This window comes from Ursus maritimus, unplaced genomic scaffold (assembly GCF_017311325.1).
Source record: "Ursus maritimus isolate PB19 unplaced genomic scaffold, ASM1731132v1 scaffold_8, whole genome shotgun sequence".
Lineage (NCBI taxonomy): Eukaryota > Metazoa > Chordata > Mammalia > Carnivora > Ursidae > Ursus > Ursus maritimus.
In genome coordinates this window covers 24,850,936-25,130,369 of record NW_024426996.1, presented here as the reverse complement: position 1 = coordinate 25,130,369, position 279,434 = coordinate 24,850,936, and the positions used below count along the sequence as shown (strand labels likewise).

Sequence of the window (279,434 nt, the reverse complement as noted above, 5' to 3'; positions counted from 1 at the left end):
AGCAATAAAAAGCTCCAGATTGCAGGGCATAAAGAACATTATTGTGCTGAAACCATCGAGGTCTGAAATCAAAGGTACCTACTGAGATTTTACAAACCTTTATATTTTTTCCTCTTACCCACGGGAAATTTTCATAGGAAAGAAACTAGATCTAAGGATATGTTTTCGGCTTTAAGCAAAATGAAACTGTGAAATAGCTGAAATTAAACCAGGCATACATGCAGATTGTCGAGTGTCAAAGAAGTTGATGTAGAGGCCGAAGGAAATCTATTTAATTACCTTGAAATACTGACTACAGTGGTTTGTCCTTCTCCTATTAAGGATGACAGTACTAATGTGACTGCAAGTCAATCTGGGCATTTTTTAAAATGTTGGGCTGCAGATGAAATTATTATATTCATCTGAGATCTCACATTTAATTATTATATTAATAAATTTTCAGAATGAAACAGTTAATTTTATGCTTCTGTATGATGAGGTTGTGGGATATCGGTGAGGTGAGGTGGGGTGGAGTCCAGAGCCGGCGACCAAGAAAGAATTCTTGAGACGTCTTTGGTGTAAAATTGTGGTTTATTAAAGCTCAGGGACAGGACCCGTGGGCAAAAAGAGCTGCACTGGGGTCATGAGGAGTGGCCCATTATATACCCTCAAGTTGGGAGGGGGTTAGGGATAGCCTAAGTCTCTAAGGGATTTGGGAAGCAAGGTGTCCAGGACCTTGAGGAGGCTAGCTATTGTCGGGAAAAGGTCATTTATTACCGTCTAATAAAGCCTTAGTTACGAGTCCCTTCAGATTTATATCTGTGGGCCATATGCTTGGGGGATGATTGCCAACACGTATCTTGGGGGAGGGTTAGAGATAAAGGAAGTTTCCAAAGGAATTTTTCTACGTTAAAGTAGACTTACTTTATCCTGGTTGGGGTGGGTGGGTGGGGCGGAGGTCAGGGTAGGATTGCCTTTTGCCATTAGCAAAGTATTAACATCCAGGCAGTTGAGTCCCTAGAGGAAGGCCACTCTGCCTGTTTCCGGGACTTGTCAAGGGGCTGTAGGTAGTAAGGAAATTTCATAATTTTTCTTCTGTCTTTGTTTCCCACATCATACAGTTTATCTTGATGGCACCGTAGGAGCCAAGGGCAGGCTGCCCCAAATGTGCCATTTGGGCACATTGATTATTTTAAATAAAAGTTACTTAGGAGACAATGTATGCAAGGAGAGTTTCAGTGTCCTCTGTCCCCCTCAAAGCAGGGTACCCTCCTTGCACCAGGAAGTGAAGAGACATCCTTATCACCAGAGATGGGAGATTCAGGGCAGAGAAGGCTGTATACACAGCTCCAGCTTCATCACACGGTGCTATTTTCCAAAGGGTTGTACTGACTTAGTCCGCCTACAACTTATGAATGTTCCTCTTCCTCCCCCTACTGGCCAACACTTGTACTTGGCCGACTTATAAAATGGTGTCTTACTGTGGTTTAAATAGGTCTTTCCCTTATTACTAATGAGATCGAATATCTTTTTGCATGATTATGAGTCATTTGTATTTGACCCTATGTGAAGTTGGGTTTTTTTTGCCCATTTGTTCTATTTTGCTATTTGTTATTTCATAAAAGCTTTTAAAAACACGTTTTGTATACTTATTGTCTGTTATTTACATATGTGGCAAAAAGTTGTACCTGTGGTGTGGTTTTTTAATTTTTTTAAGATTATTTATTTATTTGAGAGAAAGAGAGAGAGCACTCACACAGAGGGAGAGGGAGACGCAGACTCCCTGAGGAGCAGAGAACCTGATGCGGGGCTCAATCCCAGGACCCTGCGATCATGACCTGAGCCGAAGGCAGACGCTTAACTGACTGAGCCACCCAGGCGCCCCACTGTGATGTTTTTTAAAATAAAAATTTTTTTTAAGATTTTATTTATTTATTTATTTGACAGAGAGAGAGAGACAGCCAGTGAGAGAAGGAACACAGGCAGGGGGAGTGGGAGAGGAAGAAGCAGGCTCCCAGCAGAGGAGCCCGATGTGGGGCTCGATCCCCTAACGCCGGGATCACGCCCTGAGCCGAAGGCAGACGCTTAACGACTGCGCCACCCAGGCGCCCCTACAATACATTTTTTATACTATAACTTTTTTCCTTATGTCTAGTCTTCTCAAAATCATAAAAATATTCTGTACTGCCTTCTAAAAATTGCATAGTTTGTCTTTTATCTTCAGAATTCAGAATTGATTTTTCTCCACAATGTGAGGTAGAAATTCACTTTTTATTTTTCACATATGGATAACTAATAGTGCCAGGACCATTTATAGAAAAGTCCATCATCCTGCAGCTTCTGCCATAAATGGAGACAACATACATGGAATGGGTTTGTCTCCAGACTCTGTCTTTTCATTGTTTCCTCGATATGTTTACACCTACACCAGGGCCATATCGGCTTAACTACAATAGCAACATAAAGTTCTTGAGAAGTGGAAAGACGAGCTTCCCAGCATTACCGTTCTTCTTTAGGAGTGTCTGAGCTCTTCTTAGTTCCTTCGAATATATCTTGCAATCAGCTTGTCAATACGGAAATTTTGAGTGCAAGTACATTGAATTTATAAATCTTTTAGGGTAGGGGTATTTGGTGCATCTTTAAAATAATTTTAATTAGTTTGTATCTTTCACATAGGCAATTATATCATCTGCTTCTAATGGCAGGGTTTTTTCCGCATTCATTATAAATTTTTATATATTTTTTTTCTAGTCTTACTGCAACTGGTTCAAGTTTTCCTTTCAAGCTTGAGTAGAAGTTACGATAGCAGGTACTCTTGTTCTCAACAAACCTCTTAAACATGTCGCCACTAAGTGTAATACTTATCATAGATATTTTATAGCTTTCTGAGGTCAAGGAAGTCACCTGCTATTAACAATTTCTGAAGAGTTTATTTTTAAACCAGAAGTTAATATTGAAAACATTTTTTTTTAAATCCTGGAATTTCCACTCTGAGGTCAAACTATGGTGAGACAGTCATGCCTGAACTTAATGAGCTTCTGGACTCTGGAGAGGCAGGTGGAGCCCTGTGGTCTGTGAACAGCCGTGGAAACTTCAGAATTAATTTAAATGGGAACCTAAATAGGAACACAGAACACATCCCTGGTGATTTAGACAACACAGGCTCTCCCTACTCAGTAAAAAATGAGATTTTATTTATTTACTTATTTATTTAAAAGATTTTATTTATTTATTTGACAGAGAGAGAGACAGCCAGCGAGAGAGGGAACACAAGCAGGGGGAGTGGGAGAGGAAGAAGCAGCCTCCCAGTGGGGCAGGGAGCCCGATGCGGGGCTCGATCCCAGCACCCTGGGATCACGCCCTGAGCCGAAGGCAGACGCTTAACAACTGAGCCACCCAGGCGCCCCATAAATGAGATTTTAGCGAGATTCTGAAAGCAGAACAAACAAGCAAACAAAAATAGACCCCCAAACACTGCTAACCAATATATGAAGGGTATTCTATGGTGGCAGCTTGGGAGATCCACGTCTAGATTACCTCACACAGAACCATGTGCACAGAGCTACAAGTATTATGTACATATTACATACATAGCAATAAGTGCTCTCTGACCGGTTTATTGCTGAAAGGATTCTGGCATACATTTTAACTGACATTATCCACAGTCAATGGTAGAAAATTGCGGTAGTATATACAGAACATTGTATCTTAAATATATGGTTAGTGTAATGTCTGAGATAAATTTATTTTGAAATACGTGTATTTTGTAGTTTTTTTTCAAAAAAAACAATAAATAACATTAAATCACTTTAGAATTTTACATGAACCATTTTTTAAAAGGTGGTACTCTCATTTTTAGTAATCCAAATATTCTTTCAGAGTTGCACTGAAAGATAGAAGATTAATTTGCTTAGCTCCTGAGTACTTTTATTAAAAAGATTGAAGACAGGTACACCACGTGCCAAATGTCCTGAGGCAAAAGTTTTTCTTCTTAAGTAGATGGATGTTTAAATGAACGTTCTGCCATTGATTTGAATGAATCGTGACTATACCTTTTATGTAATGTGGCATGTCCTGTTATAATTATCCCTACTAAACATGGAAGTAGTTAAAATGGCGTAAGTTCTCATACGCAGATCAAAGCATAGGTATTTTAGCTATGAGGAATTTTGAGCAAAACTTCCTTTTTTTCCTCCACCCTTGGGAAGAAATCCTTTAACTACAAGAAGTGTTGCTGGAAGTCCAACTTTAAGCACAGTTGACAAGTGATTTACTGGGGAGAATTGGGAAAATGAGGGCAGCTTCAGGGTTGAAGTGCAAGCACTTGGGAGGGACAGGGGAGGCCAGCAGAGAAGAGTAGGAAAAGAACACTGAGACGGGAGCACCACCAATAAAAGGTGCACTGTTAAGCCAGCTGCTGCCCCGAGACATCGACTGAGCTCCTCCAGCCAGTGCTACTGGAGGAAGATCAGAGTAACGCCCTTCCATGGTCATTAGACAGGAAGCATCAGATTCGGGAATCCCAACAAATCACATGCAGGACCAGCAAAAATAATTCCTCAACTTACCATTTTGTAGCAAAACATTAGAGCATGGAGGGCGAAGAGAAGATCTTATAATCAATGTGTGTAATCTTCTGTGGATCAACGCTCCAGGGAAGAGGCACAGACAGACCAGTTTATCCAGTCTCTGGATAGTAGGGAACACAAGCCACCCAAATGCTAAATCCATTACAAAACTGGAGTGATCTGGATCTGGGTTTTGTCTTGTTTGTAAAATAAATGTAATTACTGTGGCTTTTTAGAGTTCATTTTCTATTTAGTGAGTGGTAAGTTTACAATAGAAAACTAATCATCGAAATCTTTGTGCTAGTTACAAAATCCGTTTTGAGATGATTTTTGTATTTTCTCAAGGACTAGAATGAAAGTAAGGGTTAGTAGGCTGTTGGTTGAATTATTTGACTAAGTTTAGCTTACTTTCTTTTGTGGTGTAATTCTGTATACCCAATGACTCTTATTCTAACATTCTCACCTGGATTTTTCTATTTAAGCTCAAGTGGGTATTCACTCTAACTTTCTAAACACATTGAGAAATATTAAGCCCGTATTACCCTTGGGAAAGGTCTTCTTTTTGTATAGTGCTGTAGGAAAGTTGTATAGGGTTAATAGTTTAAAGACTTGTTGACTTATTTGAGAGAGAGAAAGAGCCCGAGCAGGAGGAGGGGCAGACAGAGAGAGAGAGAGAGTTCTCAAGCAGACTCTCAGCTGAGTGTGGAGCCTAACTCGGGGCTTGACGTGGGGCTCGATCCCAGGACCCTGAGATCATGACCTGAGCCAAAGTCCAGAGTCAGACGCTTAATCGACTGAGCCACCCAGGCACCCCTAGGATTAATAATTTAAATGCTAGTCCTGGTACAGGCATGCCGAATTCACAGATCAGACCCTTATTGCTGCGTGACCTTGAACAAATTACTTAACTGCTTGCAATTTCTGTTCTCTCCCTTCATCCGGATGGAACTCTATGCTCTAGTTATAGTAAATCACTTCTTAGTTTCCTGCAAATACCATTTTCTCTTGGGTATTTTCTTACAGAAATTTTCTGTTTCTGTTTCAGGGTCTTACAGGTGCTGTTCCCTGTGGCTAGAACATGTTTCACCTCCACACCTCCTAGCGGTTTCTTCTGGTTCTTTTTTTACTCATTTCTTCAGCTCTTAGTTTATAAATCACCTCCAGGAGGCTTTTTCTGAGGCCTCTGAGTATTAATTAGCTACTGAAATGTTGTAATAACAATCACTTCATTTTTACCCTGACTTGCTAGTGAAAGGAAAGAGAAGTCAACTGACTTGCCCAAGGTTATAAAGCCTGTTTAGGGCAGAGCCGAGGCACGATGCCAGGATTGTTCCATCCCTTTCCTGTCATTACTTCTGCTTCAGATATCACGGCCAGCTCCACCCTGATTGCACCCAATCTGTGGAATGCCAGGCTTTCCCTCCACAAAGAGACCCTCTGTGTGTTTCTGGGTGAGGTGCGTTTCTTCTCCATGACATGGTAATTCATCGGGTACCTCAAACACCCTGACTGCTACCCCTTGCCAGCTCTATGAGCCTTCCCTTACTGGGTCATCAAATGCTTTGATCTTAATCTGGATTGATGCCTATCTCTTGGCGTTTCTCCTTGCCATTGGTGTTAACACATCACCACTGTAATTTGGTTAGCTCTCCCCAGAGTTCACATGAGGAGCCCACTGCTCCTGTGTTTTTCCATTTTGCTTTACAAACAATTCACTTAGGGGCACCTGGATGGCTCAGTCAGTTAAACACCTGCCTTCAGCTCAGGTTATGATCCCAAGGTCCTGGGATCGAGCCTGCTTGGGGATCCCTGGTCAGTGGGGTAAGTCTGTTTCTCCCTCTACCCCTCCCCCCACCTGTGATATCTCTCTCTCTCACGCACTCTCTCTCTAATAAATAAATACACCCTTTAAAAAATATATATATAAACAATTCACTTAGCTGCCAAAGCCGGGGACATTGGTTTCATCCCAGACTGACCCTCTGTCTCTGCTTTGCAACCAACTGGGCTCTGGATCCTGTAACTTCCACCCCATTAACAAGTCTCATATGTAATTCCTCCTCTCGCTTCCCTGTGAAATTGCTTGAATTATGCCTCTCAACAGCTTTACTGCACCATTGATGTAACTTCCTAACTAGTCTCCCAGACCCCCGGCTATCCCTTCCAATCGATCTTATTCACTGCAAAGTCATTGTTCTAAAGAGCAATCTTAAAAGTTCATTCTTCTACTTGAGATTCTTCGATGGTCATCTTTTTCGAGTATGTTCACATGGTCTTCTCACTGTACGTGTCTCTGTCCTTCATCTCCTTTTTTTATGAGACCACCAGTCATAACAGATTAGGCCCACCCTAGTGACCCCATGTTAACCTTATTACCTATTTATTTATTTATTCCCATTGAGGCATTTTATTTGCACGTATATATTACATCCCTAGAAAAAGAATCCCAGGATTTTCCCTCCTGTGTGTTTTCGTCTTGCTTCTTCATGGTCATGATGTCAGCTGAGGTTGTCAGGACAATGAAACCAAACTGGTGGGGCGAGAGCAGCTTATTCTGCCATTTTTCTAGATCTTTCAGTTCTACATCAAATCTGGGGCTGATCACTCCACACTTGTTTAACCTGCCTGTGAGGTTCACAACTACCTTCCTAGCTCTGTGATCATGAATGATTTCGAATTCGCCAATGTAACATGCCTCACCATCACAGTGAGGAACCAGACGATGACTTTGGAGCATGGCCTAATGAGAATCTGGTGTTTGCCTCTCCTTTCTGCATGGTTAATGCTCTTGAGAACATCTGCCAGGCCATTCATGTGCACCATTATGGCGGCACAGAAAGATGGCAGAAAGAACGTTATTACCTTTTTAAGTAGCCTATCTCCAAATAAGGTCACATTTTGAAGTACTGACAAGACTTCAACCTATAAATTTTAGGGGGTTCAAAATAACAAGTGGCTTACTCATCTGATTCTCTATAAAAATTCTTATTATTTGCATGCATGATATGCCTTAAAATACACAAAACATTTAGTTGGCCCAAAAACTGGCCTCGTCTTCCTTGAATCCTTCAAAATTTAATACTCCTCTGGCAGAAAGAGATCTAAATTCCAAACCACTTTTATAATCATTCCATAAATACTTTACTCAACACGCTGTTAATCTTTCAGAAGCTAAAGTTTACACCATTGAGTAGGTAAACTGGTTATACTTAATTACTGAAGAAAAACATGTGCGCATTATAAAAATTCAACTGGTAAAAAGGGTTATACAGTAAAAAAAAAACCAAAAAGACAAAAACAAAAAAACAACCCCAAATCTCTCTCTCCTATTACAGATCTTTGTTTCTCCTTCCGAGAGCCTATTAGGATTATTAATTTTCAGGGGCGCCTGGGTGGCTCAGTCGTTAAGCGTCTGCCTTCAGCTCAGGGCATGATCCCGGAGCTCTGGGATCGAGCCCCACGTCAGGCTCTTCCGCTGAGAGCCTGCTTCTTCCTCTCCCACTCCCCCTGCTTGTGTTCCCTCTCTCGCTGGTTGTGTCTCTCTCTGTCAAATAAATAAATAAAATCTTTAAAAAAAAAAAGGATTACTAATTTTCAGTGTGCGGGTATCTTGGAAAAATAGTCTATACCAGCATACGTGTGTGCATGATGTACATATGCACACACACACACACACTTCTGTTATGATACGCATGGGGAAATAACCATGCATACTGTGCTGCATCGTGCGTGCTTTGTGTAAAAATATGTTTTGGCGAATGTTCAATTTCAGTGAATATTTTCACATATTTCCCTACAGGTAGAGAGATGTGAGACATAGTGTTTTATTGTTGGAATGTATCCTGATTTACTTAAAAAGTTTTATATTGATATAATTGTGGGGCTTCTAGTCTTTTGCTCCTTTTGCTCTAATTATTCTCATTTCTTTCCATCGTCTAATTGCATTGTCTGGTCCTGTTATATAACAATGTGTTCTAGACATCTTTGTCTCAATTTCAGCCTATTAGCCGATTTCCTCTACTGTTTCATCATTAAGCATAAGGCTGATTTTGACTCCTGTTACATGTGTGAGTTGTTACCATTGTTTGTTTTAACATTTTAGAAATATCTACGGGAAGAACACTCTTCCAGCTCCATGGTTCTTTTTAAATCGAACTAGCTCGATTTGCAAAACATTCCTAGTCTTAACTTGCCCTATTTTATGAGTCTCTTGGGAGGAGAAATCACTTATTTGGAAAGAATGAATCAAGCATGCTTAGTTTAGTACCTCCTGTTCTCCCCTTGGAAGCGAGTCCTCCATGTGGATGAAACCGCTCTGTTTCAAAATGTGTGGTTGGCTTAGTGGTTGCTGGTCTGTGGCATTCAGTTAGCAGTCTATTTGACTCACACACTAAGCCGCATCTTGCAATCTATTTGTAATCAATATTATATTAAATACTGGTTTTTGATTCCATACACCACTAATTTCCCATTTCACTTTCTTCTTTCCTTTTTTTTTCAAGTGTTGAGGCATTTTCTTGAGTTCTTTAGACAACTTAACGGTAAGTTTGTGATCATATTTTATTAAAAGTTTTAAAAATCTAGGAGCGCCTGGGTGGCTCACTCAGTTGAGTGTCTGACTCTTGGTTTCGGCTCACGTCGTGATCCCAGGGCCATGGGATCGAGCCCCTCTTTGGGCTCTATGCTCAGTGCAGAGCCTGCTTGAGATTCTCTCTCTCTCTCCCTCCCTCTGCCCCTCTCCCTGCTCGGGCGTGCTCTCTCTCTCTCTGAAAACAAAATAAATAAAATCTTTTAAAAAAAGTTTTAAAGATCTAGAATGGATGTTTAATCCATTTTTAACCATGACTGTGGGCAATTTAATCAATTGCCAGTTTATTGATATAGGCACATAGTATGTACTGAATAAATATTTAATTGAAATTTAAACCATTATATTCATATATTCCTAAGTAAATGCAACACTATTATGTGTTATGTGCTTTCAGGTCTGATTCCCCAAATCACTCATTCTCACACCATACCAATTAAAAGCCTTCGATAAAGAGCATCCTGGGGATGTGGATTATTCTCTTCTAGTTTTAGAGGCTAAGAAAGGGTTTCATTTCCATTCAAATACAGTACCAGAAAGGTGTCTTATGGGGCGCCTGGGTGGCGTAGTCGTTAAGCATCTGCCTTCGGCTCAAGGCGTGATCCCAGCATTCTGGGATCGAGCCCCACATCAGGCTCCTCCGCTGGGAGCCTGCTTCTTCCTCTCCCACTCCCCCTGCCTGTTTTCCCTCTCTCGCTGGCTGTCTCTATCTCTGTCAAATAAATAAATAAAATCTTAAAAAAAAAAAAAAAAGAAAGGTGTCTTATAGAACAAATTAATATACTACAATTACCTGTGTATACAAATAATGTTACAGCTATCAGAATATAATCGCCTGTAGACAAGAAAGGAGAAAACAATCATGATAAGTACAAGAGCAAACTACTCTTCACATCGTGATTTAATAAAGTAGTGAATTTAAACCAAGAACCTCATCTGGTTTGTATTAAGAGTAACATTGCCCTTTGGAGATCTTTTCAGGGACTGAAGTTATATCAGTTCTTTTAAATTATTTCTTCGGGCAGAGGTTTCTTTAAACACAACATGATGATGGTAATAAAGTTCTTTAAAGTAGAAAAAAGAAGTCCTGTTTTGAAAGTGTTATATAAGTGAAGTTCTTGGAAGGAAGAGTGTTAGGGTTAAGGGTGTGGCTATTAGAGCCAGACAGACTTCCGTATGAATCCTCGCTTTGGCACAGACTAGCTGTGTGACTTTGAAAAAGTTACTTGACTTCTAAGAGCCTCAGATTCTGTATCAGTAAAATGAGAAGGAAATTAGTAATTCCTTGTAAACCCTTATGAAATTGTTGTAAGGATTAAGTAAAAGTAATGTATGTAACACAGTATCTACAGTACCAGGAGTATAATAAGTTTGCAATAAATATTAGTAAATACCATTTATTTTAAATATAATTGTTGACATTCACATTAACTCTCTTCCCTTTATCCCTTCCATCAGTTAAAATCTAGATACCACTCATTCGTGCCAAGTGATTTTAATAAAGTTATGGGTAATTCCACAAATAAGGCTCCAAACTTATGTTTACCATCTATTTCTTTGTCCTTTCTACCTAAACACGAACACATTGTTATGTGGTAAGGGAAAGCTGAGTTGGAATGTATCTATAGTTTCTTTTTTCCTTGGAAATGTACCATAAGCACAGTATGTAAATAATTTTTAAAAATGTTCTTTTCATCTGAGACTTTTTACTGTTCATAGATTGATTACATTTTTTCCTCTAACCACTTAAGTGGGGATTATTTGTGATAAGGAAAAAGGGATTCTGCTATCCACTGCCCACCCCTTTCCAGTTGTAATGACTCAAGTAGATTTTTCTGCATAAGGGAGTTGGAGCAACCAAAGAAATGTGGACAGTTTTATGGGACTACCAAGTATTAGACATTTTATTATAACTTTTCTAGTTGAGTTGTATTAAAAACACTTCAAAGGAACATAATTAATTAATTATGAACGTTCTACATTATGAATAAGTATTTAATTTATACTTCATTTTCATGGCTAGATAGCAAATAGTGGTTAAATTCTAACATTTGTTATATGCGATTACAATCAAATAAAAATAATATATAAATGAAATCTCCAGAGCAGTACGCCAAAATGTTGACAGCATTCAACTCTGCAGACAGTGATCATGATGACGATAGTGGCTTCTACTGGTTCTTCTCCTTTTCCTCTTCTTTCATTCAGTTTTTCTGTAACTTTCACATTTTCTATAATGAGCAAGTAACCAAGAATATAACCTTTATACATATAACCTTTATTTAAAAAGAATTCCAAGGTTATGTCTAAATGACCCGCAACATCTAGATGAAAGTCCACCTTGAGTCTACTATTTAGATACACTGATAAAAGAAACTTCATTTCTTCCACAAGCGACATTTTTATATTCTGTATTATTATGGCCAAAAAAGGTTTTAACAAATTTTATTACTAAATTCTTACAAACCTGCTAATGAAAATTTTTCATACGTATAATTCTTTTCTGTGCGTTTACACCCATAGATGCTATTTATTTATTTATTATTTAAATTTTATTTATTTATTTATATTTATTCATTTATTATCATTTAAATTTATTATTTATTTATTATTCATTTATTGTTTAAATTTATTTATTATTTAAATTTGAATTATTTATTATTTAAATTTTAATTATTTAATTATTTAAATTTATTTATTATTTGAATTCCATTAATATTATTTAACCAACATATAGTGCATCATTAGTTTCTGATATAGTGGTCGATGGTGTGCTTTTTCAATCATTGCCAAGCTTTTGAGTTTATGAAATATGGGTGCCCTCTAGAGGCCAAATTGCTTACAGACAATCAAAGCGATACACCGTACTCTTAGAAAAGGGGCTTCTCTATTAGAGAGGGATGTGGATTACATCTAAAGAGAACCAACAAATGTTCCAGCCCTGGAACATATCAAGTTTGATTCCGTATAATTTACATAATAAAGCGTTCTTGTATTAAGTGTGTGATTTGATGCGTTTCACAATTGTATAGACCGTGTACTACACCACGATCAACATCTCCATCAACCTCAAAAGTTCTTTTGTACCCCTTTCAGTCAGCCCCAGATGAGCAGTACAATATGGAATAGAAATGGTGAGAAAAGACATCCTTGCCTGTTCTTAATCTTAGGAGGTCTTTCATCATGAAGTAGAAGGTAAGATGTGGGTTATTCATAGATGTCCTTTATTAGCTTGATGAATAGCCCTCTATTTCTAGTTTTCTAAGAGTTACTTTTATCATGAATAAACGGTTAATTCTGTCAAATACTTTTTCTACATCTATCAAGATCATCATTGTTTTTTCTTCTTCAATCTATTGCTATGGTGAATTACACTGATCGATTTTTAAATGTTGAACCAGACTTACATTCCCAGAATAAACACCTCTTGATCATGATATATTACATGTATTTATACATATTGCTATTAAATTTGCTATTGTTTTGAATATTCTTGTTACTATGCTGCTGAGGGATCTTGGTCTATAGTTGACCCTTCTTGTAATGTTTTGATATTGGGGTAATGGTGGCCTTATAAAGTGAGTTGGGGAGTGTTCCTTCTTCTATTGTCTGAGAGATTTGCATAGGATTGTTATTATTGCTCTCTTAAATGTTTGAGGGACTTAATCAGTGAAGCCCACTGCCCAAAGATTCTTTGTCACATGGTTATTAATTACTAATTTGTTTTTAAAAATCTATATAGAGTTATTAAATTTTTAAATTTTTTGGGCCAGTTTTAGATGATTTGCATTTTTAAATAAACTTGTCTATTTCATTTCAATAGTCAATATACTGCATTAAAGCTGTTTATGTTATTGCTTTATTAATATTATAATGCCTTCAGCACCTGTAGTGATATCCTCTCTTTCATTCTTTATCATGACAGTCTGCGAGGGAGTTAATTTTGCCCTACCTCCTTTTACTAAGTTAGCCTTCCACAGTTTCGTGAACACTTACAGAAGACATGAGACTCCTGGACACAGACAAAGAAATTTGTTATGGCAAAAGTAGTTGCTAAAAATGACCAGTCCAGAAGGGAAATGAAGAAAATAATTCCATTTATAATAGCACCAAAAAGTTCATATGAAATACATAGTAATAAACCTAGCCAAAGAGGACTTGTACACTGAAAACTACAAAATGTTGCTGAAAGAAATTAAAGAGACAGGGGCGCCTGGGTGGCACAGTGGTTAAGCGTCTGCCTTCGGCTTAGGGCGTGATCCTGGCGTTATGGGATCGAGCCCCACATCAGGCTCCTCCGCTATGAGCCTGCTTCTTCCTCTCCCACTCCCCCTGCTTGTGTTCCCTCTCTTGCTGGCTGTCTCTATCTCTGTCAAATAAATAAATAAAATCTTAAAAAAAAAAAGAAATTAAAGAGACAAATAAACGGAAAGACATCCTGTGTTCATGGATCAAAAGACTTAATATTGCTAAGATGCCAATATACCCAAAACAATTTATATTACTAGATTTAATGAAATGCCTATCAAAATCCTAAAGGCTTTTTTTTTTTTTTTCAGAAATAAAAAAACCCACCCCCCAATTCATATGGAATCTCAAGGGACCCTGAATAGCTAAATAATCTTGGGGGGAATAAAACAAGAACAAAGCTGGAGGTGTCACACTTTCTGATTTCAAAACTTACTACAGGGCATATTGCTAACTTGGATTGCTGTATATGGTTTTATATCCTACTACTGTGCTAAACTGTCGAGAAAACTGCTGTTCTTATCTACATTCCTCTATTCTTAGAGTGTTTTTTCTCCTGGCTGCTTTACATTTTTTTTTTGTTTGTTTACTTTGTCACTGTTTTTGAGCAATTTGATTTTGATATAATTTGGTATAGTTTTCTTCATGTTTCTTCTGCTTTGGGTTCACTGAGCTTCTTAGATCTGTAGGTTTTACTTTTCACTAAATTTGGAAAATATTTTACCCTTATTTATTTAAAAAGATTTTTGTTTTCCATCCCTTCTCTTTTGGGAACTCCAGTTTTATTATATTTGGTGTCTTGGAATTGTTCCAAGACTTACTGATGCACTCTTACATTTTTTAGCCTTTTTTAAAACCTACATTTCACCTCTGCTAGTTCCTATTGTTTTCTAGTTCATTAGTCTTTATGTCTGCCTCATCATTCGGCCAGCTAGAGGAAGGGACAGACCTATGGCCGTATAGACAGCTCATGCAAGAAAGGAGTGGGATTGCAGATAAGGAGGAATGAATGGATTAGTAATAAGTGCTTTTGTTGCAACTGGTTGTACATTTTTTAAAAAGATTTATTTATTTATTTTAGAGAGAGAGAGAGAGAGCATGAGCCAGGGGAGGGGCAGAGGGAGAGGGAGACAAGCAGACTCCCCACTGAGCGGGGAGCCTGATGTGGGGCTCAATCCCAGGACTCTAAGATCATGACCTGAGTCAAAATCAAGAGTCAGACGCTTAACTGACTGAGCCACCCAGGCGCTCCTGATTGTACATTTTTAAAAGAAATTTTATCTCTACTTCACACTGTACATCGTAATAACTAGAGATTTTTAAACATGAAATTCAAAACTTTAAAAGCTCTAGAGTAAATTAATAAACTACATCTCTATAATCTTGAAATATGGAAGGATTGTTTGAACATTACAGTAAACTCTGACCACAAAAGAATAGATCGATAAATCTGACTACTTGCCACACATGCAAGTGACAAAAAGTACTGATACTGAAAATATACATAATTTCTATATCAATAAAAAAACAAACCAAACCCTTTGAAAAAAAGAAAATTATAATGGCTAATAAATAAACAGATGTTTCACACATTAGAGGTCAAGAAAATATAAATTAATACCTCAGTGAATATTATTTGTTGCATCTAAACTGACTAAAATTTAAAAGACTGATAATACAAAACCTTGCTAAGGATGTGGCTCAATAACTCTTATCCATTGCCATTGGGAATGAAAATTCCTAAATTAACAATAAAATATTTGTCACTAATTTTTATGTTAAAAATTTTTTTAAAAAGATTTTATTTATTTATTCGACAGAGATAGAGACAGCCAGCGAGAGAGGGAACACAAGCAGGGGGAGTGGGAGAGGAAGAAGCAGGCTCATAGCGGAGGAGCCTGATGTGGGGCTCGATCCCATAATGCCAGGATCACGCCCTGAGCCGAAGGCAGACGCTTAACTGCTGTGCCACCCAGGCGCCCCTATGTTAAAAAATTTTTAAATTGTGGTAAAATATACATAAGATAAAATTTACCGTCTTAACCATTTTTAAGTATGTAGTTCTGTAGTGTTAAGCACAAACACACTGTTACACAACCAGTCTCTAGAACACTTTTCATCTTGCAAAACTGAAACTCTGTACCCATTAAACAGCAACTCCCCACTTCCCCTTTCCCCATGCCCTGGCAACCACTGTTCTACTTTCTGTCTTTGAATTTGACTACTCTGGGCACCTCCTATAAGCGGAATCAAACAGTATTTGTCTTTTCATGACTGGCTTATTTCTTTTAATAAAGTGTTCTCAACTTTCACCCATGTTACAGCATGTGTCAGAATTTCCTTCCTTTTAAAGGCTGAATGATATTCCACTGTAAGTATATACTACATTTTGTCTATTCTTTTGGGTTTATACCCAGAAGTGGGACTGTTGGATGATACTGTAGTTGTATTTTTTATTTTTGTTTTGAGAGTTCATGTGCATGTGTGTATACACACAAGCAGGTAGGGAAGGGCAGGGGGAGAGGGAAAGAGTCTTAAGCAGGCTCCACGTCCAGCACGGAGCCCAACACAAGGCTCGATCTCACCACCCTGAGATCACGACCTGCACTGAAATCAAGGGTCAATGCTTAACTGACTGAGCCACCCAGGTATCCCCATATTTTTAATTTTTAAAGGAACTTCCATACTGTTTTCTACAATAGTTGTACCATTTTATACTTTTACCAGCAGAACACTGAAAGGGTTCCAATTTCTTCACATTCTCACCAACAGTTGTTTTTTTGGTTTTGTTTGGGTTTGTTCTTTGATCAATGGCTGTGAGAGGCTGTGTGATTATGGTTTTGATTTGCATTTCCCTAATGATTAGTGTTATTGAGGTAGTGGCCAGAATTAAGCTTATGCTTGCAGCTAAAGTTAGTTTAGGAAAGAAAAATGTAAGAAATTCTGATTTATAGTGTAAAAACCAAATCCAATTGTTTTTGATTATAGGGTCCACAATCATATTCAATGCTTTGGGGGGAAAGTCTCTTCTTCAAACAATTCCTCTAATCAAGTTGAAAAACATTTCATGTCCTTCATGTCCACCACAGGTGACTTAGATTCATAAAAATCAACATTAATATACATATTTTTCAGTTAAACAGCTAAAAACGGTAATGTCACTCTTGTCCAGTGATGAGCCAGGTTAGCTTTCAAGGGACTTACATTTCTGATGACCCCAGCACCATCCAGAAACCTGGGGAAAATTTCTCATGGTACAACCCAGCTGACTGACATTAACTGCTCCATTTGTAAGAATAGTAGGCATAATGCTCTGCGGGGATGTTTTATTAATTGAAAAGGAAACCGGCATGCATCAGAAAACTTACAGTCACCCAAAACCTGGCAATAGCTTACCATATACATTTTCTGGTGTACTTAAAAATCTTTGGGAAAAGTGCAGTTACGTACTCCACATCTCTGGTAGGAGTAGCAGCTCTGTCCAAATCTCCTCAGAGGTGGCCCTTTTGGAGTTCCTTGGGCATTTCATCCCATTCCTGCTGAGTCTAAGTCCAATTCATTCATTCATTCATTCATTCATTTAACAGATATTTCGTGAGGACTTAGTGTGTGCTACCCATTGGACTAGGCTCTGGGGATAATGCCATGGAGGACACGTTGAGATTAGATAGTAGGTAGACCTGTTTAGTGGGGTTACCTTTAGATGACAGGGCAGTGGGCTTCCTCTGCTTGATGCAGGCTTTTCCCTCAAGATGACTTTAATGAAACAGCTACAGGGACCACTTTAGCATATTGATTATTTTAAATAAAAATTACTTAAGAAACAACCAGTACAAGGACACTCAAACCTTCGTCTGCCTCCTTGAAAGCAGAAAACAAATCTCTCATATGAAAGTAACCTCCTTACACTAAGAAGTAAAAAGACATCCTTATCACCAGAGATAATGATTTTAAAGTAAAAAAAAGCTGCAGAAATAAACCTTATTACTTTTTACTAGTCTACTACTTCAGTCCAAACACCTGCTTTCCGTATCCCATGAATTCCTCAACAATTTATCATCTCTGTCTAAAATGTATAAAAACTGCCTGCTTTGGTCATTTCTTTATGTCTCAATTTTATAATTGGGCCTCTGAGCACATATCATAAAACGTTGTTGTTTTTCTCCTGCTAACTTGTCTCATGTGAATTTAATTCTTAGTTCAATTGGAGGACCTTGAGGATAGAGAATTTTTTTTTCTTCCCTTCACAGTGATAGTTTATTTTGAGTGGAATATAATTTAGGTTGCTCATTAGTAAGACGTATATACTGTTCATGTGTGAAGAGAGAGAAAGAAGGAGCTGTCTAGGCTCTGGCTTGAGACAGAGGAAGGGGAAGAACAATGATCAATGTATCTATATATAAGACAGTTACATATTCTTTGCAAGGCCAGATGATTAAAGAAGGCTTTGAAATGATGTGGTTATGTTTTGAAATGTGGTGGTGTAAATGGATTCCTTATAAACCTTCATAAATTAATGTTTAAGAAATTACTGAACACCTCCTCTTTGCTCAATGCTATGCTAGGTACAACGGGGATGTAAAAGAAGTGGACTGTGTGGTACTCGACTTCTTGAAGGGCAGGCCTTCCTGCATCCCACATAGAGCACAGAATACTGCCTATGTTGCTAGACTGATAACTACTTCTGGGCTGGAATCTCTTCTGTAGGATAATCACTCCTGGTTGCTATTATAAGATTTAGGGAAGGGTAGAGGTTAGGTGAAATTTACATAAAGCAATATTTTGGTAGGCTCAAAGCAGAAAAAAGCTGTGTGTAAAGGGGTCAACATAAGGTTGGACTGCAAAGTGGACTCAGGGGCCTATTCCTCGGAATTGATAAAGTTAAGATAGATGTGGTATGTGTTCAGAAATCCCTCATCTGAAGCTTTTTAGGTAGGTTGCAAATAAAGGCTGCTGCTTTGTTTGAAATTGACTTAGATCATGCAGAATGGGAAGAATAGGATGTTTCATTCTTATTGATACGATTTTGAACAGAAAATTTTCTGACACGATTTTAGAGAACAAGGATTCTAAGTAAGAGCAGTGGCCAAAGGGATTGTGATATGTCACAGCTGCAGCCTGACCATGGGAGAAATACTGTTTCCTTTACCTCTGCAGCTGGTTTTATCTATCTTTTATCTGTGTCTGTTATTTGTTTAAAAAAAAAAACACAAAAAAATAATAGGTCCAAAATGGAGTTGTTGATGCTAAGCGCCACTTCAGCAAACTGAGACTTAATTAGTGTAGAGGCCAAGGGCAGGCCACCCCAAGACGGGCCACTTTGGCATGAACACTGTTTTGAGTTAAAAACAATCCAAACCCAGCAGATTCAGAAAAAGCTTTTTACCTACCCCTCAACTGCCTGCCTTACCAGGAAGAGAGGTATTAATACAGATTCCTCTTTACCTAAGAAACTTATCTACGTAATAGGGCATCTTTGTTTTTCAAACATCTCCTTTCACCTTCCTGCTAGTGGTCTCTCTCCCTCTGTATCTTCAGACCCCTACCCCTCTCCTTAGCTCATATAAGTATCATGTTGCCTGTCTTTGGAATTTCCATGTCTGTGTGCTTTCCCCATATGCATGCTATTAAATTTCATTTTGATCCTCTGTACATATGCTGTTAAATTTGATTTTCTCCTGGTACTCTGTCTCATGTCATTTTGATTCTAAGTCTAGCTAGAAGGTTCTCCCATATTCTTCCTCCCCATTAGTTTCCTTTGTCCTAGATATGGAATCTTAAACCAGCAATCAGGAATCACCTGATCAACACTAGTTAGGTATTGTGCCTGATAGATCTCTGCCATTCCCTAAAGGAAAGTAACTTTGCCATAACAAACCCACGTTTTTTGCTAGTGTAACTTTCGTGTTCTTGCTTCCTTCTGCCCAGAAAAGTCTTTCATTTTGTCAGCTCCTCAAAGCGCCTTTCAATCTGCTAGATTGGATGCTGCCTGATTCCGATTGATTTTTGCTCAAAGAAACTCTTAATTTTTAAAAATATGCTTCAATTTGTCTTTTAACATATCCCAGTATAGTGAATGGCCAGTCTGACTTTTACTTTTTCAGAGGAAGTTGATATTTTGCTTTCTCCTTGATGTAGTTTTATAATATAGGTGAAATTCAGTGGGGTGGAGTCCGGAGCTGACAACCAAGAAAGAATTCTTGAGACGTCTTTGGTGCAAAATGGTGGTTTAGTAAAGCACGGGGACAGGATCCATGGGCAGAAAGAGCTGCTGCCCCGGGTTGTGAGGGGTGGCTGATTATACACTATGGGATTGGGGGAGGTAAGGAAAAAGGGAGGGTGAGAAAGTACTTTCATATGTTAAAGAAGACTCAAAGGAAACCAGAGGCCTTGCCATTGTCAAGTTAAGGTTGTTTCTCCCTCAAGCAAGGCATTAACACTGATATGGTTGGGGGCTTCCTGGAAGAATGTCACTTAAGTCCCACCCAGAAGTGGGGGGGGGGTAGGGGGAGGTTGGAGGGTGTAGGCTTCTGCTTTGCTTTCAGCTAGCCTTCTGTTACCTCATCATTCTTAGTTGTCAATTCACCACACAATGAAGGTTCTTAAGCTGTGTTAACTTGGTCGTCAACTCTGGAAAATGATAGACATTGGTCATTTTTTCCTCCCCAAAGTGGAGATAAGGTAGAGCCATACAAATCCTGAAGTTCAGGCCTTACTTCAGCTAGGTCCCCCTCCTCCCTCCACACTCACACCTTTGTTTCTCTCTCCAGCTCCCAGGTATTCCAAGATAGCACTAAAGGAGTAGGAAGCAAAGAAGCGGTTAACATGCGTCTGGCTGTAAACCAATTCCACATAGCCTCCGAGGTGTTAGGACAGCTCTGGCTAGGGTAAGAGAGGCATGCTGCTTGCACTGAATAATTCAGACGCCTTACCTGTGTCCTCACTATAGGAAGACCAGAGGTATAAGGGGTGGGTGAGAAGTCACACGGCAAACCGCCAGTCTCAGGGTGGTACCCCCTGCCCCGCATACTTGGCTCAGTCTGGGGCTGAGGTGCCAGCCCCGTCCCCGCCCCCGGACTGTCCCAGAGTTTCTTAGGCCCCGTCCCCGACCGGTACCGAGCTCGGTTCCTGGCCCCGCCTCCCGGTCCTCTAGGCCCCGCCCCCAGCCCTGAGCTTGGCTCCCGGCCCCGCCCCGGCATGGCGCCCGAAGCCGGCTGCTGGAGCGACCGGCTCTCCGGCCGGGCCGGGTGGGGGCGGAGCCCAGTGTGCAGCTGCGAGGACGGCAGCGGCGGGAGGCGGAGCCTCCGTCCGGAAGCCGACGATTCGCGGCCATGGCAGCCCCGGCCCGCGGCTTCTCCCTCCTTGGTGGCAGTCTAAGCCGCGTGCCGGCGCAGGGCGGGAGCGCCGTGCTGTCGGGGGTGCCGGTAGCAGCCAGGCGCGTGTTCCGCGGCTTTCGGAGCAGCGGCGTGAGGTACGGGCGCCCAGGACGCTCGCTGTCCTCGGCTGTGGGTGCCGGCGCGTGCGGAGCCGCGGGCTGCGGGAGGGGCGGCGGGGCGTGGGCCTCTGGCGCCTGCCGAGCTCTCCCGCGTTAGGCCAGAGGCGAGGGCAGCCGCGCGACGCTGCGGGGCTGGGGGCGAGGCCTGCCTAGGCTCCGAACTTGGCCTTGCGGGCCTTGCGGGCAGGTCGGGTCGACCTCAGTTCGGGCAACTAGGACGTGGTCGGCTTTGGGCTCTGATGCCAGAATATTCCTGCTTTGCGGAAGGTACAGTGGAGTGGTTTAGGAAGACAGTTGAGGCCCTCAGGAAAGGTGCGGTGGAAACAGGTGGTCTGCTTGTTTCAGCTAGTTGCTTTTGTTTGGGTTATTGTTGTGTTTCATAAACAAAGGCGTGAACGTAGTCTAGATGGTTTACTAGTGTTTTGAGTTTCTGAATTCTTTTGTTGATGGTAATTCTGAGGTCTTTCCCACTCTAAAATTCGTAATGATTTCACAAAATCAGATATTAATCTTGATTAATCAGTCTTTTCTGTATGGCGCTTCCCAAACCTCTTCAGTCTAAGATTGAACTAATCAATCATTGCATCTCTTTGGATCCCCTTGCTGTCTAGTGCATTGCACGGACTCAAAGTGGTACGGTTTTAGCTCTTCTGCACAGTGGTGCCCCAAACTCTTCACTTTTTCGCCTTCTACTTGTTGGAGTTGCAGACTCAGACCTAAGCATCTAAAAATATATTCCCTTGACCCAGAGCCAGTGAGTCCAGAAGAGATTCTGTTTTCAGACTTTGAGGGCTTCCAGTAACGCGTGTTCACTGCAGTTCTACGAGCTCAGAGATTGTCTTTTTCATCTTTGTGTATCGTCAGTGAGCAACACAGTACTTGGAAGAAAGTAATAATCAGTAATGTGGAAACATAACTACTGCTTATTTAATTTAAATTGATTAGTTCCCATTTTATACATATATTTAGTTCTCAGTCGTGAGTGACTAAAACAAAAAATATATATATTTCCAGTAGGGTTTGCTTTAGATGTAGTTTCTGTCGATTAGGTCTTCCATAAGGATATGTGAGAATATAACTGATTCTGAGTTCTGGTTAATGAAGCTCTCTGGTGTCTGAAAGAATTTGCCAGTTGGTTTGGAATAACCAGCTGTACTACCTAGGAAAAAGCAGATTTTGTAGAATTCTGTTTGAATTGCAGAATTAAATTATGTACTATAGTCACTCTATTTTTTGAATTTCAGTTGTTTTAGGGCGTCTTTCCAGTGAGAATAGCCTTTTCCAGATTGTGTAAATTGATGAATTTTCCTTTGTCAGCTTGATGTAAAGAACCCATCACCTCATCCTCTCCGTGTACATTGAATGGGAGTCACAACAGTTATAACCCAAAATTTCCTGGTAGCCCCGTGCTTTGTACACACCTGCACGAGCAAAGGGATAAATCAGATCTTTTAAATTGTATTTAATGGTCTCTTTAAAATAGTTGAATGCAACAATTTGGAAAGCTATTGTTTTTTTAAGATTTTATTTATTTATTTGTCAGAGAGAGAGAGTGCACGCACAAACAGGGGGAGAGGCAGGCAGAGGGGGAAGCAGACTCCCAGCTGAGCCTGGAGCTGGATGAGGGACTCCATCCCAGGACCCTGGGATCCTGACCTGAGCCTTAGAAGGCAGACAGGCAGGCAGACAGGCAGACGCTTAACCCCTTAATGGACTGAGCCACCAGGCCTCCCTGGAAAGCTATTCTTAATATAAAGAAGTATTACTTTAAACCCTGCTGCTTTCGGCCCCATTTGATACAGGTTATGACTATAAAAATAAATAATACTTTTGATAGTTTTTATTTTCTTAAAACAGTGCTAATCAGGTTAGGATAGGGTGGTATTTTTGACATCCTCTTGGCACTGAATACCATATTTGAAGGTGAAGTTGGCTGTCAGGTTGAGAAACACCTGTGGACTGTTGGGTCTCGGGTGGGGAGGAATTCGGACAGTGTGTTGATGCTTATTGGTGTCTCTTTTCTCTTCTAGGACCAGCAGAGAGAAGAGATTCCATCTTCCAGAGGTCGCCACTGTCTGCCTCCCCACTTGTCCCCATCCTCAGTCATCTTTTTTAATATGTAGTTACACCTTATTTGTCTAGTTCTTCATGGTGAACGTGGTTTAATCTGACATCATTCCTATTGACTTGGAATTTGAGCCTTAGTGTTATTTTTATTGAAAATTATCTTTGAGTCTGATAAACTTTGTTTTAAATTAACAGATTTATTGCCAGTTTCTGAGCCAAATAGAGCCTTAAATGAAAAGTGAAAAAGCATTTTTGATTATTTTTCATATTTTTGACTAGATACCTATACTAATGGAACATATAAGTACTTTAATGAAGTATTTTCTTTAATTGGGATTTCAAGAAATAATCTTTGACAGAATTGAAATTTACAAAATCTTGAAGTATCATTTAAGTTCTCTCTCATTTTTAAGATTTACAGTGAGTTTTTTTCTTATTTCCTCATGAGAAATTAGAGCTTATTAATTGGAAGAAAATATATTTACTGTCAAAGAAATAAATAAGCCCTTATATTTGTTAACAGCTTATTGTTTCTTGAAATGAATTATCTAAACAGCCAAAAAGTTAAAAATAAAAAAAATTTAGTGATTAAATTTTTGCTATTTTTGCCTTTCTGTGTGAGTTTACAAATCAAAGCGTCCCTGGATTATAAATATCACATGAATCTTTGGCCCAGTGCTTTCAGTTTATGGAGCCTGGCAGTAGCATTTCCCATTTGGAGGGGAGGTTACACGTCTTGTACATTAATGCCATGGTCAAAGCAGATTTTCAGGTATCCTACAACAGGGACTTCCCAAATGCTGCTTAGATCATCCTACCTGAACTCATTTTCAATAATTAAATGGATATCCTAAGCGTTTGTTCCATGTTTATCCTGTGGCAAAGTGATTCCTAAAGTCATTAATTTGGCAGATTCTCTTTTGTCTCCTGATCCTGCTGTGATCCTTTTAGTATTTGTAAAATTTTGTGTCCGGCCTACAGCTCTTGATAGAAACCTCACCTTTCTTTATGTCTCATTGCCAGTGGCTTTATAGTTTTTGCAGGTAGACCAGCATTAAAACAAACAAACAAAAAAAACCAATCGCTACAATTTTGGAGCTATTAAAAGATACTGGTTTATGTTAGTTAAATATTCATGTCTTGTAGAGGGAGTAGTTGAATTTTATAATTGAAAAAAGACCAAGTTTTATCAGTAAGGCTGTTCAGTTTTATTCAGACTCTCCCCTCTAGTACTCATTCAATATTTTTTTCTCTGCAATAGAATTATTTGATGTAAAGATCCTTTTATCCTCATGTGAAGCTTGAAGGACCCGGACTCTAGTTAGGACCATTACTAAAGCTGATTTTTCATAGACTGATTTCTTTTTTTTTTTTTTTTTAAAGATTTTATTTTATTTATTCGACAGAGATAGAGACATCCAGCGAGAGAGGGAACACAAGCAAGGGGAGTGGGAGAGGAAGAAGCAGGCTCATAGCGGAAGAGCCTGATGTGGGGCTCGATCCCATAACGCCAGGATCACGCCCTGAGCCGAAGGCAGACACTTAACCGCTGTGCCACCCAGGCGCCCCTCATAGACTGATTTCAACCAAGATAAGAGTTAGTTCCAATGACGAGCAAAAGCAGTTTCTCAAAATCAAATTTTGTCCGGAAATGTGATAGTGTGGTTTTCCTATCTTAATGCTTTACCTATCTAATGAGATAACTGGCTACAATGTTGATTTCTAAGCAGTTTCTAATGTCATTTTAAATTTAGAACCTACATGTTTTACCATTTAGTATCTATATCTGAGTTTTATGTATGTGTCCCAGCTGTTTAGAGATAATGTGTTCTAGTGTAGTGTCTCCAAAATCAAGTTTTCCTATTAAGATGGGTCAAGAGATGAAAAAAGACTAGTATTAATGTCACATCTTGTTACTCAGTCATGGTGTTAGGAAACAGTAAGCAGTTTCTTTAATGACCTGAATCTTTGTTTTTCAAATGTTATTTTTTCCTGTTAATACCTTGGTTGGGTGATAAAAACAGGAAAAAACAAAAACACATAAGTTTCTATGGTAACATACTCTCCTGGAATTCTGTGGAGCCCAATGGCAGGTTTTAAAATAGTTTGGCTTGGAGATGATTAAGTTGTGGAGGGAGCTTGGAACTTGGGAGAAATTTGAACTGTCAACGAGTGGGATAAATTAATGATTAGTAGTAAATGAGATTTGCTATTAGGTGCCGTTTGGACCAGACAAAAAATACTTAAAAGATAGAAACTTTGTGGTCAGAGTGGAACATAATCTAAACCTAAATTAGTGTCAAAGAACTCAGGGTTGGATGTTATCCAAGAATGCTTATCCGAACTGCTCACTTTACATTACGTCATGTTTGTTTTCTGTGTTGCTGTTTTTACTAACATTTTATTGGCTGCGTTATATTACATTAAGTCAGTTGGTCATAACTTACATAACCATCTTGGTATTGTTCAGTGTCTAGTTCTTAGAACATATGAAATAATTTACTCTCAGATTCAGGTCATGTTCTTGTCAACATCATACCAGCAAGGTTTGTTCACCTAATGACCTGAAAATGATCAATGATTATGAAGGTTTCTGTGATTACTCACAATAAAGAGTGTGCCTAGAACCAAAGACTATCCAAAGATTCGTAATTCTAAAGTTGGGGCATATATAGTTTAAAATAGATGTCCCTCTCTCCCCTATGATCCTCTGTTTTGTTTCTTAAGTTCCACATATGAGTGAGATCATATAAAACAAGATGAAATCAGAGAGGGAGACAAAACATAAGAGACTCTTAATCATGGGAAACAAACAGGGTTGCTGGAGAGGAGGGGAGTGGGGGGATGGGGTAACTGGGTGTTGGACATTAAGGAAGGCATGTGATGTAATGAGCACTAGGTATCGTATAAGACTGATGAATCACTGACCTCTACCTCTGAAACTAATAATACATTATGTGTTAATTAATTGAATTTAAATTTTTAAAAATTAAAAAAAAAATAAAATAGATGTCCCCTCCCTGCTTTGGTTATTTATGAATAACTGCAATGAATGTCATCTTGACTTTAATCCAGTTGTGTTGTTGAAAAATAAATTCTTATTAGTATTCAGTGCTTATTAGTATTCAGTGAACCTTTACTAAGCAGTTTGCTGAGATTTTTTGCATAAGAATATCCTTTTATCCTCAAAACAGCTAAAGTAGACTATTAGTATTCCTAATAGTTTGGGTGATTGAGACTTAGAGAAACTAAGTAACTTGCCCATGTTAACAGTAAATAAATGGTGAAGACAGGGTTTGAACCTTAATGATCTACCCAGTGCTTTCTCTATAAGCAATTTATAATTATTGACATATCTCACTATTGTTCCTGTTTTTGAAAACATTTATTAAATCTCGTAGAACTTTTGTGAATCAAGAAAGCTAATTTTGCATATAAATCTTAAAAATTATCTTGTCAGATTCTGTTAATGAAGGGTACTTTTTTTTCTTTCTCTGTCTCTTTTTTTAAAGAATTTATTTATTAATTTGTCAGGGAGAGAGCACATGCACAAGCAGGGGGAGTAGCAGGCAAAGGGAGAAGCAGATTCCTCGCTAAGCAGGGAATCTCATGCGGGACTCAATCCCAGGGCCCTGGGATCATGACCTGTATCGAAGGCAGCCGCTTAACCGACTGAGCTACCCAGGCATCCATGAAGGGTGTTTTAACCTAAGACTTTATGGATAGATTTTAGGGGATCCATAAACTTAGATGGAAGATGACTAACCTCTAACAAATTTAGCATTTTCTTCAGTTGTAAATGTTGGCAACACCACAGCAGTATTAGCAGTATTTGAGATATTGCCAGTAAAAACCACAGATACTTAAATATTACAGAGTTGATGCAGAGATCTCAAAACATCCTATACACTCTCACCGCTTTGTTATTATAGTAGTTATTAGACCTGCCAATAGATGCTGTTCTTTAATGCTTTAAAAACAAAAGCGATAGCCGTACTTCAATAAAACTGGTTTCCTTGTAAACCTGTGTATTTTATATTAAACATTCAAAAAGATTGTTCTGGGAAGCTGTCCATATGATTCAGCAGACTGCCCAAGGGTTCTTATGGTATAAAACTTAGCATTTAAGATTCTAAAAAAAAGCATGAATGTTGTTTAGGTGGCTACTGATGTTCTAATTTAGAGGTTAGGGACCTGAAAGAGATAAATTGCAAAACTGATTAACAGAATTATGCAAAATGAAAACAACTTGCTTTTAGGTTTTGTTTATATTGATTTTTACAACGGTATCCCTGATAAAATAACTTTAAGGTGTTAAGTATAGTATTTAGGATGTGAAATGAAATGTTTTTAAAATTCCTTAAACTTAACATTCCTAAGTATTTATTCACTTTCAAAAAATTTATTTACTTCAAAAGGCTCCCTAGTCCTAGTGATTGGTTTTAATCAATATATAATTTTGCCCTGGTTCCGTAGGGTTTCATTTCTGTTGTACTTATTCAGACTCAAAATCTCCAAGTGAGGCCCTAAAATACACAGCGATTAAGCTATGGTATGACCTGCAGAGAAATTTGAATTGCTAATGATGGTATTAGACTTTTTTTTTTTATCTTTATAGATCATAAAACAGTCCATTGTAGCCCTGTTTAAAGTTGTGGTTGAAAATGAGATTGAAACCTAGTGCAGAAGCGAGATGCCAAGTATACAAATTAAATATACTGCTGATTTTGGGTACATTTTATTTGTTGTTATTTTACTATTTTATGAAGGAGTATTTTAATACCCAAGAAAAAGTAGTGATTTTTTTTCTTCTATTTACTACTTTGCTTTAGTTAATTAAATAGTACATTTTGTTCTAGTAACCATAAATTAGGATGGTTGCAGTTTATTTCCTGGAAAATATAGAGAAATAAACAAGCTCATGGAAACAACATGAAATGATGGCTTTCTGGTTTCATATTGCTGCTTGGTTATTTGAGTATGTCACCATCTGTCACTTAAAATAGCGATGTTTTCAAATCAGCCAGTCAACATTTAGCCAAATCCTTTTCTGTGAGTTAAACAGAGAACATTCCCATTATGTAGATAAGGAAATTGCATTCCTTTCAGAACAGTTACTTGTCCAACCTTATAGCTCCTGTCATCGGAGAAAGAATTCAGTGGAAATGTAAGCAAACAGGCATTTATTTGGGCAATTAGAATTGCAATTTGGGAGACCCAGATTCAGGTAGAAATCTGATTCATGTTGTGAGGAAGACAAAGAGGGCAAGGGTTAGAAGTGCACAATTATAAATTATTATAAAGGCAAGGGTCCCAAGTGCAGTTCTCCTTTAGGTCCTCAATGCAAAACAGATTGAAACTAGATTAATGGGATTGTTTGGGTTAATATGCAAATGAGGGATTCGAGTTGAGGGGGTTAAGTCTAGGCTGAGAGCGAGTAGCTGGCAAAAAGCTGAGTTCTTCCAATGAGGACCTGCATAAATTCCTCCCTACAGCCTTTCCACACAATTTTAGAGAGACTCTCTTAGGCTTGCTTGCTCCATTTTGAAATCTTTTACACTTAATGGTGAACCAGGGCTGACTTCTGGGTTGGGGTAAGTAATTTGTAATGCATTATTCTGCCCTCCTACTCACCACCCCCACCCCCTCGCTGTGATTTATTGCTTTTTAATGAGGCCGAAGTTAGTGCAATGGGAGGAGAATACTGAAGGAAGAGCCCTTTGTCCTGCCTTCTTTGGGGGTCCCTTGCCACATGACCTGTTCAGGAAATGTCACCTGAGCAAGTAATGACAGGGTGCATTGGGTGAAAAATATCTTAGGGTTAAATTGACTGCACTTTTGGTGTGTATTAATGACAATGTGACTATGTAATTTTTTTAAGAGTAAAAAGACATGTTAAAATAATGAAAATTTTGTTGAGTGCCTGGGTGGCTCAGTCAGTTAAGCATCTGCCTTTGCCTCAGGTCATGATTTCAGGGTCCTGGGATCAAGCCCCGCTGTTGGGCTCTCTGTTCAGCATGGAGTCTGCTTGTTCCTCTCCCTCTGCCCCTCCCTGTTTGTGTTCTTTCTCTCTCTCTCAAATAAATGAAATCTTAAAAAAAAAATAATGGGAGTTGCATATTTGGAATATTTTACTGACTTACAAATATTTTAGGACCTATAAAAGTCCTGTTCAAAGCTATTTTCAAAATTAACATTTTAAAAGTTAATTTATATCCCTATACGTTAAAACAATTGAAAATTTTTGATTTTTATATTTCAATTTTTATGCTAATTAAGTGACTACTAACTTTCAACACATGCTGAGTTCTTGGTACATATTCTTGAATCAGTTTCTTAGCCATATGTTTAATACCTTGACATTGATCATTTTCTGGAAAAAAAAAGATCTTATGCTTAATTTAAAAATTTGCTGCAGTTTTTTTAAAAGTTGCAAATTATTCTTTTCTTTAGACAATATATTTTTAGTTTTCAAGGTACTTTCTCTACAGGTACTAAAGTCCTGTTAAGCTCAGAGCAAACTGCTAAATGGAACATAGTCTCAATTCTAGTTTTTTTTTTTGTATTGAAATGTGAAGATATTTTAGCCTAAATGTTTCACAGTTGCTGTCTTTGTGTCTCCTTTCAGAGTATCTTTCTTTGACAAATACTTATGTTAAATGTCATCACAGAAGTTGTATCTTTTAAAATACTTTGCCACGTTTATTTATTTATCTTAAAATTTTCCATGTTTAGATGCAGTAAAATTATAGGTCTTCTCAATTATATGCCATTACATTCCAAAATATAAATGTATTCAATGAAAATATAGCTCCATCAAAAGATTCTTCCCACAAATTGCAATATTTTAAATTAGGATTACAGATGTATTTGTTTACTAAGGCTGCCATAAGCAAAGTACCACAAACTAGATGGTTTAAAACAGAAAATGAGCCTCACACTTCTGGAGGCTAGAAGACTGAAATCAAGGTATCCGCAGAGCCTTGCTCTCCTCTCCCCTTCTTGCTGGCAATCCTTAGTTTTCCTTGGTCTGTGGCTGCATGACTCTAATCTCTGCCTCTGTGGTCAAGTGGATTATTGGATTCAGGGCCCACTCGACTCCAGTATGACCTCATCCTCATCCTGCATCTTAATTGGATTCACAGATACCTTATTTCCAGATGAGGTCACAATCACAGGTACAAAGGACTAGGATTTGGGAGACACAATTCAACCCACAACAATAGACTTTCAGAATTGCTTTTATATTGTTTAAGCCATTCTTGTTAAATTAGTTCTTATATTCCTTCTCATGCTTTTGAAGGGGTAGATTTCTTCCCTTGCTTTTGAAGGGATACATTTCTGTTTATAAGCTTTGGTCCAGTGACTGCAATTCACTAAAAGTTTCAGATTTCAAGTCCCCTTTCCAGTGTCCTTGGTGTATTTTTTGAATGTGTTGATAGGCTATTTCCAACAGATTTTGAACAAAATGCAACAATTTTAGGCCTTTTAGACTAATTTACGTGATAAATTTTCACATTTATTTCTAAAATCTGATATAGGCAGTGAGGAGAGTACATTCTGCCATGATAAAATATGTGTTTTTTTGTATTCAAAATAAACCTAATAAGGCTTGCAATTGAGTTACAGTAGCTGGGTTTATGTGTACATTATTTGCTAATTTTGTTTGGGGTTCACACTTTAGTTAGTAGATTATAGCTTGTTTGCACACAGCTCTAAGGGTTTCACGTGCATATGTTTCATAGGTTTCTTCATATGGAAAGGGACTGACCCTCTGTCGGGAATACTAGAGTGGTTATTCCTGCTCTAGAGTGATGGGGGCCTAAAGAAGTGGTTCTTCACTGAGGCTCGAGAACCACTTTACACGTGCTTAAATACCATACTGTGGGATTTTAAAATCTAGTCTATAGAGAATGTTCCTGGCAATTTGTTAGCCAGTTTGTTTCATCAGCTGAGTCCTGTTGTATTCTATGACAGAAATTTTTAAAAAAAAAAATTTTATTATGATATGTTAGTCATCATACAGTACATCATTAGTTTTTGATGTAATGTTCCATGATTCATTACTTGTGTATAACACCCAGTGCACCATGCAATACGTGCCCTCCTTACTACCCATCACCGGCCTGTCCCAATCCCCCATCCCTCCCCTCTGAAGCCCTCAGTCTGTTTCCCAGAGTCCACAGTCTCCCATGGTTCATTCCCCCTTCTGTTTACCGCCCCTTCATTCTTCCCTTCCTTCTCCTACCGATCTTCCTGCTACTCCTTATGTTCCACAAATGAGTGAAACTATGACAGAAATTTTGTCAGAATTTGCACTTTTTGTGCAAACCAGAGGCAAAAATGGTTGAGTTTTTCATTAGAATTAAGAACTTTTCATCCAATGTAATCATAAAATAAGTAAAAAGACAAGCCACATAATGGTGATACCTGATACACAGACCTAAGGGTAGTGTTCAGGATGTGTAAATAACAACTACAAATTAGACACAGATTAATAGTTCATTAGAAAAATGTCAAAAGTGATGAACAAGCATTCCATAGGCGAGGAGCTCCAGATGGCCAATTAACCTGCAAGACGTTCAACCTCCAGTAATTAGGGAAGTGGATATTATGAGCACAATTAAATGCCATTTAACTAATTGGTTTAGTTAAAAATTTTGACAGTGTCAAGGAAGTAGAGCAGCAGAGCCGCTGGTGGGCTTGTGAATTAGGGCAGCAGCTTTGGAAAACAAGTCGGCATAAACATATTTGTATCCTGTAATCAGCAGTTCCATTCTGGTGTATGTACCTGTAAGAAACATGTATATATTTCAGTTTATATATCGTGTATGTTATTATATCTTTAATGTTTAGAGTTACAAACATAGGATGCTAAAGGAAAGCAATGGAATTATAAGCCCACGTTTCAGGTTAGTGCTTAACCCTGGGAGAGGATAGGGTTTGGGTAGAGGAGGGTTACAAATGATTTTGGTGATACTGTAAACTGGGTGGTAAGGTTGTTAATTGTTAATTTTTATATGTTTTATAGGTATTTTCTATCTGTTCTTAATATAATTCAAGAAGATCTCTTTTGATAACATTTAAAAAACATTTCAAGATGGATAAATATCCAGAATACCGCCTGTCTCACAATTTTACGTTACATATTCCTTTTTGATCTTTAGCCAAATGCAGGCACATTTTAAGTTTGAAATTATGTACCTGGAACTTTTCATCTCATTTTCAATTGACTTTATGCAGAATATTTTCACATATTGCTGTTTTTGCAATTGCTGTTTTCAGTGGCAGCATATGAATTCCAACAAATTATAATACAATGAACATTTTAACGCTGATAATTCCACAAATATTTAGTAAACCCATACAATGTGCAAAATCCTCTTTGGTATTAAGGACATTGTAGTAAATATAAACTTCCTGCCCCACACAGCTTCGAGTACAGTGTGTCCGCATAGGGGTGTGGGGCAGTGATTTCAATAAGGATTTGCCATATGACAGAAGGGTCAGAGTGGTGTGCTGTGGGGGCTCATAGCAGAGGCAGTTCCCCAGGGAGAAGGGGTCAGAGAACATTTCCCAGAGGTCCTTCCAAGCTGAGACTTGAGGAATGTGTGGGAGTGAAGGAGGAACAGACTTACTAGGACACTGGGGAGATCAGAAGAAGAAAGAAGGGTGTTTCAGGAAGAGGGAGTAGTGTATGTGAAGGCCCAGAAACAGCAACCTGGCCCAATGGGTAAATTGAAATGCAGCTGCGTGTGATGTGGGACTTGGCAAGCGTAGTGTTCTTTAGCAGAGGCAAAAGAAAGCTCACGTAGGGGCTTGTAAGCTACAGGAAATTTGGATTTTAGTTAAAACTCCCTTTTTGTCAGTTTTTCTGGTCCAAAATGTTGGAGTCATATTTGACTTCTTCTTCTCATTCCCTACACCCAGTCTCAGTAAATCGAGTGGCTTCATCCTCCAAATTAACTCAGAATCAGACCGCTTCGCACCTCCACTACGGCCTTCTTTGTCCAAGCCACCCTCACCTCTTGCCTGGGATACCATACTAGCCTCTTATTGATGCCCCAGCTCCCCCCTTGCTCCCATAGTCTGTCCTCCACATTTTCACTAGTGATTGAATAATGAAAATTGGGTCATAGCACTCCACAAAATCGCCAAATGGCTTTCTACCTCACGGTAGAAGCCAACATCCTTTTGAAGGTCTGATGTTCCCTGACTTCTCTGACTTTGTCCTATCCTGGTACACTTGTGTCCACTGCAGCCACTGACCTACTTGCCATTTAGCAATTGTGCCAGGCACACTCCTGCCTGAAGTACTTGCTCCGCACTTCCTTTCGCCTAGCATTATTCTATCCAGATAGCCATATGACATATTCCATCATTTCCTTCATTTATGATAAAATATCACCTGACTGATCAGAGAAGAGACACCTAACCCATCTATATAAAATGACAACTCTCTGGGGCGCCTGGGTGGCCCAGTTGGTTAAGTGTCCAGCTCTTGGTTTCTGCTCAGGTCATGATCTTAAGAGTCATGATGAGACTGAGCCCTGCATCGGCTTGTGCTCAGTGCAGAGTCTGCTCAAGATTCCCATCTCTCCGTCTCCCTCTGCCCCTCCCCCTGCTCGCACGCACACTCTCTCTAAATGAATGAATGAAAGAACGAATGAACGAATAAAATCTTTAAAATGACAATGCTGGCTTCCAGATATGCCCTTTCCCTCTGTTTTTCACAAATGATATGTGAAATATTTGCCTTAAAAAAAATTTTGTCTTCTTATAAAAAAAACCTTAAGTCTTCTTCAACTAGACTATAGTTCACATAAAAGTGGGCAGTTTGTTTTGTATACTGTTATTTATATTTCCTAGAATACTGCCTGGTAGATAGGAGGCTTTCAGTATGTATTAATTAAATTAATAAACAATGAGCTTGTAGTGAGGAGTTTTAAGAGGGAACTGGCATTATAAAATTTGGAAACTCACTCTGGCCACAGGGTGGAAAATGGATTGGCAGAGATTGACTCGATCCAGGGAGAAGTATGCTTCTAATGCCTGAATATTTACACTGTTATTGATAGTTAACATTTTTCAACAATACTCATTTGTTTATGCACTGAAGACTATGTGAGCAAGATAATGTGTGTGTTTACTGGTTCTTCCAACATATGGACTGACATGGGCATCCACCCTCTGGGCCTCCACTAATTCCAGGTTGCTCCGTTTATCCTTATATTTTATCTCCCTTAGAGCCAGGCTTCCCAAGGCTCTGCAGGGACTGAGGGAATCGATGGGCTAAGACAGCTGCTTGGGAAAAATCCTCAAAGTTCCTATTTATAATTGGGTGGTGGTCTCCTGGGAGTTTACCCATAAACACCAACTCAGCCAGGCTGTAGGATGTCAGCTATAATTAGCAAGCTCACTTAGCACATCAGTGCTATACAGTAAGCCCTGTCATTCTCTCAGATCCCAACATACAAGATGCAGTCAAATTTAATCTGTATATAGGTTGTCTCTCTGTGGAAGCCAGGAATCAGTTTATGCCATTGTCAACTCTGACATTCTCAGGGTCGCACCGCTTTGTAGTATCTAAGACATAATTATCCTGGATTACATTCAGTGATTGCCAGTTTCACAGTAGCCTGTGAACAAATTATTGTGTGTAACAGAGAATCAACTAATAAAACATCAGCAGCAGCATTGCTATGCATGTGCTATAAAATGTAACATGGAGCTTAGCAGCATTTCTATGCATGTGCTATAAAATGTAACATGGAGCTCAGGTGATTTTGTAATTTAAAATACAAATGCATGTGTTCTCTTATAAAAGTGAATTTTAGTATATTAGTAGATAAACCTGCTTCTATAGTATTTTACCCTAACGATATTGCTGACACAATTTAGTTTATGGAAAGTATTTATTTTTTACCACCCCATAGAAGTGAGTCATGCAGGAATTATTTGCCATATCTGCAGCCTTTAGTATTTTCTAATATAAGAGGACCTTGTTCTCTTAGAATTAAAAGGTTACTTAAATGAATTAGTAAAATATGGGCACTGGAAATTCATAGTAAATAGTGAAAAAAGTTTGTTATCTAATCTTGAAAGATAAAATTTTAAAGTCAGAAGTAAATATTTTATCTTGATTTAGTCTATAATTATAACTGTGTACTAATCATTAGAATGCACAAAGACACAAACTACAAAAGCTCACTCAAGAAACAACAGATAGCCAGAATAGCCCTCTGTATTAAAGAACTTAAATTTGTAGTTTTAAACCTTTCCACAATGAACAGTCCAGGACTGTTTAAGGAAGAAATGATACCAATTCTGCACAAACTCTTCTGCAAATTTTGAAGAGGATGGGCTATTTCCTAACTCATTCTACAAGGGCAGCGTCACCCTGATACCAAAACCATACAAAGACATGACAAGAAAACTACAGACAAATACCTCTCACGCACAGAGATGCAAAAAAATTTAACAAAATTTTAGATGAAATCTCCAATAGCTGGAAAGGATAGGCACATCATGACCAATGAGGTTTATCCCAGCAATGCAAGATTGGTTTAACATTTGAAAATCAATCAATGTAATTCATCATATTAACAGGCTAAAACAAAAAAACCATGTAATCCTATGATTATCTCTGTAGACACACAAAAAAGCATTTGATAATATCCTGAAATAAAGTCCCATCAAGCTAGGGTTGGGATAGAACTAAATGCGTAACCTGAACCCATAAAACGTCTAGGAGGAAATATTGAAGAAAACCTTTGTGACCTTGAGTTAGGCAAAGATTTCTTATACACATCACCAAAGTCCTGCTCCATAAAAGGAAAACTGAAAGAAGAACATCAAGATTGAGAACCCATCTTCCAACGACACAATTAAGAGAATGAAAAGGCAAAGCACAGACTAGGAGAAAATATTTCAAATCACATATTGGTAAAAGACTTGAACCTAGGATGTATGAAGAACTCTCAAAACTCAATAATAAGGGAAAACCCTATAGAACAATAGGCAAAACATGAAATTGCACAATTCATGAAAGAAGAGGGCCAGATGATAAATAAGCACCTGAAAAGATGCTTAACATTAATATTCATTATGGAAATGCAAATTTAAAGCACAGTGAGCTACCACCACATAGCCCGTTGAATGTCTAAAATTTGAAAGACCAGCCATACCAAATTATGGCAAGTATGTGGAGCAACTGGAGCTCTCATATACTGCCTGTAGAAATGTATAGTGGCACAACCATTATGGAAAACAGATTGAGAAATTCTTATAAATGTAAACATACCTATCCTATGACCCAGCCATTCTGCGCATACGCATTTGCTCAAGAGAAGATATGTGCGTACAATGGCTTGTACGTGAGAGTTTATTACAGCTTTATTTGCCATGACTAAAAACTGGAAGCAACACAAATATCCATGAACAATTGAACAGATAAACAAATTTTGGTATATCCATGCAATGGAAAACCACTCAGCAATAAAAAGAAATGAACCATTGATACATGGAATGACATGAATGAATCTTAAATATGCTGAGTGAAAGGAGCTGGATAAAATGGAGTGTGTAGTGCATGATTCCATTTTTATAAAATTTGTGAGAATACAAACTAATATATAGTGATGGAAAGCAGATCAGTGGTTGACTGGGGATGGAGAAGAGGATAGGGCAAGGATGGCAGAATGGCGAGATTACCAAGGAGCACCAGAATTCTTTTGAGCGTTTCATTTGCTTGATTGTGGTGATAGTTTCCCAAGTATAAACATATAGTGAAACATCAAATAGCACACTTTAAATATGTGCTGTATATTTTATGTCAGTTATACTTCAATAAAGCTCTTATAAAATTAGGATGGTGGAGCAAGATTGATACACTGAACTTGCCATGATTTTTGTTGTCTTGAAAGCTATGAAATTTTTAGTGAAAAGTAGACAAATTAGAAACAGAAGTTGAGTTTACTTATAGTTATAAAGTTATAGTGTCTCATCAGTTTATTTCCTCAGTTAACTGTTTACCTACGGGTAATTTATATTTAAAATATGCTTTTGCGTTGAACTGAAGAAGTGGTTTTCGAACATGGTCATGCACAAGAATATCTGTGGGAATTTATTAGACATCCAGAGTTCAGGCTGTTCTGAATCATGGGGATGGGAATCTGTAAGTTCAGCAAGCTTCCCAGGCAATTTTGGTGTGTGTATCCATAGACCACATTTCAGAACCACTTCTTGGTAGAACAATGTTCACGTCAAAATTGTATGAACTTGGAGGGACACTATGGACCACTGGTGCCAGAATGAAATGGAATATTCTTGGTGTAGTTACGTATATACCTCTTAGAAAGGACAGTTGACTTCTTTGACAGGGTAGCAAATTTGCATTTTGTTTGTGTTGGTTGATACTCGTGATGCCTGCCCCTATTAAAAGTGTACAGGGTACTAGAAAGAATTCAGGTGCTGTAAGGTTTCCTTTTCTCCTTTTTCTCTATTGCTTCTTCCCCCTCCTCCTTTCCCTTTGTTCATGATATTCATTGACCTGCCTTTGGTGTTTGTGTAATACTCATGGGCTACATACAGATGTTGCTTTCACCAGGCCTTTCAATAGGGAAAGGACAGGGGCAGGAGGAAGAAAGAACCATCTTATACTTTATCAGGTACCTTAAAAAAATGAACACAGAGTAAGAGCAACCTTAGTTCACCACTTTTGACTTTGAGATCATGGAGAGCAAGAAAGCCTTTTCAATATATGCATGCATTTCTTTGTGCCTTTCTCTAGGGACTGATTGATGGTTGCTCAATTGAACAATCATAGATGTGTAGTTCACGCTTGTACCTCGTACCTTTATGTGACTGAATGTTCCTTATTGTATTTTTAGTACTCTACTTATTCTTTTGTTTTCCACAGACATGATGCCATTGTTATCTCAGGAACTGAAATGGCCAAACAAGTCCAGAAAGAAATACAGAGAGGTGTGGAATCATGGATTTCCCTCGGGAACAGAAGACCTTACCTCAGTATCATTTTAGTGGGCGATGACCCAGCCAGTCATACGTATGTCCGGAAGAAGATCAGAGCTGCCTCTGCTGTAGGTGGGAATGCGTCCTAGTTGTTCTTGTTACTCAATCATGTGTTCTGGTTTTACTCCAAAGGGTGATCATTATCAACGATAGTTGTCAAATAAGTGCTACTGGAATAACATTTATTATTATTATTAGAGATTAGTTACCAAAGCTTCTGTTCATTTCTTCATCTTTTTCTTCAGCTTTCTTACTGAATTAACTCAATGCGATTTCAGATCCTATGGTGACATGTCAGGGGACCACTGCACATCTAAAGGGCCCATTTTTAGGCACAGCATAGGAAATGTAGTTAATGGTATTGTAATAGGGTTGTACGGTGATAGGTGGCAGCTACACTTGTGACGAGCGCAGCAAAATGAATAGACTTGTCAAATCACCAGGTTGTACCCGTGAAAACTACTGTAATATTGTATGTCAGCTATATTTCAATTTTTTAAAAAAGGTCCATTTTTATTATATTTGCTTGAATCAGATAATAAACCTGGCCAGTTCACTGTGCTGATCTTGGCCTAATAGTGGTGGTGGTGGCATTGGTACCTTTACTGTATTCAAATCCACTAACAGTAGCTTATCACAGATAAATGTGATGGGATACTGGGCCAAAAAAATGCATGTGAATCATGAGAAAACATCTGTGCTATTTGAGAAATCCCTTTTAATGGTGCTTTGGACACCATTTTTGTAGAAGGGCCTTTCCTTACTGTGGGACGGGAGCAGAGGAAACCAGTTGCACACCGTGTAAGACACCATGAATGAAAAACCACATCTTTGTTAGTCAAGTGATTTTCTGTATTTGTTTTTCTTCCAGGGATCTGTAGTGAGATCATTCTAAAACCTAAGGATGTTTCTCAGGAAGAACTTTTGGACATAACTGATCAATTGAATATGGACCCAAGAGTCAGTGGTATATTAGTTCAGTTACCACTGCCAGGTACATAAGGCTCTTCTCTATGTCTGCTTTGGTTTTAGGTGAAAGGGCATCTGTCGACATTGTATCATGACACCACAAGTAATTTAGAAAATAGGTTCATGAAGGTACCAGCTATTAGACTAGCAGGTAATTGTTGATAACTCCTGAATGACTTGCGCTTATAATGACTGAAACTTGTGAAAGAAAAATTGAGGCAAAAATTACATGCAGTCCTCACTTTACACAATAGTGCAAGACCATAAAAACGAGTTGTGTAAGCTAAAACCGGGTAAAGTGATCTTAAAAATCCATGGGAAAAATAACAGTTGTTCTGTGACCTTTGAAATGTTCTCCCCATACATTAAAAACTCTCCTACTGTGGCTCATAAATGTATAGGGAAATGAAAACAAAAAAGGTAAAATTAATATTTGTTCAGTATACTCTAATTTAAACATTAAAAACATCGAGGGGCATCTGGGTGGCTCAGTCCATTGCGTGTCTGAATCTTGATTGTGGCTTAGGTCATGATCTCAGGTTCGTGAGATCAAGCCCCGCGCCTGGCTCCTTGTTGGGCATGGTGCCTGCTTAAGTTTCTCTCTCTCCCTCTCCCTCTGCCCCTCCCCACTCCCTCTAAAAAAAAAAAAACAAAAAAAACCCCCAAAACTTAGAAACATTGAGAATTAAAGTTATTTGCAAAAAAACTTGACCAGAGGAGGTTGACCAGTAGCTTGCCTTCTCATCATATAGCTTACGGTATGGAGCAAGCGTCTTTCCCGTGCCTTGGGGAATTGAATTGTATATTCTTTGCTAGGTTTGGATCAGCTTCCATTTGTCCTTTGTAATCATTTGCCGAGCAATCTTCTTGTGGTTTGTAGTTTTTTCAAAGTTGTGAAGTATCCCCTAGAGTTGCCGGTGCCGTTTACGCTGGGGTGTTGTCATCCTTTTTGTCGCAAGAACCTTCTTCGTTTGTGTGAATTGGTTGGCCTTTCACTAAGTTCCCGCGGCTCATAGCCGCATCGCTCCAAAGGGCACAGTGTCAACATTGCAGGGTCACCTCGTTCTTGGACAAGCCATTTCCATTCCATTAGAATCCTCCCGAAGCGACTTCATCTTGTTTTCTGCCTTCATAGTTCTGACCTTCCCGTGGGCCAGGCTTCTGCTGCCTTTGCTCGGTTGTCGCCGTTTTCAGACCTTCTGTTCACATCTAATTTCACTTCTAGCGTTGCCGCATTTTGTTTCTTTGCTGCCCTGTCACCTTTACAGGTTAATTCCCTTTGTCGATGATCAACTTTTGCGAAACGTCACGTGAGCTTATCCCTGGGAGACAGGGAGGAAGGATGATTTGCCATTTAGGTTTGAGCTGAATAACGGGTGTGCAGTGACCAGTCATCCAGACTTGTAAAGAAGCGACATGTTGCTCACTGATCCCGATGCTCATCTTTATTTACATAGTGATTTGTGGACCAGAGGGCTGGCAGCTCTTACGTAATTACTCACCGTTAATTGAGCACCATAACTGACGTTTGAATTGTGTTGTTGGACGACGGATGTTATTTAACTAAATTATGGCTCTGAAATTCATGGCTATTTCAGCTGAGTACAGCGAGGACTGCAAGCATAGTACAGATGACAGTAGTTTTGAGTTCTGTAAATTTTGCAGAAAGCAAAAGCTGAATGGTGCTATTGCATGGGATCTTTGTATGGTATTATGGTATTTTATCCAACAATATAACTTATTGCCTTAGTATATAACTTCTGTGCTAAGTCGTACCAAACATTCACTTTTCTAATTCTCTTAGGGGTTTATTAACATCACAAGTCAGTCCCCAGAAATTTGGCAGTGGGCTTAAACCCAGTTGTTTGGCTCATATTAAAAAAGAGTCTTTTTTCTGCTATATATGCCAAGCAATCTTCTTTTGGTTTGTAGTTTTTTAAATTTCTCCCACTTGTATTTGTACTGAATTCAAATAGTTATAAAAAACATGTCACAAATTTCCAAATCTAAAACACTGGATTTAGTTTGTCCTAAAAATTAAGTTCCTATCTGTAGAAATTTTACCCTTTTTGGGCAACTTTTCTCATTTGGGGAATTTATTAGAAAATTGCCACTAGATGGCACTGTTGAACTGTCTGTACTAAAATAAATTGCTTAGTTCTGTGTTCATTTTAGACAGAAGCATAGAGGCAAAGGGACTGGGCTAATAACAAATATCTGGATGCTCTAAGAAAGGATAATTCTCTATCTTGCTGAAAAGCCACTAATATACAAAATAATCCTGGCTAAAATTTATTACATTAAGGATTTATTATGTCTCATCACTTTACATTGATTACTTCATTGAATCCTCACAATAATCCTGGGGGGTTGGAACTATTATTGTACATTTTACTGATGAAAGATTTGAGGTACAGAGAGGTTAAGTAACTTCCCAAAGGTCACTGGAACTGGCAGTAATTGAGTTGGGATGTGTGAATCCAGGAAGACTGGTTCCTCATGCCAGTACTTTTAACTATTATGTTACCCCTCACCAGCACATCAGTGTTAGCTAGTGAGTAATATATCATACTATGTGGCAGGTATTCCTTGTGGATGGTTTTATCTAATCCTCAAAGCAGCCTTATGAGTAGGAATTATCTTCTTTAGTTTACATATGAGAAGACTCGTCTATATTACTTACTCTACTTAATCTACGTTATACTGGGACATAAGGTTTGTTGATTGATAGAAAAAGTTGGTTAAAGTAGGAAATCATGAAACAATGCATATTTACCATAAATATTGTATTATAACATAAATAATTTAAATACTCATTTATTCATCAATCTTTTGATGGGGTTCCACAGCACCTTGGAACCTACTGATTGGAATTTTGAATCATCTTCTGGCATTACTAATACCTGTGATTCATTGCCTCTCATTTTCAGTTTGAGATGAAACTATCGCAGTGAAAATTCATATTGATTTTTAAAATATCTCCCAATCTGGGGCACCTGGGTGGCTCAGTCGGTTAAGCATCCAACTCTTGATTTTGACTCAGGTCATGATCTCAGGGTTGTGAGATAGAGCCCCACGTCGGACTCTGCACTCAGTGTGGAATCTGCTTGGGAATTTCTTTCTCCCCCCTCCTCCTTCTCTTCTCCTGTTCGTGCTCTCTAAATGCATACATACCTATGTACATAAAATATTTAAGAAAATATCTCCTAATCTACGACTGTCTTGTCCATATCTAAATCCTTACTAATTCATTTCAGTTCTGAAGAGTCTTTCCAAAATTTTCAGTTTAGTTTTTATAGAAATAGCAACTGTTTTGTTCTCACACTCCATTGTTATTATTATTATATTTTATTGTATTTTATTTATTATATTTATTATATATTTTATTTGTTTATACCACTTTTAATTAAATTACATAGTTACTCTGAAAAAACTAGCAAAAACCGTTTAAGAAATACACACAATTGTCTCTTGAGTATCACGAAAGTCAACTGGTATGGGCAGGAGTAGTTTTTTTTTAACCGCGTTCTGATTTGTTTAGTGAGCCCTGAGCATCCGCTTCCATGTTTTACAGAAGAAATGGAACTCCTTTAGTCATTTTGGTGAGTTGGCCAAATGGAAGTAGGTTGAGATAGCCCCTCCCGGCCGGGTCTTAATAAGATGGTGACAATGTATCAGTGAAACAATGAGCAAATGAGCAAATGAGATGATTCTAGTTGAGCACACCTCCAGTTTTCTATCGTTGGGTTCATAATTTGGATTCCAAATTATGACATGATTAGAAATGGGAGATTATTTTTCACCATTAGGGCAATATCTTGAGTAAAAGAAATTCTCACTTAGAACTGTAATTCCGATGTTGCAGGACAAGTTTGCATAGGATTAATCAGAGTATACAAACAGCTTCCATACATCTCATCTGGATACAAATCAAAGAAATGAGATAGAGTTCTGCCCTATTTGGTGGCAATGAGTCTGTCTCAGGCCAGGCCCCGTTTTATGTTCAGAAGCTGTGCAACTTCGGTCAGGATTGGAAGTACTCAGGATATAATTGTGTGTCCTCAGTCATGCAGCCTGGCTGTTTTTCCTCTAGCTGATCCTCAAACTACAGAGGAGTAAAAACCACATGCGATGCTTCCCTACTCCTATCCCGTGTGCCGTCTGTCAGTATCAATAAGTGGTCATTTTGTCAAGGCCAGAAAGATGTCTGCTATTCACGTTCTGTATGTATTTTCTCCTAATCAGGTATTATTTGCTTTTAGCTTTTATTGAGTTGTACCTATTGAAGTGATGTTATATTAAAAGCTATGTCATTTGTACAGTATGTATCAGTATGTAATGTGAAAAAAAGGGTGAAATAATGAGCTTTAAAAATTGAGAGCCATTCTTTTCTAACTAAAACAATGAAAGAGAAATTATACTATCAAGAAACTTAAAGCGTGCTGGAAATTTGCTATACCTATTTGTTACAGTATGGGATTTGGTACAGGAGAAGTTTGTTTTTAGTGGATTTCAGTTATATGAACTCTATGAAAGCATTCAGATGTAAGCCTATAAAACAGCAAGCACTAAATGGTATTTTAGTGTGGTGTTTTACTATTGCTCTATGACAACACCTATTTCTGGTATCCATAACTGCAAATATTTACCACTTACTATTGCCGGACACTGTTAAAGTGCTTTCTATATAGTAAATCACTTAACACTTGGAACAACTCTTATCAGTGGGTGCTATTTTTTTCAATCTGTGGTGTATAGTTAAGGGTATTAAGGGAACTGAGAATCTTGTGTAAGGCCAGGGAGGTAGTGAGTAGCAGAACAATGCCAGGAGAAGCAATGATAGTGTCCTTTCAACCATAATCGCCGTCCTACAACGGAGACTGCAAGGCCGGTGCCAAGAGAGACGCTTGCTCATCTCCTCATGTTTTCTTGCTTTCTAAAGTCTACTTTTCATCTATTTCTAAAACAAAATTATTAGGTAGAATGGGAAAACTTATTCCATCTTATCTATCTTTTTCTAAAATAGTTTTCCAAATGTTTCCTTTTAATTATCGAGGTTGAAGTCTTTGAATATTAACATCTTCCAGTTTATGTAAGGGGATTAAATAGAGAAATTAGAATGAAATATAGGCTTAAAGGATTAAATCTGGAGGGATTGAGTAAGGAGAGTTAGAGTTTACTGTGTAGATTTAACAAAGATAAATGTTTCTAATAATAAGTAGGCATAAAAATGGAGATATTGACCTAATTAGTAAGGATATAGATATATGCATTGCCTAAAACTTAATTCTTCATTTGGAGGAAAAAAGTCTCAGCCATAATTGCTTTTCTTAAGAGATTATGTAATTCATGTATGCGGAATATTTATTGCTCTGTTTTTAATGTTCTTGACAAGAGTGGGAAATTTTCACCACTCTGGACTTCTTCATGTTTGTAGAGCCATTTATTTTGTTTATTTCTAACTAATTTTCAGATTTTGACTTGAACTTTGTTACAACATTTTCCCTCTTTCTCTAGGAAGAAAGCCCAGTTCTGTGTTTGAGTCTTCAGAACAATTCTGCATGGAATATTTTATTACTTTTTTAGAAATGCGTTTCCTCCATTAGAGTGCTAGTACCACCAAGTAGGGAGAATCACAGTTCACATTTTATTCTGAAATCCACTCTGGGTCATGGTAGACTTTTAGTGAGTGTGACTGCCGGAATGAATGAACTCTGTAGTTTCCCAGCAACTGCTTTTTTTAAATTTTAATTCAAGTCTTACCCTTCTGCATATTTTCTAAGAGTAGTGTATAAGTTCTGACACTGTTCAAGATTTGATGAAGATCTTCAATCTCTGTACCCCTGAAACCTTCCTATAACGACAGTATTTATTATATCGAAGACATGCCAGGATAACGCACGTTTTATTACTTGAATAGGGCCTTGGCCTCTGACCTCTTAACTATATTGATTCTTTCAAACATACCAGAGCTGACTTCTTCCTACCCTTCAGGTCTTAGCTTGAATGCCACAGCCTCACAGAGCCCTTCCCAGCCCACACCCTCTGAAATTATTTTAATTCTGTTATTCTCAGTTTCAGTGCTGCCTTTTTCTGTGGCAGAAAAAGTTCTCCAATATCCACATGCCACCTTACATGTCCCAGCTTCTCAGAGCAACTAGGTTGGGGCCATGTGACTACTTTCCACTGGATTGTGAGGGGAAGTGACTTTTTTGTGCCATTTCTGGACCGAGAATGGCTAAAAGCTATTGTGCTCCATTGCCACTCCTCTTTTTGTTGCAGTTATCGTGGAAGCAAGATGTTACGAATGATTGCAAATTATAAGAAGGAGGGAAGTGGGATTCTTGTGGAGCTTTACATGAATAAGAATGAAGTATCCTTTCATAAGTGACTCAGATTTCAGATTAAAACACACGTGCATGCGCGCGCGCACAAACACACACACACACACACACAAATTTGATGACAACTATAAACCCACAGATCTAAGAAGCTCAACAAACTCCAAGCGCATGCAATGTGAAGAAAACTATACCAAAAAACACCTTAATCCACTTGTTCAAAAATAGTGTGATAGAAAAATATTAAAAGTGGCAAGAGGGGGGAAAATCGCATTAACATACAGAGGAATACAAAGAAGGAAGGCAGCAGATTTCTTGTTAGAAACAGTATAAGCTAGAAGACAAGGGAATAGCTTGATCTTTAAAGTATTGAAAGGAAAGAACCTGTCAATTGTGAATTCTATATATTCAGTGAAACTGTCTTTTAAAACAAAGGCAAAATAAAATTTTTTTTTTCAGAAATTTAGGGAAGGGAGAACCCAGACAGAGCTGAAAACAATCACCAGCAAACCCATACTACAAGAAATGCTAAAAGAAGTCCTTTGGACAGAAGGAAATGATACCAGATGAAAATATGTGTCTATCCAAAGGGATGAAGAGCACTGGAAATGGTAGTCACATGAATAAATACGTATGATATTTTTCTTATCATTCAAATCATCTTAGAATATAATTGATATTTAACTAAAAACAAAAACCATGTAATGTGTGGTTTGTAACATATATAAAAGTAAAACGTACAACAATAGCACTAAAGTTGGGAGAGAGGAAATGGTAGGATGTAAATGTTAGATTCTTATACTGTATGGGAAGTGATATATCACTTGAGGATAGACTGAGATAAATTAAAGGTATATATTATAGAACCAGAAATGACCACTAAACAAACACAATATAGAGTTATAGCTAGTAAACCAATTAAGGAGATAAAATGAAATCACTAAAAATACTCAGTTATTCTAAAGGAAGGAAGAAAAAGGGGGCAAAGACAACAGTGAAAACACATATAAAATTTTATCACATAAAATGTAATGTTGTAAATAACCCAATAAAATGTCAAAAGTTGTCAGGTTGGATAAAAACAAGAGCCAACTGTATGCTGCATACAAAAAACACACTTCAAATATAAAGACACAGAGAGGTTATTAGCAAAAGGATGGAAAAGATATACCATGCTAACACTAATTAAAAGAAAGTTGGATTGGTTATGTTAATATCATTCAAAATGTATTTCAGAGCAATGAATATTATCAGGGATAAAAAGGTCATTCCACAGTAATAAAGGGTTCCATTTATCAAAAAGAAATAACAATCTTAATCATTTATATCCCTAAGAAGAAAGCTGCAATAAAAACCACTAGAATTGCAAGAAAAATAGACAAGTCCAAAATTATAATCATAAATTTCAGTACCTCTCTCTCAATAATTGAGAAAATAGAAAATCAATTAAGGATATAGATTTGACCTAATTGACATTTATAGAACACAATCCTAGCAAACAACAGAATACACATTTTTTTTCAAGTTTACATAGAACATTTACAAAGAAATAATGTATTCTAGACCATAAAACAAATCTCAGATATAAAAGGATTCATGTTGCCTTAAGTGTTTTCCCTAACCACAATGGAATTAAATTAAGACTCACTAATGGAAAATTCCCCAATATTTAGAAACTAAATAACACACTTCTAAATAACCCATGCATTGAAAAAAAAAGGGAAGTTAGAAATTATTTTAACTTTTTATGAAGACGCAGCATATTGAAATTTATGGTATGCTGCTAAAGCAGTACATGGGGGAAATATATAATACTAAATACCTATCTTAGAAAAGAAGAAAGATCCCAAATCAGCATCAGCTTCTGCCTTAAGGTACTAGAAAAAAGAAAAGATAAGAAAGAAAATAATAAAAATCAAAGCAGAAATTAAAATAGAAAACAAAAATAATGAAGAAAATGAATGAAACAAAAGCTAGATTGATCAAGGAAAAAAAGACACAAATTACCAATATCAGGAATGAGAGAGGTGACATCACTACAGGTTCTAAGGCAATTAAAAGGATAAAAGGGAATATTTTGAACAACTTTATGCCACGTAATTTGACAACTTTGATGAAATGAACAACTTTCTTGAAAGACACACACTGCCAAGGCTCGATCAAGAAGTAGATAATGTGAATAATTCTATTAAAAAGTTGACTTTGTAGTTAAAATTCATCCCATAAAGAAAGCTCCATGTTCAGATGGCTTCACTGGTGAGTTCTACCAAATATTTAAGGAAAGAATAATGCTAAGAAGGAGGGAATACTCCTGAACTCATTATATGAGGCCACCATTACCCTGATATCAAAAACCAGGCAAAGACATTACAAAAAAGGAAAACCATGGACCAGTATCCTTTATGAACATAAATGTAAGAGATATTAACAAAATCTAACAAAATCTAGCAATATATAAAAGGGATCATTCATCATGACCAAAGGGGTTTTATTCCAGAAATGCAGCATTGCTTTAACATTAGAAAATCAAACATGTATTTAATCACCTTAACAAACTAAATATGAAAAGTCATATGATCATCTCAAAGATACAGATAATTATTTGATAAGATCTATCATTGATTCCTGATGAAAGGCTGTCATATAACTAATGAAGGGAACATCCTTAAGCTGATTAAGGGGCATGTGTGAAAAATTTACACCTAACATCATAGTTGGTTATGAAAGACTGAATGTTTTCCTCCTGTGATCAGGAGGAGGTCAAGGGTGTCCACTCCTACCATGTCTATTTAACATTGTATGGGAGATTCTAAGCAGCACAATAAGGAAAGAAAAAGAAAAAAAAGCAGATAATATGACTGTCTATGTGTAAAATCCAATGGAATCTAAAAAAAAAAGGGCTACTAATACTAATAAGTGATTTTAACAAGGTTGGATGATACAAGATTAATATGCAAAACACAATTGCCATTTTGTATATTAGCATTAAACATCAGTATTGAAATGAAAAAAATTTAAATAACATCAAAAAATGAAATCATTAGGCATAAATTTGACAAAAGATGTGAAAAACCTGTATATTGAAAACTGCAGAACATTCCTAAGAGAAATTAAATAAAACCTAAATAAATGAATATCAATACACTATGTTCATGGATTGGAAGACTAAATACTGTTAAAATGTCAGTTATTTTTACATTGATTTGTGGATTCAAGGAAGTCTCAATCAAAATCCCCTCATACTTTTTTGTAACAGTAGACAAACTGATTGTCAGATTCATGTGGAAATACAAAATACTTAGAATAGCCAAAACTTTGAAAATGAGTAACATGGTTGGAAGAGTTAATAGTACCCAATTTGAAGATTAATCAAAAATCTTAAAATCGAAAGGTACAAACTTCCAGTTATAAAATAAGTAAGTTGTGGGGATATAATGTGCAGTGTGTACTAAAATTAATAATACTATATTGCATGTTTGAAAGTTTCTAGAATAGATCTTAAAGTTCTCATCATAAGGAAAAAATGTAACTGTATAGTGAGGGATGTTAACTAGATTTGTTGTGGCGATCATTTTGCAATATATGCAAATATCAAATCATGTACACTTGAAACTAATATAATGTTATAGGTCAATTATACCTTAATAAAAACAAATTTTGAAGTAGACTATATTTAAAATAGACTAAATTTTAAAATAGATATTTAAAATAGACTATAAAGCTCCAATAATCAAGGCAATATTGTATTGAAATCACCAGATCAATAGGAGAAATTAGAAGTCCAGAAATAGATTCATACCCATATCAACATCTGATTTTTGACAAGGGTGAGAAGACAGATTCGTGCAGAAAGGATGTGTTTTTCAACAACTAGTACAGAAAAATTGGGCTACTTGTGGTTATGAAACAAGAACTTGGTAAGTTAGACTTCATCAAATTGTAAAACTTGTGTTCTTCAAAAGATACTGTTGAAAGAATGAAAAGATAAGACATAGACCAGAAGAAAATATTTGCAAAGCATGTATCTGATAACGTATGAATATATAGAATATATAAAGAGCTCTCAAAAATCACTGTCACAAAAATAAAAACAACCCAATTAAACAAAGCCCAACTTCCAGCCAGAATAATGTAAGTCCCTTTGTCCTTACAATAAGAAAAAGCTGAACAAACTGGAAATCAATCCTTTTCTTGACCCATCAGAGAACTGAGGTGGTATGGCAAACCACCATCCCCAAATCTGGAGAGAGGCAAATCCAGAGTCACAACCAAGACCTACTCACATTGAGCAGAAGCTACTGGAGCTATAAACTGATAAGGACTCTTAAATGGAATTTTGATGAGTTTTTGGAGGCAGAAGGTATATTAGCATAAGAATGAGAAACTCCCATAGTCTTGGGTGTGGCAGCAAAACAATCACAAGCCATGACAAAAGGCAAATGAAAACAGTCTGAAGGGACAAAACAAGCATCAGAACCAGATTCACATATGATACAGATTTTGGAATTATTGGACAGGGAATTTAAAATAATTGTGATTCATATATTAAGGGTTCTAATGGAAAAAGTAGATAACATGCAAGATGGACAATGGAAGCAGAGAGATGGAAAGTCTCAGAAAGAATAAAAAAGAAATGCTAGAAATCAAAGCTACTCTAACAGAAATGAAGAATGCCTTGATGGGCTCAGTTGTAGACTGGACATGCCAAGAATAATAAGCTTGAGAATATGCCAGGAGAAACTTCTCTAATTGAAATGCAAAGAAATAAAAAAAGAAGGGGGGGAAAACCCCTGGAGAATTCAAGAACTGTAGGACATTTTCAAAAGGTAGGGCACACAGGCAATTGCAATACCAAGAGAAGAGAGAAACATTATTTGAAGTAATAATGGCTGAAACTTTGCAAAATTAATGACAGACACCAAACCACAGAGAACCCCAAACAGGATAAATACCAAAAATGGTCAAAAGATATGAACAGACACTTCACCGCAGAAGAAATAATTGCATGAATAGATAGTCAACATAAGTAGTTATTAGGGAAACTCGAATGGAAACTATAATAAGATACTATTGCACACCTGGAAGAAACTGGAAAGACTACTGACCATACCATATATTGGTGAGGATGTGTTGCTGGTGGGAATGCAAAATAGTCTGATCATGTCTTAGAAAGTTATATGTATATCCATTATATGGTGCCTCCATTTCATGTCTACGTATTTACTTAAAAGAAAAGCAAACACGTATTAATATGAAGACTTGTATATGCGTGTTCATAGAAGCTTTATTTTCTTACAATTCTGGAGGCTAAAAATCTGAACTCAGAGTGCCAGCATGGTCAGATTTGGAGAGAGCTCTCTTCCTGGCTTTCAGACAGCCCCCCTTTTTTCTGTATCCTCAGAAGGTGGAGAAAGAGAGCAAACTCTCTGGTATTTCTTTTTATAAGGGCACCAATTTCATCCTGAGGGTTCCATCGTGATGACTTCATCTAAACCTAATTACTTCCCAAAGGCCCCATCTCCAAATACTATTACATTAGGATTTGGGGCTTCAACATGTACTTTTGGGGGGACACAGTTCAGTCCCTAGCAAGTGGTTACTGGTGGTTGGAGGTTAGGGGACAGGAAAGAGGGAGGAAAAGGGACTTGAGGAAACTCCAAGGTGGTGAATGTGCCCATTGATTGTGGTGATGGTTTTCACAGGTATATACATGTGTCAAAGCTTATCAAATTATGCACTTTAAATATATGCAGCCTATTATATTCAAATATTCTAAAATAAAGCTATGGCTAAAAAAACAGATCTTTTGGGAATACAAATAAATGCAATAAAACTATGTAGAAAGGAAGTCAAGGGAATGTTAAGCACTGGATGTAGAATGAAGTTTCCATTAGGTTGGAGCAGGAAAAGGGATGGTTTAGTGGTTGTATTGTGTGCTGGAATAGAGATTACAATCAAGGCCGTAACTTTTGTTTTGGGTGGTGGATTTGCGTATGCCTTAGCTTATTATGAAAAATAATTAATTATTTAAAGTTGGACCGTGCTTGGACCAATACTGAAATTGTGTCACAAGCCATGAATTATGATGTAGCCAATTTATTGTATTTGAGGTTTACTCAAAGAGAAAGCGGCCAGATTTCAAACAGAATATTTTGTTCAAATCCTTTGTGACATCATTTGAGTGTTTACATAGAAGCAAAGACATCCCTGTGATAGCATTTTCCCACTTAAAAAAATTTTTTTCTAACAACTAACATTTTTATCAAAGAATTTATATGCAAGGCCAACAAAGTAGAAGAGGATTCTCCTGCATGTGGTCGTGTTAACCAAGTGGTGGCAGCACTGAGCAAGCAGTTTTTTGTTTTGTTTTGTTTTATTGTTTTTTAAGACTAATGGTTTGTGCTGGACGCTGAGTAAATTACTTTGATATGATTTACATATTAGTAGGATTGGTTGGTCCCTGTAGCCGCATATGTCTCTCCCTATTTATTCCCATCCCCAGGTCACTGAGATCTATAGAATTACCTCTTTTTGAGCAATTGCTATCATAAACAGGTTACATCATGTAACTCAAGATGCCTGACTGCTCAAACTATCTTCAAGATCCAGAATTTCCTGGAACCACAGTGATTACTTCTTTTCCTTTTCACCTTTTTGCTTTTTCCCTTACCATGATGTCCTAATCTATTTTTTTTTGTGCATTCTGCATTGATAAAGAATTTACCAAAAGTAAAAGGCACTTCGAAACATCTGAATATTTCTTTGTAGAAAGTTCTTTAAAAGATCTGTTCATATGATTGCTTTCTGACCTCTTCATTCATTTACCAGTTCAAACAAGATTTACCAATCTGCATTTCACTCTGTGCCAGGCACTAGGGGAAAGAGGTAGTTAGGACACAGTTGAGACTAGCTGTCCTGGAAAAGTTTGCAGGCAAGGTCCCCCAAACACAACATCTCCTCTTTTCCCTTGTGTGTTAGAGAAGCTCATTAGGAAAGACATGCTCGCTCATCTGAGGGTTCTGCTCTGTGGAATGTACACTGCTTGGAGAGCAGTCTAGTGCATTTGACAGAAGTCACTGTGTCTAGTGCCTAGCAAACCAATGGCTTAATAAACCAGGATGTTTTCAATACTCCTTCTGAAGAATAAGACAACTTTTGGATCTCCATGTACTCTTTAGGTCAATCAAGAGAATTATGAAGGACAAGGCAGCAACCTTCGTGTTAGGTGTAGGTTCCCACTCCATTAATTTTTTTTTTCACAGCCTTTGAAATAGGTCTGTCTAGGAATGTGCAGTTTCTGTGGCTATAGGAGAAAGAGGTCAAGGAAGGGTGGAGTGCCAGATCCACCCCTTTCTGGCATAGACAATGCCTCCCACTCCACCTCCAAGCTCTACTAATTCTCAAATTTGGGGGTGGACTAGCAGAGTGAGATTAGACTCACTTCCCATTCCTTTTTTGTCCCCTCACTCTTCGATGATGAAACAGCTCTTAAATATGTTGGACAAGTGGTAAGCACCTGATAAGTATTTTCTGTCTCGAAACCTTGATGTAGAACCCAAAGGGTGTCATTTAAATATTACTTATTGGCTTGAGAACAGGAAACACAGCTTCCAAAAGTATCTCTCTTACTTACTCCTACAAAATAATTAACTCATTAAAAGACTATAGCTGAATAATTTGATTAGGCAGACATTTATTCCATTAGAATGTAGGCTCCAGAGGGTAAGAATTTTGTCAGTTTGGTTCACTGTGTATCCTAAATCTTTAGAACAATACTGGGCACATGGTAGACACCCAGTAAATATTTGTTGAGTGAATAAATGAGCACATTTTCAAGGGTCTATATTCATCTTCAGAGTGTGGACTTTAACCTATAAGCATAAAGCTTTGCCTTAAATTTCTGACTTTTCAAGTCCTGAAAGAAAGAAATCAATAAAAGACAAACATGAATCTTTTGCTTCACATTTATATTAAAAGACATGAAAATGACAGATACAAGACAATGTAGATGCAAAGATACTGACAAAGATTTTAACGAAAGTTACCTTTGGTTTTTCATCATATTTTTAAAGGATGGATGTCAGAGGTTGTAGAAGGATCAGACATCTTTTCCTTATGGTGGTCTGTTCTAATTGTTTCTGGCTGTCCACTGATTTTGTTTATTTTCTTCATCTATAAGTCAGGGGTAGTAGTAGTCATTTATCCAATAAATATTTATTAAGTCCCTCCTATCCCAGGCACTGTTCTTTGTGCTAGGAATACATCAGGGAAAAAAAGATAAAAAGGCAAAAATTTCTATCCTTGTGGAGTAGCAGGAGAGACAGACAATAAAAAACAAATGTAATAAATATATACTCATGTTTATTAGAGGTCAATGTGCTATGGGAAAAAAAGTAGAGCATAGTAAAGAGGATCAAGGTGTTGGGGGACAGTTGTATTTTTGTTTCTTTAACATTTTATTATGAAAAATTTCAAACATACGGATGAGTTAAAAGAATGGTACAGTGAACACCTGTATAATCCCAACCAAGGTTCCGTAATTGCGAACATGCTGCTATTTTGCTTTGTCACATATCTCTCCATTTATTCATTCATCAATCCATCTTGGTTTTGAAGCATGTAAAGCTAAGAACACACAGTGTATCCCTAAAACTTCAGTGTGCGTATTATTAACTACAGATCAATATGTATGTTATAGGTGAAATTTATGTTGCATTGAAATGCACACAGCTTAAGTGTACTGTTTCATAAGTTTTGAAAAATGTAAACTCTCGTGTAACTTAAACCCCTATCAGAATAACAAGTGTTTGTTTTGTTTTGTTTTGTTTTTTTATATCATTTGAGAGCGTTTTCTCATGTTCCTTCCCAGTCAATCCCTGTCCCTGTAGTCATCCTCATCCGCAGGGAGCCACTGGTCTGCCTTTTGTTTGTTTGTTTTTTCGCATGTATATTGCCCATTTGAATACCTTCCTTTGTAAAATGCCTGTTTATGTATTTAGCTCATTCTTAAAAACTGAGTTATTTATCTTTTTAAGGTTTAGTTTTGAGAGTTCTTTGTATATCTGAATACAAGTTCTTTGTCAGATACATGTTTTGCAAATATTTTCTCCCAGTCTTTACCTTGGTATCCATTTTGTTAATGGTATCTTTTTTTTTAAATATTTTATTTATTTATTTATTTGAGAGAGGGGGACAGAAAGAGCTCAAGTGTTGGGAGGGGCAGAGGGAGAGGGAGAAGCAGGCTTCCCAATGAGCAAGGAGTCCTACTGGGGATTTGATCCCAGGACCCTGAAATGATGACCTGAGCTGAAGGCAGATGCTTAATGGCCTGAGCCATCCAGGCGCCCCTTCCCCTTAATGGTGTCTTTTGGTAGGCGTAAGATTTTAATGTTTCTGAAGTCTAATTGATCAGTTTTTTTTCTTTTGTGCTTTATGTTTTGTATTCTAGGAAAACTTTGCCCGTATCTAGCACAAATTAAAGTTTTCGCCCAGAAACTATTGAGTTTTAGCTTTTATGTTCAGATTTCTAATCCATTTGTAATTAAATTTTTTGTTTGCTATAAAGTAGGGATTATGGTTCAGCTCCCCCCCCCCAATATGGCTATCAAATTGTTGAAATACTTACTGTTGAAAAGATTTTCCTTTCTCCATTGAATTGCTTTGGCATCTTTGTAAAAAATCGGATGACTGTATAAATGTGAATCTAAAGCTGGGCTCTTTATTCTGTTCCGTTGATGCATTTGTCTGTCCCTACACCAGTACCACACTGTCCTGATCTCTAGCTGTGTAGCAAGTCTTGAGGTCAGGTATTGTGAAGTCCTCTAACTTCACTCACTTTCAAGATTGTTTTGGATATTCCTGTGCTGGGTCATGTAAATTTTAGAATCAGTCAGCCTCTACCAAAAAAACCTTATATAATTATGATTGAGATTACATTGAACCTGTAGATCAGTTTGGAAGAATTGACATCCTAACACTATTGAATCTTCCAGCCCACGAACACAGCATACCTTCCACTTATTTAGGTCATCTGTCAATGATGTTTTCTAGTTCTCATTATAGAGGTCACCCTCAAACTTCAAAAATTTACTCTTAAGTGTTTTATGATTGGTAAACTATTGTAAGTAGTATTTGCCTATGGATGCAAATGTAGAAGCAGGGAATTAACTAGGAGACTGTTGTAAGAATTCATAGGCAAGCTAATGGCCACTCAAACCAGACCAGTACCAATAGACATGGTGAAACTATTGAAGTCCTAGATGTATTATAAAAGGAAATTCAACAGATTTTCCAATGGACTGGATGTTGGGTGTGAGTCAGAATGGCTCCAGACTTTTTTGGCAAGCAGCACAGAAGGATAGAATTGCCATCAACTGAGATGGAGAAATCTATGGGTGAATCAGTTTAATAAGAAAAGATCTGTGCCCTAAAAGGCTCACACTCGTAAATGAGAGAGACAGTTAAATAGCCAATGTTACCAACTAACTGAGCTCATGTGCTAGGTACTTTTTAGAGCACATCTGTGGGAGAGCAGAGGAGGAAAATATCATTTCAATTTGTGATGAAGGATCAGGTGGCAATCAACCAATGTGTTGAGGAATGACTAGGGTGGGAAAGAACAGGGAAGAAGGATTACTTACGGAAGAGTCAGCATGCATTTCATGAACAATAGCACAGAAATGCAAAGTTAATGCTAAGGGAATGAGGGAATGGGACACTGCTTGATGTACTAGAGGAAGGGGATGTGATGATGGGGGTTGGGAAAGGGAGGGAGCGCTTGGAGAGGAGGCCATAGGAGAAAGATAAAACCCGGCTGATGATAGTATTATTTACTATGCTAATGAACTTGCACTTTTCCAACAGCTATTGAGTCAGTGAAAGGAGGTACTTTTGAAGAGTAACATAAAAATCCTTGGATGGGAAATAAACCAATAATTTGTTCTTTTTTTCTCCTGTTCATTGTCCAAAGGCAATTAAACATTAAACACATATATGCACACACATACATACAATCATACACACAGGGGAGTAGCTCTATAGAGTGGTCTCTTGAGGCATTCCCCGTGCTGTTCTATTGCAGTGTTATGGTTATAATTTGAAGGCTTTTTTTTTTTTCTGGCATGATTTAATGATGTCTCATGATCATAAATAGTGGGGAAACACAAAGTGAATAATGCCAGTTTTCCCATTCATTTGGGTAGGATATTAACTAGTTATTTATTTGCCAACATATTCTGTGGGTCAAAAATGTTTTATAACCATTGTGAAAAAATTGATGTTATTGAGTCTCGTGATTGTTTCTTCAGGTCATGACCCCAAGGGTGAAACTTCAGGGGCATTTCAGTAGCAGACAGTCAAAAATACAAAATGTATTTATTTCTCTTACTCATATAAGAAAATATGCAATGCTTTTCTGCATGTGTTTAGGCATGTATTAACATAGGAATGGTGTATTTGGAGGCCTACAAGAAACAGTGCATTCCCTGGTATATGTTAGGATTATCAAATGTCTCGATTAGAAGGGATGGGGGGCCCTTTGATTTTAACTTTTTTAAAAAAAATAATTAATTAACCAATTAATTAGAGAGAAAGAGAGAGTGTGAGCAGAAGGGAGGGGCAGAGGGAGAGGGAGAATCTCAAGCAGACTCAAGCACTGAGCCCAACGCGGGGCTTGATCTCATGGCCCTGCGATCATGACCTGAGCTGAAATCAAGAGTCAGACACTCAACCGAATGAGCTACTGGGTACCCTCAATTTTAATTTTTAAATCCTATTTAAGATGATTGATACTTATGACTTCTATATACAGAAGGAAAAACTGGGTTTAGGGCAAAAAGATGTAGATTTTAATTCTGGATCTTCCTCTTAGGTAGGGTTTGAGATTGGCTGCATCTCAAACTCTTTGAGCTTTGTCTTTAAAATGGAGATGATAATACCTTTTCCATTTTAGTCCCCAGTAACTATGAATATCAAAAAGGAAGTGGATGTGATAGTAACATGAACACTTGTAAGGCTGTCTGTAAATGTAAGTTGTGCTAATTTGCATTATTGCCATTCACTGTACATTACATAATAACAGGTGTATCTTTCCTGTCAAAGGATGCAAGTGAGATTTAATTCTCTGCTGAGATAACACAGAGTTATGTAAAAATGTATGTGTGTATATATGATATATGAATTGGTTTCCTTGATTCTTATGATCTTAATTTTTTAAATCTACTCATATAGGTTCTTTTCCTTTTAGACTAAATAACCTCAGTTTTCATGTGCTCTCTATGTCACACCTTTGTATGTCCACGCATGGGTCTTTTAAACAAATATTACTGAAGTGGCTTAAAAGAAAATTGTTCGGAAATGGTGGCCGGGTTATGAAGAGCTGCAGTTTAAGAAGTACCTAAGAGGTCAGGTCTAGAATCACCAGTCTCTAGTGCTGGCCTCCACATTCTCACATGCTTACATAGCTTCTTAAGAATTTTAGCTGCTGTGTGAGGTAAATTATTTGTTACTGTTAGTGAATGGAAGAGCACAGAGCAGTGGGTTATGACACTCAGTGACGCTGAGGCTTCTCAGTAAGAAGATGGCTCTCCAAACCTGCCAAAGAGCCCTTTGCGTTCTTTCAGTCAATGGCTAGTCCATGCATACATTAGCCAATTTTAAGCTTAGAAATGACTAATTTAAGCCCTAGCTCAATAATGGGGATTTCAAATGCGATTGTTTTTCTTTTCATTTACAAAACTTTTGATTAACTGTAAAGATATCCCTGGCATGAAGCTTCTGCATGAGTAGTCAATGTCTAAGAAAGGAATCATCGGTATCATCCAGATTAAAAAAGGATCCACTGTTTTTGTCCTCAAATAGTAAATTAAACATGTGACTTTTAAAAAGTTTTACTAGAACCTATATAATCATTTTTTGGTTTCAGAGAAAACAGATGGTGACTTACTATGTTAGAACATTGTAGAGTAAATACAGTTATTGAAAGTGAACAACTGTTGATTGGAGAGACATTCCAAAGAGCCAATTTCTGTATGAACATAATTCACATTACTACTTATATTTTGTAAAAGACTTCAGTAGCTTAATGCTGACAAATGGGATTTAAAGCAATATGGTGGTGGTATCCCATTTAGAATGAAGAAGATCTAAGGTACAAGGCATAGCTCTTTGAAAACAGTTTGAACTTGGGCTTTGATAATGTTTTTAAAAATTATATCTAAATGACATCCATTGTGTAATGAACAAGGAAACTTTTATGTAGCAGATAATACCTTAATTTCAGTATATTAGGCACATGGACTAATTGTTGGGTTTAGGTTAAGCCTTATTACTTTTACTTATTACTTTAAAAATGAGATGATGATTGGCATCTCCTACCTCTTTTGATTAGTTTATTACTCTTGTTATGTTCTTTTCCTTCCAAATAGAAAGCCAAAATGATATTTTGGATATCAATGTGCTAGTGCTTCAGAGAAAGGAGGTGTGTGTGTGTGTGTGTGTGTGTGTGACTTTTTTGTTATGTCATTTGGGAGGAAGTAAGGCACACTAATGATATTATGATTATTTTAATACCAACAAAGCCCTTTTAACCTGCAATGCTGGAAATATTTAATAGAAGCCTATTTGTGGAAATGTCTTGTATGGGAAAAACATAGATTTAAACTGCTAAGTAGGTAAACTTATTGAGAGAAAGACTTAGGACCTAGCTGTTTCCAGATCTCACTGGCATTGTTTTATTTCACACATTTCTCCCTCTCACCAGGCCAGCCACTTCCGGTCTTGCAACTCTTACAGCGGTTAATCAGAGCCATCAGCCAAGTGCACTTTGGCTTACTATTTTGGTGGAAAGAAAAAAGGGTGGAGTAATGATTTTACACCTATGAATCATAACATAGGTCTTCAGATTTCAAGTAAAGACCTCCAAATAAATGACCATTTTAAAATTAGACCACTTTTATTTACTTTTCAGACCATGTGGACGAGCGAGCCGTGTGCAATGGAATTGCCCCTGAAAAAGATGTAGATGGATTTCATATTATCAATATTGGAAGACTGTGCCTTGATCAGCATTCTCTCATACCTGCCACTGCCAGTGCTGTTTGGGAAATAATCAAGAGAACAGGTTGGTAACTTGTGGGCCACGGGACGTGGGTGCTGAGGGCCACACTACACATTTGTGCAGTGCCCTGATGGAATCATTTCACTACTAGAGAAAATGATAAGCCGTAAAACTTCAGCCTGTAGAAAGTTGTAAAGTATAGAAGTCAAAGAATGATCCAAAATACAATAAAATGAGGAGCGCATGCCAGGTTACAGGTAACTGCCGTTGCGTCTTGTAAGAGTGCATTTTCCCAAGAGTAGGTTTGTCTCCCAACTTTTAAATGATACACTAAATGTGCATTTTCCAAAATGAACTGTAGTTTTCCTTACCTTGAAAAACAAAACGTGACGAACATATTTGAGCCGTCTCTAATGACCTAGGTTTTTACGGTAGGCATCTACATTTGAACTGTGCTCTAAATAGAGGAATACTCTCTCCAACCCTTGAGGTTGTATAGAGAGATGTTTGTCTCTGCCTTAATCAATTCCGTGCTGCCTTTATGTTTGTGACTGTCCTGCCTCCCTTACTGTCCCTTCCATTTCGGACAGCATCTTCTCCTTTCAAATCTGCTGTTTTCTGACTGAAGGAGAAAATTTTCAAGAGAAAGCAGATCCTCAAACCATCCTCTTAGGACATTACTGCTTGTAAAACCTTACTTCGAACTTCTTCATTTTACTTATGAAGCACCTGTGCCCAAAGTAGAGTGTGTTATAGCTGCAAGTTTTATTTTTCATACCTTTCTGAGTCCCTAAAGTTCAGCACCTCTTTCCTATGAGGTAAATGGCATGAGCTTTGTAAAAAATACACTTTTTCCCACTTCATTTTGTTCTAAATTTGCTGAAAGTTTGATTGCCAGCTAAGCTCGACATTGTTGTACTCTGCTTACTTTATAATTAGTAGTTAATATATTTTAAGTCTTTGCATATCTGACTCTTCATGTGAATCTCCATGTTTAAAAGTAATTTAATGGCAACTTGAAAATGTAGTTTTTTTTAATGAGGACAATTATAGAGGAAGTGACAAAGCCAAGAAGCGTAAAAAGAATATTTATAAATAATGAATGTGGGCACATTATAGACAAGCCACACAATAACTCAAATTTAATTAGAAGTTTTTAAAGAATGTTTTAGTTGGCTGTTCAAATGTTTAATCTGCTTCTTGTTGTTGATTCTTCATTTAAATCAAACTCTGTGTTTTAAGGAATTGAAACATTTGGGAAGAATGTGGTCGTAGCTGGAAGATCCAAGAATGTAGGGATGCCCATTGCCATGCTTTTACACACTGATGGAGAGCACGAACGGCCAGGAGGTAGGTCAGACCTTGGAGATTCCATATGCTCTTGTGATTTTCTTCATTCTTAAAATCATCAAGTAAGGAGTTTTGGAAATGTGACTTGGTATATTCGTGGGTTTATGCAAATAAAGGCTTCCCTTCTTCTTCATCTAATGACATGAGCACCTTGAAAGTAAATAAAAGAACTGCTGAAAATATATGGCCCCTTTGTCCCTATGACTATTATTATTTTGGCCATATACACTTCCTTTAAATAATTGACAATATAAACATTAAGAAAAGTGGAAAGCCACTAAATACATAATAGTCACATGTTGATAGACTTCTGCATGCTCACACACACACGCGCGCGCACACATACCCACACACCCACACACACTCACACTGATGTATAGATATATAGGTGTCTTATCATTATTAACGTTGGTGAATTCCAGTGTCTTGATCTTAAATTTTTGAGTATTTCTTTTAGGATCTTTGTTGACATAAGGCACATGGAATAATTTCTTAAGCCACAAGGCCCTATGGAAAAAGAAGCCCAGTGATGACATATCACTTATCTAAAATGATGAATGAGACTTTTGAATATTGCTTTTCCTTCCCGGGCCTAAGGATTTAAATATTGCCATTAATAAAAATGCATGTGTGGATCATGGTAAATTAGGGCCTGATGATGACTCCAGGTAACTTTAAAAAGCCTTCTTTTTGCGGCCAGCTAGTCGTACAGTTCTAGTGTTACTATTCACTTCTAACTTAATCTACCAGTGCTTATCTGTCTGTCTCCTAGGATATAATATATTGATTCATATTTGCCTTTATGCAGTAGTTTCTGTGTTAAGCAAGTTAAAACAACCAGAAACGTTTACCTAGGTATCCCGTTTTTGTTGGAAAATTTTGACTTGGTGTCAGCACGCAGTTTTTTTCTTCACTTTCAACATTTTACTTTCTTGTCTCATCGATAATCTAACAAGCAGCATGACTTTGCTCCACGACTTGCATGGTACTTTCTCATAAACCATCTTATTTCGTTCTCAGTCCTTCTGGCATATAAATATTATTTGCATTTTGCAGCTAAAAACAATGAGCTTTAGAGGGTTCAGGTGACTTACCCAAGGCCACACAAGGAAATGGTGAAACCAGAGCTGGCAGCTGGGTGCTGACTGTGTTTAAGAGGATAGACTTGGGGTCAGACCCCCTCCTGCCACGCCCTGTGTCCTTGGTCGAGACATTTATGCCATGCAAGTCTCCACTTCCCATATCCATAGAGTACAAATAATATTAATATCTCCTTCACTGGGTTATTGTGGAAATTAGATGAGATATGAACGTAAAACTCTAATTCTAGTGCCCGACATAATAAGTTAAGTAAGCACTTGGTAAGTGTAAACTGTGGCTATTATTATTATTTCCATTATATGGTTAACTTAATAATCTGGGGCTATATTAACCATAAGGTGTAGAATAACATGATCCGGGGCTGATGATGTATTCTTCACCTTCATTTGAAATTTTATTGTCTTTTTCTGGTGGGTTTTATGTTTGCTTTTTTTGGATTAAATCTAATCTTTGTTGCAATAATTTGCATAAACATAGAATTTATGAAGTCTCTAAAGTATTTGATTTAGAAATATGACATTATAATATTCCAAATCATACTTTCCATTGTACTTTTTCTTATAGATATATACAATGTATCATATGCTAATTTCTTGATAAGTTTCCGTTGTCTAAAATACCTTAAGTCTAAGAAAATCAATTTGTCCCTTCTCTATGCAATTTTAAATTAGACATTACATATCAACTTTATAAATATTTTATACTTTGTATTACAAAATATTCTCACAAATTCATGTTAAAAATGGAATAAAAGTGGAATTAGTTAGAATACCGGTTACTTATAGGCCAGGTAGTTAAATTTGCGTTTATTATAGCAGCACCTAGGTGCCGTTATAATTACAGGATCCAAAAGGTAATAAATTATATTAAAAATGATGTCGGGCAGTTTGCAACATGAGTGGTGTGTAATCTCATGCATATTTAATGAGAATGTGGTGACATATATGATTAATATAATGAATTGTTGAGAGCTGCTTACTGAAGATTTGGAGTCTGTGGGAAAGTTAATATTTCAAACGTCCCTGTCTGTTAGAGCAGTAATTATGTGCAGTGACTACATGGGCAATGTTAGCTAATGGAGATAATGAAGGGGGATTAACTCGGCAAATTCATATCTATAGAACTGTTCTGATGACACTCACAGTGTTGAGCATTCAGCTCACACTGTATTTCTTCGCCAGAAGAGATTCAGAACTCTAATGATTCATTTGTGTCTTAAAGCCAAAGATAATTGTACTAGAAGAAAAATGGCCATACTGTAATTTAGCTTGATTAATACGTGTCTACTCTTGGCTAGCTTTTAGTCCTGATTATTTAGGACATAAATCCCAGCTGTTTGGTGAGAAAGACCTTTTTTTAATTCCTCAAGGGCTTGAAATATTTAAAGGACTGAGAATGTGCTAGAATCTTGAGGCAAAGGGTAGTGCTGATGCTCGACGGGTGCTGCGGGGAGATTACCTTCTGCTGAGGACATGTCATCATGGGCTTTGTTGAGGACATGGCATTTGAGCCACTCTGTAGTTTACAGAGAGTAGGTGTGAGATGGTTCCTGTCTTTCAAGAGCTTAGAGTCTTGGTGGTAAAGGGGGGGGGGCGTGGATACAGAGGCACATGATATACAAGTATGGGTGTTTTAAATTATAAATATTCAATGGCACAAAATAAAATTTGACATCTCTAAGCAAACATTGCATTTGCTTCGGGAAGCCTGCGGTTAACTGAGGGGATGTAAAGATACTAACAATGCAGGATCTCTTCTCTTGAGCTCCACTACTTATAAGGATGTTTGAGTGCCATTGTGACCACCTAGAGGATACTGTGTATTCTTTTAACTTCTTTGTATGTGGTAACCTACCCAGTTTCACCGTTTTCAGAATGGAAACCGAATACCATTGGTCTCAGCCCAATGTGTTTATTTTTAGCTTTACCGTGAGGAAGCAAGAGAGAAGTTCTTCAGTTTCTCTAAAACAGAAATTCCTTCAAGATAACAAAGTGCCATAATGACCAGGTGTTAAGATTATTAATTGTCACCAAAAGAATACAGAACCTGATTTTATTTCAAGTTTTTTTAGAGTGTCTTTCTGCATATTTTATATTCTTACATAGGACATCGCATCTAAACAGATTCCCCCCAAATGGCCAAGAAATGGTGTTACATGCTTCTCCTATAGCTGGAAGGTTGTGGTATCATTGCAGTTCCTGCACTGATGCAGGGGCTTTTTCTTTTTTAAAGATTTATTTATTTGAGAGAGAGAGTGTGTGCATGTGTGCATTAGTGCGGGGGGGTCAGGGGGGAGGGGCAGAGGGAGAAGGAGAGAGAGAATCCCAAGCAGACTCCCAAATGAATACAGAGCCCGACGTGGGGCTTGATCTCACGTGCCTGAGATCATGACCTGAGCTGAAATCAAGAGTTGGACGCTCAACCACCTGAGCCGCCAGGCGCCCTGATGCAAGTACTTTTTCAAATAGCATTTTGAATAGGACAGCAACAAGCGGATTGTGCTTAGAGTTCTACGGGCTCAGGGATCTTCTTGATTTCACTCGGACAATATGCATTCAGTACTTAATTCTCTGTGAAATGCTGTGGGGAACAGTGATAGAAAAGACTTAGTTCTCTGTTTCTGGAAGATGACAGTCCGCATCTGCTGAGTTCATCTTTGGACACTGTTTTCTCCAAACACTGCTTCTGCATTGGCGTTTGGCTTTTGAATTCAAGCTGCCCTTCTGCTGCACCTTTCTGTATATCAGGTAATTTTTATTCAAGGGGCATCCTATGTAAATGGAAAACCGTAAGACATTTTGCCAAGAGAATGCCTCCTTTGCGAAAATTGGCTCCACGTGTGAAAACGAACACCTTCGCCAGACTGGGAGCATTCTCTCTCACCTACGGGAGGTGCTGTCAGGAGGTAACACAGGAGTGGATGTTCCAGGCAGTGCAACGTGATCTGAGTGGTATGTGGGATTAAGCTCAGCCCTGTGCCGGGTTGGGCCAGGCACTCTCGGGTTTCAAAGAGAGGAGCCAAATAGGAACGCCTAGGAACGCAGGAGTCATGCAGAGGCTCACGCCACAGGACCGAGACTTAGTCTTGCTGGTAGCAGAGTGGAGTGGGACGTTTGCTACCTCCATGGAATGAACCATTGTCAAACTGGGGTGGGGAGGATGGCAGGCATTTCGTCTCTGTTCCTCCCATCCCACTACCCCTAAGTTAGAAGGACCCATGGTAAGAGATTGAGATGTGTTTTGGGATGCCTCTGTGTCGGTTAGACTTTACTGACTTCCAGCACTGAGTTTGCATAGTGGAAGCAATAGGAAATAAAATGATTGTTCTAGTCTCTTTTTCTAAGCTGAATAATAAGAGTACTGCTTAATTTTTTTTTTTTAAGATTTTAGTTTTTTGAGAGAGAGCATGAGTGGTAGGGAAGGGCAGAGGGAGAGGGAGAAGTAGACTCCCCACTGAGCAGGGTGCCTGACGCAGGGCTTGATCCCAGGACCCCAGGATCATGACCTGAGCTGTAGGCAGACACTTAACTGACTGAGCCACCTGGGCACCCTGAATACTGCTTAATTTTTAATATGTCCTAAATTCAGCCAGCTCTTATCTGGAAAGCGCTGTACTTGGAAAATAGCATGTATTCTTACTTCAGACAACTGGGACTATTACACTCTTGCAACTGACATTAAACGCTATTTAAAATTCAATGTGATGTCCAAATCTTTCTCCTTCCTTTTCGTTTTCTTTCTTTCCCCATGACCTCAGTGTACGAGGCATTTGTTTTATTACCAGCACAAAGCATCCCTTTTCTAGTGTCTGTGAGCCTGCGTGTTGGAGGTAACTCGTAAGGTTATTGTGGGCTGCTCCACACTGCCTTTCAAGGCATTCCTCCTGTCGCTTTCTTCCTGGGACCTGATGCCGAAGCTCCGTAGACTCCCGTACTGGTCTTCAAACATGCCATCTCTTCCACGCCTCCTTGCCCTCGTACACCCTGTTGCCTCAGCTTCCCACCTCTCACCTGCTCTTCCCCCCACCTCCCACCCATCTTTCCAGATGCAGCCCAAGTCTTCTGACTTTACACATGTTGTATATGCTGAGATTGCAATACTAATCCTCTCACATATTGGTCATCTACCTGTTCTTTCCTACACACACATAGTGAACGTGAACTTCTCAATGACAAATATGTGTCTGGCTTTTTGTATCTCCGAAATTATCACAGGACTTGGCACGTAGTAATGCAACCAGCCAGTTCATCAATAAAAGTTCATTTAGTGTCTCCTATGTGCCAAATACTGTGCTACTATTGTAGAATATGAGACTACAGGCTAGGAATTTAAAATAAAACATTGTCATTTATGGAAAAAAAATCTGTGTCTATTAAGAAGGGGAAGAGAGAGAGAGAAGTAGCTAGGTGCTTATCACACTCTAATTCCTTCATATTTTAAAATTACAGGCATTTATATAAAAGTATAATTTAAGACTCCCCTCCCCCCAATAATCAGATCACAGGGGAGGAGAGTGGCTCATGACTGTCAGAAGAAGGAGAGAGGAGATCTCAGGACACTGGGAACAGAGGGAGGGTACTCCTGGGAGCATTAATTGAAAGAGGTCACAGTGTTCTTCCAGTAAAATGCTTAGGATTTATCCTTTTCTTTAGACTAACTTTTTTCCCCCTCAAGCTGCTGATAGATATTGCTGTCTTCTTACAGAGGGGCTGATTTCTTTGTCACTAAGCGTGGGGAATACGATGGTGAATAAATCAGCTATTGCTCTGTCCTCCTGAGCTTACAGTCGAGTAGGAAAGACAGCCATTAAACAGTGAGGTATGAATGATTAATCACCATAATCGTGCAAAGTGCTGCAAAAGAGAGGTAGAGCTTTCTATGATAGAGTTTAGCTATAGGAAGGAATAGTTTCTAATAACAGTTATATATGAATGTTATACCCTCCTATTGTCTACCTTCTGTTACTATTCTTCACTTCAGACCAAAAAATCCTACCTAATAGGCAAAAACAAAACTGTCTTCTACTTGAAATTATGAAAAATTCTGTCTACAGCTATACCACCCTGAACGCAACATTCAGATCTTGTCTGAAATTATTAAAAATTCCTAAAATCTGGAAGAAAAGATTTCACTCTCTACAAAATACATAGTTCGTACCATTAATATAAATGATGATTTAGTGATTTAAAAAAAATAAAGTCAGGAGTGCCTGGATGGCTCAGTCGGTTGAGCGTCCAACTCTTGGTTTTGGCTTAGGTCATGATCTCAGGGTCATGAGACTGAGCCCCTTCAGGCTCCGTGCTCAGCGAGGAGTCTGCATGAAGATCCTCTCTCTCCTCTCTCTTTACCCCTCCTCCCATGCACTCACTCTGCAAAATAAATAAATAAATCTATAAAAAAGTAAAGTCAGTGCCAAGAGTGTTATTATATAAACGTACCAAATGTACTTAAATAGTGTGGGCTCTTGTCTGTTTGATCAGTAAGTATCTCTGAAGTGCTATTTTTTTTTCTTCTTATAATTTGTTGCTCTTCTTATTCTGAGGTCTTTTTCTGTTTCCCATTGTGAGTATTTCTGCAGACTTTCAGGACTTCCCAGCACTGCTTCTCTTTGCCCCCTCCCTCATTGTTGTGTTTTAGCCCCCCACCCGTCATCCTTCAGCCTCGCAGATAGGAGTGTTCCCTCTTACTCGTGTGTTATATGTCAGCTCAGCTGTAACTTCTCGAGCAGACTTCTCTGATAGCCTGTCCCACCCTCTCACACATACTACCATGGACACACTGAAGAACTTTTCCTTCACATCATTTATCAGCTTGTGATTAGCATTTCTTAGTGTCATTATTTGATTAATGTTTATCAGACTCACTGGACTATTAACCCCACAAAAGCAAAGACCACATCTGTTTATCTTCCCGTTTTATCTCCAGCACCTCACACAATTGCTGTCCAAAGTCTTTGTTCAACAAATGAGTGGGTAAATTTACTTGTAGACCAAGAGTATCATGAAAGATTTAATACAACTATTCATAAGCTGTATTCTTAGCAACACTGATGTGCCACAAAATCTTAAATGGGTTTGATTTTTTTTTTTTTAAAGGGAGAGGAGTTGTTCAAAAAAGTTTGGGAAATCTGGATTAAGTAAAATCGAACTATAATTTGCCTGTAATATTTCTCGGAGACTTTAATATAGTAATATAGTATAGCCTTTAACATGCTAAGCACTGTGAATCTCTGAGAGGGTCATATTTAGTATTTTACTCTGGAAGTTGGTTTTGGTTCTTTGGTTTTTTCCCTAACAAAATACATATATTTGTATTTGTATTATTTGCATCTGGATATATGCTATGTTTGTACTAGCATACCCCCAGAGGTCTATCTAGCTTTTTTTCCACAGAGAGAATGAATAGAAGGGCAGTAAGCAGCACAGTGTTCTTCGAGATGTCTGCATATTTCACTCTCAAATGCGGGCAGAAACCTTGGGTATACTTATTTAGTATTCGTGTATGATTTTTTTTTTAAAGATTTTATTTATTTATTTGACAGAGATAGAGACAGCCAGCGAGAGAGGGAACACAAGCAGGGGGAGTGGGAGAGGAAGAAGCAGGCTCATAGTGGAGGAGCCTGACATGGGGCTCGATCCCATAACGCCGGGATCACGCCCTGAGCCGAAGGCAGACGCTTAACTGCTGTGCCACCCAGGCGCCCCAGTCATGTATGATCTTTTAAGCATGTTTGCAGAATCAGACATTGTAGGAAGGTCCTTGAGTTTGTTTTCATCTGTTAATCTTGGAGAGTAGAAAATAAATGCAAAAATTATATAAAGCTGTAACAAACAGACCCCTCCCCCACCAACACACACACACACACACCCATTCTAGCCAAAGCAACTAGAAAGGAAGAAACAATACTTTGGCTTATGTCAGCACCCCTTGTCCCGTGGCTAAGCTGGCTAGTTCATTTTGGCTAAGATTTGGAAGGGTCTGATTGCTTTAGTTAGCTTTTTATAGCTTAAAATCTGTTTCACAATCAGAAATTCTATCAATCCTGACTTGGCAATTTGGTACTATGGGGAATTTGGTCACCTGGGGAATTGATTCATGTCAATGACTCAAAACATTTCATTCCTATTTATAGGAAAATAGTCCTAGAAATATAAGGTTTCAAAGCCAATATCTTATTTATGACTGCCATATTGTCCACACCATAGCTATAGTCTTGAATGGCGAAGATTGACTCCTGGAGCAGGAGAACCTAGTGTTAATGAGCGTAGACTGTTTGGTCCTGTTGCCTGAACACACATTCTGTTCCTGCATGTCCCTGTGAGATCAGGGTATGCACGGTTGTTGGGGGAATTAAGTGATACCTGGAAAGGATTTAGTAGTCACACGTGGTGAGTGTTGAGTACATGTTAGCTATTACATAAGTATACTTATTCTAAAAAGTATTTAAGGTGGGCCACAGCAGTATATGAAATGCAATGCCAATGTGAAATAGTTAAAAGGGAGAAGCAAGGCCTAGAACTAAAACAGAGCCAAGAATAAGGCTATTACAAATAGGCATATCATTAGATCTTCCTGGATATATTGCCACTGCCAAGCAGATTGCTTCTCATATACGAGGGCTAAATATATGTCTGGTGAATTTGAGTCCAAGCTATACTTTATGATTGGGTCACTAATTTCATCTTAAGAGCTCTTGAGTAGGAAAAAAATGATCGGTTACCCAATAAGGTGTCTTTAGGATTAAAAAATAAATACATGCTCAGGATAAATAAAATATTTTTTGGTGTTAAGACTGAAAAATGATCTCTCCTGAGGGTTCTTATAAGGAGGAAACTATGTAATGAACTGAGTAATATTCATAACATGCTTTTTAATATAATGAAATGGCCACATCGTATAGGGCTATTTCTGTTACAAATTAAAGCTACCACTGGCATGTATTTCTTTTATTTCACTAGATGTTTCTTCTCGTTCTCTGTTTCTGGGTCATTCTCTTCTTCCCAGCTTCTAAACCAGTGGTTCTCAACCTAGTTGCCCACTGAAATCATTGAGGGGCTTTTAAAAATATGGCTGCCTGACCCCAACGTGGAACAATTGAATCAGAATCTTTCAGGTTGGACCTGAGTATCAGTATTTTTTAGAACACTCCATAGAAGATTCTAATGTGGTCAAGGTTGAGGACAAGTGCTCAAAACATTGGAATAAGCCCAGGGTTTCACTTCTTATTCCAGAGCCATTCCTAGGTCATCTTTTCTAGTCCCATAGCCTTAAATACCCTCAGCATTTCCTATGTGTCAAGACCCATGTGACCACTGTCCACTTGACATGTCCATTTGGACAGCCAATAGCCACCTCAAACTTACCTTACTCAAACCTTCAATCTTAGTTTTATTCCCCATAGTCTGTCTTGTCCTAGGAAGTAGCACTGTCACTTCACCCTTGCTCAGTTGCTTAGGCCACCCTTGACCTCTCTTTCTCACACTTCATGTCTTACCCATTAGCATCCTGTTTAAAATATACCCATGATCACCTCCACCAAAAAGATCCTGGTCGAGACAGCCATTGTCTTTCACTTGGAGTACTGTGAAATTTACAAACTAGTTTCTCTGCATCCACCCTGTCCCCTCTCCCATAAGTTCCCCACGGTGGGTCTCAATCACCCATGGCTTCCCATAACACTCAGAACAACATTACATCAGAATAAAACCCAGATTCCTTCACGTGGTATGTAAAACCTTACAGGAGCTGGCCTGGGCTGTATCTTTTTACCCACTTCTTACCATTTTCAGCCTCCATCACTGCCTTCCAGCCACAGCTGCCCTTTGCTTCCCTAGAACACATGTCATACATGCTCGTGTGTCAGGGTCTTTGACTTCGTTTTCCTTCTTACTGGAATGCTCTTTTTTGAAGTTCTTCTTGCGTCTCCTCAGGTTCCTCATTTGTAAAAATACAAATAACATTAGTTTCTACCTTAGAAAAAATGCTCTCACAGTGTCTTGTGAAGACTGTGTGATAGGAAAACGTCTGATAATATGTGTAAGGTGCTAGAACAATGTTAGACGTGTAGAGAGTTCTTACATAAGGGTCGTCTTAATCACACATGTTTAGGCTCTGTCCAGTTAGCTGCTACAGAGAATTTCTCTGTAGAGAGGTTTTCGTTTGTTTTATGCTACAAGATGCAATCACGGCGTACAAAGAGAGTAAGAAGCACATATTCCACTCCAAAATCTTTAGACCTCTGAAGGCATTTGTCCAAAACCAGAATTCAGGCTGCTTTTCTCCTTCGGATGCTGTTCTGGTGATGAATACTGAATTTTCCTGCTTGCAATTTTCAGTGTTTTGCCTTTATTTTTTTTTATTTTTACTTTTTGAGGGGGAGAGGGAGTGAGGAGGGACAGAGGAAGAGGGAGAGTGGGAATCTTAAGACTCGGGACTCAGTCTCACAACCCTGAGATCATGATCTGAGCTGAAAACAAGAGTTGGAGGCTCAACTGACCGAGCCACCCAGGCTCCCCTCCTTTTAATCAGACCATGGTATGAGTTCATGTGTAGAGAATGACTCCGTTTTCTCTTATCCAGAGAAAGTGACAAAGCAAAAGCCTACACATGAGATTTTAGCTCCTATTGGATTTGCAATTTTGCTTTATCCTCCAAGGGAGGTTCAAGCTGGTATTTGAAGATTTGCCTCATGGAAAAGGAAGTTGGGCCTTGTTCTGCGTTGCTGTTGAGGACAGATCTAGAATCATGGTAAAAGTTGCAAAAAGGTAGACTTCGGCTCTTGTGAGGAAGAAGTTTCCAACTGTCTGGGCTAAATAACATGCCCTTCTCATGTTTTTACGGAAAATAATTTTTCAATGGGCAAGGATGGTGAAAGCATGGGGGATTAAAGCAGAAGCAAAATACATTCTACTCACATGAAGAATCTGTCTTTTGTAAGACCTTTAACTGCCCCTGCGCTGTTCTCAGCTAGAGGAGATAGTGGCACTCTGTGCCAACACTGTAACTTATAGCCCTTTTTAACGTGGAACCTTCCAGACTGTATTCTCATACTGATTTACATATCTGTTACTCATGTGGGAGTGTGGAATTGTGTGTGTCCATTGCTTAGCATGGGTCTGGGATTATTTCTTGATTATTGAATAAATGAAGCCAGGGAATGACCTAGAAACGTCCAACAGAAATAAACTCCTCATTCTAAGTCATTTAAACCAAAAAAAATGCTACTCTAAAATGAAGCATATTGTGCTGTTTGTTCTAGCGTCTTTTTAAGTAGCAAATATTTTTTTCCTCAAATTGGCACTCGGTGTTAGTTGCCAAAACTCTTTGCTACAATCTGCAATTTTGCATAAATTACAGTGTAATAATAGCCTAGAAAACTGCTCAGACAGCTCCCAGTAGACAGTTCTTGATTGACTGTGGACTTTTATATAGCAAGAAGCATATCTTGCCCAGCAGTTAATTATTAAGTTCTAACAGAACTCTCAGATTCCAGGAGATAGGTTCTAAGTTTTTTATTCTTGTTCTATCTTACAAACATGATGTAAAGCGCTGGGCACCATGAAGTTGCCTAAGACTCTGCTTATAAAAGTTTTTATCTGGGTCTGTGTGATAGTTAGAAAAATTAGGCCCTCGCCCAGGCTGATATCATATGCACAATAAGAGGATAAAACCGAGTGTGGGAAAAAGTCATCTGAGGGTCAGAGATATGCATCATTCTGCCGAGTAGCTGCTGTGACTTGTTAGTAGTGGTTACCCCAGGGAAGAGTTGAGGAGTTAGGAAGGATCAGGTGCAGCAAGCCAGAGGACTCGCTGGAGAAGAGTAAGAGGGCACTAGACCTGAAAACAGGAATGACAGGAATCTTCCCAGGTTAACTAAGCAGATAGTTTGCAGGATAACTAGCTGGCCACAGCAGAAACGGGTGCTCATCAGCAAGGGGCAAAGGCAGAAGAGACCGAGGCGTGATTTTAACGCATTTGCCTTTAACTCCCTCGATGTACCTCACTTTTGCTCTCATCTTCTGGTCGCCTGGATAGTAGGCTGAAAGCCTCTCCATGGGTTGATATCGTTATAATCAGAAACTCATCAATCAATGTCTAAATATGACTTTGATACTTCCCATGGGTTTTACTAGTCAGACTCACTCAGGAGTAATAACAAGTTAACTCGATATTGCAGGCAGGGTGGAGTTGCCTGAAGAGCTTTCTATGCTTATTGAAATTCATCTTAATATTTTTTTTCTTCTGCTCAAAACTTTATAGGTTGTTGTATGTATATACAGCTCTGCGGAGGATTATGTATCTCTCAGTTCCATGCTGAAATCATCAGTATTGATGAAGTGGGAGGTTTTTGTTTGGTCTTGATTTTTGTGGGCGTTGACAGGCTCTCATGCAAGAGAACACACTGCATGGGTCACCAATGTCTAAGGGGACCTTCCGGCATATGGGGGGACTGTACTCAGGTACAGATGGGAGGATGTTTCGTAGTTTTGCCTTGGGGTGGTTCTAAAATATACTCTACATTTATTGACGGAGTATAGCAAGTGAAAGAAAGAGGAAGCAAAGGGAGACCATAGACTTCTGCTCTGTATAGCTGGGTGGAAGGTGGTGCCATTAACTGAAATAAGACTGCTGTCAAGTACTACTGGGTGGGTTGCCTCTTACTGCTCTTCCTTTGCAAAGCTGTCCTTGTCATTGTCTTTTATTTGTTCTGTTAACTTTAGGATGAAATTATAGTCTTCCCAAAAAACGTTCAACTACCAGTTTTTATTGAAATTGTATTAAATTTGTAATGAACATAGAATTGTTAATCTTTGTGATATGGAGTCTTTCATCCAAGAACATGGTTTATCTTTCTAGCTCTTCAGTCTTGCCTATGACTTTTGGTGTTGTTCTAGAGATTTTCTTTTTCTTATTTTATTTTATTTTTAAAGATTTTATTTATTTTATTTATGTATTTATGTATGTATGTATGTGTGTATTTATTTGACAGAGAGAGAGAGAGAGCGCACAAGCAGGGGGAGCAGCAGAGTTTTCCTCTGTGCTGTATCTTTATTTTCTAGATCTAATATTTAGTAATTTTATTATAAATGTTTCTGGAAATTCTGCACTGTTATTTTCTGTTTTCTTTTTGACCCAGGAATTACTTTTTTCTTTTCAAGATTTTATGTATTTATTTGAGAGAGAGAGAGGCAGAGGGAGAGAGAAAGAAGCAGCAGCCTCCCTGCTGAGCAGGAAGCCCAACGTGGGGTTCGATCCTAGGATCCTGGGATCATGACTTGAGCTGCAGGCAGATGCTTAACCGGCTAAGCCACCCAGGCACCCAAGAATTATTCAAAATAGGGTTTTAAAAAGATTCCAGTGGAAGAACCTTGTAATTTCTGATGTTTTTCAATAATTGTAACTTTATCGATTTGTGATCAAAGAAAATATCTGAAGTTTATGTAGCTGTCTATTTTTTTGGTATTAATTAAAATTTTCTTTGTAGCTAAAATCATACCACTTAAAAATATTCTTTGGTCACATGCAAAGAAAATATATGTTCTACTTTCAAAATGTGATATAATCAGGCATATAACATTAATTATGTTATGTACATTTTCTCTATCTTTGATCTGTTATGCATTGAGAAAGGTGAATTAAATTCAGCAAACACAATGTGTTTCTTTTTCAATTTGTAGCCCCTGTAATTTCTGCTGTATGAATTATATTTCTCTTTTATGTATTATATATTTCTCATTGTTGTGTGCTCATTTGAATTATGTCTTTGCATTATAATATGTACTTTTGTCCTATTTATTGCTAAATTTCTCTTTATTTGACAATAAGAACATCTTATCTTTTTTTGTCATTTTCCTACTGCACATTTGCCCATTTTTTATTTTTAACATTTCTAAACAGCTTTTAGATGTGCCTTATGTAAAGTAAAGAGTTAGATTTTGTTTTTGCTTTGTGAGCAAATTTGGAAATATTATTCTTTTAAACAGGTAACTTAGGAAAATTTATTATGATGATAAATATATATGATCTGAACCGTCATATTAATTTCTGTTCTGTTTGTTGTTTTCATGGCTTTTATTCATTTTTTACATTTTTTCTTTTTTGTGTATGGTTCTTCCGATACTTAGGAAGGTTTGTTGTTACCCTAATAGTTTTAACTTTACACAGTACTCTTAGTTCTCTTTTCTTCATAGAGTATCTATTGATACTCTAAAAAAAATGATAAAAATGCTTTCTTTTTCTTCCCTGATTCTATTTCTTTTGTCTCCAACTACTTGATATTTGCCAATAAAAATGATCTTTTAAGTTTTACCTTATACTTCTAAATATTCTTATGCTTCTGTTATTTGGTTGATCAGCTTTAAATGTTTTCTGTTGATTCTAGTCATTGGAAAATAGGTGATCAGCAAACTTTCTCATCTTCGCCCTTCCCATTCTAATTTTGTTAGTTGTACCATTTCTCCATAATCAGAGCAAATAGCGTTTACATTTTGTCTGTCACTCCAATCCTCATATTTTTTTAAGTCTTAGTTTTATGATTAAATATATCCCAAACTCTCCAATAGTCCTTTTGCTAGTTTCCTCAGGTATGTGATATTTAATTCATTAAAGTTAATCATTTAGCAAGTTCCTCAGGAAAAGCACATGGGAACAATATTCCCTGAGTTCTTACAATTTCAAAATTGTGACCTTTAATCTTGGAGGATGATTTGACTGGATGTAAAGTCCTTGCCTCCCAGTTTTCTTTACATGAATCTCTTGTAAATGTTGCTCTGTTGTTTTCTGGAGTTGAATGTACAAATCTGAATTTTTTGCTCTAACCATTCTTTTCTTAATCTCTACAATCCAGCTATATTACTGAAATTTTTCTCAGTGTTGACCATTATGGGTCAATTTGTATGGATTCAAGTCTTTTTTCCTCAGGTTTTGTGACTTTACATTCTTAATTTTTAAATTTTTGGGATAATTTTTAGTCACAGCATTCAACTTTTCCATTGCAACACTTTTTGTTGTTGAGTGTATTGTATGTTGGTAAATTCTTAAAAATTTGTTTTCCTTTTGTTTTTTTCGTGGGTGGGCCATTTTAAAAATGTATTCTTTTATTTACTTAAAAATATAGTACAATTCATTCTTTTGTGTGTATAGTTCCATGAATTTAGACAAATGCATATAGTCATGTTACTACCACGAGAATCGGAACAGCTCCATCACACCCAGGATTCTCCTGGGCTGGTTTTTAGATGGCATCCTTTTATTAATTCTGTGTCAAATCCTTTTTTTTTTTTTTAATTACTTATCACTGAATGAGTTGGATTTCTTGCATCTGTTATTTACAGGGTCCTTCTGCTGAGGGTTGGGGAGGAGGTGCCGGGCAGTCCTGAGGTCCCTCCTTCACCACTGACACAGACTCAGACTGCTTCCTGTTGAAATGGCTGCTCCGTGGCCATCTTATTCTCTGCATTTCTTTGCTGCCTTTCTTCCTCTGTGGTATATTGCTAACTCTGCTGGTCCTGGGCAACTCTCACATATTTTTTGGAGTCTGTGGGAAATACGTCTTCTAGTTTTGCTAGAAATGGAGATCATGGGGTTTTTGTTCTTCTCATAAAATGTGTAGCATTTGTATGTTATCTAGGAGAAGAGAGAAGGCCCTGTCTCACACGGCTGTGTCCTCACCGGAAGTTCTTCCCCGACTCCCCTCCTCCCTGCCTCTTTCACTCCTCTTCCTTGGCTCACACTTGAAGCATGGCAAACCCCTCAGGCTGCTAACCTCTCTTATTCATACATCAGTTCCTTAAAGCCCGTATGAATACTTCCTATTATATCTTAGACGTCTTTGTCATTTCCTAAACATATAACTTCAAAATTAGTCCACTTTTTCCTGTTATTCTGTTGGCTCGGAATGCCCTTTCTTTCTTTCCCTGACTAGTATACCCTTGCTTATACTTTGAGACCTAAAAAAGTATACTGCCTCCTTTAGGAACCCTTCCTAGACACCCTCAAAAGAGGAAGCAGCTGTGCTCCCACAATACATTGCCCCATTTTGAGTGAACTTATCTTGCTGTTTTCAGTATTTATATACCTTCTTGTCAGGTGAATAAGTATCCTCTGCATTTACACATTAATCTGTCCATACAGAACTTTCAAATGCTGCGTTTCTAGAACCTCACTTATAGCTCTCCTATGATGGTCAGCCCATACTTTCATTTGGTCTTAGTTGATTTTCTACTGGTTAACTGAAGGTACAATATTCTGGGTCATCTAGGTTTTCTTATCTAGCTTTTGTTCTTAATTTCAAAGCAATTTCCCCACTCTTAGGATGTAACTGAATCTCCTCTAGAATTGGAGTGTTCATAAATTTTGAAGAAGCCCAGTAAGCATTAATGGAAGTTCTTTTCCATTCCAGGTGATGCAACGGTGACAATAGCTCACAGATACACTCCCAAAGAACAACTGAAGATCCATACTCAGCTGGCAGATGTTATCATAGTCGCTGCCGGTGAGTCTTTAGTGGCTGTTATTTGGTGGAATGTCCTCAGCAGAGTAATTCCTGCCCTAATTGCTGACATGTCTGTAAAAACAGCTTCTTGGGAGAGTTAGGCGTATGTGTGACTAACTTCCATCGACTGGATCCTGTCTCTTGGCAATTATTATATTGGCTTGTTGTGCCTACCTTAACATTTGTCACTTCATTATGGAAAACCCAAATAGCCTTTGGAATGACAGATTAAGCCCAAGAACAAACATGCACATTGCCAGTTCCTTCACAGACATGGTTGATTCTAAACCTGAATGACTTACGGGGAAATTTGTAGGAAATGCTCTTGAAAAGATAGCCAGGGCTAGCTCATGTAGGACCTTGGTAAGGACTTTGATATAAGCCAAGGACAGCTGAGAGCAGGAGATTGATGTGGCCTGGCTTACAGTTTTAAAAGAGTGCTTAAACTACGTCAGAGAGCGCGGACTCGAGAGGGGCGAGAGGAGGAACAGAGAAGAGGTATTGGGTTTTCATTTACGGAATCTAGGATTTTTCCTAATTTGTTTTATATTCGAAATACAAAATAATTCTACCCTTTACTTCTCCCTTTACTCTTGCCATGTAATATTTCTACACTGCAGACAATTCTGACTCTTCTTGCTTTATCCAAGGCTTGAATGAGAGCCCTTTTCATTTTGTTTATCAATTAGATGTTATTGGTAATTTCTAGACTTTACATTTGAATTGCTGGGTGGTTACAAACTATAAAGGGAGAGTAGAAGTTCCAGAAGAAATTGAGCTTGATGAAGAGGATAATGATAGTTTAACTTTGTTTAGTTTACTTTCTTGTTCTGATATAGGCCCTTCTTGGTACTCAGAATATATATGGGATGACTCCAGGAAGAGTAATTTGCCTCCTGATAGAGTAAAAATACAAATATACCCTTTTCCAGAAGTCCCCAGTAAGCTGGTACAAGTAACCACATTTCCAGTTTTTCTGAGAAGTTATATTCAGATGATATTAAATGCAAGTTTTTGAACGGGATTGACAGAAGGAAGACAGGCATGTTTAGAGAAGCAATAAACTTTTTCAGACCCTGGATAACAGTAAGTGAAATACTGCTGCAGCAACTGGTATATTTGCAGAAGACAAATATTAAACTGGCTTCTTTTTAGAGACACTTGGATTCACATACGGAGTCAGAATTTGGTGAGTAGAGAGGTGTTTTTGATCCTCTTTGTTCATCTCAAACTTTAGACAGAATGAAATTTACATTATCTTTAAAAGGTGCTACTTGACTCTAATGTTAACAGCTTGTAAAGAATATTTCTCCGCCGATCTTAGTTTCTATTTCTCAGTTATAATACTGAAAAACTATTATCTTCTAGTGAGATAAAAATCCCTCACTGTGCATTCATGCTTATGTTTTTCTTGTCGTGGGAAATCGCAGATAGGGGATCCTCTTTCAAGAACCACTGACATTCTCCTGTGATTAAAGCGAGCTTTCTGTCACAGCCATTATAGCCACCGCTGTCATCATCCTTCCGTGTCTCCTGTAGGCTCACTGTATGTAAAGGCCTAAATCAGCACAGAGTACGAGGTGGTAAAAAATAAGACGGGAAAAGAAAAAGGAAAACGAAGGTAGGGAAGGGAAAGGAAGGACCAAGCTGTATGAAATTAACAGAATAGGAGCCAGGAGGTACTCAGGCCAGTTAGGTGCAGAGCCAGTACTGAGGTTCTGTCTGGCAGCCATCCCAGTCAGGGCATCCTGTCACCACCAGAGGGCGCCAGGCAGGTGGCCGCTGTTGCAGACAGCCATACTCCATCCACACTCCGATGGAGTTTACCACACTCCATCCCGGTCCTGGCTGCAGGACATTTTGAATGACGGTAGTATGAACAAGCCTTGTGCCCTGCCTTGTATTCCAGCCCTGATGCCTGTAACTAGACACAAAGGTATGCCGAATGCTGGAAGACAGCCCGGTAGATGACCCTGCAGTGGTCCTGAAGAAATAAGTAAATATTTGGATAATGAGAAATTTGGGGGAAGAAAATTGAGAGTTTATAAGAAATAACTAAGGGTTGCTCATTTCCATGTCCTTACTAATCACCTAGAGAATTTAAGGATAAAATATGTCGATATCGGTAAATAACAGTGAAATTATGAAGAATGCATAAATTAACATAAAAAAGAAATTCCATATCACCAGACCATAGGGCTGAAATCTTACTAAAATGAACCACATCTTGCATTCTGTGTGGGAAATAAACAAATACAATTAGCAGTGGGTATTAAAGAAGGAGATAGTGATCTAATGGCAGAGGTAGCTGGAACAGGGAGGGTTGGATCCTTGGCATAACTAGAATGTCAGCATATATGGAAGCAGTCCCATCAAGGAGTCAAGAAGAGTAGAAGGAGGAGTGGTGCGTGATGTATCAGAAAGATCGATAATGTCTGAGGGATGACAATGACGAATGTAGTGATGAAATCCCGGAATGGGCTTGCAGAAGGAAAAAGTAAAAAAAGAAATCATTGTGTGAAGATCCTGAGGCATGAATAAAATTAGCTTGTTAGTATTCATCTCACCCCTCCAGTTTCTCAAATTCCCATGGTCCTATCCGTCCAGGTTTAACTCTGTATCGCTTCTTTTTTGAAACATCTCCCTGCACATTCAGGATTTAGATTAATTTAGAAGCTCAAATCTGAAAATCCGATCCTGTCAAACCACGCATTTAGAAATAAGAAACTTCAAGCCTCTCCTCAAAACTGCTCTCTGAGTTCACAGAGAGAATTAATGTGTTTCTGGGGCGCTTTACTGTACCGTAGTTATGGCCCTTAACATCTGTTTATGGTTGTCCGTCACCTTCACTAGACTGCTGCAGGGACGGGATTGGTTTTTTGTGTGTGTGCGAGTTTTTTTTTGACGTGGTATGTAAGTGCTTCAAAGAATATCCGACACATAGTGAGTACTCAATTAATGTGTGTTGTATTCATTTTGAAATTACCACTGGAGCAAGGACTTCAAATTGATACAAATTTAGCTGATGAATTTTTAAGCATATAATTTTATAAAGATGGAATCGTTCTAGTTATTGGTTGATTCACATAGTGGTAGTATTTTTTGGTAACTACTAAACATTCCTAGATTGTCATTGTAAAAGTAAGTTGAAAAAGTCATAAAGGTGAAAGATTTGTTCATACAAGAGCAGTTTGTATCATTAAGTGGATGATTGAACTGATTTGATTTGAAATAACAAGGTTAGGAAATTCTGAGCAGGGTGACGAAAGAGCCTGTACAGACATCTAAAATATAGTAAGACTATTGAAGAGTTGAATTGAAAGCAGTGGTTTAAGGGAAGGCTGCGTCGGCTGCGTGTGAGACTGGTGATAAAGAAGGGAGAGCTAGCCAGAGTAGGGCACCAGTGCTAACGATGTGGGGGAGCGAGGTTCTTGTCCCACGGAGTCGAAGAATGACTCCCACGGAGAAAGGAGAGTGAGTAAGGTGACAGAGTTTTATTAAGCAAGGATACAGAAAAGGCTGTCTGCAGTGAGAGGGGTCCTGACAGGGTTGCCACTGAGGGCTTTTAGGGACGGTCTCTTATAGAAAGCTAACCAGGGAACTTAAATCTGTTTGACATCTCTATTGATAGCGCCATTGAGTAAGGACTAGTGATAACACTTTCAACGGCTTACTTCCTTTTTAGGGTCGGGTAATTCTTGGTTTGTCACAAGTAGCTATTATATATAACAAACCCCCACCTCTGACACTTAGGGCAGGGGTCTGGTTTGTTCCCTTATCTCTGGTTTCCTTTCATCTCCTGCATTTTTGAATTTTGTGAGCCTGATCCCGTGGCCCCCTACCTATCTCTCCCTGCCTAGCCCCGGCTGTCCCGTACTCACTACGAGTGTAAGAAGACCCTTTGATTCACTTCTATCTCATGTTTCCAGGACACTGGGGGAAATCCTAAGTCTGTAAAAGTTCTAGGAATCTTCATTATTCAAGCAGGATCGGCAGGTTTTTTCCAGACACTGTCTGAAAGACCCTCTGCCAGTATGAGTAAACTGTGGAACTAGCTTCATTCAGAAGATGAGCTGCTGAGTCAATGCCACTTGCATATTAACCTGTGGATACAGAGTGTCATAGTTGGTGAAAGCTGGCATTCTGTCCACTAAGCCATCCCCTGCAGCAGGATGAATGAACCTTTACAGTCGTAACTCTAGCGTCTCTATTGCAACACTTTTAATGATAGACACTGTAATATAAAACAGGATAAATAGGCAATTCAGTAGAGTAATTTGGAGGATTCATACTTACTCGTCATAAAATAAAGGTGACCAACCAACTTCTTTTCACGACTTCTCCCATCATATCATCAACTTTTGGGTACACTCCCATCAAACATCACCATAGGTTCTCAATAGAGTTTTCCTTCTGGTAGATTTCCTCTTCCTTAGAGTAGAATGCCAGGACACTGAGAAATTCCCAGGGGTGGGGCCTGGAAATCGTCTGTTCCACCATCCACAGCTCATGCAACTCGGGAGTGGAACTTACTCCCTTACAGCCCTGGGTGCTTCCCAAGTGGATGCCAGCACATTTCATGGTTTCACGAATGCTATTGTTCTTTGCATATCCTATTTCTTATTTTTCATCTTGCCCCTTTGGCCTCTGATTCTCCACTTAGAAGTTCTTCCTGCCCTCCTAAGTGTGTCATTTGTCTCCATTTTATCAGTTATAGAGTAGTGTAAATGCATAGGCCTTGCTAGAGTAAGAATCCCAGAATTTAAATTCCAAGTCTGCCACTCGCTAATTGTGTAACCTTGGTCAAATCATCCCGTTTCTGAGCCTCAGTCTTTTTGATGTGAAGAGTAATAATCTCTAACATAGTATTGTTAAGCCAGCCAATCTAGGCAAAGAACATGGCACAGTGCCTAGCATATTGCAAATACTCAATAAATGGTATATGCTAATATGTTATATGTTAGTCCTTAGGCCATTGCACCTGAATTTAAACAAAAATTTAGAAACAATAAACCAGTTGATTATTAACCTACATCTTCGATGTAACTAAAGGAATATACTTTGGGACACTTTTCTACTAACATAGTATCAAAGTTGACTGGTCATCATAAACATAAATAAATAAATAAAGGACATGACTTACAGATAAGAGACCACCTTCATAAAAGCTTTATTTATTTATTTTAAAGATTTTATTTATTTATTTGACAGAGAGAGAGACAGCCACCGAGAGAGGGAACACAGGCACGGGGAGTGGCAGAGGAAGAGGCAGGCTCCCAGCGGAGGAGCCCGATTCGGGGCTCGATCCCAGAACGCTGGGATCATGCCCTGAGCTGAAGGCAGACGCTTAATGAATGAGCCACCCAGGCGCCCCAGAAAGCTTTATTTTAACTTAAGATTTGTGGCTTCTCAGGATGACACCCGCTTTTGCTCATAGCTGTGTATTCTGTTGTCCCTGGATGAGTCCCTGGTTGCCTCTCTCTCTTTTGAAGCAATCTGACTTTGTGAAGGGCAGGGAAGGGAGAGGTACTTAGGTGAAGGGGTTTGTTCTCACAACCCTCATTCTCCCTCTCCCTCTCTCTACCTCCTCCCCCTCCCCCAGTGTAGCCCGCACAATCCATCCCCAGAGCCTCCCCGATCCATAACAAATAGGCTTCATCCGTGTATGAGAAGGTGCTTACCTGTTGATTATTCTCCTGACTATCCCTACCGTAAAAACCTGGCAGACATGCACAATAAGCCAGCCAGAGCCAACGGCAGTTAACAGTTTGATGCTGGGCCTTCCACTAGTTTATAATTACATGTAAATAGACATATATACACATTTCTTTTCACCCTGCACGGACTCTTTGCGTTTTATGGCTCCACACTGTGTACCTTTCCTCATAAAATGCATTCTTCTAAAGCGTGGTTTCTACTGACTTCGTAGTATTCTGTGCTGTAGATATAATTTATTTATTCAGTTCTTGATGGTTGGACATTTAGGTTGTTCCCAGTTTTTAACTATTATAAACATTGCAGTAAACAACTGTGGACATCTTTGTAAACACCCATGATTATTTACACAAGGAACCCATAATATTTATTAGATTGGTCTTTAGTTCTTTATTTGCTGATGAAAGATTACTTATATTCTCAGAAACAAAACTGATATTTAAAGCTTTGTGCTTAACACATGTCGGGCTCCCTGCTTGTCAGTCTGCTTCTCCCTCGGCCCCTCCCCCCACTTGTTCTCTCTCCCTCTCTCTCTCTGTCTCTCAAATAAATAAAATCTTAAGAAAAAAAAAAAAAAGACTCTCTTTCCCCCTCCCTCTGGTCCTCCCTCCTCCCTCGGAATGAATAAAATCTTTAAAAAAATGTAAAAAGTAAGGAGGATCTGGGTGTAAATTGAGTGTTAATCTTAAAAATCACATTTAATTCTCTAGGCTGCATTTTCCACTATTGTAAAAAGGCACAGGCTGCTGTAAGAATTAAGAGCCTAGCACCTAACTGGTATGAAATAAACGTAGTTTCCCTTCCCTTCAGTCTGACATCGTATTGTGACCCTCTGACTAAAATTACAATATGTTTTAAATGAAAATATATGAAAATTTGTCATCTAGCACCAAAAGGCTTATTCAAGTTGCCAATAATTGGGTATGTAGACTGTAAAATGTGTGTACGAACTTGTACATTTTCCCTTGATCCGTGTTAACCTCAAATAAGCAAAAACATCCCCCCCCCAAATTGAGCACCTAAGAAGCATCCCAGAGCTTTATTTCTTTTCCTTAACTTGTTATATATATATATTTTTTCCTTTACTTGTTATGATTGCATGGACTTGTGAAAAAGGGGTTCCAATCTTTTTGTCACCAAGTGTTTTTACTTGATATCATTATGTGGGAAGCAGAGACTGATTTTTTTCTTTGGAGTGTCTTCTCTTTGCACATATATCTACTTCCTTTCTTAAGTAGAGCAAGTGTTCAACAGCAGTATCCAAGAGAACTTCAGTAAAGAGCAATTAGATCAAAGATCTCTCTTTTTATGGGGAAATATAGATTTCCTTTGAAATATATTTTAAATTGTTTAATGATATGTTAATTATGGCTAATTCTACTTGGTTGCATATGTGTGTATCACAGGGAGGAAGAGCCCTTTCAAGATTATGTCTCTAGCCATTGGTATTATCTTTGCGATGTTTTTATGGCTAGGTCTTTAAAATTTTACATGACAAAATATTAAAAATGCACATAAAAGTGAGCCAAAGAATAATGTCACCACCTATACACACCTACCAGCCAGATTTGTCAAATCTGAATATCATTATAGATGTTTTTAATTTCTACATGCTGATATCTCTGCAAACTTGTTTTGTTCTGATTAACATTGAGTTTTAGAGATTTGTTTACGTAGACCCACGTAGCACTAGCTGTATGATACTCTGCTGACTGAATGTCCATGTTCTGTTGATAGATGCACATGTCATTTCTCATTTACTGCTATTATAAGCGGTGCTGTAGTGTGAGTGATATTTCACCAGATATTAATTTTGCCACTACTTATAGTAGGCCCTACATCAGGTGCTGGAAAACAAAGATATGTAAAATATAGTTCCAGCTCTTGAGAAGTTCAGAGTCTAACAGAGAAGAAGATGAGGTACAAACCAATTAGTGTAATATGGTTCACTAATAGTGTTAGAGGTGCGTGTATGTGTTTGGCTATCTATCCATCATCTAGAAAAAGGGAAATTGAAAGAGAGACAGAGAGACAGAAACCAAGAAGGACGAAGACAGAGAAAGAGAAACAGAGACAGAGACCAAGAGAGAGGGAGACTGAGACCAAGAGAGATATATAGAGAGAGACCAAGAAGGATGGAGACACACCCAGGGGGAGAGAGAGAGGCAGAAAGAGACGGAGACCAAGAGAGACAGAGAGCGAGCACCATGAAGGAGGGATGACCATGTCATTGCCTCTGAAGATGAAATGGCAGACTTGGGTCCCAACCCACAGAAGGAGCAGAGAGTCACTGGGCAGAATCCAAGGGAAGGGGACTTCCAGCAGCTTCTAGCTGTAAAACACTATGCATGTATCAAAGAAAATATTAGACACCTGTCAAAGTGATTGATGCCGTCTGTGGGTGGTGAATGATGAAGCTGAATCTTTAGGAAAGGCCAGACAGCAGAAGAAATGAAGAGATTTGGATTTTATCCTGCAGGCCAGGGGCAACTTTTAAATAGTTTACAAGCATTGGAATAACATATCATGTTTAAATTCTAGAAGGGCTACTCTGGCAGCCTCTGGGCAGGGATGAGGCTGGAAGCAGGCCTGACATGGCACTAAATACAGGGGGAGCTGAAAGTGAGATGGAGAAACAGAAAGTAGACTGGAAAGACTTTCTGGCTTTGCATCCTGGGTGTGTGGTGAGCACGGACAAGGAAGAGCTCATAGAAAGGAAGCAGGTGTGGGAGGAGTCGAAGATGGGTGGGTACAAATTCTGAAGTGTAACAAAATAATAAAAGAGGAGAAGCGGAATGGAAAAACAGGACCTACATGATACATGTGATGGGTATGGAATAGTGAGAATTACAGGGACAGCATCGAGGGGACAACGTTGAAGTGACTCCCACGGCACTGCGACCTCCAGCAGCCAGGACCGTGTCTTATTTAGCTGTGTATTTTAGTAAGAACGTGGCACTGGGGACTAGAACACTCACTGCTGAATGAGTATGCGTCCTTCCTCGGAACACAGGTGCTTATCTTGGTTTCAAGCTTCTTTCCTAGAAGTTGAGGAGAGCCTTTATAGAAGCAGATGATCTCTTTCACGTCCATTCAGCCTTAGACTCTCCTCCATACCTTGTTTGGGGCTGTTCCACTTCATGAAGGTTTAATATAGCATTGCGTCAACATCATTGACTCAGAGCTTGCACCTGCAGGGTTCGGAGGGAAGGCAGGGAGGCGGCAGAGAAACACTGAAGAAACGATGACTGTCTTCAGGGAAAGAACAAGAAAATAGCCTAGCTCTCCTTTCTAGTGTGGGTAAGAAGGTGAGCCATCCTTTGGTGAAGTCATCATGCCTGCGGTGGACTCACAGAGTGCGGTGCTGTGGGATGTCTCTCCCAAATGTGTGTTGACTGGCAGGAAGTGAAATGATTTCCTTAGATCTGTAGCCAGTCATTATTAGTTGTGGCTTTGCAATAACATCCCCTCATCTCATGAAACTCCAGGAAAATTGAAAATTAAAAAAAAAAAATCCAGGGATCAAAATGTCCCATATCAACACTTGTGTAATAGTCTGCACAGAGGCGGTGTTTGAAATGCGCGGTGGAGACTCTGACTGTGCACCTGGCTACCTGCTTTAGGTGTGGCTCTGGCTGTGAAGGGGAGCGACGAGAAGTAAGGAACCAGTGTGTCGGTACAGATCTCCTCGGGCAGCTTTCTATGAAAGTCCTTTCTTTTTACCCCTTCATGTAGCCAGAGAAAGGGTTCTGGCTCTTCATCTTACGCCTAAGTGCATTTCCCCCAAATGGATTCCTGATTTGGCTAATTAATAATTGCTTATTTTAGAATGACTTACCTTTGTTACAAAACCCGAGGATTAATGAGTACTCTGCATGAATGTGGGCTTTATGACTGTGGTTGGAACAAATTCAAATAAGTCATAGTTCTTCTCTGAGTGTAGATTGCAGGCAATTCAATCTTAGTAGCCTAATATGTGCCCTTTAAATTGAGATAGTGATCAATATCAGGGATCAGATATTTCACTGCAAAAAAAGGCAGGTGCATTTCAGTAATCTTTCTATTGAGTTTCTATTGTGTTTCATAATTCACACTTACGCTTATTTTTAAAATAACCAGGATGATTCCTTTTCTTTAGAAAATACACACACATACATGCACACACATACATGCACACACACACACACACACAACAAAGGATATATTATTTTTTAAAAAAGACTTTACTTTTTTATTTGACAGAGAGGGAGAGAGAGAGAGGGAGGAAAGGAGAGAGAGCACAAGCAAGGGAGAGGCAGACTCCCCACTGAGCAGGGATCCCGACACGGCTGGATCCCAGGACCCTGGGATCATGACCTGAGCCGAAGGCAGACGTTTAACTGACTGAGCCACCCAGGTGCCCCCAAAGGATACATTATAATATACATTCTTCTCAGGGTAGTTGGTCAGGATATGTGTGATAAAATAACGTGGCATACCACGTCAGAATGATTGAGAATTGCTTCTGGTATACTAACAGTTCTTTTAGGTCACTAAGATATCACCCCAAATTTACTTTATTTGAATAAAAAACTATTTGAAGGAGTTTCCCCTTCTATGATAAATTTTCCGACTTTTTAGTGGAAGCTCTGTGAAGGAGTACTGGATGGCTTGGAAAGAACTCAGAAAATGGCATTAGTTTACCATGAGGACTAGATTAGATAGTAAACTGGAGTAAATTTCTTCAAATACAAGTAAATACATTTACGAACTTGTTTTGAATATAAGCTTGTGAACAGACATTATCTCAATTCCCAAAATACTGCATGTAGGAATTTATCCTGAAGAGAATTGTAGGGGCACCTGGGTGGTTCAGTTGGTTAAGGATCTGACTTGGGCTCACATCATGATCCCAGGGTTCTGGGATTGGAGCCCCCACATCAGGCTTCCTGCTCAGTGGGGTGTCTGCTTCTCCCTCTCCCTTTCCCTCTGTCCCTCTCCCCACTCATGTGCACACACTCTCTCTCTCAAATAAATAAATAAATAAAATCTTTAGGAAAAAAAGAATTGCAAGGAGGTTTACAGAGACGATATTCAAAGATATCCATCACTGATTCTTTGCAAAAAGGTGGGAACAGCCTGAACACCCAGCAACATGGGGACATTTACTGTGAACAATGGTGTAGTTCTAAAACGGAATTCTTATGGCCAGTTGTGTTTGAAAATAGTCATATTAGGTTGCGTCTCTGTTGGATATCCAAATAGGAACACACACACACACACACACACACACACACACACACAGACAAACAGAAAAACAAAGAGGGAAGAAAAAATACAACTTGAGAGGAGTAGTTACTTCTGGCTAATGGGTAATAGATGATAGATAAATGTTGATTCCTTCTTCATCTTCCTCTGAATTCTCCAAGTAAATTCTCAAGAGATATTGATTTTATAATTATGAAACGAAACAAAAAATATTAAGATGACTCATTCCCTGTTCCTGGCAAGATTTGCCTGCTGTCCATTTGTCTTCTGAGGTTGTTGACCTTTTACTACGGAGGAGGAGCGAAGGAGCGTGGGAGAGGTTTACTAAACGGAGATGGCTCAGCTCCTACCAGGCGCTACATATACTAATTATTTTTTTTTTTTTAAAGATTTTTAAAATTTATTTATGTGACAGAGAGACAGCCAGCGAGGGAGGGAACACAGCAGGGGGAGTGGGAGAGGAAGAAGCAGACTCATAACGGAGGAGCCCGATGTGGGACTCGATCCTGGAACGCCGGGATCACGCCCTGAGCCGAAGGCCGAAGGCAGACGCTCAACAACTGCGCCACCCAGGCGCCCCTACATATACTAATTAAATGGCTTTTCTTGGGAGAAAAGAAGGAATGAAAAGAGATGTGACTGGATGAATTGTATGGGGTGTAAATTACATCTCAGTAAAACCTATTTTAAAAAGAAAGATGGGAAACAGGAAGACCTAGGGATGCCGAAACTGAGGGTAATTGTGGCTTTTGAGTTCATTTTGAAAAATAGAAAGAAGTCCTCTAGATTTCAGTTAGCACCAAGAGGACGGAGTGGGGCAAGAATATGAGAGAAAGAGATAGGAAAGGGAAATTTCTCCCTGCTCTCCTTTGAGTTCCTGGCCTCCACCTTTGCCGGTTTATCTGGAACATTCCTTGTTGCTGAAGCTCTTCTTGCCTCACGCCCCAGGGGCTGCACATGTGTCCTTAATGCCCCCTTCTGCTACAGGCAGCTGAGGGCAAATCCAGATTTGAATTGTGGCAAGCTTTGTAAGAAATAGGAGCACATTCATTTTTTTTTTTGTCCTTACGTAAATATTTTAAACATTAGGAAAACCTATTTAATTTCAAATTTGTCTGATTTATCTCCAGCGCTAGCCAGTTCTTGATGTCTCTTAAAAAGCATGTACAGGGATATTAGCAAGTTTTTTTTTTTCTATAACATTAAATAATTAACACATTCTCATTTCTGAGTGTGAGATTTTTTTAATGTAGTGATTATCAAACAGATTTAAAATAATCTTTGAATAGAGAGTTTTCGGGATAGGCATTTTTTTTTATTTATTTAAATATTAGTGTTCCTAATATTTATTTTATTACTTTTTTTAAGATTTTATTTTTAAGTCATCTCACCCAACAAATATAACCCAACGTGGGGCTTGAACTTACAACCTCAAGATCAAGAGTCACGAGTTCCACCATCTGAACCAGCCACGTTCCCTAATATTCATAATATTTATCTTAATACTAATAATGACAAATATTTATTAAGCATTTCTGAAACATTATGTTATTTAAATCTCACAGCATCCCTAGGAGGTCAGTAAGGTTACTATCCTTATATAATAGATGCATACAGTTAAGGCTGAAAGTGAATTGATTTGTCCGTGGTCATATAATGAAGGGCTGAACAAGGACTGCGAACCATATCTTACTCTAGAGCCTCCAATCTTGATTTTTTGTTCTGCTTTTGGCTGTTTCTGCCATGATTTTGGGAAGTGGGATGTGCTTTTATCTTGCTTATCGCTTTATCTTACGTGCAAGTGTTATAATGATTGAAAAATCAGGCATCAAGCAGAAGTTTGTTTCTCCAGAAGTTATGTTGGTCACACTCCACATTTTATTAGTAACACTTTTTAATAAACCAAAGGAACATGTTTAAGGAAGACAAAAAACTAGTATGAGTTTAAATTTGCAAAGCTTGCAGAGTTGTGACTACCGTTCTATAACTCTGCCAGTAAACAGCATTTCACATTGATGTATTCAGATAACACAAGAACTTGGCATTGTCCTAAGCTGAGTAGGGTATCACTCTGTCTTTATTCTAGTTCTGCTTGTCTAAAACACAGCCTACCATGTATGTCTTTCTCATAGTGTGTGGCCGTGACGAAGCGCATCCTGTCACACAGTGATGCTGACATTCTTGAGGAATTAATAATCTGTTTTAAAAAAGGCATAATTAATTATCCCTTCATCTTCATTGTTTTTGGTCATAGACCCATAGTTGTTTCTAGCAAAATACGTGTTTCAGTTGGAAAAACTGAAGCTTCTGGGACATTTTTTAATATGACTTTGATGGCCAACGATTTAATTTATAAATCAAATCAAGATTTTTTTTTAGCCTTTTGTTTATTTTTACATATTCATTAACTATTTTCTTATCATCAGATGTGTCTTATCAGGGATTCTGGTCTATAAACTCTAGATGGAAACTAGTTGGTACTCTGCTAACCCTGGAATAATTACATAAAGGAAAGAAAGCTCCCCCCAAACCCTCAAAAAGACAAAAAGATAATGATTCATTAATTATGACACTGGTTTCCCGGAATTAGCTGGCCATAGTCACATAACAGGTAAAATCGGGGCAATTTTAGTTCATTTAAATGTGATCCCTTCAGCCCAATTTGTTTTTTACCTTACAGTAATAGCTAGAGGTATTCATAAATTAAATTGAATTGCTGAAATTGCCAAAAGGAGACTAACAATGACATTTACTTGTGAAAATTAATTATACCTTGGTTTTTTGGGTTTTTTTTTTTTTTTTGGAAAAAGAAGCGGTTTGAAGTGACTGATACAAAAAGATGGACATTTTCGTTACATAGAAAGAAGGTCACTTACAGTAACTTAATGTTAGTAAAACTGTGTATGATGCAAGATTCATACTGTGTTTGAGATCTTAATTAGAAAACTGAGAAGCCAAAGGCAATTGTCATTCATCAAATGCTACTATACGCCAATCACCATGCTCTATGTCTTCCTCTATTTACTTTTACAGCAAACCTAGGCCAAGGGGTAGGAAGTGTTATTGTGTTTATTTTTGTAAATGTGGGATATAATCTTATGATTAGTGTAAGATCACATGATTTATAGTTGTCAAGTTGGAGATCTGTTTGCCTCCAGAGTCCAAGTTCTTTCCAGTGAGTCAGATTGCAAGCTTGTACAGACCAAATAGCAAAGCTGCCTACCCTACGGGGGAACTCCTAATTCCCAATGTAGAGTTGTCCATATCATTGTTTTCCCACGTGAAGAATTACTCAGACCTTACTCAGTCCTGTCGTGCCACACAGAGCAGAATAAAACTGGTACACATCCATGCTTCCCCCTGGGATTTGGGATTTGGAACTCCTGGAATTTCTGTTCACTTCTCTTCGCTCCTTTATCCTTGCTCCTGCGGCCAGGTCAGACACCCCAAGACCTGCAGAGGCACTTAGGGCTGTCTCGAACCTTCTTGGTCCTTCTCTGTAGCCCTGCAGTACCAGCCAAGCCAATTAAATTATAAGGCACAAATGAGAGGAACTACTCAGGGTTCACTGTCCTCTTGGAGGCTCTTTCTTCTGCACTAGCAAGAAAAGAGAAACTTATCTCACAAAGAATACTTCAGATTCATTGGTCAGAATTCTAAGAATTTATCTGTTATCTGAAGATGTCCAATATGCGATTACTGAACTGGATTCAATTGCCTTCTCATATTAACTCCTCTTCACCAAGTACAAATATACAGGACAGAAGCCTTGATGATTCTCCTATTTTCCTATAGGACTCTTTTCCTTTTGTCTTTCTCCCAATTAGATTAATGTGCCACCTCTAAGGATTGACACATCAAGTTGGTCTAAAGCTACACTCTACCTCCCTCCCTTTCTCAACCCCACACCTTTGTTGAGCACCTGGTAGTGTCGGGAACTGTGTTAAGTGCTGGTTGTACAATGAGACTTAGTTTTGACCCTCATGGAGCTTATGGTCTAAACAGCTATTAAGTAGCAACATGCAAATGTAATGGCAGAATTTGAAAATTGGTGAGGAAGTGCAGGGCCACAGATGCATATAGAGAGAGGGACTTGACCTCCTATCAGGATTGGTGGGGCCCCAGAAGACCCCCCAGAGGAAGTGGTGGTTTGGCTGCCATATGCTTTTCAAGGGTTTGTAAATAATCGGCAAGAAAGACCTTTGCAGTTTTCTTTCCCTTTATGACTTTTAACGAGACACCTTGCATATATCTGGTATATTTTTATGACAGTGCATTTCAGTTTTACAAGTCTGTTCCACACAGTGCATTCGAGTTCCCTGAAGACAGGGGCTCCGCCAGTAATCCTTGAACTTGCAAATGTCAGCGGACTGCCTCCTGACACTCCTGTGAGACCTCGTGGGGAGGGGTCGTGATGGCAGGACACGAACTCTACGAGGAAGTCGAAGCTTTCTCAAACCTACTTTTGTGGATTGTGTTCACTTTTTAAAAATATGCATTGGCCTTTTTGGGTATTTAGTGTTATTTTGTTTGTTTTTAATGAGCATTTTTTTTTTAAACATAAAAACTATTCCTGTGATTTCCCTGCTTTCATCTCAGGCCTCTTCAGAGTTCCATGCTCTGCATATTTTTGGTGTTTCCAAATGAATATGAGTGTGTTGCCCTTATTTTTTGTTTAGTTCTTAGATTGCAAAGCATGTTATAAACAACTAGCAATCCTCCCAAAACAAAGCTGTAGGCAAGGTAACAGCCACGCATTAAATCCCTGAGAGAACAGAGAACTTTCTTCACTCTCTCAGAGTGCCCCTTCTTTCCTGACTTTCGCTTGTACTCTGAGCTCATCTATGGAGGTGGACTCAGTGAGGTTTGGCCTTAATTATTGTTTAATAATATTGTTTTTATGCTTTATGGAGGACCGAAATTAGAAATAACACCATTCAGTTCGTTGATAGGTGTGACAGAACAATCTTCTTGTTACTATTTGTTCCAACGGTTGTTATGTGATTATATGTTCAAGGCCACTCCTTATTTGTGGGGGGTGAGGTCTCAAGTGAAGAGTGAGTTCATTCATGATATTTATCACAGTCTTTCCAATCTGCTGGGAAGTGGTACGATCTTTAGACCAGAAAGATGGATGGGTGGGGAGGTCTGTGCCAACTGGTAGAGATAGATCCTTCTATTGGCTTTTGAAGGAAATGAATCAGAGTGCTCAATGGTCTGCTTTTGTCAGTGGGAAGGAAGATACCAAAGCAGAGACTGGTAGTGGGTACAAAAGGCACCCGGGTGCGTTGTGGTAGGTATGTGCTAGCCCTCTGAGTTAGGCTATAGTTTGATTGCAGTCAGACTTAGAATATTGCAGAAGCAATGTTTTCACTATAAGCTTGACAGCTTCCCAGTACTAACTTTTTCTTTTCTCATGAGATCAATGGTGATATTAACAGATATGATTTTTTTTTTATTATATTATGATAGGTGGTAGCATTTGGAACATCTGCATAACTCAGTGAAGAGATGTTTTCCAAATAAGCAATGCATGATGTCACCAAATCCATTCAAAATGCAAGATAGACCAATATTGGACTTTAATATTACAGAATATGGACAGCTTATTGAAATGGCTTCAAATTCCACATTGCAGCTAATCTTTGAGAAATTATTGCTTGTCGAGTTTTTGTGTAGATACAGAGAAAGATAACCACAATTATCTTTAAAGGCTGTTACAACACTTCTTCCTTTTCCAACTACATATGTGTATGCTGCTGGGTGCAGAAGCAGAGATGAGAATCCAACTATCTTCTACTGGCTGAACATTAAAAGATTATCAAAATTATAAAACAGTGCCTCTCTTCCTACTAATTTTTTTGTTTTGTTATTTTAATTTTTTGTATAGTTATTTTAATTAAATTGTTTTTATTTTAACATGTAATAGGTTTTTAATTTTTTTTCCAAAGAATTAAATAGATATTTAAACAATCTATCAGTTTTTATTGTTTATATGATAAAATCAGGGGATATAAGTTGCATAAGCAAAGCTGTTTTGGGTCTTCAATAATTTTTAAGAACGTAAAGTAGTCTTGAAACCAAAACGTTTCTTAAATGACCTATTTGCATAGTAACACTCTTTTTCATTCATGTCTCTACTCAAATGGCATATGTTTAGAGAGGCCTATCTAAAAATAGCAGCCTTTTATTTTTCTTTCTGGCACTTACCATTATCAGACATTGTATTATGTATCTATTCTTTTTATTAGCTATCTTCTCAATGAAAATGTAGGCTCTGTTAAGAAAGAGATTGTTGTCTGTTTGGCCCATTACCTTATTTCCTTCACATAGTGACTATTCAGCGAAGAGTTGGAATAATGAAAATATTTCCTATGTGGATATTTTCCCTGCAGTGCTAAAGCTTTAGAGATTCCATGTGGAATTCTTTTTAATTATGCCTCACACTTTGGCTGTTATTTTTGAGTCTCTCATGGGTTTTCATACCACCCGACACATCCTGTGAGCTTTCACATGGTGTTCCCCAGCACCCTCTCCCCACAACACATTCATATAGGTTTCAGGTTCCATATTTCCTGCCAAGAACAGCTGTCACCGTGGCTGGACACCGTCTCTTCACTACACACCCCATCCTAGGTGTGCTGGAGCCCTCAGGTAGAACTGCATGAAGTCCTATTGCAAAATGGGAAAGAACGCCCCTTCGTGGTATTCTCTCTTAGAGGAGCATAAAACATGCTCTAGAATTTTTAAGGCAAGAGCCCTTGGCGTTGTTTATTTGTGACTTCTCCCTCTCCAGTGACCCTGAATGGACCCCGGGGGGGAATGTGGACCCCAATCTGAGTTAAGAACACTCACATCTATTTAGACTCTCTCTCCCCTAACAATAAATACTATGCTGGTGTAAGCTTGTCACATACACCTGACTTCCTTCTTTAGAGCAGGACCTCAACCTTGGCTACACGTTTGAATCAGTTGAGGAACTTCAAAATACCGGTGCCTAATGTCCCACCCACAGAAGTTCCGAATTAGTTGATCTGGGATGCAGCCTAATCAGTGAGAGTATTCAAGCTTCCCCAATGATTCTAATGTGCAGACCTAGGTGTTGTCCCTCAGAGACTCCTCAGTCCTCCCCACAGGGACTTCTGTCATGCCCATCCCTCCAGATCATGGCATACACCCCGCTGTAATTTTTTCCAAGAATTGAATGTCCCGTAAAACTACACTCTTTCTGATTTCTTCAATGGAGGAATAAGTCTCTCATAAATTCAGGATGTGTCTGAACTGGAATGTGATCAATTGAATGAGAATCAGCCTTTCTCCTCTCCTAAGTGCACAGTGGGAAATAAAATATCTTCTCTATCGTTTGGTGGTTGTACTTAGACTCCTGCTCCATCTCCAGTTGTTGCCCTCAGTTTGCTTCCTAGACTGACAATCTCAAACTCTTTTCAGTTTCCTTAAACCTATGAAGTTACTTGGAAGTCCATATTTATTTGAAGAGTTGGGTTCCATTGTTTAGAACAGCTTTTCTTACCCTTTTCCTTACACATTTCAAGGCCCCCCAGAATCATCAGAAACAAGCCTTCACCACCACAAGCGGGTTAGTTGTGCCGTCTCTGATTGATACCCCACCTCATCCTACATATTTCTACATCACAGGGCCATATTCTGTTATAGTTGTCTGACTCTCTTGTTTGATCATGAACTCCCAAAAAACAGACCATGTATTTTTCTTAATTTTTGGCACTATCCATACCCAGACAGAGCATAATGCATAATAAACCATCAGTAAGTGTCTGTTAGAGGGAAGCACCCTTTAGTGCTGCCAAGTTTACCCTTTGTGGTTTTTCTCTCCCCTCTCTCAAGCCTCATTTCTCAACTAAAAGATGAGGATTAAGGGTAAAAAGTAGGGGGATGTGAAAAAAATTTTATGATATTATCTAAAATAAAGAATAGTTTCTTGAAAAAAAAAAAAAAGTGCCTGTTAAGCAGATGAATGGACAGATGGATAAGTGTATTATATTCTGGGAAAAGTTAGTGAATATTTTATGAAATATTTATATTTGAAGTGTTCTTAGGGGGTCAATATCTGTAACTTTTACTTTACATGTGATGTCCAGTCGCGTGATTTATCTTGGATCGTTCTCCTAGTTGTTGTGTACCTAGTCCTAGAACTAAGAAGTCCTAACTTTAATTCAGTGCCCTTGCTGTTTAGAATTTTCTGTAGGTTTTTTATTGTAGGTTGTGTTGCTTGGCTTCGATTTTGATTGATTAAGAATGGTTTAGGGGCTGCTATGTGAGAAAGCACTTTCCTGAGTGTAAGTCAGATATTTGGGGGGAGTGCTTAAATTCCTAAGCTGTTCAATTACCACAGCTCATGCTCTGCTCTAATGGTTGAAACCATGGCCATTGACATCCCATGGTAAATGCTCAGATAGTCCCTTTGAAATACATGAGATCATTAATACATCACAGCATATGGTTATATGAATTGCATAGTACTTGCGCTTAACCTAGATCAATTTTTAAAGTAACAGTAAGAGTGAAAAACAAGAATGAGAAATAGTATTTTAAATAATGCAGGCCATGTTACTTGACATTCTATTTAATTAGGTATGCCCAAGAGTGAACATAAAATAGAAATATGAATATGCTCTACCTTCAGACAGTCTCAGTTCCTACATGTCTCTTAGAACTCGCACATCATGCTGCATTGTGTGTGAGTCTGGAGATGAAAGATATGATTTATTTTTCATTCAGCATGGCCCCTAACCCTGAGCCAGCTACCACCTCTGGTGTCAACCAGAGAAACTGATCTGATCAAGTAACGGAGAGAAAACCAGCCATGTTGGATTCCCTGAGAGGCAGTAGGTTGTTCTCCAGCATGGTACCTTCAAGAGCGATTTTCACAGACTTTAAAACTTATTACCCCATCAGGCAGGATTTTTCTATTTCTATATGTATGGGGAAAAAGGTATGTCTGCATATTTTATGATATATATATATATATATATATATATATAGTATATCGTATATGCTGTATATATTATATTATTGATAAAAAGAACATTTTATAAAGAAATTATTTGTATGACTTTCTGATCAATAATGATGAATTGTACACACGTTGAGATATACCCCATCCTATCTGCTACAAATTCAGACATCAGAGCAAAACATCGTTAAAATTAATAAACATAGTTGTTCTAGAAAACAAGAAAGAGAGAGCTCTGTAGACTGGAGTAAGGATATTTCCTTAAAAGAAAAAAGCAATGGGGGAGCAAATAAAGTTCAGAACAGTCTGAGCTGTGAAGTTGGTCCATAGGCAGGAAAGGGTTGGGACCCAGGTAAATGCTTGGAAAAAGGTGCTGGCATCTTTATGCCCACACAAGTTGTGTACGTAGCTCAGGGCCACATCTGTACAACTTGTATAAAATTGGGTGCTGGCAAAGATGCTACTTCTTTCTACCCTCGGCTGAGCGAAGGACAGCAGTATCTCCTGCCATTTCACTTGGGGCTCCTGCAGCACAGCTTGTACAGTTATGGGAGTCTGGAGCTGAGCCTTAGCAGGAGCAAATCTGGAAATGGAACTGTGAGGAGTGCAGCCTTTAGTGCCAGGATTGCACAGGAGCCAGACTGCCAGTGGAGCCTATGCAGAGGCCACCACAAACTTGCTGTAAGAGATCAGGATGCCCTCAGAGGAGATACCCTGTGGAAAATGACAACACAAACACTTCACAAAGACAATAAAGGACAAACAACAAGCTTGGTAAACAGAAAAGCTGACAGTGAGGAAGATAGACATACTAGTACAATCAGAAAAGGACTTCAAAATAAGCACCTTTGATGCCATTAGCAAGATAAGAGATTACAGCCATGAGAGAAGAATGAAAGTTTAGAAACAAAAATATGGGGTTATGCCACAAGAATGGATAATTATGAAAAATAAGTAATTAGAAACATTGGCCATAAAAATATAGGTATTGAAATTAAAAAGTAAAATTTTAAAAGCAAACTGAATAGCAGTGAGCACAGCAGAAAAATAAACCCATTGGAGTAATAAAATGAACTTATCTCAGAATTCAACACAAAGATATAAAGAGCTAGAAAATATGGCTTGAGATATGGACGATAATTTAAGAAACTCCTCCAGGAGAGGATGGTAGGTATATTGTAGATAGAACCTTAAAGGAGTATCACTGATAATTTTATGAAACTAAAGAGAGATAGGAGTTTGAAAAAATTCACTGTGATGAGAAATATTAAGGCAAAATAATTATATTAGACACATGATATATACTAACATTTACAAAGGTAAAAGAAAGTATCTGCAAAAGAACAAGAATCAGAGTGAAGACTGATTACTTATCAATGGTTTTGGATGCCAGAGGACAATGGAATAATGTCTTCAAAAATTGGAGGAAAAAAAATTTAATTTAGAAGTTCATATGTAGCCAAACTATCACTCAGAAGTGATGGTACAACAAAGAAATTTCCAGATATATAAGGACTCAGGAAGTTTATCTCCTTTAGAATGAGTCCCTAAAACAGCAGAGTAGAAGGCAAGATGTAAAAGTGAGCTCTCCCCCAAAAATATATGTCTGTCTGAGTGCAGACTGTAAAATAACATTAATAATTCAATTCAACATGGTTGATAAGTTGGAAATACAATTTTCAATCAACAATACTATAGGAACTGTGTGAAGAAAGATTGTGGAGCATGAGTAAAAGTGTGGGACAAAGAAAACCACATCAGTTCAAATCTTCAGAGTGTCTGGCTCTTCTTTGAAACTCATTAAAGCTGTTGAACACTGTCCCACCCTGGCTCAGAGCTTTCCCCTAGGGGGACAGACAGGCTGTGAGAACAGAGAGCAGTGTAGCTCTTTCTAAAGCAAATGACTTTATTTGGAGAGATTGGAAGGAAGTTCAAACCTAAAGGCACTTTTAAAAATAATGGAGATTTCGGGCTAGACAACTAAGAGGAGGTTTGAGAGCAACATGCTAAACCACAGATCAGCTGTATGTTTAACAGAGAGAAACAAGGAAAAATAGAGCTAAGAAAATACTTCCTTGGGAGTGGAACAAAAGACTGGGCTCAAAGACTATCCCTGTAAAGCTGCTTACATCTGATTCAGCCTGCAGAGCAATTCATTCCCCAAGGTACTGTTGAAACAATAGAGCAATCAATTGACAATTAGTGGAAAGTAAAAGCTGGGTATGATACCAATAGAGAAGACTGACTAAAATAAATGTAGTCTGCACTAGAAGACACCAAAATTTTCATGGAAAGATGTTGTCATTAGGAGCAAATTTAGGGCAGGTGGGGGGGGGAAGGGGATGGAAAAAAGGAGAGATGGCACAAAAAGTAACAGAAAAATTTTAATTGCATGTAACCATGAGATTGTGGAACATTTTGTAATAAAAAATTATATAAATAAATTTATGACACTAAATTTTACTAGATAATATTTTTTAAAAATATTTTAAAAATATTTTAAAGTATTTTAAAAATATAAAAATATATAAAATATAAAATATTTTTAAAAATAATATTTAAAAAAAACTAGATAATATTCCTAAGGGGAAAAAAAATGACCAAAACTAACCCAAGAAGTAGGAAATCTGATTAAGATATTACATATAAAATAAATCAAAATGGTGGGGTTCTTCATATTTAAAAAATATAAGTAATAAATGGTTTTGAGATAATTTCTATTAATTCTTTAAATAATAAATAATGGTGTCTTATACAAACTGATTTGTGGGAAGAGAAGAAAGGGAGAGAAGGGGGAGAGGAAATTTAAAAACTCAGAAACACATACATATGTATGTATGAAATAAGGTGTTGTCATTAAATATTGAAGGAAATAACAATTCAATGTATAGTGTTAGAACAATTGACTTCTCATTTAGGAAAAAAAAATTCCGGTTAGATTCCTACCTAACACCATACATAAAAATTAATTACAGATGAAATAAAGAGAATAAAGTAAAAATAATAATAATAATAAATAAAATTTAAATTATTGAAGAATTTAATGGAAAAATATCTTCCTGAATTTAGAGCGGGTAAAGCTTTCTTGAAAAGATACAAACACAGAGATACAAACACAAGTGAAAAATCAACAAAAATCTTGACACAATTCAACACATCAAATTTATTTATTATTTTAGAGAGAGGGAGCATGAGCAGAGGGCAGGGGGGAGGGGCAGCAGGAGAGGGAGAGAGAGAGAGAATCTTAAGTGGGCTCTATGGTCAGTGTGGAGTCCTGTGCCGGGCTCAGTCTCACAACCCTGAGATCATGACCTGAGCTGAAATCAAGTGTCAGAAACTCAACCAACTGAGCCACCCAGGCGCCCCTGGTGTATCAAATTTTTAAAAACCTATAAACAAGGTGCCCATTAAAGTTAAAATAAAAGCATTATATAGGGACAAAATGTTTTCATTATATCCAGTATATATAAATACATTTTTTATTTTATTTATTATGCAAACAAAAGGTCTCACGTATTTACCACTGAACCAACTTACTAGTGCAGAAGCATAGAAATGGAGGAGAACCGTTTTCCCAGTAAAACATGGCTATTGTTAGGCAGCATGATGGTACAGCGTGACGTGGTGGGAGCAAGGGTGCAGCACAAATACAAGTGCCATCTCACGTGCGGTTCCTCCTAGACTCAGCCTGGCTCTTCTCCCAGGTCTCTGGGAGTGGCGCCTGATTGATTACATTACTAATTAATTTCCATCCGAATGCACTGTGGAATGCGAAGATTTTGCTTTTATTCCTTGGCCAGGAATCACGTGACCCTGAAAGTCCCATGAGAAGACAATGTAGTGGGAGGGGCCAATGAGCTTGAGCAGACCTCAGGACTTGGGGGAAGGCACCCTGGGGCCGATTGTCCCATCTGACTGGCTTGAGGGTTTCAAGGCTGTACCATAGGATGGGGGTGACCATAGCAAAGCACGGTGGGCTTTCTGAGCTGAGGAGAAGGAGCTGTGAGTCTGGGAAGACCATAATGGCTGAAGTTCACAGGACACAATACGGAAGAGGAGAGGCTGCACAGAGAAGAGAGTCAGGTTGCGGCGGGGGATGGGGGCACTCTCGAGTACTCGGGTGCATAAGGAGACTATCCATGGCAGAGAAAGGATCACCTGAAAGGAATGGAGATAACAGTGCCCAGCACCTACACAGTGCCAGGAATAGTTCCTATTTCTATTATCCAGACCGGAAAAGCTCAAGATTCACAGGCCTTTGGGTAGAATACATAGAAAAAGTATGTACTTGACATACCTCCAGCTAGACTGATGAGGGGGAAAAAAAATAGAAAACACAAATTACCAATATCAAGAATGAGACAGTGAATATAATTACACATTCTACAGATGTGAAAAGGATAATAAAGGAGTATGATTAAAAAATTTATGCCAATAAATTTAACAAGGTAGATGAAGTGGATGAATTTTTTGGAAAGATACAAAGTACCAAAGCTCAGGCAAGAAAAAATCTAGAACCTAAATAGCCCTATATCTATCAAAGGATTACATTTAAAAAGTTCCTCCCACAAAGAAATCTCGATGTGCAAATGGCTTCACTGGTGAATTTTACCTAGCATTTAAGGAAGAACTGTTACCAGTTCTACACCAACTCTAGAAAATTGAAAAAGAAGGAGCACTTCCCAATTGGCCAGCATTACTCTGATACCAAAACTAGACAAACATATTACAAGAATACAAAACTATAGGGGCACCTGGGTGGCTCATTGGTTAAGCATCTGCTTTTGGCTCAGGTCATGATCTTAGGGTCCTGGGATCGAGCCCCACATCGGGCTCCCTGCTTGGTGGGGAATTTGCTTCTCCCTCTCCCTCTGCTGCTCCCTTCCCCCATTCATGTTCTTTCTCAAATAAATAAATAAAATCTTTAAAAAAAAGGAAAACTATAGACTGCTATCTGTTGTGAATACAGATGCAAATATTCTGACTGAAACTTATCGAAATTTAATATATTGAAAGGATTATGCATCATGACCAAATGGAGTTTACCAAAGGATGCAAGATTGGCCCAACTTTACAAAATCAATCCATGTAACTCAGCATTTTAACAAACTAAAACCAACCAAACAAAAATAATAATTTTTTAAAAATCTCAATAGTCCCAGAAATCACATTTGACCAAGTCCATCATTCATCCCACCAAAAACTCACCACAGAGTGAGAAAGGGACTCCCTCAACCTGATAAATAACATTTATGAAAACCTTACAGCTAACATCATACTTCACCCCCTAAGATCAGGAATAAGACAAAGACGACCCTCCGATCACTTCTGTCTGACACTACTGGCTGCTCTATCCAGTGTAATCAGGTAAGGAAAGTGATCAAATATATCCGGGTTGGGAAGGAAGAAGTAAAATGGCCTTTATTTTCAGACAACATGAATATTTGAAAATCCAGTGGAATCTACAAAATAACTGCTAGAATTTATGAATCAATTTAGTAAGCTTACAAAATGTATGGTCAGTATAATAATATAATCATGAATACCTGTGTACTTACCCCTTCCCAAGAAGTAGAATATTACCAGTAACTTACATCTACTATGTGCCTCTTATTCCGTCCCTGTGTTCAAAAAAACCCCTCGATGTTTTATGTATAGTTTATATGCATGAGCGCATAAATGTAGACAAAGGAATGAGAAAAAGGTTAGAAGATTAGGAGAATATGCACCAGTCTAGCAAGAAGACGAGAATGGGGATTAAGTTTGAGTGATACTTTACCTATACCTACAGTTCTAATATTTTAAAAGGCAAAAAAGTATAAACTTAGAAAAAACACTCCAAGTATATATGTCAAGTGTTGATACTTGCCGAGTCTGAGTGGTGGCTGGATGGGGGGATTTTCTTTTTTTCCCTACATTCTGTGTAGTTTCTTTGTTATTTTTATATCTTTCTATGTTACTTCTCTATGTTTTTTAAATTTCCAGGAATAAAAAGGAGGTGATTTTTATAGAACATCATAAATGACAAATTCTGACGTACAGTGATTTGAGGGAGTAGTAAAAGACCTTTTGCATTATCGTATGTGGAGATGTCAGGGATCCACTGGAAAACAAATTCAGTACCCATTATAATGGTAGAATATATGTCAATTTCTAGCCTGCATCTTTCCAGTATTTTAGTTATGACCAATTTGTTTGTTTTACTACAAGCTGTGGCGGTAGCACAAACTACGCCAAAACTCTCTGGCTGAAAACAACAGTCATTATTATAACTCACAAGTTTCATTTGCTGAGAGATCGATCCACTGGGCTAGGCTGGGCTGATCTCAGATTGATTCATTCGTGTATTTATAAGTTGACTGCCTTACTTATGCGTCTGTGGGTCGACGGGGGCTCTACTCCACTCTGGGTTTGAGTGATGCACTGTAGCTGTTCCCTGTGCGTCTCTGTCACCTGGGACCAGCAAACAGGCCCCGATGTGACCTTATCATGATTGCGGGATTGCCAAAGGCAAAGGGAAAAGATGCAAGACCTTTTGAGGGAAGGTTTTGAACTGGCATATTGTCATTTCTGCCTTATTGTATTGGCCAGATTGATTCCCACGGCCAGGTTCAGATTCAAAGCATGGAAAATAGACTCCATCTCTTAAAGGAACTGCAAAGTCACATGGTAAGGAGTTTGAATACAGAGGAAATGGGGGTGAAGAATTAGGGCCGTTAATGCAATATATCATACATTTCTTGACTTAACATGTACTTACATATGCATACATAAAGTAAGACGAATTTTTGCGAAGGATTTTTTACTATGTGTCTTGCTCTTTGATTTATGCCGTGCTACGTCGTGCTATGCTATTCCTTAAAAAAATGCTGATTGCCACTGGATTGTTTCAGGAGTTGTTAATGGGTTACAACTCACAGTTTGAAAAATACTGTAACCGGTGGGAGAGAACTACATTGTGTGAATGGAGGTTTCAGTTCCTGGATTCCGCTGGAAAAATTTACAAGAGGATTTGTGCTCCCATAAAGATAGCCAAAGGGAGAGTAGCGAGCACAAAGCAGTCTATTAAGCACACTCTCAAGATGGGAGAGCTGGCAGCCCAGAGGTGGCGATGCCCTGAGGCCACAGGAATCCTTTTCCTTTTATGTGAGCAGGGTCTTGGATCCTGGATAGATAGTCTCCAATGAAGGCTGCTTCCGGTCATTTGGGGGTGTCCTCCCACAGGTTGGGAAGGGGAGTTTTTGATCCTGCAAGATTTGTCCCAGAACCATCATGGCAGCCTTCCCCCAGGGGCGTCGGGGGAGAGACACTAAAACCGCAATGCAAATGTGTTATAATGAGTCTAGGGGTTACCTTCGGGCGAGGTGAAAGAGGAGAGCACGTGTTCTGCCCCTGTGGCTCTTGATCTGTTAGCCTTGGGGTCTTGGAAGCCACAAGGCCAGGATGTTGTGCTCCCAGGCTTCTAAGGCGTGATGTTGTGCTTCCTGTATGTAACCTGTTTATCACCGCCCTTGCCTCTAGCTCCTGTCTAACTCACTGCCTGCTCTATCAATACATTATAACATAACAGATGCAGGTACAGTAACTCTCTTCTCCCAGTTTTTTCTCCAGGGTAATATGTGAATGACTCTGGCCTATCCTGAGCAGGTACTGGGTATTTTCTAGATGCCAGGCAATGTGCTAAGCACTTTATATACATCATCTCATATGCTTCTCTAGCCATGTTGATGAAGTTGTTATTATTCTAGATATATAAGTAAAAAAACTGAGACTGAAATAGGCATTTCTCCAAGGTTTCCCAGGTTTTAACTGTACAGCCTGAGGTTTGAACTGGAGTCTTAGATATTGACCAAGGAACAGAGGAGGATAGACAAGCACTTAAAATTTGCCATGGCTAGTATTTTTGTCATGGATAACCCTAAACATATAGGTTAGTAAAATAGTAATTTGATATATCGTACAACCTGCCGAGTTTAATCTTCTATTTACCAACGTTTGTCTAGCAGCAAGATTTCTAGAGCAGCCCTTGTCTAATAGAAATCTAGACAGGATTTCTAGTCTTGTGTGGTAGATGAAAAAGAAATGCAATTTACCTAATTTGCACATGTGGAGGCTTTAGTATTTTCTTTTCTTTTAAGAAGCAAAACACTGTTAAATTGTCTTTCCAACATACTTTAAACATGGTAGGTTAAAGTCAGTTATGTCTGGGGTGCCTGGTGGCTCAGTCGGTTAAAGCGGCTGCCTTCGGCTCAGGTCATGATCCCAGAGTCCTGGGATCGGACCCCACATCTGGCTCCCTGCTCAGCGGGGAGCCTGCTTCTCCCTCTCCAACTCCCCCTGCTTGTACGCTCTCTCTCTCTCTCTATCAAATAAATAAAATCTTTAAAAAAAATTTTTTTAAATTAAAAATAAATAAATAAAATCAGTTATCTCTGCTTGAGATTCTGGTAGTTGTAGATCTGATTTAATTCCTAAAACATTTCAGTTATTTGGTGACCAATTATCTAGACCATTGTATCCTTAAACATCTGTTAGCCTCCCCCCTCCCAATCTTTATTGACTTTTTCATTAATATCTTTGAGAAGTGAATTTGAAGTAGTAGAAACTCAAGCTTCATCTATTTGGACTCTCCTTGCATCTTCTCTGACGGTGCATATAAGTACTCGGGCGTGGTGGGGCGGTAGTTCTCCCTGTTACAGGTTCCTAACCTGGCATCCAATCAGATATCCTTCATCTCAGCTGGTCCTTGGCCAGCTGTCTACGCATGCGCTGTCCCTTTGGTTTCCAGTGGTTTTATCACTCTGTGATGGGAAACTCTAAGAAAGTGTCTAAGGCATCTGCCTAGGCTCTCCTTACATCCATTTAATTATTTGGAGCCATGACACCTGCTCAATCTCCACCCAGACTATGAGGAAAAGATCCCTTTGTTTTTGAACATCCCAAACCAATACTGGGTTTTTTGCCAACTCTCCAAGACACAGCCCAAGGCACATTGACTAGCAACCTCTCCCTGGGAACCTCTCAAGTCTAAGCTCTCACCACCGCTTCCAATGTCCTGACTTTATATTCAGCCCTTCCATTTTCTAGCTTGAGTCCCTCTGTCTTTCCTAAGTGTTTGTCTTTTGAAATCCAGGAGCCAGGGAGTAAGTTCGTTCTTCTCTGTTCTCTCTTGTCTGTATCACTTCTCTGAGTCAATAAGCACAGCCTGGTCTCAGCCGCTGCTTGAATGCTTGAAGGAGGTGTGTAGCATAAGCCCTGATAGCTGGCTTTCCTTTTTGTAATACAAGTGCCTAATAAGTTGGGCCTAAGAGCTTTGATTGCCGGGGCACCCACTTCAAAGAGGCATCCATTTCAAAGATGGCTATCTCCAGTAAACACCTCTCCAGCTGCTAGATAAAGAACCAGGCCACCACTCCCTGCCAGACTTCTTTGCTTTAGAGATCTTTGTTGGTTTTGGTGACTGAGCACTTGGGCTGCTTGTGTTTTCTCTACCTGACTCTTAAATTCCCACCCTGAACCGCAATAAAAGCAAATTCTCAGGCCTGTGCACTCTCTCCCTACCGGAGACCTCACTGGGTGCCCCTAGTGTGCTGTGTAATTTCCTGGTCATGTAAATGATAAACTTTTCTGGGGTGCCTGGGTGGCTTAGTCGTTAAGCGTCTGCCTTCCGCTCAGGTCACGATCTCAGGGTCCTGGGATCGAGCCCTGCATCGGGCTCCCTGCTCAGGGGGAAGCCTGCTTCTCTCTCTCCCACTCCCCCTGCTTGTGTTCCCTCTCTTGCTGGCTGTCTCTCTCTCTGTCAAATAAATAAATAAAATCTTAAATAATAATAATAATAATAATAATAATAATGATAATAAACTTTTCTTTTTCTCAAAGTTTCCTGGTGTTCATTGCTGATGCTGTCTTACAGTCATAATAAAAACCACAAGGGCCGGTCCAGCCACAATACTGGTTACCAATAGGCTGAGACCAGCACACAATGAGGCGGGAGAAGGGAAGATCTAGGACTATAGACAAAGGGAATTACAGGGATTATCAAAAAATGGTTTGTGTTTCCTGAATATCGGGTCTCGTTGGTATGCATTATCTAGACTATCTGGCCTTTAGAAGCTACGTCCTTAAAGCAAAAGAATTGCACTCTCTAGTTTTCAGATTTGACCCTGGGGAAACTAAGGGGCTGTTGGATGGCTGTAGAACCCCCCACTCCCAACCCCATCTTCTCTTTGCAGCTAGTACATTTCTCCTTGCTTTGATCATGTTACATAGAGAGCTTGGTAAACATTTTTCCTTTAAAGAAAGGGTTAAAAAATGTTTGACACCCATTCCACTTGACTTTAATACTCTGCATATAGAATGGTGGTTAATGAAATAGACCCTTGCCTCTTACCTCCACTGACCTCCAACCCCAGATGCACCAATGTCTATTTGAAGGGATCAAGGCTTGGTTGATGAGAGGAAGAAAAGACAAGCATACATCCAGCCCCCAGGTTCACTGGATTTTGCAGAGAAAAGATTTGAGGCAGAAGCTGATGGAACTACTCAAGAGTGATCCCGCGAATTTCTGAGAACAAAGGGATTCCATACTCCTAAATAATCAAATATGGCACAGAGCAGGACCCTGTTGGCCCTCAGCTCTGTAAGGAACCTGGCACTGTTCTGACACCCCGGGGATTAGAAGCTTTGGAGGCATCCAGAGATTGTCCTTGGTATGGACAATATATTCTAACGATATGCATCACAACCAAAAAATACCCGATAGGAACCAAAGAAGCCAGAGAAAAAGAAGATACGCTCTGTAGTCATTGCCACTGACCCACGGGTTTATAAGTACTTCTTGAGGATTCCTAGAAATAACAGGGGGACTTTTGGGGGAAGACACTGAAATATAGGTTCTATTTAGCCGGGATACATTTAGCCATCATATGACTGTCTCCAAAGCAAATAATGCTGAAGAACGTTTTTCTAATCTAGAAAAAAACATATACATTCATACAAATTCCACTGCAATTACTCTTGTTATTTATGTAGTAGGACAACTTCCAGCTGAAGGAGTGATCCACCTGAATAAGCATGTCCATGGTGTTACTTTTATATCTGAACAAGAGTTCTGGTTTTGTTCCCAGCCTCACCTCTGACTCATCATTGTGAAACTAAGAAATCATTTAGCCTCTCAGCACCTCAAAATCTCTCTTCTGTGAATGAGGATAATGGGTAAACCTTCTCTTGCTTCACTGAATTGTTGTGAAGTTTAATTAGATAATGTTTGCACAGCCCTTTGAACTCTACTAATTAAAATGATGTGTAAATATGGTGCTTCCTTTTATCAGGATGCCTTGACTGAGCCATTTCATAAAGACTTAAAGATGACCATGATAGGAGGATTCATAGGGAAAGGATTTTTTTTTTTAATTCATGTGAACTCAATTTTGAGATCTTCAAATAGGCTTCTGAAAATACCCAGTTGAAGTTCTAATTAATAGGAGTAAGGATATAGCCTCATACTTGCTCAAGGGGTAGTGGTTACACCTTCACATCAGGGTAAACTTAGCACTTAGGCTGTACTACTGTGCTCTGTGTGTGCTTTAGGTATTGGCATTATTTCTTTTTAAAGATTTTGTTTTAGAGAGAGAGAGAGAGTACAAGTGGGGGAGGGGCAGAAGGACGAGCAGACTCCCCACTGAGCAAGAACACCCATGTGGGGCTCCATCCTAGGACCCAGAGATCATGACCTGAACCAAAGTCAGATGCTTAACTGAGTGGGCCACCCAGGCGCCCCATATTGGCATTGTTTTTAAGGTGTTATGTTTATTCATTATATTTTACTAAGACAACACTGGTGATTTATTTCATACCTGTCATATAAGGAATCACCCAATAACAAATTTGCAGTCACCTAATAAGAAAGTCATAACGTTTGAAGTAGTGTGATTCAATGTAGCTCACCCATGGGTTGGCCTACTTATCAATCAAAGAGATTTCCATCCACAACAGAGAAATCTTAGCTAAATCAGAAATACTCGTACTAAATTTTCCGATGAGAATAGCTCACCCTAAAATAATTACCCCAATTATTTCTGAAAATGTGTTTTAATAATAGGTCTTTTTTTCTGTCAGAAATAAATTCATAGATGAATTAATTGGCTTGGGGAAAAAAAAAACACAAGCCTTCCTCTATAAACCTGCCTTGGGCTTTAGTGTGTAATTATATTTGTAAGCTAGAATTTTTTAATGATGATATCATATGTATGTAGCAATTAAATTTCGTACGTTACTGAGTATCCCAGAATATAGAATTGAAATATTTTATCAGGACCTTAGACAACTGCTATGAGAGTTTTGAAAACTATTAAATATCAAGGTGGGAGTTCACAACGGCAAATGCTTCTGTAAAATCTAACAGCTAGTTTATTATACTTGTATTGTTTCTTCTGTCGTATGTACTTCAGGAATATATCTGCTGATGGATCAGCATAATGTAAAAGCACTTTGAACTGTTAGAAACTTCAAATTCAGCTTCTGATTCCTGTCTTCTGAAATGGGTATTCTGCCCTGAATCCTCATCTGAATGAAAGAGTAGAATTCCAGGGATTCTTTAGGTCCTGGTTGAGGGCTTGTGAAAAGTGTGAAGTGCCTTAGTAAACTCTGGGCAGAATGGCCCAGGTAAGTATAATGTTGATATTTTCAGAAGGTGGCAAATAAGTATTGATTATTATGATCTAAAGGGACACGAAAGAAAACAAAATACAGATCTGAAACCAAAATATATTGCCTCAGGAGGCACAAAGACAAACTAGAATTTGAGCGTGCTACTATAGAGAACAGGGAATGAATATTCTATTTATGGCTCTAAAATTCTGAATGAATCTATATCCTCACCCATTGGGATTTTTAACTAGGAGGATGAATGTTTTAAGAACAACCAGTTCTCTGTTAGTTTTAGTCTAACTTTAGCTTATTTTGGAAAACAAACCTTTCCAGGTTTTGGAAAATCTTTAACACTGGCTTTCAGCTCAGAAAAAGACTAGCTCTTAAAACCAAAGCAGTTTTCCCTGTTCTGAGGGGGATTCAACTTTTTGAGGTAACTGCACTCTGGAGGTTTCTGGCCAGCCAGGAGGCCAAGGAACAATTCAGAAGGAAATGGTGGAAATAGCTGAGGGAAGAGGAATAATAGGATGAAGGCTATTAGGGTTGTGCTGAGGTTTGGAGGAATCTAGAAGAGAGGACATTTTTAGGTTTTTATCTTTTGTTTGCCATGGCCAAGACATGTTTCAAGGAAACAGTTTTGGAATCAGAATAACTTTGAGTACTTCCTCAAAAACATTAAAAAACACAGACCACTGGATGGGTGGAATTTTATTCCTTTAGGTTCTAAGATATCTCTCCAACAAACACTTTTGTTCACCTCAAAAGTTCTTCAGAATGGCTATTATAATTCTAAATTACAGAACGGTGAAATGATGGTGACATGATGCGATCTAGAAAGGTAGTTACAAGAATTTGGGATGTGGTATAAACATGTGTAAGAAGCAGGAGTCTGTATCAGAGGGGAGAATGGTGTTGGTTTTAGACTGAGGCAAATCCCGGAGAGTCTGAGACTGGTCAGCTCAAGTGCTATTTGTATACCTTGTGCCTCACCCCCCCCACGTCTAAGGGCTGGCCCTTGTCTAGTTGCAAACCTGACCAATTTGCGGTTCTCCCCATACAGGAAGTTTTGGGGAGATTTCATAAACAAAACAAGGCTCTTGTTTTATGAAGAAAGTTCTCATAAAATTTTATTTAGTGGCCTGAGGCACAGTGTTTCCACAGGATTTCCCAAAGTTCAGAGGACACTCTCTGAATTTCTCAGTTCTTAGGGCCAGTTTGAAGAATGGATTTATCCAGGTTACTCACATCTCCTCCCTGTGAACTTCTCCCATATAGATATACAACAAAAATGACAGGGACATAGGCAAGTTTCATAGTAAGTAGTGAGACTGATCTCTACTAAGGATAAAAGATTTTTAACTGATTGAGTAATCAAAGGATTCCTAAAAAGGGTTCCTTATTCTTGGAGACAAAATAAATTCAGCATTTGGGGAGCTTTGATAAAAGAAACCAAAGTTCAGACTCAATACAAGACTTACCTCATCATTCCAGTCAGAGAGACCAAAAGCTCCCTATCCCAGCAAAAGGCTCAAGGGGCTACAGAGGTACCCATGGTTTCTGAGTTGAGATCTTGAATCATGGCCAAGAGTGGTTATTGATGAGATCTTCATGGATCTCCAATATTGTTAAATACTGGCTCTCCCTAAATACCCAAACAATCCATTGATACAACGATCTGAGCTTATGGTTACAGAAGCATGGGAAAACACTGTCCTGGCAGTCTTTTAGGAGGAATGGTATCCTAGAGCTTCCTGCAGTCATCAAGCCTGTGAAGGTTGATTCTGAGCATTTCTTTCTAATTCTATGTTCAGTTGATGTCACTTGCTATCTTGAAGTCCCATGGTCGGAGTATATATGCCATAGAATAGTATTTATATCACAGAAATCATCAAATCCCACAAATCAGGGATTCCCCCCAACCCCCAGAGAGCCAGTTTACCTTGGTAGTGTCTTGGGGTGTAGAAGGAAAGTTGGGATATTTAGATGTTGAAATTTGTTTTAAGGCAAGTCTTTTAATGTGGAGGCTTGCTTAAGATTGGGTAAGGAGCATAATATAAAAGTTTAGGATGGGTGGGTACAACAAGGAGAGGATTTTGAAGCAAGGATTTTCAAGGGTCTTAGAGAACAAACAGTCATTTGATACTATCTACTGAAAAGTCAAACAATTAGATGTTAATTAAAATGAATTTTTTAATAACTTCCCAAGACAGTGAAATTATTTGCAACTTCTATCTTTCTGAGCAAGAGTTTCCTGAAATAATAGTCATGTTATAAAGACATAAGTCATATTAATGTATACAATAAGCTACGTGGGTGTGGATGGTTTCGGTTCTCACATACAATGCTTGAGCCTTCAAATTATATAAGAATTAAGGATAGGTTTCCATGGAATTATCACAGCAAAAAATAATTTAAAAGTAAATAAATAAAGCTCATAGGAAATAGTTATTTGAAATCACTATTCATTTTTAGCTTTAACAAAACGTGAAAAAACCTCTGACTGCACATCCTCATAGCTTTTAAGACCTATTGGTGTTTAAATATTTACCAAATATTTAAATAGCTTTTAATTCTATTCCACTGTTATCAAATGATAAAAATTTAAATATGCTGCATTTGTATACTTGGGAAACTAAATACATCATGTCTAAGAAATTTATTTTTAGTGTCCTTAAAAATATAATTAATAAACAACTTTATACTTCCAATCATATGCCTCTACAAGACAGCAGTGTAGATGGATGACTTAGAGTATTTAAGATATCTGAAACAGATTTTTATGTCCATTTGTTATCATTTCAGCATTAAATACAGTTCGTATTCTTTCTTTCTTCAGTAGAATGATAAGATCAGAAGTGTGCAAGGATCTGAAATGAATTAGTTGAGAGAGAAAGAAAAGAACATTTAATTTAACTATACAAAAGATAATGTTTAAATCCTAGAAATGGAAGGCATTACTAACCTTCCCAGATCAATTCCTTCCTTACCCAATTGTGAATATTTCTTGTGAGGAATAAGGGCAGTATACGGTTTCTCTTTGTGGAGCATTTTCTTATTCTTTTTTTTTTTTTTTTTTTTTTTTTTTTTTTTTTTTTTTTTTTTTTTTAAGATTTTATTTATTTATTCGACAGGATAGAGACAGCCAGCGAGAGAGGGAACACAAGCAGGGGGAGTGGGAGAGGAAGAAGCAGGCTCATAGAGGAAGAGCCTGATGTGGGGCTCGATCCCAGAACGCCGGGATCACGCCCTGAGCCGAAGGCAGATGCTTAACCGCTGTGCCACCCAGGCGCCCCTGCATTTTCTTATTCTTAAAATATTCTCTGTAATGAGCCGAAAGCTATTTCCTGTGTTCCCTCCTTCTTTCATTCTTCCTTCTGAAAACATTTAGAGTAAATCTACTCTCTATTCAGTTTAACGTATTAATGACACTTCCATAATTACCGGGTTTTGCTTTTGTTTTCAGTTGTTTTGTTTGTTTGTTTGTTTTGTTTTTCCTGAGATAGGCAGCCTGAGTTTATGCAACATTCTTCTATTTCAGAGGTCTTCAGTGTGTGGACCAGTACTGATCCATGACTCTTTCTTATCCTCTGAGAACCATAGGTCCACAAAGAGATAAGGTGCTGAGCAGGAGTATTAATCAACATACTGCTTCCTTCACTGAAAAAGCCTTGCTGTGAAAAAAGAAAGCTAGCTGAGTTAAGCAGTGTGTTTAGTGAGATAGTTGTTTTACATTGGGGCATGAGCTTGCTTACCCTGTTGCAGACTGGTAGTAAACAGTTAAACCAACTAGTGTGATAGCACTTGCTCCATATGATGTGAGTTCTAGAACCGTTCTAATCATTCTTATGTAGGCCAGCCACTAAAATACAACCAGTGCTTCCAGAGAGACTCTGCTGAAAATATAGTGGAAAACATCATATCCTTATATCTGGACACTGTTTGTCTTAGAGTAGCCTAATGAATTTATCTATCTATCTATCTATCTATCTATCTATCTATCTATCTATCTATCTTTTATAGAAGGAAGGGGGGAGGGGCAGAAGGACAGGGAGAGAGAGAATCTCAAGTAGGCTCTATGCCCAGCGCAGCACCTGACACAGGGCTCGATCCCACAACCTTGAGATCATGACTTGAGCCAAAATTAAGAGTAGGATCCCCCACTGACTGAGCTACCCAGACGCCCCTAGTTTTTAATGAATTTTTAATCAAGTACAACACCTGGTCAGAATTATACATTTATCTCCTCTTAAATTCTTTTTGCTACTTACAGTCCACCATTCCAAAGTGGGCTACCTATTAACTATTCTATCTGATTTTGTTCATTTACACATGTAAGCTATGCACCTACTGCTGTGTTAAAACCAATACCAAAACATCTCAGTCACTTTAAACAGCCACCTTTTTTTTTTTTTTTTTAATTTCTCATGAGTTTGTGTTCAGCTGGTCAGTTATGGTGACCTTGGCTCATTCCTTCTAATTTTGACTTGGGCTCATGCAAACATCTGCCTTCAGCTGGTGGTTAGCTAGAGTCTAGTCTAGGATGGCCTCAGCTGAAATGACTCAGCTTTCCTCCACAGGATTTGTATCCTCCAGTAGTCTAGCTTGAGCTTGTTCTCATGGCTGTCACAGGGTCCCAAGAGCTATAGGAAGAACACAAGACCCCTGTAAGGAATAGCCCCAGTGTAGAGTAGATCAGAGAAAGGCAGAAAATAGACCTGGAGGAGAACAAAGATGAAATAACCATCACAGTGCCAGTGTGTTCTTCCAAGTTCTTTATCAAAAATTTTGAAAATGGCACCAACAAATACTTTTCATGGAAGACCTCAATAGACCTTCTTAGAGATGCATTGATCAACAGTTTTGGAAAACATTATTTAACTATCCGTGACTGTACCAATAGGAGCTTTTATTCAACCCATGTTTTTCCATCATGCTAATAAGGGTTTAGTGAAAAATTTTGTCAAATTTGATGCTGCAATGAAGAAATCCCTAATTTTCTGAACATAAATGATCATCACTGCATTTAATTATAATAGCAAAATATTAGAAAGAGTTCAGGACTGTACAACTTATGGTAATCCATATAATAAATTATTTCTTTTGGGTCTTAAATTTCAAATAATTGATAAGATAGGGAAATGCTCACAATTTAATTTTAATGACAAAATGGTAGGATTCATAAACACAATATTGGTAAATTTATAGGTATCATATTTTATACCTAATATATAAATATTTTAAAATCTTAGAAAAACAAAAATATACTTACTATCATTGAATGGCATGATTATAGTGATTTTTATTTTCGTTTTAAACTTAAGATATTTTCTAGATTTTCTAAAATGGAAAATAAGCATGTATTTAAGGTGTTTCCATTTTGTAATTTTCCTGAGAATTAAAATCAAGCACACATTTCCCTCCATTTTGAAAATTATGCATTTGTTTATTGCCAGTCTCATAGTCTCTGAGAAAACATAATGAACAACTACAATTGGGAGGGAAATTTGGATCTTTCTCAAAAGCATAGTAGCTGGATTTTAATAACTTTCATCAACATTTTCATCTTAAAGATATTTCCTGCAGGGGTGCCTGGGTGGCGCAGTCATTAAGCGTCTGCCTTCGGCTTAGGGCGTGATCCCAGCGTTCTGGGATCGAGCCCCACATCAGGCTCCTCCGCTATGAGCCTGCTTCTTCCTCTCCCACTCCCCCTGCTTGTGTTCCCTCTCTCGCTGGCTGTCTCTCTCTCTGTCAAATAAATAAATAAAATCTTAAAAAAAAAGATATTTCCTGCAGCTATAATCAATGTATGCTTCCTTTTCTTTTTTTAAGAAAAGATTTCCCTTTATTAACCATCTATAAAATTCCCATCTAGATCACTACCCTTTCGGAGCTCTTTAGTAACTAAGAGCAATGGATACAATCTGTACACCAGTTCAGAAAAGTTCACATCACCACCAGTTCAGAACATCTGATTCACTAAGCTTAGATTATTTAAAAAGAATGATTAGAAATTAAACACCACAAATAAGATTTTTTATTTGTTACCATTAAACGTCTGAATTTTAAACAGATTCTTGGACTGGTGGCTGACTCATATCCATCAGCTTGTTCAACTTCAGCACTGGTCTCATCCCCAGTCACTCTTCCCGAATGACTACCTTCACCGTGAAGCTCCATGAGCTTTCCCAGTTCAAACTTGGGCTTCTTCAGCATTTTTACTTTTCTAACAAAGAAAGACATCATGGAGTGAATAAATAGACTGACAAGGCTTTTCTATGTCTTTTCTGAGGCCGTCTGGAATCAATTTATTGGACACTTCTTTCAAGTCATTTGTCTGCACCTCTCAGGTCATGATTTCCATCTTTTTCTAAATTTGGTGTACCTATTGATGGTGAGCATAAGAGGTCTTCTGAATCCGATTGTTGTGTTTTTTAGTAAAACCAATACAAAATAGACAAAGCAAATAATCATCGAGAGTCTTGACATCAACATGAGCTTTAATCGTGGTCTGCCAGTTTTTGACCATGGAGCACACTTTGTCATGGGTAAGATCCATGCCATGGAAATTTTGCCCTGAACATCCTCAGTAATTAACTTGAATTTTCTAAACGCAGTTTCATCATTCTACAGATCAGCAAGGCTCACTTCAAATACACGACGCTTGAGGGCCTCAGATCATATTTTGGTTCTTTGAGTTCTTGTAACTTATGTTTTTTCCAAAATTTCTGGTATTAAACATAGATGGTGCTTTCACATCATATCAATCTTTCTTTGAAAATGGATCAACCACTTTCTTCTTGGCTCCCTTTTGCCTCCTTTCATAAGGTGCTTATTCTTGTCGACTGCCATGGCGCTCCTCAGGGAGCCAAAAAGCTATGTTTTCTTTTTCTATTAGATTCCAAGAAGAAACAGGACTTACGACTATCTTTAGAACAGTACTCAATATCTATGCTAGACCTGATAAAAAGGAAGAAGTTCTATGGGCTAGGATAAGAAAGCAAGAGAAAAAACACGTTTCAAACATTGATGCCTCATTGGTTATAGTATTATGTGGCTGAGGAACCTATCAGATAGCTGCATCTATTTTAGCACTGACCATTTCTTTATAGCCTTTAAATTCTTACTTGTACTAAAAATCATATGTCAGGAAGATGACATTTAAGCCATCTGGAATACCTAAATGTGTAATTCAAATATAGAAGAAAGCCTCTAACAACACAACATGTGTATTTTTCTTGCAAGGGATGCAGTGTGTGAAAATGAGTAAATCACCTCCTAGACATAGTGGTGGTAGAGTAAAGATGGCCACAAAATCTTTGATTTTCCTCTCACTAAAAAGTGGAGTCTCTGTCCTCTTAAATCCAAGTGGATTCTGTCACTGCTTAGCGGATAGAATATGACAGAAGTAATATTGTGCCAGCTTCGAGGTTCCAGCCTTAAGCTTCTGGCAACTTTTGCTCCCTGTTTCTTGGAACACTCATTCTGGAAGCCAGCTGCCAGGAAGCCCAAGCCACAGGAGAGGCCACACCTGTGTGCTCCAGTTGCTAGCCCCAGCTGAGCTGCAACAACCATGAACAGCAACAACCATGAACAGTAGCTGCAGCCATGTAAGAGTGAGGCATCTTGGACAATCAGCCCAGTCACATCTTGGGATGACTGCAGCCTCAGCCACTGTCGGATTCCAACTATATGAAAGATCCCAAGGAAGATCCATCCACTGAGCTCAGTCAACCCACAGAGCCACAAAATGTAATAATGAAGTGTTGTTTTAAGACTCTAAGGTTGGGGATGGTATCTTAATTATTAATAAAAATAATTGGAACATTAACCATTGTTAGCTGGTACTGCCGTATTTGAAATAAAGTTTGAAAATAGTTATAGAAAGTGAATGGTGACATAAGATCTCTGTAGAGTTACCCTTCAAACTGCAGTGGAGAAATAGTGACTAGAGCTTAGTATATCTTACACCTTTCCAAGTCATATATAAACATAATGAATCAAAGAAACCAAGAAAAAATAAAAAGAAAGCCCAAGATAACACTTCATGTTTAGAGTTGATGTGGTATTACCAGGTGTATGGTACTTTACCATTTACCACAACCCTGAGAATTTGAATTATTATCGTCTCGTTGTTTTCTTTTTCACTCATCCTCCCCCCACCCCACCCCACCCTTCCTTCTCTTTACCTCCAATTTCCAAATAGTTTTCACTCTGCCAGACGTCAACTCTAGCCTGTTCCGTATCCGTAATGTCCCCATGTTATTTATAGCGCATGAAGAACAAAAGGGTGCTACTCCACCGGGTGTCCACCTGGAGAAATCTGGTAGCGATCTCGGAGGTGAAAGGGTAAGTCCAGGAAGGGTTTGAGGCACGGAAGTCACCATGTGCTGCCTTTGTTCTGCTTGATTGGAAATGATCAAGTGCAGTGGGTCTCTTCCTAGAAACAGCATATTTTGTACATTTTTTTAAAACCATGACAACAAAACATTAGATCTATCAACCTTTGTTATGCCCAAGGATGTTTTGTTATGCCAACTCTGTTTTGCTTTTAGGTATTCCCAAGCTGATCACCTGTGATATGGTTAGAGAAGGCGCTGCCGTAATTGACGTGGGCATCAACTACGTCCATGACCCAGTGACGGGAAAGACAAAACTGGTTGGAGATGTGGACTTCGAAGGTAATGAACTGTATCTCTTTTGATGAGTGAAGACAATGAAAGAGTCTACTTTGCATGTTTTGATGGTAGAAAGAGAGCCTTTGCGTTTGATGCAGGCATTATTAAGTTATTAATCATTACACCTCTTTCCTCTGAGGGAAAAGAGTTTAATCACTCACATATTTCTAACCTCCCTTCCTCCCTCTCTCCCTCCCTTCCTTCCTTCCACTGTTCCTTCCTTCCCTCCTTTTCTTCTCTCTCTTCTTGGGAGGAACATGTAATTATACCATTAATATTTGGTTTTAAGATTAAATTCCTTATAATGCAGGTATTTAGTGAAAGAATTCGGCTGACCTTCTTACCAGGCATTGTTTTGGTTTTTTGAAGTGTGTCTCTGTACTTCGCCATCCTTGCTATGTATTCAGCCATTCACTCTTAAAGCCAGAAGGCATCTTGGGGCGTGTTTGCTAATCCTAACAATATTTCAGATCTAGAGAGTCACTGGGTTAATTCAAGTCAACATTCTTCACTTGTGTTTTAAAGAGGATGAGGAAGAGGAGCTAGGTTAACATTTTTTTTTAAAGATTTTATTTATTTATTTGACAGAGATAGAGACAGCCAGCGAGAGAGGGAACACAAGCAGGGGGAGTGGGAGAGGAAGAAGCAGGCTCCTAGCGGAGGAGCCTGACGTGGGGCTCGATCCCAGAACGCCGGGATCACGCCTGAGCCGAAAGCAGACGCTTAACCGCTGTGCCCCCCAGGCGCCCCTAGGTTAGCATTTCTATGGCCATCGAAGGAGATACGACAGCAAATGTGTAGTAACAAACAATTCTAACTCAATGCCTTATCTCTACGGAGCCCCTCCCTGCACAGAGAGTTGTGGATGACTCATCCCTAATCCAATTTTCGTTCCAATATCTTGTCAGATACTTAGAGGCATTCAGGTTTTCAGTAGAATCTTGGAATCTTAGATGTCCAATAAGATATGAACTTAGTAAAGATATTTTCATATTAGAAATATTATATATATTAGATTAACCATCTGGCAAAAAAAGCAAGGCCATGTCAAGAACTTTATCAGCTATAGATGTGTCTTTATAGACAAACTGAAAGGAATAACAGATGATGCTCTTTTTTAAAATAATTCCAAATTTTACACTTCCTCTTGGAATCTGGTCATCAGCCGATGATTTACCCAAGTCCTAGCGCGGTATTGAATGAAACCAAACACGCAGGCACCCAAGTGTTCTAGGGTATGGGCCCTATGTTTGTGAGATTCCGGGGTACATCAGGTAGGCAACCTGAACCTGGTGCTAAAAAAAAAAAAAGAAAAGAAAAAAGGAAACCCTGAGGATGCTTGTGCAGCAATACATCGTGCGGACAGGAGGGCGGATAAGAGCAAAGTCGGGTGAGCACACCGCTGCACGGGCAGGCTGTCAATCCCACGGTCCCTGCCGGGGATGGAACTCCCAGGGAAGAAGCATGGCTCTGCACGTAACCGTGGGTGTCTGTCTGTACATATGTGTGTGTCACGTGTGTGTGCCGAACTCTTTAGGAAGTGACCTCGTTTCTTTATTTCATTTGTCATGTCCAATCCGTAAGGTCAGGTAGCGATACTTTATTTGAATTTCTCAATACAAAAGAATAAGGAAACATTTCATTTTAAAACCTGCCCTTATTTTATTTCTTATCCTTGCACTGTCATTCTGCTTCTTGATAACATTACAGTTTCCATGCATTTCTTGCAAAATCACCACACGCTTACAATGCACCCAGATGGCATAGGCAGAACGCAGCTCGAGGCAAGAAAAGCAGAGATTTTTGCAGTTCACAACCTTGACAGTGCTGACAGGGCAAGCTTCCCCGGCAGTTCAACACATCTTTTAAGACCCTTCTCTCATATGATTGTCCATGGGTCTCAAACCATTTCCATGAGTTCTTAGGTGGAGCTAAGAATGTTTCTTTGCTTGTGGGGGTATTCTAAACACATTGAAAAAGTGAGCGTTTTGGTCAGTCACACACAGATACCATCCCTCAGACTGCACCACTCGGCAGAATCTATTAAATTGAATTGCAGTTATGTGTATCTAAACATAAAATGAAATTTTAAAAAAGGAAGTGGCAAAAAGAAACAGATATAAGATAAACAGGAAAGGGCATTGGGTTGGGAGACAGAGAGGTGCTTTTAGACCTAGCACCGTAGCCCAGTAACCTCGCAACCTCTCTGGCCATTGGTGGTGTCGTCAGTTAAATGGCCGCAGAGATGGCAAGGGCTCTTTCCAGCCCTAATGCTTGGTGCGTCTTGGATGTTTAGCTGAGTACTACCAAATGATTACGTAAAAACACAGACACTTGTGGAAGGTCAGGGTTATCTGATCCTGTCGTAAGGCAAGCCCATCTGATGGCTTCTATTACTCCTGCTGCCCCCTGGTTCGTAGACCCAGGACCCTAAGGAAGAGCCAGACTTGGTCACGAAGGCCTTGAGGCGTTGACTCAGCCGCGCAGAGGAGCAGGCAAGTGATAGGTTTTGACATGTCGCTCTTCAGGTTGTTGATCGGGACTTAACCTGAGGTGAGGGATGATCCCTCGGCTGAGCGGGAGGAACTTGAACTCGGGTTATGCCACAGAACTTAGAGGTAGCACTTGGCTGCAAACTGCCATGGGGAAAGTGTGGCTGCTCTGTGAGTACCGGTGAGCGTTTCGCTCTAACGGAACAGCCAGCAGAAACAAACGGATGCCAGTAAAATCAAATGCTAAAATAAATTGTCCTTGCAGAAGTGTTTGGCTCTCTAATAAAGGAAAACAGGATGGCCTTTGGTGGGAACGTTTTTTAAAGAATAATTTCATTAACTGACCCCCTTTGGGAAATAGCAGAAATAGGTAAATAATTGCAAATTCAGTGATTTGTAAAACCAGGAGGCAGTTTCTCTGTTTTCTTTCTAAGAAAATGTGGATGCCTAGTCATCTTTACTATTAGATGTTTGGCCTCGGTTTTGAATCAGACTCCTCATTTATGGGTGATATTTTTTATCAGACACAGCATGAGAGTTCCCTCACCCCTTACAATAGTTCTTGACAAAAGGTAACATAAATCACCCTAAATATTTCTTTTTGATGTTCATGTCAGGGTTTTGTTTTCATTCAGATATGATTTGTTCCGGACCACATCTTCCTTCATCTGCAACGGTTTCTCATTCTCATCTTTTTCTCTGCTCCTTCTCGGCTTCCTTCTTTCTTCGTTCTCCTCTGGAGCCGAGAATAGAATCCAATAGCCCTTCTTGAGCTGGTGGCCTGGTATGGGGGTCAGGACTCAAGATGGCCTAGAGAGAAAGGAGTGTCCCTCCCTTCACCACTCCTCCAACAATTCCCTGCCGCCTCAGCCATAAAATTGCTAATATTCCTAGAGAGGAGGTGGGCATATCTGGTAGAAAATTATATCGAGGGTAAGGAAGGTGGGGGAAGCTTCCTGACATGGGGACACCCTCTTCTCAGGTCATTTGGAATTGTTCATTTGGTAATAATAGTAGTTAGTGTTTGAGAGGCACTTGTCCTCAGCCTTCCACCTGAATTATTCGTGTAATCCTTATGATAGCCCTCGAAGGCTTTGTTATCATCCCTCCTTTCACAGGGGCACACAGAGCCTGGGCATCCTCCCTGAGATGACACGTGATGGGGCGCTGTGCTTGTAGCCAGGCACTTGGAATTTCTACGCTGCGTCGTCTCCACTATCCTGTATTTCACTGGGTTAATACTTTCCTTTTGAGACACAAAGTTATTTCTTTTATGTTCCCCCCCAGGATAGGTATAATGGCAAGTTCTAAAAGTGCCCAGACAGCAGTATCCACGTGCGTCCGGCCTCCCTCTAAGTGGTCTGATATGCGCAGATGTGAGTTAGCACGGTTTAGGGAAATAACACCAGCCCTGCGACAAAGTAGTTCCGATTTCAGTGAGCATGCTATTGTAACTGTAGCCGCCTCAAGTGCGAACTTCTCCGCTAGCTCTTCCATCCACAACTCATGGTGCAACAAAGAATGCGCTCTGCGATCTGCGGCTAATGACATCACTTCCTTCAAAGTCCGTTCAAAGTTGGTCGTGGCACACGTCACTCAGTTCAAACGGCAAAGTGTGTAGTTCTGTTGACTCCTTGTTTCCCACTAGCAAACCACGTGACATTTTGCAAAAACAAATCACAGACAGAGGGAGGTGCCCGCAGAGAAATGCGAAGCGCTAATGCCGAAAGTAGGATTTGCAGTAGCTGACAAGGGGATGTCGGGAGCGCCACCACTTGCCTTTTGAGAGATTCCGGAGATGCATCCGGAGGAACTTAGTGACAGCGAACTTACCCATGTGAACAAGGAAAGTGGTTGCTCCTAAAACGAGGGCAGTGTCCCAGAGGAAGTGACACCGGCATAAAACTTCACATTGAAAGAGCTGTCTTTCATGGCATTGAGAAAGGGCAAACACAAAATGTTGGAAGCCATTCCAAGTTTGGAAAGGAATCCGAAATTCACCAAGGCGTAGGAAAGATGCTCCCCCCATATTGTGTGGTATATGAGCAGAAGAACACAAAACACTGTTCAAACTACTCTTGACAAGTGTTTGCAAATAAATAAAATACTATAATTCTCAATGTTTCTAATGTTTTAAATAAATTATGACATACTAAATACATGCTTTCCTACTATTTTCAATTCCCTATACATCCATAAACCATGGAAAGAGAGTTTTTAATGTTTTGACAAACATTTTTAAAGGCCATTGAACAAACGCAGTAATGTTCTCCGTTGATTATTAAAATGGCTTTGCACATTTCAGCTTGCACAGTGGTTTGTATGGTCTTTTCTGCTACTGTGGAAAATGAGCACTGCCCGTATTTATCTCTGTGTCCAGTGCAATTAGTGGGCAATGAGTCATAGAGTTCAAACTCACATCCAATGCCATGATCACTTCTACTATGTGATTATTCAGTTGTGTTTGCTTAGCACCTTGCCCAGGAAATCCACACTGGTGTTTTTCCTCAATATAGATCCAAGTTAGGTGTTCCCTGCAACTCCTTTCCTCTCTGGGTGCCTTGAGGAGTTAATAGGGCCTTAGAGTTATTACTAAATTGAAATGCTATTTTGGTTTGAATTGATCCTTAATTATAGAATTCAAGGTAGTTCATTATTGCTTCCAGCCTCTGATAAATGCTTACCATTCCCTTCAATTACCTGAACATGCCTCAACCCTCTAATTTAAGGCATTGCAAGAAGAAACAGTATTTAAAAGCATCTGTGATAAAATTATTTTGTATGTCTAAGAATTGTTTTTCCTTACTAACAAGCACACAATAAATAATCTATCTTGAAAAATTTAGATTTGCTATACAGACGAAAAAAACAAACAACAAAAACAATGGGACCTTTGTACTTTCACCTGGTCATTTTCTATTAGTAGCTTTGAAAGAAACTTCATACATTTCTCACAAAGAAGAATGTATCCTCGTAAGGTAGAAACAAGAGATTTTTGTGGCATGAGTTGTAAATCGCTTCTTCTGACTGGAAAGCCGTCTGCAGTCCTGGACAAGCTCATAATTGTACTGCTTTTATGACAGCAATTCGCTGAATGGATCTGGTGAGCCGAACAATCTAATTAATGACTTCCCGGGCTGTTAATTCAGCTGACCTCATTCACATTGGCGAATTCTCAGGCCTCATTTGCACCTCGTCGCTACCACACAGATGTTTCTATAATCCTTTGCAGCTTTTAATAGCTTGGCTTCAGTTTTATGATGAATTCCTCAGGGATTGTGGTGGAATGAAAGGAACTGGAATGTCTTGCTCCTTACTCCCTCCCATCTCTCCTCCCTGTGTTCCGTCCCCGAGCACGCCTCTCCACTCCTTGGTCTGTACCAAAACAGGGAATAAAATAATGCTGGGAAGAACTGCTGAAAAAGGCAATGAAGAGGTAGGAACAACGTGTAGGCGCTTTTCTCAAAGTCAAAATAGGTGGGGCTAATGTCTAACTAAGAGTGATTCTCTGCGCTGACTTTAAGTCACAGGAATACGTGGAAATTACTGGGATAAGTCTAAAGGTACATTACAGTGTTGATGGAACTGATTTAAATTATAAAAGTAGAGAAGCCGCATTATTTGGAAAAGAATGTCTACTCTGATGCAACCAAAATTTTTTTAACTGTAGTTGCTTCCAGATGTTTCATGTATGCCTATTTTATGTCGTTTGAGGAATATGTGCCCTAGATTTTTATCAGCTATTTTCCATGCTGAAGCCCTGGTTCATTGTTATGTTTAGTGAGTGCATCATAGTTTGCCTCACTGTCTCTTTTGTTAAATGTTGTTTCTGTTTTTCACCCAAGTATTATACCAGAGTATAGGTTAAGCTGCTGTAACAAAGGGAGCCCAAAAGGCATGAACTCCAACAAGGTAGTTCAGCTGTCTCCTACCAACATCTGGAGTTAGACAGCTCTTCCTCCTTCACGGATAACACTGTCATCTATTTGTATTAGTTTGATAAAACTGCCATAACTAAGTACTAAACACTGTGTGGCTTAAACAACAGAAATTTATTTCTCACAATTCTGGAGGCTAGAAGCCAGAGATCAAAGTGTCACCGGGTTATTTCTCCTTGACCTGGAAATGGCCGACTTCCCCTTGTCTTCACATTGTCTTTTCTCTGTACATGTCTATGTCCAATTTTCCTCCTCTTACAAGGACACTAGCCAGATTGAATGAGGGTCCACCCTCATGGCATCATCTTAATTACCAAATATAGTGACATTCTGAGGTACTGATGGTTAGGACTTCAGCATATGAATTTGGGGGAGACGCAATTCAGCCCACAACACTGTTCCACTTGAGCGTTCTTCTTATCCACACAGTTGAAGTTGAATTGCCTCCTCATCCATGTTTTCTTCCATTGAAAGGTGAAAGAGAGATGAGCACAAATGACTTCCATTTAAGAAGATTGAACTGGAGAATGTACGCATCACTCCCGCTAGCATCCTGTTGACCTGAACATAGCCAAATGGCCACTCTACATGGGAGTGAAAAGGGTGTGGAATCCACAGTCTCTAGAGGGGAAGCCATGCTTGGATGTAGAATGATCCATTCTGTACACAAGAACTTGAAAACTGATGTCTTGGAATAGAGAGAGAGAGATTTCTTCATCCAGCCCCCACATACCATTCAATCTACCCTTAATTCATTCAGCTCTGAAAACCTCATTATACAATCTCATTGCTTGCTTTTTAGTCACTTTCAAAGCCTTGATCCACTTATTAACTTTTTCTTGTGGGATCAGTGGATGCCTAATGTCAGTGAAGTCATATCTTGGCTCAGATCTTACAGTATTAACCCTGAACTCTGTAGATAAAATGTATGTAGATTTACAATGTGTAGACAGTACAATCTCATCAAAATGTGTCTTCAGTTCTAACTACACTCATTTTTATTATTCAATCATTGGTAGAGACTAGACACTTTTATTTTTTACTAATTTATTTTTTGAGAGAGAGAGTGTGAGCATACGAGCGGAGTTGGGGGTAGGCGAGCAGAGGAAAAGAGAGAGAATCCCAAGCAGGCTTCATGCCCAGCATGGACCTGACATGGGGCTCAGTCTCACCACCCTGAGATCATGACCTGAGCCGAAATCAAGAATTGGACGCTTACCCAAATGAGCCACCCAGGCGCCTGAAGACTAGCCACTTTTTGACAACTTCATGCAATGTTAAAAATTACATCAAGTCTCTTTGTGGTTTCCATTTTTCATGTCACTTTACTGACCTTACTTTTGATCTCTTGATTATTACTGATGTTTTCTGTGTAGCCTTTCAAATTCACTAAGCCATGCTTTTACCGAAAGGCATGTCATGTAGTATATTCAGGAGTTGGAAAAATAACAAGGGGAACAGATCTACATCTCAGCCTTGACTCAGCCACCATCTGCAACCGGTCCTGAATAGGATGGGCATATGAATTACCACCGATTGTGTCCAGACAAGAAAGAGAAACCACACAGTGAGATGTGTCAGGAGAGTGTGAGGTCTGCTTAGGGCCAGCTGCTGGGAGGGGAGCCATCTGGGGTGGTCCCTGAGCTTCCTTCTGCCCCTGCTTGTCTTACTGTGGCACCAACTGACCCCAAGTGACCTGCCTCTTAAGAAAGGGTTCCCAGAGTGTCCAAGGATAGATCAGAGTGGGTGAGGTGAGGATCCCAGATACGTAGAATAACAACAGAGGACAGGCCAGCTTTGACTGAATTGGTCATTTAGCCAAGAAGTGGGCTGGAGGCCTCAGGACGGGAGTCCGCAGTGGACGCAGGGCCCCCAGCCTCAAGAGATGGAGCTATTGCTACTGCCATGAGGCTCTGCTGAAGACCAAAGGCCTGGGTCAGGCACACCCCAGAGAGACTCCAGTAGTGAGGACAGTGGTACTTTTAGGCAGTTAGGTGAGTAAGCTCTGGTCAAGCCTGCAGGAACTAGGGACAAACCTATGAGAAAGCCCCATCTGCTGGTCCTGAGCTCAGGGCCCACACAGACTCTGCACGTCTCCTGGTTCAAGTCTTGAGGTTTTTGTGTGTATGCCCTGCCAGGCATTTCCCAGATGATGAGTGATGTTGAGAATCTTTTCATGTACTAGTTGGCCATTTAGATGTCTTCTTTGGAAAAAAGTCTATGTCTTCTGTCCATTTTTTAATTGGATTTTCTTGTTGTTAATTAGTTGTTTTAATTCTAAAGGTATTTTTTGTAAGGTATTTTGGATAGTAACCCCTTATGTGATATATGATTTGCAAATATTTTCTCCTATTCATTTTGTTGACTGTTTCTTTTGCTGTGCAGAGACTTTTTTTGTTTGATGTAATCCCACTTGTTGATTTTGCTTTTGTTTCTTTAGCTGCTGGTGTCATATCCAAAAAATCATTTCCAAGACCATGTCAAGGAGCTTTCCTCCTGTTTTCTTCTAGAAATTTTATGGTATCAGATTTTAGGTTTAAGTTTTTAATTCATTTGGACTTAATTTTTATAAATAGTCTAAGACAGGGGGTCCAATTTCATTTTTCTATGTGTTGGTATTTGGTTTTCCCAGCACCATTTACTGAAGGCAGTATCCTTTCCCCAATAAGTGTTCTTGGTTCCCTTGTCAAACAATAGTGGACCTTACATGCAGTGGTTTATTTCTGGGCTTTCTACTTTGTTCCATTGGTCTGTGTGTCTGTTTTTTGGCCAGCACAGTAATTAATGTCTTAATTACTATAGCTTTGTAGTATAGTTTGAAATCAGGAAGTGTGATGCCTCTAGCTTTGTTCTTTCTCAGGATTGCTATGACTATTCAGGGTCTTTAATGGTTTCATACAATTTTTTTTTCTATTTCTGTTAAAAGTGAATTTTGGTAGGAATTGCATTCACTCTATAGATGGCTTTGTGTAATATGGACACTTTAACACTATTAATTCTTCCAGTCCATGAACACGGGCTATCATTCCACTTTTCTGTGTGTCCTCTTCAATTTTCTTCATTAAAGTCATATAGCTTCCATCATAAAGATCCTTCATTTCCTTAGTTAAATTTATTCCTGAGTGTTTTATTGTTTTTGATACTGCTGTGAATGGGATAGTTTTCTTTATTTCTTTTTCATTTATTTCATTGTTAGTGTGTAGAAACAAAACTGATTTCTAAATGTGGATTTTATGATTCAGCAACCTCACTTCTGGATATGTATCCAAAGGAAATGAGAACAGGATATCAAAAAGATATCTGTATAATCATATTTATTGTAGCATTATTCACAATAGCCAAGATATGGAAACAAAAGTATCAGTCAGTGTATGAAGGGGTAAAGAAGATGTGGTATCTATATTCAATTGAATATTTTCAGCCATGAGATAGAAGAAAATCCTGCCATTTGTGACAACATGGATGGACCTTGAGGGCATTATGGTTCATGAGATAAGTCAAACAAAGACAAATGCTGTGTGGTATTATTTATATGTGGAATCTGAAAAAGCTGAACTTGTAGAAGCAGAGTAGAATGGTAGTTACCAGGGGTTGGGGGGTGGGGGAACAGGGAAGATGTCAAAGGGTACAAATTGGCAACTAGAAAGTGAATAAGTTCTGGAGCTCTAATACACAGCATAGTGATTATGGCCAACAATGTCGTATTATATGTTTCAAAATTGCTAAAAAAACTAGCTCTTAAATATTTTCCCACAAAAAAGAAATTATAATTATGTGGGGAGATAGAGGTGTTAAATAAAGCTGGATGGTAATCATATTGTAATATATAAATATATCATATCACCAGGTTATACATTTTAAGCTTAAGCAATGTTTTATGTAAATTATATCTCAATTAAAGACTTAAAAAAATGCAGTGTGAGGGATCTAGGTTCAAGCTGGGACACAGTAGGTACTGGGGCGTGGGTAGGGTCTTTCCCTCCTAGTGTTTTTGTTTGCTCTCTGCTCATCAATGCTCTGCTTGCTCTTCGGAGCCTCCTGTGGGGTCCTGTGTGCACCCTCCCGTGGATAGGCTGGGAGAGCAATGGGGCCAAGTGCCCTCCTGGAGCTAAGTTTCTATACCCTCTAGGCTGCAGAGGGATGACACAGAACCAACAGCAGTTCGCTGAACTACTGGAAAGAACAATTTTCACGAGAGTCTGTGCTTAAACGTGGAAAGGAATGTGTGGATGGGGAGAGGATGGTCCTAGGGAGGGAGGGAAAGGGAACCCTTAGGCCAACTGCCCTGGACAGTAGGGAGAAGAGATGGCCCAGTTCCTGGGCTAATTCATCCATCTATCTTACAACATGCTCTTCTCTTAAACTACACCAAGTGTGGTCTACATCAGCCTTGCAGGGGTCACAACAGCTGAGCCCATCTCCTGCCAGTGATTTTCTTCCTGGCCCACGATTCCCAGCACTGTAGAGTCAGAGGGGCTTCTCTGGCCCCTCACAACAGCCCTTTGCAAACAGAGTTGAGGAGCACAGTGGAAAGGGAAGGAGCCTCCCTTGGCCCTCTCAGGAATTCCTCGAGGCCAGAGCGAGGCTGAGGCTGGGATGCAGGAGGGTTTGGAGCAGTGGTATGTGACGGGCATTGTGATAGGCACTCGAGGCATGGCAGTGATCTGAAGAGGCAAAGTCCTAAGCCACAGGTAACTTATATCTGGTGGGAGAAGACAGGTAATAAACAAACACGTACATATCCATGTGATATGTTAGGCAGTGTTTGCTGTTACAATGATAAAACAAGATAAGGGAGGTTAGAGAATTATAGAGTAAGGTCGCTTAAAAAGGTTGTTCAGGGAAGGCGCACTGCTCACCTGAACAAAGTGAGGGAGACAACCGTGTGGATATATGGAAGAGGAAGGGTCCACACACACGGAGCAGCAAGTGTGGCGGCCTTGGGGATCAGCATGCTACTGGCTGTCATGAGCTGCCAGAAGGCCGTTGTAATGGGCACAGAGTAAATAAGGGGAAGGAGTGTGGGGAATAAAGTCAAAGAGGCAGCAGCAGGGGTGCCACATCATGGAGGCTGTGGGAAGAAATTTGGATTTCACATGAAGTGCAGTGGAAAGCTATGAGAGGATTTGGGGCAAAGAAATGACATTTGACTTGCATTTTAACAGGATCACTCTGGCTACTGATGGCAAATAGACCTTAGAGAGGTTAGGATATAAATAGGGTACCTGTTAAGAGCTATTGTAATTATCCAAGTAAGAAATTATCCAAGATGGGGTGTGGGCCAGCACGGTAATGGGTGAAGGTGTTAACAGGTGGTTAGATGGTAGATATAATTTAAAGGAACAGTTGGAAGGATTGGCTGAATGATTAGATATAAAAGAAAGAGAAGAATCAATTATGACTCTACGAGTTTTCAAATAAGCAAGAGTGCAGTTGCCAGTTCTAGAATCCTTTTGAGATGAATCTGAACAGATGCATTTTACCTAAGTGTGTGTATATAGGGTAGAGAGTGGACAGAGAGAGAGAGAAGGGGCTCTTTCCAGGTGAGAAACAGCAGATCAAAGGCAAAAAGCTAAAATTGCAAAAGGTCTTTTGTACCCATAGTAGGCTCACCATTGTTGAACAAGGGAATTAAGACAGTGTAAATTGTGCCTCGAGTAGCTGGAGGCTTACCTGGCATTCTTCAAAGCATCTCTACTTGACATGAAATCCCTCCCACAACAAAAGGGACTCTATAATTTGGGACTCTCTCTGGTCAGAATTACTCTTCAAAATTCTAACCCAGTAGTCAAAAGATGAGGACAAAGGGGTGTAGAATTATTATAGAAGCCCAGTACCATTTTCAAGAAACTGCTAGATGTGGAACTCAAACCTGTGGAATGCTTTTAAAGCAGCTTTTAATCTCTATTTTCTCTTCTTTTACTATAGTCACTTCCAGATGGCTTGTGTATGCTCAGTATTTCACTTTTGAAATCTGAGAGTTACCTTGTCACTCCATGCTCTTTGTATATTTTGTCCAATCTTTCTAAAAAGATTATGACTTGCAGTCAGGCTGACTTAGGTTTGAATCCTAGTTCTGTTGCATAAAACAATTATGATCTTAGGCAAATCACTTCACCTCTCTGAGACTTGATTTTATCATCTGAAAAACTGAGATAATAATGGCTATCTTATGAAGTTGTTATGAAGATTAAATGAAATAATCACCTCACATGAGCTAATGAATGTGACTTGCTGAGCACAGTGCCTGGCAGAAGACAGTCTGTGTGTGTGTGTATGTGTGTGTGTATGTGTGTGTGTGTGTGTGTGTGTGTGTACACACATGACTCACCTCCCTCTCCATGCTTACTTCGGTACTAATCCAGAAATATGTAACTTTGCATTGCGGTTACCACCCTGTCCCTCATTGCTTTTTTGGCCTCGACTCTCTTCTGCTCTTCACCCAAAACTCCTATGAATCCACTTTAAAGCACTCATGCTTATCCCCACCTTCTCCAGGCTCCTACAGCCGGTCCCGTCTGCCTTGTTCACTTTGCTCTTAATCCTATACTGCCTTCACTTCTCCTCACTTGTGGTCGACTGAACTGTACGCCTCTGTAAGGTGAGCTTCTTGTCCTACATTTCTTCTGTCGCTCCATCCCACAGCAGGTCTCAGCCTTCTTAGTCATACCATGGCTCAGCTGTGTGATCATCCTTGGTACTTATAAATCTCTAATGTGACTCTTACATTACAGAAGTAATTCCTTAAAGTTGCCTTAGTGGGAACAAAAGCTGCCACTCAAGGTAGCATCAAACATATTATTAACCTACAACAATCCAGATCCAGTACTAATACATCCATTGAGTCATTCGTTGATTTACTTAACACATATTTCTCATTCCGCATACCTTCAAGGTACTAGGGATATAGCCGTGCACAAGGGTGAACTTCCTGCTCTCATGGAATTTATATTCTCCAGATTACATGTTAAAGTAAGCTGCTGCTTCTTCTTTTTTAATGCTTCAAGCTTTTATTTAAATTCTAGCTAGTTAACATATAGTGTAATACTAGTTTCAGGAGTAGAATTTAGTGATTCATCACTTACAGGTAACACCCAGTGCTCATCACAAGTGCCCTTCTTAATGTCCATCACCCATTGAGCTCATCCCTCTGCTCACCTCCCCTCCAGCAACCCTCAGTGTGTTCTCTATAGTTAAGAGTCTTTTTTATGGTGTGCCTTCCTCTTTTTTTGTTTTTCTTTTCCCTTTGTTCATCTGCTTTGATTTAAAGTAACCTTCTTTTGGAGGTGATTTTGGCACTATTTACTCCCAAGTATGTGTTCCACAAGATGGGAAAGTAAGAGTATTGCCAGTTTATAAGGAAATGGTACTATCTTTGAAGTAGATCCCTTATAGAGAACTATTAATCTGTGATATTGTAAAACAAACAAAATGAAAGAAGTTAAAGTGACTCCCCACCATCTCAGTGTTCAGTGTTAATCATTTAGTTCGATGGTGTGTGTCTTAGTTCAGGCTTCTATAACAAATCACCACAGACTGGGCAGCTTCAATAATAAGCATTTATTTCTTATAGTTCTGAATGCTGGAAATCCAAGATCCCAGTGCCAACAATAGTCAGATTCTGATGAGGCCCCTCTTCTGGGTTACAGACAGCTAACTTCTCATTGTATCCTCATATAATGCAAAGAATGAGAGAGCTCTATGGGGTCTCTTTAATAAAAGCATTAATCCCATTCCTGAGGGCTCCACCCTCATGACCTAATAAACTCCCCAAAGCCACACCTCCTAATACCATCACATCCTAGGTTAGCATTTCAACGTACAGATTTTGGAGGGACAAACATTCAGTTCATAATAATATGGCCAATCTGACTCTAAATACCAGTTTTTTATGGTAGATGATTATAAGGTAACCCCCAAAAGTCCAGCTTTACGATAAGGGAGGACCTAACGCTTTAACCCAGAGATGATTTCTTCCAATCATTTTTTTTAAAGATTTTTTTATTTATTTGAGAGAGAGAGGTAGTGAGCAGGAGGGGGAGAGGAAGAGGAAGAGAGACTCTGAAGCCGACTCCATGCTCAGCACAGAGCCTGATGCAGGGCTGGATCTCACGACCCTGAGATCATGACCTGAGCCAAAACCAAGAGTCAGACACTTAACCAAGTGAGTCACCCAGGCTCCCCTCTTCCAATCATTTTTTTAAAGCAGATGGGAATTTGCAAAAGTCTCTGTTAGAGAGACTGCTACAAACACCGTGGTCATAGTGCCTCTACAGGTCATTTAGTAAAACAGGTAGTCATGGTCACTATGCGATCCTTATCAGTGAGCCAGCTACCCCCACTGTGGCTCACCTCACACTTATATTTTGCTCATTGTAAAGTCTAGGTCTTTGAAATCAGGTCAGCTTTAAAGACGTTCTTTGTAGAAGAATGTATTTGGCAATGGAGCAATCTACCTTCACAGAGGAGTTAAAAGTTGAAGCACAGAAAGGACATCCACAGGAACAAGAGAAGGGCCGGTGCCTCTGGAAATCTTGCTGCTTCTTTTACACCTAACGATGAGATTTTCTTTTCTAGTTGTTTCTCAGGGCTCCATACCAAAGTACAAATATCTCTGGAAGGAGATTTTATCTCCTAGTATCTTGTGTTGATGATGGCAGGCTACCGACATCGAGGCCGTGCCGAGAGATTGGAGAACACTGCAAACAGCCTATCTAGTTTACAGATTTCTCACTGTATGATAGGAATGTTCAGTGGTTTGAGGAAAAAGGACTGGGGGGAATGAGAGGAGTACGTGATGATTATGTTTCTTCTCAAGAAGTAATGAAAGGGAGATAGTGTTAGTCTTTTTGGTAGAGTACTAGAAAAACACATGGCGGTAATCCTCACTCCCGCCTGCTGAAATGGAAACTGGCACTGGTAGCTGATGCCATCCGTGGTCAGGAAGGAGGTTCCATGGATGGGTCATAGACAGAGTTCACAGAAAGCAATTTCAGGTTTTCACTTGGTGGTTGATTTGCCATTTGGCTCCATTGAACGCGTTCTGAGTGGCATGAGCAGTATCCATGGTATTCACGTCTATGAGGCAGGTAGCTGGATATGTGGAGACTTGATTTAATGTAAGGAGAAAAGTAAAGGGAAAAATAAAAGGCTTAACCACCTTGCACACACAGATAGCACAGTGAATAGGTGAGGGATGCACGTATAAGTGCAACTTACACAGCTAATGAAGCCAGCACAGTCCATCAAGAAATGTGGATCAGAGTTTCACTCTTTTACTCCATCAGGGCATTAATCCTATCTGCCCCGTTACTGCCCCAAAGGGTGCTGAGTTAATGAATGTCCTCATATATGTAGAAATCTTGTAGAAACCCCAGAATCGGGCAACCAGATAAATGCAAGAGGACACATAGTCGATTGCCTTTGGGGTATCTGATTCCTTGTTGCGTTGCAAGAGTTCAGCGGTGAGCCATTCATTCGCCAAGGAGCCCTTTACTCTCTCCGGCTCATCGTGCTCTTGACTGTCATTTTTCTGTCAACCATATGAGAAAGTGGAGTGGTTTCCATATGACCTCCTGAGTCATACTATTTCTCCAGTGCTGTGCCAGTCAGGTTTTTCTGGTTCTTATTCACGTACTTCATTTTCCTGAAGCTTGTCTCCCCTTCATTACAGTGGATGTGTTTGAGAGGTCGTGTCTCAATGGCCTGTATTCAGAAGCATGGGAAAATCCTCCAAGCGTTTAATTCAGACAATTACACATGTATACTAGAAGGCTGAAATTCATGTGAGAAAAACAGGAAATTTTGATCTGCCATTTTGCCACACCTAAGGAATCATTCCTTTTCCTTTTGGGGAGGGAAGTTGGTTTTAAAAATTCGTTGTAGCCTTGTTGCAAGTCTGACATGGGTCGTGGAGTACTTCCTTAGAAGTGGCAGAGAACTGGACAAAATACAAAGAGAAATACAACAATATTACAGGGACTTGAGACATGAGTTCCTCATCCTCCACCCAAAACTACATTTATAAAACACAAATGTTTTCTTTGACTCTGCCAGAATAGACAACTTCCAAGCCATACCAGCAAAATCAGTTGTTAGGTACATCTGGAAATTCCGTTATTTGGAAACTTTGGAGTAGTAGATACCAGTAGTAGAAATTCACTATTGCCAAAGAATCATTGAGTCTTCCTAACAAAGTATCTTAGGCGAGAGTTTGGATTATTAAGTCCAGACCCTAGGAACCTGGGAATATGAAGTTTCCAGAGGAAATAATGACATAGAACATACCAACCATTGATACCCTCTCATGAAGCATGGTTTGCTGGTACCAAAGATTAATGGTCACATATGTTTTCTTTCATTCTCACCTAAGTTGCTAAAAGACATTTTGATGTCTCTTATGTTGCTGTTAGTATCCTTCATGAGTGATCTTTCCACACCTTGTGATCACATGTCACCCCTGGATTTTTTTGAGACACATAGACCGGACACCTCATTTCTTCCATCATCCCTGTCATCACCTCAAATTTTAAACATGAAATAACCTAATAACCTCTGCTCTGTACTTCTTGTTCTAATCCTGATCTTGAAACGTGGTTGTCTTCAAGTAAGAATAATGGAAAAGATATCAAGCCACGCCCATCTGAATTCTTTACTTTAGAAATCAGAAGCTAGTAACCAAAAAAAAAAAAAAAAAAAAAGTAATCATCTACAGAGTGGTAAAAAGGGAACATGACAGATTAGCTTCCAGATTTCAGGGTAAAAAAGACTTTCTTGGGTAGTAATTTCATAACATTCAAGGACCTGGAACTTTGTGAAAATACAACATGAATTTCTCCGTCATTTTCTGAAAATTATTAAGTAGTATACATTTTTCACTCCCAGGTTCTCATTTTGCAAAACTGGCTATTCCTACAGATAGAGATAGCCAAGTTTATTTACAAAAGACTTTCTTAAAAGTGTATTCACCAGGACACTATAACTACAGCTGCCATCACCCAACCTAAATGTCCTGCCCCCTCCCCTGGGGGTCATGTAGCGCACGGCCACTCCCCCCTCCATCTTGTTCTATTCTTTTCCTCACGTACTTTGGTCATAATGAACTTCTGTCAGCTCCTGTGTTACCTTGAACTCATTGTCAGATCGAACCTCCTTTGCTTTTACCTTTTCCTCATGTCTGCATTGTATTCTGTCCTTTATCTTAGCCCTCTAACATCCATCAGATCTGAAAGCTTTTCTGGAACTTTGCACATCTTTCCCTGATGCCCATATCTGATTGCTGAGGGCCTTGAGTCGCTCACACAAGAACCAGAATTTATTACCATCTTAGCACATACCTTATGTTCTCACTTTTTTTTCTCCCTTTCCTCTGCCCCAGATGATGAACTCATTTCATGAGAGAAGTATGCCAACACAAAACAGACAGTTTCCCCGTTTGATCTTATCTTGCCCCAGAATACGTATATTTCCCCCCCAAATTTTAGAAATACTTTAACCATTGCTCTTAGGTTAATATCCAGAATTGTTAACATTATCTTCTGGGCTCTACACAAGCAGGACCCTTCCCCTTCATTCCTGCACAGACCTTGTTCCCCCTACCAAGACACTGGCTACTCCCCACCTCTTCATTTCACATGGAAAAGTTGGATTTATCCTTCATGTTTCTGGGCTTGGCCTAGACAAACACCACCGATGTATGCGGGGCTCGAGGAGGGCCTCCTCACATTCACACGTGTGGCACATTCATAGCCCGAGTTCAATTGTCCTTTGGGCGACTATCTTTTCAATATGCACCTCCTAGCTACACTATCAGCTCCAAGGGACAGTGGCTCTGGCTGTCGTCCTCAAGAAACATTTGTGGTGAATCGATCTGAGCCAAACTGGAGCCAGTGTGGGAACAATGAATAAGTTAGGAAAATATGCAAGGGTTAGGAAATAACACCATACCCGGGTAGAGGGCCAGATCCTAAAAGACCTTAATTGCCACAAGTATAAACAGTTTCTACTTTATCCCGAAGACAGTGAAGATTCATCAGATATTTCAAAGCTGAAGTGATCTAATAATCTGTGTTTGAGAGAATGAATCTGGCGGGAGGTTAGAGATTTCATCTCTAAGCCAAAAAACTATTATAGTAGATTATTAAAACAACAACAACAACAACAACAACCCGACTAGGTATTTCTTCCATCCCCTGTGTGCATCCCTTTGGCAATATGGCTTTGCCGTTCTTCTTATCCCAAGTCTTTCAAGGTGAGTTTGACCACGTGACTTGCTTTGACCGATGGGGCATTAGCGACTGTGACTCAAGCATTTGCATGCTGGGGTTTGCCTGGGGCCTGACTGGGAAACCAGAAATCCCCAAGCGAGGTAGCTTAATGAAGCAGTGAATTTCAACCATGTCTTAAACTTCCTCTTCGCTGCTGTTGACACGAATAACCCCCTCCCCCTCACACCACCACTGTTAGGAATCTCACTTTAGCAAATGATTCTCAGCAGTGTGCACTAGAATCTTGAGGGGGGGGGAGGAGGCCTATGTCGTGTGACTACATTTCTCAGGAGGCTGGTTCCAGCATATGTTACGGCTGCAAATTGAAAATCACTCTGCTAAGTTTCATGGATGGGTGAGTGAACAGTTAACTCAGCCTGGGGAGTTAATGGGCGCCACGAAGGAAGTGACATGTAGCCAGATCTGTGAAGAAGAATAAATATTCATCAGGTGGAAAAGTGCAGGAAAGGTATGTCAAACAAAGAGTAGAATTGCAAAGGCAAGTCTCGCATCCCAAATGACTGATTTTAAATGGTCATCTCTTTTCATTCTGTACAACTGAACATGCCCTCTGATATTCTAGGTCATGCTGGCAGAACCCTATCACCCCCAAGGAAACCTACAGAATTCACTTTGCAGTGTCTACAGTTTATAGAGAGGTCATTGAAATAAGTTGTCATGATAATCGTTGCCTTTCCTCAAGATAATCTTTATTCTCAGAAACCTGCTCCAAGCATGACCAAGTCATTTTCCTCTGAATCTCATTCCCCGGAGCAGGTTCCATGCAGATAACAATAGGATCTGTGACCATTGTTTTATCTGCGTTCACAGTCAGTTTCAATAACTCTAGAATCATGTTAACTTCATGATTGAATCTCTTCCTGATTGTGCAATCCCTGTTCACGGTCCTCTCATAAAAATCCTGATATCGATCAAAAGCTAATGCATGTCCCCCACTTTTTGAAAGTTCATGGTGCCGCTTTACTTTTACCAAAAACAACAAAACAAAACAACAAAACAAAACCTACATTAGTATCTGTTTTCTCTAAGTGAAAGAAATCCAATGAGGATTTTCGCTTTTCTGAAAAAAAAAAAAGAAAGAAAGAAACAAAAGGTGCAAAGCAAAAAGCATTCAGCATTTGCTTGGCAGGGAGCATTGGAGAGGCGGTGTGCACCCCGAGCGGAGAGAGGGGCCCCGTTGCGCTCCTTCCCCGGGAACTGCACTCAGCATCTCACCATGTAGCCGCCAGAGCTGTGAACGGGGTCTGGGAGCATCTATGCTTAGCCCCATTTATTCTGTGCATCTGTTAGCGAGAGATGTCCTCAGATGTCAGAAAAGCCAAAGAGGTTATTTTTTAGGTCTGGGCATGCTCAACATTTTTTCCATATAAATTAATGGTATATGCTTCTTAGCTTACACCATTTTGGCTTATGGAAGGTTTCCTAGGACTGCTTTACTTTTGGATAGCAGGGGGATCTCTGTACCTGGTTCTCATCCATACAGAATTTTTGGCATTTTCCTTAACAGATACACATACTCCCTCAGACCTTAACGCGGAGTAAGTCTCCGAAGGAAATGATTGCCTTCAAGTGCTTCTGTAATTCATTTCAGTAGAGCATACAGAACACTTTCCCCACACATAATAGGATTAATCTTTAAAAGCATCATCTTCTACAAGCAGGTGCAAACCTTTGTCTGCCCTCAGGGAAAGACCAGCCAATGAGAGATTATTCTGGTGACGTAATGCTCGTTAACTTACTCTCTTGCAGACACGATGGGGGAAGACGCGCTTCGGAGCAGCAGACGTATTGGATTTAACTCTTTCTCACATGACTAATTTTAGCTCACAAGCCACTTCTGACACTTCATAAACATGTCACGTAGGACAGCCCTGAGGTAGTTATGCAAAATCATGAGACGAGAGAATTTCTTTTGAGCACTGGCACCTGTACCCACTGGCATTTGCCAATGATAATTCCCTACCTTTCTTGAGACATCAGTACTTCTATACCCTGGTTCTTATGTGAATCGACGATACATAAACTCTAGCCAGCAGCAGATAAACTTATATTTCTTTCTCAGATATAGATTTTCATGAAAATCAAATCAAAAGGGATAGAGACCTTCTATGTTTTTTTTTTCCCATCAAACTCATAATGGTTGACCTCTCATGACTGTGTACAAACTTAATTTTCATATTCATCCACTTTATTTCAAAGATTAAAAAAACTTGAAAACAGTATTTGAATAGCCAGGTACGTTCATAGTGATATAATCTGCTTAGTGAGTAATGGACGGGGCGCCGCTGATGCAGCTGAATGCTTACGAATGTCCAGAGAAGCCCTAGCGGGGCCGGGTGGCGGCCCACTACCCATCACGTAGTGCACTTCTCTGAACAGTGGGCAAGACAAGATAAACGTGGGTTACTTCCTACCAGGCAAGTGTGCAAAAAAGCAGACACAAGCTACAGATATCAGGCAGGTGTGATCTCGTGCAACAGCTCTTCCCCATCCCTCTCCCTCCACCCCAAACCTCACTTTTTTGAGCCAAAGAATGCAATAGTAAGCATATTGTGAACACATAATTTGGAAGAGGAGTGTCATGATCCCTGAGCAGACCAGTGGTTTATCTGATCTGACGCCCAGGAAGAAAGCAACTCAGACCGCTCAGCCAGCTGTGTAATTCGAAGTGCTGGATGGAATTCAGAGATGATGAGCTGTGAGTACTCAGAGTAAAAATGTAGGAAAGTCCCTTTATTAGAACTTTCCTCCTTGTTTCTTTTTTCAGACTCTCCTCCAAACCCTTGAGAAAAATGAGTTAATTTTTGGCACATGAGACTTTCTTGGGACTTTTCTACTTATTCAGGTCATGGTAATACTGTTGCATTGGGATGGGGTGGAATTCTGGAGCCGTAGAATGCTTCAAACCCGGCTCTAAATAGCGTCTCTATCATATAAGGGAGTGGTAAGTCACTCTCACTTCAGGGAGACACACTTTCTCCATCTATTAAAATGAAATAATAATTCCATAGGAATTACTAAAATAATATTTATAAAGTTCTTGGCAGATAGCAGGTATTCAATTGATTCACTTGACTATGATTATTTCTATTTTTTATACATGCATAATTCCAAGCCACTTTACCTTTCAAAGTTGAAAACCACATTATATAAAATGACTATTTACCCACAGCAGATTCCCTAACATGGTGAATTTTATCTACCTTTTGATTGTGAAATGAACCATTTTGTTTTCCATTAAAGATTTAATTTGTACATATCATTCAGTAGTCTTTTATTTTTAGCCATTAATATTTCAGAGTCAGTACTTCATGAATACATGATTTTAAATATTATCAGAATAAAGAGTAGTAGCATAATACATTTTTCTAGAGATCCATTGATATTTTAAGGGCATGGCTTTTCCAATTCTATATTAAAGGTCCTGGAAGGGACTGGTAAATTAGTAGCTTGAGGTTTTCAGTAAATTAACTTGAACTAAATTGTTTGTATCCACTGACACATTCCTGCAAATTGACTTTAGATTTTAAATTTCAAGGGCTTGGGACACCTGGGTGGCTCAGTTGGTTAAGCGTCTGCCTTCAGTTCAGGTCATGATCCCAGGGTCCTGGGATCTAGTCCCACATCAGGCCCCTTGCTCGGCAGGGAGCCTATTTCTCCCTCTGCCTGCCACTCCTGTTTGTGGGTTCTCTCTCTCTCTCTGACAAATTAATAAAGAAAATCTTTAAAAAATAAAAAAAATAAATAAATTTCAAGGGCTATTTAGTTCACTTTATCCGAATTTACTGAATGCCTGACCTATATGTGGAGAGACCCTTAGATTAAACCCAGTGGTGACAGCACCAGCTGTGAAGGCTGGGCTGCTACCATCCAGCTGCTTGAGCCTAGTGAAGGGGCAGACAGCACAGGGTGTTAATTTCCATAACAGAGTTATGTATAAAGTTACTGGAAACACAGGTGATGGGGCTTTTAATTCAACATTGAAGCGGTGAGGGGCGCCTGGGTGGCTCAGTCGTTAAGCGTCTGCTTTCAGCTCAGGGCGTGATCCCGGGGTCCTGGGATCGAGCCCCGCATCGGGCTCCTTGCTCTGCTGGGAGCCTGCTTCTTCCTCTCCCACTCCCCCTGCTTGTGTTCCCTCTCTTGCTGGCTGTCTCTCTCTGTCAAATAAATAAATAAATCTTAAAAAAAAAAATCCAAAAAACAAAGAAAAAAACATTGAAGGGGTGAGTTTTTGAGAAAAATTATAGCCAGGTAACATTTTATTGGCTTTTAAAGAATAATAAGGAGATTCTTATCTGGATAAAGTAGAAGAGTATTCCAGGTGGAAGGACTCGCTGGAGCAAAGGAGGAAAGGGTTGGTAATTCATAGCTCTCTGTGAAATGGCTATTGACCTAGCCTAGTGTTTGACATTGGATGGGAGTGCGGCGAGGGAAAGGGAACGTTCATGTGTAGAGGGGCTGTTTGGGAAACTAATCTATTACTTTCCAAATCATAAGTATTTGTATCTTGTCTTTGTTACATACCATGAGAAAATTGACAATACACACTAGCTGGATTTTTTTCTTTTTTGTGATGTCTTTAAGCCTATTTGGATGTAAGTAAAAGAATACTATTCCTGGGGCGCCTGGGTGGTTCAGTCGTTGAGCGTCTGCCTTTGGCTCAGGGCATGATCCCAGGGTCCTGGGATCGAGCCCCACATCGGGCTCCTCCGCTATGAGCCTGCTTCTTCCTCTCCCACTCCCCCTGCTTGTGTTCCCTCTCTCGCTGCCGTCTCTCTCTCTGTGTCAAATGAATAAAAAAAATAAATAAATAAATAAAAAATACTATTCCTTTGCTCTTCCTCTGATTAAAAAAAAAAATTCTAATGTACTAGTAAACTTCAAATAAAGTAAGTGTAAATTTTACAAACCCTACTTTGAGAAGGCAATATAAATTGTACAAAAATAATACCTGAGGGGGCGCCTGGGTGGCACAGCAGTTAAGTGCCTGCCTTCGGCTCAGGGCGTGATCCCGGCGTTATGGGATTGAGCCCCACATCAGGCTCCTCTGCTATGAGCCTGCTTCTTCCTCTCCCACTCCCCCTGCTTGTGTTCCCTCTCTCACTGGCTGTCTCTATCTCTGTCAAATAAATAAATAAAATCTTTAAAAAAAAATAATACCTGAGATCTAGAAAATGTCTGTTCGTTTTGATTCCTATAGAAGCATACATGAGCAAACTTGTAAAGGGCCATACGTCTAAGTACCACGTGACTAATAATATCAGAGTATGCGTTAAAGTAGTATTGTCTATGCTAACTTTGTGAAAGAGTTATCTGGGAAAACTTCATTGTTCATATTCACACAGCGAAGCAAAAAACCAGCAGGTCAGAGCATGGGGCCATTCACGTGTAATAATGTGGGTGTGAAAACATTCTTAAATAAAACTTGCTGAAAGTTCTCGGTCATTTTCTTTGAGTCTATTCACTGCATAAGAAGTCTACATACCTTAGAACAGGACTATGTGTATATGCTTAGTAATTCAAATATGTTTGGTGATTTTTATTAGACGTGCACTGGAATGTATTATCCACACATAAATGACGCTGTTGTTAGAATAGGAATTTATCAATTTAACAAATGCTGTGTGCTGAACTGTCTGTATCCTGGTCCCCCTTTGTGACCAATATCATGTATCTTAGAAGTAGTTAACTAGCATTACGGGTAGTTGGATCCCTCGTGGGTTATAGATTTTCATCATGTAAAACCAGCTGCCTGGAGATTCAACCTACCGTCTTCCCCTGATTAGATCACACACGCAGGGTTGTTTGTCTAAGTGTGTGAGTGTGTATAGGCTACCTCATTCTAAAAATGTTTCAAGGTTGTCAGAGTTATATGTGTAATGCAGGAAAATCCACTCTATTCCCTTAAATTCATTAGACAAGGAAGCTGTTAGACCCCTGTGGCTCTAATGCCATGGCGGCCTATGTAAGCAAACCAAAATCTAAGCCTGTAAATGCCTCAGGGTTACAAAGTCAAAACCTGAGGACAACCAGTCACAAACAGCCAATTAGGCTTCAAGTGATAGCCGATCAGCGATGACCTTGCTTTGCTTCCACCTCTTAAGAGTCTCTCGCCAGCTCCCTGTTGGTTGCTTCCAGTTTGCGGCTGTCTGATGCAGATGGATAAATGCTCAAATAAACTCTTAAAAACTTTTGGGTGCCTGGCTGGCTCAGTCGGTAGAGCACGTGGCCCTTTTTTTTTTTTTTTAAGATTTTATTTATTTATTTGAGAGAGAGAGAGAGAGACGAAGAGGGGCAGAGAGAGAGGGAGAAGCAGACTCCCCGCTAAACAAGGAGCCCGATGTGGGACTCGATCCCAGGACCCTGGGATCATGACCTGAGCGGAAGGCAGATGCTTAACCAACTGAGCCACCCAGGGGCCCTGAGCATGTGACTCTTAATCTCGGGTTTATAAGTTTGAGCCCCATGTTGGGTGTAAAGATTACTTAAGAAAAAGAAATCTTAAAAAAAATGTTTTATATGCCTCAATTTATCTTTTAACTAGTTATTTAAAACTACGAAATTCTCGGAAAAATTTAAAAATAAAGACGGCTTTCTGTTTTCTCCATCAGCTGTTAAGAAGAAGGCTAGCTTTATCACTCCGGTTCCTGGAGGTGTGGGACCCATGACCGTGGCAATGCTTCTGAAGAACACGCTTCTGGCAGCTAAAAAACTCATTTACTAGACCGCATGAAGGAATCAGGCAAAATGAAGTCATGCTATTTATTTATTTGACAAAGGGCAAACACCTTTATATTTTACTACAAAGCTATTTATTTCTACATCGTATTTATTTTTTCATGGATGGAATCATTGTGGATCAGATGATTCATACAACTCGATGCGTTTCCTGCTAATGGATTTTGAGTTTTAGGGGAAAAAAAGAAATAACAAACAATTCCAGTGAAAACTTTGCTAACAGTGGTTTATTTTGTGAATGTTCGTAATATTAAACAACAAAGGGCTCATCATAAATGAATATATTTTTGACAGAAATATCGCACACAGTATGTTTTCAATAAATGTTTTGTCGGCTAAATGGGCGCCCTTGTAAAATGTAATTTAGACTTTGACATAAGCAGGCTCAATTTTTATATATTTTGTGTTTATCATATGCTGAAAAAGAGCTTACTTGCTAAAAGAAAGATAAAATATTAAAAGTAAAATCTTGATCGCATGTATCTAGCACATGGATCCTGCAAGCCATCTTAAGGAGAAATGATACTCTATTCAAGGAAAGAAAAGTAAACAAAAATGGCAAAAAATGCAGTGCTGCTTAGAAAGGTAATGATCATTTCAAATTGTGAATGACTACTTGCCATAGTAAAAATGTAATAAGAATATGTTAGGTTTACATGTAATTTCTTTCTTTTTCTAGGAAAATATTTGGATAGTACCTTCCTTGAGGACTAATGGAAAATCCAAAACCAAACATACAAAATAAAACTGTGATTGTGTTTTATCACACATATTAGAAAAATACGATATAGTATGAGCGAGGACTTCATTAAAGAACGAATGTTGGGTTGATTCACAGATTGGGAAATTAATAGGAAACTAAGACACTTACGATGTGCGGAAGCTAAACCTAGGCTGGAACTAAAAATCTACTGCTTTGTGGCCCACAGGTCTTCCCTCTTCTGTATGGCGATTGGTTCTCAGAGTAGATGTCCAGTTTCTAACACAATTTAAATTAGGAAATACACAGGAATGTCAGTTGAAGGCTATTTCGGCACCACCCTAAACACGCACTTGTATTGTTTTCATGCCCAATCCCCGTGTGTATTTATGTGCCAACAATGATTCTTACCCAGTGCATGTCTTTATCAGTGTGTGTTCCTGATCAATTGTGTGCAAGTGACTAGATACTTATAATTAATATTTCAACTGTATAATAAAAGCAATTTGAAGAACGCCTGTCTTCTTTTTTTCCTTAAGATATTTATAAGTTTTTTGTTCATATATTTGTTACCTATTTCTTTTGTGTGTGTGTTTCAAGTTTTTATATAAATTCCAGTTAGAGTTAACATACAGTGTGTTAGTTTCAGGAGTAGAATTGTTACCTATCTCTTTACAGCATGCTGGGGAAATGTACAGGTTTCTTAAACATGCAAGAAAAGGTTCTATAGCCCATTCCACAATCAGTCCAGACCAATCTTTGTCTAATAACCCCGACAGAAGTTTAAATTCAAAGCTCACAAGCAAACATTTCAGAAAGGGCCTATTTTATTCTCAAGGGCCCCAAATTCCCCAAATAGACAAAATGACCCAAAATACATGTACATGGAAAATGTAAAGTCCTCGGTTTTGAGCCTACCACCCCCAACCCTTCAAAATACAGGAGGAATAATTTCGGGAAAGTTTCTGCCCCTTGTCTAAGCTAAAATTCAGGAGGGAATCTTTCTAGAGACTATAACACTGGAAAAGAAAAATTGTTCTGACATTTATTAAAAATGTGAGGAAGACTTTATCCAAGACTATTGCAATGGCATCTAGACTATTGCAATAGAGAAGATTGAACTCAACTCCAAATACAGCAAAGACAGCTATGGATCTATATCCAATGAGCAGAGTAAGGGGATCAATTGGTAGAAAATTACTATAAGAGGAAATTGATTATGTATCAAGGGTAAGGGGATTCTTGCTTAACTAGCTTACCAGGATTCTTGCTGAAGGCAGGCCAGATTTCAAGGGTGGGGCATGGGATCTTGATCAGATATGGGGGGGGGTCTCCATAAATTGACTTAGCAGCATTCTTTGCTTAAACTGGCCTCAGCAGGCCTAGTCGAGAAGAAGACTCAGAGGAGTCTGACTGAAGTCCAGTCAAGAAGGAAGCCTTTGTCAACACATAAAGGAGATGAAGTTGGTTCGTTGGTACCATGACTTTATTTATGGATACTTGGGGTGAGTAAAAGATAGACATAGGACAGCTGTGCAGAGGGGCTTTGGAGAAGTCACTTTCCTTCTCCTGCAAGTACCTATAAAAAGGACCCTGAAGAACGAAGGGGATTGAACAATTATACAAAGATAGGGAGGTGAGAGTGAGTTTGGCATGTACATAGGACAGCAGGAGTCGGACTAAAATGGAGGGTGTGTGTTGGCGAGTGCTGGAAATCCCGCTGGGTGAGCATACAGAGCTGGACTTAGAGAGCGCCTGGGTAATTCAGACCAGGTTTGCCGACTTAGGAGAACTGCGGTTAGAGCCGAGAAGGTATTATCATTGATTAACATGAGAAAGTTATAAAGGGGAGCCGATTTTGGAGAAGAGATTATGTTCAGTTTAAGAGTGTCAGGTGATGACGTAATACATAAATAGAAGTCCTGAGAGACGATCAGTCTGGGAAGAGACTTATGATGAAAATGTAGGACTCAGTATTGTAGACTAAGCACTAACTCCCTGACCTTGTTGACCATTCTACACACCCGGCGTCTCTCTACTCTGCTGTATGGAGTAATGGCTCTTTAAGAGAGCACCCAGCGTGTGTTACATGCTTTACTTTTTTTGTTTTTCTGGACAATCTCCATTTGATAGATGAGGCAATTGACTCTTGGGGTTATTGAAAAGCCTCAGCCAGGGCCATAGGGATAGTGGACATGGAATTGGAACGCAAAACAAGGTCCGGGATGATGAGAGCCAGAGCTCACTCTCTTGTCATGACACCACGCTGCCTCCCTCAGTGCCCTCGCCCACCTGGAATCCTTTCTCTTATTACACATCTAAATCTTCCTTGCTATTCCAGGTTCACTTCAAATGAAACTCGTCCATGAACACTGACATGAGAATTTGACGAAGTCCCACCCGGACTCTCACAGCCATTTCTGCACACAGCCATGGCACTTCTCAGCTCCTTCCCAGTTCTATAGTTCTGTGTGTGCTTTCCATAACTCCCTTCAGTACCTTGAAGTCAGAGTCCATGCATGTCTTGTCTATTTGTCTTGCTAACATCACATCCAGCCCAGTGCCACGGATGTTGCAGGCATTCAATATTGAATGAATGAATGAATGAATGAATGAATGAATGACTGGTAACTGCATCCATGAGAATTACAGAATAAGTTTAGAGAGAGATAAGGCAATGGACTGATGACCATTTCCTGCCAATGTTAGCAACAGATTTTTGTTGAGTTAGTGAAAGAGCAAGAAAGAAGGCAAAGAAAGAAAAGGAAGGGAGGGAAAGGGAAGACACTTTCAGAGATGCTTATGACAAGAGAGAGATGAGTAAATTAAAAAGACAGAAAAAGTGGCAGAAGGGAAGAATGACAGTGGAGTGTTCTTAGCCTTCTTTCCCCTTTCTCTTTCCAACGTGCTCCAATGTGTATCAAGAATGAATGAAGATACCAGAGAGGCAATCTTACAATGCCTGTTCCCCCACTCTTCAGGATTTGGGAAGGGACTTTTTGTGAGAGGACTGAAGAAGCGAAGGCAGGGGACTCTCTTAAAGAGAATGTAAGCGGAATCCATTAGTATGAGTCCCAGAGGAAAGACACGTGTGGGCTGCCTAGAGCTATTTTCTGATGTAAGTCTTCAGGAAAGTGGCAGGCGAGTTTCTGTGTTATGTGGCCTAATTCACCAGAGTGGGGAAACATCAGGAAAGAGCACGGGCCCCTCCTTTCAGCCCCAATGTGAGTGAAAGCCACAGTTGATTTAATATTTAGATTCTTAGGATAGAAGTAATTTATTTAAAGTTTGATTTTAGGAGCTAATTCAGAGAATTCCTCTGAGATCAGTATACGTATTCTTACCAGAGAACACAGCTGGGGAAGTAGAAAGGACATGGGATCTCGAATCTGAACACGGATTAGAGTCCTGACTGTCAGGCATGTCTTTTGGTATGTCGCTCTTTTGAGTCTCCATTCCTCAGTTGTCATAAGGGAATAGAAACAAGGCCTATTGTTCATGTCTTTATTCACTCAAGATGGATTCCTTAGGTACATACCATATGTTAGGCACTGGATTTGTTGGGGCCAGGATTGCTGAAGAAATAACTGAGATGTGAACGAAAGCCTTCTGCAAAATGCAAAGCACTATGCAAACTCCAGTGAACCGTTAACAACCAAGACGGCTGTTGTACTATGTCCCGGTCTTACAAAGAAAGATATTTAACGTTAGTCCTAGTATCTCCCTCCAACAACTGCAACTGGTCATAGTGGTTTATTTAACCCTTTGCAAATATTCTTCTTATTAAATTCACAGCAGTAGTACAGAGGATGATTATTTGACTTATGTATACTTCAAATATTTTTTGCCTGGGAAAAAAAATTATCCAGAAATGGTCTTAATGAACGGTTAAAACAAACAAACAAACCCGCAAAAGTAGAAATACAAAATGCGGGCACACGTAACGTGAGCCAAGTGCCGTATCGTCTTCTAACTTCAAAATGATGACTCCTGCGGTGATTGCCCAAGTTATAATGAGTTCAACAAGCTCATTCTTGTGTGATTTCGGAAGCCAAATTCATATTTCAATACTGAAAGAGATCCTTTCTGGTAAACCAAATTTGCTGAATGGACGCGATGCAAATGATGACCTCGCTTGACTTAAACAGATTTTCAAGGTCCAGAAAATATAAGCAACTGAAATTCCTGGTAGAAAGGCACGGCACCTCAGTAAAACGTATTTATGCAGGTTCTTTATAATAATTTGGGGCAAGTGAACATTTATGGGAACCTCCCACAGTCACGAAATCTAATAGCAATAATCACATCTTGGCCTTTAAAATGGCATTTTAATAATCACAGCTAGATTAACCGTGAGGAAATTTTGAATGTCATGTTAAATTTAAAACTTTCTATTCATTAGACATACCAAACCCAGATACTTAAATTTTATCTTGGTGGAGATGGCATTATCATTATCATCATCATCGTCTTGGTGCTGGACTGGTTCTCTGTGGCCAAATCACTGGAGTACGGATCGAAGCACTGTAGCTCTAACGAAATTGGAAGCCCGTTCCATTTATACTCAGAAAAATCTGGCAAAATGACACAAAGGCAAATGTTGTGCTATTAAAGTAATTACTTTAAAAAACTTGGCGTAGCAACACAAAATAGCAAATAAATAAATAAATAAATAAATAAATAAATAAATAAATAAAATGGAAGATGAAACCTCTGCTTTTTACCCAAATTTCATTTTCTCCCCTGCCGCTGAATTACAGAATATCTCGATTTGCATGCAGTCCGTACTGAGAGGCGGTGTCACTGACGGCAGTTTCAGGGATGTTTGATTTATTGCCCGGTGATGCTGTTTTCTGGGTTGCAAATATCAGAACTCCCCTTTGTTGGAATCCTATGTAGGTCACTAGCCAGTTTGGAGCTGGTACAAGTCTGTTCGCAGCAATGGGGCCTTTCCTGAATTTAGATTCTTTTTTGTTGTTTTAAGCACTTTTACCTACACGATTATGCCCACAGGTAACAGGAAACCAGTGTTTCAGAAGAAAACTTGATCACATTGCTAGATAACACAGGCATCCTGAACAAGTGTGTGAGCGCCTCGAGGGCTCTACCTACAGCTGCTGCCAGAAGTACATATTTTTTTGATTGGTAAGAACTGGCAGATGACGCTTCATGAAATATAAATGCAAGAAAGACTCGGGAGAGCTCCATAAAAACCTTCCAGCCGTCAGTCAGTCTCGGAGGATAAGAAAGAGACTGTTAACAGCAGCTGGAAATGGCCTTTGGAGTTTCAGTATCAGTGTATCTCTTATTCAAAGGTAGGTGATTCCTTTTTGCCTTGTTCATTTTGTATCCGTGTAAAATACGAATAGAATTTCTTTTCTCTGAATTAATGAGAAGTTGGATTTTAACCGTCATTCTTCATGGCAAAGGGCAGAGCAAGGAATCTGTGAATTAATTGAGTGTCCTATGTAATGCAGATTGTGATACCCCCTTTATTGAGATCTGTCTGTTTGCTTTATGCAACTGAAGAGCAGTTGATACATTTTAATTACTGGGTCATAGCATCCTTGTGATTGAATTAGAATGCCCATGTACCCACTTTCTCCGAAAACTGTATGTCTTTCTACTTTCCGTAATTATAAGGTAGTCCCTGGAATTGGTAGAGAGGAGAAACTGTCAGGAAACTGCCCCGGTCGGGTTTTGGATTTCAAATGTAAATGAATTAAAAATAGAACACAAGTGGGAATAAGTGGACTAAGAAGCACCTTTGATCCGTGGCTTGTACATAACTTTCTCGATCTGTTGCTTGCACATAGAAGGAGGCTCACCTGCTAAAGTTGCCTTTCCCCCCCACCCCTTCATATAGCAATGACAGCCTTGACTGCAGGGGCAGCTGTGCCGGGAACACCCCCAGTCACAACCCAGCAAAGTAACTGGACAGTTAACAAAACAAAAGGTATTTTCTTCACACTTGTGTATTTTAAGTGCTTTTTCTTTTTTTTTTTCTTTCTTTTTTTTTTAACCTTTTGAGAGATACTTGGATTGTGATCAAAAGCAACATTGGAAATTTTGAAATATATATTTTATTATTAGATAACCGACTCTTTTAACAGGATGCTGTTAAATGGAAGTGACAGGTAAATGTGCCAGCAAAGAATTGCCTTTTTCAAAGGGGCAAGTAAACGAGAGACACAGAAACTGTCTTCAGTTACTGCCCTGAATGTGAAACATGCCACATTTTCTGCTTGACTCCTGCTCAGTTCCCAATAACCCATGCGTGTCCTGAGGCGGTTTGTCCCTGTTTCGGCATTCTTGATGACTGATATTTTGATGTCTTTTAATCTGTGACCATGACTTTGCAGCCAAAGAAATTATGACAAGATGAAGGCTTAATCCATCTTTGGAAAGATCTTTTCTCTTGTTTTGCTTTGGGGGGCTTTTGTTGTTTTTTTAGCGTATGCTGTGTTTCCTAACCACTTACACCCAATTTTGGTTGTTGATGGTGATGATATATTATCACTATTACTATTATTATTAGAATAGCTTCTGGCTGTTGTTGAGCATCAGGATTTTTTTAAGCCTGTTTGAACTCTCGGAGGTGAACTCGGAAAACTTGTGACCTGCCAAGACCTGTGTACTGGGTAGTTAGGGTTCTCACACAAATCACTATCTCCTCTTGTGAAGACTGGTGATATGACATAGGACAGAGGAAACACCGTATCTTGCTCTCAGAGCCAGGCAAATAAAAGATCAAGTCACATGTTTTGTTTCTGAATATGAAGGCTAGTAATATTTAAACATTCCTCATTTCACCAATAATTTTAAATTAAAAAGAATTTACTTAAAATATTTTGCCCGTTTGAGTTTTGAATATCTATCCATTGGCAAAACAAAATCGGTATGAGCTTTAGAATAATTTTTAGCCAAACTTCTTCATGTCCTCTGAGCCTTTGAGCCAAGAGAAAAGATCTTCACTGGGATTCAATACTGTAGAAAATTCAAGAAGAGTTTCCCCTCAGTGACTGACTTCATAACAGTGCACCCAGGACCACCTTTTTACTTCCTTGAGAGTGAAAGTTGTCCAAGTTGCCGAGAATAATAAAAGAAAACAGGGGACTGAATATATCATCTCTACAGTTTTCCTTTGCTTTCTTGATGGAGAGCTTCGGTTTTCCCATTTTTTATTTAATTAAAGATCTGCATCCAATATCTTAGGAAATTTTTCATAAACTTAGACTAATATTCTTCTCCTTGGGGGAAAGATGAGGCTCTCTAGTATACTCTTTCTTTGAAGATGTCTTCTTTCAGTTCTCACATTTTCTAGGAAATCCTGGTTCAGGCTTGGCTAATTCAATTGATTTAGTCTTGACGTAGGAAGAACCGAACACAGTTTATAATGGGAAATTCCTACAGGCTTAGAGTTAATTATTAAAATGAGAAACTAGATTCACAACACCACATTCGACAAAATGAAGGGGAACCTTGAGGTAATATCGTGGGTTCTCAACCAAAACGAAGTTATATAACACAGTGTCTTATTTGTGGCTCAGTAACTAAGATTTAGTATTTTCAGTGTAAGAAAAATATGCCTTTTTAGATCTTTTTCCCCCTAAAAACAAACAAGTAGGATTCTGTTAATCTACTTAGCTAGCAAGGCAAATATGGTAGAACATGATAACTAAAAATGGGGAAATATGTTTTCATAACAATAACAAAATAAAATGCCACTAATTCTGCTTGGGACAAATTTAAGAATCGGTAATTAGATTTTTACCAAAAAGGACTCAATTAAGCAGCTTTACCCAAGTGTCGTCCCCACTGCATACACCCTGAGGATGGCATGGACATATGTCCTGTACATCAGGGAACGAGGAGTAAGCATCCTGAAATCTGTACATTTTTCCAGAAGACAGTTTCCCAAAGGGAAGCTTCCCATAGAGACTTCTGGACACTTGACCATAAACATTTTGCCAGATGTGGTCATTTGCATAGTGTTGGAAATCAAAACCCAGATTTTCTCATTCTGTCTCAAGGATTTTCCCCATTATCTCATAATGTCTCTTAACGGAGTAAAATTTCCAATTAATATTTAAAGGTGTTGTCTCAACTCTGTGAGGCTTGAGCCGTAACTCGTGTCCGGCTTCTGGTAGAGGTCGTGACAATTCCTCTTCTGAAATCAAGCACAGGGCTCCCTTTGCAATGACCTTCTCCCTTGGTAGTCCACAGAAGATGAAGCGGGGGAACGCTCATCTTCTCCAGTTCGTGATCTCTGTAAATCCCAATTTCCTAAGTGCGGACTTCTCAGGTGTAAGGGGGAGAATTAAAATAGGAGAAGCAAGGCTAAAACGAGAATCAATGCTGCCACCTTTTGGCAAACTTGTATCTCTGCCGCATTACATAGCTTCTAAGGAGCCGAACAGTCACTGATACTAACCTAAACCCTGGGACGCTAACCTGCCGACGGAATCCGTCAATAGTTGAAAAGGCAGAGCACCCAAAGAATATTCTTAAGATTAAAAAGATCTCTTTACATACGTGTAACAAACCTACTACAAAACTGTGACGCGCTGCATCTGTTAACGTTGTATGTCCTTTTCCTAGCTGACTACACAGAAGGACCCATAGCCTTGAAGTTCTCACATCCTTGCCTGGAAGACCACAATAGTTACTGCATCAATGGTGTTTGCGCGTTCCACCATGAGCTGGAGAAAGCCATCTGCACGTAATTGCAAAGAACTTTCCAAGTCCTAGAGATGGGAGGAGATGAATTTATGTTTCCCATGTTTCTATGCAGTTCACATAGTACATTTCCACACACCTCTCTCTTATCTAGTAAAAAGGGTACCTCATCCGAACATGACTCACTGTATTTAAATATCTAAGGGGTCTTCTTCTAACCTACCTAACCCTCATTACTCGAAAGCCAGGTCCCCACATTAGCAGCTTCTGTGTCACCGGGGAGCTTGTTAGAAATGCAGAAGCTTACACTCCATCTCCAAACTACTGAATCCAAATATGCATTTAAGCCACACGCGAGGATGATTCTGACGTTTCACGGGGTTGATCACAGGATGAGATGAAATAGACGCTAGCAAACACACTTCAGGATTGTAAAGTTCTAGAGCAATTAGGTACTAGTTCTATGATCACTGGTTTGCTGGGCACTGTCCTGTGAAAGAGTAGGTTAACAGTTTTCTAGAACAACTCATGCAAGCAGACTACCTTTCCCTTCTACCCATGAGGGAAGTTACATTAATATGGGGCCTTAATGAATTGGTTATTGTGAAATACCTAGCTTCTTCAATACATGTAACAGTTGGCTTTCATTTGGCATTTTCCCCTTTAATTTACATTATTTACTTTCTTTTGAAATTTTTCACTCTTTGAAATTGGTCACTTCTTCATATATCTACCACTATGAGTTTTAAAATTATGCATGTTTTTCTTTTTTTAAAGGTGTTTTACTGGTTATACTGGAGAAAGGTGTGAGCACTTGACCTTAACTTCATATGCTGTGGATTCTTATGAAAAATACATTGCAATTGGGATTGGTGTTGGATTATTATTAAGTGGCTTTCTTGCTATTTTTTACTGCTACATAAGAAAGAGGTAGGAAAAAAATGAAAACATGAAGTCACTTGTTCACTTGATGAATGTTTATTGAGCCCCTACAATGTACTGAGCACTGACATGTGTAATTTTTTAGTGAAAAATGGCTACAGATCTAGCAATTTCCTTCATATTTGTTTTGGTGCTTTTTCTTATAAACACAGACAAGCAGTTAAAATCCACCTGCCATTGCACTAGAATAGCTCCAATTTACAATTTCCCTTCATCCTCATCTCTGTCTGCCCACATCAAAGTTATAGGTAAGGAGGACAGTAAACTCCACAAGAGTAGAGAGGGTGTCCGTTCGCAATTATATGTTCAGTGCTAATTACCGTGCCTGGCACACAGTAGACACTCAGCAAATATTTGTTGAATGAACAAATCAAGAAACGAGTATTAAATGAATGAAAATGTACCGCAAACATGGGCCGTTTTCTTTTTAGACTTCAGCTGAGGGTTTATTCGGGAGATTCCATCTACTGCTAAAAGCCTAAGAAAATAAGCTTGATCCACCAATATAAATTACTTGTATTATCCACACTGGTAATTTTTTCTTAAATCCATGTAACTAGGATAAAGTCAAGAAATAATGTGAGAAAAGTTAAAGAAAAAAGTGCAAATACATTTCCTTTGTTGTACCCTATTAACCAAGTTGCCATTTTTTAAATGACCAAGAGTGACTGTACGAAATAAAAGTTTGACTGCTTAATAACTGCATCTTAGAAGAACATCTGTTATGTCAATTGTAGATCAATTGATATAAAATCTGTTCTATCAATTGATATTGTTCTATCAAGTGTCTAAGAGACCAAGAAAAGGAAAAAAAAAAAAGAAAGGAAGTAGAACATTTTAATGTTAACAAGACCGTTATGTGAGGTCAGGTTCCTTAGCAGCGAAACGTAAGATGGGGATTATTGTGCAAGTCACTGGCCCAGGGAACGCTCTAAGGTGAACTCTGTAACGGAGTGAGAAAAACTAGAGCAGAGGATGAAGGTTAGCAAAGACGTGGCTTTCACTGAAGTCTGGCTTTGGCCCAATGCCATGGGGAGATCTAGAACATGAATGGCATGGCAGACATCTCCCAGGAGGGCGAGAGATGCTGGTTTTAGTGCCCTGTGCCGTCAAGCATGGGTGGCAGGATGCCGCTGGTGGGAAAGGGGCATGGGCTTGGAATCTCCCAGGAAGCTTCAGGCTGAGGGCTCTATTGGCCAGGGGCGGTCCTCTGGAGGAGGATGCAGCGGTGAGCCTGTGAACAGCTATAGCGCTGGGGGATGGGTCCACCCCGTGGATCTGGGGTGAGGCACCAAGCACAACTGCTGCACCAGAACATACGTATCATTCTCCATAAACCATACAAACAGCAGTCAAATTCACACGGAAACCAATGTTCTGTTTTAGGTGTCTAAAATTGAAATCACCCTACAACATCTGTTCCGGAGGAAGACCACTGTGAGGCCTTTGTCAGAAATTTTCACGAGGCATTTATAAAAATCAGTGGGCCCCAAACTGAAATCTTCAAATGAAACAACAAAACTTCCCAAGCTGACTGGACTGGAAAATAATGGAAGTTGGGATCGTGATGAGATGAAAGAATAAATGTCAACGTAGGTCTTCGGACTTTGCCGTCGTTAGGGTGCCACGGGAGCCGAGTGAACAAGCTCCGGTGACAGAAGTCAAGTTCACAGTCCTACTCCGGGTTGGTTGCTGTCGTGTGCGGTTGCTGTTCTTCCTGCAGAAGGACCAAGTTTCAGGCCTCTGACCGTGTCAGATGTGAGTGTTCATGGGATAATTCTCAACCTTGCAGCAAGCCAGAGCAGCGCCAAGCTTGGGTTCTCCGTGTGCTTGCTACCACCAGCATTTTGGATCACTTTTCTGTGGACCTGGTCCCAAACACGCTGCTTTCCCGGTGTCTAAAAGAACGTGACGTCCCCTGTTAGGATGAGGTCAGCGTAATGGCACTTCCAGGGACACAAGCATGGGCCTGAAGTCTACACCAGAGGAAAGAAAATCGAATGTCCAAGGCAAACACAAATCATGCCCAGCTTGTGACAACACTATGTAGCCTTTATCTGTGAAGTATGGAATAAGCTAGAGTTTTCGATGACTGAAAGCTATCTGGATATCGAGTCCTGAGTAGGTGAGACATTTCTGTTTCTGCGTGGATTATAAAACTTGGTGTTGGACTCATCGGTCCCCTAATGTTTATGTTCATCACCTCTTCCTGTTGTTAGTGGAACTACCTGGTGACTATCCATTTTGACTGAAACTCTAGAATTCTACTAATAAATAAACTTCGACCGTTGGCCCTGAAATAGAAACTCAAGAATTGGACATAGGAATTTTTTCACCAGCCAATGGCATGTGGAAACTTTCTTTACCATTTCTGAATACTTGATGGCAGATTTGCACGTAGTGAGAGAAAATGGAACAATGGCAGAAATACCGATTTGGGAATTAGGGTCCTTCCTCTTTAATCCTATTTCTTCCGCATAAGTCGAATAGTCTCATGCAGGTCTTTTAATTTCTTTGGGCTTTGGTTTTATTTCCTACAAGGCCCTGATAGCTTCAAAATTGGACAGTGGGTCAAGAGAAGTTTTTCCATATTTGCTCTGCAAGTGGGATTATTCTCAACCCCACCTCTGTCCCCCATGCCACCTCTAACCCCAAAACACACCACTGGATATCATCTCAGGTGTATCGTTTAGTGTGTGGTTTGTAGAATAATAAATTAAAAATTTGTTTTTCAAGGAAGTGAAACAGGAAATTAAAGAATAATGATATCTACCAATTTTCTCTTGGATTCAATCTAAAGCTATGGACTTTCTTTTCCTCCGTTGTGATGTAGATAAGCCAAACAGTTCTGATCACAAGAGGGGTTAAAAGAGAATCAAACAGGAATGTTCTTACCATGGTAACAAGACTTTCGCTTCTAATGACTTTCTATTTACTCCTCAACAAAACTTCACATTCTGCTTTCCTTTGAGTAGAAGGTATTTCTCCAGCTTTGTTTTTCCTTCATAAGGAATTTCATGCAGATGAATCGCGTGTCAGCACTTTCTGCTTGTCCTCACAAAGTATGCAAAGGTTACATCATACCAAAAAGTGGGGAGGTGAAGGAGCCTCCCAGTGACTCCAGCGACCGCACCTAGAAAGCTATGCTCTTCCTGGGCATTTCAAAAAGGTGTTAAAAAGCTGGGGAGAGTCCAGGAAGAAGCAATAAAGCTTAATTAAGGACTGCCTCTTGATGAAAGGAAAGAGGAATTAATGCTGGAGTCCGGGGACGTGATAACCTAAAAAGTTATAAGTATCTGCTGTCTATAAGTATTTCTAAATTGTAAGCACAATATAATTGAAATTAAATAACACCAGACTGAGAGTTAAAATTTCCAGATTGCCAAACCGAAACAGAAACCAATAGGGAATCAGATTTTTTCACTGTGGAGTAGGATGCATTAAGAGTATAAGATCCCCCCCCCTCCCAGTGAGATGACAGAAATTCAAAGTGTGGTTTATGAGAAGCTGTCTGTTTGCGGTCTGTCGTACAAAAGAATTTTCAGGTCCCATGATGCCTAGAATTGATTTTGCAGGGAGAAATGAATCTCTGGCATTCCTATGGCAACATTTACATATGTAAGTAGGACTCCAGTGAGAAAATGCATACATACAAGAGGTTCTGCAAACCTTCCCGTCTTCTGTTTTTTGCCCTGTGTGCAGTAAGACCCCGAGAAGAGGCTGCCAGGGAGGCCCTGCGTCAGCGCTGCATTTTCCGCTCTCAGTCATGAATTATTAGGTGGGGTGGATCTTCTAGGAAAGGAATGGGAACGTGTTTCTGGCATCTTTGACTAAAACAAACTGGATGAGGGGTTCCTCGATTTCATTCAATTTCCATTTTGTCTTCTTCCTGTGTCTATCCTTCAATCTTTGAGAACACATTCTTAAGTCATCAATATTCATAAGTCATCAATATTCATATGCTTCATTAATTAGCATATTGGACCATGATAGGGGTGGGAGCAAACACTATAACCTCAGTCATATTTGAACCAGTAAAATTACAAAAAAAGAATTATAATTACTTGTTATTGTATCTTCTTTCCCCAAATTACTTTTTTTTTTTAAAGTAATCTCTACACCCAACATGGGGCTCAAACTCATGACCCTGAGATCAAGACTCGCGTGCTCTACCGACTGAGCCAGCCAGGGGCCCCATCCCACATGACTTTTTGTATATTATGTTTTTATAATGTTTGAAGTAGATGAAATTAAAACATAGATTATCTTTTCATGTTTCCGGGCACAATACAAATCTAATCCTTTAATTTTGAATCATCCATTTTGGTGACGTCAAGAAGACTTCCATTCATTATATGTAATTGAAAAAAACGTCTTAAGAAAATAACAAGGCAAACAGCAATTTAAGCTTTTGATGTTGGACATGAGGATGATTTTTGTCTGCAGAAGACCATGAGTAAGCCATCTAACTTCTGGTATTACCAAATGCCACAAACTCTCTGTAGTGTGATGTAAATATTGATATCCTGCAATCCACATTCATGGGAAGGGTTACCAGAATCCTTCTATTGCAAAATACCACTCTTTCTGGCTTACATCATGGCTGCATGACATCAGGTTCCTAGCAGCTGCCAAGATGAACTGGAAGTGTTGAAATTTAATTTGTCAGAGTCTGGCACTGCTCATCTGGGTGAGTCCATGTTTCTGTCCGAACCTTGGCGCGGCCCTGTTCAGTAGCACATTCAGAAGCAGATCTTCCAAGTTCAGGTCCCGATTTCTGTTAATCATTCAATCCATGCGTGCCCAGCTCAGAGCACAAGAGCCCAAGCCATTCGTTTCCTACAAATGCGAAGGTTGGGCTCCTGGAGAATATCCACGTGAATCAGTGAGTCCCACCGCTCTGTTTTACTCCTCTGCCCAAACTGAACATGACGGCTCTTCCAGATTGTGGGCCACACCCACAGCCTCCAAAGAAACATCCCATGGAGATTAGGAGTGTGATTACAGGGTAACAAGGGGAATTGAATTGTTTAGTTGGGTCTTAGCTATAATATATCTCATGGCCTTTCTTTATAATGTTTATGTCTCAGGTGTTATTGGAGCATAAATCAATTAGGTTGAAATTCGGTTAGGACTGTAGTCAGGCAAGTATCAAACTGGCGTGCTTTTGATCTTTAAGAGGCTGGTAACTAGGCTTCACAGCTTTCTGGAAAGAATGGCATCTATAGATCTTTAAAACTGCACAAAAATATTGATTCAATATTGAGTCTTCACAAATCAAGTTAAAGTAACAGTGTAATATAGCTACCACGTTTGAAAAGCATTATTAGCATTATTTTAATTAATTCATGCCTCTGTGTAATGAGGCTTAGAGAAAAGGCTATTCCTTTGTCAAGGTCACTTAGCCTTTCAGTGGCAGAGCCTAGACCCGAACCAATAAATCGAACGCTAAAGTCCCTCATGTAAACTCTGTATGATAACGCTTCCCAGTATTTTAGGGAAAAGAGTGGTGTCAGGGGTTTGTTCCTTGATGAGCTTAGAGATAATATCCAAGTGGTTTGTATGCAAATGAAAAAAAGTCCCTTTCTTTAAAATATATAAAATAAAAAACCTTTGTCATGGATCAACCATAGAAACTCCCTGCTATCACCGGCTGATTATTAAGATATGCATAGCATCCCGCGGGTGGGGCCAGAACAGGGATCAAGTGCCCATTGACAGATGAATGCACGTTCTGGGGAGAGACTGTAGACTGGTTTATCTTCAGGATTCCGGGGGTGAGGAGGTCACTTGGGAACATTTGACCCCAGCCCGTGAGCAAGGGTTCTCTGGCACTGGTCCCCTCACTGGGACACACCTGGCTTAGTGGGGTGAGGGGATGGGGAATGAGTGGTTTTCCCATCTACAGAAAAATCTCATCCATCTCCTTCCCACCACGTCACTCTCACAATCCTACCCCGAGTCCCACGAATACTTTAAAGAAAGACACTCAATGGCCCTGGTCCAGCGAGGGGCAAAAATTGGAAGCAACACTAAAAACTCGATGCAAGGGATGGACACTTGGCCGACCCGCGATCTAGTCCAGCTGCGTGATTATTCAGCTCTGTCGGCGCCCTTCGCACACGATATTCTCATGTGTGAGGCACAGACGTTCGACTAAGGATCATCTCTCTATCCCCCTCCTGCTTGAAAGTTGTGTGTGGAAAACACGCAGCTTCTACTGCAGATCCAGCCTGCAGGGGCATTTCCTTTCACCTTCATGGTGTTAATTTTAAAACAAGCTCACATTTAGAAGTCTAGATATTTTAATATATTTTTAAAAATCTAGCTTCTTTTGGAAAATAGATCTAGAGCGTTGGTCCTGCACGCTTGCGTTGCTTTGGTTCAGAGCCTGCTCTCGACGCCTAGCCCGCTTCTGCCCAGGGTTTCCATGGGCCTCTAAGTCTGCAACCGTGGTTCTTCGGGTTGATGCTAAGATCCTGCCTCATGTCCATCCCTCTGAGCCTAGCCATCGGCTTGCCTGCAGAGGGCCTTGTTGGACTGCAAACCGCACAAGCCAGGCAGGGCCGCAGAGGCCGGTTGCCTAGGAACGTGCTCTTCAGGGGAACCCACACTCACCTGGAGGCTGGCAGGGGCGGCGCCGGATGCCTCACTCTGCCCTGCCCACGCCCTCGGTCGCTCTCTGTATAATCCTAAACAGATTTGTTTTCCTGGAGCTCTACCCTGCTTCTGTGTTCCTGTCTGTGGCAGGGTCTCCGCTGTTCAGCCGCACGCATTACCCTGTCCATCTCTATCTGTTTACAGATATCAACCTTCCCTCCTTTGAATTCCCTGGATGTTTATTCAACCCCCCCCACCCCCGTGCTTTTTAATCTCCCAAACACTGTTCACGTTTTACCTTGTTTTATAATGATTTCTGTTCTTGGCTAATTTCCAGGGGCAATAATAATGGACTTCGTTCACTGGGTTTCTACCTTCCACTGAGCACAGTGCTAAGCAATTTATAGAGAGCCTCTCTTTCGAACCCCAGAGACAGCCAGGAGAATGATTTTATTGGGGGTGGTGGCAAAGAGTGGCTCCTGTGAGCCTTTGGAGTTTACCAGCCTGAGGTTCAATCCCAGCTCCACCCCTCTTACTAGCTGGGCCACTGCGATCAAATTTTTTTAACTTTCCTAAGCCTGAGTTTTGTCATTTGTAGAAAGGGGACATTATTTATCTCCTAGAGTGTTTTGAGAGAAATTGTAAATGCTCAATAAATATTGGCTATGTTATTATGATTGCCTTCCATTTTTCAGATTAGGAGACTGAATTTAGAAGGTTCGAGTACCTTGTTCAATGATACACATCTTGTAAGTGGCGGAACCTGGATTTGACCCCAAGGCTGTCTAGTTTCAAGGCCTGATTCACTTGGCACAGTACTTTGACCATGGCTGTTGCTTGGCCCTGTTGTTTGAAGTAGGATCTGCGATCTCAGAGAGCTGGGTTTTGAATCCCAACTGTTTATTAGTTCTGTGTTGGAGAATAAATTATTTAACTGCTCTAAATCCTATTATAAAACAGGGATAATAATTACACCTAACTTAGGGTCATTTTAAGACCAAGTTAAATTTGGGGCACCTGAGTGGCTCAGTCAGTTAAGCCACAACCGACTCTTGATTTCGGCTCAGGTCATGATCTCAGGGCTGTGAGATCCAGAGCTCTGAATCGGCTTCCTGCTGGGCGTGGAACCTGCTTAAGATTCTCTCCCTCTCCCTCTGCCCTGCCCCCTGCTAACTCACAAGTGCATGCTCTCTCTCTAAAAAAAGACTAAGTGAAATGAGATAGCTAACATATGTAAAAATCTAGAACACAGTGCTCATTCAATAAATATTACTTATAATTATTTACTATTGGGAACTTCTGTGAAGAAGCTTTTTTGACACTAGTACAGTTGGTTTTATTATAATGTGACATATGCCTTCCTAAAACTCATCACCCTACAAAACTGAGCAATAAAGACCATAGGGCTTACAGGAAAATTGGGGTTAGGTGTATGATGTTCAAAAACTGTCAGTGACATGTTAAAAAAAAAAGAAGAAGAAGCCTAATAAAAACCATAACACAATTTTGTACATTTTAAACAGTAAGGAAATAAGCATGCAGTTGCTCGTGGAAGTGAGTGTCGGAGAGCTGCTGGTGGATTGCTGTCAAGCGATGGAGGAAGCATTACAGAAATAGCTGGAGAGTTGTACCAACAGATGTGGATGGGAGGAGCTCATAACACAGACGTGAACCAAGGTGGCTGGTTTATGTTTGAGATCCCTGCACACATGTGCGTTAGGAGCCGTCCAAGCAGCTCGCTCAGCAATCAGCCCTGTGCCTTCATCTAACAGTTCTAGCAGCTGAAGTTAGGTGGAGGCAAACAAAATCCTCATTATGCTCAAATTGTCCCTTTATGTTGGAATAAATTGATGTTTTCAAGCATTGCTTAAAAGATTTTATTTATTAGAGAGAGCGAGCGAGAGAGAGAGAGCGTGCATGAGCAGGAGGGAAAGGGAGAAGCAGGCTCCCCGCAGAGCAGGGAGCCCAACATGGGGCTCGATCCCAGGACCCTAGGTTCACAACCCAAGCCGAAGGCAGACCCTCAACCGACTGAGCCACCCAGGCGCCCCTAAATTGATGTTTTCAACATAAGCTTTCAAACAGAACTGACTGTACCTTGAAATTATCACAACCTTTGTCTCTCAACCTAAAACTTAATTATAATTATTAGGCACTTGAAGTATTCTGATTATATGAGGCAGTAAAGGGAGATTACAATAACCCTCATTTCCCCAACTAAATTTTAGCAGGAATGTCAAGGACATAATTCAGAGACCCATGCTACTGTGGATTCACGTTCTCTCAGCCAAACTTGTTATCATGGTGTTTGTTCCTTCCTTTGTCAAGCTACAAATGGATAGAAAACCGCACGACTGTTTTCCCTTCTTAAATTAACACTAAGATGGCTTTCCTCCAAATATTACTGACTTCCAGTACGAATGGGAAGAGATCCAATTTTTCTTCCTTTCATCATGATTTATTCCCTTCCTCTTTTTTCTCATCCTTTGAGAAAACTGTTGCTTTTGTTCGAACTATCTTTAAATGGTGCAGAAGGGGGAAAAAAAGTTTGCTTCCATCAGCAGTCTATATTAGGCAATAAATTATGCCAAACTGCAGACCTTCTGGCAGCAGGAACTTGCTGAAGAATTAACAAAACCACAAAGAAGGGGCCCTTCAGCCAAAGGAAATTCAGAAGAAAGAAAAGTCACACTTGGCATGTACGGGAGTCCTCAGCTTGAGCCTAGAGCATCCGGTTCAGGGGTCAGGCCTGTCTGGGTGGGCTGGGCAAAGAGGAGTGTCTGCAACCCGGGGCTCTGGGCAGGCTGGAGGCCATGTGCTTGCGGGACAGGATTGCCTCCCTGTGAGTGAGCAGACCTTCAGATGCTCCTCAAACCGGATCAGGGTTGACTGTCCTCTGGGGTTGACCGCCACGGTTGGTTTCCATGGCTGAGGAGATACGCGGCATGTAGCAGCATGTGGCAAAAATTTGTGTGTGTGCCTTGCTGGCATCCACGCTGCTTCTGTAAACAGCACCCCGGTTGTGCTTGGGAGTGCCATCCTCCGTCACCTTCCCTGTACCCGGTTTAACTGTGCTTACCTCACCCCTAATCCCAGGGCCTCTGAAAGCATTCCACCAGCCCCAGTACGAGCTGCTCACTGACAGGCAAGTTTGTGACCTAATCCAGGTCAATGAAAATCAGCCCTTGGGTGTTTGCTTTGTTTTGTTTTAAGTCCTCTTACACCCGAAGGGGGGCTCCAACTCATGACCCCGAGATCACGAATCACATGCTCTACCAACAGAACCGGCCAGGTGCACAAACCTTGGGTTTTTATTGGAGCTCTCTGGCGTCGAAGATCTCTCTTTCCCGATTCTATTGTGAAATTAGTGGAATGAAATCTTGGACTTTGGTCCAGGCCACCACGGCTGCCGTAGACAATAGCCTGCCTGACAAGGACACCACAACAGAGAGAAGCAGTGAGAAACAGGGAAGAGATTTTGACCCCTGATGTGAGCATGGTTGAGGCTCCAACTCTGGTCCTGGGCTTTTTATTTTTATTTATTTTTATTAAAGATTTTCTTTTCAAGTAATCTCTACCCCCAACGTGGGGCTCGAGTTTATAACCCTCAGATCAAGAGTCGCACGTTCTACTGACTGAGCCAGCCCTGTGCCGTCCCACGTCCCTGGGCTTTTTAAAATAAACCGGTCATGGGGCGCCTTGAGTGGCACAGCGGTTAAGCGTCTGCCTTCGGTTCAGGGCCCGGCGTTGTGGGATCGAGCCCCACATCAGGCTTCTCCGCTAGGAGCCTGCTTCTTCCTCTCCCACTCCCCCTGCTTGTGTTCCCTCTCTCGCTGGCTGTCTCTCTGTCAAATAAATAAATAAAATCTTAAAAAAAAAAAAAGTAAAATAAACCGGTCAATACAGTTCATTGTTAGCTTAAACACTTTACCATCTTCCAAAACCATCAAATTTACTCAAAAATTATGGTAGAAACTATTCAACTTTTTGCTCCTTAGAGGTTTTTATAAGATATATGTAGTCTCACTTTTCCATTCACACCCAGTCACTCTTTTTTTTTTTTTTTTGAAATTTGTTTAAATTTTCAGTAATCTCTACACCCAATGTGGGGCTCGAACTCATGACCCTGAGATCAAGAGCTGCATGCTCTTCTGAAGGAGCCAGCCAGGAGGCCCACAACCCACTTCCTTATAAAATGAAAGCTCAAAGACTAAGAAGTTTGCACATGCAATCAGGGACAGAAAAATAAGTCACTTTTTTTTAAAGCTTGGAAAGACCTGGATATTAACATTGTAGCTAGTAATCCACATGACTTATGCCAGAAAGGGTGCTTTCTAGATGTATCCATCCAGGAGTCTGCACAGAAGGTTTTTCTAAGAAATTAATTTGTAACCTTATACATTGGTGGCCATGTGAAACTTTTGATGACATAAACCACTGGTTTCCGTAGTCGCCAGACTTACCATATACCAAATGTTTTTCTCAGTAAACGTACGAGCTCCGCCGTGTTGGAGTAAGTTCCCAGATAGCACAAACTTAAAATTGTTTTTTAAACATCTTCTTTCATTATGTAAAACCAGAAGTTTAGCTCACATGCCAATAGAGGATGATTCATGATGAGAAAAATTCAGAACAACCTGCCATCTTGAAAAAGAGTAATTGGCCATTAGGCCTCCTGCACTGACCTTGAAAGTAAAGCAGCTGAGAGCAGGCCCTCAATCCCACATTGCCAACCAGCGGTGGCAAGCTGCAGCCGCAGATCCACACGCTTTAAGAGGTCCTTAGATGCTTAATTAAAGGTCAGTTTTACTGCTGTGAAGCTGCAAATGATCCAAAATATTGGTGTTTCTTTGGTGAGAAAACCCAAAGATACAAATGCACGAAATCGCCCGTCTTCCTGGGTATTTCAGAACTATCCTGCACGTTTGGAAAATATCCTTGGTCTATTTTGCAGCTTCCAAGAAAGAAGTCTTAACCAGGGAGAAGAGAAAACGCAATCAGAGGGCCAAATTACAATTGCTTAAAGCTTCCTTTCGAAGTCAGTTCCAGAATCACCTTGGATGATCAATTGGGTATCACTGAAGGGTTTTATGGAGCCCTGCATCGCTCAGGCAACCACAAGCTGAAGCCGAGCTGAAGGAGGTGCCTTATAAAACAATTCCCGTTTTAGGGGCGCCTGGGCGGCTCAGTTGGTTGGGCGTCTGCCTTTGGCTCAGGTCATGATCCCAGGGTCCTGGGATCGAGCCCCGTGTCAGGCTCCCTGCTCAGCAGGGAGTCTGCTTCTCCCTCTCCCTCTGCTGCCACTCTACTTGTGCTCTCTCTCTCTGTCAAATAAATAAGTAAATACAAAATCTAAAATAAAAAACCCCTCACATTTTAATAGTAAACAAATGATTAAAAGATTGAGCTCAATCCAATTCTGTTTAATCTGAAAATTGGATGAAAGCAGAGAATTTAACTCCTGTAAAATATGTTGTTACTAAATTTCTGTGTGATGTTTGTAAAGACATAAATTTGTGAACTGCTTAATGGTAAAACAACCGAAGACATTTTAAGAGTTTTTTGGTATGCTTGGTATCAACTGGGAAAAAAGTACATCTACGGATAAAATTTACGACACACGATTTCTGATGGGAGGGTCCACGTCAGAACCATTGTGCGCTGTAGCCGGGCACTCCTTGTCTTAAAGAGTTTGCTTCATGCTTTTCTCCATGTGTCTGATGGGTTCGTATAAATATTCACATTTATGAAAACAGAACAAAAGAAAAATGACAGTTGTTTTAATGTTTTTGTTTTAGACAAATGTGTAATACAATACATATTAATTAAGAAGCGATAAAATAAGAAGGCTTTGAAAACTTCTTCCACTCATAAGCTGGTATAAGGGAGCACAGGTGCTTATCGATTTTCAGACCTAAAACTGAATAATTGTTTTCTATATTAATAATAACGATTAAAAAGTAATAATATTGCAACAACAAATTTTTTTTAAAGCTAAAAAGGGAAAATGAATTCATGGCTTATCTTAATAACATTAGGTTTAAAAGTTGACCTATTTAACAAACAATAATTTCAAGACTGCTCAATCAACTAATGTAAATGCTTTCATGAATAATAAATTTGTGTGTAATTCCAGCCATTTACTTTATAGGTTAATTTCTGCCAGTGATAATCTAGTAATCTGATTATTTGAATTCAAGTACATTATAAATTCTAGCCATTTATGTATTTTTTTGACCTAATCCATCAGAAAATTATGTAATTCCCATCAGATATAATAGGGTTGATTCATTATCAAAATTCCTATGGTTCAGACATTCTTCTTTTTATTAACTTGCATTTTAATCACTTCTCTGGTGCTATTTCTCCCGGAAGATTTTTTCTTGGTATTTTCCTAATTTAATTCTGCAGATCTAGTGTATAGTGTATGAATGTCAAACTGCAGGATGATATATTTTGTTTTTTTTGGTTTTTGGGCTTTTTGGTTTGTTTTGTTTTGTTTTTTCTGATCTGTAGTCAGATGCATTATTCATTGCACCACTGGCCGCATGCTGGATTTTTTTTTTCAAGTTTTTATTTAAATTCCAGTTAGTTATCATGCAGTGTAGTATTAATTTCGGTTGTACAATATAGTGATTCATCACTTCCATACACCACCCAGTACTCATCACAAGTGCACTCCTTAATCCCCATCACCCATCTAGCCCATCCCCCCAGCCTACATCCCCTCGAGCAACCCTCAGTTTGTTCTCTATAGTTAAGTGTCTGTTTTATGGTTTGCCTCTATTTTTTTTCTCTTATGTTCATCTGTTTTGTTCCTTAAATTCCACATATGAGTGAAATCATATGATATTTGTTTCTCTCTGATTGACTTATTTTGCTTAGCATAATACTCTCTAGCTCCGTCCATGTCATTGCAAATGGCAAGATTTCATTCTTTTTGGTGGCTGAGTAATATTCCATTATGTATATATAATATATTATGTATATTGTATATATTATACACACACACACACATCTTTATTCATTCATCAGTCGATGGACATTTGGGCTCTTTCCATAATTTGGCCTTATTGATAATGCTGCTATAAACATCAGAGTGCGTGTGTCCCTTTGAATCGGTATTTTTGAATCAAAATTTAGTGTGCCCAGGAATCATGTGGAAGAGATATTAATTAAAATGCAGAGTTTGGGACTCCAACACTGATCAAGAGAATCAGAATTCCAGGAGACAGTGCGTAGGAATCGATATTTTTAATGACACTGTGCATTCTCCTCCCACTCCCCATTAGTCATAGAAACATACTGTTCGAGATCTTGGATAGCAGAGATGAAAAGCAAGCAATACAGTCATTTTCTTTGCGAGAAGACTATTGTCTCTAACTCTGTCATTTTTTTCTTTATGTTTTTAGAAGATTGGAAAAATAATCTGAAATATTCAGCATCAGAGATTTTCAGAGATTGCTCTTAAAACCTCCTGTTCAAAGTATGTGGATAGAGAGGTTTATGTAAAGTTAAGCCACGAGATTTTTTTTGGCTTCAAAATTATGTGACTACATTTGTTCTGGCTTGTTAAGCGGAAGCAAGAATAAAATAGGAAATAAATCTTATTGCAGTTAAAATTATGTGTCATGGCTTTTCCTGTGTGTCATCCATGTACAATTTTTCCTATGCTAATTCTTATTTATGTGGGACTGTCAGGCAAAATAAAATTTGATTAGTGTCACCTTCGCTACAATGAATGGGAAATTTTTTCCTTTTTAGGATAGGTCTACAAATGTTCTGATGTGTAAATCGATACTGAATCCTGTTGTGCTGGCACTGGGAATGCTCTACACGTTCTTTTGTGTTGAATCGCTACCTTTCAGCACGCTTGCTTTGGTAATTTACCCTTCATTACCTATCATGTTATCCACACAGTTTCTTTTCAAAAGTAAGATGGCCTTTCAGCTAATCAGTTCTGTTGTGAAGTACTTTGAAATCTCTGAAGTACAAAGAGAGACAGGCTGAACTTCGATAATCTCCCTTTAGTGACAGTCATCGTTTACCATTAATACAACTCTGTCTCAACAAAACTATGCATTGTAGGTGTGTCGTATTCCTCACTTAGCACAGCTGCAGGATCTGATGCCATCACTGGGGTTCAAAACATAACTTTGTAAAGTTCTTTTTCTATGGTTTCTGGTAGCATCACGATTGCATTGTTTCTGTGCTTATGTTTTAACCTGGAAGATGATCTTAGTGTCGGAAATTGCTGTTGCATGACTGAACTCAGAAGAAAGAAATAGATATCATTGTATATCAAAAAGAGAGTGATCCTGGAGTCATCGTGTAGAAGTTGAAGCTACATGGGAAGAAAGGGAAAAGTGGTTGGAATTCGTAATAGATACATGTGTTAGGGATAAGGATGTTAAGATCTTCTGGGCAAATGCTTCGAGTCCTGGGCTAGCAAAGCTTTGCTTTATTTATGTACAAGGACTAGAAAAGTTCTACCAGATAGTCAAGATCTCAGTCGATGGAAAAATACCCAACTTAGGCTATGAGTAGAAACAGAATCAATTTCAAGAAATCAGATCTTGAAGATTTACTAAATAAGGATACAGGGGCCTGCTATCACGGTATTCATGTAGCATGTGAATTCCTAGCTGAGAAATTGAGTGTAAGACAAAAGAGAGCAAGATTCAAAGCCTGTGATCCTAATCGCACCTAAGCAGAGTTCATCATAATGCCTTACAGTGAGGTCTCCATAGCCAATGGTGTATGATGACCTTCCAGGGAACATAGTTCCCACTTAAGATGACCTCATGAACAAAAATTATAAAACACATGAAGCATATCAGAGAGGGGAGTCCACAGACCCAAGAAATGTGAAATTAACACTGAAGTAATTAGAGGCCATGTGATCCAAAAGGATTTTCAAAATGTGTAGCTTAAATTGTTCAAAGGGAAAAAGGAAATCATAAAATAAGAGCAGGGAATTGAAAAGTAGACAAGAGAAAATCTTAAATACAGTCTTTGGGATTAAATAAAATTCTGTTGCTAGATTAATCAGTAGTTTAGGCCCAACAAAGAGAATCAGTGAAATGGAGGGAAGACCTGAAGAAATCACCTAGAATGTAGCACAGAGAAATAAAGAGGTGTAAGGCATGAGAACATCCAAAGGGAGTCTAATATGAGTTCCGGAAAGAATGAATGGGTTAGAGGAAATATTCAAGAAATACTGGCTAAAGGCTTTCAGCATCAAAGCAGGACATGAAGTTTTACATAGAAGATGTGTGCCTGCTCTTGAGATAAATGAGTAAAAACAAGTCCACACCTAAACAAATCACAATCACACCGCAGAACACGAAGGACTAAAGACTCTTAAAATTTGCCATGAAAAGAAGATAGATTGCCTGAAAAACTCAATTAGAATAGCAGCAAATTTCCCATCAGAGAAACAGAATATTATACAGCAGAATGAAATGAAATATTGAAAATATTTAGGTAGAATCAATGCTACCATGGAACTCTACCTCATTTAATGGTAAGAACAAAATAAAGACACTCAGCCCCAAAGGTTGTCGATGCTTTCTACAGAATGTCCTCCAACCACTTAGATGTAATTGAGATGACAAAAATTCAGTGAAATCCTACATAATGGGTCTATTTTACACCTGTTTTCTATGACAAACATAGTGAATAGTTGGCTGGAGCAAACATTTCAACGAATATGGTGTTTTAAAACAAACATTTGGGGGGCGCCTGGGTGGCACAGCGGTTAAGAGTCTGCCTTCGGCTCCGGGCGTGGTCCCGGTGTTATGGGATCGAGCCCCACATCAGGCTCCTCCGCTATGAGCCTGCTTCTTCCTCTCCCACTCCCCCTGCTTGTGTTCCCTCTCTCGCCGGCTGTCTCTATCTCTGTCGAATAAATAAATAAAATCTTTAAAAAAAATAAAAATAAATAAAACAAACATTTGGAGTCTCTAGGTTACAAGTTAACCAAACCATACTATATATACTAGTTTTTGTTTTTCATCTAATGTATCTTTGCAGATTTTTTTCATGCAAGTGCACCCAAGACTACATCATTTATTCTAAAGCTTCACCGTATTAGTTAACTGGTCTTTACTTGATGGACATTTACATTGCCTCTAGTGTCATCACAACAAACAGGCCTGCAGGGACTATCCTTGCATGTATATCAGGTTACAGAAATGGAAGCATATGGAAGATATGGAAAGATAAGCTCCTAGAAATCAGGTTGCTGGTTCTTAAAAGCGGGATTGCTAGTTCAGACATACCTCTTCCTGTATTTAAAATATATTAGTATTTCCATTTCCTTATCAGCCCGAGGGCAGATAAATAAGTCAGAAAGAGGGCACCATTTATAGGAAGAAAATTAGCCCTTTCCTTTAGACATGTCTTGCAAATATTTGTTGTTTGTCTTTAAATTTTTTGTGGTGCTTTTTGATACCTGTAATGTTACAGGTAGTTGAATTTATCCATTTTTTATTTTATGATTTCTGTTTCTTTTCCCACACTTGATGCAGCCTTCACTTGGGGTTACAAAAAAAATTAAAATTAAAATTAAAGAAAGAAAGAAAAAGAAAAGAAAAGAAAGGAAAAAAGAAAAGAAAAGAGAAAAAAAAAGAAAGCTTTCCTGGTGCTCTCTAGTACTTTTATGCCTTAAAACTTAATCCATCTAAAACCTGTTTCAGTGCAAGGAGTAAGTAAATAAAATCATTTATTATTTAAGTGCCTTTCCGAATTTCTCAGCATTTCTTGAGTAATTTCTGTTCTTATGCACTGATCTGCAAACTGCTTTAATATTCCATACTATCCCCATATTGCTGTCTTTGGATTCTGTTTCATGTCACTGATTTACCTAGTCCATTTTAAAAATTGCAATGTTGTTATCTTGTTACGATTATATCAAATGCAGAGCCGTATTGTAGAGAGAATGTACATTGTTATGATGTTGAGTGTTTCTGCTCAAGATTAGTCTACATCTTTCAATTGATTCAAGTCTTCTGTTATATAAAACAATAACATTTTCATATTTTGTTCACAGAGCTCTCGCACATTTTTTGTTAAAGTTATTCATAAATATTAAAAATCATACCGGTATCCCTATAAGTTGGATCTTCTTCCATTTTATATTCTAACTGGTTGTTGATTTTGTGTAGAAAGGCCATCAATTTTTGTATATTAAATTTGTTTTGGCCATCTTACTGAAATATTTCTCTGATTGCAATAGTTTATGAGGCAATTCTCTTGTTTTTTAAAGATATAAAATCATTTCTTCTATTAATGATAAATTTGCCTCCCACTACTCAAATATTTTGTCTCATTTCTTTCTCTTATCTAATGCTGACAATTACACCAGCTAGCAATAATTTGTCTCATTTCCAACTTTAGTATAAATATATCAAGTGTTTTCCATTAACATAATATGGACTCTTGAGTTCATCCATGTATAATTAAAACATCTTTTCATTTATGTTTCACTAAAAGCATTTTAAAAATCAAAAATGGATATTGCATTTTATCAAAAGAATTGTCAACATCTATGGAGATTATTATGATTTCTCCCTTGTACTAATATTTTGAATTAAATTAATAATTTTATTCGTGGTAAATCCTCTTTGCACTGTTAGCATGAATCACACCTGCTCTTCTTATAGCATTCTTTTAATGTGCTGCTGAATTTTCTTTTCTGGGTTTTTTTCAAGATTATTCTATCAAAATTTATATGTGAAATTGGTCTAAAGTCTCATTTGTGCTGTCGTTCTTGGATTTAGGATGCCAATATAATGCAGACTTAGTAGTGTAATATGATAATAAAAAGCGTGAACTCTGGAGCCAGACTAACCAGGTTCAAATACCGGTTCGGCTACAAGTCACTGTAGGACCTTGGGCAAATTATTTAACCTCTCTGAGTATTGATTTCCTTGACTGTAAAATATGAGGTCTGCTTTATTCTGGTTCTTTCTTACTAGTAACATGTAACTCTTCAAGTCCCCCAAAGAAAGGCTGGACAAGTGGTAACAAGGAAACTCCTTTTTGGTTCTAAAGTCTAATTTTTGTCCCCATCCTCGTAAGGGTGTCAATAGCCCCATTCGCCTTTTCAGTCCCTCATCCTCTATTCTCTGTGTTGGGGGCACCACGAGGGAAGAGCAGTCTAAAGTGGGGCTCTCCGCCCTCCCTCTAGACGTGGATCCCTCAATTCCTTACTGCCGGTATCTGTCTGATGTCTTCAGATCAATGCTTTCATCCATTTTGCTCCAGTTTTCTAGCTATTCTCAGTAGAGAGGTTAACTCAAAATATTGTAGCCTCTCCACTTTTTATCATCACTGTGAGATTTAAATTAAGATTTTCTGCTCAGTTATTTTGTTTATATACCTGATTTCCCTTGTGTTTCTTATTTCTGTTCTCTATGTCCCCTATGTGTTTTAAACATATTGTCTTTTTTTGCTATTTCAAAAAGGTGTTCATTTATACAAAAGTTTATTTCTCTTCTCTATTTTTCTTGAGTGCTGACAATGTGCCTCCAGTCATTCTGTTGTCTCATCACAGGTCCTGAGGTCCTCTGTGTTATCTGCATGAACTTTGATTATTACTCTAAGCCATGCAAGTTTATGGCAAGGTATTGTCATGGTTTTTATCAGCTCTGGGGAAATATTTTTCTTATGAATGTTCCAAACCTGCATTTGTTCTCTTTCTCTTTTCTCCTTTTTTCCTGTCATAACTTATAAATTGTTTTTACTCACAATATACTCAATTAGACAATAATATAAACATGTACAACATAAATATGGTTTTAATAGCATCGTTTATAATGAGCAGCAAGGGAACAAGAGAGCATGGAGGTCAAAGGCAAGGCTCTGATTTTTTACTGCCAGCTTCAAACCCAGGTTCCTGTGCTTTAGATGGTTTTTTTTTTCCTATAAAATAGCAATAAATGAAAAAAATAATAGCTATGCCTTCCTCCTAGGAGTTTGTGAAAATCAAATGTGTACTAATTTGCTAGGGTTGTCGTGACAAAACACCACAGAGCAGGTACGTTGAACAGCAGAGAGTGACTTTCTCACAGTTCTGGAAGCTGGGACGTCCAAGATCAAGGTATTGGCAGGTCTGTGTCCTGGGCTTGCCTTCCTGCCGTGGCCTCACGTGCTCTCTGCTCCGTCCAGGTGGCTCTATCTGATATCGCTCTCTGCCCAAATTTCCTCTTCCTAGAAAGACTCCAGCCAGATTGGATTAGGGCCCACCCGAAGGGCCTCATCTTAACTTAATCACCACTTTAAAGACTCTGTTTCCAAGTACAGTTGCATTCTGGGAGCCTGAGGCTTAGGATGTCCACCTATGAATTTTGGAGGGAGAAAATTCAGCTCGGGGCACAGATCATTGTCCGTTCTGTTTCAGAGAATATTGTTTTTTTATCTTGATGGTGCGAAATTGTTCTCACTCAAACTAATGAAACCAAGACAATTAGTTTAATCAGTAGAGATAGTAAAGGTATGAAAAAATAGCGACCTTGTCAATATAAATAATGGTTTGTAAAATTTGTTATATTTTAATGCCAGCAATAAAGTCCTGTGGTCTATGGCTAAGGTTTAAGTGAATAAATAATGTAAGGAGTATTTGTAGCCAATATTGGTTAACCTGTAGTTTTATAGATAACCACAAAATTTATAGATCATGGAATCTTTCAGATTGCCCACGACGTTGCTATCGTTTAGGGTGAGTGCTTATAACTTTAGATCAACAACATTGCGCTTTCACGGATACTCGACTCTGGATTTTATTTAGTCTTATTTAATAATTTCATATGTCCTTGAACAAAATCAAACTTCAAATATGCAGCTATTTCAAGCCTGTTTTAATGGTTATGCTTTCTGAAAAAAATTCTAAGGAAAAAATTAAGCTCAGGCTTACAAAGTTTTTATTGCAGCATATACAATATAAAATTGACATCAATTAACAACCAAAATGAAGATAGATGTCACACTTACAAGTAAACAAAAACTAGAGAAAGAAATCGTATTAAATTAATTCTTTCTTTTTGTCCTTTATTGCTTGGGGCAATATAAACAGTTGAAAGTAAAATTAGTTCACATACTGTTCCTAATGGTAAATATACTCCTATTTTCTTCATTACTTATTTCCCCAAAGTTTAGACATTCGAAAAAAATGTTCTATTTAGTCAACCTTCTTTTATAAAAGGAAAAGATCTTCCCACTCTAAATTTTGAAGAGTCATTGTTTATAATTAAGTATCCCTCTGATATCCAGCAACTATGCATATGCAAAAATATTGCTTAAGCTGTCACAGCATTGCAACACTCCCCACAATGAGGAAATTTATATCTACTAAACTTTTGTTTATTTTACAGTAAAATTAAAGGGCCCTTTCTGACATCTGGACATACACTGTTTATCTGTGACCTTCATCATGGACAAGGATTATTTTTTGGTTACTGTGTGTGTGTGTGGGTGGGGGGGGAATTGACATATCATTTCTCGAATACCTTGTATGGGCCAGGAATTCTTCTGAATATGAGAAATTATTTCAACCTCAAAAATATCCTATGATGCATGTTGTATTAGCTCCATTCTACAGATAAAACTGATTTGAGTTTGCTAAACAACTTGATGCTAATATGTGTAGGAGCTGGAGTTTAAGAATGAAGTTTAAAAAAAAGTGAAAATCATCATTAGCAGAGTCGATACCCTCAAGAAGTTATCTGACACATTGTGCTGTCTTTTGACAAAATTGTGCTCCAACCACAGACAGCAGTCTGCCTCCCCAACCCCACCTCCATCTGCAAAGACAACACTGTACCAATCCTTTGTGATCTAGTCCACTCCCATACTTATCAGCCAGAGTACCTCCCGGAAACATCTTATCCTTTGAAAACATCCCAATTCGTCTCGTTTCAGTTGAGAGAAAGTCTGTTCACCACCACTCAAAACTTAAAGATTTTCTTTCCGTTCAACACACCCCATTCCTGTGGCTGTTCTTGGTTTTCTGCTCAGCCCAGAAATTCCAGCACAGACACAGATCTGAGTCTGTTCTCAGATTTCACCATGGCTTTCCAAGGTGATCCTGCCACCAAATCACAGTTCTGGTAAACTCTCTGAGTCCATCTGGTACTTACATGAACAGGCTAACTGCCAGCCTTAATCCATGTTCTTATTTCAAAGGGGAATAACTCTGAGTTGGGTTAGATCTCTTGGGGCTTACTCAGGCTGTCCTAAATACCTGTATGACTGAGTATTTAAACAATGAGATTAATAGGAATGATAGGATGAGTTTAAATACATAAAAACTTCCCCAAATAGGTAAATGAAAGAAATCCAATGAGTTTTACCTGTATTTTTTACCAGTATATTTCTATAGCCATATCTACGACATAATTATTGCTCATTCTTATGTGACAATAATAATAATAGTTATTACATAGTTTCTTTGCATGTCCAACGTTGTCTTTGTTTCCAGGTACAAACAGTAGATTCATAGGCACTTCTTCTCTGGAAGTTGTCTTTAACTGGTCTCTGATGTTCCTATACAATTTTGTCACACAATTAAAATCACAAGTTCCATTTGGGAGGGGAGAGGGTCCAAGGGGAAAGGAAGCTCGCAGATAGAAGGTGAATACACATAGTCTTCTGATGTTCAATGGCAAAATTGTTATGTCTCAGATTATTTTAATGGACTTTTTACAAATCAGAAAATGTATGAGTAGAGCTTATTTGAGGAATGCTGTTAAGAACGAGATTAATCTATTTCAAGTAAGAATGTAATTTATGACTAACATCTTTACTACTTAAATAATGATTTGATGGTTATGTGGTTCCAGCTCCAACATGTAAAGAGCTTAGAAGGTAACACTTCCAACCTGACAATAAGAACCAGTTGAACAAACTAAAACTCAACAAATTTTCTTGGCTCTATCAGAGAACTAAGGTCACAGGACCAACTGCTACCCCCAAATGTAAAAAGACGGATGAAAAGACAGATGAATTTAGAGTCACTGCTGAAATCTGCTGCTTCTATCCGAAGCAGAAGCCCCTGGAGCCATACACTGATAGGTAATTTTGATGAATAGGTAATTCATCAAATGTTACTAGTAAATAGATGGTAATTTTGATGGCTTGTTAGAGGCTGATTATGGAATACTGTGGGAGAGAGAAACATCTGGGGGCTATAGTGTTGGTGGAGGGCAGGAGGGGGCTCTGTACTTTAATGGGTTTTATCTCCAGAAAGCCATGACTTTCTCCTGGTGAAGAGCTAAGAAAGAGACCCTCCTGGCTCTGACTGAGAACAGGAAGCATAACCTTACAAAATATGCATAGAACATTCTCTATAACAGATGCCTATTTTCCATAGGAAAAACTTTACCAGAGCCTTATCCCACCTGGGGCAAGGACATTTATACCACTCCCATCCCCTCTAGTCTTCTTAACTCATCTAAAGGGGGAAAAAACAAGCTAAGGAACACTTGTCAAGTTCACAGCCCAGAGACAAAGACTCATGAAAAAGCAGATTTCATCATAAGATTATAGAACACTTCCCTTCCTGTACACCTTATAGCAATGCAATGATTTCCAGTATAAAAGAGTAGATTATAGCAGAAAGAGCTGCAAGATATGCAGACTCTTTCTGAGGAAGAGTACTTAAGGAAGCCCAAAGTAATGAAGGAACACACACACAAAAAAACTCAGGGGGAATTTTTCAGCCTCTTACACCTATCACTGCAACAAACATTACACGCAGCCCAACTCCTAGCCAGATGACCATCAAACCTCACACGAAGGGTTATTTACCTCCGTTTCTATTACCCGATTCACAATGTCCAGCTTTCAACAAGAAATTACGATGTATGATAAAAGGCAAAAACAAAAAACAAACAAACAAAAACCTACAGACAAAGCAAGTGACAGAAAAGTAGTAGAAGCCAAGAATGGAAACAAGGAACAAATACAATGAGTGGAAAACAACTACAAGCATGGTCAATATTAATCCAACCATATAAAAAATCAATTTAAATAAGAATTGTCTAAATACAGCAATTAAAAGACAGATTGTTAGAGACCCAACTACACAGTGTCTATAAGAAATTCCTTTTTTTAAGAAACTAATTTTAAATACAAAAACTCAGAAAAGTTAGAGGTATAGGGATGGAGAAAGTTATACCATGTTGACACTAACGAAAAATAGCTGGAGGGGATGTATTGATGTCAGAAAAGGCAGACTTCAGAATAGGGAAAATTACCAGGGATAAAGAAAGCCTTAAATAATGATATAGGGTTCAATTCTCCAAGAAGACAAAACAATCCTAAATGTGTATCCATCGAATAACAGAGAATTAAAAAATGCAAGCCAAAATCGATAGAAGAAGTAGACAAGAGAAATAGACACACTCACTATGATAGTTGGGGACTTCAACACCTCTCTTTCAGTAGTTAAGAGGTCAAGCAGGCAGAAAAATACAGTTGACTTGAAAAGCCTATCAATCAACATGGCCTAAATGACATTTATAGAATACTCTATCAGATAGAAGCAGAGAACCCATTATTCTAAAACTCACATGGAACATTCACCAAAATAGACCCCCTACTGGGCCACATAACATACCTCAACAAACTTAAAAGAATGGAAACCATACAAAGAATGATTTCAGAGTACAGTGGAATTCAACTTCAAATCAGTAACAGAAAAATAGCTGGGAAATCCTCGATATTTTGTAATTAAATAACACACTTCTAAATGACACACAAGTCAAAGAAGTCTCAAGTGAAAAATAAAAACATTTTGAACTAAGTGAAAATAAAAATACAACTTACTAAAACTGATAGGCTCCAGTGCTGCTTCAGGGAGCCGGGAAGTTCTGTTGATTTTGGATGGTCTTCCTCATGAGTCTGGAATCTGCCTGGAGGTGGGTTGATCTTGACTGGTTTCGGCTCAGCTAGGGACTTAGCTCTCTGTTCCACGCGTCCTTCATCCTTTTCCGGGAACCAGTGGCTAGAACAGCCATTGGTTTTCATGGTAACAACAGAAGGGCCGGAAAGCAAGGACATCTGTGCACGTGCTTCCCAAGCCTCAGCTTCCATCAGCTATGCTCACATCCTGTTTGTCCCAGCAAGTCATATGGCTGAAAGCAGAATCAAGAGGTAGGGAAGTACCTTCTACGCATGAAAGTGGGAGTAGCGGAATGACTATTTTTGAGCAATGATCTGTTACAATAATGGTGTTAACTTTAAAGGGTCGTGAGTATTGAATGAGATATTAATTGATGTCAATTATGTAAGCTCTTAGCATAGTAGCTGCCACAGAGTAAATGTACCATATTTTTTAGCTGTTTTTATTATTGTGTTAGACTCTAGAAGTAAGACAGACATCATCCTAGTTCTGATAGTGCTTATTAGAAAAATAGAGAATGAAGGGCGCCTGGGTGGCACAGCGGTTGAGCGTCTGCCTTCGGCTCAGGGCGTGATCCCAGCGTCTGGGGTCGAGCCCCACATCAGGCTCTTCCGCTGTGAGCCTGCTTCTTCCTCTCCCACTCCCCCTGCTTGTGTTCCCTCTCTCGCTGGCTGTCTCTATCTCTGTTGAATGAATAAATAAAAATAAAATCTTTAAAAAAAAAAGAAAAGAAAAATAGAGAATGACTATGTAATGACAGGAGGTGTCAGGGGCTGAGGGCAACGTTTTGGGGCACACTCGCCAGAGAAAGATTCATCCTGCATGCAAGACTAACAGCACTGGCGAATGACATTCATGAATAACTCAAATTACAAATTACTCCACGTTACAACCTTTGGGACTGAAAATAAACTTAAATAATGAAACAATCGAATGCCATGGGTTTACCATATCACATTAGCCTTTTATCCAATCTCAGTCATTTTTAAAACAGTGAAAACCTTCTATGGTTTATAGTTTCCAAGTTGCTAAATTCCAAGTGGCTAAACTTTACTGAACTCTTACAAGGAGTCAGGCACAGTTCTAAACACTTCATGCTTATTGAAGACCCGCATCTTTAAAACATGGTAATACTATTATTTCTACGGGAAAAACTGAGGCACAAACAAGTTAAGTGACTTGCCACAGTCACACTACTAGTAAGTGGAGTAGCAGGATTTCACCCCGGAACTCCGGCTCCAAGTCCATGCTTTTGACCCTCCCCCCTCTTCCATGCTTTCACACGTGTCATCCCATTTAGTGCCCAACCCATTCATTCAGCTGAAGAACACTGATGGAACATTGATTACGCTCCAGGCACAGAGCCAGGTGCTGCAGGACATGAAAAAAGTGTAAGGTACAGAGCCTGCTTCACCCTCCAGAAAAGGAGAGATACTTTATTTATTTACTTACTTATTTTTTTTGTTTTTTTTTTAAGGTTTTATTTATTTATTTGACAGAGAGAGAGACAGCCAGCGAGAGAGGGAACACAAGCAGGGGGAGTGGGAGAGGAAGAAGCAGGCTCACAGCGGAGGAGCCCGATGTGGGGCTCGACCCCAGAACCCTGGGATCACGCCCTGAGCCGAAGGCAGATGCTTAACGACTGAGCCACCCAGGCTCCCCAGGAGAGACACTTTAAAGACTGTTCCTCAGGCCTTTCTAGTGTGGCCTGGGGAAGTTCAGTCCCCTCTCCATGTCTTTCTCTGATCTACAGAAGACGAGAATCTTTTGGGAATTCTATACACCAGAGTTCTCCAGTTGTTCAGTAGGGTCTAGATGCAACAAACCTCCATTTCTGAGGGTCTAGATTTCACTGGAAGAAAGCTCTTCATTGTTTTCTTTTACTCAGGCTGAAAAACAAGGAGAAATCCCCTTCCCTCAACAGCATTACATTCTGTTGTTATGTCACAAAAGAATTATGTTCCTATACTCTCAGTTTTCTACAAAACTAGACCCTATAGCTTTGTGGTTGACTCACAATTCCAGCATTTTCTGTTTAGCCTCTGAAACCCTTTCAGAAAACATTCTGAGTTTTCTGCCTTCTATGCTCCCAGTAGTCTCTCACCCACAACCACCAAGTTCTTTTCCACTTCAAGCAAACCACACCCAAGCATTGTCCCCTCTGAATGACCCTCTTCATTACCTGGTATATGGCTTGGGGTGGGGGAAAGGGGTGACTCTGCTCTGCAGGCCCCTGGGGGTTTCATTTGGAGCTAGTTATTCACCTCAAATAGTCTGATCCTTTGGGCCTCTCAATTCTCCGGCTCCTCTAATTCTCATGCAAATAAGCCCTTAAACCTTGGACCTAAAGATTTTCTCACCAATTCCGAATTATAGCAAGGTGAAGTGTCTGCATACATGTTAATCCTCTATTCTTGGAGGTCAGCATAAATTGAGGAGATGTGACTTTTTTGTAGGAGAAATTATCCAAGTGGGGCTCTGGTACTGCTTTCAACCAAAAGGTGTATTTAACCCAAGGTAGCCTTATGCTATGTAGTCAAAAGTTAAAGCTAAACTGAGGTTAAGTGGAAGGTAAGTAACAAGAGGGCTGAGTCTGAAGGGCGGGATGGGTCCCCAAATGGGAGGAGGAGCCACGAAGGGATTGACCATCAGAGGACCAAGGAAAGGGAGAGCAGGATGAATGTGGCTCAGGGTTCAGACCCTGATCAGTGAGAGACCTTGTGCCTAGGCAGGAGGGAGGAGGGTGACGTAGAGAACCACGCACCAGTAGAATGGTCTTGGGAAGCAAAGGGAATACCAGGAAAGACCAGGAATTTGAAATCTAACAAACCTAGCTCCATCACTGCATGACCTCGGAGGTGTTATTTAAGTCTCAGTAAACTGGGGATTATCACATGTACTCATTAGGTTGTTGTAGGATTAAAAGAAGGAATATGTGTCATGCTCTTAGCTTAATATTTCACATATAGTGAATATTCAATCAATATAAGGTCTCTCCCTTCTTTTGCTTCCTATGCGTCTCATCCCCCAACTCCACCCCAGTCTTGATTCATCTTTATAAACTGGTTTTGTGTCCCTGTTCCAAAGACATGTAATTTTAGGAAGTTCTAATAACCATTCTAAATTCTTTCCAATTGGTTTAAAACCGTGGGATGTCACTTTTGTGCTCGAAATATCACATACCTCTCTGGGAACAATCTCTTCCCATTTTTGGTGAACTGATAATATCTAAAGAAATATTCAAATTTTCCCATTGACTGAAATGAAATGCTCTTTTTCTGAAAAAGTATGAAGAATAAAGCAATCAATAAACAATCCTAACCTTTAAAGAATAGCATATAGTCACTTGTCAGAAACAAAAACAGTGACCACTCAAAATTTAGCAATGAGTTTTGAGCAAAGGGATTATAAAATCCATGTAAATTATCTAACCAGATTAATACAAGCTAATAATATAAACTGCAAGATTCCGATGCCAGATATAAAATGTCTGGAAACATAGGGAAAACTATATTATCAGAAAATCCTAAGGACCCAGGCAAACACTTGAGTTTTTCTGCAACGTTGTGCCTAGAGTACTTGAAGTATTTGAAGCAAACAGAACATCATATGAGAAATCTTTTATTTTATATAGTGATTTCAGAAGCAGTGGTTTTTGTCATAACAGAATTTGACCTATAAATTAAGGAAATTATAAAGTACAGAGGTACTTGCCAAACCGTTTAAACCAGTGATACGTTTCTTTAAACAGAATTTTATGTGGAAGACCTGTATACATAACAGGTGAGAGTGAGAGCATAGACTCCATCCAGTCCAGGAACATGGTTCTCTCTCCCATCTCTGACCACTACGGAGACTCTGAGTCCCCCACCCCCACACATAGCTCATAGGGCTCCAGGATCCACAAGAAAACCACTGCTGATTTACTTGTCGTTCTTCTAAATGGCATATTATACCCAATCGATGTGTCATTAAATAAATTTTAATGAGTCTCTGCTATTTTTTTAATCTTTCACATGAAATAAAACAGAAGACATAGCCCGAGTGATCTGAATAAGAGTGCACCCAAGCAAGATAAAGTATTGCTTTTAAAATATTTATTTCAGATACATTTGAATATATATTCCTTGGTATGTTGCATCATAATGTAAAATGATTCCCGTCTCAGTCAAGAAAAGTCTACTACTATGTGAGGTTGAGAAACCTCACGAAAATGACAACATTTTGGTAAAATGGTTCTGCGATGACAACTCTCTATAAAATATAATGGAACTCTTTTTAGAACAAAAATTACGATTGAACACATGTATAGGCCAATCAGTGCGGAAGTTGGAAGAAAGAATTTTTGTTAGCCACAAAAAGAACTAGCTAAGTCAAAAAAGCAGTATGTTTTATTTAATTTTTTATCATTTATTAAATTTTTTAAAAGATTTTATTTACTTATTTGACAGAGAGAGAGAGACCGCCAGCAAGAGAGGGAACACAAGCAGGGGGAGTGGGAGAGGAAGAAGCAGGCTCCCAGCGGAGGAGCCTAACATGGGGCTCGATCCCAGGACCCTGGGATCACGCCCTGAGCCGAAGGCAGATGCCTAACGACTGAGCCACCCAGGCGCCCCTCATTATTAATTTTAAGTGCCATGCTAAAATGTTTTCCGGTCTAACAAAAAATGTTTGAATTTCAAACCTAAGATTGCTGAAGACCTTGGCCTGCCTCACGCCCTCTGTCATAGTTGCTAAGTCCTTTGTAAATCAGGGAGGGACGCACGTGTAAAAGTATTTCAGATACTTCAAATGGAAAACGTGGCAATAACAATAACTTAGTTAATCCACGGAGTTGGTGATGCCGCTTCTCTTAAAGACATTACAGATATGTTCATCTCAGGATCATTCCTGTGTTTATTTTCATAGTAACAGGGATCCAATGTCAGCTGGTCTTTTTTCACATGGAGCATAGGGTCTTGGGTTGGTTGAGCTCCTACCTGGTGGGTTTCCAATAGAAGGAAGCTGTAGTGTTTTCTGAAAATGATTCATTTCATCATCTGACCAGCTCACCATGTGGTTCAAGATGTTTTAGAGTTTTCAACAAGCAGCATATGCTGAAGATTGCTTAAAGTATTTCCTCTGATCCATAGGCTTTTAGTGGTCCACCCCAAACCCATCATATGGCACTGTGACTTGTGAGTGGTACTAATGAATGCAGCTGCTTAATGGACAAGTCTTCCTCACCATCAGCCCTAAATCTGATTCATAAGTGTCCAACAAACCTGTCCAGGAGCTAGTTGAGATAATATGCCCATCATTAATATAATAGGAATTACAATAGCAACAATTATTAATATCGTAATGTCTGATCACTACCAAATATAGGACAACTGAGTCCCGACATAATTTCCTTCTCTTCCTATAATTTATAATATGGAATTCAGCTTTGGTAATCAACAAATTCATTCAACAAGTATGTATTTGGTACTGACTATATGTAAGACAATAAACTAGAGGCAGCACGTTATCCAAACACAAGTAAGGCACCACTTCGACTTCAAGAATATTTGAATTTGGTATTTAGAATAAAACATTTAGGGGCACCTGGCTGGCTCAGTCGGTAGAGCATGTGACTCTCGATCTTGGGGTTATAGGTTAGAGCCCCACGTTGCATGCAGAAATTACTTAAAAATAAAAATAATAAAAAAATTAAGAGAACACAACTTTGAAATCACCACTAATAGTAACAATAGTCAATACTTATTAGGGAATTTCTATTTGCCAGGCACCGCTCTAAAATTTTCCACTTCATGTTTTAGAGCGTGGCCCGGCATATACATTACTCAGTAAGCATAGTTGTTGATCTTTTCCTCATAGGACTTATCTCTCAGTGGGAGAAGCAAAGAAGCAAATGCATGAAGAACTGGTAAGTTTAATGGCACAACAGATATTGTAAAAGAGAAGAAGGTTTCATCTTTGGGTACCAGAATGTCCACTGCGAGACTGACCAGCACAGGGTAGCTGCAAAGGGAAAAGCAGTTTGCAGCCATTCCTTCTGGAACCCCACAGCTATGTGGGTGATATGCTTTCCAAATCCAAAGACACACTCTGTCATCTAGGTAGGGTAGAGAAGGCCCCTAGGAATTTGGCTCAAGATTCACGTGAAACGCAGGTTTTCTTTTGGTGAGATCTTGGGTTTTATTTAACTTCATTTTTCATAAAGTCTGAGGCATACAGTTGACCAAACCAGGAAGAATAGATCTGAAATACTGCTTCCTCTGGTACAAGGGTAGAGAAATAACTGGATTTCACAAATAGGTATGTGTTAGGAGATGCCCTTAGAGGAAGGAAAATTAATCTTGTTCCAGGGAGTTTGTGGGGTTGATTGGTGAGATGACAGGAGTTTTGAAGGATATTGAGTCTGGATTTACCATCCAAGAGCTTCAGAAACTTGAGAGTAGCATTGAGGAGCGATAAAACTGACATTGCTTTCATGTCATCATTTTTCTGATCTTATGTCGGAAGTCCAGACCAGCTTATGTTCCATAGCACCAGATAAAGACTGAGGAGGCCGGCTCATGTCTGATTCTCTACAGTCAGCTATCGCCTCCACCGAAGATACAGCGGAATACTATGTATGTGTATAAATACGTATGGATAAAATATCTGTTGTTTGTATCTCCCCCCCACACACGCACACACACACACAAAGTAGAACAGGGAAAGGTGGGAAATAAATAAGAGGCGAGACCAATACATTTGAATAAGGAGTAAGTCAGATAGTAAGTGTGGAATTTCAATAGCTAAGAAAATCACTTTGTCCCTAATCCCTCCGTTACGGTATATAAGGATATGTTCCTAGAGCTGCATGATATTGAAAGAAAATCGTTTGTGGTTTCCCTCCAAATTAAATAAGGAAAAGATAGGAAATGCATGTCACAGGAAAATCCAGCATAAGCAGGATTTTCATTCATTTCCTTTCCTTTCATTCATCTCTCATTCATTTGACTACAGTATGAATTAAACAAAGGCCCACGTGGAAGAAGGACTCATCTCCATCACATGAGTTTTACACTTAGTTTTGACTCTTTAGGAGAGGCCTCTGTGGAGGCTCACAGACGACACATTTCCCATGCTAATATTTGGTATTGACTTCTGTCCTCTCTATTCAACTGAACTTTCTCCTAAAAGGTTACCCGTGACCTCATAATTGCTAAATCTCTTCCTCCATTCCTACCGTCTTGACCTCACTGTTTCACCTAATGACGCATCTGCCTCCTCTTTGGAACTCCCACTTCCTCTTTCTGCTTCGGGAATGTGGCATCAACCTGACTGTCCTCTAAACTTCTTTGACTTTGTTATATATCCTGGCCCGAAACACATGGCTGATATTTATTAATATCAGCAATCAATATCACAGTTTTCTTAAACATTATCTCACTTGAGTCCCATGAAAATACTGAGATGAATGAAACACAGAAATAATTATCTCTAAGTCTTACATTGTTTTTCCATCAGAAAGTGAAACTTTCTTTATGAATATGGTGTGGGTCATATAACAATGCAGTCCTCCTTATCTACAACAGGACCTAGATTTTCTAGTTTTGAAATTCCCACGTGTGTGTGTGTGTGTGTGTGTGTGTGTGTGTGTGAAGTTCAGATTTCTCAAGTTGTGAGCAAAGAGAAGAATTTTATTTTTTATTTTATTTTTTCAGTAGGCTTCATGTCCAGCGTGGAGCCCAACGCGGGGCTCGAACTCACGACCCTGAGATCAAGACCTGAGCTGAGATCAAGAGTTGAACGTTCAACTGACTGAGCCACCCAGGCGCCCCAGGAAAGAAATTTTTTAAAAAAAGGAAAACAAGGCCTAAGCAAAGATCCAGGGGAGATTGAGGCAAGATTTTAGAAAACTGGAGAAACCTGTTTATAGGATAAACTATTTTTGCATATCCTGAGGACATTATCTCCACGATCACTCTGGGATATTTAGGCCAATGCCTTTGCACACTTGCCTAAAATTGCTCAATGTTAAAAGGCACAGACAGTCGAGAGATAATAAAGCTCTGGTTCCATCTTAGTCCCGTATTGCAGAGGTCATAGAAAGCTATTCCATTAGACATCATGTAGTTCAAACCTGTATTTTAAGGACAAGAAGAGTCTGGCCCAGAGAAGTTAAGTGACCTATATAAGATCACCCAACAATTTATTTTCAGACAGGACTGGAACTTGGATCTAAAATGTGTACATGAGTATTATTTCTCTTTTTCCATATTTGAGTTAAAGCATCAGGCTATCTGTTTGTAAAAATATATTTATTTGAGGCCCCTCCAAAACCAAATAATCAGAATCTTTGGGAAGATAAGGCCCAAGCGTCTACTTTTTCTGAAGCTGACCAGGTGATTTTCAAGGGCAGCCATGGGTGAGAATGTGCTTGAGCCAGCCAAACAACGAAACAGTAACAATTCACGTAAATAAAGCCTTAGGGAGACGATGCATTGAAAGGTAGAGTATTATCTTATTTACGTGTAATTTTCCAAGTCAAATATTACCAGTAGTACACAATACAATGAAAATACAGACTTTAATAGCTATTATTTTGTTGTTTTTGCTAGCCATTGTTTACCTGTTGGCGAGTGGTAGTGCTCAACAAAGAAAAGAGGATCGATCAAAACACATTCCCAGGATTTTTGTCGCATTCCATTCTGTCTTCCTGATATTTTACCCCAGGGTCTCCATAAAGTGTATTGAGACTTAAATTTAGAAAGCAATTCAGGTAACTTTGGGAGATTGAAAGACAAGAAAGTTTCAAGCTTAAATGTCTGTTGTGTATAGTTTTTCCACACCTGAGAAGAACATTAACATTCGAAACTTCTAAAACCATGTAAATCCACGTGTAATCCTGCAATGACCACACGCGTGATCTAGCAGTCCAATGCGAAGTTCCTCAAAGGCTGATTTGTGACGGCATGAGACATAAAATGTTTGTTGAGTGACCAAACATGAGATGATTATTGGATCGGTGATTTTATGGAAGTTAACATTTTCATGGAAACTGTTGAAGGAGTAGCAGCAGGGATGCAGGCCACGTAGGATGGATTACAGGCAAGTAGGCGTTAGCTCGAGGTGAACTAGCAGTGCTCTAAATAGGGAGAGCTGCATTCCTAATTCATCATCCCTGCGTGTGTGATTAATCCTCTGTGGGCACGCATAAGTGACGGGAGGGGAGGCTTTGCTATTACTAGGGCACAGCTCAGGGCAAGTCCGAGGAGCAGCAACTTCAGAACCGGCCAGCTCCTCAGGTCCAATAGTATCTGGATCTTCTTACGTTCGGGGATTTCAGAGTGATTTTTCAGAGGGTTCTGTTGACGGGATTCTCAGATGCCATTTTCATGTGACATTTTTAGACTAACATGTTTTTCATAGGCACAATGAAAAATAAGGAGGTAAGATTAACAAGTGCTTTGGCACTGGAAGCTGGAAAATTGGCACCCGTGATTTTCTCCCTCTGTGTGTGTGTGTGTGTGTGTGCGTGTGTGTGTGTGCGCGTGTGTGTGTGTGCGTGCGTGTGTGTGATTTGCTCCGTAATAGGAAAATAACAACATAAATGCTCTTCCTAATGAAAGGGCATGAAAACTATCCACAAAGGGACGTGAATGCTCTTTGCAAGTAATCGGAGACTAGAGAAACCCCGACACGTGGATTTTAATGAAAATATATGGAAAGCATGGCAGAGCAAACGCCGCACTTGGACGGCATTGAACGTTAGAGGTAAAACCAATGGAGCGGGCGGCGAGGAGCCAAGCTGGGCTAGCGTCAGGCTGTCTGACCTGAATCCTGTCTCTGTTGTTCATGACCTGAAGGGCCTCGCACTAATTTCTTAACATTTTTTGCCTGAGTCTCATCCGTAAAGTGGGAATAAAACATAGGGTTACTTTGAGGAATAAGTAAGCAAATGTATTTTAAGCTCCCGAGTGAGTTAAACATGTTAGGTATGAATATTAGTTGCTATGAATAGTGGTATTATTAGGCCGATCTCATTTAGATTTAAGAACAAATATCAACTACTTTCATGTTTAGTTCCGAATCCAAATTAAACCACAAACAGAAGATATTGTTTTAGTGACTCTTCTCATCTAATCAGTTAATTAGCCATCCACACCATTCAGTCAACATTTAAATGTTATGGAAATTTTTAAATATGTTGGAATCACTTTGTTTTTTTAAGATTTTATTTTTAAGTAATCTCTACACCAATGTGGGGCATGAACTCACAACCCGGGGATTGAGAGCTGCGTGCTCTACTGACTGAGTCAGCCAGGGGCCCCGGAATCACTTTTATTTTAAGAAAAACCTCAAATTATCTAGTCACTCAATGAGAAAATGTAATTTACTGTTTAGTAGACTTGAAAGCATTCTCAATTTCTATTTTTTTCTACTTCTTTAATTATACACTGAAAGAAAAACAAGGGGACTTTCCGTTTTTAATTTTAAAATTAAAAAATCTTAAAAAAGATTTTATTTCTTTATTTGACAGAGAAAGAGAGCACGCAGGAGAGCACAAGTGGAGGGGAGGGGCAGACGGAGAGGGAGAAGCAGACGCCCGGCTATGCGGGCTCAATCCCAGACACCCTGGCACCCTGGGATCATGACCTGAGCTGAAGGCAGACGCTTAACCTACTGAGCCACCCAGGACCCCCTCCATTTTGAATTCTTAAACCACTTCTCAGTTAAGAATGGATTAGTCCAGAGGAAAAAACCCTTTTTAAAAACTCTATGATAAAGTCTATTTAAATAAAAGGAATATCACTACATTCGATATATATTTCTCCTTTTCTCTGTTTTATTTCTAAGTGGATTGAAAGTTCTTTGGATTCAGGGATGTAACTGTATATCTCTATTGACCTATATCAACGTGATAATGCCATAACAGAGACACTCAATAAATATTTGCTGAACAAATGAATAGAGACATGTGCCTAAATAGTGTTGTATTCTCTTGATCTTTGGTCAGGGAGAAAAACAAAACAGTCACTGTCCCATGGAGGTTATGGGGAAATAGGGAGCCCAGAATTTTGCTTGGAAATTTGTGCTTTATTTGTATAAGATATTATTTAATTTAAACAAATATTTAAATAATTCTCATAAAAGACAAAAAATTCTTCGTTCAAATGGAACTTGTTAAAAAGGCCCCATAAGACTACATTTAGAATAAAATCCGTTTTTTCAAAAGTTGGCATCCGACAGAACAGAATTCATGTTCAAGGTCTCATATTATTTTTTTAAAAACATTTTATTTATTTGCTTATTTGAGAGTGAGAGAGAAAGAGAGAGAGAGCAGGGGAAGGGGCAGAGGCAGAGGGAGAGAATCTCAAGGAGACTGTGCCCGGAGGGAGGAGCCAGACTCAGGGCTCCAACCCAGACCCTGAGATCATGACCTGAGCCCAAATCAGCAGCCCAATGCTCAACCGACTGGGCCACCAGGCAGGTCTTATATTTTCAATATTAAATTTAGCAGTCGGATCTTGGACACTTCCCCAGATTTGTCAGTGCCTTCCCTGTAGAAGAGCAATTCTATACCATCCCATCTCCGTGGTTCTTGCGAAGTTCTTGCTAATAAAGCCTTTAAACATTTTGTGTCACATAAAAGCCAATTCAGCAAAGTAGGCCTGCTTAGCTGTCCGTTTGAAAAGCAGTGATTTCAGAGCAAACGAGGGCTAGCTGCAGTCCCCAGGAGCGCTAACTTGAGGGAAAGAGCAAGCCATGGAAGAACTGCGGACTTTCTCAGTTCTCCTCTGAGGCTAGATGCTGGCCCTCTGGTCAGGCCCAGGGCCGCTCTGGCGGCGGTCCGCTGTGCTGAGACCAGTTTGGGCCTATATGCGTATGCCACCAGTCCAGGTTCCCCACTTCGAAAAGGACCTCCTTTTAATGTAAAAACATTATTTTTACGGCATATCGCCCCCCCCCCATGGTGGTTAGTTATGTACTGAATTCAAGATAAATTTAAAATGAATATATTTTAATCATCACAATAAAGGCTCAATATATTAAAACAGCACTAGATATGATAGCACTAGATAGATACATTGTATATTATATTATATCTATTTATATTATATATTATATATTTAGTTATAGATAGATATATTTATATTTAGACTTACTAACCCCTTGGAAAAATAATTGCAATGCAACGCTGCTTTGATTGGGGATTGCTGATCTGACTGATGTCTCTAAATCACTTCCTAGCTAAGAAATTCCCTATGACTTGATTATTGTCTTCTCAAACTGTCCTATCTTCAACCATGCTTGGTGACTTTAAGAGGAATTATGATTGTACTCCACACTATGTATATATATTTAAATGAAAGATTAATGAAAATTGTTTCCAATTATTAAAAAAAAAGAAGACTGTTTTGCGGAGGCAGTGGCAAATATTCCCTGATGTGTCATCATGGAGTCATTCTCAAAAAGGAATGGCTAGAAAATTGAGTAAACATAGAACCAATAAAGAGAAGATTTCTTCACACCATGTGAAATCAGCACATAGGAGAGCACACTGCCATGGAAAATTTTGGGATAAGCACAAGGATTTTTTTGTGATGATATCTCATGCTTGCAAGGCATCAGTTACAAAGTGAAAAAATTCCTGTCCACATATCAATACCACGAAGCTGACTGTTGCAGCCTGACCCCATTCTCCTCAGCACCTTCCCACCCCATCCTTCTTTTGAGCACAGAGCACAACACTATATTTGATGAAACAGGACATTAATCAGGACTAAAAACATTCTTCTTCCTGTCACTTCCTGCAAATAACTGACAGCATCTCTGTGCAGAATAAGGAGACATTTCCAGGTGACACCCCATTTTTAGGAATTCTGTTTTAGTTTTTGAGACCCTTGAGCTCTTTCTTTTTCCCAGCACAATCTGTTTAAAAAAAAAGAAAAAAGGCATTATGTAGCCAGCAGTGGGTCCCTTTTCCAAATTCGAATTTACCAAACTAATGATCCCTATCAATGCTCCATAAAGCTAACCCACGGTCAGGATCATCTTTCCTGGTTCCACTAGTTCTTTTACAAAAGAACAGCTAAGTGAGAAGTCACTTACTGCCTGTTTTCTTGGTAGATTCAGAAGTTAGACTTAGGAGCTCAAAATCCTATCTCTGACCTACCATTCATTAATTCACTTAACTCATGAAAACTGGCCAAATACCATCATCCCATGCATCGGTGTTTATGTACAATATAAGTATTTTTAATGCATGCAAGCTCTGTGCTAGGCACTGTGGTAAGCACTTTCATTATCTTCCTATGAGTGAGATACTATTATTATCCGTATTTTACATATGAGGAAACTGCAAGAGATGAAATATGTGTCCAAGGGTTCACATGCAGACAAGTCTAGATGCGAAACCCATCATCTTCGCCACGGAGGAGGGAAGGATGAAGTAGTTTCCACGGTGAGAGTTCTGGACACTACCAGGCACCCCTTGGGGGGAGGAAGAAAAAGAATAAGATAGACAAACAAACAAACCAAAAAAAAAAAGGAAAAAATCAACAAGAAGAAAACAATGAAAACATAGAACGGTAGGGAGCTATCATCATCCGGCAGATTCTACTTTCAAATGTGTTTTCATTACTGCTAAATTGACTCACTTACGTCCTACAGGGAATACAAGAAAAAGTAAGACAATTTATGTATTCCTACAGATCTGAACATAAGGCTTACAAACAAGAAAACACACACACACACAGAAAACAAAAGAAAGTGGTTTCATCACATGCGAAGTACCAGATCTAGAATTCTATGAGCCTAGCGGGCAGAGAAACAATATAAGCTTTAAGAGGTCAGAGAAAAAGAGATCCCTGTGGGCTCAAGAAATCCAGGCCCTTCGGGAGTAACAGCAGAAGGGGAAAGATCTGACTAGCTCCAGTAAAAAGCGGCCTTTGCCGCAAACTGTGACCCCATCAGCAAAGTCAGGAAAGCGGGAGTAAGCAATGGCATTGAGAGGTTTCTAGCCTGGCTGAGGTGAGACGATTTGTCTGGTGAACTAGCAGGAGCCGAAGTTGAAAAGACTGGTTTGGTCCACATCTTGGCAGGCCTTATTTAAAAGGCAACGGGCAGTCATGGAAAGATTTTGTACGGGGGAAAGAGAGGATTAAGGCAACATTCGGGAAACAAAATCAAAAGCAGCAGGCGGGTAGATGGCAAACAGGACAGAAAAAATAATAATTGAGGGCTTTTCCACACGACTAGACTTTGAAGCCATACATGCGTGCACCCAGCTGGGCGCAGAGCGTCTGGGAAGGAAGGTGTAGATGGGAAAGACACACTTCAAGTGTGACCACATGTCCCTCACACGCACGGCTCTCCAAAAGCACCTTCTGGAATCCCAACCGTGGCTGGTAGACGGACTGTTTCAAGTTAGGCCTGTCACCCCGAGCAACCAAAACCACCCACTCCAGGGCAGATGACCCCACAAAGCAAACCGATCCGTCTGGTCCACGCTCCCCACCTCCTTCCGCAGAAGTCGGAGACGGAGATGGAAAAGTTTGGGGAGTAGTCCCCGGCTCACCAGAAGGGCATTTTTTCATTCCTCAAGCACCCTCAGGTGTTCAGAAAGGGAGGATGACATCCGGGCAGTCTCCGGCCACTCCTCCCCCGGGGCCGATTATGAAACTCTGGGCTCTTTGTACCTCGCCCCGCTAGTGTGTCCCCGGGGCCCGAGGCCCCTCCCCGGAGCTATAAAGGTCGCAGCGCCCGGCCGTGGAGCTCACTCGCCGGACACACCGGGTGCCAGAGGGACGCGGCCGTCGCGTGGCCCCGCCAGGCTCTCCGCCGCGCTCCAGCCGCCGCCCCGCCGCCCCGCGGGTTCCCGCCCGGCCGCCGCGCCCGCCCCCCGCCGCCAGCCCCGGAGCCCGCGCCGCCGCTCCCGGCGGAAAGGACGATGGAGCCGCGCCGCGCCGGCCGCGTCCCCGCACTGCTGCTGTGCCTCGGTAAGCGCTCGCCCGCCGTCCCTGCCGCCCCGGGCCCGCTCCCGCCCGCCGGCCTCGCTCGCTCCGGCCCGGAGCCTGCCCCCAGGCTGACGGGTACTCCGTTCCAAATGACGCCTCCGGTTCCGCGAGTCCGTGTGGCCCTCTAGCCGGGGATGGAGTGCGGTGGGATGGGGAAGAGGGGAAGCGGGGTTCCAAGTATCTTTCAATGAACAATCTACTCTTGCCATCTGGGTCAGGCGTGAATTAATGCAGCTCCGTAAGAGGCAGAATAAAAAGTTGAAGAGCCTTCGTTCCTTTCTTTTGAAACTGCCAGTTCTAGAAATCCGGAGACCGGGAAAGCGCTGTTAACATTTCAAGTTTTGTTCTTTCTTTTTGAGGGGAGAGGGACGCGGGCGGGAGTAGAGACCAGGGCCTTGCAAAAGGGACCTTTTGGAAAGAAATGCTTTTCCGTGCAAAAGAGACCTTTCGGAAAGAAATGCGTTTTGTCCTGTCTGGACAGCAGTTTTCTCCATCAAGTCTGGTTAAGTTTCTGGGGGCGCTGGCGCACGCGGGTGGCGGCGCTGCGGAAGCTCCAGGGGCCGCAGAATTAAAACGTTGCCCTGCCTACCTGGAGCCGGACCGGCCTGGGAGGGTCTTGGCGCTGGTCCCAACCCTTGGGACCCCAACACCTCGAGGCTTCCGATTTCCTCCCGAAAGCCCGCACCCAGGGAGGCGGGTCTGGGACTCAGCTTTTGCCGCTCGCTTGTTGCTCCGCATAGCCTGGAATTGATGAGTGCATTTTAATGCCTATCTTTCTATTTGAGATGATTTAGTTCTCGCGGGCAGGAAAAGAAATCCTTCGTGGGCCTTCCGGTTTGAAAAAAGATATATCGTTTCTATCTAATTCCCTCACATTTCAAAAGGAATTTGGAGGTGTATAGGAAAATTTTAATAAGGAAATTAAAGTTGCCAGCCTCACATTCCTTCTGGGGTTGCAATGAGGCAGATTCCCTAACAAATTAACTCTACCTATGCAGGATGTGACAGTTAAATTATGATTTCGACACGCCTTATCTCAGGGCTTGGAGACCTAATGACATGCATACTATGCATAGTTGGAACTTACTTGTACACGTTTAGGAACAGAAGTAGAAACCCGAGTTGTGGTTTCTGCCAAAACTGCTAAGAGTGACTTGCTAGAATATTCTCAGTAAATAATGTGGCTTTGCTATCTTTGTTTTGAAGGCTCTGTGAAAAGAATACAATTGGAAAGGTGACAGGCTTCCTAGAGTTAGAAATTAACCTAGAGGTCAGAATGGCTCAGAGCTTTTTTTCCCTTCCACCTGTAGGGTTGCATCTGAACAATGCCAGTGTCTGTTCTGGGCCACTCATTGAATATTCTAATTTGAGACAGCAAGAGCCTATGAATAACCTGGTTACTACCCACCTAGAGAGTGTGTTGTGTGTGTTTTTGTTGTCATGAAAGTGTTTAACTCCTTTATTGCATTACTTAATTATAGTTCACCTATTTCATCAGCCGCCAAGCCCATTTCCAAATGAGCTAGGTCAGTTTCTGTTTTCCCAGTTTGTTTAGATATTTCTCTGCTACTAGGAAAGTTCCTGTTTGAAGTTCTCTATCGTATCTCTATACTCCAATCAGGTTGCAAGTCCAATAGTTTTATTCTAAAGCACATGTGAAAAAGACAAGGCCACCTGGCATTTCTGAAATTGCCCCCCCCCATGCCAAACAGAAGATTACCTAGCATTACTTTCCCCAAATGTCTGTTCGTCAAAAGAAGATACTTATTTCCGATTTCAGCAAATATTTTGTTACTGTTTTTTTTGTGGAATATATGTCTATTTATGACTATGGAAAAAATGTAGCTGCCTTCAGTTTCATCTTCTGTCTCCAATACATGCAGATTTAAATGGCTAACATTCATATGATCAATTGGTTACTTTTAAATTTCATAAATATTTGATATTGATGTTCTTGCTTTATCTAATGGGAAAGTATGACCCAAGTTCCCATAGAAAAGCAGGGCTAAACTGAGAAAGTTCACACCTGGATTTGCTGGCACTTTTAGCTTACTGAATACTAAGTAAAAGGATTGAGATTCCTCAAACTAGTCAACACATTTATAAGTAATCTACAATTTTAGAACTGAAATGCCATTTCTAATCTTGTGATTGGTCCAGAGCAAAGAGAAGACATTTTCGTCTTGAGTTCTGCAATTAATGTTTAGAAAGGCTCTCTACCTAAAATCCAGCATTCTCATTGGTACCCAAGTGGGCTTTTGTGCACGTTCCTGAATGCCATCTCCAAGACAGTTTAGTCCTACTTCATTGTTCAACGACAGAGAACCGAGCAGAATAAACATTCTTTCCTGAAAATATGAGAAGCACAATGAGACATTGGCTCACCTCAGATCTTTTCTGTTGATCCTGAGAGTTTATGACCTGCCTGAGTGTTGATACCACCTACCTGCTTTCCTCCATCATCTTACCATGTGAACAGTTTGGGTAATTGGGGTGTGTAGTTCAGCACTGGGGCCCAAATCCAGGAGTTGGGAAAGAAATGAACAGTTATCAAATGCCTACTGTGAGCTGACTATGTTGTGTGTTAAGTGCGTTATACGTATCATCTCATTTATTCCCTAAAATCACTGTATGAGGGGCGCCTGGGTGGCTTAGTTGGTTAAGTGTCTGCCTTGGGCTCAGGTCACAATCCTGGGGGTCCTGAGACCAACACCTGCATTGTCAGGCTCTCCGTTCAGCAGGCAGCCTGCTCCTCCGTGTCCCCTGTCTGCCTGTCCCCCTGCTTGTGCTCTCTCACTCTCTCTGTGTCAAATAAATAAATAAAATCTTTTAAAAATTATCACGGTGTGAGGTAGGTGTGATTAGCCCTGTGACAAATGAAGAGACTAACCTTAAGTGAAGTCAAATACCTTACAAGGACTTAGAGCTAGTAAATGGCATGGTTGTTCTGGAATAATGTGTGAGGAGCCCAAGGTCTCAGGATTATCAGAAGCATAATAAAATTTACGGGTTCTAGTGAAGAAGTTTCAGGGTAGTCCGGGGACCGCCCCAAGGCTTTGAACCTGTTATGGGGACAAGTTTATGTACAAAAATGGTATCTTTATGGTATCACTCAAAATCAGGCACAGAAAGCACACGACCGTTTTCTTAAGCTGTGCTAAAGCATGGTGAATTTTTACTTACCCTATATTCCGCATTTTTAATCAACACGATTCCCAGGAAATGAGTTTTATTCCCAAGTAGTCATTACATCATTTGGCTGAGGCCTTATTTCTGCATTTGCCTGGATGTATATTAACTAATCAATCAAGAAGGGTACCCGTATCTTTTTTATTCCTTGTATCTTTTTATACTATTGTGAATTTAATATAATATCAATGAGGGGCTAAGTTGGAATCTACAGGACATTTCTTCTTCTTCTTTTTTTTTAAAGATTTATTTATTTATTTTAGAGATAGAGCAGCGGGGAGGGGCAGAGGAGAGGGAGAGAGGGTCCCCAGCAGACGCCCACTGAGCCCCGAGCCCAGGTGGGCTGGATCCCAGGACCCTGAGATCACCACCCGAGCGGAAACCACAAGTCAGATGCCCAACGGACTATACCACCCAGGAGCCCCTATAGCATATTTCTGTTAACAGTGAGAAAATAAACATGCTTCCTTGGTTAAAAAAAAAGGTGCAATATTCATCTAGTTGCTTTGGAAAGATTGAATTTGAATGCCTTCTGTCCATTTTTGCCCAAGATTCTTAGATTTCCTGCTTAATGATCAGTTAAGAGATGCAAACGACAGGTAAGGAATCCTCTTCAAAGAGACTGTAAATTAAGGTGTGGTTCCCACAACTGTCAGGCTTCACTCTGAGTATAGGCCTATGCAAATGATCGAAGTCATGTGGCTGTGACTGCTCTTGGGAACATTCCTTTGGAAGACAATGGGAAGACTCCCCAAAGCCTAATAGGAGAGATCCTTAGGGAGGAGCACCCTGACAACCATAGCCTTGGTATGTCAATTCTGGAAACTTTGAAAAAATGAAGGAATGCAACAGATTCAGTGCCCTCTGGCAAGGCAGTTTCCAGTAAGGCTGGGTGTTTAGTTACAGGGCACACAAGGATTCAGTGACATTCTAGGGTAAAGTCATGATTTCATTAACAAGGACACTATTTTTAATTGTACTTTCTTTTAAAGATTTATTCATTCATTTCAGAGAGAGAGTGCATGAGGGTGGGGGGAGGGGCGGAGGGAAAAGGAGAGAGAGAATCCCAAGCCGACTCTGCGCTCGGAGTTGGTCCCAGGGCTGGATCCCATGAACCCGAGACCACCACCCAAACCGAAACCAAGAGCCAGATGCTTAACCAACTAAGCCACCCAGGCACCCCTATAATAGTATTTATGATACACAAGACGATTTGATAATTGTCCTGAAAAAAACGTTAACCCTTAATTTCTTAGGTCAAAAATCTTGAATTTTAAATTTAAGGCATGAAAGTGAGTTAAATATAAATCCTCCTGAAAATATCCTCAGGATAAGGGGGAGGGAAGCCCCCCTCTCGTATTTTTACATAAACACACACATGTTTATATATGTCAAACTTTATAGTTTTGAGTCAAGAGACATAGAGTAAAGAACACAGAGTCCATACCTCTGTTCCTTTATTTCATACTTTTAGGAAGATTTATTCCTCTTTGATTCTCTGTTTTCTCATCTCTAAAATGAAGATCAGAGCTATGTTGTCAGGTTATTGTATAGAGATGTGATAAATAGGGTGCTATTTTAAAATAATAAAAAGCACTTTTAAAATTAGAGCTCTCATTATCACCATCAAGTGCTTTCTTAGAAAAAGCCTCATTGGATCCTTATAGTAACACCCTTTTAGCTAGGAAATGTATTATCAATTCCATTTTTCAAATGAGAAAGCAGACTTCCAAAGAAGCGAGTTATCCCTGCGTATAAGGTTCCGTGTTTGAATACGCCGTGCCCTCTACCGTGCCCGAGCTCACACTTCACTTTTAGTGCAAGCTCTACTCGTCCTTGAAGACTGAAGAGAAGTATCAAGCCTTCTTAGTGCCTGCCTCCTCCTTTCTCCCACCCCTCCAAAGTAAACCTGCAGCCCGCCTCTGTCTCCTTTGCAACGCTCCCATCCCTGGTCCTGCCCTTTTCACGTCTGACTGTGTGTGCCAGCCCAGTGACTCCTGACTCCTGCCCTGTACCTCTTCGACCATCCATATTGCCATTGACTAAAACACTCTACGTGATTGTTGGATGGATCATTCGAATAGTACTTTTTTCAGAGTCTTCACCACTGTGTGTCGACTTCAAAGCTGTTTTTTGAAAATGTGCTTGAGAAACAAAATATTTTGGGACTAAACGATAGTTGCTGAAAATTTAATTCTGTTTAATAATAAAGTTTAATATCTTTTCTTTCCTGTTTTTCTTGTTTCTATCACTTAATATAGTTTGTATTCACTGATGGTATGCCTAATAAAATTTAAGTATATCTGTACTGTGCGCGCGCGTGCGTGCGTGTGTGTATGTGAGAGAGAGAGAGAGAGAGAGAAAGCGCACAAGCAGAGATAGACTGGATGATGGATAGACAATAAGAGAAAGAGAAGTATTGTTTTAGAAATGAAAGGAACCTTAGAGTAATCTAACCTAAATTCCATTCCCCTCTCCCCCTGCCCCAGTCTACCCCACTCCTTAGGTCTGTTTGCAGAGATGAGGAAACTCAGCTACAGGGGGATGAAAGTATTACGTGAACTAGCAGTGGACTCCATACCTCACGGGTCTAGTGCAGGGTTTTTCAGCCTTGGCTCTATTTACATTATGGACTAGATGATTCTTCGTTGTGGGCTCTCCTATGCATTGCAGGGTATTCAGCAGCAACTCTGGTCTCTGCCCGCTAGATGTCAGTAGCGCGTACCCAGTTGTGACAGACAAAAATGTCTCCACTGGTTGACAGTATTACTCCAGGTTGAGAACCACTAGCTTCGTGTATTTTCCATTGCTATAACACATCGCCACTCATAATTCACACTTTGAATCAATGCTAGAGTTGCCAAGGCAAACAAAGTTAATATTAATGGTAAGCTGGATGCAAATACAAAATCAATGTTAGTGTTTAAAAAAATCAAGTCAGCAATTTTTATTGCTAATTTTAGCGCCAGTTGCCCTGAATCAAGATGAATCTTATTTATGATGGAGTCACTCATACTTCTTACATTGTGTTGCTAACCACCCCCCCTTTTTTTAAAATTTTATTTATTTATTTGAAAGAGAGACAGCCAGCGAGAGAGGGAACACAGGCAGAGGGAGTGGGAGAGGGAGAAGCAGGCTCCCAGCGGAGGAGTCCGATGTGGGGCTCGATCCCAGAACGCTGGGATCACGCCCTGAGCCGAAGGCAGACGCTTAACCGCTGTGCCACCCAGGCGCCCCACTAACCACCCCTTTTAAAACAGTGCTCTCTTGGATCCCACAACACTGAACTTCCCTTTCCCTCCAGTTTCCTTGGCCATCTCTATTCATTCCTCATCACCTCTTTCCCCAAGTTCTAGTATTTTCCATGCCATACTATTTCCCTTGGAACATGTGAATGGCTCCTATGCCTTTAACAGTCATATTTCCACATGTGACTTTCAAATAGACTCTATAAATGCATTCTTATTCTCTTATTCAAGAACTATATTCTCAAATGCCTCCTAAATATAAACAGATCATATATGAACTACAGACTCAAATTCCTGTGCTCATGATGTCTTCCCTTCCTGCCCACTAGCCGCAACAGCCACCACAAAACCGCTGTTCTGCCATGTCTTCTACTCTCTCTATGGCATCACCATCCTTGGTATTTTCAGAAACCTGGCATCACCTATGAAATCTCTCCTTTCCTCTCCACCCACAAGTCTCTAGCCTATTAACTCTGTTGAGGACAAGAACTATGTCTTTTGCATTAACTTTCTTTTCAGCATTTCGTTCAATCTCTTGCATATTGAAAAATCTCAATATTTATTGAGCAAATATAATTTGAGACATGTGGTTACTAGAAGTAAGTCTAGGCTAAGCTACCACCCTTCTTTCCCAGTTATGGAGTATAACTAAGCCCCTTCCACCCTTCAACCATCCTACAGATGCAGATGTGTTTCTCACTGAAGGTGAAGTCTCCCATGTTAACCAAAAAATGCATTTTCACAAAATAAAATTTCTTAGTGCTTCCAAAGTGCTAGTTGCATTACACAGGTTCTATGAATGAAAAGTAATTAACTTCGAGGCTTTTAAAATTACCTTTACGTACCCATTTTTTTGATGCTCACTTATTGAAAACTATTTTTTTGCAAATTCATTTTTGGCAGCCGGCTTCTATAAAGAATGAATGATATGGTCATCAATATGCTTCAAAAAATACCATTAAGGGGTGCCTGGGTGGCACAGTGGTTAAGCGTCTGCCTTCGGCTCAGGGCGTGATCCTGGCGTTATGGGATCGAGCCCCACATCAGGCTCCTCCGCTATGAGCCTGCTTCTTCCTCTCCACTCCCCCCGCTTGTGTTCCCTCTCTCACTGGCTGTCTCTATCTCTGTCAAATAAATAAATAAAATCTTTAAAAAGAAATAAAATTAAAAAAATACCATTAAGTATTTAAAGCTTCAGGCCACAGTATGGCCATAATGAAAAGAAGGCAAATGGCAAACATTGCAGACTGTTGCTCCTTTAGGAGATTTTTGTTTCAAACCAGTAATGTGATAGCAATTTAAATTTCTGAATTGGGTCAGTAGGGATGGGTGTCAGAAGCAAGATGGAAGGGAATGAAAGTAGAAAGGGCTATAAAAAGACTCCCCCATGAAACATCTTGAAGAAAAAAAGTATTTTCAATAGAACATTTGAAATAATACTCTAGAGATGAATCTTTGGCTTTTAAGGAATGCAAGTCCTGTATTTAGAGCTTTTCATCACAAAATTCCAAACACCCAGGTTAATATAAATTGTACCCTTTCCACAAGAGTTGATATGCATTCTCTTATGAGAACACTTCCATTATGAATAAGATATGAATCTTTAAATCCATTTTTAGGGTAAAATAAACTATATCCTCACATTTTAACTCACTGATTTCTTGATTGAATGGCTTTAAGTTCGGTCTTGTACGCTGACTAAAATATATGAGCACATTGAAATATGATTTAGGAATTACAAGTAGAATTGAAGAGTATTATTTAATGCCTATGAATTAAAAAGCATGACCTATTAGATCGTTTCTTTCCATTTAACAAGGAAGACCCTATGGCTACCTTTTAAAACTCAAAATTAGAAGAAATACTTTTTTTGTAACATACCAACTTCTGGTTTCATCCTGTTTTATTTGAAATAGCTATAGTTGGTTTTTACATTTATTATTTAATGAAGCCTAGTTTTAAGGGTAACACTGGAAAACTAGGAAGAGGATGGTGGCTGGAAAAACACAAGGTTTATATTCTCTCTCTCTCTCTCTGTAGTTCTCTGAAAAGTAGGCTGTCACTAAGAGACACTGACAGTAGTTCTATGCAGGATCTGATGTGCCAAGGTGAAGCCAGACCTTTTCTAATAGTGGATTTTAATTTTAAATGAGAAGGCATCCTGAAATGTTAAGGCATATTCACACACAAGTCCTAACAAGCCTACCATGTTACAGACAAATCCTAAAATTATAGACTGTCATGATGGAGGAAGGTAGGAAACTAACAGTCCGTGAGCAGGGGAAGCATGTGACCACACCAAAAGCGTGAACAAAGCGGATTTTGCTACCTGTTTGGGCTGGGCATATATTATGATTCATTATGAGCTTACTGTTCTGGTCTAAATATTCTAAAACTTTAAGTTGGGAAAATAAGGTGCATTCCTTTCATTCTGTGCCCTATCTCATTTTACCTGGGCTCATTTTTATTTGCTTCATTCTATTTAGGAGAACCATTTTATCCCTGAGAATTGCCAGTTGACTTTGCAGAATCGGCTTGGTCAGCCAATCACCGAATCCCAGCCTCATTCTAGATGAGCCCCTCCGTGTAGCGGTGAGGAAGCAAGATCAGAAGAAACCACGTGAAATAAGGACATTTCCTACCTCTGGCATTCTTCCTGACTGTTGGGCAAGCACTTCTTAGTGCCTTGGGGCCCACGGCATTTAGTGCTACCTGCATTGGGATGAGGACCCTCAACCTCTCCCACGCACACTGCCCCAGTGTTGTGTAAGAGTGTAGGCTCGGCCCTGACTCACAGAGTAGAGGTGATTTGTATCCTGTGAGTCACCAGCACCACTTCCTGCTGGCACATTTGACATTTCATTGAAACACTCTCTGAAAGGCGAAGGCAGAGAGATGAAGAGGTGTGCTTCAAATTCCTAAAACTCATTTGGAGATTTGACAGAAATAATGGCCTCTAAAGGAATTTTATAGCATTATTGAAACGGAGTCCCAAAGCCAATTTTGAGTTTATAGATCTACCCCATGCTACCTTGCACACAATTCCTCTACACTTTATTATTTTTTTTAAAGATTTTATTTATTTATCAGAGAAGGAGAGAGAGACAGCACAAGCAGGGGGAGCAGCAGGCAGAGGGAGAAGCAGGCTCCTCGCTGAGCAAGGAGCCCGATGCTGGACTCGATCCCAGGACCCTGGGATCATGACCTGAGCCAAAGGCAGACACTTAACCAACTGAGCCACCCAGGCCTCCGGATACTTTGGTTACCAACATAGAGCTTGCCACCAGATCTATTTTCTGACACACTGACACAACCCCAAATTCTTATTAGCATAGTGAATTATTTTCTTAGCAAGGACCCGTGGTCAAGGATCAAATATAGTATTTGCAATTGAATCATAGACCACCATTCTTCAAATAACACTAAAGTCATGAAAAAGACCTGTAAGATTAAGGAAATATTTGTATAGGACTTTGGCATCTATTCCTTCCCTGTATGATTTAAAAATAATGAGTAGTGATTCTTAAGAGTGACAGGGTGGCGGATATCAGAATTCTCCATGGGCTGACTTCTTCAGTATTCTGAGCAGCTCCACCTGCTACTGTTCTGCTTGAGTTTGCAAGGGGGCGGGGCAGAGATGAAGTCGAGGGAAGCTGGAGAATCACTCTTTTCAAGCAATAGAGCTGTGCAGAGGGACCCGAGATTTAGCACTAATTTTGCTATTGTGTTGGCTATGTACATCCAGGACGGAACTGCAGCCTTTCATTAGAGAAAAATATTTAAAATTACTTGCAGGCTCATCTGTAGGAGACCCGGATGTTGCATTCATGCAGCGAGTCTCATAGAAACCATCTCCGAGCCGTGGACTATGTCCAAGGGAGCGTCACGGGTTAGGAGAGCCCAGTTTTTGTGGAGGCACGCCCTGCACTGAACATTCTTTAATTCACAAAGACAAATATTTCACCTGTGGCCTGACCAGGTGGAACCAGTGGGAAAACTAACAACTACTAAAAACCCTAAAAAAAAAAAAAAAAAAAAAAAGACTAAGAAGCAACACCCCCAAACAATTAGCTGAATTCTGTAATAGTCGCGGGTTGCTGTTGTAAGCAAATCCAAATAGGAAAGGCTAGCCTCTGATTTCCACAAAAGATAGAGAAACGAGCTTCAAATGTTATGTTCGCGCGGTGGCCCGGGCTGGCAGGAGAATTAACGTTTTCGCCAAAGCCCACAGCTGAGGAAGCTTGGAGGCATGGGAGATGTAGAAACACACATCTAGAGCGCCGGCTTGTGTTGAGCGGACGGTGTAAGTTAAAGGGTTTAATCCTTCCATAGAAAAAGTGCATGGCAGAATTAAACCGAGAAGTAGAACAAAATTGGCTTGGATGAGAATCTAGCCCATTGTCCACATAAAGCGATGTAGACAAAGTTATCTTTTTCTATTTCTGTTTGAATGACAATGAAATCCAAACTTTAGCCATTTTTTTTTATGATTAAAGAAAGATGATTTATTTTTCCTTTAAAACCAATGGAAGCAGGATTTATATTGTAGGAGAAGTATGGGGTGGGGAGAAGATAGTTCTAAACTTTCCCAAACAGTATTGTCAAATCGTTGAAAGCTTATGAGACTTGCTGAACAAAGATAGATTCCTAACTCTTATTTTCTAAGGTCGCTAACTATATACTCGGATCTTGGACAAGACATTTAATTTAACTGCACTGAGGTTGTTTGGGGCTAATCACTTCTTAATAGGATTGTTCTAAGGGTCAAGTTTGAAACATTATGAAATTATAAGCTATGCTGCTGATGTGTAATTTTGTTTTTGGCACCTCAATAATATGCAGTGTGCTTAACGTATACCCGTCTCTTCTGACCGAGAACAAATAAAATAAAATCCTTTCTTACGTGGATTAAATCATTCTTTAAAATGCCGCCCAATGACAAAGAGATTTGTAATCTTGTTATAGACCAGTAGAGGGCACTACCGACATAGAGCGCTAAAACTAGAGGCCAGCCAGGAGTATCAGGGAACATTTGTGGGAGTCTCTAGAATGCTAGGCATTTTGGGAAAATATCACTTCATTTAATTCACCCCCAAACTCCGTAAGCTAGAGGAAACTGAGATCCAGAGAACCTAATTAATTTTTCCAAAATCACATACCTCAAGCTTTCTCCCAGGATGGCCTTTCCATCATACTTTGTTGTCTCCCTACAGGATTAAATACCCTGCTTAGTTATATTTACCCTGGTTTGTCTGGGTGAGGGTCATTATGCTCTAGTATTGTTGCCCGTTTCCAAATTCTATAACGTGGCCCATTAACAACATTGCTATGCACCCTTGGGAAAGTTACTTAACCTCTCTCTGTCTCCGTTTTCTCTCATGTCTAGCGGGGATAACAGTAGTATCTTCTTCAAAGAGTCACAGAGTGGATGAAATGAGATAATATAGATAAAGCAGCTAAGAACCACGCCTGCATATATAGTCCGTGTTCAAAAAATGTTAACTGCTGCCAGCTACTGCAACGAATGGTCTCACCACCATTAGTATTTATTATACAGCAGTTACTCATGTCGACTAGAAAGAAGGGTGAAGTGCAAACGCCCAACTCGTAAACAGAAGCAACTAGATCCTCTTCAGGAAACATCTGTGCGATTAAAAGGATTCTTCTTATGCTTTCTATGCAATTCAGAAACTACTTGAGTCATTCTGGAGCCTGTTTTCCAACATTTATCTTTCAAGTGGCAAACACATGATAAAAACCTCAAACTTTTACTGGGCTGACGGAAACTGGGTTCTGGAGGTTCATGTAGGATGGACGTTCATGCCCACATTAGATAAGATATGTTCTGACTTGACTTAGATTACATTATATTAATTAAAATCTTCTTTTATGCATAATACAAAGCAAAGAGTGACGTAGGCTCTTTAATCAACAAGGAACGTATCTAAGGTTGAGAGTCCTGTTTCGTTGTTACCGGAAATAGAACCTGAGTTTTAGGAAGCCTTCTTTTGTGATAGGCTCTACTTTGGAGCATTGCTCTGAACACACCAGGGGGCAAAATAGTGAAAATTCTACAATTTCGATGGCTAAGCTTCTTAGGAAATCAAACCTCACAATCAGGTCTTTGACATTTAGAGCAGGTCCAACCTGTAACCAGGAAGGTCATGCCAAGGTTTTCACCCTTGGACAGGGGAGCAGGGGCTCATTTATTTTCAATTACGTGCGTGTTTTCACAAATTAGTTGTATGGTTTTGATGGATCGAATTTTTGAAATAATTAAAACAACCCTATAGGACTGTGGTTATGTGGAAGTCTGATCAAGGTTTCTTTCCCTGAAGGACGTGTTTATATATTTGGTTTTCCCCCATCAATAGGTTTCCATCTTCTCCAAGCAGTTCTGGGCACCACTGTGATTCCTTCCTGCATCCCGGGAGAATCCGAAGATAACTGCACGGCGTTAGGTAAGCCCAGCTTTGGCAGCATCTTACCGGAGCCTCACACGTTCGTAACAGACACGTTCTCAAAGAGGACGGGTACGTGACAGTTAGAGGAAAGGGGGGGAGAGCTGCTATGTTAGAATCATTTTTTTTTAACACCCTTATGAACTAGTGATCTGGAAAAATTATATAAAAGAATAACTGGTGGGAGAGGGACTAGTTATATAGAAAGATTGGCTCTTAAAGAGATAGGAAACAATGAACATCAGATTCTTAGTTCATTTGGCTTTGCTGTGAAGCCATTGTTAGAGAGGTTGGATCCCAGGCAAAACGGGAACATTTCAACTTTGTGCACAGTAGATAATCAATATATTTTGGGGTTTTTTTGGTAAAAGGAATAGATGACGTCCTTTCTTTGTAGTTACAACATTCATTCAGAAAATATTTAGGGAGTACTTACTACATGTCAAACACCATGCGTAGGGATAGGAATGCAAAGAGAAGTGATACGCAGTGTGTTTCCCTCAGGGACCCCCGGGGACTCTGGATGTGGTTCAGGAGAGATCTGCTTGAGCTTCAGCCTGAGTATTGAGTCAAGGGTTATCCTGAGGAACCAGCATATTTCCCACAATGATTTCACCTTCTCTCTTGTCCTCCTTTTGTTATGCCTCCACTATTTAGTTGGTTTTTTAAAAAGTTTTATTTAAATTCCAGTTAGTTAACTATAATGTAATGGTAATTGCAGGTGTACAAAATAGTGATTCAGCACTTCCATACATCACCCAGTGCTCATCACAAGTGCCCTCCTTAACCCCCATCACCTATTTCACCCCATCCTCCCCCCCACCTCCCCGCTGGTGACCATCAGTGTGTTCTCTAGAGTTACGAGTCTATCTTGGTAGGCTGCTTATTCGCTTTTTTCCCCCTTTGTTGTTTGTTTTGTTTCTTAAATTCCACATAGGAGTGAAATCATATGGTATTTGGCTTTCTCTGGCTTATTTCGTTTAGCATAATACTCTCTAGATCCATCCACATCATTGCAAATGGCAAGATTTCACTTTTTTATGGCTGAATAATATTCCATTATGTGTGTGTGTGTGTGTATATATCACTTATATATATATATATATATATATACACCACTTCTTTATCCATTCATCAGCTGGTGGATACTTGGTCTGTTTCCGTAGTTGGGCTATTGTAGATAGTGCTGCTGTAAACATCAGGGTGAGAACAATATTATTGTTCTCTTGTCCTCCTTCATCATTGGGCTCTCTAGAAGTTTGGTCTGCCTCCCTCTCTTTTTTTGTTGTTGTTTTGTTTGTTTGTTTGTTGGAACAAGAGTATTACAATCAAGATGCTACTGTTTGATTATTTCATAAGCATCCTTCACATTTTAGTAACTAAATCATCCTAAAGTGAATTTTACATAAAGGTTGCAACACCATTTCTAATGAGGCTCCTATTCTCATTGTTGTGTTTGTCTAACCCAGATTTCTGTAAGCCAAGATTTGTCTAGTTCAGGTTTCATGGTTCCAGATGTTGGGGAGGCTTTGATTGATTTCTTTGACGATAGTCTCAAAAATTTGGGAATGCACACCGAAACATGGCTTCCTGGCTTAAAACCCATTGTAGAATTTTGCTCTCTTGAATTAATTAATGGATTCAGTTTGCAATTGCTTTTGGAATAATGAACTGCAGAATTATTTTGAGATGTGAAAAAAATCAGGCATACAGGGTAAATGAATACTTGTGGAAGATAATGATTTTTGTGTGTCTTAAACCTGCCTTTTCTATCCTTCAAGATTCTCGTTTGTGAATTAGATCCCCAGGTCAAATTTTGTTTGTTTCGTCTGTTGGACATTTTCCTTAGGGATCGAATGTTTGTTCGTAAGTGTAGGGAATGTGATNACTGGAGGAACTTCCTAGTCCTGAAGATTCTCCTCGACTGATTGGCACCTGACCTGCTTCGCTCCAGTAGCTCCGTGTTTGTTACAGGAAAGGGGGATTAATGCTTTAAAGAAAGCAGCAGAATGTATCGAACTTTCCATTCCCTTCACAGTTCGGATAGAAGACAATCCACGTGTGGCTCAAGTATCCATAACGAAGTGTGGCTCTGACATGAACGGCTACTGTTTGCACGGACAGTGCATCTACCTGGTGGACATGAGTCAGAATTACTGCAGGTAACACACCAAAAACAAACAAAAAACAGTGTTTTTTTTTTTAAACCTATATTCTCTATTTTTTTTAAATTTTTTGAAGTTGACCTAATATTTCCATGGGCTGTAGTTTATACATACTATTAGCATGCAGTTACGGGTGCTATTAGGAGCTTTATTGAGTGAGTTTTTTAAAGTTAGGGAACAAACAGTAGCTCTCAAATCCTACAGATACTTCATGGGTGCAGAGTGGGGAAGGCGTCGATGCCTCCTTCTCACACTTGTCACCATGGGGGCTCCCCCGGGCCTCTCCCACATCAGCCCCTGGTTTATGAATTAATCGCACTGATTTAGGCAGAAAGCACCTCAAGCCTACAAAACTTACAAAACACCATCGGAGATTGTCATGTCCCTTGACCAGCCTGGTCAAGCTGAGAGCTGTGTGGCACTCTATCAACGCTGGCCCTGCTCTAAGGTCGGCCTTTGAATTCCTCTTTACAGCTTCAGGCAAACCCTTTTGATTTCTTGCATTACAGTGTGAGATTAGTTCTTACACAACTAATTCATAATAATAATTTCTTTTTTAAGTAACGGATCTTTTTTCTCGTATTTTCCTTCAGGTGTGAAGTGGGGTACACTGGTGTCCGATGCGAGCACTTCTTTTTAACCGTCCAACAGCCCTTGAGCAAAGAATACGTGGCTTTGACTGTGATTCTCATTCTCTTGTTTCTTGTCATAGTTGCCGGTTCCATATACTACTTCTGCAGATGGTAAGCCAGCGTTTTTTACACCCTGCTTCTAGAAGTTATCTTCATACAATACACGCGAACTAGGTGGAACTGTGGACAGAGTATTATTTCAAGGGTAAAGATGGATTCCGCATGGGGCGCCTGGGTGGCTCAGTCGTTAAGCGTCTGCCTTCAGCTCAGGGCGTGATCCTGGCGTTCTGGGATCGAGCCCCGCATCAGGCTCCTTCCTCTCCCACTCCCCTTGCTTGTGTTCCCTCTCTCACTGGCTGTCTCTACCTCTGTCAAATAAATAAATAAAATCTTAAAAAAAAAAAAGATGGATTCCGCAATGATGATGTTTACAAAGAACTTTCTGTGGCGGAACATACAGATTTGACTCTACTATTAGCTCTGCTATTTCTTTTTCTTTTTTTAAATTTGAGCTAGAGAGCAGAGTGAGAGAGAGTGAAAGAGAGATCACAAGTCAGATGAGGGGCAGAGGGAGAAGGAGAAGCACGCTCCCCACTGAACAGGGAGCTTGATGCTGGACTCAATCCGGGCACCCTGGGGTTGTGACCTGAGCCCTGAGCCGAAGGCAGAGGCTTCACCAACTGAGCCATCCAGGCTTAGAAATACTGGTTTTTCAGTAGGAAGGAAAGAAAGAAAGGAAAAAAAGAAAGAAAGAGAGCGGAAAAGAAAGGGAGAGAGAAAAAGAGAAAGGAAGAAAGAAAGAAGAGAGGGAGATATTGAGAGAGAGGGGGGGAGGGAAGGAAAGAAAAATGAGAGAGAAAGAAAGAGAGAATGAAACACCCAGGCTTAAATTTGGTCACATCCTCTCCTGGAATTCTGTAATTGTCATGATGTGTTAAAGTCTCGGAGAAGTCCTTTAACTGTGTTTCACCATCCCCTCCCCAAATTGTTTGACCACAGAACGCTACCTCTTTCTCTCTCCTTTTTTTCTTTGTCCAACCTAAACCTGTTGACCTTTGTCATTTTGGAAACTCTATGCTGATCTAACTTCTGAGTCCGTATGTTGGTTTATTTTGTTAGTGTACTTTGTTCTTATTACTATTAGCTACAGTGCTAACAGTTTCATTTCTGAATCTTTCTAGGTACAGAAATCGAAAAAGTAAAGAGCCCAAGAAGGACTACGAAAGGGTGACGTCAGGGGACCCAGCATTGCCTCAAGTCTGAATGAGGCCATCAAGCTATGGGCAGGGAGGCACAGCATGCCTGGTTATGTTAATATTCCTATTTTATTAATAATATTTATGTTGGAGCACGTGTTAAGTCGACAATGGTGCATTTTTAATGTACTTGGACAAGTTTTTTATTTTTGTTTTATTTTTGACAGACTATTTGCTAATGTATAATGTATACAAAATATATAATATAGAAAAAAAGTCAATATTTTTGTAAGAAATCATTTCCTGGACGAAATGCTTTTGCTCCAAAGCTTAGTTGCTGGCTACGCAATGTTTAGGAGTGAACCATGTCTGGTTTGTTGCTCAGAAAGTGTCACAAATGACCGATTTCTGTTAAGCCTAATGTATGGCCAAATCAACCCAAAACAAGTATATTTTCCTACTCCTCCGATTATCGATAACGGGTCTGACTGTATCGTAGTTTGATATATGACTTGGCACCACAGTGCTGTGTATTAAATCACCAGTGCAGTGGGAACTGGGGAGAAGCAAGTCTAGATTCTGTGCTGAACACTACACACTGGGAACAGCCTAAACCAGGGAGGACTGTGTGTCCAGTCCCCCGCCCCCCACCCCCGCCATCCCCCTGCTGTGGCTCCGTGTTTAGTGGCCTGGACGGCAGGTGGGCACTTCCTTATTCCACCCACAGCTCCTGCAGATACCCACCCATCTGCAGCCTCTCCTCGCATTAAATGAATTGACAACTTCATTTTACACCATCTTGTAAATAGTAGGCATTTTGTAGCTTCTTGATGTTTCTTTTCTTTTCAGTACAACATTGATGTGAGGTAACTGTTGCTCGTGAGACAATTAAAAAAAAAACACAAAAACGTACTTGGAGCCCAAATCTGGGCCTCTTTTCCAGAGTATTTCTTCTCATAGAGACTTTGATTAAGAACCCTAAGATTAAATTGTAGTCTAAGAGTTGATGGACTAACCACTATTTTGAAGCATAAAACAATAATTCTCTCTACTGTCCAAAGATGGGAATACAGCTATTTCATCTTCAATGCAAGAGAAATTTAACTTAAAACAACGCAGTTAAGTAGCTCCTTCTATACTTTAAGATTTTATGTTTAAAATAATCTCCTGATGTAGGAAGTGGAAGAAATAGATCCCAGTGTATCTTCCCAAATGAACAAAATCATTTGGAAACTTGTACAATTTAAAGACTTAACCTAAATGCCTTCCCTGGGAGACTGAGATGAAGCCAGGGCCCGGTTTTGTGTCCTTTGTTTATGTTTTTGGGGAAGAGATGAAGGTTTCTCTTGCGCTTGAGCCCAAGGTGTCCGCGAGTTAGTAAGGGTACTTGGAACTGCATAAGGAACCGCAGCTCTCTACACCTCCAGCCTCAGGGAAGAATGTCTCATTGAATAGTAGACCTGTGGGTAGAGTCTCTCAGGATCACGCACCTTGTTAGGGAGGGTCTATTCTTTTTCCACCTTGTTTCCTGGCAGGTGCTAGGGCCACAAAGAGGAAATAAACAATGGCTGACTTTTGAAGTGCCAGGTGCCAGGATTTGCCTCCATATGGGTCCCTTCATTTTTACCCTGGTGCTTTCATATGACTCTTTCCCAAAGTGTTGGATCTGGTCCCTTACTATTAGCGGAAAAACACGTGTGTGCGTGTGCGCGCGCGTGTGTATGTATAAAATATACCCATATAAAACTATATATAAAGCATACAAATCCATATGCAGATACACATGTACACATGAGCTCAATCATAGAATTACCTGTTGCTCTTTCAAAAATATATGAAACTTAAAAACAAGATAAAGAGAAATAAGATACAATTCAGTGAGGTCTACAAGGATATTTCTGACTCCCATTTAATATAATTGAAGTCAGATGTGCTGTGTAAGAGCACATTTTAAGTCCTACACATTCTTACACGCACGAGATGTAAATGAAGTCTGCTTATTTGAAGTGATCTTGATGGTGTCAAAGAAAATTGACTTACAGAGAAGTCAACAGCAATTCACGTATTTCATTTACAAAAAGGGAATTATATTGGTTTATCTTAAACATCTCAATTCATATTATGTTAACTAATTGTAGTAGTTTGTGGTGTTTTTAGTCTTAAGGGTGCTTAAAAAACTAGCCCCTGTAAAAGCTGAATCTTTACTTATAAATGTATGTTAAATAATGAGATGTGACCCAGATTGTGTTCTATGGGTGAAAATAAGTCAGAAATAATTGTTTTAATGAAGATAATGCTGAGCAGACATAGCAGATGATTGCCATGAGCTCAGATTTCCTGCAAACAATGGAAAGATTTGGGCTTATATTTATCTTCTTTATTTTACAGATTTCTCACTATATATATTTCTAGAAGAAGTTATATATATCCAACATACTGAGAGCAAATACTGTCACGCATTAAATCAATTTTTATGTTGGAAACACACATACTAGTTTCTAATTTCTGTTGAATTCAGTAATCTCGTTTTGAAAAGCTCATGTCTGATCTGTGTTGTCCTTTCTGCTCCAATATCCACCCCGTAGACTTTGGGGGGAAAAATGTGTTTAACTTGCTGCCCAATATTTTCTGATTTTTTTCTACTCTTATTCATGTGGGAGAAGGGGAGTAACAACTTGTAAAGCAATGTACATTTTTAATGTTTTAGCAAAAAGTAATTTTATCTATAACATGTCCGTTATTCAAACTGGATAACGTTAACTGTACGATAATGTATTTTTCTCTCTGCTGTTTTTGCACTCTGTAATCGCACTTTTTAAGTTCGAAGAGCCATTTTGGTATACAGTTTATATTGAAGATGCTATGGAACATAAAGTTATATTGCATGCGGTTTAAACTAACTTATTTGACAATGGATTTTATCAGAGCACTGAATTGTATCAATTTGTTTGTGTTCAATATCAACTTTGATAATTGTGTACCTTAAGATATTGAAGGAGAATATAGATACTTTACAAGATGTTGTTAATGTTTATTTATTTTTGTTGGGAACTGGAAAAAACACAACTGAAAAATAAAAATGGATTAAGTATCGTGCATAAAAGAGTTTCACTGATAAATGGAGCCTCTCTCGTTTTTTCTTTTTTTCCATAATAAGTAAAAGCAGTGACAGAACTACAGTGTGTTTAGATATAAAGACTCAGAAAGATAGAATGATTATCATGTTAGTTTGGGAAAGCAGCCTATAGATTTATGATATTTATGGCCTACCACCATGAAGAATATCTTTGAAATAAAAGGAGCTGCATTCGTTATACAATTTTAGTTATTATTTTTTAAAAGAATATTTCCAAGGAGTATTTAAAACGAGTACTTCTAAAAAGAATTGATATCTACTGAGAAGTAACTTATGAAAGTACACATCAGCCAGATTGTGACTCGTGATTCCCTCAGCATCGGCCAACCAAGGGGTGTGGCTTCCCTGGGGCTTCAGAGCAAGAAATATTGGTCCCTCTGAGCCTCAGGCACAGTGATGGCATCCTTGGTACATACTTCAACAACCTGCAGAGTGCTCTATCCACTGACTAGCTCCTTGGATCGTTTCATTAGCTTATGCGTAGGGCAGGGAGGCATAACTATGACTGCTTGATGGGAGGGAAAGTAGTTTGTCCAGAGTCACAGGGGTAGTAAAAGGTGGAGCCGGCATGAGAAATAAGGTCTACTGATTCCCCAGTTCTGACCACGTCAGGCAGCAGAGACATCCTGTGAGTTCAGTCTCCGATGTAGTTTAGAATTTTCTGAAGAGAAACACAAATTCTTGTAAAGTGGAATCTTGGAGTCTCACGGAAGGCTCAGATTGACTCTGTTCAAAGTCTGAGAACCCAGAGGGTTAAGGAAAAGAACTCTCTGAAATACTTTTTTCACTTGGCTTCTAGGGCATGACACTCACCTGGTTTTTCACCTGCTGTTCAGCCTCATGTGGGATCGTCCTTAACATCTCCCTACCACTAGCATGCCCCCAGATCTCCATCTTGGAACTTTTTATTGTGTATGGCCATTCTCTATTTTATTTCATAAAGTCCTGTGCCCTTAATTATCATCTACGTACTGATATTTCCTCTGAGTCCTAGACATCTTTTTTTTTTTTAATTCTTATTGACATTCAATTTAGTTAACATTGAGTGTATTGTTAGTTTCAGGGGTAGAATTTAGTGATTCATCAGTTGTTTAGAACACCCAGTGCTCATTACTTCAAGTGCCCTCCTTAATGCCCATCACCCAGTTATGCCATGCCCCCACGCACCTCCCCTCCAGCAACCCTCAGTTTGTTCCCTATAGTTAAGAGTTTCTTATGGTTTGCCTCCCTCTCTATTTTTATCTTATTTTATTTTCCCTTCTCTCCCCCTATGTTCATCTGTTTTGTTTCTTAAATTTCACATATGAAGGAAATCATATGGAATTTGTTTTTCTCTGACTGACTTATTTCACTTAGCTTAATACTCTTTGGTTCCATCTATGTCATTGCAAATGGCAAGATTCCATTCTTTTTGATGGCTGAGTAATATTCCAGTGCGTGTGTGTGTGTGTGTGTGTGTGTGTACACACACCACTTCTTCTTTATCCATTCATCTATCAATGGACATCTGTACTCTTTCCATATTTTGGCTATTGTAGTCCTAGACTAATTTATCCAACTACCTATGTAACATTTCCACTGGATATCCACTAGACATTCAAAAGTAACATGTTCAGTAATTGATAGTCCCCTAAAACATTGTTCCTTCTAAAATGTTCCTATTTTCGTTCAATTTAATTTCATCTTTCCTGTACCTTAGTTGAAAACCTGGTATGATCCTCTGGAGGTGCTAAATGACTCACTTTTAAGAGATTTCAGAGAGGATTAATCTAAACTTTTTACAACAATGTCAAAATTATTCATTTTGAAGAGATTATGCAGAAGGAAGAAAATTCCATGAAGCCAGAGTTAGAATACCACAATTTTCTAAGGGAGAAAATTAGAGGCCCTTAATTTGACTTTGATCAATTCTAGAACATATTTCTCCCCACATGGTCACAAAACATTATAAAACATAAGTGCTGTTCATTAGGTTCTAAAATGGATTTATTAAGAAGGAGACATAAAACATGGGTCTCTTTTCAATATCCTGTCTGGTCACCAGCTAATGGTAACTACTCATCCTAGGAAACCAAACACAGCCCATTCAATTTATCTGAATTTCAGAGAAATATTAAGGAAAAGTCTTCCAGATATTGCTTATGAGCCTGAGGTACAATGTACCTATTAAGAAAATAAGCACAGTTTAGGCTCATTTAATGCAGGCCCTGTGAGTGGACCATTACATGCTAAACAGATGGAGGCTGTGTGACCACATTATAGAAAACATTGGAGACACAGGAAATAGAATAAAAAATACAATGAGTGGAGTGGTGACCCTTCCAATCCATCTATCAGGAGGGAGGAATGTTTTTCTCCTTCTCCTTCTGGGGATGGCAGGATTGATACCAAGGAAATACATGTCATGTTCCTTGCTCTAAGCCTGCTATCAGGAGCAATTCACATTCTGGAAAAAAAAGATCAGTACTTTATGAATTACTCAACCAATAATTATTGAAAAGCATTTTTGTATCTAGTAATATGCAAAGGGTTGTGGAGTATTTGAAAGACGTATAAAATATACTGTAGTTAAAAAAGGATTTGAAGTTATGAATACATTTAAAGAACAATGCAAGGCTTTAGCAATTAGGGTTCTTTGACTTTTATGAAACAGAAAATGATTCTGGCCTAACCAGGAAAAAATTTGTAGGAAGGATATGGGTGGTTTGATAGAATTAAAGTGAAAGCCAAAGAACCAATAAAGTTCCAGTGATTTTGCTAGCAGTGTGCTGCTTCTAGAAAGTGTGAACTCCAACCATTTTTACTTCTTGGGTGCCTGTGGTCTAGCGAGATACATGTGATTGTCTAGCTGGGATCACAGACTCATCCTTCAACCAGGAGGGCAATTCATTTCATTTGAGAAGCCACTGCGTTTTTAATCTAATGGGAAAATTTTTCCCCCAAAGGAAAACCAGTGTGCTATTACCAGAGAAAGATGGAATGAGTTCTGAAGAAACACAAACAGCATCATATCAAACAATTTAGAGAAAGGTGGCATCAATCACGAAGCTTTTGATGAGGGGGTGGATTTGGAAAATTGACAGGACTTTGATAGCAAAGGAAGGATTGTAGGACATGTCAGATGGAAGACTAATCAGCAAAACACTAGGAAAATCATAGCATATCTAAGGTATGTCAGGGAGACGATCCTGATTGTAGTATACGATCTCTATTTTGGAAGAGCTAAGAATTTAGTTCGAAAGATCTTCAAAGCCATATTGAGAAGATAAACTTTACATTAATGGGTAGTAGGGAATCATTTAAGCTCTTGGTCAGGGGAGAGACACCATTAAATCGGTGTGGTAAGCAGAATAATACCCCTCATCCCCCGAAAATACCCATGTCCTAATCCCCAGAACCTGTGAATATATTATCTCACACGGCCAAAGGAGCAGTGCATTGTGATGAAGGTTAGAGACCTGAGATGGGGAGATGATCACTGGGGATCAGCCCAGTGGGCCCAATCTAATCACCCAAGTCCTAAAAATAGGGAACTCTTCCTATCCATGGGTAGAGAGCTGTGAGCTGAGAAAGACTTGACCCACAGTTGCCGGCTTTGAAAACAAAGCAAGGGGGCCACAAACCAAGAAATGAAGGTGGCCTACAGAAATTTGAAAAGGCAAGGATACGGATGGTTCCCCAGAGCGTCCAGAAAAGAACGTAGCATTGCCAACACCTTGAAGTTAGTTGGGTGAGGCTTATGTTGGACTTCTGATCTACAGGAACATAAGACAATAAATTTTGTTGTTTTAAGCTGCAAAATTTGTGGTCATTTGTGACCGCAGTAATAGAAATCTAATACAATTTTGGGAAGATTGAAATGAGATTATTTGAGAAGACTGATTGAGAGAAAGGCTGGAAGTAGAGAGATCAACTAATGAAGTGTTATGGTGACCTACCAAGATGAACACGGAAGAAGGCTTAGAGTAAGATTATGTCTGGGAGAAGACAGTGTAGGAGGCAAATTTTAGACACATCGCAGAAGGAGAATGAAAAGTGCTTCATGATGCATATGCCAAATGAGAGAAAGCAAAGTCAGATTTCAGTTTGGGAAAAAGGAAATTAATCTACTCTAAATACGTTGACACTGAGATAGCAGCGGGGTATAGATGTATAAATAGCATATTTGAGGTACACGACAGCACCTCAAAATTATAGGTACTGTTTTACAGTTTACAGAACACTTTCACTTTGATTAACTCTTTCTTTCAATGCACTATCTAAGATGGAAGGTAGAGATTAATAATTATTACCTACAAGAGAATATAGTCTCCAGAAAGGTGGTGGTTTGCTCTGAGTCACAAAGCAAGTAAAGTCACAGGACTTAAACCCTCTGCCAGGTCTCCCGAGTCTCAGGCCAAATTTTCATCCACTCAGAGCTGCCTCCCCGGTGTGGAGCTTGGCCGTATGGTCTGAGCTAAAGATGTGGTTGTGGGAACTCCCATCACAGAAACTATAGCTGAAGCCAGAGAAACATTTCAGGTTAAACACTTCAAAGGCGTGAGGGTAGAGGAAAAATGCCAAGGAAACCAATGATTGACTCCAAGGAAATGTCTTCACCCAAGAAACTGGTAAAAGAAAAGGAGCCAGTGAGGGCAAAAGAAATGGTTAAATATTTTCATTCATTCATTTATTCAACAATTACTTACTGAAGACTTAGTCTGTGTTTTACTATTCTATATCCTGAGAATAAGTGATGAACAGATAATGCCTGGAATTTGTATTTCTAATGGGAAAAGCAAGAAAATAAATAAATACTAATAACAATAATAGTAGTTAAACACATATAGGGCTTACTATTTGCTGTTAAGCCTCTAAAATGTAATAACATTAAATCCTGGTAACAGCTCTATGAGGTCTGTAACTAGTTTTGTAAGACTCACTTCTCACATGAAACTGAGGCACAGAGTAACTTGCACAAGGTCTCATGCGTAGTTTCAAGATAAGGTAGTAATACACAATATACTCTGGTCTCAGGGCTGCTGTAGCTAGGGGGGTCAGGGACGCATCTCTGGGGTCATATTATGAACAGAGATGAGGAGAGATGAGACGAACGATCTCAGCCAAATGAATGTGTGGAGCCCAAGTATTTTTGACCTGGACAGGAAGTACAAGGACTCTAATGTTCAAAAGACAGTAAGATCAGTGTGCCTGGAGCATGCTCCATGGACGGTGGCAAGAGAAGTCGGAGACGTAGGCAAGGGTAGAAAATTTAGAGGGGATAAGCTTTGTGTTCTATTAACAATGCAATAAGCCACTGGAAGGTAAGGGATGGGGTGGTATTGTATTGTACTTCTAAAAGCCCAGTTGATCAGCTCTGTGGAAGATAGACTAAAGAGAGGCAAGACCAACCTGGAAGATAGGTAAAGGGTAATTTTAATCACCCACTTAAATTACAACGCGGCTAAGACAAAGATGGTAGTAGCATGGTGATGAGAAGTGTTTGAACTTGGGCTGTTTTTAGAATTTACTTCTTATCAACAGGACTTGCTGATGGCAACTAAGAGAACACAATGACATGAAAGTCAGGAGACAAAAAAGCCAAGATTTACAGCAATAGTCAACACTGTCTAGTACAAAAGAAACCTAGAAAAAACCTGAGAAGGAGGGAAAATGCTACTGGTTTTGACTTCTGAATGTCACAAGGGTTGAAAGAGTATTTTCAGTGGATGATGAAGATGGAGGTCAGATTGCACTAGATTAAAGGAATTGGTGGTGGCTCCTGGTAGAAAAAAATTATCTAGATCCTGGCTGTGAAAAAGAATGGAAATGATAAACACTCAACCATTCAATGATCATATGGTTTTTTGATTTACTAGACCTTATGCTTTTCTCTGTGGCCGTTTCTATGTTCATTAAAACTAATAGTAAAAGAAAATTGAGATCATAGAGGAAGTGAAAAGTACTGGTTACAGTGAAAGTTGGGAATCACTTGGATTTCGTTTCTTCCAGTCATCTCCGGCACTCGTACCACCGATAACTGAGAGTTGGCTCTCATCCCAAATTCCAGAAAAGGGACCCATGCATGTGAGTCATGTGCTTACATAAGATGAAGTCGAGATTACAGTGAGAGATTCTGGTTGTGGGAATATAAATAAGCCCCTTATCATTGGGTAGGGCCTCTTTATAAAACATGGGTTGGGCTATGGAGCAGAAGGTTGAACTGAAGAACATACACAGGAGAATTTATTTCTCCCCCAATACCCACGATAACTCCTGATGTGTTGGTAGTGTCACATAATTGAAGAATTATGAGTAGGAGCTTTTAGATGAATGGCTACAAATCAGTTGACTTCTCTGAGATAACAATTTGCTTTCCCTGATGTAATAAGACTGGGAAAACTAAGGACGGCTTGTAGTGGACATAACACGCCACATTACGACGCTGTTTCTGCCTTCTGTATCTGTGCTTCGGCGTCTCTGACAGACCATAGGCTCCATTGTGGTATTCCATAGATTGGGACCCAAGCGCTAGTAGCTTATATGTTTAATATAGATTTGTTTTCTGGCCACTAGTCATTCTGTGGTACTTACTAGAAGGGTCGATATGATAGAGTAATGGAAGTGGTGATTCCTTCTTAGGACCGATTTAGATTGTGAAACAGCCCCAAACCAAGACTATAACAGACACAGGGTCCGCCTTTTTAGGCACATGCACACACGGCACATACACAGAATATGGATAGTTTTTATCACAATATGCAGATAAAACTACGAACAAATATATGCAGAGTTGAACGACAAAGAAAAAAATTTTAAAGATCACAGAAATATTTTCTGAATCCAGGCCCATACTCTCTGAAATGTAGGGCCTACAGAACACGAAAGGAACTAACCTTGGGAATCAAATCACAAGAAAAATAAGTGAATTTGGACTTTCACAAGAGAAATAAGGACTTTGAAAGTCCTCGACATTGAGAAAATGCAGTTTAGGATATAATAAGAGTGTGCCTTTTTCACAGATCACAGATCAAAATAAATCATATTGCATTTTTTTAAAAGATTTTCTTGATTTATTTGAGAGAGCGAGAGCTTGGGGGGAGGGGCAGAGGGAGAAGCAGACTCCCCACTGAGCAGGGAGCCTGAAGGGGGGCTCGATCTCATGACCCTGGGATCATGACTGAACCTAAGGCAGATGCTTAACTGACTGAGTCACCCAGGTGTCCCACTGTATTGCATTTTCTTATCGGAATGGGCAACATTTGGTTTCAGGCTTGATTCTGTCATCAGGAAACAAATGCAATAGTCCATGCCTCGTTGTAACAGCCCTATGTCAGTTTACAGCAATGGGAAAAGGACTCCCTGGCGTTGGTTCAAAATCAGGCCCCTATACATGAAAGGCGATGAGAAGCTGAAGAAGAGGCAGACCACTGCAGCCTGGTAGATGGTAGGTTTAATAAACAAGGGAACTCACAGATAGGCTTGTCTTGAGCAGCCACGTGATGAGTAGATCTCCACCCTCACCTGCCAGAATCTTAAACATTTAGACAGGTGTTTTACCTCGGTTCAGTCACATTATTTTGTCCAGGCGGCCTCTACAGCACAAGGCTTCATCCTTGTAAATGGTGGGCAGAACGTACCTTCCAAGGACAGTGGAGGGGTGAGGAGCCTCCATTTGTCTGGGTTCAGCTAATAGGTCAACTGGTGGTCACTTCCTCTCAATGACCTCCTTTAAAGCTCCACTAGGCGAAGAGTTCAGGGGTCATATTCTAAATGTCACTCACCAAATTCAGCCACAAGGGCTTGTGGAATTGGAAAGAAGTTATAGCATATAACTGGGGGGGGGCGGGCAGTGTAAAAAGAACAAGGATTTTACTGAAATTTATGGCTACTTCTTTTTAAAGATGTACTCTTTCTTTGTTTTTATAATAATTTGTTTTTATAATTATTGTTTTTAATTACAAAATACATTGTTTTAAACAAGTAATTAAAATATATTGCTTTAATTATAAAATGTTTGCTTTTAGAAAATGTTCATAGTACTATAAAATACAAGTAAAAATAACTTTAAAAGTTACCTTTTCCCCTACACCTTAAAATCACCACAGTAACATTTTAATTTATAGTTTTGCAATCTTTTGTGTGTATGGATTGTGGGTATATTTGTATGTACATCTACATGCAGAAATGGAGTCATTCTGGGTATACCATTTCATCTTGCTTTTACCACTTAATGGAACTTTTACATGTCATTAATATTCAATATCATTTTAATAACTGAATAATCTTAAAGCAAAGCTATATCATTAGATGTGTACATTTTTTCCAATTTTCCAAAACTGTGTATGAATTTTGATGAACATCCCGTAACAGCCATTGTGTCTTTTCATGGTTATTTCTTTAGAATAAATAACCAGAAGTGAAATTACTGGAATAAACTTAAGGACTTAAAAGATTTTCCTGTAATACAACCTGAGCAATTATTTTTTAATTTCAGATGATAAAAGAAATTTCTTTTTTTTTTTTTAAAGATTTTATTTATTTATTTGACAGAGAGACAGCCAGTGAGAGAGGGAACACAGCAGGGGGAGTGAGAGAGGAAGAAGCAGGCTCCCAGTGGAGGAGCCTGATGTGGGGCTCAATCCCAGAACGCCGGGATCACGCCCTGAGCCGAAGGCAGGTGCTTAACGACTGAGCCACCCAGGCACCCCAGAAATTTCTTAATTTCAGTGACAGACTTTGGCAAGTGGTTCAGTCATGAGTTAACCCATGAGCTTTTCATCCCCTTTCTGCCATCATTCCTTCTCTCTGAACAATATGAGAAAAAATTATCTCCGATTTATTTCCTAAGAGTAAGGATATTTTCTTGCATAACAACAGTCAAATTATCAAAATCAGGAAATTTAACATTGATATACTATTATCTAGTATATTCCTTCCCTATTCAAATTTCATCAATTGTCCTACTAATGTCTCCTATGATTCTTTCTTTCTCTTTTTATTTATTTGGTCCAGAATTTAATCCAGGCTCACACATTGCATGTCATTGTCAAGTCTCCTTAATTTCCTTTAATCTGGAACAGTTCCTCGGCTTCTTGATCTTGACATTTGTAAAGATTACAGTATAGCTATTTTCTAAAATGTCCTTCACTTTAGATTTCTCTGGCATTGGTTCATGATTAAATCCAGGTTGGAAAGAATGTGTTGGAAGTAGTAGTGTGTTTCTTGTAGTGCATTAGGAACCACACGCTCCTAATTTATCTCAATGTTGGTGATGCTAAATTCGATCATTTAGTTAAGGTACGAACTATCTATTAGATTTCTCTACTGTAGTTACTATTTTCCCCTGTATAATTAATAACTAGTTTATGGGGAGATATTTTTGGACTATGTTAATATACTGTTTCTCATCAAAATCTCACCCACTACTTTTGGCATCCACTGATGATTTTTCTAATCTCTCATTTCTTCTCCATTTATTATTTGGCATTTCATAGTAAAGAAGAGCTTTGCCTATAGTGTTATATATTTATTTTTAATCAGTATGAACTTAGGAGTCCTTGTTCTATCACTGTTTTTAGAAATTAAACAGAAGTGGTCTCTCATGCCAATTCAGTGAAGGGATAAGGGGCACACTCGTGGTCTAGACTAACTGAGATCCAGTCAAGGCTCTGGTACCTTGGGCATCTTACTTAACCTGTGAGCTTGGCCATGTTTCCAAACCTCTCTGTGCCTCCATTTCTTCGTCTTTACGGTAACCCCTCCTCATGAGGTTACTATAAAGATGAATGGAATTAATCCATAGAAAATGCTAAGCCTAATCCCTGCAGATACTGAATGCCTCATAAGTGCCATCTGTTATTACTGTTTCAAAAAAGAATATTTTGTCATCACTAGGGGTTATTTGGGAGTAACTTCAAATTTAAATAATTTCTTCAAACCACATTTAGTTACTCCTAAATCACATCTGGGGTGAATTGGTTTTTTCTCATCCATATAAATAAACCAGCTGCGCTTCTGTACTTTGGGTTTCTGGGAAATTTTCAGCATGGCTTTCTTCCACTTTTGTCAGAAGTCCTCCTGGGCAGGAGAAAGCAGAGAAACGCACAGCTTTCCCAGATCATCCCAGGCCGATGGAAGGGGGCATCATGGGGACCTGGTAGACAAAGCATTTCCTTTCAGTGAGACACTGCGTCTCCTTGGAATCCCCACAGCTGCAGAACAGCATATTGACGTCTTTCTGAGACGCACTGTCATCGAGTGTGAGTAGAGAAGACTCAGTGCCACCTCAGAGGGGCTGTTGTTCTGCTTTTAGAGGCTGGATTTCAGGAACGGGGAAGAGGAAGTGCAGTGGTTTATGCTACCTTCTCGGAAACCCCACAAAAACAAGAGCTGGAGGGATTAAAAATCAGGAATGTGAGCAAACAGTTATTGATAAAGTTATTCATTGAAACGCCATTTTAAAGAGCACAAACTTAGGTACCACATAAAGTTTCAATTAATGGGGAATACACTTTTTAGAACATACGTTCGTACTGTCCTCTTGAAAATCTGTTTTGCACAATATAGCGAGCTTAAGCTGGTAATTACACCTTGAAGAATCCCTTCTGAAGAGAGAATCTCAAATTCATGTAAAGAATCTGAACAAGGATGCTCATCATAATATTATTTATGACTGCAAAAAGTTGGGAACCTTCTGTGTATCCCTACAACGAATCCATAAAATGGAAATGATGTTTATGAAAATACTCTAACACCATTGGGAGAGGCTCACCATTTAATACTAAGCGAGAGAATGAAAAAATAAAACTGTGTTGGTTGGTTCTCTGGGAAGCAAAGATTTGGGGGCAGGATAATGTCTGTGAAAGACAAAGGAGAGGGACTAGGGGAGCTGGGAGAGAGACTTCAGATGGCAGTGCGGGTCTGGTATCTCTCCTGAGAGGGAGGAAGGACTGGGTGAGAAGAGACTCAGCCTGTGGTTCCACCCTGAGAAAGTCTCAGCCAGGCCACCAAGGGGCTCTGGCCCCAAGACTGCAAGTGCAGGAGTCTTTCATTGAGCCGAAAGGGCAGGCCCGGCCCTTCGCTGGGCTCAACCCACGACCAGACCTGACTGTGGAGAGTGTCCCTCTCCAACACCGTGGCAGATGTCAAAGAGTCTTCTGTCTGTCTGCTACGCGGATTAGAACGCTCTTTCTTGAAGGAAGATCGGATGGGTGATCTCCACACTACTGTAAAAACTATTCGGTGTCATCCCATTTTTGAGAAAGAAAGAAAAAGAGAAAGGAGGAGTGGCAAAGGGAAAGAGAGAGAGGAGGGAAATAGCTAAAAATCAGGTTCTTATCAATTATCTCTGGACTGTGGGAAGATGCATTTTGTAAAAAGTCATTTACATATTTTACAAATTTCTACAGTAGGCATATATAACTATTATCCTAAGAAAATTGATTCAAGAAAGAACTCACATGGAAATTAGCGTGAAAGGAATAAAATATCCCTGAGCCACAGAGACTCCCAGCTACCTTTGCTACTCTAAGAGCAGCGTAGAGTCCTTCATGAACTAGCAAAGAACTAGTTTTCATTAAATGTGTGCCTGTGAACTCATGAGAACTTTCAGCACTATTTTAAAAAAATATTAAGTCAACATTTATTACAATCAAATGGCAAGTTTCCTCTCCATCTCTGTTTACGCTCCACCTCTCCCAGTGAGGGAAACAATAACACCCTATAAACTTTATAATCTCACACTTGCCTACAAAAGCACTTTGGAAAAGTTGGCTGTGTGGTCAGAGTCCAGACAGAGAGCAGGTGGATGTGGGCCCTTGGACTTGTGAAGTGGGAAGATGAGTTAGGACCTTACGGCCATATTAAAGATTTTGTGTTGTCCCAAGAGCAACAATGCACCACCAGCAATGTCCTCCCTCACCCAGCAACTTTGATTGTTAATCTCTTTATTCTTGTCTCTGGCTCCCAGACTTGCTTCAGATGAAGGGGTTTAAGTTGTCAGTTCAGACAACTAACAAGACCCTAATTTGTGCCCAGCTCTAGAAAAGAAAAATTCATTTAAGAAGAAAGAAAGTGGGATATCAATGGGCAACGAAGCTTTCCAAAGTTTCAGATAGTAGAATCTATGACACTTTTAAATCCCTTTATCCAAATATGTTTGACTTTACATTTGAGGCTTGTATTTGAGTCTAGTTTTTCACAGATTTTCTTTTTTCCCATGCTTATACTTTTTTTCCAACTCCTGTAATTCGCCTCGTTGACAAGTAGTTTAATTGGTGTGGGATCATCTGAGTATCTGAGTACAAATGTATAGTCTAAAATATAGATGTTGATTGTTTTCAAATTATGTATTCACATCTATAAAATTAATATGATGCAAAATTTTTAAAATCATAAATTTCAGTCATTGCAAATAATTTTTGTTTTCTACCCTTTAAAATCAGTATAATTCTCTCTCCTAACTTCTACGATTGCTGTGAGAATTACATGGATAACACGCCCAAGGGATATTTAGCACATGCGTGTGATCCTCCCTCCTCCCTTCTCTCAGGAGAAGCCAGGACTGAGAGGAGGAGCTGACCCATTACATACATGTTTCATTTTCCTCCATCTACAGCAGTGCAGTTGGTATTTGAGGCTATAATCAGAGGATACTCAAGGAAGTCAAAAAGAAGTCCCAATGAATGCAATGGTATCTTGGATGCCATTTATCAACAAAATTGCCTTCTCCAAAGAAAATCTTAGTAGTCATAAGTCCACAATAACTTGTCGGATTTTGTCCAGGTGGAGTTGAAGAAAAAAAAAAAAAGATAAAAATTCTAACAAAATAAACTGCCCTAGGCTATCATTCATGTGACTCATTTGAACGGAAATGTGAAATTATTTGAAGGCATAAGAAAAGTTTTATATTAAGTGATCTGAATTAAATGAATGAAAGGCCAAGGGATGAGTCATATCTTTTCTACAAAAGCACTAGAATTTCTGCTGACATCATTTAGAATCATCTTCCCATAATTATTCCACCTTTTCCTTCACCTTGCATTTAGTCCTCTGTTCTATGTTTAAATCACACAAACTCTCTTAGGATTGTAAAGCCTGCATACTATTATTTAAATTTTAAAATTTAATTTGGTAATTTTGCCTCTGATGGAGCATATCTGAGTTTTTCAATAAACAGTCAATTTCGCAATACTTTCCTTTTATAAACAGGTGATACGATGCATCGGAAGGATCCACTTATACAATAGTTTTGAGAAACTGATAATCTAAGAAACCTCCAAACTGTATCATAGATTACACAATAGGAGTATTTACAAACAAATGAGAGTTGAAATACACAATGTTTTGTTTTATCCACGTAAGATGTGCAAGGGGAAAATCAATTTCCTTTCCAGATGGTGGTTTGTATAGGTAGTGACATCTGTTTGAAATGATCACACACGCTTGCACGCTCTTCATGCCCAGACTTTCCATCAAAGAGGGATGACTAAGAGTGATCACGCCAGCTCATAGGGCCAAGAATTCCAGGATAGTCTTCTTGCCTGCACAGGCCCAACCTGTCAAAGGTTCAGGGATAGAAATCCTTTCTGATCATCCTCATAACCACTTACAACTGGGAAAAATTAGTTAAACAGAGTAGTCTCTTAAACTGGATGTTACTTAGTTCTTACAGATGACCGGTGACAATAGCCAATGACAAAAACCACATTTTCTCCACAATTAGAGATAATTTCTTGCTGTTCCTTAACTCTGTGCATATCAACCCTGGGTGCACATTACTATCAAATTTAGGACTTGAAACCATAAAAGTCCTAGAGAAGAACACAGGCAGTAACTTCTTCGACATTGGCTGTAGCATCTTCTTTCTAGATATGTCTCCTGAAGCAAGAGAAACAAAAGCAAAATTAAACCATTGGGACCTCATCAAAATAAAAGTCTTCCGCAGAGTGAAGGAAGCAATCAACAAAACTAGAAGACAACCTACCGAATGGGAGAAGGTATTTGCAAATGACATATCTGATATGATATATCCAAAATACTAACTCAATACCCCAAAACCAAATAATCCAATTAAAATATGGGCAGAAAACATGAATAGACATTTTCTCAAAGAATACATAAAGATGGCCAACAGACACATGAAAAGATGCTCTACATTACTCATCAGGGAAATACAAATCAAAACCACAATGAGATATCACCTCAGACCTGTCACAATGGCTAAAATCAGCAACACAAGAAACAGCAGATGATGATAAGGATGTGGGAAAAGGGGGACCCTCTTGCACTGTTGGTGGGAAAGCAAACTGGTGCAGCCACTCTGGAAAACAGAACAGAGATTCCCCAAAAAGTTGAAAATAGAACTCCCCTACCATCCAGCAATTGCAGTCCTAGGTATTTACCCAAAAGATACAAAAATACTAATTGAAAGGGATACATGTACCCTGATGTTTACAGCAGCATTATCTATAATAGCCAAATTATGGAAACAGCTCAAGGATCTATTGACTGATGAATGGATAAAGAAGAAGTGATGTATGTATGTATATATATGTATATATATATATTTATTTATACACACACCCAATGGAATATTACTCAGCCATAAAAAGAATGAAATCTTGTCATTTGCAAGGGCATTGATGGAGCTGGAGTGTATTATGCTAAGTAAAATAAGTCAATCAGAGAAAGACAAATAGCATATGATTTCACTCCTGTGTGGAATTTAAGAAACAAAACAAATAAGCCAAGGAGGAAAAAAGAGAGAGAGAGAGGGGCAAACCAAGAAAGACTCTTAGATATAGAAAACAAACTGACGGTCACCAGAGGAGAGGTGAGTGAGGGGATGGGTGAAACAGGTGACAGGAATAAAGGAGTGCCCGTGATGAGCACAGGGTGACGTATGGAAGTGTTGAACCACTGTATTGTACACTGAAACTGTATTACACTGTATGTTAACTACCTGGAATTTAAATAAAAACTTTTAAAAAAAGAGCCATCAGGGAAATTCAAATCAAAACCACACTAAGATACCACCGTACGCCAGTTAGAATGGCAAAAATTGACAAGGCAAGAAACAACAATTGCTGGAGAGGATGTGGAGAAAGGGGATCCATCCTACATTGTTGGTGGGAATGCAAGTTGGTACAACCACTCTGGAAAACAGTGTGGAGGTCCCTTAAAAAGTTAAAAATTGAGCTACCCTATGACCCAGCCATTGCACTACTGAGTATTCACCCCAAAGATACAGACGTAGTGAAGAGAAGGGCTATATGCACCCCAATGTTCATAGCAGCATTGTCCACAATAGCTAAATCGTGGAAGGAGTCAAGATGCCCTTCAACAGATGACTGGATTAAGAAGTTGTGGTCCATATATACAATGGAATATTACTCAGCTATTAAAAAGAACGAGTTCTCAACATTTGCTGCAACATGGACGGGACTGGAGGAGATAATGCTAAGTGAAATAAGTCAAGCAGAGAAAGACAATTATCATATGGTTTCTCTCATCTATGGAACATAAGAACTAGGAAGATTGGTAGGGGAAGAAAGGGATAAAGAAAGGGGGGTAATCAGAAGGGGGAATGAAGCATGAGAGACTATGGACTCTGAGAAACAAACTGAGGGCTTCAGAGGGGAGGGGGGGTGGGGGAATGGGGTAGGCCGGTGATGGGTAGTAAGGAGGGCATGTATTGCGTGGTTCACTGGGTATTATACACAACTAATGAATCATCGAACTTTACATCAAAAACCAGGGATGTACTGTATGGTGACTAACATAATATAATAAAAAAACATTTAAAAAATAAATAAATAAAAAATAAAAAAAGAGAGATTAGAAAATATGTTTATGCCTAGGTCCTACTCCAAACAAATTAATCAACATATTTTGGGGTGAGATTTAGTTTTTAGACGCTCCTTGGGATGCTTATGTGCAGCCAGGATGAGAAATAAAGGTCTCAACCAATGGGATCACTTGGTGAACTTTATAAAGTAGGGATGCTTGGATCCTCCCCCCGGCAATTTAGTCTTACTTGGTCTGGGGTGCAGCCCGAACACGGGGAGTTTTAGAACTCGGAAGGTGATTCCAATGTGCTGCCAGGTCAGGATGGTGATTTTGTAAATTGCCTGCATCATCTCTTTAGAGCGCTGTGGAGATCTAGAAGGAAGAAGCCTCTCGAAGCCCTGGCTCCAACATTGGATCCTTCAGAGACAACAAAGCCATTTATAACTATAGTAACTCTTCACATTCATCTAGCATACAATACATTTCAGAGTGTTTTCCAGGGCTTTAGATTATATTAAATTGGTATGGACATATTTTGAAAATAATTTAAAATATACAAAACCAGCACCTCTCAATATTGCCTATCATTTTCTGCTTTGTATTACCATTTATTTTAACCCCTACTTAGTTCCTCTAATAAACTAGGAATTCCTTAAGGTTAACTTCTGTATCTTACTTATCTTTGCATTCTGCACAAGTGCTCAAGGAACGTTTTTACTTAGTGAGTGTTCAGTAAATTTCTCTTGAATAAATGATTGGATAATCCCGTTTGCTTTGACGAATATCATTGAGTATTTCTGTGCCTGCCTCTCTCCAAGCCTTCTAGATTTATGAACCTTGTGCCCACAGCTCCTGTTTTCATGGAGCTTACATTCCAGGGAATGAGTAAAAGACTAAGATTTTAACTTCCAGGACTACTCCAATGTCTTGCGTCACTACTGACATGCCACAGCAAAGCTCCAGACTGGGACAAGCCCAAAGACTCAAGGGACACGTGCCTTTTCCTTTGCTAACAAGAAGTCGAAAATTAGACGTCTTGGATTGTTACAGAGATTCTGTCCTTTTAAATGAACAACTTCCTATTACTTTGAGCTTCCTCATACAGGGGACTTAAAAAGCACAACCAAAGGAATGCATTAGCAATGTTTAGAACAGAAACCCAAAATCTTAACCGATGCTATAAATGCCTCCATTTGCCAGGTAATCTACCTTTTAATTTCCCCTTTGGAAGTACTGTGCCTAAGGTTTCCTTTTGAACTGGTGATTTATACCTGCAATGTTTGAAACGGATATATTGCTAAGAAGTCTTCGCCTAAGAAAACATTTAACATATGATTAAAATTAAATGTGTATATGTGCAGTGATCTCCCATGGACAGCACTGACGGGAATAAGGGTGGCTTTTCCTTAGGTTATGTGAAATCGAAGAAGTCATTAGGAAGAGCCTCAAAATGCCTGCTGTTCATATGAATGTTCCCTCTCCCAATGGCTCCAGTGACAGGTGGTAGTTTATTATCCTTTAAAGCAAAGACGAAATCCTGTACTCTCCTTCAAGGGAAATGATTGGTCACCAGCAGAGAGTCACTGGGGGCTGTAACATAATCTGGACAGGAGATTTGCAAATCAGACTCACTGGCCCTTCTCGTTTCAAAACCACCCTGGGCAAGAAGGAGGAGAAATGAAGAAAAACCGTAAATGCCCTTACTTTACTCAGTAGAGTTACGTCTTGATTCACTGGCGCCTCGACTGCAAGGTGCTGCATTGAGGCTCGGCCCAAAATAAATTTGCCCGCATCTATGAAAATTCTGCTTAGGATCTTAGAATTGGAGCTCCATTAGATTTCGTGATCAAATGTTTTTTAAGAGTACTGACGGACCAAATGGGGCAATGGCTGTGATTGTGTTCAGAATCCTGTGTACTTAGGGGCACTGGGGAGGCTCCGTCGTTTGAACACCTGACTCTTGATTTTGGCTCAGGTCATGATCTCAGTGCGGTGGAGTCTGCTTAAGATTCTTTCTCCCGCTCCCTCTGCCCCTACCCCTGTTTATGTATCCTCTCTCTCTCTCTCTCTCTCTCTCTCTCGCGCGCGCGCGCCCTGCCTCTCAAATAAATAAATAAATAAAATCTAAAAAACAAACAAACCAACCCAAATCCTATGTGCTTAAATTGGGACCAAGATAATACTCAGTGCAAACAGCTGATTAAAGAGTTACCTTTATCCTGGGAAGTAAGGTGTGCAGGTGGGGTTATTTTGAGTCCAAATATAAAAGTGCTATACACAGATGGAAAATATTAGTCTACTTCCAAGTTCAACTTCCAACTAAAATTATTTATCACAATAACTGTAATTATTTTTAAAAGCACCTTGGAAAAAAAGCAGAAAGAGAGTGGAAATCATCTGAAGGTCAGAATCTGAGAATCCGATCTAAATTAGGGTTTTCTTTGTTAATACCTCTCGTTATGTTTCTACAAATGTGAATCTCAAGTTTATGTTTTCAAAGACAGCAGATGTCTCCCAGCCCTTATTATTCTTTTGAAATGAGGTAATAAAAAGAGCTAATAATTTCTAGGGAAGGAAGAAACCCGCTGCATATCCAAGCATTAGGCATCACTTTTCTTTCCTAAGGCAGAAAAACAGGATGATGATCCAGTAACTTTTTTTAAAGATTGGAAACTAACAGGATATAATTGTCTTGGCATGAAGCTTGTGTAGAAAAGGCTTTGTTACTACCAAGTAATTAAGCAAGATAAAAATATCAATTTTATGTGAATGCAAGGGAAATTTCTTTGAAAGCACATTTCTATGTTGCGAATATTAATATTTGAAGGAAGAAGTATAGTTACATCAGTTTTCTGTTACCTAGCATTTTATCAACCAGAAATGTCTATTAATTTGCACTTCTGAGCACGGATAGTGATTATTCATTATTCCAGCACTGGGATATTAAAATATCGTGAAGAATTATTTAAAGGCCAAGCATATTTATATGCTCTAGTACTTGAAAATAAACAATGTTTGTGTGAATCATGGTTGGTATATCTTAATTAACCATAACATTATTTCCTAGGGATGCCAAATACCACACCTATTTGAAGGATTCTCTCTTAATTTAGTAGGAGAAGATTCATCATTGATGCTAACTAGAAAAGTGAGTTATATTGAAGAAAAATTATTAATGCATCATTAGTCTCATACTTCAAGTGACAATGAATTTTAACTCATTGATTTCACTTCTCCATCAGTTTCCAGTTATTAGATGGTTTCTGATTAACGTTGGTTCTTCTTGACTTGTCTCTCACTTTTGCCATTTGGAGAACAATATTTTAGGCCCCCATTACTGAATTCGAGCACAGATATGCAATGATGGCAGTGATTACAAACTGCTAAGGGTTACGAAATCTCAGTCACTAAAAAACATTAAAATGGCGCCTTGCAAATCACAGTCCTTTGACCACTTGCATCAGGAAACTCTCTGGGATGTTTGCTGCACACATGACTTCCTGGACCCCACTCTAAATCTAATACATCAAAATCTTGACCCAGGAATGGGCGTTTTTATTAAGTACCTCAGTTGATTCTTATTCCTGCTGAAGACTGAAAATATCTCCAAAAAAATGACTTCTTTTCCCAACTTAAAACCAAAATGTTGTAAAACCTGGGAGTAATTAAAGCTTTGGACTTTTGGTGAGCTCTGAGCTCTGGTAAGACTGTCTCTGGTGGAGTGATATCAATACCATGTCCTATTGTCAACAAAAACCATCCCGGAAGGCAAGGATTTGGTCAGAGGCAAGGACAAGCTTTATTGCCATGCGGTTCGCAAACTGACAAGATGCAGCATTTGCCTGTAAACCAAAAGTACGCTCTCAAGGGGGAAGGGTGGGGCTCTGGGTTAAATAGGCAAAACTCACCAGTTTTGTGCCTTTCCCATAATTTGGTCAGACTCAAGTCCCAAACTTTAAATTTCAGGAGTGGAGCAGGAAGGAGATACAGTTCACTCTTTGTGGTGGCAGTTTCAGTAGGAGAGCTGTTCGAGGCTGTGACAGATGTGTTGCAGGTGTCTTCTTGCAAATTTTGCTGAATTTGGGGCAAGCTTGTCATCTTAGGCTGTGCCGGCTGGTTTTGTTCCTCATAACCGTCCAGCCTCATTAAAATTTTAGTTTCTCTCCTTTGACACGAGGGCACCCATCTTGTCTGTCAGTTATTACTGTCTAATTATTGGGTCTTTGGTTTTCACTATGAAGCCTTGAGGAAGCTTTTCCAAGTTATAGGACAACGACGATAAAGGTGCTGCCCCCGGCTGGTGAGGAGGAGGATGGTGGTGGTGGTGATGACGCAGTCACATTAATTTTAGCCAAAATTCCAGAATGTTTCTTGAAAATATTAAGGGCAACACTCCTCTGAGGGCCTTTGCGCTTACGTTCCCCTCCCTGAAATGATCATTCTCTTAGATTCTAAATAGCCTAATTTTTACTGTGCTCGAGAATCCCTTTATCTGAGAGGTCTTCCCTGGCCACCCTAAAATTTCACTGCCTCTATTGTCTCACTTGGAGTTTTCTTCACGGGTATTGTCATTTTCTCTAGTATCTATTTATTTGTTTACTTGTGTAAGTTCTTCTTCCACTAGAAGGTAAGATTGAAGAGAGCAATGTCTTCACGTGTTTTGTTCACTGCTCTATTCTCAGTACCTAGGATGGGAACTAGCACACGAGAAATCTTAATAAATATTTGTTGGAAACAAATGAACCAACACGCGCAGTTGTTAGTTAACCCTTCAGCGAACGCATGCTTTAATATGGTCTAAAAGGGAACTCAAATGTGAGCTTGTAAGACCCAGTGAGCCTCATGTTTTTCATGCTCGACAATGTTGTCTACTCGAAAAGTGTGCTAAAGGTAAATTTATGTCCCGATGTTTGAAGACCCTCCTTTATTCAACTCATCTCCCTGCTTTCATTATTGTCACATCTAATTCAGCTTCCACATTGAAGGCAAGGTGATCAGACCACAGCATTCATTTGTTTAAAATCCTTCAATGACAGCCCATTGTGTTCGAAATAAAATACCCCTGGGCCTTTGCATGGTTCAGCTCCATCTGGATTCACACCACTGTGCCGACCAGCTCGTCCAATAGTGCGAACTCCACCAGATTCAAAGCTATGTCCGTGCTGACCCCTCTACAGCGACTGCCCCTGACTCCTTGCCTTGGCCAATCCCCCTACTCATTTTTGGGGTCTTAGATGAAATGCCATTTTTTCCCTCAGAAGCCTTTTTAACTTTGTGATCTAAGTTGTTCTTCTTGGCGTCTATGCTGATAGCCGCCTATGATTCACTTCCATGATACTGACCCCAGTTCATATAGTTTTTGATGGCGTGATTATAATTTTAAAAAGAGCCCACTTCTCTCCAGGAAACTCTAAGTTCCATTTCACAAGATTCTTGTGTCCCTTTGTGTCCCTAGTCATTGGCACAATGCGGTGTGGACTCTCCATCGGTATCTGTTGACTGAATGAACAAGGCATCCACAGCTACTCTCTGGTAAGAGTGCTATGAAGATACAACTATTTTACACCATTGCGAGTGCTTTCAAGTTCCTGGAAGGTTGAGTGCTTTTAAAAATAGTCTTAATTCTAGTGTCCTCTTTTTATTGTCAATAGTGACTCTCATGCATTATCTGGACTCAACTGAATCCTTTAAAACTTTTCCGAGGTAACGATTATCGTTTACTCATAGATGAGGCTCGGTACAAATGATGGGCGCCGGGATTTGAGTCCAGTCCTATGGATCCCTCTAGAATGTGCTGTCTCAGCGACAGTAGCACCTCCACAGGTGTCTTGTTCCTCTCTGAAGCCTGGGACCCTTGTACTCTTGGAGAGTGCCCTGAATTCCCATTCACTGAAGCTTAGTTCTCTGCTCGTTTAAGTATTTACACAATCGAAAGGAAGTGAGCTAAGGCTTCCTGCTTAATCCATTCGCACTCCAATCAAATACTCAATTTAGTAATTTATGGATGGCCTTGTGTTCTTAGGTTCTGGATTTGGGGCCTTATAAGACAAATTTGTACTTCACCTTGTTTTTTCAATACTATGAGTCCACAAATTTTAATGCGTACCACTCTATATATTAACTCTCTATATTAAGATTTTCCGAACATGCAAGATTCCTATTTGGCAGCTACCTGGCCCGTTAAACGCTGAACTTACTCATGCTGTAGCACGTCGGAATGAGCTTGCTCTCTCTGCCCTCTTCATGACATTCAGGCTGATAAAGAAGGCTCCCATGTCAATGAGAATGCCAGATCAGTTCTGGAATTTGTAACATTATTTGCTTTGAATCAAAGTTCATTTGATCACCCCTGGCATTCTGGCTATTGGCCGGGCTCCTCCTGAATTGTCCATGTTTATTCTAAAGTAAAGCTCAGTTGATATTTTAAAATCTTGATTAACAGGAAATCAATGGACTCTGTTGAAATAAGTAAAAGGCAAAAATTCTTTTTGTGTGAAAGTCCACTGGGCCTTTGAAGACATAACTGACATGTGAGTCACCGCCGTGAATGAGTTTACTATGTATCATTATGATTTTACCTTTAATCACTCATTTTTTTATGTGAGACCATTGCACTTACGTTGAAACCATTCTAAAAATTCAAAACTCTGTGTACCTTTATGTTTATTTTAGATTAAATCCCAAATCTGATTATTCTTGCTTAGATTAGGACAACATGCCAAGACAGGAAACCCTGGAATATTCTGACTAACAGAATTATCTATTTTGTTATGTGATTTACCTGAAAGTTGAGCGATGTTGTTTAAGAAGTTGAGAATACTTAGCAAAAATTTCACCCATATTTAAAACAGGAATTGGCCCAATTGGTAAGTCATGAAGATTGCTTAAAAGTGAGACGAATATAAGTAGTCATTTGGCTTCTTATTTTTCCAGGTTTGTTCCATAAATGTGTACTCAGCGCATTGAGACTATAAGGTACATTTGGGATCCCCGGTCTCCTGTTAAGCAACAGTCTGTGATCTGGTAGGCTAGGGCCTCAGATGCAGCCTCTCTATCAAGCACTGGATTCCAAAGCTGACAGTTCCTGAATGACTCTATTCATGCCTCACACGGAGTAAGAATTCAATAAAGGCTGATTTTAACTGAATTCGTGAAAACTGATTTCCTGAGGCCATGCTATAACTTTGTCCTTCTTGTATTTATTGAACAAAGGTATTGAGCGCCCACTCTGTTCCAGATACTGGTAGGCACTGGGTGTGCGCCGTGGGAAAACCAGATCCATAGCAACTCTTACAGGCCATGGTAGTGAGAACCAGCTGAATGCCCGTCCTGCCCCTGACCCCGCTTCAGAGTCCTGTGGGGAAGACAAATACTAAAGAAATAAATACATACGCGTACATAGCAGTACAAATCACGGCATACGCGATGAACAGTGTGATGAAAGAAACTGACAGGTTTATACGAGGGGTGTGCAGAAGCAGATTTGAAAGATGCCTAAGTGTTAACCACATGAAGAGGAGGGGAAATGTGTTTCAGGGAGAAGGAGGGAGGATTTGGGCAGTGACCCTAAGGCACGAAACGGTTTAGCTTCCTGGTGAAACCTTATTTTCGTCTTTATCTTTAGATGGCCAGTGTCAACTAAAATAGAGTGAAAGAGTAAAGGGGCAAAGAAGTGGGTCAGAGTTGAGTACCACCTACCTAACTTATTATCAAATAATCTTTTTGAGAGCAAAAGAATGCATTCTTTTTTTTTTTTTTAAAGATTTTTTTATTTATTTATTTGACAGAGATAGAGACAGCCAGCGAGAGAGGGAATACAGCAGGGGGAGTGGGAGAGGAAGAAGCAGGCTCACAGTGGAAGAGCCTGATGTGGGGCTCGATCCCGGAACGCCGGGATCACACCCTGAGCCGAAGGCAGACGCTTAACCGCTGTGCCACCCAGGCGCCCCAAGAATGCATTCTTAATTACTTTAGAACAATTAGGTATAACTGCCCTCGTACAGACAGGGAGGCAGAGGCCAAATCATACAGGCACTTTGGGCTATGAAGTTGTTGGGAATTTTGGTTTTGGTTTTTCCTCCTATGGAAAGAACTCCTAGTCATGGGAATAACAATCCCCTTTATGATTTAAGAGATCACTCTAGAAGCCAGAGAGGTGTGATAGGAAATCAAAGTCCTTTTACTTTCTTTCTAAACATGTTTGGTTTAATTCAGAAGAAGCAGCGTCCAAAAGATAGAACATGAATTGGAGAAAGACTAAGGTTATATTTTCATTTTGTCCATTAATTTGTTTCATGTGGCTACATGAGATTTAATTATTATAAATGGCATATGAAGTTAAATTTCCATTTGTTTAAGTATAAGTGCATAAGCACCAAGTAAGAAATTCCCAAAAAGAACTTTAAGATCTTTGGACCATCAAGTGTTACATACATAAATTCAAAGAATTTTTATTGATGGGAAAGTAAATATGATGAACAAGATAAGATTAAAAAAAGAACTTGTAAAAAATACCAGGTGGACATGTTGGCAGCTTGGGGTACAGAAGGAAATGGTCACGGAAATGATGTGTCCTTCCCCATATGTGTCCACTGAAAAATTAAAATGCCTCACACGGATGATACAGAGAGACCTCAGGGGTACCTTAAAACAACTAACTCAAAGCCACCGGCTTTCTCTACCTCTCCCCTCTTCAAGAAGTGATTTTAATATACTTTGTTTTATTGCTTTCACATAGTAAAGTGGTTTATATATCTCAAGTGATTGTTATGTGTTTTGTTCTAATGATCTTAACTATAGAAAAGCTGAGTGTTTCACCACTTTGAAACTTTTACAGTACTCGCCTCATAAGATCTTTCTTGTTCACCCTTATCACCTATCCCCACAAAACTCCCTCAGACAAATTTCCAACTCTGCGCTTGGTTATATGTGCCGGAAGGAGAGGGAAAGGACTAAGGAAGGTTGTCTGGCTGGAGTTAAGAGCAGAAAGGGAAGGAGGGAGGTAAGGGGGAGGGATGGAGGGAGGGAGAGGGAACAGAGGAAGAGATGTTGAGAGGAAGAAAGGGAGGAGAAAGGGGGGAAGGGAGGGAAGAGGAGAGGAGGAAGCAGACGGAAGGGAAGAGATTGAAATAAAGAAGAAGGGTGAGGAAGCAGAAAAGGAAGAATTAATGAGTTGGTTGAAATAGAAGAATACAAAGATTGTAGTCTTACCACTCACTGGTGACCCAAGCCTGATTTTCAAAAATTATCTATCTATCCATCCATCCATCCAACCATCCATCCATCCATCCACCTACTGGACAATAGATCTTTTTAAAAATCATCCTATTTGGGGAAAAAATGACATGAAGAGAAGACTGAATTCTGCCCCAAATTCTCCAAGTTCTCTCATTTTTTTCTATTCCTCCCATAACCAAGGAAATTCTGAGCCACCCAATTGGACAGAGTCAGTCTGGCTTCTCAGAATCAGAAGTTCTTGTTGCCCTTGGAACATGTGGCTCTTCATCTCCGATAAGTGGGCTTATAGGAGCGGAGGAGCAAACTCCACCCCGTGCTGGAGAGCCACTTCTCGTGCTTGATCTCCTTCGGACAGTTCAGCGGACAGCCACTCCATCTAGGCATGCTGGCGGCATCGAGCAGTATCCGAGAGAGCCTCTTCTCCTGTTTTCAGCAGTGGAAGAAAAAAAAAAAATCAATCTTTCCTATGAGTGCTTTTTTATAACTTATGATCAGCACAGTGTATTTGCTATTCTGATTACCTTAAAAAAAAAAAAACATGTTTGGAAAGGCTGTGCTAAATGAGTTCTTCCCAAATCTTTGTGTCATGGTCTTGAGATATTCCAAATGCATGTATACATTAAAGCGTTGTGTCCATACATGAAAGCAATCTAGATTTGGACCTGTCTGATAATAATTCGATTTTGGAGATAGATCTGGAGCCATAAATAAAGTTTCAAAATAAGTAGTTCCAAATTTTTTTCTATTATCAAAATTAATGTCTGATGACAGATCAAGGAAGCAGGATTGTATTCGTTGATTAAACTTAAAACTTAAAAAAATATGCTGCAACCATTGATTCACGTTATGGAGGGAGGGAGCATTTGGGCCCTGCTCTAATTTCATCTGAATTTATATTCATCTGGCAAACATAACAACCACATTAGTCATTAAAATATTCAATGCTTCTGAGCTACTTGGTCAATGTCTGCTCCCCTGAGCCCCTGACGCCCCAGCCACACTGTCCACTCTTTCAAAATCTTTGCACTATCTAGAAAAAGAAATGATTTTTCATTCCCTTCCCAACCTTTCTAAATAGAAGACCGCAATGCTGACAATGCACAAAGCTCTTCTATTGAACGATTCTTCTACTTTCATCACCCTGCAAACCGTGGTGTGTCAGACCCTCCCCCAGAGCCCAGCCAGTTTCTGGCAGTGATGTGGTCACTAGGGGAGCCTGGTCCCTCTCTCAGGACACTGAAGACTGTTCATGTACCCCAGGAGCCTGGTGTGTGTACATGAGTGTGGGAGGGAGGGCATTCAAAGGCCCCATTGCTTCCTTTCTTCCCTCTTCCCCAACCCCTCACTGCACGCCCGCTGATGCCCGTTGACTCATTCATTCTCCATGACCCATCGCCTCTTCTGGAAGCAGTCCATGTTCTCCCCGCCTTCCCACTTCCTCCGCCTGCAGCTCTAAGCACAGAAATGCTTTCCTAAAGAGATGAGTGATATCACATCCTTTTCCAAACAGTTTATCTTATCCCCAGCTCATGCTACACCCAGCAAGTTTAATTCCCTTTGTGCTAGAGATGTCCTTAACATTTGTTATGGAACCAAATTTATTTTAAATGCATTATGACATCTTTGCTACTGAAAATAGTTCTCTTAAGAATGCTTAAGAGAAAGAAAATGAAGTAGGTATTCCTATCCCCCCACCATCATTTATCTCTTTCATCAGTAAAGATTTTCACCCGTTCTGTTTGCCAAAAAGGGGTAGGTCTGTGTAAAACAAGGCTGCTCAGCCATCTCAGGTAATTAATGTCTCTCCTTCAGCATGTGACAACTGGAGACCACTGTAGTTACTGGGAAAAATAAAGCCCAATTTCTGATATTAAGTAGTTTTATGAGACAATATATATTTTTTGAGACAATCTATTTTTTAAAAATTTATACCTTTTTATATTTGTTGCAAAAAACAATTGAACACAGAAAAGGACAAGGAAAAAAAAATCATCCTTAATACTAGCAAGGTTAACTTTGGGGACCAGTTAGATCATATTTTCCAAATGAGTTTCTATGTTCTCATCTGGGTAGGTGGGGCTAGAAATGGGGGTGGGGATGAGAGAATGACAATCATGACCAATGGCACCAAAGTATTTCCAAGTGGGCAGTAGAAGGCATACATCATTTCCTTGTCCACGCGCGGTGTCACAGCTGCCTCTGTAGAGAGGGGCGCAGGAAGGTAGGGGTGAAAGCAGAGGAGGGCATGTGACCCAAACTCTCTCATTCCTACCTTCCTCTGGATGCTTCCGCAAATGGTCGGAAAAGTCAAAGAATAAAATTTAATACAAGTCACTATATTAAGTAATTCACCAAGTCTCTTCTGGGAACGCACGACCCAGGGTCTCCTTGTGGATGTGACACATTCATAGACTATTAACTTGGATACTGAAACCATCGTAGTCCATTCTATTCAGTTGAAGTTGGGTGGCTGCTGACTATGTTTGTAACTCTACCTTTTTCACAGATGACACAATTCCATACAATATTAGTCCCGCTTTATGATTGTTCTTAAGGGCTCCTAGGTAAGTATATTATGCCCAAAACGATTTTAGCCTCAAGGGGCTTTGTGTTTGCTATTCCCTCTGCCTTGAACAATGTCCTCCTAAATCTTTCCATAGTTATTTCCTCATTGTTCATCCAAGCTCAAAAGCATACCCAGACCCTTTCAGTATACAGTAGCCATGGTCACCCCAGCCCTCCTGAACTCATTTCAAATGTTTTACCTACATTTGAAAGTATTGTCTTTATTCATACTTGTTTATTGTCCGTGTCCCTACATTACAATAAGAGTGGGGACCTCCTATGTCGAGTTCACTGCCCATCTCCAATGTCTACAGAAGCGCCAGGCACATGGTGCTTTTAAATATATTTATATTAATTAAATATTCATTCAATAATGAATGAGTGAAACAACATATGATACATTATACTGATAAAATAATTTCACTGAAAGCAATGAATAAAGCTTAAATGTTTGTGACTCTCTAGTCACTTGAAAGCTGAAGCAAACAAAAGTAGAAAAATCTGGGGGAGCATAAATACGTGGATTACCCAGAAGATGAATAAGTTCTGAGGGTTTTCTTTCATTTGCTTACTCATTTCCTTTCCCCTGAGCCTCTTAATTGACACATGTGAAAACACTTCTACACTGTGACGTATTTTATAAACAGAAATGTTTTTATTTTTATTACCAAGAGTCATCTTACATTTACCCTGCTTCTTTGTTGAAGAGGATGACGATGGTTATGTTGGGGAGAATCGAAAGGCATAAATTGTCCGAAGGTGCAGCCCAAGGAAGGGAACTGACCTTCTCCGGAGATCTACCGTAGATCAGGGGCGATCACAGCTCTCAAAACAGCTCTATGAAATACTCCTTGGCATCTCCATTTGTCAGATGAGGAAACCGAGATTGAAAAAGTTTTGAATAACCTGTTCAAATCATATAATGTAACCAAAGCTAGTGCTGATTCCGAAGTTAATGTTTTCTGCTATCCCATGATGCTCTGAGACATGTGAAAAAGGAGGCCTGCTCTGTTACTGCTGTCTCCCTCCTCACTCCACATTAAGTACAGTATCTAAACATGATGGCTTGTAGCCATGCAATTCCTTGAATTATGGAGGGAAATATTGATCATTTACTTCTGGCATTTCATGAACGTGCCTCTCTCCCTGAACTCTCATTTCCACTGTGCCTCTGACTTAATTTACGATAACCACTGGGAAGAAGAAAAGGAAGAAGGAAAAGGAGGAGAAGAGGGAGGAAGGAAAGGACAGAAGAAAGAAAACAAATATATTAAGGCTCTGGACACCAGGGTACTGACTGTCATTTTTTAAAAATCTTTTTGACCTGTTTTATATAGACATCTATAGCTCTTATTGTAGAAATGAGACCAATGAGAGTGAGATACATACATCTATCTATCTATCTATCTATCTATCTATCTATCTATCTATCTATCTATATTTCTTTCTTTCTATCTATCCACCTATTATCTATCTATCCATCCATCTATCTCTCATTTCCTCCATGTATATCTTGCACCAAAATACCTGGCTCAACACAGATCTAGATTTTGTGTTGTTCTCTCACCACAAATATCACTCTCCCTTCCTGCAATTTCTGGCCACTGATTTGGTTTTTATGGTCTTTGTGGAACAACCTTTACCAGTGAGATCTTTTTGCCATCTCTGTAGCTATTTTTAGGAAATGCCCATGTCTTTGAATAAGGTTAGGGAGAAGCTGGGGTATGGAAGTGGGAAGGATGAGATAGGAGGAGAAGAGAAGGTGCCGAACCTCAATTTTAAATGAAAAACTTTGGAAAGACGTGCAGTAACCTCACCACCACCCATAACTTAGCCCTCAAGAAAAGAGGAGGTGGAGCAGGAGGACAATTACCTAAATGGGGCAGGGGCATCCAGCATAACCATGGCCATTTTGGTGTGAGATCCAAGCTTAAGGTCTCACTGTAACTGGTCAGCACTTTGCTCTCACAGTCACTCTCCATAAGCTCCATCCGTGTGCCACGTACCAGAACCAGTTGTTTTTGTATCGAGGTGGGGAGGATTTTCTGTCCTCGGCCACCCTTGGGTGGTTTAACATCAAGCCACATTTGGGGCTTGTTCTTCTCTGACGGGTGCCTCCTCCAGCTCTCCCTGATCATGGTAACTATGTGCTCATGTGTTCCAGCAATTAAACCTTTATCTGGTTCATCCTCCCGGGACCCTGATTTGTGGCCTTCTTTCATATCCCTCTGGAGTCTTACTTTGCACTCCCAACCCCAGTTTGATGAGTTTTGACCTGGACAACATATCCACGTAACCGCCACCCAAAACCAGATGTGAAATGTTTTTATCACCCTAGAAACTTCCTTAGTCCCCTTTCCAATCAATTCATCCCTTTCCCGGCTCCTATAGCATCTACTTTCTGAATTATGACCCTATAGATTTATTTTGCCTGTTCTTGACCTCATATAATTGGAACCTGATAGTATTTAAACTTTTGTGTCTGGCTGCTTTCACTTAAAATGCTTTCGAGGTTCAGCCATGATATTGTATGTATCCTTCCACCATACAAATACACCACAAATTGTTAATCTTTTCTTCTGTTGATGGACATTCGTCTATTTCCAGTGTAGGACAATCACAAACACGGCTGCTATAGTCATACACATTCTCTTCAGTAAACGTAGAGCAGTGGAATTGCTGGGGCATAAGTTAGATGTGTGTTCACCTTCATTAGAAGGTGCCCAACAGCTCTCCGTAGTAGCTGCACCATTTTACAACCTGCCCCCCCCCCCAGCAATACAAGAGGGATCTAGTTGGTCTACATCATTGATAACACATCGTGTTGCCAGTGTTTTCAATTTTAACCATTCTCATGAGCACGAAATGGTATCTCATTGTGGTTTGTGGTTTTAATTTTCATTTCTTTGACAACTAATGGTATTGAGTACCTTTTCATTCATGTATTCTTCATTCATATACTCTTTGTATAATGCCTTTCAGTAATCATTTTGTCGAGTTGCTCATTTTTGTATGATTGGCCGACTGAATTTTTTTATGTATTCTAGATACAAATTCTTTGTCAGATATATGCGCCATAAACATATTTTTCTAGCCTGTAGCTTGTCTATTCATTTTCTTAATGGTGACTTTTGAGACCCAGAAATTTTGAACGGATCTAAAGTATTAATTTTTTTTTCCCTTATGATTTAGTGTTTCTGTGTCCCATCCAAAAAATCTTTGCCTATGCCAAGGTCTTAAAGATATTTCCACATGTTTTCTTTTAGAACAGCACAATCTAAATAGAACTTTCTTAGATGATTGAAGTTTCTGCCATGGGTGCACTATTCAATACAGTAGCCTCTAGGCATATCTAGCTATTAAGCACTTTAAATGTGCCTAGATGGTTACCAGGGGAAAGGGCGGTGGGGGGTTGGGCAAAATGGCTGAAGGGGAGTGGGAGATACAGGCTTTCAGTTATGGGATGAATAAGTCATGGAAATAAAAAATTGATTATAGGAAATATAGTCAATGGGATTCTGCTGAGCAAGGAGCCCTATGTGGAACTCAATCCCAGGACTCTGGGATCATGACCTGAGCTGAAGAAGGATGCTTAACTGATTCAGACACCTAGGCACCCTGAAAAAAAAATCTTAATAAACTGTATAAATATATATTTTTTAGTACTGTTATGCTCTAGGCTGTGTTTTAAGTCCTAGGAAAACAAGGAGTCCTTTATTTAAGTTTCAGTCAACACGCCATGACCCCATTCTCATGAAGATCTCAGTGCAGTCAGGAACAAATGACAGTCACAGAAATCTGCAGTCTGGTGGTACATGAAATACAGGGGGCCTGAGATACATGTCGAAGGTTCATGCAATCTGGATTTAGGGGCAAAGTCATTGAAGGTTTCCTTAGAGGAATTAGTGTCTAGTTGAGGGTTGAAAAAAATGTACAGTCAAAGAGTAAGAAAATATGTATTAGGTAAAAAGAAGAGTAAAGCATCTAAGAAAAATAAATAATGTTTGTGTGCTTACAAGTAGTTTTTGCTTTATTTTAGTTAATTTTCACAATAATCTATGGAGGAACAGTAACACCACCATTCTGCAGACAAGTAAATTGAGGCAAAGCTGAAATAACCTTCCAAGTTATATATATAGTAAGTAAAAATACCAAGATTCTAAAACAGGCTGCCACTCCAGAAGCCAGGCTCTTAACCCCCACTCAATAATGCTCATTGTATTTGATACATATTCCATTATTCCGTATTATTTTATTTTATTTTTTAACCATGCTGTGCATTAGATCTCCAGACGTTATTCATCTTATAACCAAAAGTTTGTACCCTTTGACCAACATCTCCTCATTTCCCCCATTTCCCCCAAATTTTAACAACTACCATTCTATTGTTTCTGAGTTCAGCTTTTTTACATTCCACATATAAATGAAATCATACAGCATTTGAGTTTTTCTGTCTGACTTTTTCTACTTAGCACAATGCACCTCGAGGTCCGTCCATGTTGTCATTTGCAAAATGGTAGGATTTTCTTCTTTTTTATGGCTGAATAATATTCCATCGCATGTATATATCATATACATATATATATGTGTACACCAATATATATTACATACTTTCTTTATCTGTTTATCCATCAGTGGACACTTGGGTTATTTCCATGTCTTGGCTATTGTGCTGCCGTAAATGTGGGGGGGGGAATTCCTCTTCAAAATAGGGATTTCCTTTCTTTTGGATATATATCTAAGAGTGGGATTGTCGGATCATATGGTAGCTCTGTTTTTAGTTTTTTGTGAAACCTCCATACTCTTTTCCATAGTGGCTGCACCAATTTACACTCCTATCAATGGTGCCCAAGGGGTCCCTTTTATCCACATCCTTGCCAACAACTGCTACCTCTTCTGTTTTTGATAATTATCCATCTTATAGGTATGAGATGATATTCCATTGAGGTTTTGATTTGCATTTCCCTGATGATTAGTAATATTCTGTGTTATTTAAATAAATGTATATATTAAAGAAGAATAAGGAATATTATACCCCCCCTTTTATTTTAAGTAGGCTCCATGCCCAGCATGGATCCCAGCCTGGGGCTTAGACTCATGACCCTGAGATCAAGACCCGAGCTGAGATCAAGAGTTGGATGCTGGGGGCGCCTGGGTGGCACAGCGGTTAAGCGTCTGCCTTCGGCTCAGGGCGTGATCCCAGCGTTCTGGGATCAAGCCCCACATCAGGCTCCTCCGCTATGAGCCTGCTTCTTCCTCTCCCACTCCCCCTGCTTGTGTTCCCTCTCTCACTGGCTGTCTCTATCTCTGTCAAATAAATAAATAAAATCTTTAAAAAAAAAAAAAAGAGTTGGATGCTGAACCAACTGAGCCACCCAAACGCCCAGGAACATAAGCCCTTCTAATTGTTAGATCCTTCCATCAAGAATCAAGGAAACTTTTTTTTTTCTTGACTAAAAATTATCTCTGTCAACACTTTAGCCAAAGGCTTAAGCTTCCTCTCTAATAATATTAAAGAATTTTAAGTTAGAAAATTCTACAGAGGTCAGACAATTCCTTACCCACTGAAGATTGGTGAAATCTTTTAACCTGAGTTAAGTATCATACCTGCAGTCTGAATTTGGTCTTTTCTCATTCCCCTTATTCACACTTTGATATTGTGATAAAAGTTCTGGTTTTAAAGAGTCTAATGCTCTGTCACAAGACCATATTCCAGACTACAGTAGGGAAGAGAAACCAGTTCACAGAGTACATAATGAGTCCCTGAGTTATCAAGAGCTGGTTGTAATAAACTAAGAATAGCGTGTAACTCACTTCCAAGTCGTTGGTGTTAGCTCTATAGCGCTGACAACAGGGAAAGTAAACAGTCAACACAGGGCTGTGACTCAGACACAGTACACGGTCTGTTTCTAGAAAGCCAAGGCTGGTTCTTTCTTTGTATCTCACATAGTTCCTTCTTATGCTGAGTTCCTTTTGAAGTCAATTAAAGCTCTGTGATGAAAATGCATTAAGAAACATGTAGAAGAAAACAATAATGCGACAGTAAGTGGTTTAAATAGCAATCATTTGGAGAAAAAATTATTATGTCTAATTGGGAATCTATCTCAAATATTTTACTAACATCGTGCAGGTGACAATTAGACTTCAGCTAGAGAATGGATTCCCAGGTGTTCTTTCTTTTTAAACGAGTTCTTTATATAATCATATGTTATAAATATGTTTTTGTTTGATATTTGATAATAAGATTTGATAATAAAATGGAAATATTTGATCATAAAAATGGAAAAGTGTATCACATCACAGTTCCCGTTTAAAGATACATCAATACATTTTAATTCTGCCCATTTGCATTTCATCGTCTACGTTATTAAGTTTTCTTATCTATTGCACTAAAATATTACTTAAAATTAATTACAGCTGGCAAACAATTTACTTACACTTGAAAATGTGAACAGTTTGTACGAAAATAGAATGTTGATCTTTTATTTGATTTAGAAACAGTATCTAAAATTCATAACCATATGCCATATGAAAAAACCCTAAAAGCTTTCACAGAGATAAATGAAAGGCAGCTAGGAGCATCATCCCGATGACGCTGGACTTCTCAGCAGCAACACTGAGCATTAGAAGGCAATGAGGCAGTGACTAGAATGTTCTGAGTAGAATAATTTGAACCTAGCCTTTGATACTCAGCCAGCTATCAACCAAATATAAAAGAAAATACATTTTAATGTGTTATGAGAACCTGGACGACTAACAGCTCACACATCCCATGTCAGAGAAGTTTATTTGAGGAGATACTCCAGGAACAGAGAAAAAAGCAAGTGGAAGAATATGAAAGCAAATGACAGGTGGTGCAAGAGAGAGCGGAGGGGAATAGGACCCACAAGACTCCAAGGACACTAAACCAAAGGACACTTTGAGATAGACCGAAGGACAGATGCCTGGAAGATTCTTCTCTGAGCAGCAGAATTTAAATGACCTCTTTCTCCACAGATGCAGTATATTGCTTGATTCTATAATGTTGCAAAGGCTACGTATGAATTGTCAATTTTTAAATCATCTTATAAAAAGCAAAGTGATGTTAACTACCGTACTAGAACAGGATGTTGGAGTTACAAAATGGAGTAAGAGAAGTGTAACAAAATAACTATTGGAAACAATCTAGGAAGTGATGGAGCACCTGGGTGGCTCAGCCATTAAGCGTTTGCCTTCGGCTCAGGTCATGATCCCAGGGTCCCGGGATCGAGCCCCGCATTGGGCTCCCTGCTTGGCGGGAAGCCTGCTTCTCCCTCTCCCCTTGCTTGTGTTCCCTCTCTTGCTGTCTCTCTCTGTCAAATAAATAAATAAATAAATAAATAAAAAGAAACTAGGAAGTGAAAAGTAAAGAAGTAAAAAGAGTAAAGTGAACTTACTTCCATGTTTTGTTTGGAAGGAGTCAATATTTTCTACGTGAAGTCGATAAATCCAAAGCAGTGTTTTAAATATCTTGTTGAAAGTCGTAAAGGCAAGTGAATGAGAAAAATACAATTGTAAGTTGCCCAAGTTTGGGAACCAAGTGAAACTGAGAGGCAGTGTTAATTATATCTCTACCCCTTCTCTGCTAAAACTAAGTAATGTGTAAAGAGATGAAGGCAAGAGTAGAGCTACCACAAAGTGATAGTAACTGTCAGAAGAACGAAAGCAAAAGGCTAACAGGAATTGCATTTGAGAAACGCCAGGGTGGGGAGGGGGAGGGGAGGCAGAAGGCCCATCCAAATTATTTCGTGCACACTTTTACTCTTGATTGATTTGTGTCTAATGATCACGCTGAAAATTTAAGAATGAAATGAATAAAACAGCTTGTTTAAAATTCTGAGGTTTAGTTCGTAAATTTTATTCATTGACATTCCAAAAAAGAATTTAAGGAGTCTTAATCCCATGAGTTTGGAGCCTCATATTTATTAAAAGTTTTTTTCTTTCATCAGCAAAGCATTTCGAATTTGTTTTTTTCCAAGATATGCTTTGGACATCTCAAGAGTATAAGAAGTCAAAAGGGAAATGTCCTTACAACAAATTATGTGGCTATTATAAGGTGGCTATAAGGTAAACCATGTTAATGATTTCGGGGCTGTCAGAGGATGACCCCCTCAGTGTCTGACCCCATCACTGGCATTCCTGCGCTGAGTGGAAGGCAGACCAACGCTTGGTGACGCACGCCTAAGCCTTCCCCTGCAGGACATGTCAACATTCCTTATTATTCGAGACTATTCCTGGTATTATTCTCTACTAACATTTGCCCTTTTCATGTTGAAATCCTGAAGAATGTTCTCTTCAGCTCACACTGTAAAAGTCATTCTTTGATGCCTTCTACAAAGCTCTACAGAATACGGTTAGAGGCTTCCAAGTGCAGGCTCCAAACCCCTGAGCTGTGTGTCATTGGCCACCAGGGCACAGATGGAGAACACTTAAACGCATGAAGGGTGCTACATGTGTGAAGGTGTGAGGAATGACTCATGTGTAAGAGCACTGCCACGGCAACAGCTCTGGGTAGGTAACCGCCTTTCTCAAAACACAAGGAAACAAAGCACGATGATGTCATCAAGGATCCAGTGCAGAGGGGCACCGCTGAATGCCCGGGTTTCCGTTTCCTGTCTGCTTCTGTGGCTCGTAACAAAGAAAAGAGGAAAGAGAAGAAGACTATTTGTTGTTCTAAGAATGAGCCATCACTTGTGTCTGAAGAGTTAGCTCTATTTCATCGTAACTTTAAGACTGCTGACAGTGGCCCAGCCAGCTCATAGACGGGGCTCTGTCCACAGCTCGTCCCCAGCTCCTGATTAGAAGCGGGCCTTTGCAAATGCTGTTCCCCTTGCTTGGAACAAGACCATTCTCCTCACCCTCACCCCCACTCCCACAATAAACTTACATGCACCATCACCTACTTGTCACCTAACCAGTCCGACCCATCCTTCCCAGACAGTGTTTCTTCCGGGAAGGCTTGCTGGATCTCCCAAGTCTGTGCTACATTCCCACACTATGTTGATCTCAGGGTACCATGTCACTTCCTTAGTCCTTTCCTCAGGCCACCTGTCACAGGGCATTGTCATTATCTTCTTCTCATCTGTATCTGTTTTGGTACTGTAAGCTGTTTAAAGGATTGTCTTTTCCATTTTTGGATCCTGAGGGCCTATCACAGTGGCTGGGATATAACAGGTAACATATAATAATATGTAATATATAGTAACACTTAATAGGTGATAGATGTGCAATGGGTGAACAAATAACTTGTAGGTTCAGGACATCATCCTGGACATTCTTGAAGGACAACCCTGACTTTCAGAGGTTGTCTGACCAAACTTGCCCAGTGAGGGGGAAATTCAGATGTCAATTTAGTAATTTACAGTAAGAATGATGGTTGTCGAGGTGCCTGGTTGGAGGTATTTTTCCAGACTGCAGTGACTTTGGACAACTCGGAAGGATGACAGATTCGAATCAGGGAGTTGCAAGAGCATAAAGTGAGAAGAGATGAGTGGGATGGATAGAATCTATATTTTCACTAATGATGTGCCCGCTACCAGAATAAAAGCGATGGTCTCCTTGAGTCCAAGAAGATCCTTTCTGGGAATGTGTTTGGATGGACAGAGCCAACTTTAACCTTCTTAGATCTCCCTTCTGATCGGCATATTTGTCCTTTGATTTTATGAAAACAGTTGCTGTCCTGTAGGTCTATGAGCCACTTTGATCTTTTAGACTTACTTCAAGTATATCTCTGTTCTATATGCATCACATACCTGCTCTATTAGTTATAAACTCAGAGGTCAATTTATTTCTAGGTTCTAGGTATCATCAGCATTTGAGTTCATCAAGGGATCAGTTTCCATTTTAAAAATGTTTGATAAGCACCTACTGAATGCCCAATGCTGTGCTAACCATTATATGTACTAGTGATTAAATGCATGGGCTTTGAGTCAAAGTGACCTAGGTTTGGATCCCACCTCTACGAAATAAACATGTGACCTCAAGCAAGTTATTTGAACCCTCGATTTCCTCATCTGTTACATGGGGATGATAACATTTGTTTAAAGGATTATGTGAAGGTCAAATGAGGTGAAATTTATGAAGTACTTAGAGCACAACCACTCAATAAATGTTATCTAAATTATATGATAATATTTACAACTTAAAGGTACTCCTTTCAGTCAGAGTCACCTCTTACTGTAAAGGAAAGGGAAACGCCAATTAAAAGTTTCAGAATTAGTAATAAATTATGAGGGTTTTTAAGTGTAGAAAACATTTAATGGATTTCTGTATCTCAGGTACTATATACAATAATAAATAATATTATTTACTGAAAACATCCAACATATATAAAGTTGTGCTAGGAATTAAGGGTAATGAGCAGCTGAAGAGAATACATCCCTGCCCCTATTCTTGCAAATTATCCATGTTGGATATAGTTAAGTCTCATTCTAGGTAGATTTTCAAGTATCTGTTTCACTTAACTTTGGTAATCATATTAAATTAATCACTACGTGGTTTTCTTATGTGAAAAAAAATCATTGAAAAATGATACAAGTTCATTCAAATGTTACCTTGGCAACTGAAATAAAGATAGTAATTGGATGTTCTTGATTTGTTTACTAAGCACTTCCATTCGTTCATTTAACTAACACTAATTGAGCCCCTAGGCTGCTGTGAGCACAGTTCTAGCTGAGAAAGAGAAAGCAGCTCCTGACATCTAGGAATTGGGCTAGGACTATCACCTTGGCCTTGAAGTTCTCCTGTTGAACATAAATAATTTCACAGAACATCAACATCAGACAAGGCCACTCTGTGGCCACGATGGATTATGGTAAAAGCAAGACCATTCCATAATTATGTCTGAGCACAGACAAAACATAAACATTGTCCAAGCCACAACAGGGACCAAATCTCTTGACTAGTATGGGTGACTGCTAATTCTTTAACAATTATAGCTTTAGCCTCTCTACTTCTATAAGAGATTGATTAAGACACCCAATTGTAAAATTATGCCCACTTCCTCACTGTATCCAATCCCGAGCAAAATGTCCTTCCTTCAATCCTCCCCCAAATTACCTCACACAAGCCCAAATCCTGTATGTCCTTCCTAACACCTAATCTACAATATCTCTTACTGAAAACCCCACAGTTCCCCATGGTGTACATTCTTCCTCACTGCAACTTGTTCAACTGTGGTCCTGGTGGTCTTTGAATGGAGGACATTGACTTAAAAGGGAGTATCGTAAAAAATAGAAAAGAGTTTAATGATTAATGAATCATTTACTATCGGGCTCAGCTGTATATATCAGAAAACCCAAAACAACAGCGGCTTAAAAAAGACAGAAGTTATCTGTCTTATGGGAAAGAACTTTGAAGGTAAAGAAGACAGAGCTGAGGTAGTAGCTTCAGATCAGAGATTTGGACTCTTTCTTTTCCACAATTCTAAGCACATGCCTGTGGATTTGGGGTTGGTTCATGGTCCACCGTGACTCCTGGAGATTCAGGCAAGTGTCCATAGTCCAGGCAACTGGAAAGAAGTAAAAGGAGAGGGATAAGGGGAGTGGTTCCCATCTTCATCAGCTCCCTTCAAGAAGCCTTCCAAGAAAGTCTACACATCACTTCTGCTTACAGCTCACCAGACCTCACGGGTAGAACTGAGTCACATGGCCAGCATTATCTTCAAGGAAACTTGGGAAATGCTATGTTTTAGCTGGGCACATTGCCAGTCTGAATACTACTCCCAGGATTCTACTAAGGAAAAAGATGAGAATGGATGTTAAGCAGAGTTTATGACAAAATTATTGGCATAGGAATTTGGATTGAAAAACAGCTCTCTCTTTTACTTTGGTGTCAATTGGGTTAGTTTATGGTGAAAAAGAAATTTTACTTACAAGCCATGTATTTACAGCAGAAATGGCCCCGTTCTGGAGGAAATTATGGTATGACGACATTACATGGTAGGAAATTATCAGACAGCTAATAAAGGAAAAGAAAAGAAAAGTGAGGAAAGGATCACTCTACATAGATTTTAGATGTTTAAAAACAAGAAATGCTTGGGCGCCTGGGTGGTGCAGTCGCTTAAGCATCCAACTTTCAGTTTCAGCTCAGGTCGTGATCTCAGGGTGGGGAGATCAAGCTCCATGTCGGAGTCTGCTTGAGATTCTCTCTCCCTCTTCTCCCCACCCCCGGCTCATGCTCTCCCTCTCTCTCTCTCTCTTAAATAAATTAATAAATCTTAAAAACAACAACAACAACAAGAAATGCTCTAGAAATGTCATATTCCTGGAATCAGCCGTGTAAGCTATTTGAAACAAGGCCTTAAAATAACAGAGCTCCCTCTAGGTGCCTCATCATTCCAAAAGTTTTGAATTCTTACAGACTTATCGACCACAGTAAGCAGAGGTTCTCAAGTTATGAAGTCGATATTTCAATAAATGTCAAATTAAATCAAATCAATATAACAATTTGAGTTTTTAATCTTGCTCCACAAATATGCATTGGAAAAATTTTCATTGCAATCCCTCGTACTTTCCTCGTTGGTCTCAACACTAACAATAATAATCATCATCGTCCATACGGTATTTTGAGTAGCCATGAAAGGTCAGATACTGTTCCAAGTGTTTTATATGCATCGTTTAAACCCCATAAGAACCCTATGATTCAGTTACTGTTATTATCATCATCTCTATATTTAGAGATGAGAAACTAGAGCCATAAAGTATTTAATTTATCCTAGTTGGTAAGGGGAAGAACCGTGCTAAAATCCAGTAGTCTCAACCTCACATGCTAAAGCCTTAACCACCTCACTCTACCTTCTCCCCCCATGGGGCAAAAGACAGCACAGACTCGGGTGCAATTTAACAGGGTGTGAAAGGGGGAGTGGCTGGAAAGCACAGGGTCAAGTATCATTTTATTTCAAAAGTGACATCTTCCCTGGACAAAACTGATGTAATTGATTATAGAAATCATGTGACATCAATTTTCTTGGGAAATCATCTTGCCTGGATTGGGATTTTTAACTTAAAAAAAATAAAAGAAATACCCAATCTTTGTACAACATATTAGAACTCCAGGTAAGCAATTATTTCTTCAACCAAAACTAAACATTGTTAACACTTTTCATATATTCCTTCAGAAATATCTGTATATACACATTCATATATAATATGTACATAAATATTTATATTTAATTTAAAATATAAATATTCACACTGTACATACTGTTTTGTTAATGTTTTATCTAACAGGTATCATACGTTTTAAATGTTAATAATATATCTTTATAAAACTTTCCTTTCTTTTCTTGTTTTACTCTTAAAAATAATGGAGTTTTAAAAAATGTAGACTTGCTTTTATATGGTTCTCTTTCCTCAATGTGGCTGTGTGTGCTACACTTCAAAACTCTATGAATGCAGAAATAAAGTTAGACTTTAAGGTTTTCCCAGGAAAATGCCAGTGAAAGTAAGCATTTTGGGCAGACTGAAATATTGTTGTAAGGACAATAAAAATGAAGTGTATTTCATAAATTCGTATAGGCATATCTTCAAATGTCCAAATTGGGCAAATGTATAAACCCAATAATTTGTAACAGTTCTTATATTTTTCGCTATCTGATGGTTAAAATAACTTCTAAAAGTACAAGCTACATGGTTTTTCCAAAAGACATAATTTTAGGCAAAATATATCCTCAAAGTTGCTGTTTTCTTCTATTTCAATAAATGTAAGAATTTTAATAAATACCCTTTTTGAGATAGGAACATTTGACCAAATTTGTACTTCCTTAAAAATTTCTTTAAAAATGTTTCTATGGTGGTAGTAGCACTTGCTCACCATTACATCAGGATTGGCTCAGGCCAGTTGTACTGTCGGAGAGCCAAGTATTTCCTTATAGACACACAAGGCAATGCTTGAGAATCCTGACATCACCTAGCAATTCGATATTAAAAAGTATGTTGTTGGAATGTCTCAAGATAACAATCTTGAAAAGTGACCAAAACTAATGATTTTCAGAATTCCTATGGAAGGAAATGGAGCAAAATTACATCTGCATATGGCACAATCACTTGGGAGTACATAAATACTGGTTCAAGACAAAAATATTGATTCCAGGGGCGCCTGGCTGGCTCAGTCGGAGAGCAGTCTTGATCTCAGGGTTGTGAGTTCGAACCCCACATGGAGTGTAGAGATTACTTAAATAAATAAAACTAAAAATAGGTATATATTCTAGGAAGAATACTGAGGGACACAGTTCATGCTTATAAAATTTATAACTGTATTTTGAATTCGTCTTTTTCTATGAGTTCTACACGTGTCTGTACTTTTCCATATGAACTTGCAATTTTTTGTTCTTTAATTCTGGCCATGTAATTTCAGCACACATATGCAGAGAGCTCTGGGAAGCATGGCATCCAAAGACCAGGTTTTTTTGTGGCTTAACCTATCCCTACCTAGGACAGGTCATACAGGAGTGGTTTATTCAACTAATTAGTAATTCTTCACCTATGAAATTTAAAAGTGGCTGCTCTCATTGAACTTGAAACAAAAGCTTGTGGTGTTCGGGGGAAAATAGAACAAAATCTGTACATACTTTGCTAAAAATGTAGAAACATTTAAAGAGACTAAGTTCATAACAAGAATACATCAACTATGGATCATTGATAATAGGTTCATATAACTCTTAGAGGTATGCATATGTTGTCAATTTTTAAGTAACAATAAGGCAAACAGGAGCGTTCAGCAGCTATAAAAAAGTGGTCTTCACACAATATTGAATGTGTGATAACTGGAGGGATAAATTATGAATTATAAGAAAATTTTTAAAAATGCAGTAAATAAAGATTAAGTATATACAAAACATTTTTGGAAATAACGAAAAATATCAAGGATATAATTATTTAATAACTATAATTGGTAGTCCCTAAAAATCTTTCGTGGTACTCTGACTACTTCAACCATCTGATTTTGATATGTTAGTATCTGAAATAATAACGTGCCAAATATCAATCTGAAATCCTAAATTCATAAAGAATTAATGGAATACTAAAATTTGTCATGCTTCCTAATGCAGACATCCTGTCTTCTGACCTTACTACATTCAGACCCAAGGTAGTGAAATTCTACAAATAATTTGGTATAGATATGATTCCACTTATGTGACAAATTGGTCTCTGCAAATGATATGCAAGGTGGATTTTTTCTTTTTCATGTATTCAGATGTATTTTTATTATACTAGAGTAGTTTGGTATTTAAAGGAATTGTATTTGAATCAGTTTGTAACATGAGCTCCTCAGAGATAAATGTCTTCATTACACTTACTCATATGCTTCCTGTTGAAATTCATTTCTCCATCCTTCACATTTTCAGCAAAGTTTCCATATACATGAACGTGCAGTCTCACCAGTTTACAATCTCTCTGAATGTACCTTGGCTTTTTTCACTTATGTATCCCCGAGTGGAGTAGATTTTTTTTTAAGATTTTACTTATTTATTTGAGAGACAGAGGGAGTGAAAGAGAGCATGCGGTTGGGCAGAGGGAGAGGGAGAGGGAGAGGGAGAAGTAGGCTCCCCGTTGGGCAGGGAGCCTGAGGATACAGGGCTCCATCCCAGGACCCTGAGATCAAGACCTGAGCTGAAGGTAGATGCTTAACCCACCAAGCCGCCCAGGCACCTCTAGAATAGTTCTTAGTCAGAGGTGCACATCAGAATTTTCTTGAAAATTCTCCTAAAAAAATACACAGGCCTGGACCCTACATCAAACCCACTGAATCAAGAGAGGAGGATGGAGTGTACCTTCAGAAAAAGTTCTCAGGTGATTCTGATCTGCTGACCTTTGGTTCAGAGCTAGAGAGCTCTGGTCAGCTATGCTAGGAGGGGTGTTTGAGAAGTGACAAGTGGAATGAATTCTTGTGCCAGGTCCTAAAACCCTCCATATTTTTGAGGCTCCCTTCAAGGCCTCTGTCCTTTCAGCATCCCTCTTTCTTCTTGTCTATGCCTTAATCTATCCCGCATTCCTGTCCAAGCCTATCTCTGCTTTCCAGAGTTGTTATTATTCAAAAGGAGAGTCCTCTCTATTTTCTCCTGTCCTCTGTTTCCTTTAGAGAGAAACTGTGAACTACTTAAGTATAGGCACTACCTTGAACTTCCTTTTCTCATCTCCCTTTACCGTCCCAAGTCCTCTAGATCACATATTTTATTTCTTTTCTAGCACTTCACTACCTAAAATTATTTTATGTATAGTGCTTATTAGGTTTCCCCTAAATAGAATGCAAGGTCCTTAAAACAAGGACATTATGACTTATTCAAAGTTTTATCCCTAGTACCTAGAAAAGCATCCAGTACTCAAAATGTATCTGATGAGTGAATGAGCAACCTGGAGGGTTCATTTTTCGTGTGTTTAAGTGCAGTTAATTGTATGTGACATTGACCTAGCTTCTATTGTGTCAAATTATTTGCTGCCTTCAGTCCCACCTGCCAGTTATTGCACTCTGCAAAAACCATCATGTTAAGGTTTTAAAGGGCAAGTAATTTTATTTTACTAGTCTGTCAAGGTACCCAGCAATCGGATTCATGTAAGGTCTGTTTTTGAAGAAAGTAGAAATTACATATTCTTTAGCACGGATAAATTTTAAGGTGAAAAGTAGAAAATTACAGATACCTAAATGGAGCTAATGCATTTGTTAATAATATAGGAAGTGTTACTTATACATTAGAGAATTTCTTAATTTTAGGGTTTTAAGATGTTAAGTTTAGCGTTTCACATGTTGACTCATTAAAACAACAATGGCGTAATACTTACTCAGACCTGGCCCTCTCTATAAAAACTCCAGATCAATTATACAAACAAACACATAATTATTCTTTGGTTCTATAGCACACCTTTTAGCAGAGTCAAAGTGAGTTTGTTTCCATTATACATATAAAATATTATCAGGATCCAGATACGAGGCTTCAAAGTGAACGGCTGCTAGGAGCATTTGCCCACAGGGCTGCCCTGAGTCTATCAGTAGGTGTGGGAACCATCAATTTTTCAAGATAAAGAAGAGGAGCTTCTCTACTTCAGTTTCCTGAAATTGTTCCTCCTTGTCTCAGCTTAGCGGGCAGAATGTAAGGTATCCTACATGACATGGAGTTGGTTTCCTTCTCATACCTGGAGTCCAGAATGCTGTGAGTCACAAGGGGTGCTGAATTGTGATGTAATTATGATGACGCCCCATGGTACCCTATGATGAACCATAAAATGTTCAAAATGGTCAGTGTTAATGGGAAGGAGGTATAAAGTTCATGGGCTTGAAAATCCTGAAGGGGATTATTTCACTTGCTCTGTGAGTAGCTCCGTTTATAAGAGTCACTTGGTTCGATGTGATTAATACAACGTAACTATCATAATACCAAGGTTAATAATACGACTTACCAGTTATTGAGCGCTCCATGTAGGCTAGGTTTTGTGTTACTTGTTTATGTATCTTATTTCATTTGATCTGCTTCACAGCAGGTAGGCATCTATTTCTATTTTCAGACGAGGAACCTGAGTCTTTCAAATATGAAGTGATTAAGTATGTGGTGGAATCTGTATATGAAAACCCAGCTGGTTTGAATCGAAAGTTCATACTAAGCTAGCTATCCGCCCCTGTAATGCTGTGTTACCTCCCACACCAACATAAATTGTTCCCCTCTCCATTTCCAATTGGACAAAACACTGAGCCATTTCCGGTGTCAAGAGGTCGCTTTCACTCCACACAAAGTGAACCACTTCTGATGACAGATGCGCATGACTTGCCCTCACCTCAATGAAGAAGAAAGAATAAGGGAAAGGCAAGGACTAGAACAAAAGCAGAGCCTGAGAGGAGAACCGTGCAACAGCCTGAGCTCTAAACAAAATCTCCACCATCTTTTGAAATCCGCGTGCGGGCAAGGCTCTGAATCTGTTTGACCACAACCTTCTCACCCAGCACAAAAGATGATCCAGGTCCCCGCTTCAGGGTGGGATGGGCACTGCCATCTTCCTAGTTCTATTTTCTATTCTTGGGCATACTTGGTCAGTGGGTATTCTTTCCATTTCCATTTTCTGCTAGAAAGGGCATTAAGGAAGGCAGAATTATACCGCACCCTTATTTTCCATGGCACACTGAATCCTTCTTATCATCTGATGTAACGGAATTACGTTTCTATGTATCTGACCCATGCCACGCGGAGCTCCTGGAGAGCAGGGAGCCGTCATCATTTAATTTCTCTCTTTACTGCCCCCCCACACAAAAAAATAAAACAAGTGGATCACACAAATATACTCCTGACAAATGTTGAACAGGAGAGAAGGTGTGAGTCGTGACTGTTTATCTCATCCTACTAAATAGATGGTATTATTTAGCCCACTCACCTCGATATACGATTAGAAAGTACGTAGTTTTTAAGAAGTTTCCCAGAATTAGGATAGATGCACTGTGGTCCACATTCCTAAAAAGGCTGTTTTACTGGAAGAATCCAGGAAGAGATACGTATCTTCAGGACAAGGAACCAGTTAGAGAAAGAGAACAATGCTTTTTTTTTTCTCTTCAAGTCAAGAAAAATCCAGTTCTGGAGTTCTGTCTACATCAAAGTGAGTCGGACTGAGCAGCTCCCTCCCTCTTCATTTTATCTGCTTTGTCTGGATGAATTGCTCTGCCAGATTCTAACTGGGCCCTCAAAGCCAACCCTTTTATCTTGGGATTTGAGTTGCATGGGCTTGGGCTCCACCTTCATTTAAATGCCAATACCCTCCCACTAGAGGTTATTCCTTAGGTTCAAGTAATGCTCTCCCCAGAAGCTCTCTTTTTAGAGATCAGTTTAGCCTAAATTCCTTTATCAGAGCGGAGGGAGGTTTTAGAGTCAGGTGAACTTGAATTTAAATCCCTCTGGCTTCTGCCATGACCAGCTGTGTCAAGTCCCCCTTGTAATATCGGGAAAATGATACGTAACCAGCAAGGTTACTGAGTGAGATGGTGCAGGTAATATTTTAGCGTACAGTTTGGCAATAATACATGGTCAGTAAATCCCAATTTTGATGAGGACGCTGGGATGCAAATAAATGGGAGGGGAGCTGATTTGAAATTCTGGCCCTTTCCAGTAGTGGGTAGAAAAGCGCTCTTGGTGGGGTTAGGGCCCCATCATAAATAAAGCAGCTCTCATTAGGAGGCGCTCTCTCTTGTCACTTAATGAACGTCATTATCCTTGTTAAAGAGTCGGGCTCTCATTCATTGTTAAGTCACTCTTGGTCCTAAAGTACCTTTACATCTTAATATGGAACTTTTCTGATTAGCCCCTGAAATTTGTAGTATTCAGATCAACCAAAGTATATACGGAGGTTTCTCAGATGGTTTGAAAAAGTGGGACTTTTGACTGTCAGGTACTAGCTCTCGAACTGCACCCCCACTTTCGAACATGGAGAGAGTGTGTTTTCAGCTTGCAGCTAGGGTTTAATTTCCATTTCCTTCCAGTGGCTCTCCACGCTCCGAGGAGGTGGGGCGCCTGCCATCGCGTGTGGTTTTGGGGTAGTAAGCTCTCCTGGGCCGGCCGCCCGCCTCCACCCACAGAGGCGACCGTGACGTCACGGGCATCGCCTGGGTCCCCGCCCGGCCTATAAAGCGGCAGGTGCGCGCCGCGCCTCCGGAATGTTCGCACACCTTGTGCCTGCGCCCGAGTCGGAACGGAGAGATCCCGAGGCGAGCTCTAGGCGCTCCTCCAGCGCCCGAGCCCGGCCGGGCCGCGAGCACCGCCGCACACTCCCTCCTGCCCCCTCTCTCTCCCCCCACCTACTTTTCCAGCTGCAACTCCCGGCCGAGTTGCCCCAGAGACCGCGACGCCGCCGCGCCGAGGGACCAATGAGAGCCCCGCTGCTGCCGCCGGCGCCCGTGGTGCTGTCGCTCCTGATCCTAGGCTCAGGTGAGGACGTCCCGGCGTCCCGGCCCTGAGCTGCCTGCCGGCGCTTCTCCCACGGCAGGGAGCAGCTTTCCCGAGGGAGGCGTCCACGCAGCTCCCTCCCTAAGCTTGCTACCGGGGAGGAGGAGAAAAGCGGGCAGGTGTCTCTGACGTTCCAGGCCAGCAAGAGGCTGCCGGGGAGTCTCCGAAGTTTGACTTTAGTCCAGTTGCGGGAGACCTCAGGGATCCTGGGATCCAAATCCTTACTTTGACAGATAAAGAAACCGAGTCCAGAGAGGTGAAGTGACTTCCGCAGATCTTAGAGTAGTTAAGTCCCGGACCCAGAGGGCTGCCTCCTGCCTAAATTCTCCGTCTCCTCTGTCTGGTGATTTTATCTTGGTCTTCCTAGAGGGCCTCACAACGTTCCAGGGAGAAGCGAAAGCACCACCTTGATGCTGTTTTAGTGAGACCTACAAGATAAAGCAGGGGCTTGAAACTGTAGGCCCCAAGTCTCACCCAGTCAGTCCCCAGTTTCTCCCCTATGTAGGAACAAGGATGATGAAATAATGACAAGAGTCACTGTGCTCGAATACCATTTATATTGTTTTACAATCATATATGTAATCTTTTTAAAAATGTGAACGTGTGTTAGGAAAGTCTGATATTTATATCCAGAACCTGTCCATCCAAATGGGACGTTCTAGCAGACACGAATGCCTCTGGCACGTGAAGCGATGGGAACACACAGACAACATAAAGGACCTGTTAAGTCATTAGATTAACGTGCCTATCTGGCAGTGTTATTTGATGTGAAAAGTAGTGTAGACTGTCCGTGGAAAAGCAAACCTTGATGAAAGCAGCTCTGTAAACTGGAACAGCTGAGTTTGCTTGTTGGCAAAATGCGAAGATGCTTTCATAAGTGACTCAATCCCAAACAATAGCACATGTGCAATAACTGCTTTGATATCAGAAGATAAACATTTCTCCTGAACACAGCTGACTGGTGAGAAAGGCACTCTGCTTTACCTTCTCTTTTCTTCCGTTGTTCTTTCTCCCACAGCCCATTATGCTGCCGGATTGGACGTCAATGACACCTACTCTGGGAAAGGGGAACCATTTTCCGGGGACCACAGCGCTGATGGATTGGAGGTTACCCCAAGAAGTGGGATGTCCTCAGGAAGTGAGATTTCCCCTGTGAGTGAACTGCCTTCTAGTAGGGAACTGTCCTCTGGGATCGACTATGACTATGCGGAAGAGTATGATAACGAACCACAAATACCTGGCTATATCGTGGATGGTTCAGTCCGAGGTGAGTGGAGGATAAGGGCAAAACATAGCCTGTAAGATGTGTGTTTGCATGAGCAAAGCTGCTTCCAAAGAGAAGCCATTCCCTGGATCTTCGAGTGGCTTTCTTGTGTTTAGGTCTGTTGCATACCCCGTGGGTAAGCTACCAGCTGAGATGGAAGGAGCTTTGTGTGGGCACATCTGATATGTCCAGAGCTCTAACAAATGTTTTATGTCTATTAAGTCTGCTTCACAAGTGGGGATTGTTATCATTTTACAGATGTGATAACTGGAGCGCAAGGTTGTTTTGCCCCAGGTTCCACAGCCAGCAAGCCGTTGAGCCAGAATGAGAACTCCAGGGTTTGGTTCCACATCCTATGCTCTTTCCCACGGGAGCCCATGACCCCCATGCTGAGAGACAGGCGGAGACCTCAGCCAGTCCTCAGCCCCTGTGTCCATACCCCACCGCCATGGTTCCCTAAACACCTGCATTTTAATACAAATAAGGGAACAGAAAGTAATGGGAAAGGAGCAGTTGGACTTTAGCCTTTAAGGACCAGGTGTTGAGAAACTGGTGATCCTAAAACAACAACAACAGCAGCAGCAACAACAATAATAATATGAGTTTCTGGAAATATTAAAGAAGGACAAATATGCATGGATTTCAAATTGCTAAAATCATGATTTAACCCCAAATCCCATGTGTTAGTTAAATAATAATGACCCATAGTTTTGTTCTCTCTGTTATCTGATCTTTAAAAAAAAAAAAAAGCTTAAATTAGCTTAAAATGAAGAGTACCAAAGTAAGAAGTAAGTATTGTTCATTACCCTCATACTACTTTGGAGTTTCAGGGCAGATGAGTAAATCGGCTCTAAATATCCTAGGAACATTCACTATGGAGGCAGGACTTAACGCCCCTTCTCTCCCCACCTTGGTTTTCCTGACTCCGCCCCCTCTGTCTGGCTCCCAGAGCTGATGAAGGCACAGCGGGTGATACCGCAGGGACAGTGACCGGGTTGAGTGGCAGATGGGAAAAGCTTCAGGGAGCACTCCCCTTTACTCCTGGCTTGGTAACTTGTGCTTTTATGTAAGGTGGGGAGGAGGTGCATTTATACTTCTTATTTTTGGAGATGAGATTAGAAATTGTTCTCTCAAAGAGGTTTCAAGTTCTTAACGTTTCAAAAGGCCAAATAAGTTGTTAGCTGTGAAACTGACTAGTGCATTGTGAAATAGTGGAACTGGTGGTCGAACTCCTTGGAAAGGCTGTGGAGCCCAAGGTGTTGATGTGTGTTGCAGGCTTCAGCATAGTGACGATTAGTCTCTGTCTACAATTTGTAATATATCTGATAATGTGCCGTAATATTCATTTAAAATGTTTCCATTAGAGGACACATTCTAACTCGCGGTACTTATTTATCATCAAAGTTTCAATACAAAAATTGTATAACTAGTTAAACATTGCTCCTAATTTGACTATTAATGTTATAATAACCTGCTGAAATACTCATAATATTTATTTGTTGCTTCCTTAATCACAGGGTTCTATCTTTGATACCCTTGCCTATGTTTTCTAGTGTTTTCTGTTTAATGGATCATTCTGCGGGACCATTATGACTAATGGTATTATGACATTGTGGTATTTTCCTCTTTGCACTGGGCTCTGCTCAATACTAGATAAGCCTGTTCAGGTATTAGTATAACAAAATGCGCAGCTCCGACATGAAAACTCCTTCCTATATTAGCATGTGGGTGTGCTCTACCCCGCAGAGCTGTAACACTAAAGACATTTCTGTAGATCTAGAGTAAGATAAGTGAGTCTCTGAGGCATCAAGTACAAACATTTCTGGATTCCTATTTTCCAAACAGATTGGTCACAGAAATGAGCCCCATGGAATTAATTATAACCCATTATCATCTGTGAATTGCAGAAAATTGATTAGTTCTAATGTGTAATTCTCCATTTTTCCCCCAGTCTCAAGTAACACACAGTAAGGCCCAATTATGGTAAAAGTGAGCACAAGACCGAGATGAGTGAATAAAATCCACAAATATATTAAAGTCCCAATTTAATTGGTAGCATTGACCTATCCGAGAGAAAACATAGGATAGAGGGGGAATGACAGGCTTTGACACCCCAGCACTTCATTTTCTAGCCACGTGTCCTCGGACATGTTACTTGTTTTCATTCAACTCCAGTGTCGTCCTCCATATCACCCGGATAGCAACACATTCAACTGTGCCTGGGTTTAATCAAATTAGTGCTCATTACCAAGAACTTGGCATGTATAAGAAATTCAAGAAATGTGTAAGGTATTTCATGGATTGTTTTAGACAGGTAAATACTATTATCAATAATAGTAATACTGGTACAAATAAACTCAAAATACGTTTCTAAGGTAATAAAATAACAAGGAGGCTCAGATTGTAACGTGCCACACCATGCAGATATTCTCTTTAACCAATTATTATATATGAACTGTGTTAGATAATGAGAAAAATATGGCCATCGTCCCCGTGAACTCTCACTGCTGAGACTTCTTTCTCTCATGTCTCCAAAATGATATTCAAGATGAAGAGAGACTGTTGTCAATAAATCCAATAAATCTTATTTATTAATTTCTTTTAGTTGAACAGGTAATTAAGCCCATGAAAAACAAAACAGAAAGTGAAAAGACTTCAGATAAACCCAAAAGAAAGAAAAAAGGAGGCAAAAGTGGAAAAAACAGAAGAAACAGAAAGAAGAAAAATCCATGTGATGCAGAATTCCAAAATTTCTGTATTCACGGAGAATGCAAATATATAGAGCCCCTGGAAGCTGTAACATGCATGTGAGTTTTCCCAAATTACATAGAAATCCGTACTTGTAACGCTATGTCTGAAACTCCTCGATGCAGAAAGCCATTTATTTTTCCCACATAGAAACCAAGGGTCTGTAACCTTTTTCTGAAAGGACCAGCTGGAAAATAATTTAGGCTTCTTTGGTCAAGATCATGTATGTACTTACAGAACCAATTAAAATGTAACCATTTAAAAATTTAAAACCATCCTTGGCTTGCACACTGCAAAAAACCTGGCAAAAGCCCAGAATTGACCCATGGGCTATCGTTTGCTGACCCCTGCTATAAATATATTCATGACAATATTTATTTTACAACCTTTAAAAAAAAAAAAAAAGGACCTAAAGGTACTCTTCATGTAATGCTCCTTCTCCCCCAAAGCCACCAGCACATTCAATGATAGTGGATTGTATTAGCTGCAGAACAAGTCACTGAACTCATCAGTTGGTCATAAAAGGAGCACAAAGAATGAAAAGGTGTGTCTTCTCGGAATATCACACCCAAACTAATCTCAACTTGTTCTTATACTAATAGATCTTTGGCTTGAATACACTCGGTCTCATGGTTTTGAAATCCAAATAGATGGCATGACTTTTTTTTTTTTTTTTTGAGTGTTACAATTAAACGCCTATTGATAACCTGGAAAGTAAACCTAAAATATATGGAATGTTTTCAGTTATGATTATAATTTTTGAATGTGGGTTGTTTACAGATGTCATCAGGATTACTTTGGTGAACGGTGTGGGGAAAAGTCCATGAAGACTCACAGCATGGTTGACAATGATTTATCAAAAATCGCTTTAGCAGCCATCGCTGCCTTTGTGTCAGCCGTGAGCTTCACGGCTATTGCTGTTGTTATCACAATCCAGTAAGTACGGCGTCACTTACACATTCCTACTAAAATAATTCCAGGTTGGTTTTTTTCAGTATTTCTATCCCAATGTCCTATATCATATTTTAGATGAATTATTCTATCAGTGGCAAGTGGTCTTTGGTCATATCTTCACACTTCGTTGACAAAGATCGCAGAATTTGGTCAAAATTTATATTGTTTTGGCCACCATGGAAACTTAATATGTAAAGCCGTTTTTCAAACACCTTAGAAATTTTTTGAACTTAAAAATCGGTGGCTTTGTTTCATGTCCTATCTCCACTCATGGCTACCTCCAAATCCCAGAGTGTTGGTTTCTACTCCGAATATCTTTAAGCTTAAGGAAGCCTCCCAGAAGCTAATTAAGGCCCGGTTCATAGTAGGTTGCCAGAGATTCTGCTTTGGCACTAAAAAAATCAGAGAGCTTCAAACCAGGAGCCAACAAAGGATCTATCCTCTGCTTCTAGTAAAGTGCAGAATTCTAAGATGTCATAGCACGGTACTGATTGACATAGAGCTTATGCCTGTTTTGTAACTGCCAAAGGTACTATGGGAACCCAATTACTTAAAAAAAAAAAACAACACAAAATTTCCTCCCTATGGCATGGCGTGGGAAGGAGGCACAATTCTATTACTGTTCTACTCCTGCAATATCTGCCCTGTGCTCGCAATAACAGATCACCACACTTCACTTCATGGCCAATGCATGTTAGAAGTAGACTGTTTCTGGTAGTAGGCACTGGTGGGTATGTCAAAATGGCATTGTCTGTCGAACAGAAGTCAGTGAATTAAGGAAGCTGGGGGAGGGTGTGAATGGCTCTGTAATGACTCATGTGCTACTAGAGCTTGGGAAAAGCAATAGACTCATTATTCTAATTTTAGGTCTTGGTAAATTACTTTAACAACTGGATTGTGTACATGACCTACCACTCCTGCCATTCAGGAAGCAAGGGGTTATCTTCTGCCATTGTTTACTAGTAGTTTAAATGCAGATCAGATAATGATAAAAAGACACATTAAAAAAAACTGTTTTATGATGCACATAGAGTTTGATGTGCGGTTTAAATTTGTTTTGCACACCCTGGAAATTATTTTGACCTGTTAATACCTCAAGCCAGATATGCAAATAAGTTTAGGAAAAATACCCCCAGACAAAACATGATTGCTCGACATAGAAGGATAGAAGGGAAAAAATAGCCAGTTACGGAAGATGTTTTGAAACAATTATTCAAACTTGGGATCATTCAGGGTGAAATATTTAATAATCCTTCAGAAAAGTGTGGAAAAACTTTTTGTCATGTTGGCACTCTTAAAACTGAGCAGTGACTTTTCTCCTTTTCTACCATATTCTTGTGTTTGACACGTAAGAGCAAACAGTAGCCTCAGCCACATTTTGCCGTTTTTTCATAATTGAACTTTTCCCCCCAAACATCATGACAAGGTTCTTCTGATTTTAGGAGTAATGTTTAGTAGATGGATTAAAGACCTATTAAAAATAGAATTTCTTGTATACCACCAAGACATTATTAAATGATTTGAGTTTTACTAGAAAGTAACGATAAATAAAACTAAAAGGAAGTATTTATTACCTATAGAAATAAAGAGAACCCAACTTGTTTTGTAAGCTTGTGTGAAAAAATTTCAATCATTTAAATTAGTTGGTACAAGTGTAAAGTCCTTCTGTGGGAAAACTATACCATCTTCTTCCTCCAATTGTAAATGGCACCTGTGCTAAGTGTTGAGGAAAAAAAGAAAGAATGAGGTCTTGCCATTTGCAACATGAATGGACCTGGAGGGTATTATGCTAAGGGAAATTAGTCAGACAAAGAAAGACACATACCGTATGATTTCACTTACATGTGGAATCTGAAAAACAAAACAAATGAATAAACAAACAAACAAAAAGCAGAAAGAGACCCAGAAATACACAGAACAAAATGGTGGTTGTCAGAGAGGAGGGGGTAGGAGGATAGGCAAAAATGGGGAAGGGGAGTGGGAGATACAGGCTTCCAGCTATGGGATGAGTAAGTCATGGGAATAAAAGGCACAGCATAGGGGATAATATAGTAATGGTATTGTGATAGTGTTGTATGGTGACAGATGGTAGATATACTTGTGAGGGTAGCACATAATGTATAGACTTATTGAATCACTACGTTATACACCTGAAACTAATGAAACGTTGTGTGTCAACTATAAAAAAAAACACATATGATTGTGTTCCATGACTTCTGAAAGTTTGTGTCTCAAGGGGTGTCTATTTAAACCTCAGTACTCTGGGAATATGTTTATATAAAGTCACCATGAACATCCCCTTAAAAAGAATGGTGGTAATATTTTACAGCTGGGTTTAAGTTTAGTTTAGTGTAGAATACAGTGTAATGGCCTATAAGGATTCACAAAAAGGAATTCCCTATACTCATGAAAACCCAAGTCAATCTATAGATGCATAGAACTTTGATGACAATAGGATATCTTGTTGTCTGAAGGCTTCGAAAACGATACTTCAGGGAATATGAAGGAGAAGCTGAAGAACGAAAGAAACTTCGACAAGAAAATGGAAACGCACATGCCATCGCGTAACTGAAGATAATATTACAGGTTTGTGTTTGAAAGATAAATTTAGATGATATCCTATAATTTTGAAAAATATAGCATCTGTTATCTCGAATGAAGAAAATAAGTGTTCTTAATTATGAATAACTATGAACATTGGCTACATTAAAGTCTTATTCTTTGAGCGTGAGATGGAGTTTAATAGTGAGAAAGGACTATTATAAGGGATGTAAAGATGAGGCAGACACAGATCCTCTCCTCAAAGAAGTTAGTGTCTAGTAGATAAAAAAATAGTGTAAGGAACCAGAATGCTATGGCATTCCGGTCGTATATAGGGTGGCGTCGAAAGTGAGCCTCCAAGGACCGATGAGATTGGGACAAGCAATTATGAAGGAAGAGGAAGATTAATACTAAAAGATGGACTGGGTCACTTTAGAAACTTGTGACAAACAGCCTCATTCAAATGGGAAGAGGAGACAAAGAGATCAAGGACACATTTAAAGTTGGTTAGAAGAAGGAACTCCATGACCTTAGACATTCAGGAAAGTTGTCCCATCCTTAAGTCATTAATTCTCTACCTTCAGTGGGTTTAAGACTTACTTGAGATGCTGGTTAAATACGCACATTCCTAAGCCAAACCCTAAATCTACTAAATCCAGTATCTCGCTGTTTATAGAATACCGCAGATGCCTGAAGAAACACCATATTTAGCATTGGTTAAGCGCAAGCATTACGTTCTGCGCCTATTGCAGAATTAGCTCAGTACCTCCTGAAATGAATAGTACTTGATGCAGTGCTGTGCTCAGTACTTACTGCATCAACATTTACTATGGTAGCTAAGACCACCAACACGAAGATTTTTGGTTATTTAATGCAACTGAGATTTCTCAAAGTAGATCTGAGATGATTTTTGGAAAAGGAATATGCTGTGTTGGCACATAGTGGCTGCCATTAGCTGGTAGCTACTATTATTATGCCCTTGGTACTAATTATCCTAAATTAACTGTATATCACGAATACACTGAGCCATTTAATCTTTCTTTTTAATTATGTCCACTGCATAGATTTGGTTGGGAAAACTACTTCCCTTGAGTGTTGTTGTTTTTTATTAAGTGGAATTTGACAAAACAGGTTTCAGCATAGGCAGTGCTCCACCTAAGGAGGCATCTAACCAAAACGGGTGTGAAAGAGGGACTCAGGTCAAAGTGGTAGTTTGTCCCGGAAAAGCTTTTAGCATTTTTCAGAAGACATTCCAAGTTGATAAAAATTCTGATCCTGATTTTTTAAAATATTTTCTTAAAGGTATATTGAAATTGAGCTTCATCTCTAATATTTTTATTTTCTCTTTGATCAGGGTATCGGATCGGATCACTGCCAGGTCACAGCCATGAGTGATGAGTTGGTTCCTCTTTTCAGTGGATCATAAGAAAACAGAACCTTTTTGTTCTGATGGTTTTAAACTTTCAATTGTTGCTTTTTATGCTAAGTCTTGTTTCTGTACATAAAGATGCATGGAGATAAAAAGTATTTTTTCAAGTTGTAAATAATTTATTTAATATTTAATGGAAGTGTATTTATTTTACAGCTTATTAAACTTTTTTAAGCAAAGAGATTGAGAGTTTGCATATTAGTTTTGAGATTGCAAGACTCTAGGGTATTTTTCTCCTAAAGCTTAGATGATCATTTTGAAAGAAGTTCCTTCCCCTTTTTTCCTGTTTTTATGTTGATCTTCAAAACTTATTTCTTTCCCTAGAAAGCACTCTTAATGGAAAAGTATAAACTAGAGTAGTTTAGTCCTCCCACAAACACTAATATCCTAAATCAGACTTTCTTATTCCGTGTAGAACTTATTCCAAGTTCTGGTAATTTGAAAACTTCTAAAATCAACATGTGGCACTGCCCCTCTGTCACAGTAGACACAGATATTATAAAAGAAAGAAAATCCACTGCCCATCATCATCATCACCACAAACAAGAAAAAGACAAGAGTAAGTTTGAAGATTACAAGTATGGCATTTCAAAAGAACCAGGAAGTGTTTAGAAACGTCTTTCCTAATATCATGACGTGAATGCACAAAGCATCTAAAACCCACTACTCTTCCTCCCTTCACTTCATTTTTTTACATTATTTTAAACAAACACACGTGCATTTGTGGTGAGTGCTCTCTCGAGAACATTAATTCCCTGGAATGACCCACCATTTAGTTTCTAGCTGGCCAACTAGGTTACCTGCATACGAAACGAAACAAGCCAACCTGTGTAATGTATGGGGAATATTTTTGAGGCAATTAGCCAATACTAAGTATAATTCCAGCAATCATCTCACAGAATTTCATAAGTGAAAGGTGCCTTAAGCATCGAGAGTTCCATTTCTCTCTAGCATACCATTCTCCAAATCCTTCTCCAGTGATCATCTAACCAACTGGTTCCCAGCCTCACCTGCACATTATCATATGGGTTTTCAATGTCTAAATGCCTGGGCCTCCCTCCTAGAGCTTCCAATTTCAATAAACTAGTGTGGGTCATTGGTATGTGGATTTTTAAAAGGTCTCCAGATGTTTCCTACATGCAGCCAGTGTTGAGAACCTCTGATCCAACTCTGCTTGAATACAGTTTCCTCCACTTCATTCATACTTAAGGAGGATGATTCGAGTATAGTGGTAGGGATACAAGATAGAAAAGCCCTGACTTGGAGACATTTGCCACCCAGTTGGCGGGAGGGAGTATGTCTTATCAATGCAGTGCAATAAATAACCAGGTGAGGTGTGTGCCAGGAATCCATGGGAGCCCAGGGAGCTGTCACCTAGCCTGGCCTGAATAAGTCCGGGAGGGCTTTCTAGAGGGCTGCCGGCTGAGATTATCCTTGAAGGATGAGTGGGAATTATGTGGAGATCATTACAGGCACAAGCAAAATTACCAAGTCATCAAACAGTATGACCTGAAGGGGAAAATACGTAAAATAGATCAGTATTACTGAAACAGAAAGTACGAAGTCAACAGAGGCTGTAAAGACAGCTGGAATGGTGAGGACAGTGTCACATAGGGCCTTTAACGTATACTGCAGGCCATAAGGAATCATTCAAGCCAGTTGGTCAAGGGTAGAAACTTGACTAGATTTGCATTCCAATTAAGTTATAAGGCAACCATGTGAGGGAGGGACTTGTGCCAAAGCCAAAGGTCAAAAGATTGGCTTGGAAGCAGTGAATGAACACCAGAAGCTGAGAAGGTAAAGGAGGGAAAGAGAAACTCAACATGTATTTGAAAATTTGTAATAGATTAAAAATATGAAAGAAGGGTTATTATAAAAACAAGGCTGTGGGTAATGAGATAGCAAGGGAACTGAAGAAATCTGATGACCCTCAAGTTGCTGATTTTGGTGGCTAGGTGGATGGTGATGTAATTCTAAGTAGGTAATCTCTTGAAGTTTATTGAATATTCTAGATAGGAAGCATGGCTTTTTATCTATCCTTGGCTGAAGAATGGTTCTCCTCTATTTTGTAAAGACATCCTTTCTAGTTTGTAGTGGATTTATGGGAAAATAAGGACCAGCCCAGCCAATTAATCAACTGAATCAACTCTAGGCCTCACTTACATAAGAGATTGAGCCTATGAGTGGAAAAAGTCTGCATGTGTGATAATGAGTTCAGCTTTGGATCTGTTGAGTTGGAGATGCCAGGAGATATCTATTCAGCAGTTAGATACACAAATCTGAAGTTCAGTGAGTGGAAGAATTATATATTGGGAGTTGTCAAAATATGTATGGTAGTTGAAGCTGTGGAAATGACCAAGATTACCAAAGAAGGCTATAATGAATCCAAAGAAAATATATTTGTATCAACAAATCTCCCCAGTCATCACTACACAAGTATATAGAAAAGCCAAGCAACTATAGCCACTGTGAAGGTTCTAGGCATTTGCCTACTATCCCCTGTACTTTTCTAACTCTTAAAAAGTTTATTAAAACATTACAGTGGAGTAGAAGGAAAGAAAAAAAAACCTTACTTTTTCATAATAAAAATAATCTTAAAGTTATTGAGGACACAGATACCCCACAGATTATTCTAAGTGATTTACACTTCATCACTCCTCAAATCCTCATAATCTTCTTAAAAAGTAAATACATTTTATAGGTAAGTAAAGTAAGGCTCTGGGCACCAGGCTGGTCCCATTGATGGAGCATGCAACTCTTGATCTTGGGGTTATGAGTTTGAACCCCACATTGGGTGTAGACATTACTTAAGACCTTTAAAAAAAATAAAAAAGAAAAAATAAGTAAATAAAATAAAATATGAAAATAATAAAGGCTCAGAGAGACTAGGTAACTTGTCTATAGTCATACAGTTAGTAAATGATAGAGTCAGGCTTTCTGGCTCAAAAGCTGGCCCATTTAAACTACTTTCTCTACAACTCCTATAGTTAGGTTTTTATTTTAGGTTTAAAGAATGCCATCTGCATACCAATTTAGCATGGTTTAAAACTCCCACTCATAAGAAATCTGGTTTATTTCTTCAAGACTCAGATGAGGCTTTTATCTACCTCTGCTGCCTTCACAAAACTTCCCAGTCTATACCCTCCCTCACAGTACATAGAATACACCTTAGAATTAGCCCACAGAGGGGTAAGAAAGCTGGACTATTTATCCATAAATTTTATCCATAAATTTAAAATTGGTTCAGACTTGCTTCTGGGGTCGGGAAGGTTAATTCTCTGGAGCTTCTGGCCAGCTTCATGTGTAGGCAAAACGATCTTCAGTGATTGGAGGAAGTCCTCAGGCAATGAGATACAGGTGGGTGGTAGGTAGGGCTGATATGCTTAGAAACAGAAATGACTTGGGGTTTATGGGTGTGGCACAATGAGCATCTGCTAAAGTGGTTGGTTTATTGCTGAACAATTTAACTCTTATTTCTTGGCTATGTTGTCATTCATTCAATAAACAATTATAAATAATTATTAAACTCAGCTATGTACCAGGCAAGCATAGATTACTAAAAAGCAACATCTCATAAGTCCTAAGAAAAGTATTTGCAAAATTAACAACAGAAGGGAAATGGCAAAGTAACAGATTTAGATAGTTCCAAACTAGATAATAATCCTATCAATAATTAATAATTTGCTTTTTTAGACAGATCTGACCTTTATGAGGTATGAGTAAAGTAATGATACTGGTTTTCTTCCATGGCTTAGAAATCAACATCACTATTCAGTAATACCTCATGCAAATATACTCACATTAATTTCCAATCCTTCAAATTATACATATATGCTATGTTTGTTTAATCATTAATAAGTATTTATTGAACATCTACTGTAAACATAATGATGCTTTATTTTTTTTATTTTATTTTTTTAAAGATTTTATTTATTTATGTGACAGACAGCCAGCGAGAGAGGGAACACAGCAGGGGGAGTGGGAGAGGAAGAAGCAGGCTCACAGCGGAGGAGCCCGATGTGGGACTCGATCCCAGTTCGCCGGGATCACGCCCTGAGCCGAAGGCAGACGCCTTAACGACTGCGCCACCCAGGCGTCCCCATAATGATGCTTTAGACAATGCAACCTAAATTTCTTTCAGATCTCTCTGGGTAGACCAATTATGTCATCAACTTCTCTGGGTGTGTATGTGTGTGCATGCTGGTGGTGAGGTCATTAGCAGCTTGGGTCATAAAGTCATAATGCAATGCAATTAGAAAACTTTAAAAGGATAGCAAAAAACTATATGTCCAGACTCTAACATAATATAAAATCTCTTGAGTTAAAAATCATCTTAAGAAAAGTTACAAAATACCTGGAACTGAATAAAAATGTTTTGTCAAAATGTATGAGGCACAGCTAAAATAGTGTTTAGTAGACAATTTGTAGCTTTAAATATATTTATCAGAAAGCAAGAAGAGCTCAAAAGGAAAACAACTTAAGCTGAACATTTAACCCAAAATTTAGAAAAAGACCAATAGAATAAGCCCAAGGAAGATAAAAAGGAAATATTTAAAATAAGGGCAGAGATAAATGACAAAGATAATTGGAAAACAAAGTTGAAAGGTTATTGTTTGGAAATACTAGTAAGATAAGCCTCTGTTAGAACTGATCAAAATAAAAAGGTACATAAAAAAATTTATATTTTTACATATAAATCTATGTGTATACGTAATATATAAAAATAAGCATAGATATAAAAATTCAAAAGCATATTTAAAAAATTACATCATGGGGGCACCTGTGTGGCTCAGTCAGTTAAGCATCCGACTCTCGGCTTTGGCTCAGGTCATGATCTAAAGATTGTGAGACTGAGCCCAGTGTGAAGCCTGCTTAAGATTCTCTCTCTCCCTCTCCTTCTGCCCCTCCCCCCGCTTGTGTGTGCTCTCTAAGAATAAATAAATAAATAAACCTATAAAATTTGCATCATGAACAGTTTTTTTGTCAGGAATGCAAGGATGGTTCAACCTCAGAAAGTCTATCATTGTTAAATTAAAAAAATAAAAAAAATTAGAAATTTTCTGTTACATAAAATACAGTTGAAAAGCATTTTTAGAATTTTTATTTTATTTTCATTCCAGTATAGTTAAAACATTTCTTTAATTAAAGGCAGGGAAAGCTTTTAAATGCAAAATTGATTTATAATTTAAAATAATTTTAGAACTAGGAATAGGGTACTTTCTGAGCTTGATAAAAGCTATATACTAGAAGTAATGACAGAATTTATACTTAGTAACAGATCTATAGATTATCTCTTTTTAAGATTAAGAACAAGACAAAGATGCCCATTATGACTCCCACTAACCACTGTTTAACATAGCATAAAAATTCTGACTAAAGTTGTAAGAAAAGAAATAGAAGAAATACAAGAATTCGTAAAAGAGAAACAACTCTTTTCTTGTTCACAAATAATATGATAGTCTACCTAGAATAACCACAAGAATTAATATGCCAATTACTGGAATTTATAAGATAATTTCATGAGATTGCCAGATACAACATAAAATCCCAAAATTAATAGTATTTGTCTTTGATGACAAATTAGCTCAATCTTAAAATAAAAAATAAAATAGCACTCACAATTGCTAGCAAACTATATGTGTATAGATACATATGTGTGTATATTAATAAGTACATGGGATTTCAAAATTAAGTATCCATTAGGGGCGCCTGGGTGGCTCAGTCGTTAAGCGTCTGCCTTCGGCTCAGGGCGTGATCCCGGCGTTCTGGGATCGAGCCCCACATCAGGCTCCTCCGCTGTGAGCCTGCTTCTTCCTCTCCCACTCCCCCTGCTTGTGTTCCCTCTCTCGCTGGCTGTCTCTATCTCTGTCAAATAAAAATAAAAAACTCTTTTAAAAAAAAAATTAAGTATCCATTAAAAGAAAATTAAAAAAAATCTGTCACGGCGGGAGTCTCTCTTAGACATTAGAATGTAGAGAGGTTAATTCTCCTCCCAAATAATCCTTAAATTCAACAAAATGCTACTCAAACTTCCAGGTGGCTATTTCGAGGAGCTTCATACATCATATTCTAAAATTTGCACTGGAAAATAATAGTTCATGAAAACCTGCCATTTTGAACAAATAGAGCAAAAAAGAAGCCTTGTATATAAAGACATATACAAAGTAAAGTAGTAGAACAGTGTGGTTCTTGCATGAGTATGGACATGATTATGAACAAATAGACCAGCTAAACAACACAGAGAGCTCAGAGACAACGAATCATGGGATAAAAACAGTACTATAAGTTAATAAGGAAAATATTAATAATACAGGAAAATATACTTGTGAATTAAGGTTTGGAAGGATTTAAGCAAAATCATACAATTAAAAGACATGAAGAGGAAAGCTTTTTTTATTATTTCAAAATTAGGAATTCTGTTAAAAGAAGAATGCCATGGATGAATTTGACAGTCCACAGAATTGTAGAAGAAATGGGCTATGTTTGCAACCAAAAAGGGATTATAATATGCAAGAAATGACTAAAAATTAACAAGAAATCACAAGACCTTCAACTTAATGTGGGGGAAAGGATATGAGCAAGGAATTCCCAGAATTGGAAAGCTAAATGACTAATAAGTATGTGACCTGGACTAGTGCTAACCCATACTTTGCCTTGGTGCAAATTAGCAGAAGTCAGCCCTTTCTGCAGATAGCTCATAGTCACGCCAGGGCGTGAAGGGTATGGCTTGGATCCTAGCTCCCACTCACGTTCTTGACTCGGTACACTTCTGTAAGTACACAGTACACATTCAAACATCATGGCCCTGCCTAGAAAGAGATGCTCAAACTTACTGGAAACGACAGAAAAACAAATCAAAACAGTAAGATATCACTTGCTACCCATCAGATTTGCAAAAATAGAAAGATCATGTTGGCAGAAGCTTGCAGATGTAGAGACCCTTCAACATTACTGACTGGAGGTTGGCCTGGAACTGTCATGATGGCGGTACTTAATCAAATTAAAGGTCATTATACTCCATTATCCAGGGTGAGCAGGGTGTCCCTAGGACAGATAGGCTCACAAAAGGACTTGCGTGAGGATGTTCATTGCAGTGTTGTTTACAATAGTGGAGAATTAGAGGCAGTCTAGGTGTCTATTACTGAAACCACAAAAGTCAAACGTGCCGAACACAAACCGGAAAACAGTATTCAGCCATTAAAAACAAAGGAGGTGTACTCGTAGCAATATGAATAGATTTTTTTAATGTTAAAATTTTTAAAAAGTTGTGCTGAAGCAAGTAAGAAATAAACCAAGACGATTCATATTTCTTTATGTTAATTAACACACATTTTACAAAGGTCACAAATTGCAAATATTAATTAACACTTTAATTAAATACAAAAAGGAAGGTCACATAAAACATAACACGACAGCCGCCTAATGGTGAGGGAAGGGTGCTTGGAGCAGAGAGATGGCAGGGAAGGTATTGAGAGTTAAGTCAATAAAACAACAGGAAGTCTGAGAAGTATATTTAATTTAATCCTCTGCACCTGGGGTCAAAACCCCCCCCCAAACACAACAAGCAATAGAAAAAAAATATGTGCATAAAATGATGACAGGTAAACGAAGGTAATAAATACGAGGTTTAAATTATGATTAAATTATGGGCATGGGGGTAGGTGTTGTAGACCAGGTAGAAGGCTTCACTGAGCAGGTGTCATTTAGCTGATATCTGAAGGCTGAGAGGGACCTGCGTGAGAAGTGGGGAACACGCGGCAAATAAGACAATGATGTGGGAAGGTGCCCCTTGGAGAAGCTGTGATAAGAACAGAGTGGGGGAGGGAAGGCAGGGCCAGATCCTCCATGGGTCGTTGGAGTTTAGGTTCTTGTGTGAATACGAGGGGGAGCCATGGATTGACTTAAAAGCGGAAAGTCTCAGGGTGTGATTAGTGTACCATGTTTCTGTGTGGAGAGCGGACTGGAGAAGCACAGGGAGGAGAGATTTGTCGGGGAGATGGCACTCTAGTTACCTGTCTACATCTTATTCACAAAAAAAATAGAATTACAGGTTTCTCCTGCTCTCCAAAAGTAGAGATGAAAACTTTCATAACCCCGCATGGCATACACCAAGAAGCAAGTACCATTAATTTATATGGAAAGAAATTTTTTTTAATAAAACGGTTGACAATTTTGTTTTCATATTGCACACTACAAATGAAAATTGCTTTTTCTTTTTTTCCCATCCCACTACTCCCCTGCCAAAATTATTCTTTCTTTGGTCAAAGGTGGGGGGGGGGTGCAAGTCTTCCCTGTCCTCCTGTGAGAAAACACCCAGAGTCATGGCACCATGATCTCCTGGTGAAGAACAAATAATATAAAATGCATATAAAGAGGTTCCCGACCGTCCTTATCCGGCCGAGTCATTCCCGGCCGACTGGGCACCCTCATGGCACAGGCAGGGGGTCTCATCACTGGGGGTGTAGGGGTCATTGGCATGTGACCTCCCACAGGTGGCCTCATTCCAGGAGCAGGTCCCGCTGGCTTCATGTCAGGAGAAGGAGGGCCTATCATCATGGGAGGGCCCCCCCATATTGGGTGCTGCCATCCTACCAGGGCGAGGAGGCCCCGGAGGGACTGGGGGGAGGTGGGACCGTTGCCCCGCGGAGGAGGAACAGAGAATGGAGTAGGAGGGATCTTTTCTTGTTGAAATGCACTGGTTGTTTTGTCCCTCAGGCTCTGAGCCTGCTCTTGCAGCCATTTCTGATTGTGGTCTTTCACCTTCTTTGTGTGTCTTATGGCTGCAGTGTGCCTTCCTCCCGGCTGCAGAGCCATGGGTGCCGCGTGGGTCACAGCAGTCACAGCAAAGCTCAGACACGGTGCTCTGCAGGTGGTGCGCCACTCTGGTCCCCGCCTCCAGGAAATGACGCACCTGTGGGGAAAAAATTTTGTGTTTTTCCCAGACCGCCAAAATAGCCTCTCCTAAGCTTCTCTGATACCTTAAGACACATTTTACTAACAGACGCACAAAATAAATCGAGATAAGCCCAGAGGCGCACACAGTTCACAGCTATGGTGGCTGGATGCTCAGATGCTGAGTGTCCTTGGGGGAAGGAGCTTGGCGGGGCTGCCCAGGCTCGCGCT

The 279,434-nt window shown here is 39.5% G+C and overlaps 5 protein-coding genes and 2 pseudogenes across 8 annotated transcripts; 5 read left to right on the top strand and 2 right to left on the bottom strand.

Moving 5' to 3' along the window:
- Positions 1 to 6,979: 6,979 nt before the first annotated feature.
- On the bottom strand, positions 6,980 to 7,373 carry LOC103665313 (annotated as a pseudogene).
- Positions 7,374 to 20,661: 13,288 nt separating this feature from the next.
- On the top strand, positions 20,662 to 23,538 carry LOC121101473 (probable bifunctional methylenetetrahydrofolate dehydrogenase/cyclohydrolase 2). Its single transcript, XM_040625181.1, has 2 exons — positions 20,662 to 20,854; positions 22,909 to 23,538. The coding sequence occupies exons 1-2, from the start codon at positions 20,715 to 20,717 to the stop codon at positions 23,018 to 23,020; spliced, it is 252 nt and encodes an 83-aa protein (XP_040481115.1). The 5' UTR covers positions 20,662 to 20,714; the 3' UTR covers positions 23,021 to 23,538.
- Positions 23,539 to 37,841: 14,303 nt separating this feature from the next.
- On the top strand, positions 37,842 to 145,234 carry MTHFD2L (methylenetetrahydrofolate dehydrogenase (NADP+ dependent) 2 like). 4 transcript variants are annotated; one of them, XR_005833463.1, is made up of 8 exons: positions 37,842 to 38,050; positions 38,850 to 38,972; positions 59,255 to 59,407; positions 60,587 to 60,694; positions 77,196 to 77,288; positions 118,443 to 118,568; positions 139,032 to 139,980; positions 143,894 to 143,980. XR_005833463.1 is itself a non-coding variant. In XM_040625179.1 (7 exons), the coding sequence occupies exons 1-7, from the start codon at positions 37,897 to 37,899 to the stop codon at positions 139,097 to 139,099; spliced, it is 825 nt and encodes a 274-aa protein (XP_040481113.1). In that variant the 5' UTR covers positions 37,842 to 37,896; the 3' UTR covers positions 139,100 to 140,512. The 4 variants fall into 4 exon arrangements, 3 of the variants coding, with proteins under 3 accessions (XP_040481113.1, XP_040481114.1, XP_008691554.2); XM_040625179.1 differs by lacking the exon at positions 143,894 to 143,980 and having other exon boundaries at positions 139,032 to 140,512; XM_008693332.2 differs by lacking the exon at positions 139,032 to 139,980 and having other exon boundaries at positions 37,843 to 38,050; positions 143,894 to 145,234.
- Positions 115,953 to 116,739, bottom strand: LOC103665314 (annotated as a pseudogene).
- Positions 145,235 to 149,498: 4,264 nt separating the features above from the next.
- EPGN (epithelial mitogen) lies at positions 149,499 to 157,113 on the top strand. Its single transcript, XM_040625178.1, has 5 exons — positions 149,499 to 150,035; positions 150,587 to 150,676; positions 153,322 to 153,442; positions 154,177 to 154,329; positions 155,728 to 157,113. Exons 1-5 carry the CDS (start codon positions 149,993 to 149,995, stop codon positions 155,780 to 155,782), a joined length of 462 nt encoding a protein of 153 aa, XP_040481112.1. The 5' UTR covers positions 149,499 to 149,992; the 3' UTR covers positions 155,783 to 157,113.
- A 45,410-nt stretch (positions 157,114 to 202,523) lies between these two features.
- EREG (epiregulin) lies at positions 202,524 to 210,978 on the top strand. Its single transcript, XM_008693333.2, has 5 exons — positions 202,524 to 202,533; positions 206,654 to 206,740; positions 208,779 to 208,902; positions 209,499 to 209,648; positions 210,719 to 210,978. The coding sequence occupies exons 1-5, from the start codon at positions 202,524 to 202,526 to the stop codon at positions 210,798 to 210,800; spliced, it is 453 nt and encodes a 150-aa protein (XP_008691555.1). The 3' UTR covers positions 210,801 to 210,978.
- A 50,054-nt stretch (positions 210,979 to 261,032) lies between these two features.
- AREG (amphiregulin) lies at positions 261,033 to 270,474 on the top strand. The gene is made up of 6 exons (XM_008693215.2): positions 261,033 to 261,357; positions 262,394 to 262,642; positions 265,245 to 265,446; positions 266,168 to 266,323; positions 268,816 to 268,927; positions 270,237 to 270,474. The coding sequence occupies exons 1-5, from the start codon at positions 261,087 to 261,089 to the stop codon at positions 268,907 to 268,909; spliced, it is 972 nt and encodes a 323-aa protein (XP_008691437.2). The 5' UTR covers positions 261,033 to 261,086; the 3' UTR covers positions 268,910 to 268,927; positions 270,237 to 270,474.
- Positions 270,475 to 279,434: the final 8,960 nt, after the last annotated feature.

Coding starts and splice junctions, on each gene's coding strand:
- LOC121101473 (XM_040625181.1), top strand. CDS start 20,715: ATGGCAGCCCCGGCCCGCGGCTTCTCCCTCCTTGGTGGCAGTCTAAGC. Junction 20,855..22,908: donor TTTCGGAGCAGCGGCGTGAG/GTACGGGCGCCC, acceptor TTTCTCTTCTAG/GACCAGCAGAGAGAAGAGAT.
- MTHFD2L (XM_008693332.2), top strand. CDS start 37,897: ATGGCCAAACAAGTCCAGAAAGAAATACAGAGAGGTGTGGAATCATGG. Junction 77,289..118,442: donor TGTTATCATAGTCGCTGCCG/GTGAGTCTTTAG, acceptor TTTTGCTTTTAG/GTATTCCCAAGCTGATCACC. Junction 118,569..143,893: donor TGGAGATGTGGACTTCGAAG/GTAATGAACTGT, acceptor TTTCTCCATCAG/CTGTTAAGAAGAAGGCTAGC.
- EPGN (XM_040625178.1), top strand. CDS start 149,993: ATGGCCTTTGGAGTTTCAGTATCAGTGTATCTCTTATTCAAAG. Junction 150,677..153,321: donor GACAGTTAACAAAACAAAAG/GTATTTTCTTCA, acceptor TCCTTTTCCTAG/CTGACTACACAGAAGGACCC. Junction 153,443..154,176: donor CTGGAGAAAGCCATCTGCAC/GTAATTGCAAAG, acceptor CTTTTTTTAAAG/GTGTTTTACTGGTTATACTG.
- EREG (XM_008693333.2), top strand. Junction 208,903..209,498: donor ATGAGTCAGAATTACTGCAG/GTAACACACCAA, acceptor ATTTTCCTTCAG/GTGTGAAGTGGGGTACACTG. Junction 209,649..210,718: donor ATATACTACTTCTGCAGATG/GTAAGCCAGCGT, acceptor GAATCTTTCTAG/GTACAGAAATCGAAAAAGTA.
- AREG (XM_008693215.2), top strand. CDS start 261,087: ATGTTCGCACACCTTGTGCCTGCGCCCGAGTCGGAACGGAGAGATCCC. Junction 261,358..262,393: donor GCTCCTGATCCTAGGCTCAG/GTGAGGACGTCC, acceptor TTTCTCCCACAG/CCCATTATGCTGCCGGATTG. Junction 265,447..266,167: donor CTGGAAGCTGTAACATGCAT/GTGAGTTTTCCC, acceptor GGTTGTTTACAG/ATGTCATCAGGATTACTTTG.